This window comes from Pseudophryne corroboree, chromosome 4 (genome assembly GCF_028390025.1).
Source record: "Pseudophryne corroboree isolate aPseCor3 chromosome 4, aPseCor3.hap2, whole genome shotgun sequence".
NCBI classification, from domain to species: Eukaryota; Metazoa; Chordata; class Amphibia; order Anura; family Myobatrachidae; genus Pseudophryne; species Pseudophryne corroboree.
The window spans coordinates 316,527,097-316,815,454 of NC_086447.1; the positions used below are offsets into that span (position 1 = coordinate 316,527,097).

Below are 288,358 nucleotides of genomic sequence, written 5' to 3' on the forward strand. Positions count from 1 at the left end.
CATGTAAACCGACAGGGTGGCACAAGAAGCAGGACGGCGATGGCAGAAGCCACAAGGATTCTCAGATGGGCGGAAAATCACGTGTTGGCACTGTCAGCAGTGTTCATTCCGGGAGTGGACAACTGGGAAGCAGATTTCCTCAGCAGGCCCGACCTCCACCCGGGAGAGTGGGGACTTCATCCAGAAGTCTTCCAACTGATTGTAAACCGTTGGGAAAGGCCACAGGTGGACATGATGGCATCCCGCCTAAACAAAAAGCTAGAAAGATATTGCGCCAGGTCAAGAAACCCTCAGGCGATAGCTGTGGACGCTCTAGTGACACCGTGGGTGTACCGGTCGGTTTATGTGTTCCCTCCTCTTCCTCTCATACCAAAGGTACTGAGGATAATAAGGAGAAGAGGAGTAAGAACTATACTCATTGTTCCGGATTGGCCAAGAAGAGCTTGGTACCCGGAACTTCAAGAGATGATCTCAGAGGACCCATGGCCTCTGCCGCTCAGACAGGACCTGCTGCAGCAGGGGCCCTGTCTGTTCCAAGACTTACCGCGGCTGCGTTTGACGGCATGGCGGTTGAACACCGGATCCTGAAGGAAAAGGGCATTCCGGAGGAAGTCATTCCTACGCTGATTAAAGCTAGGAAAGAAGTGACCGCGAACCATTATCACCGCATTTGGCGAAAATATGTTGCGTGGTGTGAGGCCAGGAAGGCCCCAACGGAGGAATTTCAGCTGGGCTGTTTCCTGCACTTCCTACAGTCAGGGGTGACTATGGGCCTAAAATTGGGTTCCATTAAGGTCCAGATTTCGGCTCTATCGATTTTCTTCCAGAGAGAACTGGCTTCACTGCCTGAAGTTCAGACTTTTGTTAAGGGAGTGCTGCATATTCAGCCCCCTTTTGTGCCTCCAGTGGCACCTTGGGATCTCAACGTGGTGTTGGATTTCCTAAAGTCACATTGGTTTGAGCCACTTAAAACCGTGGAATTGAAATATCTCACGTGGAAAGTGGTCATGTTGTTGGCCTTGGCTTCGGCCAGGCATGTATCAGAATTGGCGGCTTTGTCATGTAAAAGCCCTTATCTGATTTTTCATATGGATAGGGCAGAATTGAGGACTCGTCCCCAGTTTCTCCCTAAGGTGGTATCAGCCTTTCATTTGAACCAACCTATCGTGGTGCCTGCGGCTACTAAAGACTTGGAGGCTTCCAAGTTGTTGGACGTAGTCAGGGCCCTGAAAATTTATGTTTCCAGGACAGCTGGAGTCAGAAAGACTGACTCGCTCTTTATCCTGCATGCGCCCAACAAGTTGGGTGCACCTGCTTCAAAGCAGACTATTGCTCGCTGGATCTGTAGTACGATTCAGCTTGCACATTCTGCGGCTGGACTGCCGCATCCTAAATCAGGGAAAGCCCATTCCACGAGGAAGGTGGGCTCTTCTTGGGCGGCTGCCTGAGGGGTCTCGGCTCTACAACTTTGCCGAGCAGCTACTTGGTCGGGGTCAAACACATTTGCTAAATTCTACAAGTTTGACACCCTGGCTGAGGAGGACCTAGAGTTTGCCCATTCGGTGCTGCAGAGTCATCCGCACTCTCCCGCCCGTTTGGGAGCTTTGGTATAATCCCCATGGTCCTTACGGAGTCCCAGCATCCACTTAGGACGTCAGAGAAAATAAGATTTTACTCACCGGTAAATCTATTTCTCGTAGTCCGTAGTGGATGCTGGGCGCCCATCCCAAATGCGGATTGTCTGCAATACTTGTATATAGTTATTGTTTAACTAAAGGGTTATTGTTGAGCCATCTGTTGAGAGGCTCAGTTATTGTTCATACTGTTAACTGGGTATAGTATCACGAGTTATACAGTGTGATTGGTGTGGCTGGTATGAGTCTTACCCGGGATTCAAAATCCTTCCTTATTGTGTCAGCTCTTCCGGGCACAGTATCCTAACTGAGGTCTGGAGGAGGGTCATAGAGGGAGGAGCCAGTGCACACCAGTTAGACCAAAAGCTTTCTTTTAGTTGTGCCCAGTCTCCTGCGGAGCCGCTATTCCCCATGGTCCTTACGGAGTCCCAGCATCCACTACGGACTACGAGAATTAGATTTACCGGTGAGTAAAATCTTATTTTTCTATATAAGGAGGGGAACAGTAATTCCAGCCGAATCCGATACCTTTGCTTCCGTCATCTCTCACAGCCTTTCTCTTCCTAGTTTAAAGGGTGAAAGCGCCGCGAAGTACCCTGATAGGGGGTTTACACAGCATGTCTAAAGCAACCAATACCTCCAAGACCTGTTATGTTTGTACGAAGTGTAACAAGAAGAGCACGCGGGCTGGCAGCTTCGGGGTGTGCGACTCCTGCTTAGACCAGGAGGCTCCACCTGGGAGCAGTGCTCTGGCTAGGTCATGGGAAGACAAACTTGCAAATACCATTTCCAAGGAGATGGCAGAATCACGCAAGCAGCAATCAGAATGGGCTGCGGGATTATCCAAGACGATGGAGGAATTTCTCATCAAGTCAATGGCGCCCGCACAAACAGACGACTGTGCACAAGGCAGTTAAAAGACCTCTTCCTGTTATACCGGAATCAGAGGAGGAAGAAGGTCTTCTCATTGATACAGAAGAGGGTGAGTTAATTGAATCTGACCTGGACGCCGATTTTCCGGAAGTGGACACGGAAATCTCGGGTTTGGATTCCTTAATTGACGCAGTCAAAGAGATCCTAAACTTTAAGATAGAAGAAGTAAAGGAGCCAGAAGATTTAGAATTATTCGAATCCCAAAAGCCACGTTCAGCATTGTTTCCCATTCCTAAATCCCTCCAATCACAAATTGAGGAGGCTTGGAAACAACCTGACAAACGCTTTCAGTTTCCAAAGAGGTTTCAAGTAACTCATCCCCTACCTAAGGGTGTAATGGATAAGTGGGAGAATCCACCAGTAGTAGATGCTTTCCTAGGAAGGTTGTCGAAGAAGACAATCTTACCAATACCTAATGTAACAACTTTAAAGCTGTGTCAACCTTATGATCTGAAGCATCCTTTAAAGTCTATTTTCGTAGCAGCAGGTGCAGCACATAGACCGGCGATCGTCTGTGCTTGGGTCGACCAGGCCATGGGAGCATGGTCTGGACGTATTGAACAGGCTATTGAGGAGGAAAATAGCTTCGAAGAGATTACCCAACTGGCGGAACACATTCGAGAATCTGCTTGCACGTCCCTGCTTCATACTTATGTCAAGCCTCAAAGGATATTAGCAGAATAGCATCGCATATCAGCTAGACGGATTTTATGGCTCAGAGAATGGCAAGGAGACTCTGACACCAAGAAGGCGGTAGAATCCATCCCCTTTGGGGGGAGATGCTTTTCGGTTCAGAGTTGGACAAGTGGATTTCGCAGGCTACAGCAGGAAAATCCACCTTTCTACCTACTCCTTATACGAGAGCCGCTCCACAGGTTAGGCGAGGTTATTCAGGACCAGCGTTTAATTCATTTAGATCGTAGTCCTTTCGAGCCCGAGGAAGAGGTTTCGGTACTCAGGTACGTGGGGGCAGAGGTAGAGGCCGCTCACAGGCAGCAGCCAGAAAGCAGGATAAACCTGCTGACAAAACCGCGGGATGACGGGCTACCAGCTCACCTGGGGTCCCCCTTGGTGGGCGCACATCTGGAAGGTTTTCGGGACATCTGGGCCAAAGCCTCACCAGAACTTTTGATAAACGACAATTTCACAGGGGTACAAACTGGATTTTCAACAGAGGCCTCAGTCAGTTTTTTACAACGGGATTGCCTCCTTGCCCTCAGAAAGCGAGATTACTACTGACAGCAATTCAAAAATTGCTAAAGTCAGAGGTCATTATTCCAGTTCCCGCCTCTCAGAGAGGAACGGGTTTCTATTCCAATCTTTTTGTCGTGCCAAAGCCAGACGGGACGGTCAGACCGATACTCAATTTAAAAGTTTTAAACCAGTTTCTAAGGGTCTACAAATTCAAGATGGAATCGATCCAGTCGGTCATTGCAGGCTTAGAACAAGGCGAGTTCATGGTATCCATGGACATAAAGGATGCATATCCCAATCTGGACTCCTCACCAGGCTTACTTAAGGTTCGCACTGGTGATGGATCATTACCAATTCAGGGCCTTGCCGTGCGGTCGATCATCAGCCCCGAGAATCTTTACGAAGATCATGGCAATCATGGTTGCAGGTTTGAGACTGTTAGGGGTCACGATTATACCTTATTTAGACGATCTACTGATCAAGGCATCATCTCAGGAACAGCTGATCAAGGATGTTCGGACATCTCATCAATTCCTCATTCGACACGGGTGGATTGTGAATTTCCAGAAACCCAACCTCTTGCCGACTCAACAGATTCAATTCCTTGGTCTCATCTTGGACACGGTACAATTGAGAGTATTCCTACCAGAAAACAAGGTCCAAGACCTACAGAGATTAGTGGCTCAGGTACTGAGGACACAAACTGTTTCTCTACACCTCTGTGTGCAACTTCTCGGAAAGATGGTGGCTTCATTCGAAGCTCTCCAGTACAGCAGACTTCATTCCTGACCATTTCAGATGAACCTCATCGCTCAGGGAGCAGGTTCGCATTGGCTTCTATATCGAAGAATCCGACTTCCACCACGCATACGAACCTCCTTAATTTGGTGGTCGTTGCACAGGAATCTCGCAGCAGGCAAGAGATTCGGCATTTGGTATTGGAGGATCCTAACAACCGATGCCAGTCTCAGAGGCTGGGGTGCTGTCCTGGAGGAACATCCGTATCAGGGCAGGTGGACATTACAGGAGAGCAGACTACCCATAAACATTCTCGAGCTAAGAGCGGTTTACAACGCGCTTCTCTTAGCCGTAGACCTAGTCATGGGTCGGCACTTAAAGATACAGTCGGACAATGTCACAACGACTGCTTACATAATCCGTCAAGGAGGAACAAAGAGCAAGATGGCGTTACAAAAAGCCACAAAGATCTTGTTTCGCCTTTCTGCCCACAGCGTCATCCTCTCGGCAGTGTTCATTCCAGGTGTGGCGAACTGGGAAGCGGATTATCTCAGTCACCAGGACATGCATCCGGGAGAGTGGTGCCTACATCCATGGATTTTCAACATGGTGGTGAGAAGATGGGGTCTACATCAAGTCGACCTAATGGCGTCTCGGCAAAACCATCAGCTGCCCAGATATGTGTCCAGGACACGAGATCCAGCTGCTGAAGGAGTGGACGCATTAACACTTCCTTGGTGTTACACGAAGGTTTACATCTTCCCACCTTTCCCACTCATACCCAGGGTTCTGAAAAGGTTGAAACGAGAACGAGTGTGGGCAATTCTAATCGCACCAGATTGGCCCCGCAGGAGTTGGTACTCAGACCTGCGAGGGTTACTAGTGGAAGATCCTTGGCGGTTACCTCAGAGAGAGGACCTGCTATCTCAGGGACCGTTCCACCACCCAGACCTGAACAGGCTGCGTTTAACGGCGTGGCTGTTGAAACCCGGATCTTAAGAAACAGAGGGATGCCAAGAACGGCCATTCCTACGATGATTGCTGCTAGGAAGCCGGTCACAGCCATGCACTACTACAGGATTTGGAAGAGGTACATGGACTGGTGTCAAGAACGTGGGTGGAATTCGACGAACTTCCCTTATCCAGACTTCTACTCTTCCTTCAGGCCGGTCTAGATGTAGGACTGAGGCTGGGATCTCTGAAGGTTAGCATCCTTGCCAGAGGTTCAAACCTTTTTACAGGGGGTTCTGAGGATACAACCCCCTTTTCGTCCTCCTACTGCACCATGGGACTTAAATTTGGTGTTGGAATTTTTGAGATCACCAACTTTTGAGCCGTTAGCAGGAACAGACCTGAAATATCTCTTGGAAGGTCACGTTATTGCTTGCCTTGGCTTCGGCCAGACGGGTTTCTGAGTTGGGTGCCTTATCGTGTAAAAGTCCTTTTTTAATTGTTCATGAGGATAGGGCAGAACTCCGTACAAGAGCAGATTTCCTTCCTTAGGTTGTTTCGGGGTTTCATGTAAACCAGCCGATTGCGGTCCCATCTTTCCAGATGGGGATGTGTCCTTGGATGTTGTCCGAGCTTTACGGGTATACGTACAAGTTACGTCGTCCTTCAGAAAGTCGGACCATTTGTTTGTTCTTTATGATGGGCCTAAGAAGGGTTGGCCAGCATCTAAGCAGTCTTTGGCTAGATGGATTAAACTTGCCATTCGGCAAGCTTATGTTTCCTGTGGCAAACAGGTTCCGATTCAGACGGGTGCTCATACCACCCGATCAGTGGGTGCTTCATGGGCGGCTGCCAGAGGTGCTTCCACTACTCAACTTTGCAGAGCGGCAACATGGTCCTCAGCCCACACGTTCGCAAAATTTTACAAGTTTGATACCTTTGCATCCGGAGACGCTAAGTTCGGACGTTTAGTTTTGCAGGCCACTGACAGCACATCCTCCCTCGGGGATAACTTTGAGACGTCCCCTACTGTATAGGACTCCAGTGTCCCCTAGTGAATGAAAGAGAAAAGAGGATTTTGGTACTTACCGATAAATCCATTTCTCTGAATCCTCTAGGGGACACTGGACGCCCGCCTCGGTGCTGTCAACCTGCTGTGTTCAAAGTTCTTGTTCAAACAGTTCGTGCAAACAGCGTTGGTTTTTCTGTTAAGAGTTTCTTGGATGCTGTTTGATATGTTGTACGGTTCGGTTCCTCGCCATGTGCTTATAGTGATGTGCACCGGAAATTTTTCGGGTTTTGGGTTCGGTTCCGCGGCCGTGTTTTGGATTCGGACGGGTTTTGGCAAAACCTTACCGAAAATTTTTTGTCGGATTCGGGTGTGTTTTGGATTCGGGTGTTTTTTTTTCAAAAAAACCCTCAAAAACAGCTTAAATCATAGAATTTGGGGGTCATTTTGATCCCATAGTATTATTAACCTCAATAACCATAATTTCCACTAATTTTCAGTCTATTCTGAACACCTCACACCTCACAATATTATTTTTAGTCCTAAAATTTGCCCCGAGGTCGCTGGATGGCTAAGCTAAGCGACCCAAGTGGCCGACACAAACACCTGGCCCATCTAGGAGTGGCACTGCAGTGTCAGACAGGATGGCACTTCAAAAAAATAGTCCCCAAACAGCACATGATGCAAAGAAAAAAAGAGGCGCAATGAGGTAGCTGTGTGACTAAGCTAAGCGACACAAGTGGCCGACACAAACACCTGGCCCATCTAGGAGTGGCACTGCAGTGTCAATCAAGACAGGATGGCCCTTCCAAAAAATACTCCCCAAACAGCACATGATGCAAAGAAAAAAAGAGGCGCAATGAGGTAGCTGTGTGACTAAGCTAAGCGACCCAAGTGGCCGACACAAACACCTGGCCATCTAGGAGTGGCACTGCAGTGTCAATCAAGACAGGATGGCCCTTCCAAAAAATTGTCCCCAAACAGCACATGATGCAAAGAAAAATGAAAGAAAAAAGAGGTGCAAGATGGAATTGTCCTTGGGCCCTCCCACCCACCATTATGTTGTATAAACAGGACATGCACACTTTAACGAACCCATCATTTCAGCGACAGGGTCTGCCACAAGACTGTGACTGAAATGACTGGTTGGTTTGGGCCCCCACCAAAAAAGAAGCAATCAATCTCTCCTTGCACAAACTGGCTCTACAGAGGCAAGATGTCCACCTCATCATCATCCTCCGATTCCTCACCCCTTTCACCGTGTACATCCCCCTCCTCACAGATTATTAATTCGTACCCACTGGAATCCACCATCTCAGGTCCCCGTGTACTTTCTGGAGGCAATTGCTGCTGGTGAATGTCTCCACGGAGGAATTGATTATAATTCATTTTAATGAACATCATCTTCTCCACATTTTCTGGAAGTAACCTCGTACGCCGATTGCTGACAAGGTGAGCGGCTGCACTAAACACTCTTTCGGAGTACACACTGGAGGGAGGGCAACTTAGGTAGAATAAAGCCAGTTTGTGTAAGGGCCTCCAAATTGCCTCTTTTTCCTGCCAGTATACGTACGGACTGTCTGACGTGCCTACTTGGATGCGGTCACTCATATAATCCTCCACCATTCTTTCAATGGTGAGAGAATCATATGCAGTGACAGTAGACGACATGTCAGTAATCGTTGGCAGGTCCTTCAGTCCGGACCAGATGTCAGCACTCGCTCCAGACTGCCCTGCATCACCGCCAGCGGGTGGGCTCAGAATTCTTAGCCTTTTCCTCGCACCCCCAGTTGCGGGAGAATGTGAAGGAGGAGATGGTGACGGGTCACGTTCCGCTTGACTTGACAATTTTCTCACCAGCAGGTCTTTGAACCTCTGCAGACTTGTGTCTGCCGGAAAGAGAGATACAACGTAGGTTTTAAATCTAGGATCGAGCACGGTGGCCAAAATGTAGTGCTCTGATTTCAACAGATTGACCACCCGTGAATCCTGGTTAAGCGAATTAAGGGCTCCATCCACAAGTCCCACATGCCTAGCGGAATCGCTCTGTTTTAGCTCCTCCTTCAATGTCTCCAGCTTCTTCTGCAAAAGCCTGATGAGGGGAATGACCTGACTCAGGCTGGCAGTGTCTGAACTGACTTCACGTGTGGCAAGTTCAAAGGGTTGCAGAACCTTGCACAACGTTGAAATCATTCTCCACTGCGCTTGAGTCAGGTGCATTCCACCTCCTTTGCCTATATCGTGGCCAGATGTATAGGCTTGAATGGCCTTTTGCTGCTCCTCCATCCTCTGAAGCATATAGAGTGTTGAATTCCACCTCGTTACCACCTCTTGCTTCAGATGATGGCAGGGCAGGTTCAGGAATGTTTGGTGGTGCTCCAGTCTTCGGTACGCGGTGCCTGAACGCCGAAAGTGGCCCGCAATTTTTCGGGCCACCGATAGCATCTCTTGCACGCTCCTGTCGTTTTTTAAATAATTCTGCACCACCAAATTCAAGGTATGTGCAAAACATGGGACGTGCTGGAATTTCCCCAGATGTAATGCACGCACAATATTGCTGGCGTTGTCCGATGTCACAAATCCCCAGGAGAGTCCAATTGGGGTAAGCCATTCTGTGATGATCTTCCTCAGTTGCCGTAAGAGGTTTTCAGCTGTGTGGCTATTCTGGAAAGCGGTGATACAAAGCGTAGCCTGCCTAGGAACGAGTTGGCGTTTGCGAGATGCTGCTACTGGTGCCGCCGCTGCTGTTCTTGCTGCGGGAGGCAATACATCTACCCAGTGGGCTGTCACAGTCATATAGTCCTGAGTCTGCCCTGCTCCACTTGTCCACATGTCCGTGGTTAAGTGGACATTGGGTACAACTGCATTTTTTAGGACACTGGTGACTCTTTTTCTGAGGTCTGTGTACATTTTCGGTATCGCCTGCCTAGAGAAATGGAACCTAGATGGTATTTGGTACCGGGGACACAGTACCTCAATCAAGTCTCTAGTTGGCTCTGAATTAATGATGGATACCGGAACCACGTTTCTCACCGCCCAGGCTGCCAAAGCCTCAGTTATCCGCTTTGCAGCAGGATGACTGCTGTGATATTTCATCTTCCTCGCAAAGGACTGTTGGACAGTCAATTGCTTACTGGAAGTAGTACAAGTGGTCTTCCGACTTCCTCTCTGGGATGACGATCGACTCCCAGCAGCAACAACAGCAGCGCCAGTAGCAGTAGGCGTTACACTCAAGGATGCATCGGAGGAATCCCAGGCAGGAGAGGACTCGTCAGACTTGCCAGTGACATGGCCTGCAGGACTATTGGCTTTCCTGGGTAAGGAGGAAATTGACACTGAGGGAGTTGGTGGTGTGGTTTGCAGGAGCTTGGTTACAAGAGGAAGGGATTTAGTGGTCAGTGGACTGCTTCCGCTGTCACCCAAAGTTTTTGAACTTGTCACTGACTTATGATGAATGCGCTGCAGGTGACGTATAAGGGAGGATGTTCCGAGGTGGTTAACGTCCTTACCCCTACTTATTACAGCTTGACAAAGGCAACACACGGCTTGACACCTGTTGTTCGCATTTGTGTTGAAATAATTCCACACCGAAGAGCTGATTTTTTTTGTATTTTGACCAGGCATGTCAATGGCCATATTCCTCCCACGGACAACAGGTGTCTCCCCGGGTGCCTGACTTAAACAAACCACCTCACCATCAGAATCCTCCTTGTCAATTTCCTCCCCAGCGCCAGCAACACCCATATCCTCATCCTGGTTTACTTCAACAGTGACATCTTCAATTTGACTATCAGGAACTGGATTGCAGGTGCTCCTTCCAGCACTTGCAGGGGGCGTGCAAATGGTGGAAGGCGCAAGCACTTCCAGTCCAGTGTTGGGAAGGTCAGGCATCGCAACCAACACAATTGGACTCTCCTTGGGGATTTGTGATTTTGAAGAACGCACAGTTCTTTGCTGTGCTTTTGCCAGCTTAAGTCTTTTCTTTTTTCTAGCGAGAGGATGAGTGCTTCCATCCTCATTTGAAGCTGAACCACTAGCCATGAACATAGGCCAGGGCCTCAGCCGTTCCTTGCCACTCCGTGTCGTAAATGGCATATTGGCAAGTTTACGCTTCTCCTCAGACGCTTTTAATTTTGATTTTTGGGTCATTTTACTGAACTTTTGTGTTTTGGATTTTACATGCTCTCTACTATGACATTGGGCATCGGCCTTGGCAGACGACGTTGATGGCATTTCATCGTCTCGGCCATGACTAGTGGCAGCAGCTTCAGCACGAGGTGGAAGTGGATCTTGATCTTTCCCTTTAACCTCCACATTTTTGTTCTCCATTTTTTAATGTGTGGAATTATATGCCAGTATCAATAGCAATGGCCTACTACTATATTTACTGCGCACAACTAAAAGGCACCACAGGTATACAATGTAGATGGATGGATAGTATACTTAATGGATGACGAGTGACGACACAGAGGTAGGTACACAGCAGTGGCCTACCGTACTGCTATATACAGTATACTGGACCTGGTGGACACTGTCAGCAAACTGCTAAACTAGTCTAAAAAAAAGGCACCACAGGTATACAATGTAGATGGATGGATAGTATACTTAATGGATGACGAGTGACGACACAGAGGTAGGTACACAGCAGTGGCCTACCGTACTGCTATATACAGTATACTGGACCTGGTGGACAGTGTCAGCAAACTGCTAAACTAGTCTAAAAAAAAGGCACCACAGGTATACAATATAGATGGATGGATAGTATACTTAATGGATGACGAGTGACGACACAGAGGTAGGTACAGCAGTGGCCTACCGTACTGCTATATATAGTATACTGGACCTGGTGGACACTGTCAGCAAACTGCTAAACTAAAATGCACCACAGGTATAGGAATGTAGATGGATAGTATACTTAATGGATGACGACACATCAGGTACAGCAGTGCACTCTGCACTGTACTCCTCCTATATAATAATTATACTGGTGGTCCCCAGTCCCCACAATAAAGCAGCACACTGTGAGCACAGATATGGAGTGTTTTTCAGGCAGACAAACGTATACTGGTGGTCACTGTCGGCAAAACTCTGCACTGTACTCCTGCTATAGCTGCTCCCCAGTCCCCACAATTAAGCAGTGTGAGCACTCAGCACAGATATATCATGCAGCACACTGAGCACAGATATGGTATGGAGCGTTTTTTTCAGGCAGAGAACGGATAAAAACTAAACTCTGCACTGTACTCCTCCTAACAGCTGCTCCCCAATCCTCCCCACAATTATAGTAATAAACAAGCACAAGCAATCAAATCAACTGTCTTCTACTAAACGGAGAGGACGCCAGCCACGTCCTCTCCCTATCATCTCCAATGCACGTGTGAAAATGGCGGCGACGCGCGGCTGCTTATAGAATCCGAATCTCGCGAGAATCCGACAGCGGGATGATGACGTTCGGGCGCGCTCGGGTTAACCGAGCAAGGCGGGAGGATCCGAGTCTGCTCGGACCCGTGTAAAAAAGGTATAGCTCGGGGGGGGTACGGTTTCTCGGAAACCGAACCCGCTCATCACTAATGTGCTATAGTATCGTATCCTATTCTCTCAGTCAAATTTTTCAAACTGAGGGAGGAGGGATGTGAAGGGGGAGTAGCCGGCTGTGCAGACAATGCTAATTTTAGATTGTGCCACACCTCCGGTTGCAAGCTTCACACCCCTACTGTATAGGACTCCAGTGTCCCCTAGAGGATTCAGAGAAATAGATTTATAGGTAAGTACCAAAATCCTCTTTCTCTGACGTCCTAGTGGATGCTGAGAACTCCGTAAGGACCATGGGGAATAGACGGGCTCCGCAGGAGACTGGGCACTCTAAGAAAGAATTAGGACTACTGGTGTGCACTGGTTGCACACTAGGGGCTCTCCTGAGATCCTAGTAAAGAAAGTATTTATTAGGTTTTTTATTTACAGTGAGATCTGCTGGCAACAGACTCACTGCTACGAGGGACTTAGGGGAGAGAAGCGAACCTACCTGCTTGCAGCTAGCTTGGGCTTCTAGGCTACTGGACACCATTAGCTCCAGAGGGATCGAACACAGGCCCAGCCTCGGTCGTCCGGTCCCGGAGCCGCGCCGCCGTCCCCCTTGCAGAGCCAGAAGCAAGAAGAACGTCCTGGAAATCGGCGGCTGAAGACTCCGGTCTTCATTAAGGTAGCGCACAGCACTGCAGCTGTGCGCCATTGCTCCCCATGCACACCACATACTCCGGTCACTGATGGGTGCAGGGCGCTGGGGGGGGGGCGCCCTGGGCTGCAATTAGATTACCTTAAAATGTCAAAAAACACATAATATAGTCTAATAAACTATATATGTGTAAAAATCCCCTGCCATAATATTAATGTAAAGAGCGGGAGAAGCCCGCCGAAAAAGGGGGGGCTGGCTATCTCCCTCAGCACACTGGCGCCATTTCCTCTTCACAGCTCCGCTGGAAGGACGCTCCCCAGGGTCTCCCCTGCAGTTTCCAGGCTCAATAGGGTAAAAAAGAGGGGGGGGCACTAAATTTAGGCGCAATACTGTGTATTATAGCTGCTATAGGGAAAATCACTGTGTAGTGTAAATCCACTAGGACGTCAGAGAAAATAAGAATTTACTCACCGGTAATTCTATTTCTCGTAGTCCGTAGTGGATGCTGGGTGCCCATCCCAAGTGCGGATTGTCTGCAATACTTGTATATAGTTATTGCCTAACTAAAGGGTTATTGTTATGAGCCATCTGTTCGTGAGGCTCAGTTATTATTCATACTGTTAACTGGGTATAGTATCACGAGTTGTACGGTGTGATTGGTGTGGCTGGTATGAGTCTTACCCGGGATTCCAAATCCTTTCCTTATTGTGTCAGCTCTTCCGGGCACAGTTTCCCTAACCGAGGTCTGGAGGAGGGGCATAGAGGGAGGAGCCAGTGCACACCAGTAGTCCTAATTCTTTCTTAGAGTCTATTCCCCATGGTCCTTACGGAGTTCCCAGCATCCACTACGGACTACGAGAAATAGAATTACCGGTGAGTAAATTCTTATTTTTCTCAGTCGACACGCCATTCAGGCAAGCGAATGGGCTCTACACCTGTAGATAAGTGGGGGTTGCCAGAGAGAGATCTCATGGCGTCCCGTCTGAACAACAAAGTTCTCACATACGGGTCAAAAACAAAGGATCCCAGAGCGATCTTTGTGGATGCCCTGTCGGTGAGATGGAACTTTCACCTGGCTTATGTAACATACATAGTAACATAGTATCTGAGGTTGAAAAAAGACAATTGTCCATTGAGTTCAACTTATTTGTGGTCTTCTATGCATGATGATTTGTCTAAAATTTTGACTGATGCTGTTGTCAGCCGTTGCATTTTATCCCTTTTTATATTAACTATAGTGCATGACTATGCACCATAACCCTGGATATCCTTATCCATTAGGAATTTATCTAACCCATTCTTAAAGGTGTTGAGAGATTCCGCCATTACAACTCCCTCAGGCAGGGAATTCCAAACACGTATTGTCCTTACCGTGAAAAAGCCTTTACGACTTATTGTGCGGAATCTCCTCCTCTTGTGTTTCCTCCAATCACCCTATTACCCAGGGTGGTGAGAAAGATGAAGCAAGGGAAAGGTGCCGTGATACTAATAGCTTTGGCTTGGCCCAGAAGACATTGGTACACAGATCTGCAGAGAATGTCGATGGATGCTCGATTTCTGCTCCCTCAATGTCCAGATCTACTGATGCAGGGTCCTTGTTATCACAAAAATCAGGATCGACTGTATTTGACGGCGTGGCTCTTGAAACCTCTATCCTGAAGTCATGAGGATTCTCACAACAGGTAATTCAAACTATGCTCAGAGCAAGGAAACCTTCTTCAGCTCGCATTTATCACTGAATATGGCAAACCTTAACTCATTGGTGCAGTGAACAGAAAATGGACCCTAAGTCTTTCAGAGTTTGCAGGGTCTTAGCATTCCTTCAGGCAGGAATGGATAAAGGTTTGAAGGTTGCTGTCTTGAGAGTGCAAGTGTCAGCATTGACTGTATGGTTCCAAAAGAAAATTGCCAACTTACAGGATGTGCATAATTTTTTCCAGGGAATGCTGCGCATTCAACCGCATTTTTGTTCCTCCTACAGTGCCTTGGGACTTAAGTCTAGTCCTGAAAGCCCTTCAAGTTGCCCCATTTGAACCACTTAATAAAGTGGATCTTAAGTGGTTCACAGGTAAAGTTCTCTTCCTACTGGCTATGGCGTCAGCTAGAAGAGTATCAGATTTAGGGGCATTATCATGTCGTTCCCCATTCTGATTTTTTTTTATCCAGATAAAGCAGTTCTCAGAACTAAATCTGGGTATCTCACGAAGGTGGTGTCTAAATTCCACCTTTAATGAAGAAATTGTAGTCCCGGCTTTCCAGGTCCCGGGTCCTTTCTGCGGGAGATGCATCGCTGGACATGGTCTGTGCATTAAGGATCTACGTGGATCGTACCAGTCCCATCAGAAAGACAGATTCTGTTTTCATTCTCTACGGATTTCACAAAAGAGGATGGCCTGCTGATAAGCAGACACTGGCAAGATGGCTTCGGATGATGATTTCAGAAGGATATTCTCAAGCTGATCTCCCTGTTCTGGCTGATGTCTCTGCTCATTCTACTCGTAAGGTAGGTCCATCATGGGCAGCATAACGTGGTGCTTCAGCAGAACAGATATGTAAGGCAGCCACATGGTCTTCCATTAACACATTGATTAGACATTATGCCATGGATACCTTTGCCACTCATGACGCTGAATTCGGGCGAAAGATTCTCCTGTCCAATCAGGAGTGTCACCACCACTAAATTGCTTTGGGAAATCCCATTGTTATCCTGTGGATAACCTGTAGACCCGGCCGGAGAAATATACGTTATGGTAAGAACTTACAGTTGATAACGGTATTTCTCCTAAGTCCACAGGATCCACAGGGATCCCACCCTGACGCACCTGATTTGAGGATCCTTTTACTCACTAACCTCTTCCTTCTTGTACGGAAGGGTGTGCATGTGTGTTCTTATCGCCTGATTAGGGCTATCTATGATGCTCCTGCCTTGAGCTTTAGAATACAACTGATTTGCCTGAGCCAGGAGACGGGGGATATGTGGACGGGCTTTTTGCATGCTGGGAGACCGGAAAGCTTTGACCGATTTGGTGCAAATCCGCTGTCGCTTCATCATATCCCATTGTTATCCTGTGGACTTAGAAGAAATCCCGTTATCAACGGTAAGTTCTCACCATAACGTTTATTTTGTAATTAACTGAAAAATAATTGTTAAACTGAGATGAAAATAAAATATTTATTGGTGTAATTACTACATATATCTTATTAAAAATCTTCAGTGGGTTTTTTTCCCTCCCCTATTACTTCTGACTTCTATGAGTACTGCCCTTAGCTGAAGACTTGGAACTGCGAGCTGATGACGCACTTGATGGAGGAGAAGCCATAGCGAGTCCCAGTTCAACCACCTTCACTCTGGGAGTACTTGAGTTTGATGAAATTCTGGAAGATCTACAAATGAATAATGTATGATTATACAAATTCACCTTTTGTAACCAAATGCTATTTTCATTTTGAAAAGTGTGAATTTGTATTTAATAATAAGCCTAGAAATGCTTGTACTAAATCTGATAAGCAATATGACAGTCTGAAAAAAATTAAATCATTCACAATTAACAGGGTCATCCCTAATTACTTGGAAATGTATATACAGTATAGTCTCAGTATTACTATTTCTGCAGCAGGTTACATTGGTTTCCAGAGGGAAAACATCGGGGTGTAGAGTGGATATTTACCCAGAGGCACCAACAGGCTAAAGCTTTAGCTGTCCCAGGATGCATTGGGGCCTCCTCTATAACGATGCCTCCAGGCCGAGAGCTCAGTTTTGAGTGGTGCCTGCAGGCAGGTTAGCTACCAGGCAGGCTACACTGGGCAGCCCAGAAAAAGCTTAGAAGACTTCAAGGGCCGTGAGCCATAGTTATTCAAACTATGCTGAAGGCCCGCAAACCGGCCTCTGCCAGGATTTATTTACGGGTCTGGCATTCTTACTTCATTTGGTGTGCTGATAAGAATTATAGTGCCTACAGATTTTGAACTTCCAGAATTCTGGCTTTTCTGCAAAGAGGCCTGGACTTAGGCCTTCGTCTGGCCTCCCTCAAGGTTCACATATCTGCCTTGTCGGTAAGGTTTCAGAGAAAAACTGCATCTATACCTGACGTTCATTCTTTCACTCAGGGTGTCCTACGTATTCAGCCTCCTTATGTTCCCCCTGTGGCTTCATGGGATCTGTTGTACTACATGCCCTGCAAGAGTCTCCATTTGAACCTCTTGAATCAGTGGACCTTAAATGGCTCACTGCCAAGGTCCTGTTCTTGCTGGCTATTGCCTCTGTGAGACGGGTGTCGGACTTAGGCGCTTTGTCCTGTCATCCACCATTTCTGATATTTCACAGTGACCGGTCTATGAACTCGACCAGGTTATTTGCCTAAGGTGGTGTCATCATTTCACCTTAACCAAGAGATTGTGGTTCCAGCCTTTGGGGGTAATTCAGAGTTGATCACAGCAGCTAATTTGTTAGCAGTTGGGCAAAACCATGGAACCATGGGGGTCATTCCGAGTTGATCGCACGTAGCAACTTTTTGCTGCTCGTGCGATCAACCTGACGCTGCCTATGGGGGAGTGTATTTTAGCATAGCAGGGCTGTGAATGCTTGTGCAGCCCTGCTATGCTAAAAAAGTTTCACGTAAGACAAGACCAGCCCTAGACCTACTTACCATTTGCAACGGATCCGGCGATGCAGGTCCCGGATTTGACGTCAGACATCCTCCCTCAAAACGCCTGGACACGCCTGCATTCGCTGGACCACTCCCGGAAAATGGTCAGTTGACACCCCGACATGCCTTCCTCCTGTCAATCTTCTTGCGGTCATTCCTGGCGTTGTTGCCCGGCGACAGCCGTCGCCGTGCGTACGCTGCGCATGCGCAGTTCCGACCCGATCGCACCACTGCGAAGAAGTGCAGCGTGCGATCTGGTCGGAATGACCCCTCGTGCACTGCAGGTGTGGCAGATATAACATTTGCAGAGTGTTAGAATTGGGTGGGTTATTGTTTCTGTGCAAGGTAAATACTGGCTGCTTTATTTTTACACTGCAATTTAGATTTCAGTTTGAACACACCCCACCCAAATCGTACTCTCTCTGCACATGTTTTATCTACCCTCCCTGCAGTGCACATGGGCCCTCATTCCGAGTCGTTCGCTCTGTAATTTTCTTCGCATCGCAGCGTTTTTCTGCTTAGTACGCATGCGCAATGGTCGCACTGCGACTGCGCCAAGTAATTTTGCTATTAAGATAGTTTTTTTACTCACGGCTTTTTCTTCGCTCCGGCGATCGTAGTGTGATTGACAGGAAATGGGTGTTACTGGGCGGAAACACAGCGTTTTATGGGCGTGTGGATAAAAACGCTACCGTTTCCGGAAAAAACGCGGGAGTGGCTGGAGAAACGGAGGAGTGTCTGGGCGAACGCTGGGTGTGTTTATGACGTCAAACCAGGAATGACAAGCAGTGAACTGATCGCAGATGCCGAGTAAGTCTGAAGCTACTCTGAAACTGCTAAGTAGTTTGTAATCGCAATATTGCGAATACATCGTTAGCAATTTTAAGAAGCTAAGATTCACTCCCAGTAGGCGGCGGCTTAGCGTGTGTAACTCTGCTAAAATCGCCTTGCGAGCGAACAACTCGGAATGAGGGCCATGGTTTTGCCCAACTGCTAACAAATTAGCTGCTGCAATCAACTCTGAATTAGGCCCTTTATCTCTTCAGACTTGTCTTGCAAAAAGCGGACTTTGGATGTGCTAAGGGCTCTCCGTATATATGTGAAGAGAACTGCCTCGAACAGGATGTAGTTGTGTGACCGGCGGGCAGGAGACTATTCCCACTCGTGGGTGTCCCCATAGAGTAGGAATAGAACCCGTAGCGACTGTAGGTCACCACCGAGCCCGCAAGGGGCTTGCTATACTCGCCACCCCCGTCGGGATTCTGCTGCCGGGATCCATACCCTTTTTGTCCTGTTTGGTTTCCACAAACGTGGCTGGCCTGCGAACAAGCAAACCTTGGCCAGAAGGATTAGAATGATGATTGCACAAGCTTATGCTCAGGATGATCTCACAGATCCTGCTGCTATTAAAGCCCATTCTACTCGGTCTGTTGGACCTTCTTGGGCGGCCTGCCGTGGCACGTCCGCAGAACAGTTGTGCAAGGCGGTTATGTGGTCCTCAGTGAACACGTTCCTTGGGTTCTATGCCTTTGATACCTTCGCCTCCCAGGATGCTTCCTTTGGACGCCGGATTCTCACATCCGCTAAAGTGCATCCCCTCCTTTGAGGAACTGCTTTAGGACATCCCCGATGTTTTCCCTGTGGAAACTAATGTAACCTGCTGCAGAAAAGGAGAGTTATGGTTGATTTACCATTGATAACTCTTTCTGCAAGGTACATTGGGTTCCACAGGGCACCCAACCTGACTCACCTAGCTACTTTGGGTTGTATGCCATTAGCCGCTGGTACCTTCTTCTGTTGTGAGAATGTGGTTCTATGTGACTAACATCTCTTTTCTTTCTTGCCTGCTCCTGCACTAGACTGCTTGACTAAACAGAGCTCTCAGTGCCTGGAGGCAGGGATATAGAGGAAGCCCCAATGCATCCTGGGACAGCTAAAGCTTTAGCCTGTTGGTGCCTCTGGATCAAGATCCACTCTACAACAGATATTCAAAAACAGCGCCCCAACTCAAAAGTGCAGCAACAGAAGCTAGGGTGATCCCAACCACCACAAATACTCAAGACAATAACAACGGTAAGCAACTGTGCGCACCCTCTTGGTGTATAATCAGGAAAAAGTCTATGTATAGTAGCATAGAAATTTATATGTCACAAGATTACACTGATTCCTTATACTAGGAATTAGTGTTACAGTCCAAATCCAGTTCGGTCTCAAAAATGGGCTCAAATGTCCGTTCTTTTATCTCAATTGTTCAAATTCTCTCCTTTCTCTCGATGGAAGGCCAACTCCATATAAACCCAAAAAAATTGGAAGAGAAAAGAAGATATATAGTGTAATACAGTTTTATTCAATGATTCCACAAAAAATTAAAATGCAACAGGATTTCGCACAATAAATCCACCAATGACTAGGCAAGAAAGCGTACCGGATAAATGGGGGTGTCGTATAATATCCACCCAAATAAGCATAGTGATATCCCACGGGTACCTCCCGATCTCTTCAGGTGCCGTGTTCTTCTCTGGATCTGCAGTATCCAAAAGATATGGTGCCAGTTTGCTACAATCTCCCCAATCAGCTCACCAACGCATTTCTGCTCCCTGGGGAGCCTTTATCAAGGTGTAAGGTGGAATAGAACTGGTCTGGGTATTTATCCCCACCAGAGTGGTCTGATTGGTCGAGACTGTGCAGAGCCTAATCAGTATCTAAACCTTTTAGTTTTACCGATTTCCATCCTCTCCTTATAATGTACAGTCAAAACGTTAATTTATTAACCTCTATGAATGTATTTGAACATCATAAAAGGCTTAAAACAGCCTTTTGCGGCGTGCGATCCAAACCCTGGAACGCACGCCACTTCCTGCTTCCGCCCCTGGCTCCTGACATCGCGGCGTGCGTTCCAGCTCCCTGGGATGCACGCCGCTTCCTGTATCCACCCGCGCTTCATCCTGCCCCCCCCCCCCCCCTCGGCGGAAGTGCGTCATTGGAACGCATATTACTTCCGCGTTCTATAGTGCGCTATTCGAGCGCCTCCCCCTAAAACCACTTTAATCCTGTGCAAATACAGCAGAAATTCATTACAGTAATATTTTCATCAGTGCATATATCCAAAAAAGTGCAATCTGCATGCATCTTTGTACAAATATATAGGTATCAAAGACATATTTAAAAAATACATTATTAAAAAACATTAAAAATTGCTAGGGGAGGACTAATATGCAAAAAGAAGTGGTGGTGGTGTGGGTGAGATGGCGCTATCGCTCAAGCAGTGGTGGTAAAGGTGAGAGTGCTAAAAAAATATATATATACTTAACTTCGCCGTTTACAAATGGAAAGTAGGGATGTTCTGTGTTCAATCTTTGTTGAAAACTCGCCGTATCAGACGATAGGAAAAAATAAAACAGAGGTAGGCAATGTGTGATATCGTCATGTAACAAAGACGAATATGATTTCTCAATGTGATCTAATAAGCTTCCCTCATTAATAAGCAGGGAGCTGATGTTTCTTTAAACTTAAATAAATGAGAACACACCTGACTTACAAAAAAGCCAGGTACGGTAAGGCTCATAAAGGTATCTTTTTCAGGATGTAGTGTCTACTAGTATGAGAGGAAGGCGTACCTAACACTCACGTGAAAGTTAGTGGATATCCTCATATAGCGGTTTCTTTCGGAGTTGTCTTCTTGAGAAGGTTTTTTTCTGGTGGTTGTGCTTGCCCCAATATGCAGGAAATGAAGAGAATACACAATTTACAATACCGTCGTATTTCAAAGGAAAAATGTTATCTTAAACCACAGAGAGTGATGTATATACAACTTATTGATGGGTATCCTTCTATGAGGATGATAAACCATAGAATTCCTTATAGACACACCTGACTTACATGAAGGCAGGTGTCTGGACGTTCATAAAGGTATCTTTCGTGACGGGGCTGGATTTTCTATCACTTAAACGAGGAAAACCGAGATTGTAAACAAATGAAAGGCGTACCTAACACTCACGTGGAAAGTGGTTGGTATCCTCATGTAAAGGTTTCTTTAAAAGACTTCCATCCAGATATGGTAAAAGGCAAAAGTAAATTTATTCAAAACAATAATAAGTCATAAAAAACTCGTTTATCCAAGCGTCAGAGTTCGGGTCTGATGAAAGTAAGAACCGTCTTGGAACAGTAAGTGGCCAACTTTTTGGGTTCCAAATAAAATATGACAAGGTCCTACCTTCCTTCAGAGTCCAAAGGCAAATCCGCTGCAGTGGTATCCCCTCTAAGCCGACGCGTTTCGAGTCATAAGACTCTTTTTCAAGGCATGAGGGTCTAGACAAACAGGTTGCCCTATTTATAGTGCAAAGTGGTTACATCACTTCCGGTCACATGACCGGGATTTCATGCTGGAATGCTAAAAAAGTAAAAGAAATTCTCATTATAGTGTGAATTTCAAATGTTCAGATATACAGTTCAATTAAATGTTAAACAAAGTGTTACTATTAAAAAGCAATTAAAAGTGAAAATCAACTGGTGCTATGAATTCTGGGATATGTAGTCAATCAATTAATCTAAAATAGCTCCGTAACCGGAAGTAGAAGGGTTGTATGGGAAATGTAGTCTTTTGCGGTTTAGCACAAAATTGAAGTTTAAAGGCTACTCAATGTAGTCTCCCCTATTTAGCAGGATTACCCTTCGCTGAGAGTGAGTCAAAGAGTACAATATCAGAAGGCTTAGTGTTGTAATTTGCGGAAACGTCCGCAACCGGAAGTCGCTTTCCTTGCTGGGTAATGTAGTTTTTCTAACATGCATGGAGACGTGCTATCGATGGCCGGAGCGGAAGTCCGTATAGGGCTTGTCTTAGCTCCCGGAAGTATCAGCCGCGGCGGAAGTGACGTAGTACTTCTGGGAAATGTAGTTTTCAGATGGATGTGTATCAGCCGCGGCGGAAGTGACGTAGTGCTTCTGGGAAATGTAGTTTTCAGATAGATGTATTGAATGCGGTATAGATGCCGCTCTATTGTTGAAATTATAGCTCTAGATCACAATCTCTGACGAGAAAGGGAGAGATAATGTGTAATCATAAAATGGATTATTTATACTCATAGCTAGAACGCTGTACAGAATAGAGAAAAAAAGGTTATTTAAAACAAATTGTTGGTTATAACATATGAAGAATAAACGTGACCCATAATGACATTATTCTTTAAGGGGCCGATGTGATGTGAAACATATAGTGCTTAGGCGAATACACTATTTGGAAGTGAACCTCTAATAAGCGAGCAAGGAAAAACAAAAACCATAGTGTGCTCAACAGATGGGGCATATTGTGTATGAAGAAGACCATCTTGTATTAGACAGAATGGAGTTTTATTAAGAAGATAGATGTATTGGTACTTTATTCACAGTGATTGTGATATTTTCTTCAGAGGAACCACTTCAGTTCGAAGTCATGGTTCAACCCGCCTGGGGTTAGAGTATTTAATGAGAAAATGGTCCTCATTTCGGATATCGCTAGGTTTTTTTCTGTGTTTTTGTCTTTCCATGTGGCTTTGATGTGTTTGATCCCGATGAATTTTGTTATATGTTGAGTGGAACATCCATGCTTGATTTTAAAATGATTAGAAAGGTGATGGGTTTCTATCCCTTTCTTTACATTTCTTAGATGTTCCCCAATTCTAATCTTAAGGGGTCTGGTTGTTCGCCCAATGTAACAGAGCCCGCAGGAACATTCAACTAAATATATTACATTGGCAGTATGGCATGTTATGAAGTCTTTGATCTTCAATGTTACATTGTTTACTGTTACTTCGCAATATTTGTTAGTAGAGTCTTTGATGTTTTTGCACCCAATGCATAAGCCACAGCGGTGAAATCCTTTGGTTCTGATAAGATTACGAGATGGCATAGGTAGCGTGCTCTTTACTAGTTGATTTTTTAAGTTTCTGGATTTTCTATAGATGAAATTGGGTTTTTTTGGGATGATATCCATGAGAATAGGATCTCTTGTTAGCAGATGCCAATTTTTATTGATAATTTTTTCTATTTGTTTGTGTTGCCCATCATATTGGGAAATAAAGGCCCACTGGAGTCTATCCATTTTGTTTTCTTTTTTCTTCTTTTCTGCGAGTAGAGATGTACGATCGATTGTTTCTATCTCACCGATCACTTGATCCAGTGCTTCTTCTTTATATCCTTTTTCGAGAAAGTTCTCCTTCATCTGTGAAGACTGTTGTTTGAAGACCTGTTGGTCACTACAGTTTCTCCGCACTCTCAGAAATTGGCTTTTGGGTACCCCTTTTAGCCATAGAAAATGATGTTGGCTGTCTGTTGGGATATAAGTATTGACATCTGTAGGTTTTTGATATGTCATAGTGTTCAAAATATTATCCTTCTGGTAAATGGTCAAATCCAAAAAATTAATTTGTTCATTACTGGTTACTAAAGTGAATTTTAGATTAAAATCATTTTCATTCAACGACTCCAAAAAAGTCAAAAGATCTTCTAATGGGGATTTCCAAAAAAGGAGAACATCGTCTATGTAACGAAACCAATGTGTAAGGGATCCGCCCCAAGCTATGCTACCATGAATGGCTTTATCTTCCCAGAAGCTCATAAAAAGATTAGCATAGCTTGGGGCAAATTTTGTCCCCATTGCGGTCCCGTTTTTTTGTAAAAAGAACTCGCCATTGAAGAAAAAATAATTGTTCTTTAATATGAAATCAATGGCTTCCAGAGTGAAGGTTTTTCTCTCTTCTGTTAAGTCCGTTTTATTCAGAAACCAGGTGATAGCTTCCAGTCCTTGTTCATGTCTGATGCAGGTGTATAGAGATGTCACGTCCGCAGAGGCCATATACATGCCTTCTTCCCACTTGATTTTTTTGAGTTTTGTTATGACATCACCTGTGTCTTTAAGATAGGATGGAGTAGAAGTGACAAGGGGCTGTAGGATGGAATCAACAAGGGAGGAGAGGTTGGATGTTAAACTCCCAGTCCCAGCAATGATGGGCCTCCCTGGAGGATCAACTAGACTCTTATGGACTTTGGGGAGTATATAGATGGTAGGGGTCACTGGGTCCTCTATATTCACAAAGTCATATTCTGTTTGTGACAAACCTTTACTTTGCTGATGTTTGTCCAATAGTTTCAAAAATTTCTCTCTGATTGTGTTAGATGGATCACTTTTGAGTTTGGTGTATGTTTCGCTATCTCCCAGCTGTCTATTAACTTCTCTAATATAATCCTCGCGGTTAAGTATAGCAATACCACCGCCTTTATCACAAGGTTTGATAATTATCTCTTCATCTTTGCTGAGATCCTCGATGATCTTCCTTTCTCGTTTGTTGAGATTGAATTTGATTTTTGGTTTTTTGAGATTTTTAACTTCTTCTAAAACTAGTTTGGAAAAGGTTTCAATAAAGTTCCCTTTAATGTAGGTGGGATAAAACTTTGACTTTTTTTTCCTTTTCTTCCCGGAAGTTTCTTCCTTCGAGCTTGTGGAGATGCTTGATGGTTCTTCTGGATCTCCTGTTGTGATTGTATTATCCGATTCTTTTAAAGCAAAAAACTTTCTTAAGGTGATTTTTCTGATAAATTTCTGAATGTCACTAAATTTCTCGAAATCATTCATGTAAGAGGTGGGAGCGTACTTGAGACCTTTATTCAAAATTCTTGTTTCCTGGTCAGTTAGCTTCTTTTTACTCAGGTTAAATACTAAAGAACAACATACACCAAACTCAAAAGTGATCCATCTAACACAATCAGAGAGAAATTTTTGAAACTATTGGACAAACATCAGCAAAGTAAAGGTTTGTCACAAACAGAATATGACTTTGTGAATATAGAGGACCCAGTGACCCCTACCATCTATATACTCCCCAAAGTCCATAAGAGTCTAGTTGATCCTCCAGGGAGGCCCATCATTGCTGGGACTGGGAGTTTAACATCCAACCTCTCCTCCCTTGTTGATTCCATCCTACAGCCCCTTGTCACTTCTACTCCATCCTATCTTAAAGACACAGGTGATGTCATAACAAAACTCCAAAAAATCAAGTGGGAAGAAGGCATGTATATGGCCTCTGCGGACGTGACATCTCTATACACCTGCATCAGACATGAACAAGGACTGGAAGCTATCACCTGGTTTCTGAATAAAACGGACTTAACAGAAGAGAGAAAAACCTTCACTCTGGAAGCCATTGATTTCATATTAAAGAACAATTATTTTTTCTTCAATGGCGAGTTCTTTTTACAAAAAAACGGGACCGCAATGGGGACAAAATTTGCCCCAAGCTATGCTAATCTTTTTATGAGCTTCTGGGAAGATAAAGCCATTCATGGTAGCATAGCTTGGGGCGGATCCCTTACACATTGGTTTCGTTACATAGACGATGTTCTCCTTTTTTGGAAATCCCCATTAGAAGATCTTTTGACTTTTTTGGAGTCGTTGAATGAAAATGATTTTAATCTAAAATTCACTTTAGTAACCAGTAATGAACAAATTAATTTTTTGGATTTGACCATTTACCAGAAGGATAATATTTTGAACACTATGACATATCAAAAACCTACAGATGTCAATACTTATATCCCAACAGACAGCCAACATCATTTTCTATGGCTAAAAGGGGTACCCAAAAGCCAATTTCTGAGAGTGCGGAGAAACTGTAGTGACCAACAGGTCTTCAAACAACAGTCTTCACAGATGAAGGAGAACTTTCTCGAAAAAGGATATAAAGAAGAAGCACTGGATCAAGTGATCGGTGAGATAGAAACAATCGATCGTACATCTCTACTCGCAGAAAAGAAGAAAAAAGAAAACAAAATGGATAGACTCCAGTGGGCCTTTATTTCCCAATATGATGGGCAACACAAACAAATAGAAAAAATTATCAATAAAAATTGGCATCTGCTAACAAGAGATCCTATTCTCATGGATATCATCCCAAAAAAACCCAATTTCATCTATAGAAAATCCAGAAACTTAAAAAATCAACTAGTAAAGAGCACGCTACCTATGCCATCTCGTAATCTTATCAGAACCAAAGGATTTCACCGCTGTGGCTTATGCATTGGGTGCAAAAACATCAAAGACTCTACTAACAAATATTGCGAAGTAACAGTAAACAATGTAACATTGAAGATCAAAGACTTCATAACATGCCATACTGCCAATGTAATATATTTAGTTGAATGTTCCTGCGGGCTCTGTTACATTGGGCGAACAACCAGACCCCTTAAGATTAGAATTGGGGAACATCTAAGAAATGTAAAGAAAGGGATAGAAACCCATCATCTTTCTAATCATTTTAAAATCAAGCATGGATGTTCCACTCAACATATAACAAAATTCATCGGGATCAAACACATCAAAGCCACATGGAAAGACAAAAACACAGAAAAAAACCTAGCGATATCCGAAATGAGGACCATTTTCTCATTAAATACTCTAACCCCAGGCGGGTTGAACCATGACTTCGAACTGAAGTGGTTCCTCTGAAGAAAATATCACAATCACTGTGAATAAAGTACCAATACATCTATCTTCTTAATAAAACTCCATTCTGTCTAATACAAGATGGTCTTCTTCATACACAATATGCCCCATCTGTTGAGCACACTATGGTTTTTGTTTTTCCTTGCTCGCTTATTAGAGGTTCACTTCCAAATAGTGTATTCGCCTAAGCACTATATGTTTCACATCACATCGGCCCCTTAAAGAATAATGTCATTATGGGTCACGTTTATTCTTCATATGTTATAACCAACAATTTGTTTTAAATAACCTTTTTTTCTCTATTCTGTACAGCGTTCTAGCTATGAGTATAAATAATCCATTTTATGATTACACATTATCTCTCCCTTTCTCGTCAGAGATTGTGATCTAGAGCTATAATTTCAACAATAGAGCGGCATCTATACCGCATTCAATACATCTATCTGAAAACTACATTTCCCAGAAGCACTACGTCACTTCCGCCGCGGCTGATACACATCCATCTGAAAACTACATTTCCCAGAAGTACTACGTCACTTCCGCCGCGGCTGATACTTCCGGGAGCTAAGACAAGCCCTATACGGACTTCCGCTCCGGCCATCGATAGCACGTCTCCATGCATGTTAGAAAAACTACATTACCCAGCAAGGAAAGCGACTTCCGGTTGCGGACGTTTCCGCAAATTACAACACTAAGCCTTCTGATATTGTACTCTTTGACTCACTCTCAGCGAAGGGTAATCCTGCTAAATAGGGGAGACTACATTGAGTAGCCTTTAAACTTCAATTTTGTGCTAAACCGCAAAAGACTACATTTCCCATACAACCCTTCTACTTCCGGTTACGGAGCTATTTTAGATTAATTGATTGACTACATATCCCAGAATTCATAGCACCAGTTGATTTTCACTTTTAATTGCTTTTTAATAGTAACACTTTGTTTAACATTTAATTGAACTGTATATCTGAACATTTGAAATTCACACTATAATGAGAATTTCTTTTACTTTTTTAGCATTCCAGCATGAAATCCCGGTCATGTGACCGGAAGTGATGTAACCACTTTGCACTATAAATAGGGCAACCTGTTTGTCTAGACCCTCATGCCTTGAAAAAGAGTCTTATGACTCGAAACGCGTCGGCTTAGAGGGGATACCACTGCAGCGGATTTGCCTTTGGACTCTGAAGGAAGGTAGGACCTTGTCATATTTTATTTGGAACCCAAAAAGTTGGCCACTTACTGTTCCAAGACGGTTCTTACTTTCATCAGACCCGAACTCTGACGCTTGGATAAACGAGTTTTTTATGACTTATTATTGTTTTGAATAAATTTACTTTTGCCTTTTACCATATCTGGATGGAAGTCTTTTAAAGAAACCTTTACATGAGGATACCAACCACTTTCCACGTGAGTGTTAGGTACGCCTTTCATTTGTTTACAATCTCGGTTTTCCTCGTTTAAGTGATAGAAAATCCAGCCCCGTCACGAAAGATACCTTTATGAACGTCCAGACACCTGCCTTCATGTAAGTCAGGTGTGTCTATAAGGAATTCTATGGTTTATCATCCTCATAGAAGGATACCCATCAATAAGTTGTATATACATCACTCTCTGTGGTTTAAGATAACATTTTTCCTTTGAAATACGACGGTATTGTACATTGTGTATTCTCTTCATTTCCTGCATATTGGGGCAAGCACAACCACCAGAAAAAAACCTTCTCAAGAAGACAACTCCGAAAGAAACCGCTATATGAGGATATCCACTAACTTTCACGTGAGTGTTAGGTACGCCTTCCTCTCATACTAGTAGACACTACATCCTGAAAAAGATACCTTTATGAGCCTTACCGTACCTGGCTTTTTTGTAAGTCAGGTGTGTTCTCATTTATTTAAGTTTAAAGAAACGTCAGCTCCCTGCTTATTAATGAGGGAAGCTTATTAGATCACATTGAGAAATCATATTCGTCTTTGTTACATGACGATATCACACATTGCCTACCTCTGTTTTATTTTTTCCTATCGTCTGATACGCGAGTTTTCAACAAAGATTGAACACAGAACATCCCTACTTTCCATTTGTAAACGGCGAAGTTAAGTATATATATATTTTTTTAGCACTCTCACCTTTACCACCACTGCTTGAGCGATAGCGCCATCTCACCCACACCACCACCACTTCTTTTTGTTCTACTTTCTGGACTGTTTGGGATTAGTCCATTGTTGGGACTGAGAAGGCTGCAATCGATCATCTAGAAGCGCCAATAAGGATTACATCCCCCTTCTTTTCAATTTGCTCCATATCCCTTGAGGACTAATATGCGTATAGTTTACGATTTTACATAAAAGGGATCAATTTCATAAAAGAGTATAATTAAATCATTTTAAAAAAACTTTAAAAAAGGGGGATATTCTGTCTACCAAGTCATAAAAACCATTTAAGCTCAAATTCAAGATTTAAACCTTTTGGAGCCAGTGTTCCCATGTCATAAATCCATTTCATCTCTGTTTGTGCTAAAACTTCTTCAACATTTCTTTTCCTCCAAAGATTATTTACTATTTTTATACCTATAACACTTTTTAGAGACCTATAATTACATACATGTGTCTCTTTAAAATGGTTAGATACAGAGTGATTTGGATAACCTTTTTTGATATTCCGCAGGTGCTCTGCCCAACGCTCTTTCAGAGGTCTAGACGTTCGGCCTATATATTGCAACCCGCAACTGCACTCTATCAAATATATACAGTTTTTTGTATTACACGTCCTAAAATCTAGAATGCGATAAGTTTTGCCAGTTGTATTTGATTGAAACTCTTCTACTTTGCTCGATTGGGCGGTATGGTGTCTGCACATATTGCAGAGTCCACACCTGTGGAAACCCTTAGTTCTAATTCTTCCTGATTTTCTTTGGACCAATGGCACTTTTCACTAACTTATGTTTCAAATTTGGGGCCTTCCTATAAATGAATTTCGGTTTTGATGGTAAAATACTTTTTAAAATAGGATCTCTATTTAACAAGTGCCAATGTTTATTAAATATTTTTTCAACTTCTTTGTGCTGGCTATTAAAAGATGTAATGAAGGGTAAGACTATATCCTCCTTTTTATCTTTAATATTAGTTTTTAAAAGATCATCTCTTTCTATAGCCCCTATTTCTCTAACGTCCTAGTGGATGCTGGGGACTCCGTAAGGACCATGGGGAATAGACGGGCTCCGCAGGAGACTGGGCACTCTAAGAAAGATTTAGTACTACTGGTGTGCACTGGCTCCTCCCTCTGTGCCCCTCCTCCAGACCTCAGTTAGAATCTGTGCCCAGACAGAGCTGGGTGCATTTTAGTGAGCTCTCCTGAGCTTGCTAATAAGAAAGTATTTTAGTTAGGTTTTTTATTTTCAGAGAGCTTCTGCTGGCAACAGACTCTCTGCTACATGGGACTGAGGGGAGAGAAGCAAACCTACTAACTGCGGCTAGGTTGCGCTTCTTAGGCTACTGGACACCATTAGCTCCAGAGGGATCGAACACAGGACCTGACCTTGTCGTCCGTTCCCGGAGCCGCACCGCCGTCCCCCTCGCAGAGCCAGAAGTCAGAAGCCGGCAGGTTGAAGAAAGAAGACCCCTGTCTTCATATGAGGTAGCGCACAGCACTGCAGCTGTGCGCCATTGCGCCCACACTAACCCACACACTCCGGTCACTGTAGGGTGCAGGGCACAGGGGGGGGGGCGCCCTTGGCAGCAATTAGATACCTCCTGGCAAAAGCAGCATATATACAGTTGGACACTGTTATATGCATGAGCCCCCGCCATTAATTTTACACAAAATCGCGGGACAGAAGCCCGCCGCTGAGGGGGCGGGGCCTCCTTCCTCAGCACTCACCAGCGCCATTTTCTCTCCACAGCTCCGCTGAGAGGAAGCTCCCCAGGCTCTCCCCTGCAGACACACGGTAGAAAGGGTAAAAAGAGAGGGGGGGCACATAAATTTAGCGCATTTAATATATATACAGCAGCTACTGGGTAAACACTAAGTTACTGTGCGATTCCTGGGTCATATAGCGCTGGGGTGTGTGCTGGCATACTCTCTCTCTCTCCAAAAGGCCTTGTGGGGGTCCTGTCCTCATATAGAGCATCCCCTGTGTGTGTGGTGTGTCTGTACGCGTGTGTTGACATGTTTGACGAAGAGGGCTATGTGGAGGCAGAGCAAGTACAGATGAATGACGTGTCTCCGCTGACGACGCCGACACCTGATTGGATGGATATGTGGAAGGTGTTAAATAATAATGTAAACTCCTTACATAAAAGGTTGGATAAAGCTGATGCCTTGGGACAGTCGGGGTCTCAGCCCATGCCTGATCCTACAGTGCAGAGGCCGTCAGGGTCTCAGAAGCGCCCACTATCCAAAATGGTTGACACAGATATCGACACGGATTCTGACTCCAGTGTCGATGACGATGATGCAAAATTGCAGCCTAAAATGGCTAAAGCCATCCGCTACATGATTATAGCAATGAAGGATGTATTGCACATATCGGAGGTAAACCCTGTCCCTGACAAAAGGGTGTATATGTATGGGGAGAAAAAGCAAGAGGTGACTTTTCCCCCTTCACATGAGTTAAATGAATTATGTGAGAAAGCGTGGGATTCCCCCGATAAGAAAGTGCTGATTTCCAAAAGGTTACTTATGGCGTACCCTTTCCCGCCAACGGACAGGATGCGCTGGGAATCCTCCCCTAGGGTAGATAAAGCTCTGACACGCTTATCTAAAAAGGTGGCCCTGCCGTCACAGGATACGGCCGCCCTAAAGGATCCTGCAGATAGGAAGCAGGAAAGTATCCTGAAGTCTGTTTATACACACTCAGGTACTCTACTGAGGCCGTCAATTGCATCGGCCTGGATGTGTAGTGCTGTAGCAGCATGGACAGATAATCTGTCTGAGGAAATGGATACGTTAGACAAGGATACCATTTTACTGACCCTGGGGCATATAAAAGACGCTGTCCTATATATGAGGGATGCCCAGAGGGACATTTGCCTACTGGGCTCTAGAATAAATGCAATGTCAATTTCTGCCAGAAGGGTCCTGTGGACTCGGCAATGGACAGGTGATGCCGACTCCAAAAAGCACATGGAGGTGTTACCTTACAAGGGTGAGGAATTGTTTGGGGACGGTCTCTCGGACCTAGTTTCCACAGCTACGGCTGGGAAGTCAAACTTTTTGCCATATATTCCCTCACAGCCTAAGAAAGCACCGTATTACCAAATGCAGTCCTTTCGATCACAGAGAAGCAAGAAGGTCAGAGGTGCGTCCTTTCTTGCCAGAGGCAGGGGTAGAGGAAAGAAGCTGCACCATACAGCTAGTTCCCAGGAACAGAAGTCCTCCCCGGCTTCCACTAAATCCACCGCATGACGCTGGGGCTCCACAGGTGGAGCCAGGAGCGGTGGGGGCGCGTCTCCGAAATTTCAGCCACCAGTGGGTTCGCTCACAGGTGGATCCCTGGGCTATACAGATTGTGTCTCAGGGATACAAGCTGGAATTCGAAGTGATGCCCCCTCACCGTTACCTCAAATCGGCCCTGCCAGCTTCCCCCATAGAAAGGGAAGTAGTGTTAGCGGCAATTCACAAGTTATATCTCCAGCAGGTGGTGGTAAAGGTTCCCCTCCTTCAACAAGGAAGAGGATACTATTCCACAATGTTTGTGGTACCGAAACCGGACGGTTCGGTCAGACCCATATTGAATTTAAAATCCCTGAACATTTATCTGAAAAGATTCAAGTTCAAAATGGAATCGCTCAGAGCGGTCATTGCAAGCCTGGAAGAGGGGGATTTTATGGTGTCTCTGGACATCAAGGATGCTTACTTGCATGTCCCCATTTATCCACCTCATCAGGAGTACCTCAGATTTGTGGTACAGGACTGTCATTACCAATTCCAGACGTTGCCGTTTGGGCTCTCCACGGCACCGAGAATATTTACCAAGGTAATGGCAGAAATGATGGTGCTCCTTCGAAAGCAAGGAGTCAAAATTATCCCATACTTGGACGATCTCCTCATAAAGGCGAGGTCCAGAGAGCAGTTGCTAATCAGCGTAGCACACTCTCAGGAAGTGTTGCAACAGCACGGCTGGATTCTGAATATTCCAAAGTCGCAGCCGATTCCTACTACGCGTCTGCCTTTTCTGGGCATGATTCTGGACACGGATCAGAAGAAGGTGTTTCTCCCGGTGGAGAAGGCTCAAGAGCTCATAACTCTAGTCAGAGACCTCTTAAAACCGAAACAGGTGTCGGTGCATCGCTGCACGCGAGTCCAGGGAAAGATGGTGGCATCATACAAAGCCATTCCCTTCGGCAGGTTCCATGCGAGGATCTTTCAGTGGGATCTGTTGGACAAGTGGTCCGGATCGCATCTTCAGATGCATCGGCTGATCACCCTGTCCCCGAGGGCCAGGGTGTCTCTTCTGTGGTGGCTGCAGAGTGCTCACCTTCTCGAGGGCCGCAGGTTCGGCATACAGGACTAGGTCCTGGTGACCACGGATGCGAGCCTCCGAGGATGGGGGGCAGTCACTCAGGGAAGAAACTTCCAAGGGTTGTGGACAAGTCAGGAGGTTTGTCTGCACATAAATATCCTGGAACTAAGGGCCATATACAACGCCCTGAGTCAAGCGGAGCCTCTGCTTCGCAACCAACCGGTGCTGATTCAGTCAGACAACATCACCGCAGTGGCTCATGTAAACTGCCAGGGCGGCACAAGAAGCAGAGTGGCGATGGCAGAAGCCACCAGGATTCTTCGTTGGGCGGATAATCACGTGCAAGCACTGTCAGCAGTGTTCACTCCAGGAGTGGACAACTGGGAAGCAGACTTCCTCAGCAGGCACGACCTCCACCCGGGAGAGTGGGGACTTCATCACGAAGTCTTCACTCAGATTACAAATCGATGGGAACTGCCACAGGTGGACATGATGGCGTCCCGTCTCAACAAAAAGCTACAAAGGTATTGCGCCAGGTCAAGAGACCCTCAGGCGATAGCTGTGGACGCCCTGGTAACACCGTGGGTGTTCCAGTCGGTCTATGTGTTTCTTCCTCTTCCTCTCATACCCAAGGTGCTGAGAATCGTAAGAAAAAGAGGAGTGAGAACAATACTCATTGTTCCGGATTGGCCAAGAAGGACTTGGTACCCGGAACTGCAAGAAATGCTCACAGAGGACCCATGGCCTCTGCCTCTCAGACATGACCTGTTGCAACAGGGGCCCTGTCTGTTCCAAGACTTACCGCGGCTGCGTTTGATGGCATGGCGGTTGAACGCAGGATCCTAGCGGAAAAAGGCATTCCTGATGAAGTTATTCCTATGCTGATAAAGGCTAGGAAGGACGTGACCGCAAAACACTATCACCGTATATGGCGAAAATATGTTGCCTGGTGTGAGGCCAGGAAGGCCCCTACAGAGGAATTCCAGCTGGGTCGGTTCCTGCACTTCCTACAGTCTGGAGTGACTATGGGCCTGAAGTTGGGGTCCATAAAGGTCCAGATTTCGGCCCTATCCATTTTCTTTCAAAAAGAACTGGCTTCTCTTCCTGAAGTTCAGACGTTTGTTAAGGGAGTGCTGCATATTCAGCCCCATTTTGTGCCACCAGTGGCACCTTGGGATCTCAACGTGGTGTTGGGTTTCCTGAAATCCCACTGGTTTGAGCCACTTAAGACCGTGGAGCTACAGTATCTCACATGGAAGGTGGTCATGCTATTGGCCTTAGCTTCGGCTAGGCGTGTGTCAGAATTGGCGGCTTTGTCATGTAAAAGCCCCTATCTGGTTTTCCATATGGACAGGGCAGAATTACGGACTCGTCCGCAATTTCTGCCGAAGGTGGTGTCATCTTTTCATTTGAACCAACCTATTGTGGTGCCTGCGGCTACTCGTGACTTGGAGGATTCCAAGTTGCTTGATGTAGTCAGGGCTTTGAAGATCTATGTAGCCAGGATGGCTGGAGTCAGGAAAACTGACTCGCTGTTTATCCTGTATGCATCCAACAAGCTGGGTGCTCCTGCTTCAAAGCAAACTATTGCTCGCTGGATCTGTAGCACGATTCAGCAGGCTCATTCTGCGGCTGGATTGCCGCATCCAAAATCAGTGAAAGCACATTCCACAAGGAAAGTGGTCGCTTCTTGGACGGCTGCCCGAGGGGTCTCGGCATTATAGCTTTGCCGAGCAGCTACTTGGTCGGGTTTAAACACATTTGCTAAGTTCTACAAGTTTGATACCCTGGCTGAGGAGGACCTTGTGTTTGCCCATTCGGTGCTGCAGAGTCATCCGCACTCTCCCGCCCGTTTGGGAGCTTTGGTATAATCCCCATGGTCCTTACGGAGTCCCCAGCATCCACTAGGGCGTTAGAGAAAATAAGATTTTACTCACCGGTAAATCTATTTCTCGTAGTCCGTAGTGGATGCTGGGCGCCCGTCCCAAGTGCGGACTTTCTGCAATACGTGTATATAGTTATTGCTTAATAAAGGGTTACGTTATGTTGGCATCCATTGTTGACGCTCTGTTGTTGTTCATACTGTTGACTGGGTAAGTTTATCACAAGTTATACGGTGTGATTGGTGTGGCTGGTATGAGTCTTACCCTGGATTCCAAAATCCTTTCCTTGTAATGTCAGCTCTTCCGGGCACAGTTTCCTTAACTGAGGTCTGGAGGAGGGGCATAGAGGGAGGAGCCAGTGCACACCAGTAGTACTAAATCTTTCTTAGAGTGCCCAGTCTCCTGCGGAGCCCATCTATTCCCCATGGTCCTTACGGAGTCCCCAGCATCCACTACGGACTACGAGAAATAGATTTACCGGTGAGTAAAATCTTATTTTCTTCAATGTACTTGTTCATCGTTTCCCCATCATATCCTTTTGCCACTAATTTTTGTTGTAAACTTCTTGACTGGTTTTGGAAGGTTTCGAGATCTGTGCAATTACGCCTCATCCTTCTAATTTGACCCTTAGGTACATTCTTTATCCAATTGCGGTGATGGTTACTCTTTGTAGAAATGTAAGAATTACTATCTGTTGGTTTAAAGAAGGACTTTGTTTTCAATATTCCATTTTCTATGTACACTGTGAGATCTACAAATTGTATTTCAGTATGACTAATATTAAATGTTAAAAATATGTTAAAATCATTAACATTTAAAGATGTGCAAAATGAGTTTAGGGATGTATCATCACCTTTCCATATAAAGACAATATCATTGATAAAAGGGTACCAAAACCTAATGTTCTTCAGGAAGGGATTATCTTCTGACCAGATGTTTTCGTCCTCCCATAATCCCATAAAAAGGTTAGCGTACGCGGGGGCAAAACGTGTGCCCATGGCGGTTCCCTTCTTTTGTTGATAAAACCTTCCACTGTACCAAAAAAAATTGTTGTTTAAAATAAATTTAATACTGTCTAAAATGAACTGGACTTTTTTCTCCTCCAAATTAGTTTTCAGCAGCTGGTACTCTGTAGCTTTCACTCCTTTTCTGTGATCAATGATTGTGTATAAGCTACTGACATCTGCAGTTCCTAATATAAAATTCGGCTGCCATTTTACGTGTTCTAATTTTTGAAGAATATCCCCCGTGTCCTTAATGCAATATCTTAATTTCAGAACTTCAGGTTGAAGGTGGTGGTCCACAAAATGAGATAGATTGGATGTTACTGAATTCGTACCAGCCACAATAGGTCTTCCTGGGGGATCTTCTAGGTTCTTGTGGATCTTCGGTAAGACATAGAAAACTGGAAGAACTGGATCTTGTACATTAATATAACTCTCTTCCTTTTCCGTTATTACTACTTCCATCTTATATTTCAAGGTAAGATTCTTCAATTCCTTCTCAATCCGTTCATTAGGATTACTTCTCAGAACAGTGTATGTATCTTTATCACTTAGCTGTTTCTTAATTTCATTGTCGTACTTCTCTGCATCCATAATGACTACCCCACCCCCCTTATCTGCGGGTTTGATAACTATACTTTAATTTTCACTCAAATGGGGTTAATTGTACAAGAAAGAGAGAAAAATTTTGAACAATTAGAAAGACAAATAGACACATTTACTAAAGATCTTATACCCTATAGAGACATGGAGGAATATAGTGAGTTTGAAAGGAAAATGGAATCAAGGATTATTAAGAAGGAAAAAGATTATTTTAAGGAAAAAGAGGAAGTATATTAGAGATAAAAAGGAAAGGGAAGAAAAAATAGTGGATGTATGAGATGGGGAAAGTGTAAATGGGGAACAAGTAGAAGAACCTTTTTGTGAGTATGTACCCAGCCCTACACCTAGACGTAAGAATTATTATAAAAAAGAGGAGAATAGGTAGATATATTGGACGTACGAATAGACGGGACCAAGTATCTTTTGGAACCAGAAGAACACAATATTCAAAAGAAAGGAACCTCCAGAGAACTTGGAGACGACCTAATGGAGAGGGAAGACGGAATGTAAGATCTTATAGAACAAACAACGGGTTCTATATAAAAGACGAGCGGAATATGAATAGTCAAGAAAGAAATTATTCCCTACCGAATACAAGGAATAGATTCGAAATCCTGAATAATGAGAATTTTTTAGGGCTGAGTGGGAGTCGTTACAAAAGGTATTAGTCTTCAAGAGAAGGAAAGTGAGAACATTAAGAACACAGAAATAGAAGTTGAAAAAACAAAACTATTCAACTTGAGTAAACATACTCTGTCAGTGGATGAAACAAGTACGCCCGAACGAGGTTTAAAATTTGCCCATGATAACAAACTGAATAAGTTTGAAACCTATTTAGACATTCAGAAATTCATTCGAAAAGTATCACTTAAGTATTCCATCAACCAGAAATGTGAAAGTACTGCAAATAGAGATCCATTCCGCCCGAAGTTCACTTTTAACCCCACCTTCAACCGAGGATGTTTTGTAGAAAGTTTCGGCAAGGCAGTTATGGCTGATCTAGAAGAAATTCCATTGAGATGGAGTAGAAGCCAGAATCTCTCCAAAAGGGAGAGAGAAGCAATTAAATCTTTGAGTGAAAATGAAAGTATAGTTATCAAACCCGCAGATAAGGGGGGTGGGGTAGTCATTATGGATGCAGAGAAGTACGACAATGAAATTAAGAAACCGTTAAATGATAAAGATACATACACTGTTCTGAGAAGTAATCCTAATGAACGGATTGAGAAGGAATTGAAGAATCTTACCTTGAAATATAAGATGGAAGAAGTAATAACGGAAAAGGAAGAGAGTTATATTAATGTACAAGATCCGGTTCTTCCAGTTTTCTATGTCTTACCGAAGATCCACAAGAACCTAGAAGATCCCCCAGGAAGACCTATTGTGGCTGGTACGAATTCAGTAACATCCAATCTATCTCATTTTGTGGACCACCACCTTCAACCTGAAGTTCTGAAATTAAGATCATACATAAAGGACACAGGGGATATTCTTCAAAAATTAGAACAAGTAAAATGGCAGCCGAATTTTATATTAGGAACTGCAGATGTCAGTAGTTTATACACAATCATTGATCACGGAAAAGGAGTAAAAGCTACAGAGTACCATCTGCTTAAAAGTAATTTGGAGGAGAAAAAAGTCCAGTTCATTTTAGACAGTATTAAATTTATTTTAAACAACAATTTTTTTTTTGGTACAGTGGAAGGTTTTATCAACAAAAGAAGGGAACCGCCATGGGCACATGTTTTGCCCCCCGCGTACGCTATCCTTTTTATGGGATTATGGGAGGATGAAAACATCTGGTCAGAAGATAATCCCTTCCTGAAGAACATTAGGTTTTGGTACCCTTTTATCGATGATATTGTCTTTATATGGGAAGGTGATGATACATCCCTAAACTCATTTTGCACATCTTTAAATGTTAATGATTTTAACATATTTTTAACATTTAATATTAGTCATACTGAAATACAATTTTTAGATCTGTGTACATAGAAAATGGAATATTGAAAACAAAATCCTTCTTTAAACCAACAGATGGTAATTCTTACATTTCTACAAAGAATAACCATCACCGCAATTGGATAAAGAATGTACCGAAGGGTCAAATTAGAAGGATGAGGCGTAATTGCACAGATCTCGAAACCTTCCAAAACCAGTCAAGAAGTTTACAACAAAAATTTGTGGCAAAAGGATTATGATGGGGAAACGATGAACAAGTACATTGAAGAAATAGGGGCTATAGAAAGAGATGATCTTTTAAAAACTAATATTAAAGACAAAAAGGAGGATATAGTCTTACCCTTCATTACATCTTTTAATAGCCAGCACAAAGAAGTTGAAAAAATATTTAATAAACATTGGCACTTGTTAAATAGAGACCCTATTTTAAAAAGTATTTTACCATCAAAACCGAAATTTATTTATAGGAAGGCCCCAAATTTGAAACAGAAGTTAGTGAAAAGTGCCATTGGTTCAAAGAAATCGGGAAGAATTAGAACTAAGGGTTTCCACAGGTGTGGACTCTGCAATATGTGCAGACACCATACTGCCCAATCGAGCAAAGTAGAAGAGTTTCAATCAAATACAACTGGCAAAACTTGCCATTGTAGACTTTATAATGTGTAATACAAAAAACTGTATATATTTGATAGAGTACAGTTGCGGGTTGCAATATATAGGCCGAACGTCTAGACCTCTGAAAGAGCGTTGGGCAGAGCACCTGCGGAATATCAAAAAAGGTTATCCAAATCACTGTATCTAACCATTTTAAAGAGACACACGTATGTAATTATAGGTCTCTAAAAAGTGTTATAGGTATAAAAATAGTAAATAATCATTGGAGGACAAGAAATGCTGAAGAAGTTTTAGCACAAACAGAGATGAAATGGATTTATGACATGGGAACACTGGCTCCAAAAGGTTTAAATCTTGAATTTGAGCTTAAATGGTTTTTATGACTGGAGGACAAGAAATGCTGAAGAAGTTTTAGCACAAACAGAGATGAAATGGATTTATGACATGGGAACACTGGCTCCAAAAGGTTTAAATCTTGAATTTGAGCTTAAATAGTTTTTATGACTGGAGGACAAGAAATGCTGAAGAAGTTTTAGCACAAACAGAGATGAAATGGATTTATGACATGGGAACACTGGCTCCAAAAGGTTTAAATCTTGAATTTGAGCTTAAATGGTTTTTATGACTGGAGGACAAGAAATGCTGAAGAAGTTTTAGCACAAACCGAGATGAAATGGATTTATGACATGGGAACACTGGCTCCAAAAGGTTTAAATCTTGAATTTGAGCTTAAATGGTTTTTATGACTGGAGGACAAGAAATGCTGAAGAAGTTTTAGCACAAACAGAGATGAAATGGATTTATGACATGGGAACACTGGCTCCAAAAGGTTTAAATCTTGAATTTGAGCTTAAATGGTTTTTATGACTGGAGGACAAGAAATGCTGAAGAAGTTTTAGCACAAACAGAGATGAAATGGATTTATGACATGGGAACACTGGCTCCAAAAGGTTTAAATCTTGAATTTGAGCTTAAATAGTTTTTATGACTGGAGGACAAGAAATGCTGAAGAAGTTTTAGCACAAACAGAGATGAAATGGATTTATGACATGGGAACACTGGCTCCAAAAGGTTTAAATCTTGAATTTGAGCTTAAATAGTTTTTATGACTTGGTAGACAGAATATCCCCCTTTTTTAAAGTTTTTTAAAATTATTTAATTATACTCTCTCTTATGAAATTGATCCCTTTTATGTAAAATCTTATACTATACGCATATTAGTCCTCCCCTAGCAATTTTTTTTGTTTTTTAATGTCTTTTTTAAATATGTCTTTGATACCTATATATTTGTACAAAGATGCATGCAGATTGCACTTTTTTGGATATATGCACTGATGAAAATATTACTGTAATGAATTTCTGCTGTATTTGCACAGAATTAAAGTGTTTTTAGGGGGAGGCGCTCGAATAGCGCACTATGGAACGCGGAAGTAATATGCGTTCCAATGACGCACTTCCGCCGGGGAGAGCTGCGATGTAGCGCGGGCGGATACAGGAAGCGGCGTGCATCCCAGGGAGCTGGAACGCACGCCGCGATGTCAGGAGCCAGGGGCGGAAGCAGGAAGTGGCGTGCGCTCCAGGGTTTGGAACGCACGCCGCAAAAGGCTGTTTTAAGCCTTTTATGATCAAATACATTCATAGAGGTTAATAAATTAACGTTTTGACTGTACATTATAAGGAGAGGATGGAAATTAGTAAAACTAAAAGGTTTAGATACTGATTAGACTCTGCACAGTCTCGACCAATCAGACCTCTATGGTGGGTATAAATACCCAGACCAGTTCTATTCCACTTTACACCTTGATAAAGGCTCCCCAGGGAGCAGAAATGCGTTGGTGAGCTGATTGGGGAGATTGTAGCAAACCGGCACCATATCTTTTGGTTACTGCAGATCCAGAGAAGAACACGGCACCTGAAGAGATCGGGAGGTACCCGTGGGATATCACTATGCTTATTTGGGTGGATATTATGACACCCCCATTTATCCGGTACGCTTTCTTGCCTAGTCATTGGTGAATTTATTGTGCGAAATCCTGTTGCATTTTAAATTTTTTGTGGAATCACTGAATAAAACTGTATTACACTATATATCTTCTTTTCTCTTCCAATTTTTTGGGGTTTATATGGAGTTAGTCTTCCATCGAGAGAAAGGAGAGAATTTGAACAATTGAGATAAAAGAACGGACATTTGAGCCCATTTTTGAGACCGAACTGGATTTGGACTGTAACACTATAATTCCTAGTATAAGGAATCAATGTAATCTTGTGACATATAAATTTCTATGCTACTATACATAGACTTTTTCCTGATTATACACCAAGAGGATGCGCACAGTTGCTTACCATTGTTGTTAAGATCCACTCTACGCCCCGATGTTTTCCCTGTGGAAAGCAATGTACCTCGCAGAAAGAAAGTTAACAATGGTAAGTCTACCATAACTCTACTTTTAAATGGGAAAAAGTAATATTTGTGTTAAATTGATCTGTTTTAACTAAATATATGCTACCCTATATATGTCGATAATGAAATAGCATGTTCTAAAACAAATTGTTAAAATGTAGAAGTCTCAGAACATTAGCCAGCATAAATCAATACATTGGGAATGATTCGATTTGAAGAGAGTTGAACAGTGCCAGGAATTAGCTCCCGGGGCTATTCAATACAGTGCAGTGGTTAAGGCTGAGAATGCCGTTCTCCTGGACTAAACAGGGTGTTTTGTCGGGAGAACCAACATTCTCCGACTTAAGTGCTAGCACGATGATGTTTCTAAAAAGAAAGTATGAACTGGCGCTATATGTTTCTCCAATGATAATAAATGACTGTGGATCAATTTCAATAAAATAACATATAATTTATTATCTAAACATCACATGCTAAAAATATCAAAAGCATAAAATACAAATGTGAACATGAAGTTAAGGGCATATATGGAGCTGAGAATACATTGGTAATGGCTGCTTTTGAGTGTCCATAGAGGACCCCGGACTGAAAACAATATGCAAAGTTCCCTGGGGAAAAGAGATTGAATACAGCTGGTGTTACCCGGGACTTCATTTATGCAGCACCGATTGGAGAGACCCAGTGTCTGCATAAACGGCATAGCTTGCTTGCTGGCAATCCTCAAAACTCTGGAAGTCTCCGTTGTCACGGGTAACACCAGCTGTATTCAATCTCTTTTCCCCAGGGAACTTTGCATATTGTTTTCAGTCCTGGATCCTCTATGGACACTCAAAAGCAGCCATTACCAATTTATTCTCAGCTCCATATATGCCCTTAACTTCATGTTCACATTTGTATTTTATGCTTTTGATTTTTTTTAGCATGTGATGTTTAAATAATTAATTATATGTTATTTTATTGAAATTGATCCACAGTCATTTATTATCCTTGGAGAAACATATAGCGCCAGTTCATACTTTCTTTTTAAAACATTTTCTAGGGACTGACAATCCCTACTGGCAGCTGTGACAGCGCGTTTGGGTTACTTTTATTGTTACGATGATGTTTCTGCTGTGTTAAGGGCAGAAATCAGCACTGCGCCGGCACTATTGTCTGATTTCTGCTCGCATCTCTCTGTGGCTGCAAGAAGAAATCCTGTCGTCTGGTGTCACAGGGCGCTGTATTGAATAGCAATGGGAGTTAATTCCCAACGCTATTCAGCTCTTTTTGTATTGAATCGTGCCCAAGGTGTATCCAATAGTTGCACAATACATTATAATGCGATTATCTGAGGACAACTTTAAAAAGGATTTAAAAAAACATACCACACGCCTTGGTGTTATTACAGTACTTTAAAACACTTACCCGACAGAGGAGACTGAGCTTCGTGAGGAACCTGTTCTTGAACTTCCTGGAGTTGAAGTGCTTTGTGGTATTTCTAAACCAAACTGATAAAACATTACATTTTAATATCTAATTAATAGATGGGTGATCACTGTAATAAGATGAGCACTGGGCCTTTTTCAGGTTTGTTAGTAAACCACATGCAGTAAAACATGGTTTTGCCCATTAGTGTGCTTTTTAGGTGTGCTAACAAACCTAAATCTCCCCCCCACTGCTCACATTCTACCTGTGGCAATATGACAGAAGCCCCACCGCACTACCCTGTGCTGCTAATGTTTGGGTTTGTAATGTACAGTTCTAGCCTCTCCCATTTTGAACTTAAACATAAGGGGCGATTCAATTAACCGCAAGGTGAACTTTTCAAGTAATAACTGTAAAAAACACGTACCATTAATATCCTGCATGCCTCCTAAATGACCTTGCAATTAACTGAATTTGTACAATAGACCTCTGGCATTCTGGTGGTAGTGATAATGGCAGCATAGCCGCTGCAAGGACACATACATTGCGGTCGCATCCTCAATGGATGTGAGCACAATGTGATTGACAGTGCCAGTCGGTGTTGGTGGGGGCCTAACAGTTTTCGGGGTGGCTGAGTGACGTCACATGCAGCCGCTCCGATAAAAGAAATGGCCGCCGACCACCTGACAGCGCAGCCAACCTTAGATCCAATGCGGTTGCATTTAGATTGCGAACGCATCAGGAGTTGGCCTCACACATGCTGGGCGGCCACTAGCATGTGCAGAGATGAACACAGATCTGGCTGCGTATATCAATGAAAAAACCCCTATGTGCCACAGTTTTGCTGAACACACTAGTTTCCTGCAATACTTTGTGCTGCCAACATTCTAATGATACGATTAACTACCGGTTGTGTTAGCCATGGATATGTCAATGCTAGTTACAATGCAGAAGACAAATGCAGTAAAATGAAGATATTCTGGGATATCCTATTAGCAGGGATAATTTACTGCTACTAATAGATTCACCATGTGCTATCTTAATAGCCCCAATGCTGCATGCTGAGCCCCCGAAGCAGGGCTGAGAAGGGATTATGCGCCAGCAAAGCATAATCCCTCATTTTTGCGCCGATAACACATGGATCCGGGAAGTTATCATGGATCCCATCTTTTATCGGCCAGTAGCGGGTAGATTACTGCACAGAAAAAAAAAATCACACTACAATAGGGTAGCCCAATAATACCATTGGGCTGAAATCACAATATTAGCCCATTTTCTTTACTGTGCTATAAACTACCGCTGGCAATAGGATACACCTCCCTGTAGATTCTTTAAAACCATTAATCAGTCACACACACAAATGTATATGAGCTCTTGCTGTGGGAAACGAGGCATATCTAGAATAATTTTGGGAACCTTGGCACTTAACATTTCTTCAGAGTGTGCTGGTTCCTCCCCTCTATGCCCCTCCTGCAGACTCTGTTTAGAAAAATGTGCCCAAGGAGCCGGGTGCATTCTCTGGAGCTCCAGAGTGTTTTCTTCAAAAACGTTGTTATTTTCAGGCAGCACTGGCTGGCACTAGTCTGCCTGCGTCATGGGACTTTGGAGTGAGGGGGGGGGGCAACCTCTTGAAGGGTTAATGGTCTGGAACCCCGCTGACAGCACATAGCTCCTGAGGTGTTTTGCTCGCCCCCAGGGTGTGCGCGCACCCAACAGCATGCCGCCACCCCTAACAGAGCTGAAGACGCTGATGTGGTGAGTACAGGAATCGAGGTCCCGGTTAGTGGGTCCCCGGTTCACATGGCGGCATAAGGGCGTGGCTGGTACTCAGCGCTGCGGGCTGCGGTGTCCGCTGCATATACCCACACTGGTGCTGACACAGCAAAGGGGGTTTAACCCAGTTTTCTGTAGATTGGAGACTTGCCAGTATAATAAAGTACAGGGACCGCGCGCCATTCAGGGGGTAGGGCTTCCCAGAGAGCAGAGGCGCCATTTCCTGCTGCATCACACTACAAGCTGCATGCAGTGAAGCACTGCTCCTCCAAGGACCCTCTTAAAGCACCTTACAGTGGTACCAGGGGGTTTTGTATAAGGAGAGGAGCAATAACCAGCTTTTAAACTCTTGCCTCAACAGCTAAAGCAGTGCTTTGCCGGGAAGAAACTAGAGCCTTAGATAAGGTAACTAGTTTTAACAGACAATATTTCTCTCTCTGTCTCACTCCATCCAGGATGTACACTGGGTTACTGTGTTATTAACTGCTCCTCTTTGTGTGTTCTGTATAAACATATCAGTCCTGTAACACAAAGTTTTCCCTTCCCCCAGGGGGATCTCTGTTGTGTGCACAGTGCAGCCCCCCTTCACAAGGAAGCAGCACTCAAGAGCCACCACGGCTGGACTAACATAAAAGGATGATTACTTACATATCATCTGAACAGACAGGAGAAGCAAGATTTTAAACAAAGTATATGACTGATTTTATGTTTAAGAATTCAGACCACACATCCAGGGCTGGTTCTAGAACTTGCGGCGCCCAGGGCGAATGTTTCCTTTTGCGCAAGGTGTGACACCCCCCCCCCCCGACAGGTAAAGGAGAGTTAGTGCGTGCCTATGACAAAAAAACAGGCGCGGCTTCATGGGGAAGGAGCGTGGTCAGTTATGCCCCCTGTAGTTGTTCCCTCAGTAGTTGTGCTCCCTGTAGCTGTGCCGCTTACCAAAATAAATAAATAAATACCATCCCCGCTCCTGCTTCCCGACTGCTGCTGCCCTCCGTCTGGCCACCGGCGCCGCTCCTCGGATCTATGGGAGAGACGTCATGACGTCTCTCCCATAGCACAGCACAGACACTAGAGGTCAATTATGACCACCTAGTGTCTATGGCTGCTCCAACAATGCCGCGCGGTGCACGATGACATAATCGCGCACGGCACCAGTAGTGGATCTTGCCTGTGGCAAGATCCGCTACTGCACACACCAGCCTCTCAGCCCCCTATACTTATTTCACAAAAAGTACATTACCCCAGGTTCTAGTCTGTATCTGATGACGAGATGCCAGATCTGGAAGAGGGTTAGGTGGATGTAGATACGGGGAATGGTACTGTCTCAGTGAGTGGAAGCTCTTATCTACTCTATTCAAGATGTCCTGAATAGCCCTGATAAGGAGACAGACACAGTAAAAGTATTGTTTTTTTTAATGTAAAACGAGGAATTCCTGGTATTTCTGGATTTCGAGGATGCGTATCTTCACATCCCGAAATGGCCACATCATCAGGCTTACCTCAGGATGGCGCTGCAGGACATAGGCCTTGCCTTTCGGTCTCTCAACGGCACCGAGGATGTTCACAAGGGTGATGGCAGAGATGTCGCTACAACTCTACAATCGGAGTGAACATCGTTTCATACTTGGACAATCTCATAACTGCTCTGTCCAGAGCACAGCTAATGGAAAGCATCGGCCATAGAATACGACATTTCACGGATCATGGGTGGATTCTCAATCTTCAGAAATCCCACCTAGAACCTACGTAGAGGCTTTGGTTCCAGGTAATGATTCTGGACACGGTGTCTCAGAAAGTATTCCTTCCTATGGACAAGGCACAGGCAATTCAGACGATGGTTTGTTCCATTCTGAAGCCGAACAAAATCTCAGTACTTTGCAAACGCCTACTTGCACAACCATTCCAGCTGGATCTGCTGGACAAATGGTCAGGGTCACATCTGCACATGCGCCAGTTGATATGTCTTTCACCAAAGACCAGGATTTCCCTCTTATGGTGGTTGCAGATCTCCCACCTGGTGATGGGGGGTCGACATTTTGGAATTCAGGATTGGATTCTGTTTAACAACGGCTGCGAGCCTTCGAGGTTATGGTGCAGGGAGCCAAGGGGCTCGGTTCCATGGTAGGTGGTCAGATCATGAGGTCTCCCTTCCGATATATGTTCTGGAACTCAGGGCACTTTACAATGCACTTCTGCAGGCCTTTTCTATCCTTCAGTATCGGGTCATCAGGTACGGGTGGAAAACCACCGACTGTGGCGTACATGACCCGACAAGGAGGTCCTAACAGCAGAGCTGCAATGAAAGAGGTGTCCAGGATACTCCTCTGGGCTAAGCGGAATGCCAAGGCCATTTCCGTTATACTCATTCCGGGAGTAGACAATTCGGAAGTAGACTTCCTCAGCAGACACGGTCTGCACCTAGGGAATGGGGCCTCCACCCGCAAGTTTTCAGCAGATATTTCATCGGTGGGGCTACCCGCAACTTGACATGTTGACTTCTCGGTTCACCAAGAAGCTTCTGTGTTCCTGTTCCAGGATGAGGGATCCACAGGCCGCAGCAGTGGACGCTCTGACAATGCTGTGGCTTTACCAGTTGGTGTATTTGTTCCCTCCAATTCCTCTACTTGCCAGAGTTCTCGAAGGACTTAATGGAAAAGAGTTAAGGCAATTCTGATTGCCCCAGACTGGCCCCACAGGGCCTGGTATGCAGACCTTCTGGCATTGTCACTCGAAAGCCACTGGCCTCTGCCAATTCAGGATGATCTTCTTACACAAGGGCCGTTAGTCTATCCAGACTTACCATGGCTACGTTTAATGGAATGGAAGTTGACTGGGAGGTTTTTGCCAGAAAAGAGATTCCGGGAAAGGTTATTTTGACTATGATCTCAGCCGGACAGAAGGTCGCGTCAAAACATTACCATTGCATATGAGAGACATATGTCTCTTAGTTTAAGGGTCGACCGTATTCTGCTGTGGATTTTCGTCTGGGACGTTTCTTGCACTTCCTGCAGGCTGTTGTGTTGCGCCTACATTTAGGCTCTATAACAGTTCAGATCTCAGCCTTGTCCTTTTCTTCCAGAAACAAATTGGCTGTTCTCCCAGCAGTCCAGACATTCTTAATGGGTGCCCTTTATAGTCAACCACCCTTTGTGTCTCCCACTGCGCAGTGGGATCTCAATTTGGTTCTGACCTTTCTCCAATCGAGATTTGAACCTTTCCACAAGGTGGACACGGGGTATTTTACGTGGAAGGCTATCATGCTGTTGGCCTTGGCCTCTGCGAGGCATGTTTCGGAATTAGGGGCCTTATCCTGTAAGTGTCATTCTCTGGTGTTTCATGAGCATAAAGCTGAGCTCAGAATTCGTAGACATTCTTGCCTGAGGTGGTGTCAGAATTTCATATCAATTCGCTGATAATGGTTACGGTTGTCACTGGCGTCTGTTACACCTTGGACGTGGTTCGGGCTTTGGAGATTTATGTCCAGTGGACAGCTTGTCTAAGTAAATCAGACTAATTTTTTGTTCTCTATGATGCTTCACAGATTGGTTGTCCTGCTTCGAAGCAGTCTATTACATGTTGGGTCAGGCTTACGATCCAACAGGCTTACTCTTCGGCGACTTTGCCGCTGCAGAGGTCTGTTCAGGCCCACTCCACACAGTCGGTGCGTTCTTCCTGGTGGCTGCCTGGGGTGTCTCGACTTTACATTTGTGCCGAGCAGCTTCTTGGTCGTGTTCAAACACGTTTGTTAAGTCTACAGGTTCGATCCCTTAGCTACTGAGGACCTTCAGTTGGTCAATCGGTTTTGCAGGGGTCTCGGCACTCTCCCACCCATTCTGGGAGCTTTGGGACTTCCCCATGGTACGAAGACCATCCCAGTATCCCCTAGGACGTTACAGAAAATAAGATTTTACTCACCGGTAAATCTATTTCTCGTAGTCCGTAGTGGATGCTGGGACTCCGTAAGGACCATGGGGATTAGCGGCTCCGCAGGAGACTGGGCACAACTAAAGAAAGCTTTAGGACTACCTGGTGTGCACTGGCTCCTCCCACTAAGACCCTCCTCCAGACCTCAGTTAAGATACTGTGCCCGGAAGAGCTGACACAAATAGGAAGGATTTTGAATCCCGGGTAAGACTCATACCAGCCACACCAATCACACCGTATAACTCGTGATACTATACCCAGTTAACAGTATGAAATATAACTGAGCCTCTCAACAGATGGCTCAACAATAACCCTTTAGTTAGGCAATAACTATAAACAAGTATTGCAGACAATCCGCACTTGGGATGGGCGCCCAGCATCCACTACAGACTACGAGAAATAGATTTACCGGTGAGTAAAATCTTATTTTCTCTGACGTCCTAAGTGGATGCTGGGACTCCGTAAGGACCATGGGGATTATACCAAAGCTCCCAAACGGGCGGGAGAGTGCGGATGACTCTGCAGCACCAAATGAGCAAACTCTCGGTCCTCCTCAGCCAGGGTATCAAACTTGTAGACTGTTGCAAAAATGTTTGATCCCGACCAAGTAACAGCTCGGCAAGTTGTAAAGCCGAGACCCCTCGGGCAGCCGCCCAAGAAGAGCCCACTTTCCTCGTGGAATGGGCTTTTACAGATTTAGGGTGCGGCAGTCCAGCCGCAGCATGTGCAAGTTGAATCGTGCTACAGATCCAGCGAGCAATAGTCTGCTTAGAAGCAGGAGCACCCAGCTTGTTGGGTGCATACAGGATAAATAGCGAGTCAGTTTTCCTGACTCCAGCCGTCCTGGAAACATATACTTTTCAGGGCCCTGACTACGTCCAGTAACTTGGAATCCTCCAAGTCCCAAGTAGCCGCAGGCACCACAATAGGTTGGTTCACATGAAAAACTGATACCACCTTAGGAAGGAATTGGGAACGAGTCCTCAATTCCGCCTTATCCATATAAAATACAGATAAGGGCTTTTGTATGACAAAGCCGCCAATTCTGATACACGCCTGGCCGACGCCACGGCCCACAGCATGACCACTTTCCACGTGAGGTATTGTAGCTCCACGTATTTAAGTGGCTCAACCCAATGCGACTTCAGGAAATCCAACACCACGTTGAGATCCCACGGTGCCACTTGAGGCACAAACGGGGGCTGACTATGCAGCACTCCCTTAACAAAAGTCCGAACTTCAGGCAGTGAAGCCAGTTCTATTTTGGAAGAAAATCGATAGAGCCGAAATCTGGACCTTCATGGAACCCAATTTTAGGCCCATAGTCACCTCTGACTGTAGGAAGTGCAGAAATCGACCTTGCTGAAATTTCTCCTTTGGGGCCTTCCTGGCCTCACAGCACGCAACATATTTCCACCATATGCGGTGATAATGGTTTGCGTTCACTTCTTTCCTAGCTTTAAATAGCGTAGGGATAACTTCCTCCGGAATGCCCTTTTCCTTCAGGATCCGGCGTTCAACCGCCATGCCGTCAAACGCAGCCGCGGTACGTCTTGGAACAGACAGGCCCCCTGCTGCAGCAGGTCCTGTCTGAGCGGCAGAGGCCATGGGTCCTCTGAGATCATTTCTTGGAGTTCTGGTTACCAAGCTCTTCTTGGCCAACCCGGAACAATGAGTATAGTTCTTACTCCTCTCCTTCTTATTATTCTCATTACCCTGGGTAAGAGAGGCAGAGAAGGGAACACATACACCGACTGGTACACCCACGGTGTTACCAGAGCGTCCACAGCTATCGCCTGAGGGTCCCTTGACCTGGCGCAATATCTTTGTAGCTTTTTGTTGAGGCGGGACGCCATCATGTCCACCTGTGGCCTTTCCCAACGGTGTACAATCATTTGGAAAACTTCTGGATGAAGTCCCCACTCTCCCGGGTGGAGGTCGTGTCTTCTGAGAGTCTGCTTCTCAGTTGTCCACTCCGGGAATGAACACTGCTGACAGTGCTAACACATGATTTTCCGCCCATCGGAGAATCCTTGTGGCTTCTGCCATCGCCATCCTGCTTCTTGTGCCGCCCTGTCGGTTTACATGAGCGACCGCCGTGATGTTGTCTGACTGGATCAGCACCGGCCGGTGTTGAAGCAGGGGTCTAGCCTGACTTTGGGCATTGTAAATGGCCCTTAGTTCCAGAATATTTATGTGTAGGGAAGTCTCCTGACTTTTCCATAGCCTTGGAAGTTTCTTCCCTGTGTGACTGCCCCCCAGCCTCGAAGGCTGGCATCCGTGGTCACCAGGACCCAGTCCTGTATGCCAAATCTGCGGTCCCCTAGAAGATAAGCACTCTGCAGCCACCACAACAGCGACACCCTGGCCCTTGGAGACAGGGTTATCCGCCGATGCATCTGAAGATGCGACCCGGACCACTTGTCCAACAGATCCCACTGGAAAATCCTTGCATGGGACCTGGCGAATGGAATTTCTTCGTAAGAAGCTACCATCCTTCCCAGGGCTCGCGTGCATTGATGCACCGACACCTGTATACGTATTAGGAGGTCTCTGTCTAGAGACGACAACTCCTTGGACTTCTCCTCCGGGAGAAACCCTTTTTATCCTGTTCTGTGTCCAGAACCATACCCAGGAACAGTAGACGCGTCGTAGGAACCAGCTGGGACTTTGGAATATTCAGAATCCAGCCGTGCTGTTGTAGCACTTCCCGAGATAGTGCTACTCCGCCGAACAACTGCTCCCTGGACTTCGCCTTTATAAGGAGATCGTCCAAGTACGGGATAATTATTTCGGCCATTACCTTGGTAAATACCTCGGTGCCGGGGACAGACCAACGGCAACGTCTGGAATTGGTAATGACAATCCTGTACCACAATTTTGAGGTACTCCTGGTGAATAGGGTAAATAGGGACATGCAGGTAAGCATCCTTGATGTCCAGTGATACCATGAAATTCTCCAGGCTTGCAATAATCGCCCTGAGCGATTCCATTTTGAACTTGAACCTTCGTATATAAGTGTTCAAGGCTTTCAATTTTAGAATGGGTCTCACCGAACCGTCTGGTTTCGGTACCACAACATTTTGGAATAGTAACCCCGGCCTTGTTGAAGGAGGGGTACCTTGATTTCACCTGCTGGAAGTACAGCTTGTGAATTGCCGCCAGTACTACCTTTCTCCGAGGGCAGCAGGCAAGGCTGATGTGAGGTAACGGCGAGGGGGAGTCGCCTCGAACTTCAGCCTGTATCCCTGTGATACTATTTGCAGAACCTAGGGATCCACCTGTGGGCAAGCCCACTGGTCCCTGAAGTTCCCGAGACGCGCCCCTACCGCACCTGTCTCCACCTGTGGAGCCCCAACGTCATGCGGTGGACTCAGAGGAAGCGGGGGAAGATTTTTGATCCTGGGAACTGGCTGCTGGTGCAGCTTTTTCCTTCTTCCCTTGTCTCTGTGCAGAAAGGAAGCGCCCTTGACCCGCTTGCTTTTCTGAAGCCGAAAGGACTGTACCTGAAAATACAGTGCTTTCTTAGGCTGTGAGGAAACCGGAGGTAAAAAAATTTCTTCCCAGCTGTTGCTGTGGATACGAGGTCCCAGAGACCATCCCCAAACAATTCCTCACCCTTATAAGGCAGAATCTCCATGTGCCTTTTATAGGCAGCATCACCTGTCCACTGCCGGGTTTCTAATACCCTCCTTGCAGAATGGACATTGCATTAATTCTGGATGCCAGCCGGCAAATATCCCTCTGTGCATCCCTCATATATAAGACGACGTCTTTAACATGCTCTATGTTAGCAAACTATTATCCCTGTCTTAGAGTATTAATATTATCTGACTGGGTATCAGACCACGCTGCAGCAGCACTATTTATGCTGAGGCAGTTGCAGGTCTCAGTATATAACCTGAGTGTGTATATACAGACTTCAGGATAGCCTCCTGCTTTTTATCAGCAGGCTCCTTCAAGGTGGCCGTATCCTAAGACGGCAGTGCCACCTTTTTTGACAAACGTGTGAGCGCCTTATCCACCCTAAGGGTTATCTCCCAACGTGACCTATCCTCTGGCGGGAAAGGGTACGCCATCAGTAACTTTTTAGAAATTACCAGTTTCTTATCGGGGGAACCCACGCTACTTTACACACTTCATTCATTCATCTGATGGGGGAACAAAACACTGGCTGCTTTTTCTCCCCAAAAATAAAACTCCTTTTATGTGGTACTTGGGTTCATGTCAGAAATGCGTAACACATTTTTCATTGCCGAGATCATGTAACGGATGTTCCTAGTGGATTGTGTATATGTCTCAACCTCGTCGACACTGGAGTCAGACTCCGTGTCGACATCTGTGTCTGCCATCTGAGGTAGCGGGCGCTTTTTTGAGCCCCTGATGGCCTTTGAGACGCCTGGGCAGGCGCGGGCTGAGAAGCCGGCTGTCCCACAGCTGTTTTACGTCATCCAGCCTTCTATGTAAGGAGTTGACATTGTCGGTTAATACCTTCCACCTATCCATCCACTCTGGTGTCGGCCCCACAGGGGGCGACATCCCATTTATCGGCCTCTGCTCCACCTCCACGTACCTTCCTCATCCCACATGTCGACACAGCCGTACCGACACACAGCACACACACAGGGAATGCTCTGACTGAGGACAGGACCCCACAAAGTCCTTTGGGGAGACAGAGAGAGAGTATGCCAGCACACACCAGAGCGCTATATAATGCAGGGATTAACACTATAACTGAGTGATTTTTCCCCTAATAGCTGCTTGTATAAACAATATTGCGCCTAAATTTAGTGCCCCCCCTCTCTTTTTAACCCTTTGAGCCTGAAAACTACAGGGGAGAGCCTGGGGAGCTGTCTTCCAGCTGCACTGTGAAGAGAAAATGGCGCCAGTGTGCTGAGGGAGATAGCTCCGCCCCTTTTTCGCGGACTTTTCTCCCGCTTTTTTATGGATTCTGGCAGGGGTATTTATCACATATATAGCCTCTGGGGCTATATATTGTGATGATTTTGCCAGGCAAGGTGTTTATATTGCTGCTCAGGGCGCCCCCCCCCCCCCCCCCCCAGCGCCCTGCACCCATCAGTGACCGGAGTGTGAGGTGTGCATGAGGAGCAATGGCGCCCAGCTGCAGTGCTGTGCGCTACCTTGGTGAAGACTGAAGTCTTCTGCCGCCGATTTTCCGGAACACTTCTTGCTTCTGGCTCTGTAAGTGAGCCGGCGGCGCGGCTCCGGGACCGAACATCAATGGCCGGTTCCATGCGGTCGATCCCTTTGGAGCTAATGGTGTCCAGTAGCCTAAGAAGCCCAAGCTACCACCAGTTAGGTAGGTTCGCTTCTTCTCCCCTTAGTCCCTCGCTGCAGTGAGTCTGTTGCCAGCAGATCTCACTGTAAAATAAAAAACCTAAAATATACTTTCTTTCTTGGAGCTCAGGAGAGCCCCTAGTGTGCATCCAGCTCAGCCGGGCACAAGAATCTAACTGAGGTCTGGAGGAGGGTCTTAGTGGGAGGAGCCAGTGCACACCAGGTAGTCCTAAAGCTTTCTTTAGTTGTGCCCAGTCTCCTGCGGAGCCGCTAATCCCCATGGTCCTTACAGAGTCCCAGCATCCACTTAGGACGTCAGAGAAAATAGGATTTTAATACCTACCGGTAAATCCTTTTCTCATAGTCTGTAGGGGATACTGGGCGCCTGCCTCTGTGCTTCGTTATTTTCCCCCAAGAGTTGTTCTTGTGTGTTGGTAGTTGGGGCTGCTGTTGCTGTCCCTATTTTCCGGTTATGGTAAGCGTTGCTATCCTCTTGTTTTGTTGTATGCTGGTTTTTTCTCTCACCACTTTCTTCTCTATTTTCCTCCCCTCAAAGTATGTCCGTCTCCTCAGGCACAGTTTTCCTAGACTGAGTCTGCAGGAGGAGCGTAGAGGGGAGGAGCCAACACACTCTGAAGAAATTTAAAGTACCAAGGCTCCAATGGACCCCATTTATACCCCATGGTACTAAGACCATCCCAGTATCCCCTATGGACTACGAGAAAAGGATTTACCGGTAGGTATTAAAATCCTATTTTTACTTTTATAGCTTATTAAAACCAAGCAAGTATTCCGTCATATTGTATTCTTATGCTTGCTGATTCAAACAAAGCAGCATATCAATGCACATTGAAATCAGTGCATGTATTAATGTTGTTGTTTTTTTTGCTGTGACTGGACTTCTATCTCTAGTTGGGGGTCATTCCGAGTTGTTCGCTCTGTATTTTTCTTCGCATCGCAGCGATTTTCCGCTAACTGCGCATGCGCAATATTCGCACTGCGCAAAGTAAATTTGCTATGCAGTTAGGTATTTTACTCACGGCATTACGAGGTTTTTTCTTCGTTCTGGTGATCGGAGTGTGATTGACAGGAAGTGGGTGTTTCTGGGCGGAAACTGGCCGTTTTATGGGAGTGTGTGAAAAAACGCTACCGTTTCTGGGAAAAACACGGGAGTGGCTGGAGAAACGGAGGAGTGTCTGGGCGAACGCTGGGTGTGTTTATGACGTCAAACCAGGAACGACAAGCACTGAACTGATCGCAGATGCCGATTAAGTGTGGAGCTACTCAGAAACTGCTAAGAAGTGTCTATTCGCGATTTTGCTAATCTTTCGTTCGCAATTTTGCTGAGCTAAGATTCACTCACAGTAGGCGGCGGCTTAGCGTGTGCAAAGCTGCTAAAAGCAGCTTGCGAGCGAACAACTCGGAATGGCCACCGTTATCTATTAGTAAAATTGATATAGTAAATATGTGACTAAAAGAAAAATATACCCTATTTATAAACCAATATTTGCAGCTGATGTACCGTAAAGGTAAAATTATTCTTAATGATGTCGCATAATATCTACAAACCTGCTGAAAGTACATCTGTAAAGGAACTGCCAATTCCGGGTTTTCCACCATTGACTGTGCCAGCATCTTATTAATGGATCTGTTAAAGTCTCGTACATCACGAATATTAATATCTTTCTCGTCTTGAGTTTCTCCACTGCTTTTCTTAGCAGAACGAATTTCTTTTACCAGTTTGGAACACTGTTAGAAGTAAAATAATGACATATACGGTGTTGTTTAAATCTACATGTTTTAACACGTTTGGGCATATAATAAAACGTCTCAATGATATTTAGCCTTTATTAAATAAAATAAATGTTCATTTTCAGACATATCCCTCTACTGAGCAGTGGCACTTTAACTTCCTAGTTAATTCCTTCCTCTGCATTCCATTAGCCCTCAAGTCTGAAAAGGTCAAGAAAGCCTTTTTACCTTTTCTCCCAAACTCCCTCATCATGCTGCCAACATCCCCACGATTTGAAAATTATAGCATAGTACACAGTGAACTATTTGTTCTGGGAATTCCATGTTGAACCAGGATCGGTAGGTGTACCATAACATTCCTCTTCTGCTCTCTCTTTGTGTACACCCATAGGCCACTTTAAACATGGGTACCGAGGAGGGTGGGTGCTTCATTAATGATGAGTTCTATGTGTATGACATTAGATAGAATACGTGAGTTTAGTCCCGTACGGCTTAGATTAATCTAGAGAGGATGGTAAAAGCTGGGGAGCAGTGGCATATCTATAATGGGTGCAGTGTGTACGGTGCAAATGGGTCCAGAGGGGGCCTACACTGCACCCATTTCTTCTATATACTTACCTTTCTGGTGTCCGGGTGTGGGTCTTCTCCTCTCCCGAGTCCCATAGCCGGCAGCTGCAGCAGCGATGTTAGCGCTCAGTCTGAGCACTAGAGACTCTGGCACAGAGCCAGAGTCTACAGCGCGTGCGCAGGTCTCCGGAAAAATGGCCGCTGCACCATTTTTTTGGAGACTTGTGCATGCGCTGTAGACTCTGGCACTATGCCAGAATCTCTAGTGCTTAGACAGAGCGCTAACAGCGCTGCTGCCGGCTACAGGACGGGAGAGGAGGGGGCACACACCCAGAGACTGTACACAGGTCCCCTCCTCTCTAGGGGGAGGCATTAATTTTGGTGGCTGTCAGGATCCCGGCTGTTAGGATACTGACGTCGGAATCCCGACACCCCATGAAATACCGGCGGTCGGAATCCCGACTGCCTGCCTGAATCCCCTTAGGTCGCCACAGGGTTATGTTTCCCCTCAGGTGGTGGCACGGACCACCGCCCGAGGGGAAATATAACTCCGTGGCGACCTAAGGTCACCACGTGCCCGAATCAGGACGAGCCCGCGAGGGGATACGCTGTGCTCGCCGCTGGTATTCCGGCTGTCGGCATTCCGACAGCCAGCCTATCATACTGAATCCAAAGGCTGGATCCATACTGAATATATTTAAAAAGCTGGATGCACACTAAATTTACACACACACACACACACACACACACACACACACACACACACACACACACACACACACCTATCAATACTAAATGTTATATGTGAATCTGGCTTATTTTGTTTTTATTATGGATCCAGCTTTTCCAATGTATCTAGTATGGATCTGGCTTTTACTCACATCCATTATCTAGCTGCATGTATGGTTGTATACCTAGCATCACCTATCCGATTAGTCATAACTAAAGGAAATAGACACCAGGGCCGGCTCCAGGCCTACTAGCACCCTGAGCGAGAAAATTTAAAAGCGCCCCCCCAACCCTATGTGCGCACTCCTGGAAACGTGGGCGTGGCCTTGTAACGTCATATTATCAAACTATAAATAAATATATTTTCACACCCCCTCTACGCACACAATTAGCAGCCTTACACATAACAGCCACAGTAGTGTTCCTTACACACAATGGGGTCGATTCAATTCAGCAACAATTGAATAGCGCTGGGAATTAGCTCCCGACGCTATTCAATTCAGCTACAGTTAAGTCGGAGAATGCCCGTTCTCGCTGACTTAACAGGTTGTTTTGTCAGGAGAACGGGCATTCTCCGACTTAACTATCCGCGGCGATGCTGATTCCTGAAAGAATCAGCCTTGGCCGGCCGCTCTTTGTCGGTTTTCTTCACTCACCCCCCCCCCCCCCGGGCTGAGAGAAGAATTCCCGACAATTGAGGGTACCTAGTCGCTGTATTGAATAGCGCCGGGAGCTAATTCCCGGCGCTATTCAACTGTTGCTGAATTGAATCGACCCCAATGTCTCCAGTATAGTGTCAGATACACAAAATGTGCAGTGCCAGCTACACATGACATGCCCCGCAGCAGTGCCAGCTACACATGACATGCCCCCCAGCAGTACCAGCTACATACAATATGCCCCCCAGCAGTGCCAGCTACACATGATAGTGTTCACTTTTTAGGGCAGGGTGCTGATCACAGGGAGGGCAAATTTTTAAGTTAGGCAGGCAAAATGATGTACATACTGTAATGCTTGGTGCTCCCCTACCTACATGCCGAAGCATGGACAGTGCGCGCCGAAGCCGCGCAGCAAAAATTTAGAGGCGCTGCTTCGTGGGGAAGGTCTGTGGCCACATAATAGTGGCAATTCGCATTACACCACTCAGTAGTGCAGCTTATACACATTGCACCAGGTAGAACCTCCTAGACACTTTGCGCCAGGCACAGCACATTAGACACTTTGCGCCAGGCACAGCACGTTAGACACTTTGCGCCAGGCAGAGCACTGAGACACATTGCCTAACCACAGACGCCTAGTGGGAACACTACATGACATGCCCCCCAGCAGTGCCAGATACATGTGACATGCCCCCCAGCAGTGCCAGATACATAAATGGCCACACTGGGCAGATATGCCCCCACAGTGCCCGATACATAAATGCCCCCACAGTGCCAGATACATAAATGCCCCCAGTGCCAGATACATATATGCCCCCACAGTGCAGATATGACCCCACAGTGCCAGATACTTAGGTGCCCCCACAGTGCCAGATACATAGGTGCCCCCACAGTGCCAGATACATAAGTGCCCCCACAGTGCCAGATACATAAGTGCCCCCACAGTGCCAGATACATAAGTGCCCCCAGTGCCAGATACATAAATGCCCCCACAGTGCAGATATGACCCTACAGTGCCAGATACTTAGGTGCCCCCACAGTGCCAGATACATAGGTGCCCCCACAGTGCCAGATACATAGGTGCCCCCACAGTGCCAGATACATAGGTGCCCCCACAGTGCCAGATACATAAGTGCCCCCACAGTGCCAGATACATAAGTGCCCCCACAGTGCCAGATACATAAATGCCCACAGTGCCAGATACATAAATGCCCCCACAGTGCAGATATGACCCCACAGTGCCAGATACATAGGTGCCCCCACAGTGCCAGATACATAGGTGCCCCCAGTGCCAGATACATAGGTGCCCCCACAGTGCCAGATACATAGGTGCCCCCACAGTGCCAGATACATAGGTGCCCCCACAGTGCCAGATACATAAGTGCCCCCACAGTGCCAGATACATAAGTGCCCCCACAGTGCCAGATACATAAGTGCCCCCACAGTGCCAGATACATAGGTGCCCCCACAGTGCCAGATACATAGGTGCCCCCACAGTGCCAGATACATAGGTGCCCCCACAGTGCCAGATACATAGGTGCCCCACAGTGCCAGATACATAGGTGCCCCCACAGTGCCAGATACATAGGTGCCCCCACAGTGCCAGATACATAGGTGCCCCACAGTGCCAGATACATAGGTGCCCCCACAGTGCCAGATACATAGGTGCCCCCACAGTGCCAGATACATAAGTGCCCCCACAGTGCCAGATACATAAGTGCCCCCACAGTGCCAGATACATAAGTGCCCCCACAGTGCCAGATACATAAGTGCCCCCACAGTGCCAGATACATAAATGCCCACAGTGCCAGATATGACCAACAGTGCTCGATCCATAAATGCACTCCCAAGTCACAATACCTGCGGTGCTGGGAGCCGGGAGAGGGAGTCCTGCTCAAAACTCCTGTGTGCTCGCTGCACGGAGCACATACAAGAGGCTGGGGCCGGGACACTGCAGGCTGGCTCCAGGCAGGCACGAATATGGTGACCAGCGTGCGGCGCCCATTAAGGGTGGCGCCCCGCGTGGCCGCTCTATTCGAACATGCCTGGAGCCGGCCCTGATAGACACCAACACATTGCGCATGCCTACACTGCACCAGAGAACTGGGCAATAAAATGCTTGATTTAAGATAAAGATTTGCTAAATCATGCATTTGTCTCACATAATATACATAAAGGGGGTAATTCAGACCTGGTCGTACCAGCAAGTTTGTTAGCAGTTGGGCAAAACCATGTGAACTGCAGGGGGGGGGCAGATATAACATGTGCAGAGAGAGTTAGATTTGGGTGGGGGGTGTTCAAACTGAAATCTAAATTGCAGTGTAAAAATAAAGCAGCCAGTGTTTACTCTGCACAGAAAAAAATTAACCCACCCAAATCTAACATTCTGCACGTTATATCTGCCCTCTCCCCCCGCAGTGCACATGGTTTTTGCCCAACTGATAACAAATTTGCTGCTACAATCAGGTCTGAATTACCCCCATTGTTATAAAAGGTGCACATTTATATTGCACAGCTGAAGAGGTGTGGAGTATGAGCCACTTCTCAACCCAGGAACAAATCTGTTAAACAATGGCGAGAGAAATATTCCGTGTGATCTTCCAACAATAGGCTGACAAACCTCTAGTATATGATTATCTTTAATTTGAAAGATTTTTCACCGAGATCTGTGGCACCACATTTGTAGAGGGGTCTGTATAACAAGTACAATAGAAAACACAACCTCTTTCAACATGATTCAGACTCTGCAATACATGTTTATTTGCATATACAAACTGGAGATGTTAACTGTTAAGGTCCGTACACATTAGACGATGTCACTCTGTGAGCGACGTCGTCTAATGTTTCCCCTCCCGGGCCGGCCGGCCGGAGGCCGACTGTACACACTGAGTGATATGACCGCTCATATCGCTCAGTGACGTCACGCCTCCGCCAGCCCTGCATGCAGGTCGTGGACGACAGTCCAGATCCTGTATGCATGCACTGGCGACAGCGACGATCGTTGCCGACCCGCGGGGCCGCGCATCGATCGTTGCTGGTGGCATACACACTTGCCGATAAAATGAGCGATGTCACTCAGAGAGGGGGAAAATGAGCGATGTCACTCAGAGAGGGGGAAAATGAGCGATGTCGCTCATTTTATCAGCAAGTGTGTATGGGCCTTTAGTTTCTCAGTACATTTAATTATCAGATCAGCAGGATAATAATTAACTACTGTCAGTTAAATAATGAATATTTTAGCCAGGAATAGAATAATGAACTACTAAATGTTACAGAACCGTAACGAAAATAGGATTTTGATACCTACCGGTAAATCCTTTTCTCCTAGTCCGTAGAGGATGCTGGGGACGACATCAAGACCATGGGGTATAGACGGGATCCGCAGGAGACATGGGCACTCTTAAGACTTTTCAATGGGTGTGAAATGGCTCCTCCCTCTATGCCCCTCCTCCAGACCTCAGTTTTAGAAATGTGCCCAGGCAGACTGGATGCACTCTGGGGAGCTCTACTGAGCTTCTCTGAAAAGACTTATGTTAGGTTTTAAATTTTCAGGAAGAACTGCTGGCAACAGTCTCCCTGCTTCGTGGGACTGAGGGGACAGAAGTAGGAACCAACTTCCTGAAGAGTTTCATGGCTCTGCTTCTGGCTGACAGGACACCATTAGCTCCTGAAGGCTACTGAACGCTAGCCGTGTCTAGATGCTCACTCCCACAGCACGCCATCACCCCCCTCACAGAGCTAGAAGTCAGAAGACAGGTGAGTAGAAGAAGACAGATCTTCTATCAAGTAAAGTGACGGCTGAGGTAGCAAAAACACCTCTATAAACTGGCAAAAAGGGGGCATAAGATGCCCAGGTACAGCCCTACCCCCGCCAGTATAAATATTAAGAAAAGTTTCTGAGGTAAAAACGCGCCATTGTGGGGGCGGAGCTTCTTCCTCAGGCAGCCAGCACACTGCTCAGCGCCATTTTCTCTCTCCTCAGGCTGCAGAGACATCGCTGGTCCTCCTTCACTTCTGACTACAAGTATCAGGGTGCATACTATACCACATTTAGACCGCATTGCCAGGGTGCACCCAGATTTTGTACATAAGTCCTTCCCAGGTGCTACCCCTTTCAGACTGCACCGCAACGCGGGTTGTTGCTTGTTCATGTGCAATAACCCGGGTTATTACTGGCGGTCTGCAAAGGGTATTGGTAACTTGATACCTAAGTGACTCAGTGGAAAAGAGGCACATGCCACATCTACATGGATTTTAAATTGCTGCTGCCATCTAGCATCTATTCCACTAACTTCTAACATAGTGTCACGTGCCTATTTGTCACTACCAGCAAAAATAAGAATTTACTCACCGGTAATTCTATTTCTCGTAGTCCGTAGTGGATGCTGGGAACTCCGTAAGGACCATGGGGAATAGCGGCTCCGCAGGAGTCTGGGCACAACTAAAAGAAAGCTTTTAGACTACCTGGTGTGCACTGGCTCCTCCCACTATGACCCTCCTCCAAGCCTCAGTTAGGATACTGTGCCCGGAAGAGCTGACACAATAAGGAAGGATTTTGAATCCCGGGTAAGACTCATACCAGCCACACCAATCACACCGTATAACTCGTGATACCATATCCAGTTAACAGTATGAAATTTAACTGAGCCTCTCAACAGATGGCTCATAACAATAACCCTTTTGTGAACAACAACTATGTACAAATACTGCAGACAATCCGCACTTGGGACGGGCGCCCAGCATCCACTACGGACTACGAGAAATAGAATTACCGGTGAGTAAATTCTAATTTTCTCTGACGTCCTAGTGGATGCTGGGAACTCCGTAAGGACCATGGGGATTATACCAAAGCTCCCAAACGGGCGGGAGAGTGCGGATGACTCTGCAGCACCGAATGAGAGAACTCAAGGTCCTCCTCAGCCAGGGTATCAAATTTGTAGAATTTTGCAAACGTGTTTGCCCCTGACCAAGTAGCAGCTCGGCAAAGTTGTAAAGCCGAGACCCCTCGGGCAGCCGCCCAAGATGAGCCCACCTTCCTTGTAGAAAGGGCTTTTACTGATTTAGGATGCGGCAGTCCAGCCGCAGAATGCGCCAGCTGAATTGTGCTACAAATCCAGCGAGCAATAGTCTGCTTAGAAGCAGGAGCACCCAGTTTGTTGGGTGCATACAGGATAAATAGCGAGTCAGTTTTCCTGACTCCAGCCGTCCTGGAAACATAAATTTTCAAGGCCCTGACTACGTCCAGTAACTTGGAATCCTCCAAGTCACTAGTAGCCGCAGGCACTACAATAGGTTGGTTCAAGTGAAAAGCAGATACCACCTTAGGGAGAAACTGGGGACGAGTCCTCAATTCTGCCCTATCCATATGGAAAATCAGATAAGGACTTTTAAATGACAAAGCCGCCAATTCTGATACACGCCTGGCCGAAGCCAAGGCCAATAACATGACCACTTTCCACGTGAGATATTTTAGATCCACGGTCTTTAGTGGCTCAAACCAATGTGATTTTAGGAAATTCAACACCACGTTGAGATCCCAGGGTGCCACTGGAGGCACAAAGGGGGGCTGAATATGCAGCACTCCTTTTACAAATGTCTGAACTTCAGGTAGTGAAGCTAGTTCTTTTTGGAAAAAAATCGACAGAGCCGATATCTGTACCTTAATGGAGCCTAATTTTAGGCCCATAGTCACTCCTGCCTGTAGGAAGTGCAGAAATCGACCCAGCTGAAATTCCTCTGTTGGGGTCTTATTGGCCTCACACCAAGCAACATATTTCCGCCATATGCGGTGATAATGTTTTACCGTTACATCTTTCCTGGCTTTAATCAGCGTAGGAATGACATCCTCCGGAATGCCCTTTTCCTTTAGGATCCGGCGTTCAACCGCCATGCCGTCAAACGCAGCCGCGGTAAGTCTTGGAACAGACAGGGCCCCTGCTGCAGCAGGTCCTGTCTGAGCGGCAGAGGCCATGGTTCCTCTGAGATCATCTCTTGAAGTGCCGGGTACCAAGCTCTTCTTGGCCAATCCGGAACCACGAGTATTGTCCTTACTCCTCGTTTTCTTATTATTCTCAGTACCTTTGGTATGAGAGGCAGAGGAGGGAACACATAAACTGACTGGTTCACCCACGGTGTCACTAGAGCGTCCACCGCTATCGCCTGAGGGTCCCTTGACCTGGCGCAATATCTCTCCAGTTTTTTGTTTAGGCGGGACGCCATCATGTCCACCTGTGGCCGTTCCCAACGATTTACAATCAGTGTGAAGACTTCTGGATGAAGTCCCCACTCTCCCGGGTGGAGGTCGTGCCTGCTGAGGAAGTCTGCTTCCCAGTTGTCCACTCCCGGAATGAACACTGCTGACAGTGCTAGCACGTGATTTTCCGCCCATCGGAGAATCCTTGTGGCTTCTGCCATTGCCGTCCTGCTTCTTGTGCCGCCCTGTCGGTTTATATGGGCGACCGCCGTGATGTCGTCTGACTGGATCAGTACCGGCTGGTGTAGAAGCAGGGGTTTTGCCTGACTTAGGGCATTGTAAATGGCCCTTAGTTCTAGAATATTTATGTGCAAGGAAGTCTCCTGACTCGACCATAGTCCTTGGAAGTTTCTTCCCTGTGTGACTGCCCCCCAGCCTCGAAGGCTGGCATCCGTGGTCACCAGGACCCAGTCCTGTATGCTGAATCTGCGGCCCTCTAGGAGATGAGCACTCTGCAGCCACCACAGCAGAGACACCCTGGTTCTTGGAGACAGGGTTATTAGCCGATGCATCTGAAGATGCGATCCGGACCATTGGTCCAACAGGTCCCACTGAAAGATTCTGGCATGGAACCTGCCGAAAGGAATTGCTTCGTAAGAAGCTACCATCTTTCCCAGGACCCGCGTGCAGTGATGCACCGATACCTGTTTTGGTTTCAGGAGGTCTCTGACTAGAGATGACAGCTCCTGGGCTTTCTCCTCCGGGAGAAACACTTTTTTCTGGACTGTGTCCAAAATCATTCCCAGGAACAGTAGACGTGTCGTCGGAACCAGCTGTGACTTTGGAATATTCAGAATCCAACCGTGCTGGTGTAGCACCTCCTGAGATAGTGCTACTCCTACCAACAACTGCTCCCTGGATCTCGCTTTTATTAGGAGATCGTCCAAGTACGGGATAATTAAAACTCCCTTTTTTCGAAGGAGTATCATCATTTCCGCCATTACCTTGGTAAACACCCTCGGTGCCGTGGACAGTCCAAACGGCAGCGTCTGGAATTGGTAATGGCAATTTTGTACCACAAATCTGAGGTACTCCTGGTGAGGATGATAAATGGGGACATGCAGGTAAGCATCCTTTATGTCCAGGGATACCATGTAATCCCCCTCGTCCAGGCTTGCAATAACCGCCCTGAGCGATTCCATCTTGAACTTGAACTTTTTTATGTATGTGTTCAAGGATTTCAAATTTAAAATGGGTCTCACCAAACCGTCCGGTTTCGGTACCACAAACAGTGTGGAATAGTAACCCCGTCCTTGTTGAAGTAGGGGCACCTTGACTATCACCTGCTGGGAATACAGCTTGTGAATTGCCTCTAGCACAGCCTCGCTGCCTGAGGAAGTTGTTGGCAAGGCAGATTTGAGGAAACGGCGGGGGGGAGACGCCTCGAATTCCAGTTTGTACCCCTGAGATACTACTTGCAAGATCCAGGGATCCACCTGTGAGCGAGCCCACTGATCGCTGAAATTTTTGAGGCGGCCCCCCACCGTACCTGGCTCCGCCTGTGGAGCCCCACCGTCATGCGGCGGACTTGGAAGAAGCGGGGGAGGACTTTTGCTCCTGGGAACCTGCTGTTTGTTGCAGCCTTTTTCCCCTGCCTCTGGACAGAAAGGACCCGCCTTTTCCTCGCCTGTTTCTCTGGGTCCGAAAGGACTGTACTTGATAAAACGGCGCTTTTTTAGGCTGTGAGGGAACCTGGGGTAAAAATGCTGATTTCCCAGCTGTCGCTGTGGAAACTAGGTCTGAGAGACCATCCCCGAATAACTCCTCACCCTTATAAGGCAAAACTTCCATGTGCCTTTTGGAATCTGCATCCCCTGTTCACTGCCGAGTCCATAAGCCTCTCCTAGCAGAAATGGACAATGCACTTATTTTAGATGCCAGCCGGCAGATCTCCCTCTGTGCATCTCTCATGTATAAGACTGAGTCTTTTATATGCTCTATGGTTAGGAGAATAGTGTCCCTCTCTAGGGTGTCAATATTTTCTGACAGGGAATCTGACCATGCAGCGGCAGCACTGCACATCCATGCTGACGCAATAGCTGGTCTAAGTATAATGCCTGAGTGTGTATATACAGACTTCAGGATCGCCTCCTGCTTTCTATCCGCAGGCTCCTTTAGGGCGGCCGTATCCGGAGCCGGAAGTGCCACCTTTTTAGACAAACGTGTGAGCGCTTTATCCACCCTAGGAGGTGTTTCCCAACGTGCCCTATCCTCTGGCGGGAAAGGGAACGCCATTAGTAATTTTTTAGGGATTACCAATCTTTTATCGGGGAAAGCCCACGCTTCTTCACACACTTCATTTAATTCTTCAGATGGGGGAAAAACTACGGGTAGTTTTTTCTCCCCAAACATAATACCCTTTTTAGTGGTACTTGGGTTTATATCCGAAATGTGTAATACCTCCTTCATTGCCTCAATCATGCAACGAATGGCCCTAGTGGACATTAGATTTGACTCATCGTCGTCGACACTGGTATCAGTATCCGTGTCGACATCTGCGTCTGCCATCTGAGGTAGCGGGCGTTTTAGAGCCCCTTATGGCATTTGAGACACCTGGGCAGGCACGAGCTGAGAAGCCGGCTGTCCCGCATTTGGCATGTCGTCAAATTTTTTGTGTAAGGAGTCGACACTTGCACGTAATTCCTTCCATAAAACCATCCACTCAGGTGTCTGCCCCGCAGGGGGTGACATCACTTCTATAGGCATCTGCTCCGCCTCCACATAATTTTCCTCATCAAACATGTCGACACAGCCGTACCGACACACCGCACACACACCGGGAATGCTCTAACAGAGGACAGGACCCCACAGAAGCCCTTTGGGGAGACAGAGAGAGAGTATGCCAGCACACACCAGAGCGCTATATAATGCAGGGACTAACTGAATTATGTCCCCTATAGCTGCTATAATATTTACTGCGCCTAAATGTAGTGCCCCCCCCTCTCTTTTTTTACCCTTTTCTGTAGTGTAGACTGCAGGGGAGAGCCAGGGGAGCTTCCTTCCAGCGGAACTGTGAGGGAGAAATGGCGCCAGTGTGCTGAGGGAGATAGCTCTGCCCCTTTTTCGCAGACTTTTCTCCCGCTTTTTTAAGGATTCTGGCAGGGGTAATTATCACATATATAGCCTCTGGGGCTATATATTGTGATTGTTTTGCCAGCCAAGGTGTTTTTATTGCTGCTCAGGGCGCCCCCCCCCCCCCCCAGCGCCCTGCACCCTCAGTGACCGGAGTGTGAAGTGTGTATGAGGAGCAATGGCGCACAGCTGCAGTGCTGTGCGCTACCTGGGTAAAGACAGAAGTCTTCATGCCGCCGATTTTCCGGACTTCTTCTTGCTTCTGGCTCTGTAAGGGGGACGGCGGCGCGGCTCTGGGACCGAACACCAAGGCCAGTTCCATGCGGTCGATCCCTCTGGAGCTAATGGTGTCCAGTAGCCTAAGAAGCCCAAGCTAGCTGCAAGCAGGTGGGTTCGCTTCTTCTCCCCTTAGTCCCTCGTTGCAGTGAGCCTGTTGCCAGCAGGTCTCACTGTAAAATAAAAAACCTAAATTATACTTTCTTTCTTAGAGCTCAGGAGAGCCCCTAGTGTGCATCCAGCTCGGCCGGGCACAAAAATCTAACTGGGTCATAGTGGGAGGAGCCAGTGCACACCAGGTAGTCTAAAAGCTTTCTTTTAGTTGTGCCCAGACTCCTGCGGAGCCGCTATTCCCCATGGTCCTTACGGAGTTCCCAGCATCCACTAGGACGTCAGAGAAATTGCTGTGTAACTCTCACAGTTCCTCCTAATGTTTTATCTACTGTGGATGTGTATATCAGCTGCTTGTTTAAATGCATCATGTGCTGCATAGTATTTTTTGTCCATGTGCACATTATCTACAATGAAAGAAATATAGTGACAGCAGGGCTATATTGTGCATATAATATACTGCAACAATGGGCTGGAAGTAATGGATTGCGAGACGGCCGGACTCGTATGTTTTTTTTTTTTTTAAAGCCGCAAACGTTTTCTAGGCAAAACCAAACAGGTTTTGCCTTGTAAACGTTTGCTGCTTTAAAAAAAACATACGAGTTTGGCCAGAGTCTCGGAGCTTCGGCCGTCTCGCACTCCATTACATCCGGTCCCGATGTATTTTCAGTCAAATCCCTTTTTGGTTTCTTTGAGACAAAAGATTCTCTTGTCTTGCCTTATGTAGTAGTATGTCATGTGGTTACTTTGATGGGCACAGTGGAAAAGAGGCACATGCCACACAATTACTTTTTCAATAATATAATTAAATTATATATAAATATAAATTATATATTAAATATAATACCAGTGATTTGTATTTTGCTGCTAGTGAGAAATAGGCACGTGGCACTATAGTAATCAATAACAACAAATAAGATTTTAAACCTACCAGTAAATCTTTTTCTCCTAGTCCGTAGAAGATGCTGGGGACTCCGTAAGGACCATGGGGAATAGACGGGCTCCGCAGGAGACATGGGCACTAAAAAGAACTTTAGATATGGGTGTGCACTGGCTCCTCCCTCTATGCCCCTCCTCCAGACCTCAGTTAGAGAAACTGTGCCCAGAGGAGACGGACAGTACGAGGAAAGGATTTTTGTTAATCCAAGGGCAAGATTCATACCAGCCCACACCATCCACACCGTATAACATGGAATATACAAACCAGTTAACTGTATGAAACAAAACGGCATCAGCCCGAGACTGATCAAAACTGTAACATAACCCTTATGTATGCCAAAACTATATACAAGTATTGCAGAATTTAGTCCGCACTGGGACGGGCGCCCAGCATCCTCTGCGGACTAGGAGAAAAAGATTTACCGGTAGGTTTAAAATCTTATTTTCTCTTATGTCCTAGAGGATGCTGGGGACTCCGTAAGGACCATGGGGATTATACCAAAGCTTCAAAACGAGCGGGAGAGTGCAGATGACTCTGCAGCACCGACTGAGCAAACATGAGGTCCCCATCAGCCAGGGTATCAAACTTGTAGAACTTTGCAAAGGTGTTTGAACCCGACCAAGTCGCCGCTCGGCAAAGCTGTAATGCCGAGACACCTCGGGCAGCCGCCCAAGAAGAGCCCACCTTCCTAGTGGAATGGGCCTTTACTGAATTTGGTAACTGCAATCCAGCCATAGAATGAGCCTGCTGAATCGTGTTACAGATCCAGCGAGCAATAGTCTGCTTAAAAGCAGGAGCGCCAACCTTGTTGGCTGCATACAGGACAAACAGTGCCTCTGTTTTCCTAACCCGAGCCGTTCTGGCTACATAAATTTTCAATGCCCTGACCACATCAAGGGACTCTGAATCCTCCAAGTCCCGCGTAGCCACAGGCACCACAAAAGGTTGGTTCATATGAAAAGAGGAAACCACCTTAGGGAAAAATTGAGGACGAGTCCGCAACTCCGCTCTATCCACATGGAAAATCAGATAGGGGCTTTTATGAGATAAAGCCGCCAACTCAGACACTCGCCTTGCCGATGCCAAGGCCAACAACATGGCCACTTTCCAAGTGAGATACTTTAATTCCACCGTTTGAAGAGGCTCAAACCAGTGAGACTTAAGAAACCGTAACACCACGTTAAGGTCCCATGGTGCCACAGGAGGCACAAAAGGAGGCTGGATATGCAGCACTCCCTTCACAAAAGTCTGGACTTCTGGGAGAGAAGCCAATTCCTTCAGAAAGAAAATGGATAGGGCCGAAATCTGAACCTTAATGGAGCCTAATTTTAGGCCCAAATTCACTCCAGTCTGTAGGAAGTGAAGGAAACGGCCCAGATGGAATTCTTCCGGAGGAGCATTCTTGGACTCACACCAAGACACATGCTTCCTCCATATATGGTGATAATGTTTTGCTGTCAGGTCCTTCCTAGCCTTTATCAGAGTAGGAATGACCTCATCCGGAATGCCCTTTTCCGCTAGGATCCGGCGTTCAACCGCCATGCCGTCAAACGCAGCCGCGGTAAGTCTTGGAACAGACAGGGCCCCTGTTGCAACAGCTTCCCTCTGAGAGGAAGAGGCCATGGATCTTCTGTGAGCATTTCCTGCAGATCCGGATACCAGGCCCTTCGAGGCCAATCTGGAACAATGAGAATTGTCTTTACTCATCTTCGTCTTATGATTCTCAATATCTTGGAGATGAGAGGAAGATGAGGGAACACATAGACCGACTGGAACACCCACGGTGTCACCAGGGCGTCCACTGCTACCGCCTAAGGGTCCCTTGACCTGGCGCAATACCTCGGAAGTTTCTTGTTGAGGCGTGACGCCATCCTGTCTATTTGAGGCAGTCCCCACTGACTTGCAGTCTCTGCAAAGACTTCCTGATGAAGTCCCCTCTTTCCTGGATGTAGATCATGTCTGCTGAGGAAGTCTGCTTCCCAGTTGTCCACTCCCGGAATGAAGACTGCCATCAGAGCGCTTACATGATTTTCCGCCCAGCGAAGAATCCTGGCGGCTTCTGCCATTGCCACTCTGCTCTTTGTTCCGCCTTGACGGTTTACATGAGTCACTGCGGTGACGTTGTCTGACTGAATCAGAACCGGTAGGTCGCGAAGCAAATTCTCCGCTTGACGAAGGCCGTTGTATATGGCCCTTAATTCCAGTACGTTCATGTGTAGACAAGCCTCCTGGCTTGACCATAGACCTTGGAAGTTTCTTCCCTGTGTGACTGCTCCCCATCCTCGGAGGCTCGCGTCCGTGGTTACCAGAACCCAGTCCTGAATGCCGAACCTGCGACCCTCTAGAAGGTGAGCACTCTGCAGCCACCACAGGAGAGATACCCTGGCCCTGGGGGACAGGCTGATAATCTGATGAATCTGTAGATGCGACACGGACCACTTGTCCAGAAGGTCCCACTGAAAAGTCCTTGCATGGAACCTGCCGAATGGAATGGCCTCATAAGACGCCACCATCTTTCCCAGAACTCGAGTGCAGTGATGCACCGACACCCTTTTTTGGCTTCAAGAGGTCCCTGACCAAGTTCAGGAGTTCTTGGGCCTTTTCCATCGGGAGAAAAATCCTTTTCTGGTCTGTATCCAGAATCATGCCTAAGAAAGGCAAACGGGTCGTTGGAACCAACTCTGACTTCGAGAGATTGAGAATCCAGCCGTGCTGCTGCAACACCCTCAGGGAGAGTGCTACGCTGTTCAGCAACTGCTCTCTTGATCTCGCTTTTATTAGGAGATCGTCCAAGTACGGGATAATTGTGACTCCCTGCTTGCGCAGGAGCACCATCATTTCCGCCATTATCTTGGTGAAAAGCCTCGGGGCCGTGGAAAGCCCAAACGGCAATGTCTGAAATTGGTAATGACAATCCTGTACAGCAAATCTCAGGAACGCCTGATTAGGCGGATATATGGAACATGAAGGTATGCATCTTTTATGTCCAGGGACACCATATAATCCCCCCATTTCCAGGCTGGCGATGACCGCTCTGAGTGACTCCATCTTGAACTTGAACCTTTTTAAGTATAGGTTTAAGGATTTTAAATTCAGAATGGGTCTGACCGAACCGTCCAGTTTCGGGACCACAAACAGGGTTGAGTAATACCCCATCCCCTGCTGAAGCAGGGGAACCTTGACCACCACTTGTCGAAGACACAATTTTTGAATTGCTGCTAAAACTACCTCCCTCTCTGGGGAAGAAGCCGGTAGGGCCGATTTGAAAAACTGGCGAGGAGGCACCTCTTCGAATTCCAGCTTGTAACCCTGGGAAACAATGTCTATTGCCCAGGGATCCACCTGTGATTGAACCCAGACGTGGCTGAAAAGTCGAAAACGTGCCCCCACTGGAGCGGACTCCCTCAGCGGAGCCCCAGCGTCATGCGGTGGATTTTGTAGAAGCCGGGGAGGACTTCTGCTCCTGGGAACTAGCTGTAGTTGGCAGCTTTTTCCCCTTGCCCTTACCTCTGGCAAGAAAGGAAGATCCCCGTACTCTCTTGGATTTATGCGACCGAAAGGACTGCATCTGATAATGTGGCGTTTTCTTAGGCTGTGAGGAAACATAAGGTAAAAAAGTTGATTTACCTGCAGTAGCTGTGGAAACCAGGTCCGTGAGACCTTCCCCAAATAAGTCCTCACCCTTGTAAGGCAAAACCTCCATATGCCTCTTCGAGTCTGCATCACCCGTCCATTGTCGGGTCCATAGGGCTCGCCTAGCAGAAATCGCCATCTAGTTGGCTCTGGAACCCAGTAGGCCAACGTCTCTCTGAGCATCTCTCATATATAGGACAGCATCCTTAATTCTTAATATGACCCAAGGTCAATAAAATTGGTTTCCTTATCCAGCGTATCAATATCAGCAGATACGGTATCTGTCCATGCTGCTACAGCGCTACAAACCCAAGCCGACGCTATCGCCGGTCTGCGTAATGTACCAGTATGTGTGTAAATAGACTTCAAGGTAGTCTCCTGTCTGCGATCAGCAGGATCCTTGAGGGCTGCAGTATCTTGAGATGGCAGCGCTACCTTTTTGGATAAGCGTGTCAAGGCTTTGTCCACACTTGGGGAGGATTCCCACCATATCCTGTCTTTAGTCGGGAAAGGATACGCCATAAGAATCCTCTTGGGAATCTGCAGTTTCTTGTCTGGAGTTTCCCAAGCCCTTTCAAACAACTCATTTAGCTCATGAGAAGGGGGAAAAGTAACCTCAGGCTTCTTTTCTTTAAACATGTGTACCCTCGTGTCAGGTACCGAGGAGTCATCTGTTATATGCAACACATCCTTTATTGCAATAATCATATAATGAATACTTTTAGCCAATTTAGGCTGCAACTTCGCATCATCATAGTTGACACTGGATTCAGAATCCGTGTCGGTATCAGTGTCAACTACTTGGGATAGTGGGCGCTTCTGAGACCCAGAAAGTCCCTGCGTCATAGTGAAAGGCAGAGCCTGACTCCCTGTACATTCCCTGGACTCCGCTTTGTCCAACCTCTTGTGTAATAAATTCACATTTGCATTTAAAACATTCCACATATCCAACCAATCAGGTGTCGGCGTTGCCGACGGAGACACCACACTCATTTGCTCCACCTCCTCCTTAGAAGAGCCCTCCGCTTCAGACATGCCGACACGCGTACCGACACACCACACACTCAGGGAAATCTCTAATCTGGAGACAGTTCCCCAACAAGGCCCTTTGGAGAGACAGAGAGAGAGTATGCCAGCACACACCTAGCGCCAAAGATCCTGGAAAAATCCCAGATATATAGCGCTTTTCTTTATATAATAACTGCGCCAAATTATGTGCCCCCCCCCTTCTTTAAAACCCTCGGTCACCGTGTTCAGCAGGGGAGAGTCCGGGAAACCCAGCTTCCCAGCGGTGTGCTGTGGAGAAAATGGCGCTGGTTAGTGCTGAGGGATCAAGCTCTGCCCCCTCAGCGGCGGGCTTTGGTCCCGCTCGATTTCTTCAAAACTGGCGGGGGATTTAAATATACAGCCCGCAGAGCCTATATATCTATACTGGCCAGTCCTAGAGGTTTATTATTGCTGCCCAGGGCGCCCCCCCCCTGCGCCCTGCACCCATCAGTGCCTGCCGCTGTGTGTTGTGTGTGGGAGCAATGGCGCTGCACGTTACCTCTGAGAAGATCTGAAGTCTTCTATCTTATACTCACCCGGCTTCTATCTTCCAGCTCTGTGAGGAGGACGGTGGCGCGGCTCCGGTACGAACAGCGAGGGGAGACCTGCGTTCCGACTCCCGCTGGAGCTAATGGTGTCCAGTAGCCTAAGAAGCAGAGCCTAGCATTTAAGTAGATCTGCTTCTCTCTCCTCAGTCCCACGATGCAGGGAGCCTGTTGCCAGCAGGGCTCCCTGAAAATAAAAAACCTAACAAAATTCTTTCTTTCAGAGAAACTCAGGAGAGCTCTCTGTAATGCACCCAGTCTCCTCTGGGCACAATATCAAACTGAGGTCTGGAGGAGGGGCATAGAGGGAGGAGCCAGTGCACACCCATATCTAAAGTTCTTTTTAGTGCCCATGTCTCCTGAGGAGCCCGTCTATTCCCCATGGTCCTTACGGAGTCCCCAGCATCCTCTAGGATGTAAGAGAAAGATTTAAAAAACCTTTTTCATTTTAACAAAGTTTTAATTTTAGAGTTCAGGGAGCTCAGAATATACTTCTCATTTATCACCTTCTAGAAGAGAATAGCTAGATTCTGATCGGTTCCTATGAGCAACATCTCCACTTCTATAAACCTGCACTTCAGTATATGTACCCCTTAGATCCTGAGTACACTACATTTATAACTTATTATCTATACATTATTTTTTATATTTTTTTAAAGCGTATGACAATTATGTTACAATGATTGCACCCCACTCCTATACAAGTTACGGATAATTAGAGAGGAGAGGATTGTAAGCAAAAACATAAAGATCTAATTATCGGGCAGGATGTAATACCGCTCATGCCGGATGTCAGCCAAAGTTGGACAATTTTTTAAAGGGGCAATCACTTACAAGGCATGGTTTTGCCTTGTAAGTGATTGCCCATTTAAAAAAACATCTGAGTTCGGCCGGCATCCCGCACAGCCACCAAACTCGGGCAGCATTACAATCCTGCCCTTCATCTCCAGTGCAAGATAATTAGCATGTTCAAAACAAAACCTATGTAATCTTATTTTAGGTTTTGTCAACTATATATTGTGCGACAGAACCCTTATTGTTCCATACAAATAAACTACTGTATAATTATATTCCCCACTACAGTACAAAACAGCACCTTCCATATCTTTAGAATAGTGTCTTAATGAGATCTGGCGCATGTAAAAAATATGAAGCCTCATTTTCACATAAACTTGGCTTAGTAAGGCAATAGTGCAGACCTAAAACAACCTGTTGCTTTCCTGGTGTTGTGGGACTACGTGTTCCAGCACCACCTATCATACTGGGGCTTCTTGTTCAACAAAACCCGGGGTGCCATAGGTTCTGGTAAACTGATATACAGGTAGCTGAACAGCTCTTCAAAGTTAGGAGGAAATCAGTTACTTGCGAGCCCTGCGTTAATGCCCGTTAACTTGTTAACCAACATTAATACAGAGAATCCATGAGAAGTTCACAGATTCATGTGTCAACAGGGTCGCGGCACCCGGAAACCCTCTAGTTATTAGGGATTTGTTTTGCATCTGTTCTCACTTTGGAGCTAATTGAATACCTCCCTTAATATTTATACTGTGGTGCAAACTGTAACCAGCTATGAGTCATTACCAGCTGGTTTACATTGTATAATAGGTAGTCAGTACTTCCTCCCTGAACTCACATATAAAATCCCTCACCCTGGAATAATGGGGCCCCCCAAACTGCAAGTAAAAACTATTATATGAAACACCTCTGTTAGATTTGTAGACGAGGGAGTGTACACTTTTAGAGTTAAAACATGAAGTTATTTTGCCTAGAAACCATGTTGATTTGGCTGACAAATAACTTACGATGGTCTCCAGTGGCTTACAAAAAAAACGAAAAGAATTTAGTAATTATAAAAATTGTTCAAAATTAATTTTTCTATACTTATATGTATGTCACAACAAATTAAAGCTTTGTTTTAAACCAAAATAAATACTATATCTCAAACAGCTTGTGGGTTTTAGGATCTCCATTGTCATGTTCTGCTTATGAATTGAGAAGGAAGCTATAAAAGAAGCAACTCCATTAAAAAACAAACCAACAAACCGTCACTCCATTTCAGGACAGCCAGTGCTACATACAATAACGCAGACTTATCACAGGGACGCTGTAAACCTGGGGATTTCTATACCTACAATTAGTATTTGGATGAAATGATATGCTCTAAATGTTTATTATTAAATCTACCACAGGTTCTATTTTTAACTTAAGATGATTTGTGCATTACGGTCGGAAAGGTGAAGGTATTAAACGCATGTCCTTATGCTACAAAGTAGCATTTTGTTTCTGCTTTGAGCTTTTGTTGAGCATAAAATCACTTGAAACAATAAAGAGCCCTAGAAGAAACCATAGCTCTATTTTCTATAATGTATAATACATGTTTCTCCTGCACAATTGTGGATATTAACCTGTTTCATGACTCTTTCCAACTTGTGCTTTTGATCATCTGTCTCTTTTTTAAGCTGTGTGATGCAGGGACGCATTCCATTCACCTTCTCTTGGTACAACGATTCCTCTTTCATCATGTTATCAAAAGTGTTTTTCATAATCTGGAATAAAGTAACAGTTTCTTTAAAGATCACATAAACCCTGTTTTTATGATTTTCAAAGTGTGGTTTGTCTTTCAACATTAATAAGACATTTTACCAGTAAGTGTGTCTGTACAGCTGGATACAACTCTAATGGATTATGCTCAAAGATCTTAATATTGAAGTTTGTTCAATTAGATTTTCAGTACCGTGTAAAATGACAACTACTTGACAAACGAATTGCCCTAAATTATATAAAAAGTTTAAGATGCAATAAAATAATTCAAATAAATGTTGAAAGAGTACATTTGTAGTGCACGTGGGAAGAATAAGCACAACCTGTCTTGCTAAACTGACCTATTAGTCCATCTCTTAATAATATGACACACAAAACATGTTCCTCTTGCATCCAGTCTGAGGAACACTGCCAGACTCCGATGGGTAAATTTAATAAATCACCATTTGATAGTCTAAAAAAAAACAACAACACTATTTACTATGGATCTGTTTTGACTGTCATTTGAAATCTGATGTTAATACTCAAATCCCTATATCCGACAACAAACCCGCTGTCAATCTGCTGTGGAGTGAAAGCACTGCACAGAGCACTGAGCTTTATAGTATTACGTGTATTAAGGGTTAAAAAGTGTGGGAGCTCTTCCCCACAAATTTTAACCTACCAAGAGGCTCTGAGCCTGGGCTGGTCTTGGAAAATAGGGTGAAAACAGCATGGGTTCCCCTATTTTCCAACAACCAGCACGAGGCTGAACCAGCCAGTGGGCTGAGGCTAAAGTAGGGAGAGACACAGCGTGAGGTCCCGCTGCCTATACAGCTGTTTCTGTTTCAGTTAATGACTGTGTTTCACCCTACATAAGAAAATTATGATCATTATCACCTTTTGGTATGATTGGTTAGTCATACACCTGACTAAGGGGGTCATTGAGACACGATCGCACGCTAGCCTTTATAGCAGCGGTGCGATCGGGTCTGAACCGCGCATGCGTATGCTCCACAATGCGCAGGCGCGTCGGCCGCCAGCGACGGGGATCTCCAGACAGCAACGGATTTAACGAAGAAAGCAATCGCAATGGCAAGAAGATTGACAGGAAGAAGCAGTTTGTGGGTGTCAACTAACCGTTTCTAGGGAGTGTCCGGAAAAACGCAGGTGTGCCCAGCCGTTTGGAGGGAGGGTACCTGACGTCAGCTCCTGGCCGGATCATCGCAGCGGCTGAGTAAGTCCTGAGCTGTGCAGAGACTGCACAAACTTTTGTTTGTGCAGCTCTCTGCACAAGCAATCGCACCCCTGCACAGCGATTACCCCCTCCCCCTGTAGGCGGACACTACCTGATTGCAGCACTGCAAAAAACCGCCTGCATGCGATCAGGTCTGAATCACCCTCTATAATCCTACTAAATCCCTGATTTTGTGCAAGTGTACCTAGAAGAATTGATGCTGTTTTGAAGGCAAAGGGTAGTTACGCCACATATTGATTTGATTTAGATTTCTCTTCTGTTCATTTACTTTGCATTTTGTTAATTGATCAAAATAATAAGAATTTACTTACCGATAATTCTATTTCTCATAGTCCGTAGTGGATGCTGGGAACTCCGTAAGGACCATGGGGAATAGCGGCTCCGCAGGAGACTGGGCACAAAAAGTAAAAGCTTTAGACTAGCTGGTGTGCACTGGCTCCTCCCCCTATGACCCTCCTTCAAGCCTCAGTTAAGATACTGTGCCCGGACGAGCGTACATAATAAGGAAGGATCTTGAATCCCGGGTAAGACTCATACCAGCCACACCAATCACACCGTACAACTCGTGATCTGTACCCAGTTAACAGTATGATAACCGTAGGAGCCTCTGAAAAGATGGCTTCCAACAATAAACAACCCGATTTGTTTGTAACAATAACTATATACAAGTATTGCAGACAATCCGCACTTGGGATGGGCGCCCAGCATCCACTACTGACTATATGAGAAATAGAATTATCGGTAAGTAAATTCTTATTTTCTCTGACGTCCTAGTGGATGCTGGGAACTCCGTAAGGACCATGGGGATTATACCAAAGCTCCCAAACGGGCGGGAGAGTGCGGATGACTCTGCAGCACCGAATGAGAGAACTCCAGGTCCTCCTCAGCCAGGGTATCAAATTTGTAGAATTTAGCAAACGTGTTTGCCCCTGACCACGTAGCTGCTCGGCAAAGTTGTAAAGCCGAGACCCCTCGGGCAGCCGCCCAAGATGAGCCCACCTTCCTTGTGGAATGGGCTTTTACAGATTTTGGCTGTGGCAGGCCTGCCACAGAATGTGCAAGTTGAATTGTACTACAAATCCAACGAGCAATCGTCTGCTTAGAAGCAGGAGCACCCAGCTTGTTGGGTGCATACAGTATAAACAGCGAGTCAGATTTTCTGACTCCAGCCGTCCTGGAAACATATATTTTCAGGGCCCTGACTACGTCCAGCAACTTGGAGTCCTCCAAGTCCCTAGTAGCCACAGGTACCACAATAGGTTGATTCATGTGAAACGCTGAAACCACCTTAGGGAGAAATTGAGGACGAGTCCTCAATTCCGCCCTATCCGAATGAAATATCAGGTAAGGGCTTTTATAGGATAAAGCCGCCAATTCTGATACGCGCCTGGCTGAAGCCAGGGCCAACAGCATTACCACTTTCCATGTGAGATATTTCAAATCCACTGTGGCAAGTGGTTCAAACCAATGTGATTTTAGGAACTCTAAAACTACATTGAGATCCCAAGGTGCCACTGGAGGCACAAAAGGAGGCTGTATATGCAGTACCCCTTTGACAAATGTCTGAACTTCAGGCACTGAAGCCAGTTCTTTCTGGAAGAAGATCGACAGGGCCGAAATTTGAACCTTAATGGATCCTAATTTTAGGCCCATAGACAATCCTGCTTGCAGGAAATGTAGGAAACGACCCAGTTGAAATTCCTCCGTAGGGGCCTTCTTGGCCTCACACCACGCAACATATTTTCGCCAAATGCGATGATAATGTTTTGCAGTTACATCCTTCCTGGCCTTGATCAGGGTAGGGATGACTTCATCTGGAATGCCTTTTTCCTTCAGGATCCGGCGTTCAACCGCCATGCCGTCAAACGCAGCCGCGGTAAGTCTTGGAACAGACAAGGTCCCTGCTGGAGCAGGTCCTTCCTTAGAGGTAGAGGCCACGGGTCCTCCGTGAGCATCTCTTGCAGCTCCGGGTACCAAGTTCTTCTTGGCCAATCCGGAGCCACGAGTATCGTTCTTACTCCTCTCCTTCTTATGATTCTCAGTACTTTTGGTATGAGAGTAAGAGGAGGGAACACATATACCGACTGGAACACCCACGGAGTTACCAGAGCGTCCACGGCTATTGCCTGAGGGTCCCTTGACCTGGCGCAATATCTGTCCAGTTTCTTGTTGAGACGGGACGCCATCATGTCCACCTTTGGTTTTTCCCAACGGTTTACAATCACTTGGAAGACTTCTGGATGAAGTCCCCACTCCCCCGGGTGGAGGTCGTGTCTGCTGAGGAAGTCTGCTTCCCAGTTGTCCACTCCCGGAATGAACACTGCTGACAGTGCTATCACATGATTTTCCGCCCAGCGGAGAATCCTTGCAGCTTCTGCCATTGCCCTCCTGCTTCTTGTGCCGCCCTGTCTGTTTACGTGGGCGACAGCCGTGATGTTGTCCGACTGGATCAATACCGGTTGACCCTGAAGCAGAGGCCTTGCTTGACTTAGGGCATTGTAAATGGCCCTTAGCTCTAGGATATTTATGTGAAGAGACGTTTCCATGCTTGACCACAAGCCCTGGAAATTTCTTCCCTGTGTGACTGCTCCCCAGCCTCTCAGGCTGGCATCCGTGGTTACCAGCATCCAATCCTGAATGCCGAATCTGCGGCCCTCTAGAAGATGAGCCTTCTGTAACCACCACAGGAGAGATACCCTTGTCCTTGGAGATAGGGTTATCCGCTGATGCATCTGAAGATGCGATCCGGACCATTTGTCCAGCAGATCCCACTGAAAAGTTCTTGCATGGAATCTTCCGAATGGAATCGCTTCGTAAGAAGCCACCATTTTTCCCAGGACTCTCGTGCACTGATACTTGTCCTGGTTTTAGGAGGTTCCTGACTAGCTCGGATAACTCCCTGGCCTTCTCCTCCGGGAGAAACACCTTTTTCTGGACTGTGTCCAGAATCATCCCTAGGAACAGTAGACGTGTTGTCGGAATCAGCTGTGATTTTGGGATATTTAGAATCCACCCGTGCTGACGTAGCACTACCTGAGATAGTGCTACTCCGACCTCTAACTGTTCCCTGGACCTTGCCCTTATCAGGAGATCGTCCAAGTAAGGGATAATTAATACGCCTTTTCTTCGAAGAAGAATCATCATTTCGGCCATTACCTTGGTAAAGACCCGTGGTGCCGTGGACAATCCAAACGGCAGCGTCTGAAACTGATAATGACAGTTTTGTATCACAAACCTGAGGTACCCTTGGTGAGAAGGGTAGATTGGGACATGGAGATAAGCATCCTTGATGTCTAGAGATACCATATAGTCCCCTTCTTCCAGGTTCGCTATCACTGCTCTGAGTGACTCCATCTTGAATTTGAACCTTTTTATGTAAGTGTTCAAAGATTTTAGATTTAAAATTGGTCTCACCGAGCCGTCCGGCTTCGGTACCACAAACAGCGTGGAATAATACCCCTTTCCCTGTTGTAGGAGGGGTACCTTGATTATCACCTGCTGGGAATACAGCTTGTGAATAGCTTCCAATACTGCCTACCTGTCGGAGGGAGACGTTGGTAGAGCAGACTTCAGGAACCGGCGAGGGGGAGACGTCTCGAATTCCAATTTGTACCCCTGTGATACTACCTGCAGGATCCAGGGGTCCACTTGCGAGTGAGCCCACTGCGCGCTGAAATTCTTGAGACGGCCCCCCACCGTGCCCGAGTCTGCTTGCAGAGCCCCAGCGTCATGCTGAGGACTTGGCAGAAGCGGGGGAGGGCTTCTGCTCCTGGGAAGAGGCTGCATGGTGCAGTCTTTTTCCCCTTCCTCTGCCCCGGGGCAGGAACGAGCGGCCTTTTTCCCTCTTGCCCTTATAGGGACGAAAGGACTGGGTTTGAAAAGACGGTGTCTTTTTCTGCTGAGAGGTGACCTGGGGTAAAAAGGTGGATTTTCCAGCCGTTGCTGTGGCCACCAGGTCCGATAGACCGACCCCAAATAACTCCTCCCCTTTATACGGCAATACTTCCATATGTCGTTTGGAATCCGCATCACCTGACCACTGTCGCGTCCATAACGTTCTTCTGGCAGAAATGGACATCGCACTTACTCTAGATGCCAGGGTGCAAATATCCCTCTGTGCATCTCGCATATATAGTAATGCATCCTTTAAATGCTCTATAGTTAATAATATACTGTCCCTATCCAGGGTATCAATATTTTCAGTCAGGGAATCCGACCAAGCCACTCCAGCGCTGCACATCCAGGCTGAGGCGATCGCTGGTCGCAGTATAACACCGGTATGTGTGTATATACCTTTTAAGATATTTTCCAGCCTTCTATCAGCTGGTTCCTTGAGAGAGGCCGTATCAGGAGACGGTAACGCCACTTGTTTTGATAAGCGTGTGAGCGCCTTATCTACCCTAGGGGGTGTTTCCCAACGTGCCCTAACCTCTGGCGGGAAAGGGTATAGCGCCAATAATTTATTAGAAATCAGCAGTTTTTTATCGGGGGAAACCCACGCTTTATCACACACCTCATTTAATTCATCTGACTCAGGAAAAACCACTGGTAGTTTTTTCACACCCCACATAATACCCTTTTTTGTGGTACTTGTAGTGTCAGAAATGTTCAATGCCTCCTTCATTGCCGTGATCATGTAACGTGTGGCCCTACTGGACATTACGTTTGTCTCGTCACCGTCGACACTGGATTCAGTATCCGTGTCAGGGTCTGTGTCGACCATCTGAGGTAACGGGCGTTTTAACGCCCCTGACGGTGTCTGAGACGCCTGAACAGGCACTAATTGATTTGTCGGCTGTCTCATGTCGTCAACAGTTTTTTGCAAAGTGCTGACATTGTCACGTAATTCTTTAATTACTACCATCCAGTCAGGTGTCAACTCCCTAGGGGGTGACATCACTAACACAGGCAATTGCTCTGCTTCCACATCATTTTCCTCCTCATACATGTCGACACAATCGTACCGACACCCAGCACACACACAGGGAATGCTCTGATAGAGGACAGGACCCCACTAGCCCTTTGGGGAGACAGAGGGAGAGTTTGCCAGCACACACCAGAGCGCTATATATATATATACAGGGATAACCTTATATAAGTGTTACTCCCTGTTATAGCTGCTGTATTATATATTAGCTGCCAAGTAGTGCCCCCCTCTCTGTTTTACCCTGTTTCTGTAGTGCAGGACTGCAGGGGAGAGTCAGGGAGCCGTCCTTCCAGCGGAGCTGTGAAAGAAAATGGCGCTTGTGTGCTGAGGAGAAAGGCTCCGCCCCCTTCACGGCGGCCTTTTCTCCCGCTTTTTTCAGGAAACTGGCAGGGGATAAATGCATCCATATAGCCCAGGAGCTATATGTGATGCATTTTATTTAGCCATATAAGGTTTTTATATCATTTTTATTGCGTCTCAGGGCGCTCCCCCCCAGCGCCCTGCACCCTCAGTGACCGGAGTGTGAAGTGTGCTGAGAGCAATGGCGCACAGCTGCAGTGCTGTGCGCTACCTTATTTGAAGACAGGAACGTCTTCTGCCGCCGCTTTCTCCGGACCTCTTCGCTCTTCTGGCTCTGTAAGGGGGCCGGCGGCGCGGCTCCGGGACCCATCCAGGCTGAACCTGTGATCGTCCCTCTGGAGCTAATGTCCAGTAGCCAAGAAGCCCAATCCACTCTGCAGTCAGGTGAGTTCGCTTCTTCTCCCCTTAGTCCCACGATGCAGTGAGCCTGTTGCCAGCAGGACTCACTGAAAATAAAAAACCTATTTAAACTTTTACTTCTAAGCAGCTCAGGAGAGCCACCTAGCTTGCACCCTTCTCGTTCGGGCACAAAAATCTAACTTCTAACTGAGGCTTGGAGGAGGGTCATAGGGGGAGGAGCCAGTGCACACCAGCTAGTCTAAAGCTTTTACTTTTTGTGCCCAGTCTCCTGCGGAGCCGCTATTCCCCATGGTCCTTACGGAGTTCCCAGCATCCACTAGGACGTCAGAGAAAAACTATTAATTCTTCTATTTATTTAAAGCATTCTTACTTTGCAGCATTTTTTCCATACCTGCCTAAAACATTTGCACAGTATTATATATATGAGAAATGGGTTTTTAGGGAGTGCCAAATTCAATGAGATAAAATTTATTTATTTAACGGATTCTATATGATGATTTGGATAATCCACATAGGGGTCTATTTACTAAGCCTTGGATGGAGATAAAGTTAGCGGAGATAAAGTATCAAACAATCGGCTCCTAACTGACATTTTTCAAACACAGCCTGTGACATTGCAGTTAGGAGTCCATTGGCTGGTACTTTATCTCCGCTGACTTTATATCCATCCAAGGCTTAGTAAATAGACCCCTTAATCCCAAGTACATTCAATATATTCAATAATACATGTTTTTATTTTAAAACACAATAAAAATGTTTAAACAATACAATAAAAGTTTTTTTTATACATCACCCATGCGTTATGTTCATTTCAAAACAGGGATATGCTTATCCTCCAAACATACCCCTTTTGGAATAGAACACTGACCTTTTGGGTACTATATATTTTGAACACCCCTGAGGAAGTAATTTATGATGAAATGCGTTGGGTGATGTGACATCTTGTGGACTGCAAGAACAGTCAACAAGCTTGCCCCTAAAAGGGCTACAACAAATTTAAGACCATCTATTTTAAAATGAACATAATACATGTGTTATGTCTAAAAAAATGTTTTATTGTATTGTTTGAACATTTGTATCATTGTGTTTTTTTTTTCCATCAATAGTTTTTATTTCGAAAGAGAAAACATTTTTATGGGGTACAGAACAAAGAAAAGGGGTTACATAACAACTTAATACAGATGTAGGTATAAGGAAGGGTACATGTAGGGAAGGGAGGGGAGGGGAGAGCATCCAGACTGGGGGTAAAGGCTAGTACACCATAACCGAGTATACATATTACTTCAATCATATTTATGCATAATAATGGTCGCTGCCCTGCAGCAAGGAAATAGAGCTCTAGTTCTGGGGGGGTCAAGTTGTATAAGTATAGGTTGGTAGGGGGTAAGGAGAAGATTCTAGACTGTGGTTGTCTCGGTTCGGGGTAGTGAGCGTAAGGAATTAAAGTGGAAGTGGGGAGCAGCTTAGTAGTCAATGCTGTGTATCACAAGTATCTTCTGGTCGTTCAATTAAGTTAAGTTGGTTTTGGTCGAGTATAGCTGATTTATGAAGATATTGGGACCCTTCATTGGTGGAGACATAGTGACGCCACGGGGACCAGTTTGCTTTAGGGGGAGTGGTGTTGGTGGGGGTGGGGGGGATATATTCCGTTTCCATAAGAAAGTGATAGTTTATCTTATGAATAACTTTTAGTAAGTTAGGGGATGTGGGTTGTTTCCATAGTTGAGCCAGGTTAGCACGGGCGGCTATGAGGATGTGACCCAGAACGTATCTGGCGGATGGGGGAACAGAGGGAGGGACAACATGGAGTAATGCTAGAGTTGGGTCTGGGGTGATATGAATGGACAGCACTTTATTTATCAGGTCAAATACCTTTGACCAGTAATCTGCAATCACTTGGCACGACCAGAATATATGGTAGATATCGCCTACCGAGCCGCATAGCCTCCAGCACTGGTTGCTATGGGAAGGCCAGAACTTGTGGAGTCGGTCAGGAGTCAGGTAAAGTCTGTGTATTAATTTCATGTGCATTTCAGTGTGGTTTAAGCATTTGGACATAGAGTAGGAGGTTAGAAAAATGAGGCGCCATTCATTTGGTGTCAGAGTTCTCCCCAGGTCTCGTTCCCAAGTCAATTGAGCATTCGATTTGGTATGGGATGTAGGAGTTATCAGCAGTTTGTACCAGTACGTAATGTCGCCCTTAGATTCAGTCAGGGAGAGGCGAGAGAAGAGGGTATATGAAGTCGCGTGCAGTGTTGTGTGAGTGGAGGGGATTGATCTCCACCAGTGCGCAACTTGCATATAATGAAAGAGTTCCGTAGCGGGTAAAGAAAATTGCGACTGAAGAGCTGAGAAGGGTAATAAGGAGAGTCCGTCAAGTAAGTCGCCTAAACAGAGTATACCTGCACGTCTCCATTTAGATAGGTTAAGATGGGGTATCAGTAGTGCTAGTGTAGTAATGGAGATCTGGGAGATCTGGGAGATGTGCGATATATGGTCTGGTTGATTGGCGGATAATTTGTCCCAGGTTTGGAGTGCGGCTTGGGTGGCGGGAAGGAGAGTCATATTGGTGGGTCGGAGTGGTTTTGGAATACGGAAAAAATCTACTAGAGGAAATGGGTTTGCTCGGTTTTGTTCTAGCTCTACCCAACCTAAACGTGGATGGGCCTTAAAGTAGTATTTAGTGGAAGCTAAAAGAGATGCCTCCTGGTATAGTGGGATACTAGGCAGACAGAAACCTCCAAATGCTCTGGGGAGGATCATTCTAGAAAGGGCCAGCGAGGGCGGTTTTGAGGACCAGACGTATCTAGACATGACAGAGGAACATGTCTGTAGGGTCTTTTTTGGGAAAGTATATGGAATTGTGCGGAAGAGATACATTAATTTGGGTAGTAAAGACATTTTAAATGCCGACATACGTCCCAGCCAGGAGACCTCATAGGATGACCAGGAGTTTGTTAGGGCTTCTAGCGTTTCTATTAGGGGAGATAAGTTGGCAGTGAAGACGTCAGAGGTGGAGATAGGGATGTTGATGCCCAGATATTTTATCGTGTGTTTCCGCCAGTTGTATGGAAAGGAGGATTGGAGGAGTGGGAGAGAGTGGGGGATGTTGAAGGGGAGGGCATCTGTTTTGGTAATGTTAAGTTTATAGTAAGATGCTAGGCTATAGGCATCTAGGATAGAGTGTAAGATGGGTAGAATTGTAGTGGGTTCAGAGACAAAGAGGAGGACATCGTCTGCAAAGAGGCTTAGTTTATGGGAGGATGAGCCAAATTGTAGAGCCGGGAAGAGGGGGTTATCTCGTATTGTGGTTGCAAGGGGTTCAATTGACAGGACAAATATTAGGGGGGATAGAGGGCACCCCTGTCTAGTACCATTTGTGATGGGGAAGGGATCAGATAGGAAGCCATTGCTGAACACTCGGGCCGTAGGGGAGCTATATAGGGTCAAAATAGAGGTAAGTATCCGGTCTCTAAATCCAAATCGGAGGAGGACATCACGCATGTAGTCCCAATTTAATCTATCGAAGGCCTTCTCAGCATCCAGGGACAGCAAGAGAAGGCCTTGATCCTCAGATAGTGAGTCTATCAGGTTAAAGACCCTTCGCGTGTTATCAGACGCTTGTCTGCCTGGTACAAAGCCAGTTTGGTCCGGGTGTATCAGCAGTGGGAGGAACCTATTAATGCGTGTTGCAATAATTTTGGCATAGAGTTTGATGTCGCAGTTAAGTAGTGCGATAGGCCGATAGTTCTGTACAAGGGCAGGGTCTTTTCCGGGTTTAGGGATGGTAACAATGCGCGCTTCTAGGAGTTCTGGAGGGAGAGAGCCGAGTTCAGAGAATGCATTGAAAAGGGCAGTCAAGTGGGGAGAGAGAATGTCATGAAAAGTGGCATAGAAGTCAGAGATAAATCCATCTGGGCCTGGGGCTTTGTTTCTAGGAGTAGATTTAATAGCAGCGGAGATTTCTTCCGCTGACCAAGGGGCATTGAGTGTAGTTAGTTGTTCCTGGGTGAGAGTAGGGAGAGAGAGGTTATCTAAGAACGAAGAGATAGAGGAAGGGGTGGGTTGCGGAGTGGAGGGGTCAGTTGCTAGGTTATATAGCTTAGCATAGTATTTTGCAAACTGATTCGTTATGTCTCTGGGGTTCAATATCTTCTGTTTGGTGGGAGAGTAAATACACTTAATTTTATTTCTGGCTTGTTGAACCCGTAATTTACGCGCCAACATCTTGCCGGCTTTATTGCCAAGTAGATAGAATTTGTGGCGCATCCTATTCAGAGCTGCTTGGGTGCGGGCTAGAAGTGATTTTTGAAGTTGACCTCGAACCTTGGAGATTTCGTTTTTAAGAGTTCTAGAGGGATGGGTTATATTTTGAGATTCGAGATCCAACAGTTCAGCTTCTAATTTTGCTTGTAATTGATGTGCTTGTTTTTTGAGAGTGGCACCCGCTTGAATGGCAGCTCCACGGGTAACTGCTTTAAAGGCACACCAGTGGTTAATAGAGGAGGTGTCCTGGGGAGAGTTAGTGGCTAAGTAAGAGTTGATAGAGTCGGAGATAATTTTTTTTGACATAGGATTATTTAGAAGGTACGGGTATAAACGCCATTGACGGGGTGGGTTACTGAGATCATGGAGGTTCCATTTCCAGAGAACTGGTGCATGGTCAGACCATGTAATTGGCAATATATCAATGTCCCCAGTTCTCTGGAGAGACCATTTGTCGCATAGAATCAAGTCTATTCTGGAGTAGGTATTATGGACAAGAGAATGGAATGTATATTCTCGACCTGATGGATTATGGGACCTCCAGACATCGTAGAGGTCAAATTCCGCGAGCAGATTGCGGAAGGCTGAGGGGGGGCCGGAGTGAGCGACTGAAATAGGTTGAGAGGGCTGGCGGGATTTGTCCATTTTCGGGTCTAGGACAAGATTATAATCACCTAAGAGAACTAGGGAGCCTTTCATTGTGTGACGTATGTTGAGGAATAGTTTACGCAAGAAGGGGACTTGGTTAGAGTTGGGCGCGTACAGGGATACCAGTGTGACAGGCTTGTCGTCTAGCAGGCCAGTGAGGATAAGGTAACGGCCACTTTTGTCTGAGAGTTGGGTATGGAGGGTAAAAGAGACATTTTTGCTGAAAAGGATTGCCACCCCGTTTCTTTTAAATGGACCATTTGCGAAATACCCCATAGGGAAGTGACTGTTCTTGAGAAGGGGAGGGTTAGCAGATGAGAAGTGTGTTTCTTGCAGAGCGACCACGTCTGCTTTTTGTTGGTGGAAGAATGTAAGGGCCAGTCTACGCTTGTTAGGCGAGTTCAGGCCTTTGACATTAAGGGATATAAGGTTCACCATTGCATACATACAACAGGAATAATAGGCAGAGATCTATGGTGAACCAATATATAGGACAAATACTGGATGTCAGGATGTACTTGTGGGTGAAGTTTTGGGCCATGTCTGAAGCTCAGGGGGGAGGGAGGCATGCTAGGATATCGTGGAGATGGGTCAGGTGGGGGGAATAGGGGGGAAACAACATTAATGACAAAAAAAAAAGGTCCGGCATATTGGACCTGCATGACTACTGCAGGGAAAGGGAAAGGATTTAGGGGTTTGCAGTAGTACAGAAAAAAGAGGCGGGGGCGGGCTGAAGAACCGCGTACCGCCACTCAAATTTAACTTCTAAGAGGATAGAACTAAGGCACGTACGTGCAGTAAAAACCTTACTAATCAGCAGATGTGTAAACATGGGGTAATAATAGGTATGCAATAGGTAGTTATAACAATATAAACTAAGTCCCCTTAATGGAAGATATTAATGAAACAATATGCGAGAGAGTAAACCTGTAACTTGTAGACCTAGATATAAAACATGTAATTAAATACATACTGGTGTTAGGAAACAAAAAAAAAAATGGGTAAGTCCCTCCCCTCTCAGTAGGGGGGAAGAGGTCTACTTTTCTCCGTAAATCGGAGATATCAATAGGATAAAAAAGAAAAAAGGCATTGAGAGGACCTGGTGAAGTAGACCAAAGTCTCAGGTAGTCGACCATTCCTGACGGATGGCAGCAGCTCGGGACGAGATAGGCGGTTTCTGGATAGATATGTCCCAATCAAGCAATAGCTTCACACCCGCGTCCAGGGAGGAGATGATATAGGTCGAATCGGCGTAGGTGACTATCAATTTGACCGGGAATCCCCAGCGATAGTGTATGTCGTGAGATCTTAAGGCAAGGGTGATAGGAGTAAAAGCACGCCTCTTTGCTATGGTGGCAGCCGAGAAATCTTGAAATATTTGGAGGCCTCCTAAAGTGTCGGAATTCTTGGATTCTCTAGCGGCCCTCATAATACGCTCCTTAACTGGGAAGAAGTGGACACGGAGTAGGGTGTCTTTAGGAAGGTCAGTTGAGACATTGCGTGGTCTTGGGAGTCTGTGGATACGATCGATTAGAAGTTCTGCGGAGTCTGCTGCCGGGAGAAGCTTCTTAAATAGAGCAGTGACATGGGCCTCCAGTTCAGAGTTACTGACTGAGTCTGGGATGCCTCTAATCTTAACGTTGTTCCTTCGAGATCTGTCCTCCATATCTGCCAACTTGGCCTTAAATTGGTCCAGATCTTGTTGTTGATGATCATGGGATGAGAGGAGTTCATTGTGGGAAGTGACCAATTCTTCCATCTTGCGTTCTAAGTGGTCTGTCCTGTCTCCCAGTGCCACCAGCTCGGTCTTGACTTCGCGGACGGCAGAGGTCAGGGCTTTAGACAGTTCAGACTTGAAGGCGGATAGGATCTGGCAGAGGGATCTCACGGTTAGGGGGGCGTCCGATTCACAGTCTACTCCAGACACTGACAGAGCGGACGTCAGGACACTTGATCCCGTATGGTCTGATATGACCGAGGGGGAAGAGGCAGTTTGTAGAGGGGAAATTTGGAGGGATTTCTGAGGGGGGAAGGAAACCTTAGGAGGTATTACTTCTTTGCTTTTTTTAGGAGCCATTACTCGACCGTAGGGATGTATGTAGAAAGCACTAGGAGGTGCACCGTTTGGTCGGGTCCAATCAATGAATTATAATGAAACAGGAGAACTCAGTCACATTGATTATGCGTACGTGTTTAGGCAGACATGAGTGGCGGTGGGCGGGTCTAAAAGCTCTTACATTTTAGAGGTTGCGCATATGTGGAATATCTGGGTCGCAGAGCGGTCCGTTTGAGAATGCAGGGTAAAATCAAAGTAGGGTATGTTAATGCACCAGTCAGTGGTTCCAATAGGGAGGGGAATTCCCCCTTTAGGGACGTCTAGGCAACAGTTGTTGATGTCTTTTGTCCACTAATCCACTTTCCAGAAGTCGTTTGGAAGGTAATGGTTCTCTCTAAGTGTGTAGTGGAGAAAGATCGACTTGTGCCCCCTCAGTGTTGTTGTATGATATTGATTTGGGCTGGGGACTGTGAATCTTCACAGGATGAGACGTCTGGTGGGGTGGGGAGGGGGGGTATACGCCTGTTATCCTCTCTTCTTGGGTGCCGCGGACACCTCACTGGGGCGTGCAGCTTCCTGGGATGTATGGAAGGCGGCTGACGGGTAGGTCTCAGGGTGTATACCCGGTTTGGATGGCCGTCTGAGCACAGGTGAGGTGAGGGGAGCCGGGTGCCGAGGACCGCGCGGCGGGCCGCTTGCTGTGGCGTCTGTCACCTGATGTGCGGGTCCCGAGGATCAGGGCGCCCAGACAAGGTGTGGTGGTGTGGAGGGAGGTAGACTGGGGCGTAGGGTAGGGTAGCTGACTAACGGTGAGCCTCGGTCAGTGTCAGGTCTCACCTTAAGATGGCCGACGGCAGCGGGACGGGCAGGAGGATCCGTGCGGCTGTTGCGGCTCCCGCGGTGAGGAAGCGTTGCCGTCTCGTCCTGATATTGTAGCGGCCGGCGGTCAGGCACGGGGTGGAGAGAGGTGAGGGTATGCCCAGATGGGTAGAATTGTCTCCGCGGGTCCCTTTCAGGTTGCGTTCCGCTTCCGGAGCTTGTGGTCCGGGAGTCTCCAAACTCAAGGCCCCGGTCCGGGGCTGCAGGTTAGGCCTTAGATGTTAATGTGGTGCAGCGTTCACCAGGCAGGGTGTCTTCTTGCAGTGCACAGCCCACGGCCGTGGGATACAACAATTAAAGTGGGTTTCAGCAAAAAAACACCACTAAATTTGCACTTTGTGGCCCACTATAGCAGGAGCTCTTGTTGCAGCACAACCTCTCCCTGCTGCGTCCAGGCCACGCCCCCTGTATCATTGTGTTTTAAAATATAAAAACATATTATTGGATGTACTCAGGATTAAGTGGATCATCCAAATCATACAGGATCAGTTAAAGATAATTTTATTTCATTGAATGTGACACTCCCTAAAAACCCAATTCTCTTACCCATTTATTAGATCCTTTCTGGCAAAGGACCTTTTTGGGAAATAGACAATTTTTAAAAAGAATATTGGATACAAAAATTGTCCCATTTCATATATAATATTGGCTGTTGTTAGCGCATAATAGGTATAACTATCTTTTAAAATGTATTGTAGATGGCACTATTTATGCCCTGTGATTTTATTTCTTTATAAACAATATGAGAACATTAGCTTAATTTGGGGCATTGCTCTCCACATGTTCTAGCTGTAAAGGGGATGTTGGTATACTTCCTTTGGTCTGTTTGTCTGTGTACTCTCTCTTTGAAGATTTTATGCTGTCTGCTGTGTCCTGTACAAAGTGGCCGGAATGGAAGACAAAATTCCCACAGCAAAACAGGGATCTACTTTAGCTTTCATTATGTTCCCTGTGCAGCTAGTCAGACTGAGGCCTATGGTCAGCGCACTTCAGTATGTGCACAGCCAGAGGCAAACCTATCGCTACTAAATACATAGCTTAAGCCATTTCTAAACTGACCTGGGTAGGGAGTCTCCAGGTGGAGTGCATCTACACCCCATAATGTTCAACCTGAACCTACCTTCCTTATGTAATGGGGTTCTTCCATGAAACAGTATGGTCCCATAACATTGAGAAATGCCCTTCTAAAGTCTGTTTCTCCATGTAGAAGAGGGTTTGGATACGGAGTGGGAGAGTCAGATAGGCTGGGAAGAGGATTCACCCTCCAGTTTCAGGTTGGAAGACTTAATTCTGTTCACCAGACCCTTAATATTCAAGATGAGCCTTAATTAAACGGTAAAATAAGCAGGTGGTTGCTTTTTCTCATTTTGTAGACATATTGGTATAAGCCTGGTTTAAGTCAAACAAATAGTTTCAGGTTCCCTGCATATTGAAAAACTTAAGATTTGGCAGAGGTGGATAAAGTCACCTGGGGGAGGTACACATATGGTGGAGACTCTTATTGCAAGAATGGCCTTGGCATAAATGTTCACTACCTTTAATTCAGCTTTGTTGAAGGATACTACCAATAGGAAGTGTGAGGCCTTCATGAAATCATTATTTTCTTTTAAGAGGTTTCGCTATGGCCTGGGTCAACAAGGCATTAGAGACCTGGACTGAACAACTGGCCACTGGTCTAAAGTTATAAAGCGCAGGAGAGGATCTCCTTCCATTGGTGGACTAGACTAAACAAGCGTCACTATACACTGAAGATGCTACTCTGGCTGTGGCTTCTCTCTTGTTCAGAAAGTGGACCTTGCTGTTTCTGCTTGGAGGTTTTTCTGGCTTCATTTATGGGAGGATGACCCAGAAACCAAAAGAACTCTGGGGGCATTTGCTTTTGTGCAGGAATCCCTTTTTGGCCCAGAATTGGATCATATCATATTTCAAGCTGAGAGCTAATGGTATTGGCTCCTATGCTCAGGGTCCCTAAGTTTTGGCCCTGTCAAATTTCTTGGGTCCCTTACTTCAAGGGTCAGGATGCCCAATATAGAGGAAACAATCATGAACATCTTTATACAGAACCAAGATGCCCTGGCCCTAAGCCAGCCAACTAGACTGCACGACTGTCTGTAGGTCCTTCCTGTTTGTCAGGTAGTCCACCCTCTCCAGTTTGGAATGTCTGGTTTCAGAAGGTACTGAATCTCTTGTGTCAAGCATTTTTTCCAGGGCCAATTGCAGAGCATCAGATATATTTAGGGGCTGTTTCTAAATCAGGTTGCATTGCGATGTCGGACACAGATGAGCAATTTCTTGTGTACATGCATGTAAGTCGCACTGCATCTACATACATACAGAGCCCATATGCACAGAGTCGCGGTTGCAATTACTCGCACGGCAGATGTAGGGCTCAGAAATATTTTGGAAATGTTCTGGGTGTTCCCAGCAGTTAGGTACCTAACTGCATACACGTTATGGGAATGTCCTGGTTCGCGTCGCTGATAGTGGTTGAACACAGACGCAGAATCATTCACATAGGCCATATTCAGAGGAATAATCTGCACCTGTCATAGGGCTCGTGCATGTTTCAATGGTGCAACTGATGGTTCTTCTAAAGACGCACCATGTGGCATTTGAGCGTACACCAGGCAAGGACTTGCAGCTGTATTTGCGTATAGTTGCAAAGGCAATATAGATGTTGATGCACACATGGATGATCCATCCAGGTCACAGACCCTTAGGGGTATATTTACTAAAGAGCGGGTTTATAGAAGTGGAGATATTGCCCATAGCAACCAATCAGATTCTGATTATTATCCTCTAGAACAGTGGTTCTCAAATGCGGTCCTCAAGTACCCCCAACAGTTTATGTTTTCCAGGTCTCCTCACAGGATTGCAAGTGAAATAATTTGCTCCACCTGTGGGTCTTTTAAAATGTGTCAGTGAGTAATGAATACACCTGTGCACCAGCTAGGTGACCTGGAAAACATGAACTGTTGGGGGTACTTGAGGACTGAGGTTGAGAAGCACTGCTCTAGAAGGTGCTAGATAAATAAGTAGAATCTGAATAGTTTTAATCCAACCTCTACCTCTCCAACCTCTGGTGGAGAAGCCATGTATTTAGTATCAGGGACATGCAGTCAGGGGTTAAAATAATACATAGAAGATACTTAGGACACATATTCTGCATCATAAGTATCTGCTTTGTATTATACTAACCATATATACCTTAAAATTAGGTATCAGTGCCTCCCAGTGACAATAGGAAAGGTGCAGGAGGGGGGGGGGGGCAAGCCATGGGCAGTAAAAGCCCATTGAAAATAACAGAAGAAGCGGCACTAGTTTAAGTGCCTCGGTAACAGGGACATGCTTTCACTGCACATGAAAGTACGCCCCTGTCAGTCAGTCAGTCAGTCAGATATGATTGGACAGCGGATCTGTCACTGGATACAGCTGTCCAGTGATGGATCCGCTGTCATCACTGGGTGGGCAGCGGGATGTGCGTCAGGGACGCAGCTGAGGTGCGGGCGTTGGCGGGACCCGGCAGAGATAGCTGGTGTGACAGCAGGCCTGGTTCCAAGAGGATCCAGTCCCTGCCTGTCATTTTGCAGAGTTCGGCAGTGGAGCGGCTCCAATTTAAAAAATGGCGCTATTAGCGTCATATTTTAAATCTAAGATGGCCGCCACGAGCCAATCATGGCTCGCCGCGTCATCCCCCCTCGGGGCTGGATTATAGAAGCCAGCGCGAGGCAGCGGCTGTCAGTCCGCCAGCGGGGAGGAAGCGTGCAAGAGCTCCCGAAGATAGAAGACACCGGGAAGTCCAGGGAGGCGGCGGCCATGGAAAAGAGCTGCCCAAAGGCCGCCGACCCTCAGGTGAAGACGGAAGATGCCAGGAAGCCCTGGGGAGGTGGCAGCTATGGAAAAGAGCTGCCCAAAGAACGCCACCCACCCAGGTGAAGAAGCAGAAGCCCTGGAGAGGTGGAGGCCCCCAGGTGAAGACAGAAGACTCCATAGGTCTTGGGGAGGAGGAGGCCATGGAAAAGAGCTGCCCAAAGGCCGCCGCCCCCCCAGGTGAAGACGCTGTACAATAAACGTTTTTTTTTAAATGTTGTTTGTCTTTATTTTAACATTTTCTTTACAGGAGTACTACAGGTGCCAGCGGGCCGTGATTGTCCGGGCATGCGGGCACTTGTGGTTCTCCAAGTGCCGGCATGCTGGGGCAGGCTTGCTGGGACCTGTATGCCGCCTGTAAAGAACAATATTAGCATGTCATGAACCCCGCACCCACCGCCACTAGGGGTGCGGGGCATAGCACTGGGCTTTCACCCCCAGTGCTGGTTGTTGCTCGGGAGGGGGGACCCCATTTATTTTTTTCTGGGGTCCCCACTTAACGAGGAATTCCAGTCCTGGGCTGACTGGTTTGGGGAGGAATTAATGTGATGGCAGGGGGACCCCACACTGAGTGTTGCCCCTGCTATGGCATTACCCCTCCTGGCTTGTTCAGCCTGGGGCTGGTTTCGGTTAAGTAGGGGGAACCCCATTTTTTCCCCTTCCATATGTGAAGGGGGGGGGGGGGGGGGGTATGGATCATACAGTGCCTCCCCAGCCACTGTAATGGAGAAGGCACTCAGTGATCATGCCAGCTGGTATTTTATATTATGGTCAGGCCCGGCGCTACCCGCTCAGCAAAGGGATGCAAAGCAGGTAGGTGCCTGACTCTAGAGGCGCTATCCCTGCTCTGCATCTCCGCTGCTGCGCCTGGGCACCCTGCTGCTGCTGACGGCTGCTATGCCTGTCACACTGTTTGACAGGCAGCGGCGCTGGCAGCTTGAAGCTTCCCCCTATCCCCCTGCAGTGTCCGTCAGTGTCCTGGGCTCTGGCTGAAAAGGGGGTGGAGCTAAATGGCACCGAGGGGCGGAGCTACATGGGACCAGGCTCAAGAGGACAGAAACTGCTACAAGTTGAGCCAGCCAAATGGTATGTTGAAGGAGCGTGAGTGAGAAAGTGTGTGTGTCTGTATCTACAGTATGTGTGTGTATGTATATGTGTGTGTGGATGGCAGTGTATATGGATATGGCACTGTGGGGTACTGTGTATCTGGCACTGTGGGCACTGTATATCTGGAACTGTGGGGCACAGTGTATCTGGCACTGTGGAGCATATCTGGCACTGGGGGCATATCAGGCACTGTAGGAGCATACTGTATCTGGCACGGTGGGGGCATATGTGTATCTGACCCCCATTTTCATTGGCCATGCATTTGGCCACACGCACAGTACCCCTAACACATTTTTTCTACTTCATCACTGTTGGGAGGGGGGGCATAATTTGTATAAATGGCACTTCTGAGGGCATTATATATAACCGGCGCTACTAATGGGGTTATTATGTGTATAACTGGCGCTACTACAGGGGCTATTATGTGTATAACTGGCGCTACTACAGGGGCTATTATGTGTATAACTGGTGCTACCACAGGGGCTATTGGCCCTCATTCGGAGTTGATAGTTTGCTAGCTGTTTTTAGCAGCCATGAAAACGCATAGTCGCCGCCCACGGGGGAGTGTATTTTCGATTTGCAAGTGTGCGAACGCCTGTGCAGCCAAGCTCTGCAAAAACATTTTGTGCAGTTTCAGAGTAGGTCTGAACTTACTCAGCCCTTGCGATCACTTCAGTCTTCTTGGTGCCGGGATTGACGTCACACACCCGCCCTCCAAACGCCCGGACACGCCTGCGTTTTCCCTACCACTCCCAAAAAACGGTCAGTTGACACCCATAAACGCTCTCTTTCTGTCAATCTTCTTGCGATCGGCTGCGCGTCTGGATTCTTCGTTAAATCCATAGCTCAGCAACGATCCATTCTACCCGTACAACGCGTGTGCACATTGCGGTGCATATGCATGCGCAGTAGAGACTTGATTGCAGCGCAGCGACAATCGGCAGCGTGCGATCAACTCGGAATGACCCCCACTATGTGCATAACCAGCGCTACCACAGGGGCTATTATGTGTATAACTGGCACTACCACAGGGGCTATTATGTGTATAGCCGGCGCTAATACAGGGGCTATTATGTGTATAACCGGCGCCACTACTGGGGACATTATGTGTATAAACAGCACTACTATGCGCAGGGTAATGAGAATAAGATTGTGCTACTGTGTGGCGTAATTTGAAATGGGGGTACTATTGTGTGGCCACGCCCATTCTTTGTGAGACCACACCCCTTTTTGCAGCACGCTGTCCCTTTGTAAAATATGGGAGGACGCAAATTTATCGTTTGCAGGGGGGCGTCGAACACCCTAGCAGCAGCCCTGATTTTGGAAAACTCAGTTGAGCACAAATGAATTTACAAAAGCAAGACAAATCAAGTAAAAATGATGGTCACAATGATAACTGTATATGTAATAAAATTATCCAATTTTATATTCTATAAGTTGTCTCTCTGAGTGCTCCTAGAGTTACTTTGTCTTGGATTTTGTAGTTTATGAGAGTTACGGAGCAACACTCAACATCTCCATTCATTTATTTATATAGGAAGTACTAATGTAGTGTTTGGGTGTGGCTTATAATACTAATAGAGTACCTCTACTACTACTACTACTACTACTACTACTACTAATCTAACTTACTTGCATGTCTTCCTGCAGCTCCTTGATCTGCCGCCGCTTGTACCTGCACTTTTCCTCCGCAGCTTTCTTTTGCTCTTCTAATTTCATTTTTTCTTCATATTCTTCACCTGAGGTTAATTACATTGGTATTGTCTTTATTTATTTATTTCACTTACAGTTATTTTCAGACTTAATACACTGTACATTTGTCAGAAACAGTTTTGCCTCCTGATTTACCAGCAGAGCTGCACTGACACAACTTCTGGTAGACTTACTTGTTTCAGTGACTTTGTTAAATGATTTTCTGTAGGAGTTGTTACAGCTGTTGATGACCTGAAGGGTGTTCTCTAAAGCTTTGATCTCCTTTTCAGCCTTATGAATTTTGGCATCCATCTCATCACCAACACGCTGAAGTTCTTCCTTTTCTTGTGCAGCCTTAAAGGGACACAATAGTAAACTAGTACTTATTTGATCAAAGTTCTCGGTAGAAACAAGCATGTATTCCACAATTAGAATTTGTGGTTCACAGTGGGAGCCATTGGGGCATGTACCCAGGCTTCCACTGTGCACGTATTGTGGAGACAGGGCAGCCTTACACAGTTATTATACATATTTCAAACAAAGGAGAGGCAGGTAGAAATCACCACCCACCCCTTTCAGACTCTTGGCCTTGCATGATCGCCAGAAGGTTCTTTAAATTGTACAGCTGGGATACCCAGAAGACAGCTCCAAGTATATAAGTATCAATGAGAGTGACAGGATTTCCCTGGTGCATGGCCATAACTATGTACTCAACAGCGTGCTGGGGGCAGTCTACTGGGTATGATGGCTTCCTCTTTAGCATCTTCAGAGACACATTAAAACGTGCAATATTAAAGGCAACAAACCTTTGTATCAAAAGTGTTAGGAAAAACACAAGGAAAAGAAAGCCAGTGTGGTTTGATGAAAGAAGTAGCAAGTATTGCGAAAGCAAAAAAGATGTCTTTTAAGAAATATAAGCAGACACAAAATAATGAAGGCAAAGAGATGTATCTTCTTAGACAGAAGGAGACTTAAGGTGTGTACACACGGTGAGAACTTTGCTTTAAATTTTGACTATATAGTCAAAATTGCAAGGAAAGTTAGTGCATATCTCAAGGTGTCAGCCACCTTGCGATCCCGATTCGATCCTGATGCGCACTCCCGCGGGGTCGGTATCGCAAGGCTAGACAGACTATGCAGGCAAGTCAATCTTTACTATATAGTGTGCTATCTAGTACAAAGTATAGTCAAAATTGGCACTTAGTCAAAATCGTACATAGTCAAAATCGAAAGTACAGATAGTCAAAATCTATGCTTCTGGGCTCTGGGGTAGTTCAAGGGAAATTGCACAGTCAAAATCGAGCATAGTCAATATCTCACCGTGTGTATGCACCTTAAGAAGGTAATCAGATGTGCAGAGGCACAAGTCTAGGAGAGACTGTCCCAGTCAGTGGGCAAAGGAGGCAAAACTTTTTTTTATATATGCGAAAGGAGAAAAACAAAAGCAGAATAATAAGACTAAAGACAGAGACTGGGAGTCTTGTTGAGGGAGACAATGTAATAGCAGATCATTTTAATAATTATTTTTGCTCAGTATTCACTACTGAAAGAGAGGGGAAGGGGCCACAGTTAAGTTGCAGGGGTATTCAGAAAAGTGAAACGTGTACATTTACAGAGGAGAAGGTCCTAACAGAACTCTCAAAGCTAAAAGTGGATTACTGAATGGGGCCAAATGGGATACATCCAAGGATAATAAAAGAGCTTAAAGGGGTGCTGGTAGCACCATTAACAGAACTATTCAACCAGTCACTAGCTACAGGAGTAACTCCAGAGGACTGGAAAAAAGCGAATGTAGTCCCACTGCACAAAAGTGGAAGCAAGGAAGAGGCAAGCAACTATCAACCAGTGAGCCTTACATTAGTAGTAGGGAAATGAATGGAAACACTCTTAAAATAAAGAGTTGTACATTATCTTTGATCCAGCAATTTACCGGATCACAAACAGCATGGATTCACTGGGTGGAGATCATATCAAACAAACCTTATTGACTTTTTTGACTGGGTGACTAGATAAAGGTGGGGCCGTAGCTATAGCTTATCTAGACTTTAGTAAGGGGTTTGACACTGTCCCACATCGCAGACTGCTAAATAAACTAGAAAGTTTGGGATTGGATACTAAGTTAGTCGAATGGATAAGATCTTGGTTGCAAGATAGAAAAGAGTTAGAAAAAAATGATATTAATTACTTAATATAAAATCAGACGCTTATGCAGAGCTGGTTCTCTAAGCTGCTGTTTCTCAGGAGATAGTCGGTCTCCTGAACACAAAGTACCAACAGAGAATAAAACAGATAAACAGCGCTATAAGACAGACAGGTGCTTAAATATTAATACATATTTAATAATAAGGCTTTAGATGCCCATTTAATAATAACACTGTAACATACATCTAAAATAAGACATGTATAATAACATACTCATTAAAATGATCCGAATTTCTGATACATCCAGTCTTTGGGTAAAGAAATTACCAGTTCTTGTGGCTGTTGCTGGGTATTCTGTATAGCGAAAGTCCAAATGTAAACACACTCAGGTCCTCACGCAGAAGTTAATGGATCTCCCCTTTATTCTTGAACTGTTGCTGGAGTTTTCATAAGGCTTTAGATGTCCACACGGTCTCCCAATAGTATGTTCTGGCAATGTCCAGATCCAGAGACTGGCTACCTGGCATTGCCAGAAGATACCATTGGAAGACCGTGTGGGCATCTAAAGCCTTATGAAAACTCCAGCAATAGTTCAAGTGGATAAAGAATAAAGGGGAGAACCATTAACTTCTGCGTGAAGACCTGAGCGTGTTTACATTTGGACTTTCGTTAAGCGGAATACCCAGCAACAGCCACAATAACTGGTAATTTCTTTAACCAAAGACTGGATGTGTTCTTATTGTTAAATGGCCTGCTTATTATACACTAGTGAGTCTACCCTCTACTGGCGGACTTGAGTATTCTAATGAGTGACTGATCATTGACCAGAGACTGGCATTAAGGCTCTATCAGAAATTCAAATCATTTTAATGAGTATGTTAATATACGTCTTATTTTAGATGTATGTTACAGTGTTATTATTAAGTATGTATTCATTTTTTCAGCACCTGACTGTCTTTTAGCGCTGTATATCGGTTTTATTCTCTGTTAGAAAACAAAGAGTTGTAGTAAATGGAGTGCATTCACAGGAGGGAAATGTTACCAGTGGAGTACCCCAGGGATCTGTACTTAGACCAGTGCTTTTTAATATCTTTATTAGTGACATTGCAAATGGCATTAAAGGGAAAGTATGCATTTTTGCAGAAGACACAAAGGTATGCAACAGGGTAGACACAGCAGGAGGGGTAAAACAAATGATTGATGATCTAGGTAGATAGAGGAATGGTCAAGAGGGTGGCAATTACAGTTTAATGCCAAAAATGCAAAATCATGCACTTGGGTCTCAAAAATCCAAAGGCTAAATACAGTATTAATGGCACTATACTGGAAAATACTGAGGAGGAAAGGGATCTAGGCGTTACTATTTCAGGTGACTTAAAGGTAGGTAAGCAATGTAACAAAGCTATGAAGAAGGCTAGTCAGAAGTTTGGTTGCATAGAGAGAGGAATCAGCAGCAGAAAGAGGGGCGTAATAATGCCACTGTATAGGTCATTGGTACGGCCTCATCTAGAATACCGTGTTCAATTCTGAAGGCCATATCTTCAGAAGGATATTAATACAATAGAGACTGTACAACGAAGGGCAACTAAAATGGTGCATAGCCTACATCACAAAACATCCCCAGAAAGACTAAAAAATCTCAATATGTATAATTTGGAGCAGAGAAGGGAAAGGTGGGACATGACAGAAACTTTCAAATATATCAAGGGTTTTAACAAAGTCCAGGAGGGAAACATTCTTCAAATGAAGAGAAGTATTAGAACACAAGGACATGCACTGAAACTGGAGGGATATAGGTTCAGGGGAAATTTGAGGAAAAATTACTTCACAGAAAGGGTAGTGGAAAAGTGGAATAGACTCACAACAGAGGTGGTAGAGGCTAAGACAGCAGAGTAATTTAAAAATGCATGAGATAGACATAAGGATATCCTGAAAAAGAAATAAAGATCAAATCAGGTTAAGGTAAAAACATGGTAAAAAAAAAGGGGCAGGCTAGATGGGTCAAGTGGTTCTTATCTGCTGTCAAATTCTATGTTTCTATGAGACTGTGGGGTCAGCAGTGGGGTAAATAATTCAACTGGGTCTTATACTGTGGCACTGCCAAAGATCTAGTTTTGTCACCAGCAGAGATTATGGGTGGGAAGTAGTACATACTGTAAACACCAGAGATTTGGGGTGGCCTGCATTAGAAAGCCAGCAGAGATCTGAGATCTCTATAGTAAAGCTTCACAAAATCTATCCAGCTGTATCGTTAAATGGACATGTGCTAAAGACATTAAACAGTGGGGCACAATGGAAGTGTAGCCCCTTGGAGTACCATTTGGCTCCCAGCGCTCAACAAATGTAATCCATCCCACACACACACCCCCACTCTACATTGCTTGAGGAAGTTGAGAGTCCTTCCTCACATCTCATCGCTAACTTCTCGTCTAACGGCTCATTACTCCTTCCTTCAAACTTTGGGCAGAAGCAAGAGTTTTACGAGTCGGCCAGCTGGTGTGAGTGTTGGTCTTTCACTCTTATGTAGATATAAGGCCTTACTGGCAATTATCACATTCAAAGTTTTGGAAATAGTTGTATCTCCATCGTTTCCTCAACTGTCACTTTTTCTGACCTCTCCAGACTCCTTCGGCGGGATGAAATGGTGTTCGCGATCGCCGGCGGTGCTGGATACCTCCCTCTTCATTTCCACAATGCATTACCTACTGATCGAGAACGACTTCCCTCTTGCACTTTGTCCAGTGAGAGAGGTCTTCAGGTGGTGGTTCAAGAGTTTAACTGGGAAAACACTTTCCAAAACACATATGCTAGCTCACTAAAGCTGGGTACACACTGGGCCAATATCGGCACGATATGTTGTTTTGGAGCGATTTGGACCAACATATCGGGCATATCGCTCAGTGTGTATGCCAGCTAGCGATGTGGCCAGGTTTAGTGTGCTGCACATCAAACCTAATGATAAAGCTAGCGACCACGGCATGTGTAATAAAGGAAGGAGCGATATGTCACTCCGGCCTTCATTACAGTGTTCAATGTATATCCAGTATCCAATATGTCGGCCCTTGGGTCAACATATTGGCTGCGGACACATCGTCCCAATGTGTACCCAGCTTAAGCTCTACAACCTTAGAGACTCTTTAAAAGATAATATCCTGATGCTGCAGACATTCTAGCGTATTACATAAAATGTACCCAGGGGTCTCAGAGAAGTGGTGGAGATGTAAGACCAGTATGGGAAGCTTTGTTGACATGTGGTGGGACTGCCTGAATCTTTCCTCCTCATGAGTAGCAGTCTTTAAGTGTTCTAGGGTGATTCTAGTGGGCGATGTGTTGAGGGTCCTGGGTTTCTGGCTCTTAAATATCTCCTTTGGCCACGACTGGTACTAATAAGAATGTCTCTTCTCAGGCACCTTAACAATGCAGCAAATGCTGTGATCCTCACCCTTTGGAGGTCATCCACTCCACCTTCTATTAGGAATTTGTTTAAATGGCTTGATTATTACATGGATATGGATGATATTATCACCTTCTTCCTAGTTAAGCATACCAATTTTTCAGCTACCTGGTTGCTCTAGTTGTAACTAAATGTGACTGCTCTATGGGGGTAATTCTGAGTTGATCGCAGCAGGAACTTTGTTAGCAGTTGGGCAAAACCATGTGTACAGCAGGGGAGGCAGATATAACATGTGCAGAGAGAGTTAGATATGGGTGGGTTATTTTGTTTCTGTGCAAAAAAAAAAATACTGGCTGCTTTATTTTTACACTGCAATTTAGATTGCAGATTTAAACACACCACACCCAAATCTAACTCTCTCTGCACATGTTATATCTGCCCCTCCTGCAGTTCACATGGTTTTGCCCAACTGCTAACAAAGTTCCTGCTGCGATCAACTCAGAATTACTCCCTATATGCCTCCTTCATTTTAACCGACATGGTGTCCTATTTCCTCTCTTCTTACAGACTAAGGAATCAAATTTACTAAGCCTTGGATGGAGATAAAGTGGATGGAGATAAAGTACCAGCTAATCAGCTCCTTACTGCCATGCCACAGGCTGTGTTGGAAAAATGACAGTTAGGAGCTGATGCGCTGGTACTTTAACTCCATCCACTTTCTCTCTCTCCGAGGCTTAGTACACAGACCCCTAAGACTTTAACTTTGTTGATTTCTGTCTAGGTCACAATGCACCTCTTATCTCATATCTTATCTCATACCTCTTATATCAGTGACTCACCCATCCCTTCTTTTCCAACCCTATTCCTTCCTTCTCTTCCCATTTCTGTTTTGATTTTTTATGTTGTCTTATTTTCACTTTGCTTTTATATCTATTGCAATGTGCATGGTATGTGTAGACGTAACACACAATATGTATTCTGATTTTTTTATCCTTTCTTTGTACATGTTCCTCAGTGTTACTATTCTACGTGTTGCTATATGTTGGGAACTCTTTAACTTACATACTCCTTACTGTGTTTTGTGTATCCTGTATACCATTTTTCTTTAATAAAAACAGGCTGATTAAAATATAAATAAATAAAATCTATTAAGCCAGTGAACAGTTGTAAAGGTGCATACAAACTTGACGATAAAATGAACGATGTCACTCATTTTCTCCAATCATAAATAACGTTGTTCACTTTCTCGGCAAGTGTGTATGCCGGTGACGACGACCGATGCGCGGCACCATGGGTCGTTAATGACCCTCGTGTCGGCAGTGCATGCATGCTCAATCCGGACTGTCGTCCAGGAGCTGCCTGCACAGCCCGGCCGCTGCGTGACATTAGTGAGCGATATGAACGGTCATATCGCTCAGTGTGTATCGGCCTAGGGGGGGGGGGGGGACACTCGACGATGTCGTCTACTGTATATGCAGCTTTAGCCCTCAATTTACTGAAAGCAAAGAAAATCCATGATAATCGAAACGAATGGTGATAACAGGTACAATATGTATTAGTGTGCAAAAGGTATTAGCAGAGCCGGATTAAACCCTATGGAGACCCCTAGGCAGTCGAAATCTTGAGGGCCCCTCAGAATTTATCTCCTAATACAGCTATGTTTTTGATTTTACCAACCAACAGTCTACAATCTGGACACTGTAATGTGAATCTGATGTGTATGATTTATGTACTTTAAGTTGCTAATGGGTACATTACATTAATACAGTATTTTCTCTATAGAGTCTTTAATGTAAAGTTTTCGTTTCTTTGAGTTGATTAATTTTTCTATCTTTCGGAAACAATTTAAGAAAGCTTGACTGTAATTTTCTTTCAAGATCAAATCAATATTATTTTGATCCGTTTTGGCCGGGCCCCTAAAAGCTGCGGGGCATATAAGCTGGTGCCTACTCTGTCTGGTATTAGGGTGGGGGTAAAGGTTGTTGGAGGGCTTACTTTTAAGTTTGGAGAAACTTTAACTCTAAGCGAGGGCTAGAGGAAGATAGGGATTATGTACTGTCCTGTTTTTATTGTATATATACTTTTATATTTCTCTTATTTGTTTCCAGTTTGTCATTTTGTCTATTTTTTTTTTCAGATCTCAAATGTAAATCAAACTGTGTGACACAAAGTGGGGTATTCAATTAAGTGCTGTTTTTTCGACTAGTAGAAAAAACGACACTAATTTAACACAGGGTATTAAACTGCGGCAAAAAAACGGGCAAAAGCGCCTGCGAATTCGCCGATACACGTGGTTTTCAACAGTGCCGGATTTTTCGACCAGTCAAAAAAATGGCACGGGCATTGAATAGGTTGAATGTAAATTCGACCTAAAAATGGGCGAAAAGTGCAAATTTTTCGGCTGGTCGAAAAACGGCACTAACTGATTACCCCCCTAGGTCTTATATTTTCTAATATAAGCATTTTTACATTAACAATTGATGACAGTTCTGTATTACCTTAATTATGTAATAAGCCTGTGATTTCTCCTCTTCTCCCTCTGGTGGCATCATTGCAATAGTAATGATTTCAAATCTTTTTCTCATTTTATCAACTTTTCCAAGTCTGTCATGAAGCTCTAAACTAGAAACGAGATAGACAGGTTTTCCATTAGAATGTTTTATTTTTTTAAATTCTAAGCATATTTAAAAAGACTAATAAGAAGCTGCTTCCCTGTGAAACCTAATAAACCAGAAAAAAGAGGTTAGTTTGGTACCGCACAGGATTAAAGTAATGTCTTTGAAATGGGTTTTTGTATAATTTGTACCTTGTAGACCAACAGTGCATGTGCATAAGCGATGCCTGAAATCGGTATCCAAGGAGTTGCTGTTGTTGGTGGTGCACCCAGAGTCAATAGCATACGTCAATATTAAGGAGAGAAAAAAAGAGAGACTCTGTGTTGGGGCACGCTTAAAAATAAAACTTTACTTTTAATTTGAATGTATATAAAAATTAAATACACAAACAAACACACATATAATGCTTGATAAGAAGGTTTGTAAAGAATTTTAAACCTTCTTCTATTAGTATTTTAGAATCTGAAAAAAGATTCTACTATTGACAATAAGAAAAGATAAATGTATAGGAGTATTAGGTCTCCAATTTAAACAATTATTATGCGGTGACAGTGACACCAAACCTAATAAACCAGCAAGGAAAAAAAAATCAAATGTATACACTTTTAATGTAAAACTTAATTTAAAACAGCGATCCTATAATATCATCACAGTGAAAGATTTGAGCTCTGTTTTACTGTGACATCCTCCTTCTCCTCATCCTGCCATCACATTGCATCCTGAGATTTTGAAAAGGAGAATATGATTTGTAAATCAACATGTAATAAAATTATGCATGCTTAAAAGATACTTAACTTGCTTGTTAAAGAACAAAAAAGTCTATGTACAGTAGCATTGCTGATTTTAGTCTGAAATCCAACACTTTATTCTGCTCAATCTTATAAATATCATATTTTTTTCCATGATGCTTCAAGAATATACTGTATGTTGACACATCTGTCTAAATATAAATCAAAGTCATTGTTGCATTACTGCCATTTCAAACTGCTCCTGGGAATTTTTTTTTTGTCAACAAAATGTATAAATACCTTATGTTCTGTCTTTCTTGATCTACAAGTCTTATTTGAGATTTCAGCATCTCTTTGTGTATGGCAATCTCTTGTGTCCGCTCTTTCATGGCAGTCTGTAATTGTAACCTGCGTTTTTCCAATGAAAACACATCATCTGCTTTACTGTAAAGCATGTCTCGCAGCCGCTTTATTTCCAGTTTCAGGATGTTGTCATCAACCATTAAATCCTAAAATAAATCCATAAAACATTTGAATTTTAGACAGAAGTACTGTAAGCCCTTTTACAGAAAAACAGTACCAAGCAGCCCATAGAGGCTACCACATAACCATCTTGTGTTTTATTTCAGAAAAAAACATGGAGCTTAATGTAAATTACCTGTTTTGATACCCTGAGTTTTTTGACCGCTTTATCAGACATGGTGTTGAACAGTTTAAGTTCTTCCATTTTGCTGATCAGATCACCCTTTTCCTGACCAGTTTTTTCAACATCCCTTTTGATGTTCCGCACATCTCCCTGTCCAGTGATAGATATAATAAAAGTCAATAGAGAATATAATGTTAGTGCAACGTGAAAGGGTGAAGAGTATTATAAGTATTTGCTAATGCTTGGTTTCAGTTTCTTTAGGCAGTATCTTACCTGGAGCTTCTTATGTTGGGTGTTTAAGACATTAAGAGCAGATTTGCGCTCATCAAATGTCTTCATCAGTTCCGATACTTTTATTTCCAAGGCTTGTTTTTCATCTGTGTTGACTTCGCCTTTCAGCCGTGATAGCCTGCGCTCTAACTGTTGGATCTGGAAATCCTGTGCAGAACAGACAATCACACTCAAAACAGGCCAACCACGAACATTTTCTTATCATTGTGTGTTGAGAGACATCTGGACTGAATAGAACATACATATTTAGCCCAAAACAATTTACAGTAAATGTACTAGAATAACAGTATATATTGTATATTGAACAAACTGACTAACACACACACTGCTAGAAATGAATTCCAAACTAGACTGTCATTAAAGACAGATACTCATCAATCACAGTTTTATATTTTCAGCAGCATTGAAAAAGTACTTGGGAAGTGGACAAATTCTATAATTGGGATTATGTGAATTCTCAATAAATTTACTGTCTGTATATTTCCAAGTAATATTTTTTTCTAAAATGAATGTATACTTCCTAGTACAATCAAGTTCACTTTAATTTATATATACTAGCTATTATTTTATACACGCTTGGCTATTACAAAGCTTTTTGCCAGCTGCTTTTCTATATTTAAAAATACTTCAATTTAGAAAAATGTCTTACATGTGGTTAGCTTTCATTCCTCATAGCATTGTCATGTTGGGAATTTAATGGATGAAAACAAACGTGGATTTGTACCTGATTGTAAATGATCCCCTGTTGCTTTAAAGTGTGCAGGTCAAGTTTTTGCAGTTGACTATTGAGGTTTCTCAATGAGCTTTGGTTGCCATTAATTTCCGATAGCAACTGTTTTTCTTTTGTATGGTGCTCATGCAGCTCCTGTGATGTCTTGAAATGTTGCTCTCGTACCTGTTTTAGCTGGAATTCAAGATCCTAGGGATATATATAACAATATGATGAGGGTAGCTCTGCACTAGAGCTGAAAAATAAAATTTTATGCGTTCATATACATTGTGTAGGCGATTGTGTTATTTGATTGATAAGTGGAGTATTGCATGTTATTTTATTATTTCACTTGCAAATGCTTAGCATACGAGCGCAGTATGTATTAATTCGTAGGATAGTCATGTATACAAAGTAGGAAATAAACCGAAAAAGAGTGAGCTATGCGCTCCACAATGAATCAGAATTTTCCCGCAAGATGATTGAGGGTAGGCAACTATGTCATATTTGCTACACAATGTTATAATTTTCCTTTCGTTCCAAGTGCACAAGAGGAAGATAGAAAAGAAAGTTAAGATCTTTGTGGATGATTACCAAAAAGACGCTTCAGACTTTATATATTTTCCCTATTATTTATGATTGTTTAATTGGTGAGACAATCGTTCAATTGGTTGATATGATAAAAAGGTTGGTAGTGTATGATCAGCATTACACTAAAGCTTTTGTTCTTCTTGTTCCTTCTTGAACAACATTAACTTCTAAACCGGTTTCCCCTAAATGCATGGGAAACTCCAATCCACAGCATGATACTCTAGTTGTAGGTAGAAATACCCCCAGACTAAGCCATGTCATACTTTTGATGTCACACTGACAGTCTCATCATTAGTACCTGTATTTGCCTTACTAAGAAGCACACAATGATGCAAAACACTTGCCCGTGAGGTGGTTGCACTATAGTTGGAGTTGTCTGGACTTTGCGGTTTACAGCTACCAGTAGCTTGGTTACATGTTTACCTTAAACCCCCACAAGGTTCACCTCTATTAACCTTGTGGTTAGTGATGGAAAACACAAGGTTAATAGAGGTGAACTTTGTGGTTAACATCATAGGATACAATGTAGCGATTCTCACCGTAGACTTCTGTGGAGGTTTCCCACCATTGACGTTTATGGGGGTGGGTTTTATTGACAGTGCAGCCACTCACAGCCAATCACCGGGCAGCTTTTACAGAGATGCCCTCTAATTGGCTTGTAGGTCTTCTAATTACAGAAATCACCTGGGTCCCGTTCATTCCATCTGGTTCGGATCTTGCGATTTATTTTTTTTACCCCTTGGATGCCTACATGGACTGGAGAGGACATTATGTACACTAGGAATAGGTTAGTGTGGATTTTTATTTTTAGAGGTTACGTGGATGCTACTTGGAGAAGAGGACCATACGGCTGCAGGTATTGTATGTGAGTATGTGCGAGTGTCCAAAAGTACTTATTAAAGTTCTACTTTCAAGGTATTTGTGTCTTGTGTTTTTTTAAATATTTAATTTACAAGGGGACTATAGGCATCAGTGGGACTTAAATGCCCTGCATACTGGTACTTGTGATTCTCCAAGTACCAGCAGGCGGGGAAAGCTTGCTGGGACCTATAGTCTGTCCTGTAAAAAAAAAAAAAAAAAAATTATATATATACATATATATAAAAAAAAACAACTAACTAAAGGAACATTCAAATCGGCACCCACCGCCCAGGGGTGCCGGGGATAGTGAGGGTTCCCACTCCCCTAGGAAACCCTGGCCAAGGCTTACTAGTTAGGGAGGAAATGTTACGGTCAGGGGACCAATATAAATGTGGTCTAGTGGAGCCTGGAGCTGGTTTAAAAAATACGGGGGACCCCTAAAATCTTTTTCCCCCATATTTTTGGAACGAGGACCAACTCAAAGAATCAGGGGCAATTCACAGGTTTTTTGCAGAAATGATTCTAGGTATTGTAAATTCCCATGTTTCAATGTTGTGTATGGAAATTACATCTGAGTTTGGCGGATGGTGTATTTGATCGTATGTCCCTGTCCACCCGTGTTTTGTACTTCTATTTATGCAAACATTCCCGTGTTTGTTCTTTACTAGATTTCTGTGATTGAAAAAATGCCCAAGCACTGCCATGTTTACCAAATTGCACAAACACGGTGCTTGGGAAATGTATCCCCTACTGTCTATATACTTGATATGCTGTTTCCATTATATATGTTTCAGGACATGTCAACATGACATTTTTCACACACCTGTGTGTTTTGGTATTTTCAACACACTTTTTGGATGAAAACTGAGCTCAATAAATTTACTGGACAATATAACCAGCCTTTTACATCTAAACATGAACTACAGTCAGAGTGGGAAATGCCACATCAGACAAAGGTTTCCTTAGTGAAAGTGTTCAATGTCCCATACCCATGTCACATACATGTCATGCCAGGACCATTGTGTAGTGGAATAGTATACCAAAAATGGTGTATTCATATTAATCTCCATATGCCTGTTATTTATGAAGCGCACAAATAAAAATATACAATAACATTTTTATTCACCTATAAGTGAATTAATTATCCAAAGTATGTATAACCTAATAACAAAAGAACATTTACAGTCAAAGGAACAGTATATGATAAGGTAAATAAAATCTTCATCTGTACACAATTTTTGGATGTTATGTAACGTGACGACAACAACAGTAAAAACCTACCTTGACTGTTTTCTCCTGTTCTTTCAACATTTCCTCCATACGTTGAGCCCTTTCTTCTACACTTAGTGCTGAGTCAGTCACAAGCTTAAGTTTTTCACCCAGACCTTCATTATATTCTTTTGCCAGATTCAAGCTGAGAACATGAGCACAATACAAATAAAGACGTGGAACAGAAGTGGAACTTGGTTTGGTTGCTCGCTGCCATACCCTATTCATGATAAGCCACAACGAGTTGTACATTCTGATATGCACCAGAGTTGCACTTATCAATTAGACTCAACTTTTGCATAATAGTTACTGTTATAAATAAATTATTAAAAACGAAAAATGAAGAATATCCACTGATTGTCATTAATCCTAAAGGGAAGACCCAAGAAGCAGGGAGTAAATGGAATCAGGCCATTTTCTGAAAAAGAAACCTGAATAGCAACAAGGGGGTAATTCAGACTTAATCGTAGCAGCAAATTTGTTAGCAGTTGGGTAAAACCATGTGCACTGCAGGGGGGGGGGGGGGGGGGGGGCAAATATAGCATGTGCAGAGAGAGTTAGATTTGGGTGGGGTGTGTTCAAACTGAATCTAAATTAGTGTGAAAATAAAGCAACCAGTATTTACCCTGCACAGAAACAATATAACCCGCCCAAATCTAACTCTCTCTGCAAATGTTACATTTGCCACACCCGCAGTGCACAAAACCATGTGCACTGCAGGGGAGGGGGGGGGGGGGGGGCAGATATAACATGTGCAGAGAGAGTTAGATTTGGGTGGGTTATTTTGTTTCTGTGCAGGGTATATACTGGCTGCTTTATTTTTACACTGCAATTTAGATTGCAGATTGAACACACCACACCCAAATCTAACTCTCTCTGCACATGTTATATCTGCCTCCCCTGCAGTGCACATGGTTTTGCCCAACTGCTAACAAAAATCCTGCTGCGATCAACTCAGAATTAACCCTATGGTTTTGCCCAACTGCTAACAAATTTGCTTCTACGATCAAGTCTGAATTACCCACCAAATACGAATGCAGCTACAGATTTGCTACAGCTGACCTACCCAACGTATAGCAGCTACAAGCAATTCGGAATGGTACGTATCTCAGGTGCTTCTCATTGACAGCTGTATACAAATCATACAAATGAAAACAGGCATATTTACTCTTACACCCAACTCGGCATAGCCCCCACTATCGTTGACATGCCATTACAGCACTTTGGGGTAGATATATGATCCTCCATTAGGGGGAGGGTGGTATCAGGGCACGTTAAGTACAATGATATAGCTCCTCCGGCATGTATTACTGCGGCGATGTGTGCTATATGACAGGGGTGACCCTGTCATTATCGATGCTGCGATCTACAAGATAGCATACTGATATGCCAGGCAATGTGTGAATGGTCAGTGGCACTGACCATTAAAACAACTGCAGTTATTGATATCGACAGCTGCAGGTGACGTTGGCCACTTACCACAGCAGGGGAAGCTCTGTCCCTGGCTGTGGCGGCTGCCGGCTTCGGGCTGCACAGGAGATCTCACGATATTATTGAGATTCCGCACATGCCAAGTGGAGCCAGCTGGGAGGAGAGACACAGCGCTTCGGCACTAAGCTGAGGTGCTCTGCCCTCTAGTGGGGATCGCCGGAGTGGGGCGTTTTCAGTACCCCACTCCGGCAAACAAGATGGTAATACATCTCATCGGTGTACGTTCCTGCTTCGCCTCAGTAAAAAGGCGAAGCAGAAAGCACTATAGTGGCACGATAAGTGCCGCTATAATACATAGCCCCCTGTGTTTGAAAAGGCCCTATTACAACTCCTCAGTCACAAGTGGAGATGTGCTTGAAATGTCTTTGAGTCTGTATTGCCCTGAGCTTTGTAACCAGACATACATTCCACTCTGCATCAGCCCCTTTGTCCTTTAACTATTAGCATGTCATGTAAGATTGTGACCCTTGATATTTAAAGCTTAGCCCCTTTGTATCAGTGTGGAGCTGATCTCTCATCAGATTTGAGAAGCTTGTATGAAAATTGTCTAACATACCAGGTTATTTGTAGAGATGTGCTAAATACAATCTGGCAGCAAAAAATAAGAATTTACTTACCGATAATTCTATTTCTCGTAGTCCGTAGTGGATGCTGGGACTTCCGTAAGGACCATGGGGAATAGCGGCTCCGCAGGAGACTGGGCACAAAAGTAAAAGCTTTAGACTAGCTGGTGTGCACTGGCTCCTCCCCCTATGACCCTCCTCCAAGCCTCAGTTAGGATACTGTGCCCGGACGAGCGTACATAATAAGGAAGGATTTTGAATCCCGGGTAAGACTCATACCAGCCACACCAATCACATCGTACAACCTGTGATCTGAACCCAGTTAACAGTATGATAAACGTAGGAGCCTCTGAAAAGATGGCTCACAACAATAAACAACCCGATTTTTTTGTAACAATAACTATATACAAGTATTGCAGACAATCCGCACTTGGGATGGGCGCCCTGCATCCACTACGGACTATGAGAAATAGAATTATCGGTAAGTAAATTCTTATTTTCTCTGACGTCCTAGTGGATGCTGGGACTTCCGTAAGGACCATGGGGATTATACCAAAGCTCCCAAACGGGCGGGAGAGTGCGGATGACTCTGCAGCACCGAATGAGAGAACTCAAGGTCCTCCTCAGCCAGGGTATCAAATTTGTAGAATTTAGCAAACGTGTTTGCCCCTGACCAAGTAGCTGCTCGGCAAAGTTGTAAAGCCGAGACCCCTCGGGCAGCCGCCCAAGATGAGCCCACCTTCCTTGTGGAATGGGCTTTAACAGATTTTGGCTGTGGCAGGCCTGCCACAGAATGTGCAAGCTGAATTGTATTACAAATCCAACGAGCAATCGTCTGCTTAGAAGCAGGAGCACCCAGCTTGTTGGGTGCATACAGTATAAACAGCGAGTCAGATTTTCTGACTCCAGCCGTCCTGGAAACATATATTTTCAGGGCCCTGACTACGTCCAGCAACTTGGAGTCCTCCAAGTCCCTAGTAGCCGCAGGTACCACAATAGGTTGGTTCATGTGAAACGCTGAAACCACCTTAGGGAGAAATTGAGGACGAGTCCTCAATTCCGCCCTATCCGAATGAAATATCAGGTAAGGACTTTTATAGGATAAAGCCGCCAATTCTGATACGCGCCTGGCTGAAGCCAGGGCTAACAGCATTACCACTTTCCATGTGAGATATTTTAAATCCACTGTGGCAAGTGGTTCGAACTAATGTGATTTTAGGAATCCCAAAACCACATTGAGATCCCAGGGTGCCACTGGAGGCACAAAGGGAGGCTGTATATGCAGTACCCCCTTTACAAAGGTCTGGACTTCAGGAATTGAAGCCAGTTCCTTCTGGAAGAAGATCGACAGGGCCGAAATTTGAACCTTAATGGATCCTAATTTTAGGCCCATAGACAATCCTGCTTGCAGGAAATGCAGGAAACGACCCAGTTGAAATTCCTCTGTAGGGGCCTTCTTGGCCTCACACCACGCAACATATTTCCGCCAAATGCGGTGATAATGTTTTGCGGTTACATCCTTCCTGGCTTTGATCAGGGTAGGGATGACTTCATCTGGAATGCCTTTTTCCTTCAGGATCCGGCGTTCAACCACCATGCCGTCAAACGCAGCCGCGGTAAGTCTTGGAACAGGCAAGGTCCCTGCTGAATCAGGTCCTTTCTTAGAGGTAGAGGCCACGGGTCCTCCGTGAGCATCTCTTGCAGCTCCGGGTACCAAGTTCTTCTTGGCCAATCCGGAGCCACGAGTATAGTTCTTACTCCTCTCCTTCTTATGATTCTCAGTACGTTTGGTATGAGAGGCAGAGGAGGGAACACATACACCGACTGGAACACCCACGGTGTTACCAGAGCGTCCACCGCTATTGCCTGAGGGTCCCTTGACCTGGCGCAATATCTGTCCAGTTTCTTGTTGAGACGGGACGCCATCATGTCCACCCTTGGTTTTTCCCAACGGTTTACAATCACTTGGAAGACTTCTGGATGAAGTCCCCACTCCCCCGGGTGGAGGTCGTGTCTGCTGAGGAAGTCTGCTTCCCAGTTGTCCACTCCCGGAATGAACACTGCTGACAGTGCTATCACATGATTTTCCGCCCAGCGGAGAATCCTTGCAGCTTCTGCCATTGCCCTCCTGCTTCTTGTGCCGCCCTGTCTGTTTACGTGGGCGACAGCCGTGATGTTGTCCGACTGGATCAATACCAGTTGATCCTGAAGCAGAGGCCTTGCTTGACTTAGGGCATTGTAAATGGCCCTTAGTTCTAGGATATTTATGTGAAGAGACGTTTCCATGCTTGACCACAAGCCCTGGAAATTTTTTCCCTGTGTGACTGCTCCCCAGCCTCTCAGGCTGGCATCCGTGGTCACCAGCATCCAATCCTGAATGCCGAATCTGCGGCCCTCTAGAAGATGAGCCCTCTGTAACCACCACAGGAGAGACACCCTTGTCCTTGGAGATAGGGTTATCCGCTGATGCATCTGAAGATGCGATCCGGACCATTTGTCCAGCAGATCCCACTGAAAAGTTCTTGCATGGAATCTCCCGAATGGAATCGCTTCGTAAGAAGCCACCATTTTTCCCAGGACTCTCGTGCATTGATGCACTGACACTTGTCCTGGTTTTAGGAGGTTCCTGACTAGCTCGGATAACTCCCTGGCCTTCTCCTCCGGGAGAAAAACCTTTTTCTGGACTGTGTCCAGAATCATCCCTAGGAACAGTAGACGTGTTGTTGGAATCAGCTGTGATTTTGGGATATTTAGAATCCACCCGTGCTGACGTAACACTACCTGAGATAGTGCTACTCCGACCTCTAACTGCTCCCTGGACCTTGCCCTTATCAGGAGATCGTCCAAGTAAGGGATAATTAATACGCCTTCTCTTCGAAGAAGAATCATCATTTCGGCCATTACCTTGGTAAAGACCCGTGGTGCCGTGGACAATCCAAACGGCAGCGTCTGAAACCGATAATGACAGTTTTGTATCACAAACCTGAGGTACCCTTGGTGAGAAGGGTAGATTGGGACATGGAGATAAGCATCCTTGATGTCTAGAGATACCATATAGTCCCCTTCTTCCAGGTTCGCTATCACTGCTCTGAGTGACTCCATCTTGAATTTGAACCTTTTTATGTAAGTGTTCAAAGATTTTAGATTTAAAATTGGTCTCACCGAGCCGTCCGGCTTCGGTACCACAAACAGCGTGGAATAATACCCCTTTCCCTGTTGTAGGAGGGGTACCTTGATTATCACCTGCTGGGAATACAGCTTGTGAATAGCTTCCAATACTGCCTCCCTGTCGGAGGGAGACGTTGGTAGAGCAGACTTCAGGAACCGGCGAGGGGGAGACGTCTCGAATTCCAATTTGTACCCCTGTGATACTACCTGCAGGATCCAGGGGTCCACTTGCGAGTGAGCCCACTGCGCGCTGAATTTCTTGAGACGACCCCCCACTGTGCCTGAGTCTGCATGTAGAGCCCCAGCGTCATGCTGAAGACTTGGCAGAAGCGGGGGAGGGCTTCTGTTCCTGGGAAGAGGCTGCCTGGTGTAGTCTTTTTCCCCTTCCTCTGCCCCGGGGCAGAAATGAGCGGCCTTTTTCCCGCTTGCCCTTATAGGGACGAAAGGACTGAGTTTGAAAAGACGGTGTCTTTTTCTGCTGAGAGGTGACCTGGGGTAAAAAGGTGGATTTTCCAGCCGTTGCCGTGGCCACCAGGTCCGATAGACCGACCCCAAATAACTCCTCCCCTTTATACGGCAATACTTCCATATGTCGTTTGGAATCCGCATCACCTGACCACTGTCGCGTCCATAACGTTCTTCTGGCAGAAATGGACATCGCACTCACTCTAGATGCCAGGGTGCAAATATCCCTCTGTGCATCTCGCATATATAGTAATGCATCCTTTAAATGCTCTATAGTTAATAATATACTGTCCCTATCCAGGGTATCAATATTTTCAGTCAGGGAATCCGACCAAGCCACTCCAGCGCTGCACATCCAGGCTGAGGCGATTGCTGGTCGCAGTATAACACCGGTATGTGTGTATATACCTTTTAGGATATTTTCCAGCCTTCTATCAGCTGGTTCCTTGAGGGCGGCCGTATCAGGAGACGGTAACGCCACTTGTTTTGATAAGCGTGTGAGCGCCTTATCTACCCTAGGGGGTGTTTCCCAACGTGCCCTAACCTCTGGCGGGAAAGGGTATAGTGCCAATAATTTATTAGAAATCAGCAGTTTTTTATCGGGGGAAACCCACGCTTTATCACACACCTCATTTAATTCATCTGATTCAGGAAAAACTACTGGTAGTTTTTTCACACCCCACATAATACCCTTTTTTGTGGTACTTGTAGTGTCAGAAATGTTCAATGCCTCCTTCATTGCCGTGATCATGTAACGTGTGGCCCTACTGGACATTACGTTTGTCTCCTCACCGTCGACACTGGATTCAGTATCCGTGTCTGGGTCTGTGTCGACCATCTGAGGTAACGGGCGTTTTAGCGCTCCTGACGGTGTCTGAGACGCCTGAACAGGCACTAATTGGTTTGCCGGCTGTCTCATGTCATCAACAGTTTTTTTGCAAGGTGCTGACATTGTCACGTAATTCTTTAAATACGACCATCCAATCAGGTGTCGACTCCCTAGGGGGTGACATCACTAACACAGGCAATTGCTCTGCTTCCACATCATTTTCCTCCTCATACATGTCGACACAATCGTACCGACACCCAGCACACACACAGGGAATTCTCTGATAGAGGACAGGACCCCACTAGCCCTTTGGGGAGACAGAGGGAGAGTTTGCCAGCACACACCAGAGCGCTATATATATACAGGGATAACCTTATATAAGTGTTTCTCCCTTTATAGCTGCTGTTTTATATTAGCTGCCAATAGTGCCCCCCCTCTCTTGTTTTACCCTGATTCTTGTAGCAGGACTGCAGGGGAGAGTCAGGGAGCCGTCCTTCCAGCGGAGCTGTGAAAGAAAATGGCGCTTGTGTGCTGAGGAGAAAGGCTCCGCCCCCTTCACGGCGGCCTTTTCTCCCGCTTTTTTCAGGAAAACTGGCAGGGGTTAAATGCATCCATATAGCCCAGGAGCTATATGTGATGCATTTCTTTAGCCATATAAGGTTTTTATAGTGTTTTATTGCGTCTCAGGGCGCTCCCCCCCAGCGCCCTGCACCCTCAGTGACCGGAGTGTGAAGTGTGCTGAGAGCAATGGCGCACAGCTGCAGTGCTGTGCGCTACCTTATTTGAAGACAGGAACGTCTTCTGCCGCCGCTTCTTCCGGACCTCTTCGCTCTTCTGGCTCTGTAAGGGGGCCGGCGGCGCGGCTCCGGGACCCATCCAGGCTGAACCTGTGATCGTCCCTCTGGAGCTAATGTCCAGTAGCCAAGAAGCCCAATCCACTCTGCACGCAGGTGAGTTCGCTTCTTCTCCCCTTAGTCCCACGATGCAGTGAGCCTGTTGCCAGCAGGACTCACTGAAAATAAAAAACCTATTTAAACTTTTACTTCTAAGCAGCTCAGGAGAGCCACCTAGCCTGCACCCTTCTCGTTCGGGCACAAAAATCTAACTGAGGCTTGGAGGAGGGTCATAGGGGGAGGAGCCAGTGCACACCAGCTAGTCTAAAGCTTTTACTTTTGTGCCCAGTCTCCTGCGGAGCCGCTATTCCCCATGGTCCTTACGGAAGTCCCAGCATCCACTAGGACGTCAGAGAAAATAAGAATTTACTCACCGTTAATTCTATTTCTCGTAGTCCGTAGTGGATGCTGGGTACTCCGTAAGGACCATGGGGAATAGACGGGCTCCGCAGGAGACTTGGCACTCTAAAAGAAAGATTAGGTACTATCTGGTGTGCACTGGCTCCTCCCTCTATGCCCCTCCTCCAGACCTCAGTTAGGGAAACTGTGCCCGGAAGAGCTGACACTACAAGGAAAGGATTTGGAATCCAGAGTAAGACTCATACCAGCCACACCAATCACACCGTATAACTTGTGATAACCATACCCAGTTAACAGTAGAGATGAGCGCCTGAAATTTTTCGGGTTTTGTGTCTTGGTTTTGGGTTCGGTTCCGCGGCCGTGTTTTGGGTTCGACCGCGTTTTGGCAAAACCTCACCGAATTTTTTTTGTCGGATTCGGGTGTGTTTTGGATTCGGGTGTTTTTTTTCAAAAAACCCTAAAAAACAGCTTAAATCATAGAATTTGGGGGTCATTTTGATCCCAAAGTATTATTAACCTCAAAAACCATAATTTACACTCATTTTCAGTCTATTCTGAATACCTCACACCTCACAATATTATTTTTAGTCCTAAAATTTGCACCGAGGTCGCTGTGTGAGTAAGATAAGCGACCCTAGTGGCCGACACAAACACCGGGCCCATCTAGGAGTGGCACTGCAGTGTCACGCAGGATGTCCCTTCCAAAAAACCCTCCCCAAACAGCACATGACGCAAAGAAAAAAAGAGGCGCAATGAGGTAGCTGACTGTGTGAGTAAGATAAGCGACCCTAGTGGCCGACACAAACACCGGGCCCATCTAGGAGTGGCACTGCAGTGTCACGCAGGATGTCCCTTCCAAATAACCCTCCCCAAACAGCACATGACGCAAAGAAAAAAAGAGGCGCAATGAGGTAGCTGACTGTGTGAGTAAGATAAGCGACCCTAGTGGCCGACACAAACACCGGGCCCATCTAGGAGTGGCACTGCAGTGTCACGCAGGATGTCCCTTCCAAAAAACCCTCCCCAAACAGCACATGACGCAAAGAAAAAAAGAGGCGCAATGAGGTAGCTGACTGTGTGAGTAAGATAAGCGACCCTAGTGGCCGACACAAACACCGGGCCCATCTAGGAGTGGCACTGCAGTGTCACGCAGGATGTCCCTTCCAAAAAACCCTCCCCAAACAGCACATGACGCAAAGAAAAAAAGAGGCGCAATGAGGTAGCTGACTGTGTGAGTAAGATAAGCGACCCTAGTGGCCGACACAAACACCGGGCCCATCTAGGAGTGGCACTGCAGTGTCACGCAGGATGTCCCTTCCAAAAAACCCTCCCCAAACAGCACATGACGCAAAGAAAAAAAGAGGCGCAATGAGGTAGCTGACTGTGTGAGTAAGATAAGCGACCCTAGTGGCCGACACAAACACCGGGCCCATCTAGGAGTGGCACTGCAGTGTCACGCAGGATGTCCCTTCCAAAAAACCCTCCCCAAACAGCACATGACGCAAAGAAAAAAAGAGGCGCAATGAGGTAGCTGACTGTGTGAGTAAGATAAGCGACCCTAGTGGCCGACACAAACACCGGGCCCATCTAGGAGTGGCACTGCAGTGTCACGCAGGATGGCCCTTCCAAAAAACCCTCCCCAAACAGCACATGACGCAAAGAAAAAGAAAAGAAAAAAGAGGTGCAAGATGGAATTGTCCTTGGGCCCTCCCACCCACCCTTATGTTGTATAAACAGGACATGCACACTTTAACCAACCCATCATTTCAGTGACAGGGTCTGCCACACGACTGTGACTGATATGACGGGTTGGTTTGGACCCCCCCCAAAAAAGAAGCAATTAATCTCTCCTTGCACAAACTGGCTCTACAGAGGCAAGATGTCCACCTCATCATCATCCTCCGATATATCACCGTGTACATCCCCCTCCTCACAGATTATCAATTCGTCCCCACTGGAATCCACCATCTCAGCACCCTGTGTACTTTGTGGAGGCAATTGCTGCTGGTGAATGTCTCCACGGAGGAATTGATTATAATTCATTTTAATGAACATCATCTTCTCCACATTTTCTGGATGTAACCTCGTACGCCGATTGCTGACAAGGTGAGCGGCGGCACTAAACACTCTTTCGGAGTACACACTTGTGGGAGGGCAACTTAGGTAGAATAAAGCCAGTTTGTGCAAGGGCCTCCAAATTTCCTCTTTTTCCTGCCAGTATAAGTACGGACTGTGTGACGTGCCTACTTGGATGCGGTCACTCATATAATCCTCCACCATTCTTTCAATGGTGAGAGAATCATATGCAGTGACAGTAGACGACATGTCCGTAATCGTTGTCAGGTCCTTCAGTCCGGACCAGATGTCAGCATCAGCAGTCGCTCCAGACTGCCCTGCATCACCGCCAGCGGGTGGGCTCGGAATTCTGAGCCTTTTCCTCGCACCCCCAGTTGCGGGAGAATGTGAAGGAGGAGATGTTGTTGACAGGTCGCGTTCCGCTTGACTTGACAATTTTCTCACCAGCAGGTCTTTCAACCCCAGCAGACTTGTGTCTGCCGGAAAGAGAGATCCAAGGTAGGCTTTAAATCTAGGATCGAGCACGGTGGCCAAAATGTAGTGCTCTGATTTCAACAGATTGACCACCCGTGAATCCTTGTTAAGCGAATTAAGGGCTCCATCCACAAGTCCCACATGCCTAGCGGAATCGCTCCGTGTTAGCTCCTCCTTCAATGTCTCCAGCTTCTTCTGCAAAAGCCTGATGAGGGGAATGACCTGACTCAGGCTGGCAGTGTCTGAACTGACTTCACGTGTGGCAAGTTCAAAGGGCATCAGAACCTTGCACAACGTTGAAATCATTCTCCACTGCGCTTGAGACAGGTGCATTCCACCTCCTATATCGTGCTCAATTGTATAGGCTTGAATGGCCTTTTGCTGCTCCTCCAACCTCTGAAGCATATAGAGGGTTGAATTCCACCTCGTTACCACTTCTTGCTTCAGATGATGGCAGGGCAGGTTCAGTAGTTTTTGGTGGTGCTCCAGTTTTCTGTACGTGGTGCCTGTACGCCGAAAGTGTCCCGCAATTCTTCTGGCCACCGACAGCATCTCTTGCACGCCCCTGTCGTTTTTTTAAAAATTCTGCACCACCAAATTCAAGGTATGTGCAAAACATGGGACGTGCTGGAATTTGCCCAGATTTAATGCACACACAATATTGCTGGCGTTGTCCGATGCCACAAATCCACAGGAGAGTCCAATTGGGGTAAGCCATTCCGCGATGATCTTCCTCAGTTGCCGTAAGAGGTTTTCAGCTGTGTGCGTATTCTGGAAACCGGTGATACAAAGCGTAGCCTGCCTAGGAAAGAGTTGGCGTTTGCGAGATGCTGCTACTGGTGCCGCCGCTGCTGTTGTTGCGGCGGGAGTCCATACATCTACCCAGTGGGCTGTCACAGTCATATAGTCCTGACCCTGCCCTGCTCCACTTGTCCACATGTCCGTGGTTAAGTGGACATTGGGTACAGCTGCATTTTTTAGGACACTGGTGACTCTTTTTCTGAGGTCTGTGTACATTTTCGGTATCGCCTGCCTAGAGAAATGGAACCTAGATGGTATTTGGTACCGGGGACACAGTACCTCCAACAAGTCTCTAGTTGGCTCTGCAGTAATGATGGATACCGGAACCACGTTTCTCACCACCCAGGATGTCAAGGCCTCAGTTATCCGCTTTGCAGTAGGATGACTGCTGTGATATTTCATCTTCCTCGCAAAGGACTGTTGGACAGTCAATTGCTTGGTGGAAGTAGTACAAGTGGTCTTACGACTTCCCCTCTGGGATGACCATCGACTCCCAGCAGCAACAACAGCAGCGCCAGCAGCAGTAGGCGTTACACGCAAGGATGCATCGGAGGAATCCCAGGCAGGAGAGGAATCATCAGAATTGCCAGTGACATGGCCTGCAGGACTATTGGCATTCCTGGGGAAGGAGGAAATTGACACTGAGGGAGTTGGTGGGGTGGTTTGCGTGAGCTTGGTTACAAGAGGAAGGGATTTACTGGTCAGTGGACTGCTTCCGCTGTCGGCCCAAGTTTTTGAACTTGTCACTGACTTATTATGAATGCGCTGCAGGTGACGTATAAGGGAGGATGTTCCGAGGTGGTTAACGTCCTTACCCCTACTTATTACAGCTTGACAAAGGGAACACACGGCTTGACACCTGTTGTCCGCATTTCTGGTGAAATACTTCCACACCGAAGAGCTGATTTTTTTGGTATTTTCACCTGGCATGTCAACGGCCATATTCCTCCCACGGACAACAGGTGTCTCCCCGGGTGCCTGACTTAAACAAACCACCTCACCATCAGAATCCTCCTGGTCAATTTCCTCCCCAGCGCCAGCAACACCCATATCCTCCTCATCCTGGTGTACTTCAACACTGACATCTTCAATCTGACTATCAGGAACTGGACTGCGGGTGCTCCTTCCATCACTTGCAGGGGGCGTGCAAATGGTGGAAGGCGCATGCTCTTCACGTCCAGTGTTGGGAAGGTCAGGCATCGCAACCGACACAATTGGAGTCGGACTCTCCTTGTGGATTTGGGATTTCGAAGAACGCACAGTTCTTTGCGGTGCTACTGCTTTTGCCAGCTTGAGTCTTTTCATTTTTCTAGCGAGAGGCTGAGTGCTTCCATCCTCATGTGAAGCTGAACCACTAGCCATGAACATAGGCCAGGGCCTCAGCCGTTCCTTGCCACTCCGTGTGGTAAATGGCATATTGGCAAGTTTACGCTTCTCCTCCGACAATTTTATTTTAGGTTTTGGAGTCCTTTTTTTACTGATATTTGGTGTTTTGGATTTGACATGCTCTGTACTATGACATTGGGCATCGGCCTTGGCAGACGACGTTGCTGGCATTTCATCGTCTCGGCCATGACTAGTGGCAGCAGCTTCAGCACGAGGTGGAAGTGGATCTTGATCTTTCCCTAATTTTGGAACCTCAACATTTTTGTTCTCCATATTTTAATAGGCACAACTAAAAGGCACCTCAGGTAAACAATGGAGATGGATGGATACTAGTATACAATTATGGATGGACTGCCGAGTGCCGACACAGAGGTAGCTACAGCCGTGGACTACTGTACTGTGTCTGCTGCTAATATAGACTGGTTAATAAAGAGATGTAGTATGTATGTATAAAGAAGAAAGAAAAAAAAACCACGGGTAGGTGGTATACAATTATGGACGGACTGCCGAGTGCCGACACAGAGGTAGCTACAGCCGTGGACTACCGTACTGTACTGTGTCTGCTGCTAATATAGACTGGTTGATAAAGAGATGTAGTATGTATGTATAAAGAAGAAAGAAAAAAAACCCACGGGTAGGTGGTATACAATTATGGACGGACTGCCGAGTGCCGACATAGAGGTAGCTACAGCCGTGGACTACCGTACAGTACTGTGTCTGCTGCTAATATAGACTGGTTGATAAAGAGATGTAGTATGTATGTATAAAGAAGAAAGAAAAAAAACCCACGGGTAGGTGGTATACAATTATGGATGGACTGCCGAGTGCCGACACAGAGGTAGCTACAGCCGTGGACTACTGTACTGTGTCTGCTGCTAATATAGACTGGTTGATAAAGAGATGTAGTATGTATGTATAAAGAAGAAAGAAAAAAAAACCACGGGTAGGTGGTATACAATTATGGACGGACTGCCGAGTGCCGACACAGAGGTAGCTACAGCCGTGGACTACCGTACTGTACTGTACTGTGTCTGCTGCTAATATAGACTGGTTGATAAAGAGATGTAGTATGTATGTATAAAGAAGAAAGAAAAAAAAACCACGGGTAGGTGGTATACAATTATGGATGGACTGCCGAGTGCCGACACAGAGGTAGCTACAGCCGTGGATTACTGTACTGTGTCTGCTGCTAATATAGACTGGTTGATAAAGAGATGTAGTATGTATGTATAAAGAAGAAAGAAAAAAAACCACGGGTAGGTGGTATACAATTATGGACGGACTGCCGAGTGCCGACACAGAGGTAGCTACAGCCGTGGACTACTGTACTGTGTCTGCTGCTAATATAGACTGGTTGATAAAGAGATGTAGTATGTATGTATAAAGAAGAAAGAAAAAAAAACCACGGGTAGGTGGTATACAATTATGGATGGACTGCCGAGTGCCGACACAGAGGTAGCTACAGCCGTGGACTACTGTACTGTGTCTGCTGCTAATATAGACTGGTTGATAAAGAGATGTAGTATGTATGTATAAAGAAGAATAAAAAAAAAACCACGGGTAGGTGGTATACAATTATGGACGGACTGCCGAGTGCCGACACAGAGGTAGCTACAGCCGTGGACTACCGTACTGTACTGTGTCTGCTGCTAATATAGACTGGTTGATAATGAGATGTAGTATGTATGTATAAAGAAGAAAGAAAAAAAAAACCACGGGTAGGTGGTATACAATTATGGATGGACTGCCGAGTGCCGACACAGAGGTAGCTACAGCCGTGGACTACTGTACTGTGTCTGCTGCTAATATAGACTGGTTGATAAAGAGATGTAGTATGTATGTATAAAGAAGAAAAAAAAAAACCACGGGTAGGTGGTATACAATTATGGACGGACTGCCGAGTGCCGACACAGAGGTAGCTACAGCCGTGGACTACTGTACTGTGTCTGCTGCTAATATAGACTGGTTGATAATGAGATGTAGTATGTATGTATAAAGAAGAAAGAAAAAAAAACCACGGGTAGGTGGTATACAATTATGGATGGACTGCCGAGTGCCGACACAGAGGTAGCTACAGCCGTGAACTACCGTACTGTGTCTGCTGCGACTGGATGATAAATAATGATATAAAAAATATATATATATCACTACTGCAGCCGGACAGGTATATATTATATAATGACGGACCTGCTGGACACTGTCTGTCAGCAGAATGAGTTTTTTATAGAATAAAAAAAAAAACACCACACAAGTCACACGACGAGTGTTTAACTTTTTCAGGCAATCACAATATAGTATACTACTAACTATACTGGTGGTCAGTGTGGTCAGGTCACTGGTCAGTCACACTGGCAGTGGCACTCCTGCAGCAAAAGTGTGCACTGTTTAATTTTAATAATATGTACTCCTGGCTCCTGCTATAACCTATAACTGGCACTGCTCCCAAGTCTCCCCCACAATTATAAGCTGTGTGAGCACAGTCAGATATATACATAGATGATGCAGCACACTGGGCTGAGCAGTGCACACAGATATGGTATGTGACTGAGTCACTGTGTATCGTTTTTTTCAGGCAGAGAACGGATTATATTAAATAAAACTGCACTGTCTGGTGGTCACTGTGGTCAGTCACTACTAAACTCTGCACTCTCTACAGTACTCCTAAGCTCCAGTAAATCAAGTGTCTCTGTTTAAAATCAATCTCACTCTCTCTCTTCTAATCTAAATGGAGAGGACGCCAGCCACGTCCTCTCCCTATGAATCTCAATGCACGTGTGAAAATGGCGGCGACGCGCGGCTCCTTATATAGAATCCGAGTCTCGCGATAGAATCCGAGCCTCGCGAGAATCTGACAGCGTCATGATGACGTTCGGGCGCGCTCGGGTTAACCGAGCAAGGCGGGAAGATCCGAGTCGCTCGGACCCGTGAAAAAAAACATGAAGTTCGGGCGGGTTCGGATTCCGAGGAACCGAACCCGCTCATCTCTAGTTAACAGTATGAACAACAACTGAGCCTCAATCAACAGATGGCTCATAACAATAACCCTTTAGTAGGCAATAACTATATACACGTATTGCAGAAGAAGTCCGCACTTGGGACGGGCGCCCAGCATCCACTACGGACTACGAGAAATAGAATTACCGGTGAGTAAATTCTTATTTTCTCTGACGTCCTAGTGGATGCTGGGGACTCCGTAAGGACCATGGGGATTATACCAAAGCTCCCAAACGGGCGGGAGAGTGCGGACGACTCTGCAGCACCGAATGAGCAAACTCAAGGTCCTCCTCAGCCAGGGTATCAAACTTGTAGAACTTAGCAAATGTGTTTGAACCCGACCAAGTAGCAGCTCGGCAAAGCTGTAAAGCCGAGACCCCTCGGGCAGCCGCCCAAGAAGAGCTCACCTTCCTTGTGGAATGGGCGTTTACTGATTTTGGATGCGGCAATCCAGCCGCAGAGTGAGCCAGCTGAATCGTGCTACAGATCCAGCGAGCAATAGTCTGCTTCGAAGCAGGAGCGCCAACCTTGTTGGCTGCATACAGAATAAACAGCGAGTCAGACTTTCTGACTCCCGTCGTTCTGGAAACATAAATTTTCAAAGCCCGGACTACGTCCAGCAACTTGGAATCCTCCAAGTCCCTAGTAGCCGCAGGCACCACAATAGGTTGGTTCAAATGAAACGATGATACCACCTTAGGGAGAAATTGGGGACGAGTCCTCAATTCTGCCCTGTCCATATGGAAGATCAGATAGGGGCTTTTACATGACAAAGCCGCCAATTCTGACACACGCCTAGCCGAAGCTAAGGCCAATAGCATGACCACTTTCCACGTGAGATATTTTAGCTCCACGGTCTTAAGTGGCTCAAACCAGTGGGATTTTAGGAAATCCAACACAACGTTAAGATCCCAAGGTGCCACTGGTGGCACAAAAGGAGGCTGAATATGCAGCACTCCCTTTACAAACGTCTGAACCTCAGGCAGTGAAGCCAGTTCTTTTTGAAAGAAAATGGATAGGGCCGAGATCTGAACCTTTATGGACCCTAATTTGAGGCCCATAGTCACACCTGACTGTAGGAAATGCAGAAAACGACCCAACTGGAAGTCCTCTGTAGGGGCCTTCCTGGCCTCACACCAAGCAACATATTTCCGCCATATGCGGTGATAATGCTTTGCTGTCACATCCTACCTAGCTCTTATCAGCGTAGGAATTACTTCATCCGGTATACCCTTTTCCGCTAGGATCCGGCGTTCAACTGCCATGCCGTCAAACGCAGCCGCGGTAAGTCTTGGAACAGACAGGGCCCCTGCTGCAACAGGTCCTGTCTGAGAGGCAGAGGCCATGGGTCCTCTGTGACCATCTCTTGAAGTTCTGGGTACCAAGTCCTTCTTGGCCAATCCGGAACAATGAGTATTGTTCTCACTCCTCTTTTTCTTACTATTCTCAGTACCTTGTGTATGAGAGGAAGAGGAGGAAACACATATACCGACTGGAACACCCACGGAGTTACCAGTGCGTCCACAGCTATCGCCTGAGGGTCCCTTGACCTGGCGCAATATTTATTTAGCTTTTTGTTTAGGCGGGACGCCATCATGTCCACCTGTGGCCGTTCCCACCGATTTGCAATCTGCTCGAAGACTTCTTGATGAAGTCCCCACTCTCCCGGGTGGAGGTCGTGCCTGCTGAGGAAGTCTGCTTCCCAGTTGTCCACTCCCGGAATGAACACTGCTGACAGTGCTTGTACGTGATTCTCCGCCCAACGAAGAATCCTTGTGGCTTCCGCCATCGCCACCCTGCTTCTTGTGCCGCCCTGTCGGTTTACATGGGCGACTGCCGTGATGTTGTCTGACTGAATCAGCACTGGTTGGTCTCGAAGCAGGGGCTCCGCTTGACTCAGGGCGTTGTATATGGCCCTTAATTCCAGTATGTTTATGTGCAGACGAGTCTCCTGACTTGACCACAGCCCCTGGAAGTTTCTTCCCTGAGTGACTGCCCCCCATCCGCGGAGGCTTGCATCCGTGGTCACCAGGACCCAGTCCTGTATGCCGAACCTGCGGCCCTCGAGAAGATGAGCACTCTGCAGCCACCACAGAAGAGACACCCTGGCCCTCGGGGACAGGGCGATCAGCCGATGCATCTGAAGATGCGATCCGGACCACTTGTCCAACAGATCCCACTGAAAGATCCTGGCATGGAACCTGCCGAAAGGAATGGCTTCGTATGACGCTACCATCTTTCCCAGGACTCGCGTGCAGTGATGCACCGACACCTGCTTTGGTTTCAGGAGATCCCTGACCATGGTCACTAACTCCTGAGCCTTCTCCTCCGGGAGAAATACCTTCTTCTGTTCTGTGTCCAGAATCATGCCCAGGAAGGGCAGACGCGTCGTAGGAATCAGCTGCGACTTTGGAATATTCAGAATCCAGCCGTGCCGTAGCAACACTTCCTGAGAGTGCGCTACGCTGACCAACAACTGCTCTCTGGACCTCGCCTTTATGAGGAGATCGTCCAAGTACGGGATAACTGTAACTCCTTGCTTCCGGAGAAGTACCATCATCTCCGCCATTACCTTGGTAAAGACTCTCGGTGCCGTGGATAGACCAAACGGCAACGTCTGGAATTGGTAATGGCAGTCCTGTACCACAAACCTGAGGTACTCCTGGTGAGGCGGATAAATGGGGACATGCAAGTACGCATCCTTGATGTCCAGAGATACCATAAAATTCCCCTCTTCCAGGCTGGAAATGATCGCTCTGAGCGATTCCATTTTGAACCTGAACTTTTTCATGTAAATGTTCAAGGATTTTAAATTTAGAATGGATCTTACCGAACCGTCCGGTTTCGGTACCACAAACAGTGTGGAATAGTAACCCCTTCCCTGCTGAAGGGGGGGTACCATTATTATCACTTGCTGGAGGTACAGCTTGTGAATAGCCGTCAGGACTATCTCCCTCCCCGTGGGAGAAGCTGGCAAGGCGGATTTAAGGTAACGGTGAGGGGGCGTCACTTCGAATTCCAGCTTGTATCCCTGAGATACACTTTGTATAGCCCAAGGATCCACTTGTGAGCGAACCCACTGGTTGCAGAAATTTCGGAGACGCGCCCCCACCGCTCCTGGCTCCGCCTGTGGAGCCCCAGCGTCATGCGGTGGACTTAGTGGAAGCAGGGGAGGACTTTTGTTCCTGAGAACTGGCTGCATGGTGCAGCTTCTTTCCTCTACCCCTGCCTCTGGCAAGAAAGGATGCACCTCTGACTCTCTTGCTTTTTTGAGAACGATAGGACTGCATTTGGTAATACGGTGCTTTCTTAGGCTGTGAGGAAACCTGTGGCAAGAAAGTCGACTTTCCAGCTGTCGCTGTGGAAACGAGGTCCGAGAGACCGTCCCCAAACAATTCCTCACCCTTATAAGGCAAAACCTCCATGTGTTTTTTAGAGTCGGCATCCCCTGTCCATTGCTGAGTCCATAAGACCCTCCTGGCAGAAATGGACATTGCATTTATTCGAGAGCCCAGCAGGCAAATGTCCCTCTGGGCAACCCGCATATATAAGACGACGTCTTTAATATGGCTAAGTGTTAGCAATACGGTATCCCTGTCCAGGGTATCCAACCCCTCTGACAGAGTATCTGTCCATGCTGCAACAGCACTGCACATCCAAGCTGAAGCAATAGCCGGTCTCAGTAGAGTACCAGAGTGTGTATACACAGACTTCAAGATACCTTCCTGCTTCCTATCCGCAGGTTCCTTTAGGGCGGCCGTATCCTGAGACGGCAGGGCCACCCTTTTAGATAAGCGCGTCAGGGCCTTGTCAACCCTAGGGGAGGATTCCCAGCGTAACCTATCCGTTGGCGGGAACGGGTACGCCATTAGTATTCTCTTGGGAATCACCACTTTCTTATCAGGGGAAGACCACGCTTCTTCACATAACTCATTTAATTCATGTGACGGGGGAAAAGTCACTGGCTGCTTTTTCTCCCCAAACATATTTACCCTCTTGTCAGGGACAGGGTCAGCCTCTGAAATGTGTAATACATTTTTCATTGCAATAATCATGTATCGGATGGCCTTAGTCATTTTGGGCCGTAATAGTGCCTCATCCTCGTCGACGCTGGAGTTGGACTCCGTGTCGACATCTGTGTCAACCAACTGAGTGGGCGTTTTTGAGACGCTGACGGCCTCTGAGGCGCCTGGGCAGGCCCGGGTTGAGAGCCCGGCTGTCCCCCGGCAGCAACATAATCAAATCTCTTATGTAATGAGTTTACATTGTCATTTAAGACCTTCCACATATCCATCCAATCAGGTGTCGGCACCGACGGGGGCGACACCACATTTATCTGCACTTGCTCCGCCTCCACGTAACCCTCCTCATCAAACATGTCGACACAGCCGTACCGACACACAGCACACACACAGGGAATGCTCTGACTGAGGACAGGACCCCACAAGGTCTATGGGGAGACAGAGAAAGAGTATGCCAGCACACACCACAGCGCTATATACACAGGGATACACACTACCAGCAGTGAATTTTTCCCAATAGCTGCTGTATCAATACACCTTTTGCCTAAATGTATGTGCCCCCCTCTCTTTTTACCCTCTTAGTGCCAGGAGACTGCAGGGGAGAGCCTGGGGAGCGTCCTTCCAGCGGAGCTGTGAAGAGAAATGGCGCTGGTGTGCTAAGGAAGAAGGCCCCGCCCCCTCAGCGGCGGGCTTCTGTCCCGCTGTTTCTGACTAAAAAATGGCGGGGGTTTTACACATATACAGTCACAGACTGTATTATGTGTCTTTTTTATGCCAAAGGTATTCTTATTGCTGCCCAGGGCGCCCCCCCCCCCAGCGCCCTGCACCCTACAGTGACCGGAGTGTGTGGTGTGCAGTGGGAGCAATGGCGCACAGCTGCGGTGCTGTGCGCTACCTTAATGAAGACAGAGTCTTCAGCCGCCGATTTCATCACCAACTTCTGATCTTCTGGCTCTGCGAGGGGGACGGCGGCACGGCTCCGGGAACGGACGACCGAGGACCTTTGCCTGTGTTCGAACCCTCTGGAGCTAATGGTGTCCAGTAGCCTAAGAAGCGCAACCTAGCTGTGAACAGGTACGTTTGCTTCTCTCCCCTCGGTCCCACGTAGCAGTGAGTCTGTTGCCAGCAGATCTCACTGAAAATAAAAAACCTAACATTACTTTCTTTACTAGCAGGCTCAGGAGAGCCCACTAGGTGCATCCAGCTCTGGCCGGGCACAGATTCTAACTGAGGTCTGGAGGAGGGGCATAGAGGGAGGAGCCAGTGCACACCAGATAGTACCTAATCTTTCTTTTAGAGTGCCCAGTCTCCTGCGGAGCCTGTCTATTCCCCATGGTCCTTACGGAGTCCCCAGCATCCACTAGGACGTCAGAGAAATAGCATGCATTCTCATGTCCACAAACCAATGTAGTCCTGCATTTGGAATTCAGTGACTTGGGGGCAGATGTATTAACCTGGAGAAGGCATAAGAAAGTGATAAACCAGTGATAAGCGCAAGGTGATAAATGCACCAACCAATTAGCTCCAATATGTAAATTAACAGTTAGCAGCTGATTGGCTGGTGTGTTTATCACCTTGCACATGTCACTGGTTTATCACTTCCTTATGCCTTCTCCAGGTTAATACATCTGCCCCATTGTTAGTTCTTGACATCAAAATGTAATCTGTTGACACTGCTGAAGCTTATGATCTGAGTCTCTGTATGAATACTCATATACTGTCTGTACTTCTTTTGTGAAACACTTCAAAAAATGTAAAAATACATAATAGGATAAGTAGTAAATGATGCTAAAGTTTCAATCAGAGCATTAAGTAGGTACATATTAAGTAAAGTTTAGTTCTGTGATTTGTACGGTTAGGAGTGTATTCAATAACTGTTGTAAGCTGCAGTCTTGTCGGAAAGATGGCAGCTTCCGACAGAAATAGGTCGGAAAGGGGTACCGACCTATTCAATAGGGGCTGATTTTTTTTTCCAACAAGACGGGAATTCCCGTCTTGTCGGAAAATACGTGGATCGGCGGAATAGCCACCGATCTGCGTGCTTTTGTCGGAAATGTGGCCAAATCCGACAGATTTTGGCCCCCTTTCCGACAAACTCAATCCGACTTGAAAACAAGACATGTCCCCCCGCAGCCAGCTCCTCCCGCTGGCCGCCGATCTCTGCTCCCCCTGCCACCGTCCCGCTCACGCCTGCTGCCGTTAATCCTCCCACCGGCCGTCGCCATCTGCACCCCTGGCCACTGCTGTCAGCGCATCTGCAGCCGCTGACAGCAGCGGCACCACAGGACACTCTGTACGGCCAAATACGACAGTCGGATTTGGCCGTCCATTGAATAGGGGTTGTCGGATCCATTCCGACAACTGCATGTCGGAATGGATTCGACTCTTATTGAATATACCCCTGAGGCTTAATTAAGAGTATTCTTTCTTATAACTGACTCATGACTCAATTACATGCACCTTACGAATATCATTCAGTCTTCATTAAGTAACAGTTCTGAATAAACACTGAGTAAAATATTATTTGACAACAATGGTTCAGTTTGCATAAAAAATGCTTTAAACACTTCCCAGGGAAATAATATACTGCACGTCTTAAACTTATTGATGCATACAATACCTTTCTTGTTTCTTCCGAATTTCTTTCTTCAGATTGTTAATTTGAATTCTCATAACTTCTAATTCAGACGCTGTCCTATCAACAGTCCCTTTTAGGGTATCCAACTGTAAATAAAAAAAACTAATGACTGTCTCTATCCTCTGTTTGTGTATTCTAGCAATACATTTATGTGGACATGGGCCCTCATTCCGAGTTGTTCGCTCGCTAGCTGCTTTTAGCAGCATTGCACACGCTAAGCCGCCGCCCTCTGGGAGTGAATCTTAGCTTAGCAGAATTGCGAACGAAAGATTAGCAGAATTGCGAATAGAAATTTCTTAGCAGTTTTTGAGTAGCTCGAGACTTACTCAGCCATTGCGATCAGTTCAGTAAGTTTCGTTCCTGGTTTGACGTCACAAACACACCCAGCGTTCGCCCAGACACTCCCCCGTTTCTTCAGACACTCCCGCTTTTTTCCCAGAAACGCCAGCGTTTTTTCGCACACGCCCAGAAAACGGCAAGTTTCCGCCCAGAAACACCCACTTCCTGTCAATCACAGTACGATCACCAGAACGATGAAAAAACCTTGTTATGCCGTGAGTAAAATACCTAACTTTTGTGTAAAATAACTAAGCGCATGCGCTCTGCGAAGCTTGCGCATGCGCAGTAAGCGACTAATCGCAATATAGTGAAAATCGGCAACGAGCGAACAACTCGGAATGACCCCCATAATACTGAAATATTCATGAATCAAGAGACAAAGAGCACAGTAAGTATATACAGAAGTGACCTCATTCATCCTCTACTGTGTGCCATATGGTGCAAGATGCATTATACACTTAGCTGTTCTGCCACGGACAGTGGTTCTCTGTCTTTCATACCACGGCTCACTCCTATTGGTCCACTGTCTGCTGTCTGTTTCCTACCTTAGTGACCTAGTCGTATACCGCTGCTGTATGCAGTGTTTTGCCGCAAATGTTGTGCGAATAAAACATTTGACACAAAACTGCGTGGTAGGACAAATGGCGTGTTTTGGTATACCAAACTAGGCTATTTAGTATGATTTGAGAATAACTCAGTAGGTAAACAAGGTCACATCTGTATTACACACTTTTTAGAGAACAATATCTCTTCGATATGGGATTGCTCAGTTAAGCCGTTTATTTGGAGCTAGAATGCAGGGGTACTCCTGATCTAGTTCTATATACTGTACACTGTGACAGATATTAAATGTATGAGTCTTCTAATCAGTGCTCAACGTTTAGGTGCAAAGAAAAGATTCTCATTTGGCAAACTCAGAGGTAGAACATAAAAGGTCAGCTAACAGTTTCCAAACCTTCATCCAGGGTACAACATCCTTCCTCTGTACTTTTCTAACCAGTGGGCAGCTAGGTCGCTTATCATTTTTCTTAAAGGGCCTGGCTGTATGAATAAGAGATATGTGTTCAGCTGCAGTCCACTCCTCAGCCAGTCACTGAGGTCTCTATTTGTAGTTCAGGACTTTATTGAGCTCCTGTCTTGTGCAAATCGGTGAATGGACACCTATCTGTGTCCAACCTGACTGAGCCTGAAGTATTTTCTACCTGCCTCCTATAATCCACACCACAGTCCTTCATCAGGCTGACTCAGGAGCTTTCCACTGATCCTAAAATGCATCGGGAGCTAATTAAGGAGAAACCATGGGTGTGGTTGTTCGCACCAGTCATAGTCATGTGTGCATGTAATCATGTAATGCTGTGTGCGCATATATATGTATACACAGTATATAAAATTCTGTCAACGTTTTAATATATTTTTCATATTTTCGTCAAATATATTGAAACGTTGACAGAATTTTGTCCGCTATTCCTTTGAATGAAAGTGCTGAGTGCCGCGCCTCCAAGCTGTTCTACATTTGTACAAGCGAGGGTACCAGCTTAAGTATTTTGACTACTATGGAGTGCCAGACCCCCTGGACTTATATATATATGTATAATGCCAAGAGGTGAAGTGGGAAGAAGGAGGACATAGAGCAGAGAGCTTTTGAGTAACAAGTGCATTTGAAGGAAAACGCTTGAAGCAGTGCAAGCTGTTAGAGTATGATTTGGCGAGGTAGTGAGTTCCAAAGGCGGGGAGCAGTGCAGAAGACATCTTGAATGTAGGAGTAGAAGAAGGTAATCAATGCAAAGGTGAGGTAAAAGAGGAAGAGCGGGGTGAATGAGAGGGATGTGGATTGAGAGAAGGTCAGGGATATAAGAAGGATAGCAGTGTTGAAGTGCTTTGAAGATTAGAGTGAGGAGTTTAAACAGGATTTTGTAATGTAAGGAAGCCAGTGAAGGAGTTGAAGGAGAGGCTGAATTAAAGCACAAGGATAGGAAGAGAATTGAGCTGCAGCACTGAGGATGTATGTAAAAGGGGAGAGTTGGGAGAGAGCAAGCTCTGAGAGTAGGAAGTTACAATAGCCCAAGCGAGAGATAGCAACAAGGAGATGAATAAGAGATTTAGCAGTCTGACAGTTGATGAATTCTAGAGATGTTGCATATGTGGAAACAGCAGTATTGGTACATGGCATGTGGGGAGTGAAGGAGTGGAAAGAGTGAAGGATGGCAGCGGACTTGTGTGACAGAGGAAAGGACACTGCTGGTAACAGTAAGAGAGAGGTTGATGAAAAGGGAGTCCGGGGGTAGTTTAAATATGTTTAGTTTAAGAAAGGGCAAGGACTTTTAGGAAGAGGTGGGAGAGCGACAGTTGGAGATAAGAGAGAGGGTGCAGGAGAGGTATATTTAAGTATTATCAGCATAAATGTAATGAAGATAGAAAGATGCAGATATACTTATTTTATTGCCCTTGTGTGCTCTTCATTGTAAGCCAACATTTTGGGTCACTTATTAAAAGGAGTACCCACAGGGGAAATAAACTAGCTGTGGCATTTTTGTAGTGCAGTTTAAGTTAAAACAAACACCCACATTGTTGCTTTATGTAACACCACAGTTTTCCTGTGCACTAGCTATCATAAATGATGCAAACTATGTATTATGTTTCTCTTGCCAGAGGTAACTCAATAGATAGAAGTACAATTCTTGATTATTATTTTTTTAGTACTTCCTTTTCTATCTTGAGAATCAGTTATTTCCCATAACCTGGAATCAATATCACAATAACATATGGTTGGATTAATAACTAAATCGTTGAACACATAAGATGCTGTTGTATCAGGCTGGATTTGAGAGTACCTAGTATAGTTCTAAATCAACAGTAATGAGAAGTATCTCAATGTTACCTCATCCTGTAGTTGACCACGAACAGTTTCTTGCTCCTGATAGTCCAGCCTCAGTTTGGCAGTACGTCTTTCTACAATGGAAATCTTCTTTTCATATTCCTGGTTATTCTCACTTTCGCTGTTCAGAAACTGGATTTTCTCCTTAATTATATTTTCTCTCTCTCGTAGCTCTTGTTTGACCCGCGCTAATTGCTGAGATAAAGATGAATGTTATACAGATGCACTTGTTCACATTCATTTTTGCAATATACAGTAATATATATGCTGTGCTAGATCCTTAATAGAAAAAAATGACTGTATAGCATGATCTATATGCAAACTTAGTAATGATACCAGTTGCTAGTGAACAGATGTGCTGCGGTTTCATAAATAATGATTAAGCTCAGCATTGTACAGCAGGACACACGTAGTCATTATTCTTGCCAAATTGCAAATGAGGTGAAAGCAATGGGGGTAATTCCAAGTTGATCGCAGCAGGATTTTTGATAGCAATTGGGCAAAACCATGTGCACTGCAGGGGGGGGGGGGGGGGGGGCAGATATAACATTTGCAGAGAGAGTTAGATTTGGGTGGGTTATTTTATTTATGTGCAGGTTAAATACTGGCTGCTTTATTTTTACACTGCAAATTAGATTGCAGATTGAACATACCCCACCCAAATCTAATTCTCTCTGTACATGTTATATCTGCCCCCCTGCAGTGCACATGGTTTTGCCCAATTGCTAACAAAAATCCTGCTGCGATCAACTTGGAATTACCCCCAATGTGCAATCACAGTAATCCGCTACAGTATGTGGAAAATGGTCATTCCTGCTCAAATGGCTACCACCATGGCTGCACTGCTCTAGATTTAACAGTATTAGGACGGACGGACGGACGGACGGACGGACGGACGGACGGACGGACGGACGGACGGACGGACGGACGGACGGACGGACGGACGGACGGACGGACGGACGGACTTTCCCCAAATTTCCAAAATGTTTGCTTAATATATTATGTGGTAATTCAATAAAATACTCTCATTGTCAGATATCCTCAATGACAAGGCAAGTATTTTGGAAGTGATCACTTCACAGGTAACAATATACTCCAGTGCCATAATACTAGTAATAAATCAAATCTATATATTTTGCTTCAGTTATACTTACAATAAGGAAAGCATGTCAAAAATGCTGCAATGAGTGGCACAGTCATTGTCAAGACTGAGGTTTGTGGTGAATCCAAGTCGTGAGATAAGGAATCGGTGGTGCTTTTAAATAATAGCCGAGCCGGTCGTATAAAAGTCCTTTTCATAGATTTACAATACAATAGCCAGGCACAACTGGAAAAGCCCCAAAGGTCGAAAAGCTGGGGTGCTCGTGGTGTCACAAATACAGAGATCCGGACTGTTACAGGAGTCCGGAGGGTGCAATCGGTGTGGCAACGAGACGGAAAGCGGCAAACTGTAGGTCTCAAATCAGGTCGGAATCCTCTCAGGAAGTGAAGCTGGACTAAGATCTGTGGAAGTTGTATCAGCTGCTGGGATGAGCTTTGAAGCACAGGACTGCAAAGGGACTAGGACATCACACAGCTCCTTAGGGTAGACGATGCACTAGCACTTGCTGCTGGATCAGAGGCCAGCAAAATACCCCTCCTGATTGGCCAGTGGCACCAGCAGCAGCAGTCAACAGACGATTGGAGCAAACAAGTCACCTGAGGAAAATCCAAAATGGCGGCCGCGGCACTTCTGGTTTTCAAACAGACCCTTGTCCCAAATCCAGGATGGCAGCCACTGCACTTCCGGATTTCAAAACGGACCCCATACTGAGTCCAGAGACCCCCGACAGCCTGACAGCCACTAACCCATGCCACCTCCAGATGGCCCCCACCAGAGCGCGCAAACCGGTAAGTCCAGACACGGGAGCATCTCTGCAACCCGGACCGTGACATTACCCCCCCTTTTTTGGGTGGCTCCAGGACACTGTCTCGGTTTATCTGGGTTCTCAGCGTGGATTATTTTAATCAATGCAGGAGCCTGGATGTCAAAAGAATCCTCCCACAAACGTTCCTCTGAGCCATAGCCCTTCCAATCCAGAAGATACTGAAGATGGCCATACTGATTTCGGGAATCAAGGACCTTCTCTACCTCAAACTCAATTCCATGATTCGTGAGCACCCGAGGGGGACAAGGTAGTGTCCTCTGAAACAAATTCAACACTAAAGGCTTTAGCAAGGAAACATGAAAGCAGTGATCACGCTCAGCAAAAAAATTATTTAAAAAATTGGGGTCCTACGCCACTTTTCTGGGTCCCATCACATATTATTGGGGGGTGAGGGCAGGCAGCAGTTGGGACAATGCTGGGGGAAAAGGAGGGGTGTATATATATATATATATATTGTCTCCAGAATAAGGCATAAGAAATCGCTGGGTGGGGGCCTTTGCACATTTTTTTAAACCGTGCCCAGATTGCTCTGTGGACACTTGTGTTTTTAAAGAGCTCACAGATACTGCCCATTTGCTTTGTGGATGCAAATAAAAAAATTTAACAGCTCCCAGAAACTGTCCCCACTTGCTTGCTTGACTGATAGCCAGCCCCTATACTGCCCCCACTTGCCAGCTACACAGAATGCCCCCCAGTAACAAACACTCGACGTGTTTGAAAAACACGCCATGCTGACGTCAGTGTGGTGCAGCTTTCGGACGTGTCTCTGTGCTAGGAGGGTTGAGGGAAAGCCGTTAAAATACCGCTAGTTGGGATCCCGATGGTCACGGCAGACGCCAGAATCCCGACTAGCAAGGAAATGCCGCCGCCAGAATTACGGCAAAGTAGGTGATACTCCCTCTATGAGTGTCCACAACACCTATAGAGGGAGAATATAACCTGTGGCGAGCGTAGCGAGCCACCAGGCCTGCATCGTGGTGAGCCCGCAATGGACTTCCTAGCGCTCGCCCCGCTGTCGGCATACTGTTGGCCGGAATGCCGCTGTCTATATACTGATTGCCCTGGCATCCCGGCCGCCGGTCATTCATACTGAACCCGGGGTGAGTGCCGGTGACAGGCAGCAGGGGATTTTTGCTGGGCTGACTGCCAGAAAAATACAGCCCGGGGAGAACTCTGTATTGTACCTGGTGACCCCTACCCACAGACCTGTAATACTGCAATGACAGCACCCCTCAATCTGTTTTATTGCCCTCACAGAATTCCTCTCCCACCCATTTGTCTCTGTAAATCCCCCCCACACACAAGTCTGTCATACTGCTGCCCCTCCCCCACGGCCATACCCCGTTACTCCTGGGCCCTGACCTTACCGGCTGCCTGCAGAATCTCCCTCCTCAGCCCCCCCTGTACTTGACCAGCTCCTCCATGCTCCACTCACAGTGCTGCTGATACCCAACGAACTTCTGTAGCGCCTTCTCCAGCTTCCGCTCCACCGTCACACATTGCTCCATGTCCACGGATGGCGGTGCTGGGGAGTCCAGGGGCCTTCCTCAGGCAAGAACAGCTCCTCAACTGGGGCCAAATCCTCCACTGCCAATGTAACTTGTGCTGGGCTGGGACGGCCTCTCCGCCAGTACAGGTCTCTTGCTCTCTGCGCTCGGGTCTCCTCTGTGCACTCCCCGGGTAATGCCGGCTCGGACATAGCTGCTGTGATCGGCTGTACGCGGCTGAGCCACTCAGGGCAGGGTTAGCCAGATGCTGCTCAAGTTATCATTGGAGCAGCGCGCTGGTGGGCAGGAAGGAGGGATGTACCGGGAGACACCTCGATGGGGATTGGCTGAGGTGGGACTCAGAGCTGAGCGCGTCCTGCAGGACCCACTCATTTTTTAAAAATGAGTCCTTTGCTGCCCATAGCGCGTAAAAACGCGCTATTTCGCGTATTTTGCAATCACTGAATGAAAGGAGGATGGGATCCTCAGAAATGATGGAAGTTGCAATCTGTACGATACTGGGTTGATGACTTTTATAACAGAGTAAGGACCAATAAAACGTGGGGCAAACTTCATGGATGGCACACGAAGCCGCAAGTTACATGTGGACAACCATACTTGATCTCCAACGTTGAACTTAGGCACAATTCTACGTTTCTTATCTGCCCAATGTTTGTAGCAATCAGAAGATCTTTGTAGATTCTGACAAATTTTCTTCCAGATTCTTGAAAAGTCATCCAAAGAACGAGTTACCGCAGGAATATCCAAAGGAGGAATTGACCTGAACTCCAGAGGACGGGGGTGTTGACCGTAGGTTACAAAGAAAGGAGAGGAGGAGTGTTATGTGTTATGTGTTGTTATGGGCAAATTCTGCCCAGGGTAGGTAGTCGACCCAGTCATCCTGATATTTAAGCGGAGGAAGGTTTCTAGGTCCTGGTTGACCCTTTCTGTACTTCTGTATGTTTGGGGATGATAAGCGGTGGAGTAACTGAGTTGAATTTGAAGGGAGCACCAACGTGGTCTCCAAAACTTTGCTACAAATTGCACTTCCCTGTCAGAGACAATTTCAACTGGAAGACCATGTAATCTGAACATTTCTTTGATGAACAGCTGGGCCAGCTCTGAAGCTGATGGTAATCCCTTTAATGGTACGAAGTGGGCCAGTTTAGAAAATTGGTCCACCACTACCCAGATGATGGTAAATCCTTTTGAGGGAGGCAATTCCATGATAAAGTCCATGGATAAATGCGTCCAAGGACGCCTAGGTATTGACAGAGGAAGTAACGCACCTGACGGAGGTAGCCAAGGGACTTTATGCTGAGCACACTTAACACAGGATGAGATGTAATCGAAAACGTCTGGTGTCAAGGAAGGCCACCAGTAGGAGCGCTGGATGAATTAAATTTTTTGTGTATTCTGGTGTGCCCAGCAAACTTGGATGCATGAGCCCAACTCCGTAGTTTTAGACGTAAGGCCTCAGGTACAAAAGTTTTTCCTAATGGAGGTTGGACCTTGGTAGCTGGAAAGACTTGTGAATCCAAAACTGGGTATGAGGAAGGAGTCTCGGCAAACAGCTGTAAGGAAAAGGAGCTAGAGCGCATCTGCCTTGACATTCTGTGAGCCAGGTCGAATGGTTAACGTGTAGTTGAAGTGGGAGAAGAAAGAGGACCACCGAGCCAATCAAGGACTGAGACACTGTAGATTTTTAAGAAAGATCAGGTTTCGGTGATCCGTGTAGACCGTAACTGGGTGTTTAGCTCCTTCAAGTAGATAATGCCATTCTGAGAGGGACAATTTTACTGCTAGAAGTCCTTGTTCTCCGATGGTATAATTCCTCTCAGCAGGAGAAAATTTCCTCAAAAAGAATCCACAAGGGTGCAAACGATTGTCTTCAAATTTCTGTGACAGGACCGCCCCTACCGCTTCAGGTGACGCATCTAGTCTCGGGAACAGACAATGGGTAAATTCGGCCCTGAGGTGGAATCTTTACGGGCAAGACATCGATGGCGCAATCCCAATCCCTGTGCGGTGGCAAAATGTCGGCCCCTCTTTTGCAGAAGACATCAGAAAATGAAGCATACTGCAATGGTACTGCTGCTGAAACTGAAATATCAACTTTATTAAGAGGCTTAACAGAAGAAAGACAGGAGAAAAAACAAGATTTACCCCAACTAAAAATTTGCATACTCTGCCAATCAATCTGAGGATTATGCTTCCTAATCCATGGCAACCCAAGCACTATTGGATGTGAAACCTTTGGCAAAACTAAAAAGTTTATCATCTCTTTATGTAAGGCCTCCACATGAAGACAGACTGGGAAAGTCTGGTGGGTAACAGAACCTCCAGAAATCTGGCTTCCATCTGCGGTGGTGATAGAAATGGAGCGGTCCAACTTCACTACTGGGATTTGCAGCTGCGACACTATATCTGCCGATATAAAGTTCCCAGCTGCTCCAGTATCTAGAAGAGAAATAGGTATTTGAGATTTGTGGGGTAGATAAAGCAACACTTCAAACTGAGGTTCAGACTGAGGCCCTCATTCCGAGTTGTTCGCTCGCTAGCTGCTTTTAGCAGCTTTGCACACGCTAAGCCGCCGCCTACTGGGAGTGAATCTTATCTTAGCAGAATTGCGAACGAAAGATTCGCATAATTGCGAATAGAAATTTCTTTGCAGTTTCTGAGTAGCTCGGGACTTACTCTGCCACTGCGATCAGTTCAGTCCTTTTCGTTCCTGGTTTGACGTCACAAACACACCCAGCGTTCGCCCAGACACTCCCCCGTTTCTCCAGCCACTCCCGCGTTTTTACCAGAAACGGCAGCGTTTTTCCGCACACACCCATAAAACGGCCAGTTTCCGCCCAGAAACACCCACTTCCTGTCAATCACACTCCGATCACCAGAACGATGAAAAATCTTCGTTATGTTGTGAGTAAAATACCTAACTTTTGAGTAAAATAACTAAGCGCATGCTCTCTGCGAACCTTGCGCATGCGCAGTAAGCGACTAATCGCAATATAGCGAAACTCGGCAACAAGCGAACAACTCGGAATGAGGGCCTGAGATGGAGACTGCAGAAGGACTCCTAACCTAGTGTCTCCTGGGCTTGTTAGAAGAGGGAGTTTCCCGGACAAGCCGAACAAGCAGCTACCAAATGACCTGAAGCTCCACAATACAGGCAGAGATTCTCACGGCATCGACGCTAGCATTTCTCAACCGTAAGCCGAGTTCTATTCATTTGCATTGGCACCTCCGGAGGATTTACAGCTGGCGGGACAGTAGATGGAGGTGGAGGTTGATAGCGGAAATAGTCTCTCCGACTATTCTCTGATTGTCTCTCCTGTTAACACAGATCAGAGAGATTAAATCGTCCAATTTGGGCGGTAGGTCCTGCATTACAAGATCGTCTTTGAGACGTTCAGAGAGACCGTTCCAGAATGCTGATATCAATGCCTCCTCATTCCAGCGTAATTCGCTGGTGAGAGTTTGAAAGTGAATGATGTATTGGCCAATAGGCTTATTTCCCTGATGGAGCCTCATAATTTCGATGGATGCAGAGGTTGTCCTCCCTGGCTCATCAAAGATTTTCTGGAATGTGGAAAGAAACTTAGCATAGTCACTTAGGAGTAGATCTCCCTGCTCCCCCAAGGAAAACACCCATTCCAGAGCGGCCCCAGATAATAAAGACACCATGTAGGCCACTTTAGAAAGAAATGGAAATTACCCTAGGGTAATTAACTCCTGGCGCTAGATGCGGAGATTCAACACAGCAGCTAAACAAATACAGGTTGGTCAGACCTCAAAAATAGAGATACATAAAAAAAGAACATAAAGCGCTTAGTGGTCACGTATGAAATGAGTAGGTCTCAGCAATCCACATATTAAATGATTAAAGAATTTAATACAACAAAAAAAATTATTAAAAGAACAAAATATTCCACATTTAAAATGTAAATGAAGATACAGTAAAATTGCTGCTTAAAGTCCTGCTCCCAAATGGGAATATTAGTCTGAATCAGATAGACTTCAAATGACCTGTTCCTTTTTAGCAAGAGGATATAGCTTTCATATCCACTTTTAATAATGAAAGTATGCAGATTAAAAGAAAGGTCTGTAAAAATGTCAAGATTCTCAACCAAGATGCTTTACTCAGGGGCCATATAACAAATAGACCCAAGTTTATTTTTAGGAAAAATAGATCTCTTAAAAATATACTTGCCCCCAGCTTTATTAAGAAAGTAACTCTTAGAGAGAATGAAGTGACTCCACAGGAAAACTGGTTACCATCTAGACCAAAAGGTTTTTTTCGTTGTGGGGCCACTAGGTGTACTACTTGCAAACATATGTCCAGAAAAACAAAACATCTTTCAGTTAGGGATGGAGAAGAATATATGCTCACTAGTTTTATGAATTGTGATACAACATATATTATATACCTTTTGTCCTGCGGTTGCAATCAGAGGTATGTAGGACGCACTACAAAAAGTATAAAAGTGTGATTTATGGAACATCGCAGAAATAATAAGAATTTACTTACCGACAATTCTATTTCTCGTAGTCCGTAGTGGATGCTGGGGACTCCGTAAGGACCATGGGGAATAGCGGCTCCGCAGGAGACTGGGCACATCTAAAGAAAGCTTTAGGACTATCTGGTGTGCACTGGCTCCTCCCCCTATGACCCTCCTCCAAGCCTCAGTTAGGATACTGTGCCCGGACGAGCGTACACAATAAGGAAGGATTTTGAATCCCGGGTAAGACTCATACCAGCCACACCAATCACACTGTACAACTTGTGATCTGAACCTAGTTAACAGCATGATAACAGAGGAGCCTCTAGAAAAGATGGCTCACTACAGCAATAACCCGATTTTTTGGTAACAATAACTATGTACCAGTATTGCAGACAATCCGCACTTGGGATGGGCGCCCAGCATCCACTACGGACTACGAGAAATAGAATTATCGGTAAGTAAATTCTTATTTTCTCTAACGTCCTAAGTGGATGCTGGGGACTCCGTAAGGACCATGGGGATTATACCAAAGCTCCCAAACGGGCGGGAGAGTGCGGATGACTCTGCAGCACCAATTGAGAGAACTCCAGGTCCTCCTCAGCCAGGGTATCAATTTTGTAGAATTTTACAAACGTATTTGCTCCTGACCAAGTAGCTGCTCGGCAAAGTTGTAAAGCCGAGACCCCTCGGGCAGCCGCCCAAGATGAGCCCACCTTCCTTGTGGAGTGGGCATTTACAGATTTTTGGCTGTGGCAGGCCTGCCACAGAATGTGCAAGCTGAATTGTACTACAAATCCAACGAGCAATAGTCTGCTTAGAAGCAGGAGCACCCAGCTTGTTGGGTGCATACAGGATAAACAGCGAGTCAGATTTTCTGACTCCAGCCGTCCTGGAAACATATATTTTCAGGGCCCTGACACGTTTAGCAACTTGGAGTCCTCCAAGTCCCTAGTAGCCGCAGGCACCACAATAGGTTGGTTCAGGTGAAACGCTGAAACCACCTTAGGGAGAAACTGAGGACGATTCCTCAATTCCGCCCTGTCCGAATGGAAAATCAGATAAGGGCTTTTACAGGATAAAGCCGCCAATTCTGACACGCGCCTGGCCCAGGCCAGGGCCAACAGCATTACCACTTTCCATGTGAGATATTTTAACTCCACAGATTTAAGTGGTTCAAACCAATGTGACTTTTGGAACCCAAAAAACTACATTGAGATCCCAAAGTGCCACTGGAGGCACAAAAGGAGGCTGTATATGCAGTACCCCTTTTACAAACGTCTGAACTTCAGGGACTGAAGCTAGTTCTTTTTGGAAGAAAATTGACAGGGCCGAAATTTGAACCTTAATGGACCCCAATTTCAGGCCCATAGACACTCCTGTTTGCAGGAAATGTAGGAATCGACCCAGTTGAATTTCCTCCGTCGGGCCTTACTGGCCTCGCACCACGCAACATATTTTCGCCAAATGCGGTGATAATGTTTTGCGGTTACATCCTTCCTGGCTTTGATCAGGATAGGGATGACTTCATCCGGAATGCCTTTTTTCCTTCAGGATCCGGCGTTCAACCGCCATGCCGTCAAACGCAGCCGCGGTAAGTCTTGGAACAGACAGGGTCCTTGTTGGAGCAGGTCCCTTCTTAGAGGTAGAGGCCAAGGATCCTCCGTGAGCATCTCTTGAAGTTCCGGTTACCAAGTCCTTCTTGGCCAATCCGGAGCCACGAATATAGTGCTTACTCCTCTCCATCTTATCAATCTCAGTACCTTGGCAGAGGAGGGAACACATACACTGACTGGTACACCCACGGTGTTACCAGAGCGTCTACAGCTATTGCCTGAGGGTCCCTTGACCTGGCGCAATACCTGTCGAGTTTTTCCCAACGGTTTATAATCATGTGGAAGACTTCTGGGTGAAGTCCCCACTCTCCCGGGTGGAGGTCGTGCTGAGGAAGTCTGCTTCCCAGTTGTCCACTCCCGGAATGAATACTGCTGACAGTGCTATCACATGATTTTCCGCCCAGCGAAGAATCCTTGCAGCTTCTGCCATTGCCCTCCTGCTTCTTGTGCCACCCTGTCTGTTTACGTGGGTGACTGCCGTGATGTTGTCCGACTGGATCAACACCGGCTGACCTTGAAGCAGAGGTCTTGCTAAGCTTAGAGCATTGTAAATGGCCCTTAGCTTCAGGATATTTATGATGTCTCCAGGCTTGACCATAAGCCCTGGATATTCCTTCCCTGTGTGACTGCTCCCCAGCCTCGCAGGCTGGCATCCGTGGTCACCAGGACCCAGTCCTGAATGCCGAATCTGCGGCCCTCTAGAAGATGAACACTCTGCAACCACCACAGGAGGGACACCCTTGTCCTTGGTGACAGGGTTATCCGCTGATGCATCTGAAGATGCGACCCGGACCATTTGTCCAGCAGGTCCCACTGGAAAGTTCTTGCGTGGAATCTGCCGAATGGGATTGCTTCGTAGGAAGCCACCATTTTACCCAGAACCCTTGTGCATTGATGCACTGAGACTTGGCTCGGTTTTAGGAGGTTCCTGACTAGCTCGGATAACTCCCTGTCTTTCCCCTCCGGGAGAAACACCTTTTTCTGGACTGTGTCCAGGATCATCCCTAGGAACAGAAGACAAGTCGTCGGAACCAGCTGCGATTTTGGAATATTGAGAATCCAATCGTGCTGCCGCAACACTACCTGAGATAGTGCTACACCGACCTCCAACTGTTCCCTGGATCTTACCCTTATCAGGGAATCGTCCAAGTAAGGGATAACTAAAATTCCCTTCCTTCGAAGGAATATCATCATTTCGGCCATTACCTTGGTAAAGACCCGGGGTGCCGTGGACCATCCATACGGCAGCGTCTGAACTGATAGTGACAGTTCTGTACCATAAACCTGAGGTACCCTTGGTGAGAAGGGTAAATTTTGACATGAAGGTAAGCATCCTTGATGTCCCGAGACATCATGTAGTCCCCTTCTTCCAGGTTCGCAATCACTGCTCTGAGTGACTCAATCTTGAATTTGAACCTCTGTATGTAAGTGTTCAAAGATTTTAGATTTAGAATCGGTCTCACCGAGCCATCCGGCTTCAGTACCACAACAGTGTGGAATAATACCCCGTTCCCTGTTGCAGGAGGGGTACCTTGATTATCACCTGCTGGGAATACAGCTTGTGAATGGCTTCCAAAACTGTCTCCCTGTCAGAAGGAGACATCGGTAAAGCCGACTTTAGGAAAACGGCGAGGGGGAGACGTCTCGAATTCTAATTTGTACCCCTGAGATATCACCTGAAGGATCCAGGGGTCTACTTGCGAGTGAGCCCACTGCGCGCTGAAATTCATTGAGACGGGCCCCCCACCGTGCCTGATTCTGCTTGTAAAGCCCCAGCGTCATACTGAGGGCTTGGCAGAGGCGGGAGAGGGTTTCTGTTCCTGGGAACTGGCTGATTTCTGCAGCCTTTTTTCTCTCCCTCTGTCACGGGGCAGAAATGAGGAACATTTTGCCCGCTTGTCCACGAAAAGACTGCGCCTGATAATACGGCGTCTTCTCATGTTGAGAGGCGACCTGGGGTACAAACGTGGATTTCCCAGCTGTTGCCGTGGCCACCAGGTCTGAAAGACCGACCCCAAATAACTCCTCCCCTTATTAAGGCAATACTTCCAAATGCCGTTTGGAATACGCATCACCTGACCACTGACGTGTCCATAACCCTCTACTGGTAGAAATGGACAACGCACTTAGACTTTATGCCAGTCGGCAAATATTCCGCTGTGCATCACGCATATATAGAAATGCATCTTTTAAATGCTCTATAGGCAAAAATATACTGTCCCTATCTAGGGTATCAATATTTTCAGTCAGGGAATCCGACCACGCCAACCCAGCACTGCACATCCAGGCTGAGGCGATTGCTGGTCGCAGTATAACACCAGTATGTGTGTAAATACATTTTAGGATACCCTCCTGCTTTCTATCAGCAGGATCCTTAAGGGCGGCCATCTCAGGAGAGGGTAGAGCCCTTACAAGCGTGTGAGCGCTTTATCCGCATCATCACACACCTCATTTAATTTCTCAGATTCAGGAAAACTACAGGTAGTTTTTCCTCACCGAACATAATACCCCTTTTTGGTGGTACTCGTATTATCAGAAATGTGTAAAACATTTTTCATTGCCTCAATCATGTAACGTGTGGCCCTACTGGAAGTCACATTTGTCTCTTCACCGTCGACACTGGAGTCAGTATCCGTGTCGGCGTCTATATCTGCCATCTGAGGTAACGGGCGCTTTAGAGCCCCTGACGGCCTATGAGACGTCTGGACAGGCACAAGCTGAGTAGCCGGCTGTCTCATGTCCACCACTGTCTTTTATACAGAGCTGACACTGTCACGTAATTCCTTCCAACAGTTCATCCACTCAGGTGTCGACCCCCTAGGGGGTGACATCACTATTACAGGCAATCTGCTCCGTCTCCACATCATTTTTCTCCTCATACATGTCGACACAAACGTACCGACATACAGCACACACACAGGGAATGCTCTGATAGAGGACAGGACCCCACTAGCCCTTTGGGGAGACAGAGGGAGAGTTTGCCAGCACACACCAAAGCGCTATATATATACAGGGATAACCTTATATAAGTGTTTTTCCCCTTATAGCTGCTGTATTGTTAATACTGCGCCTAATTAGTGCCCCCCTCTCTTTTTTTAACCCTTTCTGTAGTGTAGTGACTGCAGGGGAGAGCCAGGGGAGCTTCCCTCCAACTGAGCTGTGAGGGAAAATGGCGCCAGTGTGCTGAGGAGATAGGCTCCGCCCCTTTTTCGCGGACTTTTCTCCTGCTTTTTTATGGATTCTGGCAGGGGTTAAAATTCATCCATATAGCCCTGGGGGCTATATGTGATGTATTTTCGCCAGCCAAGGTGTTTTTATTGCTGCTCAGGGCGCCCCCCCCTAGCGCCCTGCACCCTCAGTGACCGAAGTGTGAAGTGTGCTGAGGAGCAATGGCGCACAGCTGCAGTGCTGTGCGCTACCTTGGTGAAGACAGGATGTCTTCTGCCGCCGATTTTCCGGACCTCTTCTGTCTTCTGGCTCTGTAAGGGGGCCGGCGGCGCGGCTCTGGGACCCATCCATGGCTGGGCCTGTGATCGTCCCTCTGGAGCTAATGTCCAGTAGCCTAAGAAGCCCAATCCACTCTGCACGCAGGTGAGTTCGCTTCTTCTCCCCTTAGTCCCTCGATGCAGTGAGCCTGTTGCCAGCAGGTCTCACTGAAAATAAAAAACCTAAACTAAAACTTTCACTAAGAAGCTCAGGAGAGCCCCTAGTGTGCACCCTTCTCGTTCGGGCACAGAGATCTAACTGAGGCTTGGAGGAGGGTCATAGGGGGAGGAGCCAGTGCACACCAGATAGTCCTAAAGCTTTCTTTAGATGTGCCCAGTCTCCTGCGGAGCCGCTATTCCCCATGGTCCTTACGGAGTCCCCAGCATCCACTTAGGACGTTAGAGAAATTATTAATAAAGTCCCTACACATAGTGTGTCGAAGCATTTTAGGGATTATCATGGCGGTGATCCAGCCTCTCTTCATTTAGTAGCGATCGAACATATAGAGGTGACAAAGAGAGGAGGGGATCGCTATAAAACTTTATGCAAGCAGGAGTTATACTGGATGTTTAAGCTGAACACTATTTACCCATTAGGGTTAAATGAAGCAGTCGAACTCAATTCAGTGTTGTGATCCTCCATAAATATTGCCCATTTTCCATCATCTGTTTATATGTGTATTTTTTTCATATGATTCCTATTCTATTTTCAACCTTAAACTCTTATACTGGTATCTAATGGTGGATATGTGGAATATACAATATTGTAGATGTATCTAAATATTATTCCAAATTAGATGTCAATACGGTCGATATCATATGTTTCTTGAGCTTTATATATGTCGATTATCTAGCTTTGGATATTGTAGGCTTTGATGTTATATAGATCTTTATAACAGACTATTTAAACAACTGCTGTATAGTAGAATTCTCTGTATATTAATGCAAGTTCAGTTCTGAGAAGGGAGACCCATATAAACTAAAGATCTAGTATTATATATGTGTGTATATGCAAATTTTGAGCTATAAAATATACACTGTTATTCCAAGAATTAATTAAACATAATATAAGAAATATGTATATGTACAGAATCAACTTCCTGGTTGGCACTCTGGCTGGCAGGTTTACGTATGTGCCGCCGAGAGTGGCTCTTCCGGGTATTCTGGCTGACTACAGCCAGTTTGGTCGGGATGATATGGAGGCTATGCGTTTCCCCGGCAACTGAGGGAGTTTGCTGCCACGTCGCTGTGCGCATCCACGCCTGACAGTGACGTGATGTGTGCGCGTCCGCGCATGACAATGACGCGGCGTGCATGTGTTGGATGTAGCGTCACCCGATGCGTGCCTCGACGCGGCTGGGTGACGCGACGGGAATTATTCCCAAAACACAATGGCCCAGCAGGATTCAGTTTATAATAACTAGGAGGCGGACCCCAATTGGAGGGATACCTGTAATATGTGGAGTACTCTGATGCAAGCGTCCACATTACTATGTTTAAAATCCATTAAGCAGTACTCCATATATTCATTAAGACATATTATTCTATGAATTAGTGGTCATGTGACCAGATTTTATAAATAAACCTTTATGTTGAATATGAGTAATATTGCTATTTATTTCATATATAGGATCATATTATTGAATAAGAATTTCTGTTAAGATTAGTGTCTGTCATTATTTGGTCACATTATGAGATGAGTAGGTCAGATTCAATCACATATGCAAATGAGCAGCCATGTTGTTAGGGTATATAAAGCCTTATCTGCAGCACTGTGAGCACCTTGAAAAAGTTGCGTGAACGCAACGAAACGCGTTGGTGAAGGCTGCCGTTTTATCCTTTGTGCCTCTGCTCCCTTGGATCTACAATTAGAAGAGACAAAGACCTGGACCAAGTCCCCACATTTCATCACCCTTGGACCGTGCTGGAGGGATCCCCACGAAACCGTGGCAACTTTTCCACATTTTACATCAAGGGACTGCCACTCTGCGGGACACTGAACCGCTTAAAACACCTTGAATACATCAGTGGTAATTATTCACGGTTGCATACTACTATCTAGGTCCATATGGGATCAAAAGGGGACTATTAAAAAGGAACAGGTCATTTGAAGTCTATCTGATTCAGACTAATATTCCCATTTGGGAGCAGGACTTTAAGCAGCAATTTTACTGTATCTTCATTTACATTTTAAATGTGGAATATTTTGTTCTTTTAATAATTTTTTTGTTGTATTAAATTCTTTAGTCATTTAATATGTGGATTGCTGAGACCTACTCATTTCATACGTGACCACTAAGCGCTTTATGTTTTTTTTTTATGTAGGCCACTTTAGTCTTCTGCATCTGGAAATTAAAGGGCTGCAGCGTGAAGTGGACTTCACATTGATTGATAAATCCTCAACACATTTTGGAACTTCCATCAAATTTTGCTGGTGTAGGCAAACAAAGGGTAGACGGATTTGGCGACAAAGGCTGAGAGATTATCAGAGCAGCTGGAGCTTCCACGCATTGCCCTGCGGCCACGGAGGTCAAAGAGGCTTGCATAGTGTCCTGATGTGCCAACAAGTCCTGAAGACATTGGGCTAACTGCTGTTGGGAGGTCTCAAACCCTCTAAACCCTCCAAACGGCCGGCAATGTTCTGTAACAACTCCGCACCCGAATCTAGCCCACTAGTCGGATTCATGGGGCTAGTGCATTCTGACAAGACTGAGATTTGTGGTGAATCCGAGTCATGAGATAAGGAGTCAGTGGTGCTTTTAAACAATAGGCGAGCCAGTCGTATAAAAGTCCTTTTCATAGATTTATTGATGAGAAATACAATAGCCAGGCACAACTGGAAAAGCCCCGAAGGTCGACAGGCTGGGGCGCTCGTGGTGTCACAAATACAGAGATCCGGACTGTTACAAAATTCCGGAGGGTGCAAGCGGTGTGGCAATGAGACGGAAGGCGGCAAACTGTAGGTCTCACAGCAGGACGGAATCCGCTAAGGAAGTGAAGCTGGACTAAGATCTGTGGAACTTGTATCAGCTGCTGGGATAAGCCTTGAAGCAGAGGACTGCAAAGGGACTAGAACAAAGCTCCATAGAGTAGACTAAGCACTAGCACTTGCTGCTTGAGCAGAGGCCAATAAAATACCCCCAATGCCTCCTGACTGGCCAGTGGCAGCAGCAGTAGCAGTCAACAGACGATTGGAGCAAACAAGTCACCTGAGGAAAATCCAAAATGGCGGCAGCGGCATTTCCGGTTTTCAAACAAACCCCTGGCCCAAATCCAAAATGTCAGCTGTGGCACTTCCGGATTTCAAAACGGACCCCCTACTGAGTCCAGAGACCCCTGACAGCCACTCTAGCCCGTCGCCAGTACCCCATGCCACCTCCAGAAGGCCCCCGCCAGAGCGCGCGAACCGTTAAGTCCAGACACTGGAGCGTCTCTACAACCAGGAATGTGACAGTCATTAAGTGAGCTGTGGCCCACAGGGGTACAGGGGAAACTCCCAGGGGGCCACACCTCCTCCTCTAGGGATCAGGTTCCAGACTAGGTACTTCAATTATACATTATACATATGTTACCTTATACTTCACGGGACTATGATGTATTTCTTTGCATTCCTGTTATTAATATTGTACATTATCATACAAGCACTAGCAGTAATTAATATATATATATATATACAACTCATGTCAGTCTGGCACTCCCTTCAACGGGAAAACATCACCTGCACCGGTGCCTTCATAGAAGTGAAGATACAAACTTGGAGATGCGGCACTCTGATAGCACGAGGACACAATGGGCTCATGTCTATGACGTCTGTTTTCAGCGCAGCAAAGGGGCGGGGGTGCAGTCCCGCTCCGATGCCGGCATTCACGTGGTGATGGACTTGTATAAAGGTATGTTTGTTTTTATCTATATTTGTATCCTGATGACAATATAAATAAATATTGAAACGTTGACTTATATTTGGGACTCCACACCCGTTTGTCGCTTCTTAAGTGAACCAGAGTGCCGCATCTCCAAGTTTATATATATATATATATATATATATATATTTATTTATTTATCAAGTGGCCCAGCCCATGCACTCTCCAGTGGTTAGGCAAACCAATGTGTTGACTGCAACACCCCTAAATATGGGCCCCTACCACTCCATCCCCCTGGTGGGCCCTTCATGCCCCAGTCCAAGACTGTTGCAGGATACTCACCAATGCATACTGATCAATATCTCTGTCCCTTTTCTGCATCTGGTCAATGATGTTTTCCCACTGTTGGATCAGCTGTTGTCTCTCTGAATGTGCTTTGCGAAAGTCTTCTGCTGTTTTGTCCAGTTCAACCTGTAGGGCAAGTCACAATAGCATAAAATTATTTACAGTAATTCAAAAAATATATTATAATATCAGAACACTTAACACTTTCAAATTGTAATAATGTAGATAAGAAAGATAAAATTGGGTTCGAATGAACTCAGATAATCAATATGTACAAAATCTTAAAGGGTTAAACATCTTATTCACATGTACAATGGAATTGGTGATATTAAATTAAATTAGCTTTGCAAATATATTTAGGGGAGAATTCAATTGAACGTGATGTTTAATAGCCCAGGGAATGAGTGCCTAGAGCAGGGGTAGCCAACCCTGGTCCTCGAGAACGACCAACATTTAACGTTTTCCAGGTCTCCTCACAGAATCACAAGTTAAGTAATTAGCTCCACCTGTGGATCTTTTAAAATGTGACAATGAGTAATGACTGCACCTGTGCACCTGCTAGCTGACCTGGAAAAGATGAACTGTTGATAGCTCTAGAGGACCAGGGTTGGCTACCACTAGCCTAGAGGATCTCTGCTCGCACCTTCCTGAGGTACAAAGAAAAATCCAACTTAACTAGTGCCTTGATGCTAGCTGCGGTCTTACCGCATGCGCTAACAGCATCTCGCCCGACATTTATATCTGAAAATGCAGTTTGCTGCGACTTAACCACGGGCATTAGGTGCAGTAAACAGCATCTCCTGACTTAAGTGCCGGGCGCAATGCAGACAATTGAATAGCTCCGGGCACTCATTCCCAGAGCTATTCAACATTGCATTTAATTGAATTCCCTCCTTAGCTTGCTTAGCCATATGTTATATTATTGCAAGACGTTAGCTGTTTTGAAGATGACGGCTTTACCACAAACTGATGTCAACTTTCTCATCAAACTAACTTACCAGTATATCAGTGATTAAGGGGGTTAAATCTAAATCTCTCTGCACATGTTACATCTGCCCCACTTGCAGTGCAACATGGTTTTGTCCAACTGCTAACTTTTTTGGTTTGCTAACAACTCTGAAATTAGAGCTGTAAATTGATTTGTGGGTCTGCTTCTATGAAGATGTTTAAATTAGGTGCAAGGTTCAGTTAGACCTTTTGGGGCTAATAGTTTGCGGGATATCAGACCAAAGAAATCTAGCTTGTTTTAGCTTGTACCCCATAGAAGTATGAGCAAAGCAAGCAATAATTCTGTACCATAATGGCATAAATCTGCTCATCTGCAGATCGCACAAGGAACCATGAATCGACCCTATGTTAAGAAATTGGACATATGCTGCATGCCTTTAAGATTTTCAATAAATAATACATGCAGACATACTGGCTTTTAATGATTGTTTGAATGACACCACAGTTGGTGTTCCCATCAGGTTTCCACATGCAAAAGAGAGTGACCCCTGCACCTGGACAAGAAAGAACCAGCGAACTTCTTAAGCATTGCCTTACTTAGGATTTCCTATACTGTGAATAAAGTTTCACTGACTGTGAAAGGACCTGGCTTTGCTGAAAACCAAACCATTTTTTGGTAAGATTCAGATGTCCTTCTTAAACAGTCTATTTTGGGTTGTATAAAGTATTTATGCATCTGAGTCTTACATTGTTTTCCTGACCACTCATTTTATTTATATTAGTTAAATATGTTTGATACAGCCTATACTATAGACTACCTATAGTGTTAAATATTAATATTGTATTCAATACAGTATCCGACGTATAAAAAGACCAATGTGTACATTAATGTCAAGGGTCAGTACTAGGTTCTTTTACCGCTCCCCCCCCTGACTCCCTCGCTTGCTCCATTGTTCCACAGAGTGGAAGATTGTGGATTGCATTTGGAAACCCCCCCTCTAAGAATCCTGCGTTTGCCCCTCCTAGCAATGGAACAGGTAATCTTACTTCCTTTAAAAGTTCTGCTCCACTGATTTGAGCATATGTGGATTTAATTTTGTGCTTGGATCTTTGTGAAAATGTACCATGTTAGTCTTCTTTCCATACTGAGTAATCGTTCTTCAGTTGTCACTGTATTTAAAACATGCTCTTGTTTCCTTATAGTGTGATTTTATGTCTGCACCGTTTATGGGGCATTCTAACCTCACTTACAATGTTGTCAAGTATGAGCAGGATCACTTGTAAATGAGGTAGGGTGGTACACATGAGGGCATGACTATGGCCTAATTCAAGGTTGATTGCAAAAGCAAAATCTTCCACTAATGGGCCAAACCATGTGCACTGCAGGAGGGGCAGATGTAACATGTGCAGAGAGAGTTAGATTTGAGTGGGGTGTGTTCAAACTAAAATCTAAATCGCAGTGTAAAAATAAAGTAGCCAGTATTTACTCTGCACAGAAACAATATAACCCACCCAAATCTAAATCTCTCTGCACATGTTACATCTGCCCCACCTGCAGTGCAACATGGTTTTGCCCAACTGCTAACTTTTTTGGTTTGCTAACAACTCTGAATAACCCCCTAAATCTGCTAAGGGATAGGGAATCTTTAAATTAGAGCTGTAAATTGATTTGTGGGTCTACCTCTATGAGGGTGTTTAAATTATCTGCAAGGTTCAGTTAGAACTTTTGGGGCTAATACATTGCGGGATATCAGACCAAAGAAATCTAGCTTGTTTTAGCTTACACCCCATAGAAGTATGAGCAAAGCAAACAATAATTATGTTCCATATTGGACATAAATCTGCACAGATGCAGATCGCACAAGGAACCATGAATCGGCCCCTATATGTTGAGAGAGTGGACATATGCTGCATGCCTTTAAGATTTTCAATAAATAATACATGCGGATATACTGGTTTTTAATGATTGTTTGAGTGACACCACAGTTGGTGTTCCCATCAGGTTGCCACATAAGTGACCCTCTCAGCAAAGAGAGTGACCCCTACACCTGGACAAGAAAGGACCAGCGGCCCTCTTAAGCATTGCCTTACTTAGATTTCCTATCCTGAGGATAAAGTTTCACTGACTGTGAAAGGACCTGGCTTTGCTGGAAACCAAATCGTTTTTTGGTAAGATTCAGATGTCCTTCTTAAACAGTCTATTTTGGGTTATATACAGTATTTTTTTTTTCTGAAGAGATTCACGTTTTTTTGTATGCAGTCTATTGAGCAGGTGAGAAGGAAGGAAATGTCTTTATTTCAAGGTAAAAATCTCAGGACACAGTGAAGAACCTCTGGTGCACCCAAGCCAATGTATAATCACAAACTTAGAGGGATTTATAGCATCCTTTGGCCAATAAAAGTTATGTCAGTTTTCAGTTGAATTTCTCTAAAAAACTCAATAATGGGTTAAATGATGTGGAACAGGTAAGTGGAGGTGTTGTATTGATGGGACAGGGGTTTTAGTACTTGCAGATAAGAGCTAAAAAGCGTTTTTTTCAACTTTTTACAAAATGGTATTAAAACACTCAAAATCACTCTACAGTTATCTGTATTCCAACATGATGAAAATACTTTCATTTGATAAAAAAACAAAAAACATTTGTTTGCTATTATTATTCCACCATTAATAACAAATCAGCCATTTGATACCTTTTTTAGGACCTTCCAGTACTTTTTGTATGGTCACGATCAGCCTTCTATATTGTCTGTTTCAAGATACAAACTCCAACCTAAATCAACTGAACCCCAAGAATTGAAAAAGAGCATGTGGAAAAGTTGTTAAGAATAAGTTTAGATCCCAACGAGCTATAGGAGGAATGTATGGCAGTTGGACATGCACTACTTGTCACACAAAAGTGTGGACATCCGGCACAATACCGTAATGAGATCTGAATTTCTCTCAAACCACTGTCCAGACCCGCGCAATAACAGAGATAACTAGGCCAAATGAAGTTATAGATAGGAAAACACTTCTTCTTGCACCAGTAGATATATACAGAATCTTCTAGGCCCTATGATAATTTTAGTTCAAATAGGCTTTCTAGCATGAAGATTGGTCTCAACCACTCTGTGAGATAGTCACAAGTACTGCAAATTGGATGAAAAGTCCATCGGACTAACATGGCAAGTACCAAAATTGCCATTGGATTCCTAGTTCTTATGCACTAACGCTCTACCTTGCAGGTCAGCCAAGATGCCATTGCATCTGATTGACTTTATTTGCCCATGATGTACTGCAACAGTTCCTGATGAAGAGACCATTTTCTGGTGTGAAGGTCATGATTGATGAGAAATTCAGTTTACTAATGGCCAACCTTGTTATGTACAAAACATTGTCTGACCTATGTACAAAGGCTTTAGACATGAAGGCAATCACAGATAAAGAATTTGAATACCTTAATATCTCAGACCCATCCATTCCCACTCTATATGTCCTCCCAAAGGTCCATAAGGACCCCCTCCACCCTCCAGGTCGACCAATTGTCTCCGGGTGTAACAGCCTAACAAGCAATTTGTCGGCAATGGTGGATCATCATCTTCAGCCATTGGTGCAGTCCACCAGAGCTTTCTTAAAAGATACTGGAGATATGTTGAGAAGATTAACGTCATATAAATGGGAAGAAAATGATGTTTTATGTACAGCAGATGTGTGTACACTGTACACAATAATAGATCTACACCAAGGTCTCACTGCAGTTTCCTACTTTTTGAACTCTAGCTCTATGAGCGAAATATTGAAAGAGTTTATTCTGGACAGTATCAATTTTATTGAATAATTATTTTTATTTCGATGGTACGTTTTATTTGCAACGTGTCGGCACTGCCATGGGCACCAGGTTCGCCCCCAGCTATGCAAATTTGTTCATGGCCTACTGGGAGGAAACAAACATCTGGCCCGGTGGCGAGCTGGGGTCGGGCCTGGTGTCATGGCAGCGTTATATTGACGACGTGTTTTTTGTGTGGAGGGGGGATAATGCTTCCCTTCAACTTTTTTGTGATGAGCTCAACACTAATGACATGTCAATCAAGTTCACTTTCACCATCAGTGACATGGAGGTTTCTTTTTTAGATTTGAGTATTTATATTGCCAATGGGAAGGTCAACACCAAAACATATAGGAAGAGCACAGACTCAAATGGCTTTATAGATAGAACGAGTGAGCACCATGCAAACTGGCTGGATGGGATCCCCTTCAGCCAGTTCGCAAGAATTAAAAGGAACTGCACGGAGATGCATATCTGTGATCAACAGCTTGATGAGATTTCGAACCGTTTCATCAATAAGGGTTACTCCACCAGTTTATTGGATAAAGCAAGATCAAGAGTATCCAATATAGAGAGAAACACTTTATTGGAAACCAAAAGCAAATCAAAAGAGTCGAAGAATGGAAAATTCCAGTGGGCCTTCATCAGCCAATTTAACCAGTCACATAAGGGAATAGAGCGGGTGTTCCGATCCAATTGGAACATCCTCAAACAAGATACAATTCTTGGACCCCTGTTACCAGAGAAGCCTGTCTTCGTATATAGAAGGGCACCTTCTCTAAAGGACCAACTGGTTAGGAGCAGTCTTGAGAGTGAGTCCAGGCAAAGCATAAGGACTAAGGGCTTTCACCGTTGCGGTGATTGCCTTATGTGTAAGACTGTGAAATCTCCCCTGAGAAAAATAACTGAATTTAAAGTGAATGGCCAGGCATACCCAATAAAAGAATTCATCACGTGCCACTCCAGAAATGTTATATACATCCTGGAGTGTGCATGTGGTTTGTTTTATGTTGGGAGAACCAGTAGATGTGCTAAGGTGAGATGGGCTGAACACATCTACAATATACGCAAAGGCCTAGAAACTCATACAGTTTCTTCACATTTTAAAAAAGTTCATAACACTAAGGAATGTTTTTTAAAATCTTTCTGTGCTATTCAATTGATCCTCCCAGTCTGGAGAACCAGAGATATAGAAAAAAGACTGGCACAGGCTGAGATGAGGTGGATTCACCGTTTGGGGACCCTTGTTCCGAGGGGCCTAAACGGTGAATTTGAACTCAAATGTTTCTTACCTTAACCAATTTTAATTTGTATATTAACTATTATGTTTTATTTATACTTGTTTATTATTCAATTTTTTTGTATATACCTGGACTGAGCCCTAGGGCATGTGGACTTTTTTCTGCTATGGACATTGTATACCACCCTGCTGAAAGAATTGTGCGACTGATCATCGAGTGGAACGCACGAGGGAGGACATTTCCGGCATTGGTGGAACGCATATGGACCGCAGAGGACTTCCGCTTCCGGCAACGCGTCCGATAACGGAAGTGCGTCGCCGGGTTTTTGCCGATTAGCGGCAATGAACCCCAGCTGAGGACACTTTGTTTTAGGGTTTAAATAAGGGGACTCGAGCCATTGTAAACCACGCTTCTGACGAAGGACCAACGGTCCGAAACGCGTAGAGCGTGGCTCGTGTTTGCTGTGTGTCTCGTGGGCTGATCCAATCCTTTGGGAGGACCTCTTGTATTGGGAGCCGTGTATCCGGAACCGGGACCCATCCTCACCATATACATCGGGTGTCAGAGGTTTCCCCCCTTTTGTGCCATCTGGATTGGTGATATACCCCACTGAGTATATGTTATGCTGTTTTAACTTTGTCTTTCTGTAAGTGGAACCTTGAAAGAATAAAAAGCTGTTTTTATTGTTAAGGACGTCTACACTATATTTGTTCTCTATAAGTATCTCTGCTTTTTGTCCCCTGCAACAGGGACTAGAGAGATACTTTTTTTCAGGTGTTCACGGTTATCCAGAAAAGATATAAGAACGGATGATCGACTATTCTAAAAAGAACTGAGTTGGATGCCTATGACCATTCCACTGGCATTCATTTGATCCATTATTAGGGTGATTTGTTTTTATATTATTACTGTTACACTGATAAAAGGTTTTTTCCTTTTTCATGGTGGTTGGAGAGCGCTATTATCTGTTCACACTATTTTCTTCCAAATTAGCTATTCTAAATGTGTTTTTGGGTGCACATTCATGTGTGAATTGTTTAGCTGCACTTCTACCTAGTGCGCACAATTTTTCAAAGTATTGTTCTTTTGGTACTGTTGTTTTTGCATCCTTTCTTTGATTTTGTGCTGCAGCCATGTTTAATTTTAGGGAAAGTAGGAATACATTAATTCAATCCACTTTTTCTGATACATCTAATAGTGTTGAGATTTCAGATGAGGATCTAAGTTCAGTATTTAAGAAACTTGAACAAACCATGATGAAAGAAAATAGGATGTGGTGGGAGGTGGTGACGTTGGAACACTACCAGAGCTCCCACCTCATACCTAAGGGTCTCAAAATTCTTAAACCACCCACTTTTAATACATCTGAAACAGAGTTTAGGAAAGAATGGGACACGATCCTCACTTCATGTTCACTCTCCCTGATAGATCTGATTATCAGAGAGAGAAAGAAAAACATGATTCAATTGAATGATGAGATAGATACACTACAATCATTGGTACGTCCATATAAGGAATCAGAGGAATTCCAGGGTTTAGAAAAATCACTCCTACAAAGGATGAATAAAAGTACCAAGGAATTGAGGGATAGGAAACTAAAGAAGTTTAAAAGAGATTCCGTGGAAACAACAGATGTAGGGACAGAAGTATTCCCCGTAGGATCTAATCAAGGGGTACAAATAGAAAATAAGATCAATAAGAAAAAGGGAAAAACTAGAAATGTTCCACAAACGGTAGAAACCAACCTAGAAGGTCCAAATCAGGGTCCTTCAGGTCAAAGTGTAAAGACCGTCTCATGGAGAAGAGGGAAATCCTCTAATCCATCCAACAGAGATAATATCTATTATCCCCCTACGAACAGAAATCACACCATCCCCCAAAATAGATCTGGGGATGAACCAAATCATATCAACCATCAAAGGTCTAATGATAGGTGGGCCACATATAGGTCCAGACCCAGATTTCAAGACCTTGATAGAAGATTATCTTCTCCAAAAAGATTTAACAGGGTCCGGAATGGTCCATATGCTGAACAAGAAACTGCTTCTTCTTTTTTAGGATGGGGCCAAAGAACCCAGAGGGACCATTGGTAGGTGTTTCTACCGATACAGTAGTAAGTAGGGCACGCCATAAGATTACTAAAAGAGGTAAAAGGGCGGGTCTCAAACGAAAGTTTAAAAGAAATCCAAAAACCACTATACCAAAGATGATTGATAATCCAGATGCAGATCTGGGTTCCACTAAAGGAAAAATCTTCAATCTCTCTGACCGTGTTCTTGATGAGGAGGAAATAAAGGTGTTGCAGAAGGGTTTAAAATTTGTGCCTTCCTGTAAGCCCAACTCCTTCGACACCTTTATAGACGTACAAAAATTTGTAAGGAAGCTTACCATCAAACGTTTTTTTCAGATTAAAGAGGACAATTCTTTAGAATCTCCGGCAGTTATTACTAATAGTGAAAACTCATCTTTTAAGCCCCCTTCCACATTCTATCCCTTACATGCTAAGGGAAGTTGCCTGGACACTTTCAATAAAGTAGTGTGTGACGAAATCGAGAAAGTTATTGTGACGGATAATAGGAGAAAAAATAAGAGACTTAATCTTACCAAAAAAGAATTCTTGGCAGTTAAGAATCTTAAAAATGATAAGGAAGTAATTATCAAGCCCGCGGACAAGGGTGGAGGGGTGCTCCTTATGAACAGGGAAGCCTATATGCAAGAAATATATAGGCAACTCAACGATGGTAAAACTTATCTTAAGTTGAAATCTGACCCTACATCAAAAATTGCCAAAACATTGTCTGACCTATGTACAAAGGCTTTAGACATGAAGGCAATCACAGATAAAGAATTTGAATACCTTAATATCTCAGACCCATCCATTCCCACTCTATATGTCCTCCCAAAGGTCCATAAGGACCCCCTCCACCCTCCAGGTCGACCAATTGTCTCCGGGTGTAACAGCCTAACAAGCAATTTGTCGGCAATGGTGGATCATCATCTTCAGCCATTGGTGCAGTCCACCAGAGCTTTCTTAAAAGATACTGGAGATATGTTGAGAAGATTAACGTCATATAAATGGGAAGAAAATAATGTTTTATGTACAGCAGATGTGTGTACACTGTACACAATAATAGATCTACACCAAGGTCTCACTGCAGTTTCCTACTTTTTGAACTCTAGCTCTATGAGCGAAATATTGAAAGAGTTTATTCTGGACAGTATCAATTTTATTGAATAATTATTTTTATTTCGATGGTACGTTTTATTTGCAACGTGTCGGCACTGCCATGGGCACCAGGTTCGCCCCCAGCTATGCAAATTTGTTCATGGCCTACTGGGAGGAAACAAACATCTGGCCCGGTGGCAGGCTGGGGTCGGGCCTGGTGTCATGGCAGCGTTATATTGACGACGTGTTTTTTGTGTGGAGGGGGGATAATGCTTCCCTTCAACTTTTTTGTGATGAGCTCAACACTAATGACATGTCAATCAAGTTCACTTTCACCATCAGTGACATGGAGGTTTCTTTTTTAGATTTGAGTATTTATATTGCCAATGGGAAGGTCAACACCAAAACATATAGGAAGAGCACAGACTCAAATGGCTTTATAGATAGAACGAGTGAGCACCATGCAAACTGGCTGGATGGGATCCCCTTCAGCCAGTTCGCAAGAATTAAAAGGAACTGCACGGAGATGCATATCTGTGATCAACAGCTTGATGAGATTTCGAACCGTTTCATCAATAAGGGTTACTCCACCAGTTTATTGGATAAAGCAAGATCAAGAGTATCCAATATAGAGAGAAACACTTTATTGGAAACCAAAAGCAAATCAAAAGAGTCGAAGAATGGAAAATTCCAGTGGGCCTTCATCAGCCAATTTAACCAGTCACATAAGGGAATAGAGCGGGTGTTCCGATCCAATTGGAACATCCTCAAACAAGATACAATTCTTGGACCCCTGTTACCAGAGAAGCCTGTCTTCGTATATAGAAGGGCACCTTCTCTAAAGGACCAACTGGTTAGGAGCAGTCTTGAGAGTGAGTCCAGGCAAAGCATAAGGACTAAGGGCTTTCACCGTTGCGGTGATTGCCTTATGTGTAAGACTGTGAAATCTCCCCTGAGAAAAATAACTGAATTTAAAGTGAATGGCCAGGCATACCCAATAAAAGAATTCATCACGTGCCACTCCAGAAATGTTATATACATCCTGGAGTGTGCATGTGGTTTGTTTTATGTTGGGAGAACCAGTAGATGTGCTAAGGTGAGATGGGCTGAACACATCTACAATATACGCAAAGGCCTAGAAACTCATACAGTTTCTTCACATTTTAAAAAAGTTCATAACACTAAGGAATGTTTTTTAAAATCTTTCTGTGCTATTCAATTGATCCTCCCAGTCTGGAGAACCAGAGATATAGAAAAAAGACTGGCACAGGCTGAGATGAGGTGGATTCACCGTTTGGGGACCCTTGTTCCGAGGGGCCTAAACGGTGAATTTGAACTCAAATGTTTCTTACCTTAACCAATTTTAATTTGTATATTAACTATTATGTTTTATTTATACTTGTTTATTATTCAATTTTTTTGTATATACCTGGACTGAGCCCTAGGGCATGTGGACTTTTTTCTGCTATGGACATTGTATACCACCCTGCTGAAAGAATTGTGCGACTGATCATCGAGTGGAACGCACGAGGGAGGACATTTCCGGCATTGGTGGAACGCATATGGACCGCAGAGGACTTCCGCTTCCGGCAACGCGTCCGATAACGGAAGTGCGTCGCCGGGTTTTTGCCGATTAGCGGCAATGAACCCCAGCTGAGGACACTTTGTTTTAGGGTTTAAATAAGGGGACTCGAGCCATTGTAAACCACGCTTCTGACGAAGGACCAACGGTCCGAAACGCGTAGAGCGTGGCTCGTGTTTGCTGTGTGTCTCGTGGGCTGATCCAATCCTTTGGGAGGACCTCTTGTATTGGGAGCCGTGTATCCGGAACCGGGACCCATCCTCACCATATACATCGGGTGTCAGAGGTTTCCCCCCTTTTGTGCCATCTGGATTGGTGATATACCCCACTGAGTATATGTTATGCTGTTTTAACTTTGTCTTTCTGTAAGTGGAACCTTGAAAGAATAAAAAGCTGTTTTTATTGTTAAGGACGTCTACACTATATTTGTTCTCTATAAGTATCTCTGCTTTTTGTCCCCTGCAACAGGGACTAGAGAGATACTTTTTTTCAGGTGTTCACGGTTATCCAGAAAAGATATAAGAACGGATGATCGACTATTCTAAAAAGAACTGAGTTGGATGCCTATGACCATTCCACTGGCATTCATTTGATCCATTATTAGGGTGATTTGTTTTTATATTATTACTGTTACACTGATAAAAGGTTTTTTCCTTTTTCATGGTGGTTGGAGAGCGCTATTATCTGTTCACACTATTTTCTTCCAAATTAACATGGCAAGTACCAAAATTGCCATTGGATTCCTAGTTCTTATGCACTAACGCTCTACCTTGCAGGTCAGCCAAGATGCCATTGCATCTGATTGACTTTATTTGCCCATGATGTACTGCAACAGTTCCTGATGAAGAGACCATTTTCTGGTGTGAAGGTCATGATTGATGAGAAATTCAGTTTACTAATGGCCAACCTTGTTATGTACACCATTGTAATTGCTGGAAAATATTGCTACATCCAACGCTATATTTTGGTAGCTTCTTTTGTCATTCAGGAGTTCTTGGTGCTGGTGTGGTATATTTTTTTGCCAATCATGCAAGTACAGACCATTTTTTGCTTTTACACTAAAAGCCCTTTTTATATGTAACACTTGTTATAATACAAAATGTATTTATACATATAATAATTTATATTTGTATGTTTCCAAACTGAGCCAAAGACTAATTAACTTAATTTCTTTAATCTATGCCTTGGTCTCATTAGTAAGAACAAGATATATATTTTTGGATAGATTACTGATGTCATGGTAACATTAATTTACCATTGATCTTGACCCATTTTTGAGAAATAACTCATCATATTCCAGGTGAGTAATTCTATTGGAATTATTCTCCACAGTTTTTGGAAATTATCAACCATCTAAGAAAGACCGATATCGGAATCTTATAAATGAATATAAAATGCTTAGTCAACCTGTAATAAAATGAGTTGACATCTGTAAGAATTATTCCAACACCACATAATTTGTAAAAACATAGTACACCATTGCTCTTCCCCTCTCTTTTTTATATCAACACATTCGCAAACAATCATTGAGTATGCCACAACCATCTGATCTATTGCAACCATCAGAGGATAGCCATACAATACTGTCCAATGCGCAGTTGTAATTTTGTCAAGGTATTTCTTTCTTCCATTTGAGTTATAAACCACACGTCCAGAATATATCCTTTGAAAGCGCTGGATATAACAAACTTCTGAAACGTCACCACTAGGAAACATTAGGGTGGGCTCCATTATCCTGGCCGCAGATCCAGAGTGCACTACATAATCATTTGGCACACGTCAACACCAAAAGAAATCTGTCTAACATTGTGATGTCAATATTTTTACTACATCCCCTTGGTGCCACCGTGATGGTTGATGTATGTCACACCTGTGACATCTGACTTACTCTCTCTATGGCCTTCCCTTCAATAGAGGCTGCTACTGACAACACAATTTAACACTGCTCTCAGGATGTTGTATGTTTATGGGGAGATTTGACTCTGAGACCAAAGGCCCTGAAGATACCAATCAAAAGCAACGCCCTCAAATGGAACCATGCAAATTGCACTGCTTAGCAGTGCAAGACTACATTCCCAAAGACCTTCATGTAAAACAGAGCCATTTGAGAGCCAATTAAGGCTTTACCAGTACCTCTAAGGAGAGAAGTTTGTCTTCCAGCCAGAATACCTTCTGATGTCTAGTGTTAAACAGCACCCCTAGAAAAATCATTTGTTGGACTGATACTAGGCTGGATTTCAGGGACTTGATTATTCACCGATGGGACTTTACAATCTAAGCAATCACTGATGTAAAATCGAGGATCCTGCCTCGATTGACATGTGATCCAGGAAAGGAATAATAGTGCAAAGAACAACCATAAATTCCATAGTATCTGTGAATAGATTTTGCAAACTATTTCGTTTATCTTAAATAAGAGAAAAAAAATAGGAAAATGGGCAGCTGTAGTACACAATAAGAAGTAGAGAGTGAGACTACAAAAACAGATAAGACCCCACAGAATAAGAAGCCAAAGAAAATGTAAAAATAAGAATTTACTTACCGATAATTCTATTTCTCGGAGTCCGTAGTGGATGCTGGGGTTCCTGAAAGGACCATGGGGAATAGCGGCTCCGCAGGAGACAGGGCACAAAAAAGTAAAGCTTTACTAGGTCAGGTGGTGTGCACTGGCTCCTCCCCCTATGACCCTCCTCCAGACTCCAGTTAGGTACTGTGCCCGGACGAGCATACACAATAAGGGAGGCATTTTGAATCCCGGGTAAGACTCATACCAGCCACACCAATCACACCGTACAACTTGTGATCTAAACCCAGTTAACAGTATGACAACAGAAAGGGCCTCTTAAAGATGGCTCCTTAACAATAACCCGAATTAGTTAACAATAACTATGTACAAGTATTGCAGATAATCCGCACTTGGGATGGGCGCCCAGCATCCACTACGGACTCCGAGAAATAGAATTATCGGTAAGTAAATTCTTATTTTCTCTATCGTCCTAAGTGGATGCTGGGGTTCCTGAAAGGACCATGGGGATTATACCAAAGCTCCCAAACGGGCGGGAGAGTGCGGATGACTCTGCAGCACCGAATGAGAGAACTCCAGGTCCTCCTTTGCCAGGGTATCAAATTTGTAAAATTTTACAAACGTGTTCTCCCCCGACCACGTAGCTGCTCGGCAGAGTTGTAATGCCGAGACCCCTCGGGCAGCCGCCCAAGATGAGCCCACCTTCCTTGTGGAGTGGGCTTTTACAGTTTTAGGCTGTGGCAGGCCTGCCACAGAATGTGCAAGTTGAATTGTGTTACAAATCCAACGAGCAATCGACTGCTTAGAAGCAGGTGCGCCCAACTTGTTGGGTGCATACAATATAAACAGCGAGTCAGATTTTCTGACTCCAGCCGTCCTTGCAATGTATATTTTTAAGGCTCTGACAACGTCCAACAACTTGGAGTCCTCCAAGTCGCTAGTGGCCGCAGGCACCACAATAGGTTGGTTCAGATGAAATGCTGATACCACTTTAGGGAGAAAATGCGGACGAGTCCGCAGTTCTGCCCTATCCGAATGGAAGATTAGATAAGGACTTTTATAAGATAAAGCCGCCAATTCAGATACTCTCCTGGCAGAGGCCAGGGCTAGTAACATAGTCACTTTCAATGTGAGATATTTCAAATCCACCTTTTTCAATGGTTCAAACCAATGGGATTTGAGGAAATCTAAAACTACATTTAGATCCCACGGTGCCACCGGAGGCACCACAGGAGGCTGTATATGCAGTACTCCCTTGACAAAAGTCTGGACCTCAGGGACAGAGGCCAATTCTTTTTGGAAGAATATTGACAGGGCCGAAATTTGAACCTTAATGGATCCCAATTTGAGACCCATAGATAATCCTGATTGCAGGAAATGTAGGAAACGACCCAGTTGGAATTCCTCCGTCGGAACCCTCCGATCCTCGCACCACGCTACATATTTTCGCCAAATGCGGTGATAATGTTTCACGGTGACTTCCTTCCGTGCCTTAATCAAGGTAGGAATGACTTCTTCTGGAATGCCTTTCCCTTTTAGGATCTGGCGTTCAACCGCCATGCCGTCAAACGCAGCCGCGGTAAGTCTTGAAAAAGACAGGGACCCTGCTGTAGCAGGTCCCTTCTCAGAGGTAGAGGCCACGGTTCGTCCGTGAGCATCTCTTGAAGTTCCGGATACCCAGTCCTTCTCGGCCAATCCGGAACCACTAGTATTGTTCTTACTCTTCTTTGCCGTATGATCTTCAATACCTTTGGTATGAGCGGCAGAGGAGGAAACACATACACTGACTGGTACACCCAAGGAGTTACCAGTGCGTCCACAGCTATTGCCTGTGGATCTCTTGACCTGGCGCAATATTTGTCCAGTTTCTTGTTGAGGCGAGACGCCATCATGTCTACAATTGGTCTTTCCCAACGGTCTATTAACATGTTGAAGACTTCTGGATGTAGACCCCACTCTCCCGGATGAAGATCGTGTCTGCTGAGGAAGTCTGCTTCCCAGTTGTCCACGCCCGGGATGAACACTGCTGACAGTGCTATCACGTGATTCTCCGCCCAGCGAAGAATCTTGGCAGCTTCTGCCATTGCACTCCTGCTTCTTGTGCCGCCCTGCCTGTTTACATGGGCGACCGCCGTGATGTTGTCCGACTGAATCAACACCGGCTTTCCTTGCAGGAGAAGTTCCGCCTGGCTTAGAGCATTGTAGATTGCTCTTAGTTCCAGAATGTTTATGTGAAGAGACTTTTCCAGACTCGTCCATACTCCCTGGAAGTTTCTTCCTTGTGTGACTGCTCCCCAGCCTCTCAGGCTGGCGTCCGTGGTCACCAGGATCCAATCCTGAATGCCGAATCTGCGGCCTTCTAATAGGTGAGCCTTCTGCAACCACCACAGAAGTGACACCCTTGTCTTTGGTGACAGGGTTATTCGCAGGTGCATCTGCAGATGCGACCCTGACCATTTGTCCAACAGATCCCTTTGGAATATTCTTGCATGGAATCTGCCGAATGGAATTGCTTCGTAAGAAGCCACCCTTTTTCCCAGGACTCTTGTGCATTGATGTACTGACACTTTTCCTGGTTTTAGGAGGTTCCTGACCAGATCGGATAACTCCTTGGCTTTTTCCTCTGGAAGGAAAACCTTTTTCTGAACCGTGTCCAGAATCATTCCTAGGAACAGCAGACGAGTTGTCGGGATTAAATGGGATTTTGGAATATTCAGAATCCACCCGTGTTGTCTTAGCACCTCTTGAGATAGTGCTAAAGCTGTCTCCAGCTGTTCTCTGGACCTTGCCCTTATTAGGAGATCGTCCAAGTATGGGATAACTAATACGCCTTTTCTTCGAAGAAGAATCATCATCTCGGCCATTACCTTGGTAAAGACCCGAGGCGCCGTGGACAATCCGAACGGCAGCGTCTGAAACTGATAGTGACAGTTTTGAACAATGAACCTGAGGTACCCCTGGTGTGCGGGGTAAATCGGAACGTGTAGATACGCATCCTTGATGTCCAAGGATACCATAAAGTCCCCTTCTTCCAGGTTCGCTATCACTGCTCTGAGTGACTCCATCTTGAACTTGAACTTTTTTATGTAGAGGTTCAAGGACTTCAGATTTAGAATAGGCCTTACCGAGCCATCCGGCTTCGGTACCACAAATAGAGTGGAATAATACCCCTTTCCTTGTTGTAATAGGGGTACTTTGACTATCACCTGCTGAGCGTACAGCTTGTGAATGGCTTCCAACACCCTCTCCCTTTCGGAAGAGACGGTTGGTAAGGCAGACTTCAGGAAACGATGAGGAGGATCCGTCTCTAATTCCAACCTGTACCCCTGAGATATTATCTGCAGGATCCAGGGGTCTACCTGCGAGTGAGCCCACTGCGCGCTGTAATTTTTGAGACGGCCCCCCACTGTCCCCGAGTCCGCTTGAGAGGCCCCAGCGTCATGCTGAGGTTTTTGCAGGAGCCGGGGAGGGCTTCTGTTCCTGGGAAGGAGCTGCCTGTTGGTGTCTCTTCCCTCTTCCTCTGCCTCGTGGCAGGTACGACAAGCCCTTTGCTCTCTTATTTTTGTAGGAGCGAAAAGGCTGCGGTTGAAAGGTCGGTGCCTTTCTCTGTTGGGGAGTGACTTGAGGTAAAAAAGTGGATTTCCCGGCAGTAGCCGTGGCCACCAAGTCTGATAGACCAACTCCAAATAACTCCTCCCCTTTATACGGCAAAACCTCCATGTGACGTTTTGAATCCGCATCGCCTGTCCACTGTCGTGTCCATAAGGCTCTTCTGGCTGAAATGGACATAGCACTCACCCGAGATGCCAGTGTGCAAATATCCCTCTGTGCATCACGCATATAGATAAATGCATCCTTTATTTGTTCTAACGACAGTAAAACATTGTCCCTATCTAGGGTATCAATATTTTCAATCAGGGATTCTGACCAAACTACTCCAGCACTGCACATCCAGGCAGTTGCTATAGCTGGTCGTAGTATAACACCTGCATGTGTGTATATATTCTTTTGAATAACTTCCATCTTTCTATCTGATGGATCCTTAAGTGCGGCCGTCTCAGGAGAGGGTAACGCCACTTGTTTGGATAAGCGTGTGAGCGCCTTGTCCACCTTAGGGGGTGTTTCCCAGCGCGCCCTAACCTCTGGCGGGAAAGGGTATAATGCCAATAACTTTTTTGAAATTATCAACTTTTTATCAGGAGCAACCCACGCTTCATCACACACGTCATTTAATTCTTCTGATTCAGGAAAAACTGTTTGTAGTTTTTTCACACCATACATAATACCCTGTTTTACGGTATCTGTAGTATCAGCTAAATGTAACGTCTCCTTCATTGCCAAAATCATATAACGTGTGGCCCTACTGGAAAATACGTTTGAATTTCTACCGTCGTCACTGGAATCAGTGCCCGTGTCTGGGTCTGTGTCGACCGACTGAGGCAAAGGGCGTTTTACAGCCCCTGACGGTGTTTGAGGCGCCTGGACAGGCATTAATTGATTGTCCGGCCGCCTCATGTCCTCAACTGACTGTTTAAGGGAAGATAAACCATCACGTAATTCCACAAATAAAGGCATCCATTCTGGTGTCGACCCCCTGGGGGGTGACATCTGCATATTTGGCAATTGCTCCGCCTCCACACCAATATCGTCCTCATACATGTCGACACCACGTACCGACACACACCGCAAACTCACAGGGAATGCTCTAATGAAGACAGGACCCACTAGCCCTTTTGGGGAGACAGAGGGAGAGTCTGCCAGCACACACCACAAAGCGCTATATATACAAGGGATATCCTTATATTAAGTGCTCCCTTATAGCTGCTTTAATATATATATATATAGCCATTAATGTGCCCCCCCTCTCTGTTTTACCCTGTTTCTGTAGTGCAGTGCAGGGGAGAGACCTGGGAGCCGTTCTGACCAGCGGAGCTGTGACAGAAAATGGCGCCGTGTGCTGAGGAGATAGGCCCCGCCCCTTTTTCGGCGGGTTCTTCTCCCGCTATTTTTCCAGTCAGGCAGGGGTTAAATATCTCCATATAGCCCCTATGGGCTATATGTGAGGTATTTTTAGCCTTGTATAAGGTTTATATTTGCCTCTCAGAGCGCCCCCCCCCAGCGCTCTGCACCCTCAGTGACTGCCCAGTGAAGTGTGCTGAGAGGAAAATGGCGCACAGCTGCAGTGCTGTGCGCTACCTTATGAAGACTGAGGAGTCTTCAGCCGCCGGTTTCCGGACCTCTTCACGCTTCAGCATCTGCAAGGGGGTCGGCGGCGCGGCTCCGGGACCGGACTCCACGGCTGGGCCTGTGTTCGATCCCTCTGGAGCTAATGGTGTCCAGTAGCCAAGCAGCAAATCCACTCTGCATGCAGGTGAGTTTACTACTTTCCCCCTAAGTCCCACGTTGCAGTGATCCTGTTGCCAGCAGGACTCACTGTAAAGAAAAAAACCTAAACTAAACTTTCTCTAAGCAGCTCTTTAGGAGAGCCACCTAGATTGCACCCTTCTCGTTCGGGCACAAAATCTAACTGGAGTCTGGAGGAGGGTCATAGGGGGAGGAGCCAGTGCACACCACCTGACCTAGTAAAGCTTTACTTTTTTGTGCCCTGTCTCCTGCGGAGCCGCTATTCCCCATGGTCCTTTCAGGAACCCCAGCATCCACTTAGGACGATAGAGAAATGCTCACTACTTAACATTTCTGCACTAAGAGATAGGACTGTTTCATACACCAATTGCAGTCCTATAGAAAGCAGTGGTTGGCAGTAGGAAGTCACCTCTTCAGCCCATTTCTAGACACATATATACCACCGCATCACTGTGTCAAATCACCCTGCTCTTGTGGACAACCTAGGAAATATAGAGGAGGAGTTTCACACTTCTGTCAGATTTCTTAAAATGTCCAATCTCTTCCCTTATTCGTTTACACAGCATGGCTCCAGTGTCCTCAAATAAATATGATGGAGAAAAATAATTGTACGATCTTTAACATCCATGGTTTTGACTGCAATGCTATTGTTTTCTCCGTAAAAAATTAAAGTAAGGGGGGAGTGAGGAGGCCTGATATCTCACGTGTCAGCAGTATTTAGGGGAACCTGATTGGTTAGCAGCAGTACAATGTACTTAACGGCTACTCACCTCCTGAGACAGCATGCACATCCTCTTAGGTGAGAATTAGTAGTCCTACTGATGGGAAGTCATAAAAAAGGGAAAAGTAAGGGTTCCTAACATCTCAGATGTCAATATCATGTAGTGGAACCTGATTGGTTAACAGAAGCACCACCATTAATACAACATGCACACCCTCTTAGGACTGCAACATTCAATATTCCTAGCCCTCCTTAATCCATCTTTTTTAGGATCCTCCAGCCTGACCCTATACATATAGACAAAATGTCAAGTGTTTCTGATATTTAAATTTCCAGTAAGATACTATAAGACTTTTGAAGACAATAATGATGTGTGCACACATACCTGTGCAGTGATAGTCTCGGTCAGTTCATTGTCCATAACTTTACGTTTCTGGTTAGACTCCACAGTCATCCTTTCAATCTGTAGTGACAATTCCTATAGAGAAACATCCAATGTAAGTTATGTAGGCATTTACTTCTAAATATGGGTAACAAGTCAGATGATAAATACTGTAACTTACTTTAATCTTTCCGTCATCTTTCTGAGCATACTTTTGAATGGCAACTGAATCTTCATCTTTGCGAGCAGATTCTTCCAGCCACGCTTCCAGAGCTTGTTGGTCCCAATTCAGTTGACATTTCAGGTTCTCCAGTTTTTGTGTGGCTTTGAAGATTTTATTCTAAGTAAATTAGAGAAAATGAAAATATAAACTGAATTTATGATAAATAGACACCCATTGTGCTCTAGTACAATAGTTTAATACTTTGCCATACATTCATTGCTAGACTAAATGCAACGCTTATTTGTCAAGAAAGCCCTATTGATACATCTGCCTTGACCTTGAATTAATAATTATGTACAATGAGAAACTAAATATGCATATATAGCTTACTTCTTGGTTATTTTTCTTTTCTCTCAAGGACACCAAGTCATTTTCCAGATGACGTATTTCTTGCTTTAGACGTCCAATTTCCCTTTCACCGAGAGTCTTAAAGTGTTCTTCACTTTCAATTTCTTTCTCCCTGGCTCTACAAAGACTCTGTAGGAAGAAAGTAAAGTCTCCTAAAGGTTTGTGTTATTGGGCATATATACAAAACATACTGCACTAAACAACACACTGAAAGAGGGGTTTTGTGGTTTTGCTGAATTGTTATTTTAATATTGTATTTCTTTACATATGTCTCAATAGAGATTTATCTTCAGTGATATGACAGATTTCATCTATAAACATGTACAGAATAAATTTATGGTATCATAGTGTCATGATATGTTGAAAAGATACCTGTGTGGTCACAAGGCAGAAAGCATAGCACATATGCGGTTTTATTTCCCCATTTCTGACTTCGCACTTCTAGTTTTGCACTTCTGTGCTGGGCTTTGCAAGCTAACATGGCAGATTTTGCAGATATGCAAAAGAAGTGCCACGATGCAGCAGCCATGGCAATTTTCCATGCCACGTTATGTTGTGCTTTGTATACAGACTAATCAGCACAGTCTCCTGGTGCATCCTAGTCACATCACACTGCCATCAAGACGCATTCTCTGCAATAAAATGCGCCTGATGTTAGCAGAGTTGCGCGGGACCTGGCGTCTCATTTGTTCGGTGTGTTGTATTGAGGCTAGATGAGGACCCATCTGTAGGAAGCCACTATGAGCATGGGGCCTAATTAATATTTGTTTGCAAACCCGATAGTTTGTATACAAATACAATGTCTGGGGTCTGCACAGACGCAAGACTCATTCTGCGCATGCACTGAATGGTACTTGTGATTTTGCTCACATCCCCCTGTCAGCCACAGTATGTCATTTGAGGGGCAAAGTGGGGGTGCCACCAAGCACCATTCTTCAAAATGGGGGAATGCTGCCACCATTTTGAAGCCATGACAGGTACAGGGTCTGCATCGTCGCACACAGATGTGCATCATAAAGTGCTAAAAGATCAGTTATCCTAAACTCTCAATTTCCAGAGATCTTCAGAGTCCTAATAACATCCAACAAGTGAAGAGATCGTACTTCCTTTGATATTTGCTCTTGCTGCAGTACCGAGATCACAATGTCCAGGTTTAATGAAACTTGCAAACCACCTTCGGCTGAAAGGTTGGTTTTGTCCAAAGAACAGCCATATCCTCCTGAACAAAAACACAATATGGCGATTGACAAAACAAAGACCACTCATCTTAATCTCTTCAAGCTCTGGATATAGCCAGGAGAAAAGTCTACTCATGTAAGAAACCTAAACTCCACCAACTTCAAGGGTTCAAAGTGTTTTTTTTGTGGTTGCAAAAACTCTCCTCTTTTGGGTGGGATTACCACCCTCTTCTGAATAAAGACTGAAAGGGGCGGGGTCTGAGCCATCAATGAACAAAGTCTTAGCCCCCAACAAGAACACAGCAAATGGGCTAACTAAAAGGAAGAGATTGCACTTAAAAAGATCATCTAGTCATCTCCTGGATCTCAGAATAACAACAATAACCACCATAATTTGTACATTGCCAAGCCAAAAGGTAGCGCCTCAAAAGGCATTGGAGACCCGCTCTCTGGATCAGACGTGTAAATACCTGTATGCATACTTGATATACTTATTCCACTCCATGCTGTTTATGGCAGATCCCAGAGAGACCAACTTGAACCAATCTGACTGAAACTGGGTGACTGGGGATTTAAGGTTTAAAAATGGTCAAAAGGACTCATCTGTTTTTTGGGCAAAAAGAAATGTGAATAATATACCAGTAATGGAATGACAGCCCCTGAGGTGATTAATGACTGAATGTCTTTTTCCGCAGAGCTAGTCACTTTGTGTTGTCCATGGGAAAGCAATTTATGGAAAAGCCTCTAATAATAGGCATGCCAATAGCACTTAAGCTTAAATCCTAGCCACAATTAGATCAGCATCTAAAGCCATGCGCCCAGATATTCGCACTCCTCACAAACGTATTTAACTAAGGTAAGCTGTTCAGACTTGGCACTGCTGTACTGCAAACCAGCCAAAAGCTGCTCAGATCACTTTTGCACTGCCTTGCTGAATCATGAGAGGGTGAGAATGGTTTTGTGAGAAACCCCTGTAGCTAAACTTTCATAATGGTCACTAATCTTCTATCCATATAATCCATATGGGCTGCAGAATTTGGAATTGAAACAGAAGTGGTCTTGAACAATCATATTACCACGTAACCACTGTTATGGAGATTCCCGTTTAGCCATAAACCCCATGGGGAGAGGAGAAAGGTTCTGCAATCTGCACAGTTCCTAAAATTGTATAGCAGTGCAAGGTACTACTGGTCATTACCGGCAGTGGTAGTGTCCATGGCCCCTGAAGGAACTGACACATTGGCATAGGCTGATGAATGTACCAGAACAGTATCTCCTGAGTTTGTACATTACATTCTACAGCCATATCATATGACTGATGCAGCAACTGCAGTACAGTAAAAAGGTTTATATATAAAAAAAATTAAAAAAAAGTAGTTACGGTAGACTTACCGTCGATAACTCTATTTCTCCGAAGTCCACAGTATCCACAGTATAACATTAGGATATAAGGTAGCATCAGCGGAATGGCATCAATCGATCAAAGCTTTCGGCCTCCAGAATGCAATGGGCCAGTCTCCTATATCCCCGCCTCCTGGCTCAGGCAATTCAGTTATTTTCCAAAGCTCAAGGCAGGAGAATCATAGAGAGCCCTAATCAGGCGAGAAGAACACATACACACACTTCCACACAAGAGGGAAGAGGTTAGTAAGTGTAAAGATCCTCAAATCAGGTGCGTCAGGGTGGGATCCCTGTGGATACTGTGATACTGTGGACTACGGAGAAATAGAGTTATCAACGGTAAGTCTACCATAACTACTTATTTCTCCTGCAAGGTCCACAGATTATCCACAGGAAAACATTGGGATGTCCCAAAGCAATATTAGTGGAGGGGATGCTCCTGATTGGACAGGAGAATCCTTCGCCCCAGTGCAGCGTCCTGAGAGGCAAAGGTATCAAAGGCATAATGTCTAATGAATGTGTTAATGGAAATCCATGTGGCTGCCTTACATATCTTTCAGCTGAGGCACCACGTTGTGCTGCCCATGAAGGACCTACCTTACGAGTAGAGTGAGCAGAGACATTAGCCGGAATAGGGAGATCTTGAAAGTATGCTTCTGACATCCAAAGCCACCTCGCCAGTGTCTGCTTGTCAGCAGGCCATCCTCTCTTGTGAAATCCATAGAGAATGAAGAGAGTGTCTGTGTGATCTTTCTGAGGGCACTTGTACGATCCACGTAGATCCTTAAAGCACGGACTTTGTTCAATGATGCATCTCCCGCAGAGAAGTCCGGTCCCTGAAAAGCCGGAACAACAATCTCTTCATGAAGGTGTAGTTTAGAGATCACCTTAGGAAGATAACTAGATCTAGTACAGAGAACTGCTCTATCTGGATGAAATACCAGAAAAGGAGGGCGACATGATAACACCCCAAAATTTGAGGCTCTTCTAGCTGAGGCAATAGCCAGTTGGAAGAAAACTTTTGCTGTCAGCCATTTCAAATCCACGTTATTCAGTGATTCAAATGGGGCAACTGGAAACACCCTAAGGACTATTTCTAGATCCCAAGGGACTGTAGGGGGAACAAAAGAAGGCTGAATGTGAAGCATTCCTTGAAAAAAAGTGCGAACATCTTGCAGGTTAGCAATTTTCTTTTGAAACCATACAGTTAGTGCCGACACTTGTACCTTTAAGGAAGACACACATAGACCTTTATCCATTCCTGCTTGAAGGAATGCTAGAACTCTCGAAACTTGCAAAGACCTCGGGTCATAATTTCTGGCAGTGCACCACTGAATATAAGCATGCCATAACCGGTAATAAATGCGAGCCGAGGATGGTTTCCTTGCCCTAAGCATTGTTGAAATTACCTGTCGTGAAAATCCTTTTGCTTTCAGGATGTCTCAAAAGCCACACCGTCAAAGACAGCCAATCCAGGTGTTTGTAATGACAAGGACCCTGAGACAGTAGATCTGGACGTTGAGGCAGTAGAAACGGACTATCCCCGGACAACCTCTGCAGATCTGTGTACCAATGTCTTCTGGGCCATGCCGGAGCTATTAGTATCACGGCGCCCTTTCCTTGTTTGTTTTTCCAACTCACCCTGGGCAACAGGCAAATGGCCAGATGAAACACCCATCTCACTGACAGAGCATCCACGAAGATTGCTTTGGGGTCCTTTGTCCTTGACCCATATGTGGGAACTTTGTTGTTCTGATAAGAGGCCATGAGGTCTATTTACGGCAGCCCCCACTTGTCTACCAGAATCTGGAAGACTTCTGGGTGTAAGGCCCATCCAATAACATGAATGGCATGTCAATTGAGAAAATCTGCTTCCCAGTTTTGGACTCCCGGAACGAACCCTGCGGACAAGACAGGATAATGAAGTTCTGCCCACCTTAAAGTGCAGCTTACTTCCTTCATTGCCTGATGATTGAGGTACGCTACTGCCATTGCATTGTCCTAGCGAATCTTAACCGGTTTTCCTTGAAGTATGTCGTTTGCCTGAGTGAAGGCCATTACATATGGCCCGAAGTTACAATATATTTATTGGCAGGCAACTTTCTTCCTTGGTCCACTACCCCTGGAAGCAACACTTTTCTGACACTGCTCCCCAGTCCTGAAGACTGGCGTCTGTTGTCAGAATCTCCCACTCTGAGATCCAAAAAGGGTCGCCCTTTGTCCAGATGGGATGGCTGTAGCCACAAGGCTAATGACCTCCGTAGTGCCAGAGGTAGGACCATAGGCCCTCATTCCGAGTTGTTCGCTCTGTAATTTTCTTCGCATCGCAGCGATTTTCCGCTAATTGCGCAATGTTCGCACTGCGACTGCGCCAAGTAAATTTGCTAAGAAGTTTGGTATTTTACTCACGGCATTACGAGTTTTTTTCTTCGTTCTGGTGATCGGAGTGTGATTGACAGGAAGTGGGTGTTTCTGGGCGGAAACTGGCCGTTTTATGGGAGTATGTGAAAAAACGCTGCCGTTTCTGGGAAAAACGCGGGAGTGGCTGGAGAAACGGGGGAGTGTCTGGGCGAACGCTGGGTGTGTTTGTGATGTCAAACCAGGAACGACAAGCACTGAACTGATCGCACTGGAAGAGTAAGTCTCGAGCTACTCAGAAACTGCACAGAAAAATCTTTTCGCAATATTGCGAATACTTCGTTCACAATTCTGCTAAGCTAAGATACACTCCCAGAGGGCGGCGGCTTAGCCTGTGTACTGCTGCGAAAAGTGGCTAGCGAGCGAACAACTCGGAATGAGGGCCATAGTCTGGGTTTTTATCGTCTGATGCAGTTCATTCCAACTGAAAAACATGAGACGTTGAAGGGGCCTCGAGTGGAATTAAGCATATTCCACCATGTCGAATGTTGATCCCATCACTCGCATTGCTGCATGAATGGATACTCTTCGACTATGTAGTAGCTTCTGAATCCTTGTCTGTATTATGGATATTTTGTTCAGAGGTAGAAAAACCTCTGAAGCCTGGAATCCAATACAGCCCCCAGGTGCGTCATATGTTGTGATGGAACCACGAAAGACTTTGCCCAATTTATGAGCCATACCTGGCTTTGTAAACAGGCTATTGTCATTTGTAGATGGCACTGGAGAATTTCCTGAGATTGAGTCAGGATTAACAGGTCATCCACATTGTCCGACTGCACCTGAACAGCCCGATCCTGCAGAAGGTGTGCTGCTTGAAGAAGGCTGTTGTATACAGCTCTTAGCTCCAGGATGTTTATCAGGAGAAGGGATTCTTGACTTGACTACCTTCCTTGGAAGGTTTCCCCCTGAGCGACTGCTCCCCTGCCTCTTAGACTTGCATCCATGGTTAGAAGGATCCAGTCCTGAACTCCGAACCTTCAGCCCTCCAGAAGGTGTGGTAGTTGAAGCCACCAGAGGAGCGAAATCCTGGCTTTCGGTGAGAAGGCGTATCCTCTGGTGCATATGTAGGTGAGATCCCGACCACTGGTCCAAGAGATCCAGCTGAAAGGATCGAGCATGAAACCTTCCGTACTGCAGAGCCTTGTAGGAGGCAACCATCTTCCCCAGAAGGCGGATGCACTGATGAACCGATACCCGGGCAGGCTTCAAGACATCCCAGACCATTGTTTGAATCACCAACGCTTTCTCCACCGGTAGAAACACCCTCTGTACCTCCGTGTCGAAGATCATCCCCAGGAAAGACAGCCTCCTTGTCGGCTCCAGATGAGACTTCGGAAGGTTCAGGATCTAACCGTGCCCCTTGAGCAGATGTGTCGTGAGAGCAATGGATCTTAACAACTTCTCTCTGGATCATGCCTTGTTTAGCAGATCGTCCATATACGGAATTATGTTCACCCCCTGCTTGCGGAGGAGAACCATCATCTCTGCCATCACCTTGGTGAAGACCCTCGGTGCCGTGGAGAGACAGAACGGCAGTGCCTGAAATTGATAGTGATCGTCTAACAGTGGAAACCTGAGATAGGCCTGGTGCGGTGACCAAATGGGAATGTGGAGGTACGCATCCTTGATGTCCAGGTACACCAGGAACCCCCCCTCCAACAGTCCTGAGATGACAGCTCTCAGAGACTCCATCTTGAATTTGAAGTCCATGAGATAAGGGTTCAAAGATTTCAAGTTCAGAATTGGCCTTACCGAACCATCCAGCTTCGGTACTACAAAAAGGATTGAATAGTAACCTTTGTTCAACTGATGAGGTGGTACTGTAACAATGACCTCGGACACTACCAATTTTCGGATAGCGTCCAGAAGAATAGCTCTGTCTGCCGGCAAAGCTGGCAAGCCTGATTTGAAGAAACGTTGAGGCGGGAGAGTTTTAAACTCCAGCCTGTACACTCTGGACACAATATCCTGTATCCAGGGGTCCAGGCCCGACGACACCCAGATGTGGCTGAAATGCCGGAGTCTTGCTCCAACCTGACCTACCTTAAGGCTGTGTGGTCCATTGTCATGCTGAGGACTTTGAGGTACCAGAAGCCGGCTTCTGGTCCTGGGAACCTGCGGGGGCAGGCTTTTTGGATTTGGCACGACCACCTTTAAAGAAGGTGTGAGAAGGCTTGTTCTTTCTAGGCCTCGCGGGCCGAAAAGGACTGCGATGTATTGGAAGTAAAAGGCTTCTTCGTAGCCGGTGCAGCTGAGGGGAGAAAAGGAGGAGACTTACCCGCGGTAGCCGTGGCAATCCACGCATCCAGTGCCTCCCCAAACAGAGCCTGACCTGTATAGGGTAGGCTCTCCACACTTTTCCTGGATTCCATGTCCGCAGACCATTGGCGCAGCCACAGACCCCTGCGAGCCGAGACGGACATGAAGGAGATCCCCGCAGCCATGGAACCCAGGTCCTTCATGGATTCTACCAGGAACCCTGCAGAATCCTGTATGTTACATAAAAACAAATCAACGTCACCTTTATCCATCGTAGTCAAGTCCTCCTGCAGAGCGATTGATCACTTGGCTATAGCTTTAGAAATCCATGCACAGGCAATAGTAGGCCGCAGTATAGTCCCTGAAGCCGTGTATATGGATTTGAGCATAGCATCCACTTTGCGATCAGCCGGGTCCTTCAACGTGGTAGATCCCGGGACTGGCAATACCACCTGTTTTGACAGCCTGGAGACAGAGGCGTCAACTATAGGCGGGGACTCCCATTTTTTTCTATCGTCTTCCGGGAAGGGAAAAGCAACCAGGACCCTTTTAGGGATCTGGAATTTTTTCGCCGGGTTTTCCCAGGCTTTTTCAAATATAGCATTTAATCCCTTAGATGCCGGGAAGGTGAGAGGGGCTTTCTTACTGTCCGTGAAAAAGGCCTCCTCAACCTGCTCAGGAGGTGTCAGAAATATGTAACACATCCCGCATGGCCTCAATCACCAACTGCACCCCCTTAGCAAGTGATGCCGTCCCCATCGACACATCCCCATCACCGTCTGCTGTGTCAGAATCGGTATCCGTGTCATCCTGCATCATTTGAGCAAGAGCACATTTGTAAGAATGTACCGCAGGGGGCCCCGAGGGAGCAGTATACTGCCATAGAGGATTGCAACACCTGAGTTGCATGCTCAGTCCTTGCAACCCGTTCATAAATCTGAGAAATAGCCCCCCTAAGAGAGGTTAACCACTCCGGTTCTCTAGCTGAGATCTGCGCTACAACAGTGCAATCCTGATTACATGGGATGGGATCTTCCTGAGAAGATAAACCCTCTGCAGCATATGTGACAGAGTCTCTAGACATGTTTGCTTGTACACCCCACAAACTTCAGCTCTGTAACGGGGGGGCGGCACGCTGCTGGGGTGAGCGTTCTCCTGCGGTGGGGAGCAATCTATCCCCCGTGGAGCTCAGTGTCCAATTCAGCGGAGGCAGTGGCACAGACCCCGCAAGACGGACACTGCTCCCCCCCTCAGTCCCTCGATGCAGGGAGGCTGTTGCCAGCAGCCTCCCTGTAAAATAAAAAGTCTAAAATAAACTTTTACTAAGAAAGCTCTGTAGAGCTTCCCCTAGCTGTGACCGGCTCCTCCGGGCACATTTTCTAAACTGAATCTGGTAGGAGGGGCATAGAGGGAGGAGCCAGCCCACACTGTTAAACTCTTAAAGTGCCAATGGCTCCTGGTGGACCCGTCTATACCCCATGGTACTAATATGGACCCCAGCATCCTCTAGGACGTAAGAGAAAGAAGATCTCTGTTCAAGGCATTATCTAGGACAGGAGAGGTTGCCAGTCTTTCTTGCATTTACGTATTCTATTTCTTATCCCACATTCTCTATTACCTGAACATAATTTAATTCTTGTCTGACATTTTTAAGGTGGTCGGCCATTGCTTGAATTCGGTCATCCAATTCTTTTAACTGGTTTGACAAATGCATCTTCTCCTTTTCTTTTCTTTGCATCTAAGAGACAAATCGCATTATTACAATGGTGAAATGACATTCGTAGAGTGATATAGGGCCACACTCAGAAATGTGCAGTAATGCATTCGCAGCTGCGATCCCATATGCAGCGGATGTGTGAACATATGCTAATGCTGTAGCCGCCTGGAAATATAATGAGACACCCACTGCTGGCTTCACAGGTCCAAGCAACTGCATAAAGACACGCAGCAGCATTCGCAAACCCTTCCATAATCAACTTCCCGTGTAACCCTATCTTCATGCAGAATGGCCGCGGGATCTATGATGCTGGCAAAATATTTTCTGCAACGCACCTGCATTTTTGACGACACTCCCTGTTACCTCCCCCAAATGGTCCCAGGCTGCCAGTCACTCACTGCGGACGAAATCACAAAAGTCCCTTGGCGCGTGTGCAGTGCAACTGTAATTCCATAAATATCAGCATTGCGTACATCTCTGAATGAGGCCATAGTCACCTATGTATTTATCTGCCTTCCTTCACCTGAAACAGTGAACTCCCATTACTTGGAGCAAAAGATCCTTTGTTTCCGGGATACATGATCCTGCTTTTCTGGCTGAGTGCAATGTCACTTCTCAAATCTCTCCCATACTGATAAACCAACCCTTTTCTACTACATCCCAGTTTATCTGAAAAAATAATGTATGTATATGGTATGGGGAACTTTGGATGAAATGGCCTGTAATTGGGTGGTATTTACGTGACCGGCGGTCAGGAGACTGACAGTCACATGACCTCCACCAACATCCTGCCCCTCACTATCCCGACGGTCAGCATGCTGACCAACAGGGACTATTTCCACTCGTGGGTGTCCACGACACCCATAGAGTGGGAATAGAACCCGTGGCGACCTCAGGTCGCCACCGAGCCCGCAGCAAGCTCGCAAGAGGCTTGCTGCACTTGCCCCTCTCTGCCGGGATCCCGGCGTCGGTATGCTCCCGGGATCCCGGCGTCAGTATGCTGACCGGCGATCTCCTGGCTTCCGGTCAGCTATACCACACCCCCTGTAATTAGTTAACTTGTTACTGTATTTGTGATCTCCTTTTCCCTGACCAAGATGTTGAGGTAAACCAACATTTCAATCAAATAAATCTGTGTCTTTACTAAACTTCAATATACTGTATATATGAGTTCACACATGAAGACACTGATTTACAGTTCTTCAGCATTAAAGCAGGTGAGAAGTCGCGCACTACATAGAGCGATTCAGTTAGCGCCGTGTGGATATAGCTCCTGGGTTAAGTGCCCAGAGACAGAGGCGGAACTACCGCCAGTGCAACCAGTGCGTTGCACTGGGGCCCGCCACTGTCCAGGGGCCCAAAGCATGTAATGAGTCAAACTGACTCATTACATGCCACTGTGTGCTGCGGGCAACCGCTGCCCGCAGCACACAGCTGCCCGGAGAGAGAGGAGAGGAGCGCAACGGTACGGGGGGAAGGAGGAGGAGGGAGGTGGAGGAGGGAGCCGCAGCAGCGCTGTGTTATTGGTTGAGGCGCTGCTGCTGCTGTCCCTCTGCTTCACTATAGGCTGTCTTCCGCCGCTGTGAAGCGCATCCCAGCATTCACAGCGGCGGAGAACAGCCTATAGTGAAGCAGAGGGACAGCAGCAGCAGCGCCTCCACCAATAACACAACGCTGATGCGGCTCCCTCCTCCACCTCCCTCCTTCTCCTTCTCTCCTGCCCGGGATCTCTGCCAGAAGCTGCACCGAGGAGCCTAAGCCAGCGGAGAGGGTAAGTATAATTCTTTCTTTCTTTCTGTGCAAAAAGGGGGACTGTCTGCCGCAATGTGTAAAAAGAGGGAATCTGCCTGCCGTAATGTGTAAAAAAGGGGACGCTGTCTGCCGTAATGTGTAACAAGGGCACGCTGTCTGCCGTAATGTGTAAAAAGGGGGCGCTGTCTGCCGCAATGTGTAAAAAGGGTGAATATGCCTTCCGTAATGTGTAAAAAGGGGGACGCTGTCTGCTGTAATGTGTAATAAGGGCACGCTGTCTGCCGTAATGTGTAAAAAGGGGACGCTGTCTGCCGCAATGTGTAAAAAGGGGGAATCTGCCTGCCGTAATGTGTAACAAGGGCACGCTGTCTGCCGTAATGTGTAACAAGGGCACGCTGTCTGCCGTAATGTGTAAAAAGGGGACGCTGTCTGCCGTAATGTGTAAAAAGGGCACGCTGTCTGCCGTAATGTGTAAAAAGGGCACGCTGTCTGCCGTAATGTGTAACAAGGGCACGCTGTCTGCCGTAATGTGTAACAAGGGGATGCTGTCTGCCGTAATGTGTAAAAAGGGGACGCTGTCTGCCGTTATGTGTAAAAAGGGGACGCTGTCTGCCGTTATGTGTAAAAGTGTACGCTGTCTGCCGCTATGTGTAACAAGGGCACGCTCTCTGGCGTTATGTGTAAAAAGGGGACGCTGTCTGCCGCTATGTGTAAAAAGGGGGACGCTGTCTGCCGTAATGTGTAAAAAGGGGACGTTGTCTGCCGTAATGTGTAAAAAGGGAAATCTGTCAGCCGTAAGGTGTAAAAGGGTCTCTACTTGGTGTAGTGGTGCTACTGTGCGGCGTAATTTGAACAATAGAGACTACTGTGCACCGTTTTATGAATTGGTATTATTTTGTAGCCACACCTCTTCCCCACGAAGCCACGCCCCTATGTATTTTTGCGAGCGCCTACGGCGCGCACTGCCCCTGTTTTCCATGCAGGGGTGGGGCTCCGATGCCGTTTCTTGCACACAGTGCTAAAATGTCTAGTTACGGCACTGTTGCTAGGTATCCATTTCTCTGGCCCTGAGCAGGTCCCCCTCACCAGATCCTTTCCAGGGGTGAGGGGGTGGACTTGGATGGGATGGGGGGGGGTGGCAAAGCATTTTGTCGCACCCGGGCCCACTGCTCACTAGTTCCGCCACTGCCCAGAGCTATTGAATCACTCCCGTGGTAAGCCTGCAATTAGCCCTTAACATGAATTTCTGTTCCCAGACTCTTGAGGGTGCAAACAATATTTCACGTTAACTGGTGCCTCTGGGCTAGTTGCAGGCGAGTGCAGTAACTGCATTGTGCCCAGCACAAAGTTGCAGTTTACCCCAACTAAATGCTGGGCATTAATTGCAGTTAGGTACACCACCTGGGTTAAGAGCAATACAGTCAATTGTATAGCTCTGGACACTTAACCCAGGAGCTACATCCCCACAGTACTAACTGAATTACCCCCATGTGTGTCCTGATGTCTGGACCTATTTACAGGAACATTTCAGTTTATCAATCTATATAATAATTCTTTAAAGTCTGTCCCGAGTAAGACATGCACACTGCACAGTGGGTGCATAAGTAGGGAATATAGATTGTAAGCTCCACTGGCGCAGGAATTGATGTGAATAGACAAAAAGCGCTGCTGAATATGTTTGCGCTATATAAATAACTGGTAATAATAATATTAATAATAATAATGTCTCACTTGGGACAGACTCGCACTCTCCTCTGCGAATGGTTCCCTCTTCGGGAGTATGGAGAGAAGGGACCACGGGAAAGTGTTGCATCAAGTATACTAGTTAAAATATTCCACATATATATCATCAGGCTGGACTACTATATCATGAATTAATAACAAAGAAACAAATATGTATTAGCAAAACATTAGTAATAATAAGATTTTACTTACCGGTAAATCTATTTCTCGTAGTCCGTAGTGGATGCTGGGGACTCCGTAAGGACCATGGGGAATAGACGGGCTCCGCAGGAGACTGAGCACTTTAAGAAAGAATTAGGACTACTGGTGTGCACTGGCTCCTCCCTCTATGTCCCTCCTCCAGACCTCAGTTAGAGAAACTGTGCCCGGAAGAGCTGACAGTACAAGGAAAGGATTTTGGAATGCAGGGCAAGACTCATACCAGTCACACCAATCACACCATATAACTTGTGATAAACTTACCCAGTTAACAGTATGAACAACAACGTAGCATCAGATCAACCCTGATGCAACCAAACATAACCCTTATTTAAGCAATAACTATATACAAGTATTGCAGAAGAAGTCCGCACTTGGGACGGGCGCCCAGCATCCACTACGGACTACGAGAAATAGATTTACCGGTAAGTAAAATCTTATTTTCTCTAACGTCCTAGTGGATGCTGGGGACTCCGTAAGGACCATGGGGATTATACCAAAGCTCTCAAACGGGCGGGAGAGTGCGGATGACTCTGCAGCACCGAATGAGCAAACACAAGGTCCTCCTCAGTCAGGGTATCAAACTTGTAGACCTTTGCAAAAGTGTTTGAACCCGACCAAGTAGCTGCTCGGCAAAGCTGTAATGCCGAAACCCCTCGGGCAGCCGCCCAAGAAGAGCCCACCTTCCTAGTGGAATGGGCCTTAACTGATTTTGGCAGCGGCAATCCAGCCACAGAATGAGCCTGCTGAATCGTGTTACAGATCCAGCGAGCAATAGTTTGCTTTGAAGCAGGAGCACCAAGCTTGTTGGAAGCATACAGGATAAACAAAGACTCTGTTTTCCTGACCCTAGCCGTTCTGGCTACATAAACCTTCAAAGCTCTGACCACATCAAGTAACTCGGAATCCTCCAAGTCACGAGTAGCCACAGGCACCACAATAGGTTGGTTCATATGAAAAGATGACACCACTTTTGGCAGAAATTGCGGACGGGTCCGCAATTCTGCCCTGTCCATATGGAAAACCAGATAGGGGCTTTTATGTGACAAAGCCGCTAATTCTGACACACGCCTAGCTGAAGCCAAGGCTAATAGCATGACCACCTTCCACGTGAGAAATTTTAACTCCACGGTCTTAAGTGGCTCAAACCAGTGTGACTTCAGGAAACTCAACACCACGTTAAGATCCCAAGGTGCCACTGGAGGCACAAAAGGGGGCTGAATATGCAGCACTCCCTTTACAAACGTCTGAACTTCAGGTAGAGAAGCCAGTTCTTTTTGAAAGAAAATGGATAGGGCCGAAATCTGGACCTTAATGGAACCCAATTTTAGGCCCAAAGACACTCCCGACTGTAAGAAGTGAAGGAAACGGCCCAGCTGGAATTCCTCTGTAGGGGCATTCCTGGCCTCACACCAAGCAACATATTTTCGCCATATACGGTGATAATGTTTAGCCGTCACGTCCTTCCTAGCCTTTATCAGCGTAGGAATAACCTCATCCGGAATGCCTTTTTCTGCTAGGATCCGGCGTTCAACCGCCATGCCGTCAAACGCAGCCGCGGTATGTCTTGGAACAGACAGGGCCCCTGTTGCAACAAGTCCTGTCTTAGAGGCAGAGGCCAAGGGTCCTCTGTGAGCATTTCTTGCAGCTCTGGATACCAAGTCCTTCTTGGCCAATCCGGAACAATGAGTATTATTCTCACTCCTCTTCTTCTTATGATTCTCAGCACCTTGGGTATGAGAGGAAGAGGAGGAAATACATAGACCGACTGGAACACCCACGGTGTCACTAGTGCGTCTACAGCTATCGCCTGAGGGTCTCTTGACCTGTCGCAATACCTCTGTAGCTTTTTGTTGAGGCGGGATGCCATCATGTCTACTTGTGGCAGTTCCCACCGACCTGCAATCTGCGCAAAGACTTCATGATGAAGTCCTCACTCTCCCGGGTGGAGGTCGTGCCTGCTGAGGAAGTCTGCTTCCCAGTTGTCCACTCCCGGAATGAACACTGCTGACAGTGCTCTTACGTGATTCTCCGCCCAGCGAAGAATTCTGGTGGCTTCCGCCATCGCCACCCTGCTCCTTGTGCCGCCTTGGCGGTTTACATGAGCCACTGCGGTGATGTTGTCTGACTGAATCAGCACCAATTGGTCGCGAAGCAGGGTCTCCGCTTGACGTAGGGCGTTGTATATGGCCCTTAGTTCCAGGATATTGATGTGAAGGCAAGTCTCCTGACTTGACCACAGCCCTTGGAAATTTCTTCCCTGTGTGACTGCTCCCCACCCTCGGAGGCTTGCGTCCGTGGTCACCAGGACCCAGTCCTGAATGCCGAATCTGCGGCCCTTGAGAAGGTGAGCACTCTGCAGCCACCACAGGAGAGACACCCTGGCCCTGGGAGATAGGGTGATCAGCCGATGCATTTGTAGATGTGATCCGGACCACTTGTCCAACAGATCCCATTGAAAGGTCCTCGCATGGAACCTGCCGAAAGGAATGGCCTCGTATGATGCCACCATCTTTCCCAGGACTCGCGTGCAGTGATGCACCGACACCTGTTTTGGTTTTAATAGGTCTCTGACCAGTGTCATGAGCTCCAGAGCCTTCTCCATCGGGAGATAAACCCTCTTCTGGCCTGTGTCCAGAATCATGCCCAGGAAGGGCAGACGAGTCGTAGGAATCAACTGCGACTTTGGAATATTTAGAATCCAGCCGTGCTGCTGTAACACTTCCCGAGAGCGTGCTACGCTGATCAGCAACTGCTCTCTGGACCTCGCCTTTATGAGGAGATCGTCCAAGTATGGGATAATTGTGACTCCTTGCCGTCGCAGGAGCACCATCATTTCCACCATTACCTTGGTAAATATTCTCGGTGCCGTGGAGAGACCAAACGGCAACGTCTGGAATTGGTAATGACAATCCTGTACCACAAATCTGAGGTACTCCTGATGAGGTGGATAAATGGGGACATGAAGATAAGCATCCTTTATGTCCAGAGACACCATAAAATCCCCCCCTTCCAGGCTTGCGATGACCGCTCTGAGCGATTCCATCTTGAACTTGAACCTTTTCAGGTATATGTTCAGGGATTTTAAATTCAATATGGGTCTGACCGAACCGTCCGGTTTCGGTACCACAAACATGGTCGAATAGTAACCCTTTCCTTGTTGAAGGAGGGGAACCTTGACCACCACCTGCTGAAGATACAATTTGTGAATTGCAGCTAACACTATTTCCCTCTCTAAGGGGGAAGCTGGCAGGGCCGATTTGAGGGGGCATCTCTTCGAATTCCAGCTTGTATCCCTGAGACACAATCTCTATAGCCCAGGGATCCACCTGGGAGTGAACCCACTTGTGGCTGAAATTTCGGAGACGCGCCCCCACCGGGCCTAGCTCCGCTTGTGGAGCCCCAGCGTCATGCGGTGGATTTAGTGGAAGCCGGGGAGGACTTCTGTTCCTGGGAACTAGCTGTATTGTGCAGCTTCTTTCCTCTACCCCTGCCTCTGGCAAGAAAGGACGCACCTCGGACTTTCTTGCCTTTTTGTGATCGAAAGGACTGCATTTGGTAATACGGTGCTTTCTTAGGTTGTGAGGGAACATATGGCAAAAAATTTGACTTCCCAGCCGTAGCTGTGGAGACCAGGTCCGAGAGACCCTCCCCAAACAACTCCTCACCCTTGTAAGGTAAAACCTCCATGTGCCTTTTTGAGTCGGCATCTCCTGTCCATTGCCGAGTCCACAGGACCCTTCTGGCAGAAATCGACATTGCATTTATTCTAGAGCCCAGTATGCTAATGTCTCTTTGAGCATCTCTCATATATAGGACAGCGTCTTTTATATGCCCCTGGGTCAGTAATATAGTATCCTTATCCAAGGTATCAAGTTCCTCAGATAAGGTATCCGTCCATGCTGCTACAGCACTACACATCCAGGCCGACGCAATCGCCGGCCTTAGTAAGGTACCTGAATGTGTATAAATGGACTTCAGGGTACCCTCCTGCTTTCTATCCGCAGCATCTTTTAGAGTGGCCGTATCCTGTGACGGAAGGGCTACCCTCTTGGATAAGCGTGTTAAAGCTTTGTCTACCCTAGGGGAGGATTCCCAACGTAACCTGTCCGTTGGCGGGAAAGGATACGCCATAAGCATCCGTTTGGAAATCTGCAGTTTTTTATCTGGAGATTCCCAAGCCTTTTCCCATAACTCATTTAGCTCATGTGAAGAGGGAAAGGTCACCTCTTGCCTTTTTTCCCCATACATATAAACCCTCTTGTCAGGGACTGGGGTTTCCTCTGTGATGTGCAACACAACCTTCACTGCTATAATCATGTAACAGATGGCTTTAGCCAATTTAGGCTGTAACTTTGCATCATCGCCATCGTCACTGGAGTCAGAATCCGTGTCGATATCTGTGTCAACAATTTGGGATAGTGGGCACTTCTGAGACCCTGACGGCCTCTCCGACATAGGATCAGGTATGGGCTGAGACCCCGGCTGTCCTAAGGCTTCAGCTTTATCCAACCTTTTATGCAAGGAAGTAACATTATCATTTAAAACCTTCCACATATCCATCCAATCGGGTGTCGGCGCCGGCGCCCCCACATTCATTTGTTCCCGCTCTGCTTCCACATAGCCTTCCTCGTCAAATATGCCGACACAAGCGTACCGACACACCACACACACAGGGGATGCTCTTTTTGAAGACAGTTCCCCCACAGAGAGAGAGAGTATGCCAGCACACACCCCAGCGCTATATGTCCCAGGAATCACACAGTAACTTAGTGTTAACCCAGTAGCTGCTGTATATACTGTTTTTGCGCCAAATTTATGTGCCCCCTCCTCTCTTTTTACCCTCTTCTACCGTGTTTCTGCAGGGGAGAGCCTGGGGAGCTTCCTCTCAGCGGAGCTGTGGAGAGAAAATGGCGCTGGTGAGTGCTGAGGAAGAAGCACCGCCCCCTCAGCGGCGGGCTTCTGTCCCGCGTTTCTGTGTAAAAATATGGCGGGGGCCCATGCATATATACAGTGCCCAACTGTATATATGCCCACTTTTGCCAAGAGGTCTTTAATTGCTGCCCAGGGCGCCCCCCCCCCTGCGCCCTGCACCCTACAGTGACCGGAGTATGTGGGTTTAGTGTGGGAGCAATGGCGCACAGCTGCAGTGCTGTGCGCTACCTCATATGAAGACTGGAGTGTTCTGCCGCCGATTTCGAAGTCTTCTTGCTTCTGTCACCGGCTTCTGTCTTCCGGCTCTGCGAGGGGGTCGGCGGCGCGGCTCCGGGATCGGACGACAAAGGGTGCGATCCTGTGTACGATCCCTCTGGAGCTAATGGTGTCCAGTAGCCTAAGAAGCAGGACCAATCTTCAGTGAGTAGTGCTGCTTCTCTCCCCTCAGTCCCACGTAGCAGAGAGTCTGTTGCCAGCAGATCTCTCTGAAAATAAAAAAACCTAACAATATACTTTCTTTTTAGCAAGCTCAGGAGAGCTCACTAAGTAGCACCCAGCTCGTCCGGGCACAGATTCAAACTGAGGTCTGGAGGAGGGACATAGAGGGAGGAGCCAGAGCACACCAGTATCCAAATTCTTTCTTAAAGTGCCCTGTCTCCTGCGGAGCCCGTCTATTCCCCATGGTCCTTACGGAGTCCCCAGCATCCACTAGGACGTTAGAGAAATAAAAGTAACCCATTTCAACAGTTATTTGTGGATTTCACTGATATGTGAATGTCTATCTTGATGAGATATAACAGCAACCAGTGAGTTTCTATAATTTTTCAAGTACATTCTATTAAATGATAGGTAGAAGCTGATTGGTTTCTCTTGCCAACTTCCCTCCCCACTTGTCCACTGTTTAAAACGTTTGATACATTTCACCAATAGCACCTAAATAAACCATGCATTTTATTATGTACCCCTGCAAACTTATGCTGGGTACACTTTAAGGAAACGGCTGATATATCATGGGCACGTCACCGGGTGTGTATACCAGATATGTATGTGAACAACACCTATCACAGACATCAGTGGCGGATTTAGGGGGGGGGCACCAAGGCACGTGCCCCCCCTGTCATTTTTAGTTGATTTTTGTAATTTTATTTTTATTTTATTTTGTGCGCACGCCGCGGCGCACCCACCCGACATGAGGCTGCTGCTGCTGTTCCTGAAGGATGTTACAGTGGCGTAACTCCTGCCCCCGCAGCCCTCGCGGTGGCTCGGTGGCGAGGGGCTGCGGGGGCGCCACTGATTTAGTGCAGACTGACATGCGGACGAGCGTCCGCATGTCAGTCTGCGGTCTCGTTTCCTCCGCTGCTGTTAGGAGGGACACGGAGGGCACAGCGCACGCCTTCCTGTGTCCCTCCTGGGTCTCCGGCGGCCGCGGGTCTCATACAGGAAGTGCCGTTCGTGAGCACTTCCTTTATTAGAGTGACCCGCGGCCGCCGGAGACCCAGGAGGGACACAGGAAGGCGTGCGCTGTGCCCTCCGTGTCCCTCCTAATAGCAGGGGAGCGGGGGGAGCGGCGGAGGAAGCGGCGGAGGAAGCGGGGGGGGGGGACGCACTGAGGGGGCATATCTGGCACTGGGGGGGAATATCTGGCACTGGGGGCATATTTGGCAGGCAGGGAGGGGGGGGGGAATATCTGGCACTGGGGACATATATGGCACTGGGGGGAATATCTGGCACTGGGGGCATATATGGCACTGGGGGGGGGGGGATATCTGGCACTGGGGGCATATGTGGCACTGGGGGGGGGAATATCTGGCACTGGGGGCATATGTGGCACTGGGGGGGAATATCTGGCACTGGGGCATATGTGGCACTGGGGGCATATATAGCACTGGGGGGGGGGATATCTGGCACTGGGGGCATATGTGGCACTGTCGGGGAATATCTGGCACTGGGGGCATATGTGGCACTGGGGGGGTATATGTGTACCTGGCACATGGGGGGGGGGGCTATATTTGGCACTGGGGGCATGTGAGTACCTGGCACCGTGGGGGAATATCTGGCACTGGGGACATATGTGGCACTGGGAGCACAGCCCTAGCAACAAGGACTACCTCCTAGCAACGAGCATGACACCCAGTGCATGAAACCCCTGGCAACGAGCATGACACCCAGTGCATGAAACCCCTGGCAACGAGCATGACACCCAGTGCATGAAACCCCTGGCAACGAGCATGACACCCAGTGCATGAAACCCCTAGCAACGAGCATGACACCCTGAGCATGAAAACCCCTGGCACCGTGCATGGAACCAAGAGCATGAAACCCCTGGCAACGAGCATGACACCCAGTGCATGAAACCCCTGACAACGAGCAGGTATTTGAAAAGTAATTAGAAGCCTTACTGTAGGACTTAATGTGTAATGGGCATTACGGTGTGTGGCATAATGTATCACGGACATTGCGGTGTGTGTCATAATGTGTCACAGGCATTACGGTGTATGGTATACTATATCGCTGGCATTGTGATATGTGGTATAATGTCTCAGGGTCATTGCAGTGTGTGGCATAATGTATCACGGACATTGCGGTGTGTGGCATAATGTGTCAGGCATTACAGTGTGTGGTATACTATATCACGGGCATTGTGGTATGTGGTATAATGTCTCAGGGTCATTGCAGTGTGGCATAATATATAACGGGCATTGCGGTGTGTGGCATAGGGTATAACGGGCATTGCGGTATGTGTCACAGGCATTACGGTGTATGGTATACTATATCACGGGCATTGTGGTATAATGTCTCAAGGTCATTGCAGTGTGTGGCATAATGTGTCACAGGCATTGTATGTGCTATAATGTATCGGGCATTGCAGTGTGTGGTATAATGTATTACGGACATTGCAGTGTGTGTCATAATGTGTCACAGACATTGTATGTGCTATAATGTATCAGGGGCAGTGCAGTGTGTAGCATAATGTATAACGGGCATTGCAATTCCTGTCATAATGTGTCACAGGCATTATAGTGTGTGGCATAATGTGTCGGGGGCATTACGGTGTGTGGCATAATGTGTCGGGGGCATTACGGTGTGTGCATACTGTGTCATGTGCATTATTGTGTGTGGCATAATGTCTAAGGGCCATTGCAGTATGTGGCATAATGTATACTGGGCATTACTATAAGGAGGAAAAATGACAAATAATGTAAGGGGCATGAATCAGGATTATTTTTCTTTCCTGTGGTGGCCAACGTCTGGGCGTGCAGGTTGCAAAAACTGGGGTATAAGGTAGTCTTTTCCTGCAATGCCACGCCCATTCCAACGAAGCCACGCCCCTTATGGTGCCCCCCCTGTAATTTTTTTCTGGATCCGCCCCTGAAGAGACATATCGGGTTGGCCCTGCAGCACAGCCGATGGGCGCTATATCTGCAGATATATCGGCGCATTCTGCTGTGTATATGGGCGGTCGGCACTTGCTGCAGGGGTAGACGACACAGATGGGCAGGCAAATTCAAATGCTCAACCAGCTGCATGACAGGGCCAATCACTGTGTATACTTACCTTGATCAGCCGCTCGTCCGTAGCGAGAATGGGCCCGCCATCATATCTGTGAGGTGTGTACCCAGCCTAACGTGCGATTTACAAACGATATCGGGACTATGGGAAGTAAAGATGCCAGCATTCCAATGCCACATTGCAGAAACGGCCTCTAATTGAAACATCCCTCAAGAGTCCTGGTAAATGAGCAGCTTTTACTAGGTGAATACAACATAACTACTCTACTATTGTTGCTGGACTACAGCTCCCAGCATGCTCAGCAGGTGAGCAGCCTTATCATTGCAACTACTATACATAACGTGAGTACTGAAGGACTAATAACATCTAATAGAAGAAGTACACTACACACAGGCATATTTAGAATTGCATTCAGGCATATATACACACTCATACCCTCACCTCATCTTCCAGCGCTTTATTTTCGCTATTGGCCACAGGGATGGCAAAACCTTCAGCCCACTGCAACTCAGCCAAAATCTCCCGGCTCATTCTCTGGGAGATCTCACAGCACTACAGAAAGAAACGCGATGGCGGGGTTATATGTGTAATGTCAGGCCTGCCCGGCTCCTGCTGCTGGTGCAGTGTGTTGTTGTCAGCGCCCCTAGCAACCAGCAACCAGGTTCGGCGTCAAGGAAGTGCTGAGACCGGCTGCTGGCTGACTGACTGACTGACGTGCATGATTACAGGGCTGCAGCATTCATTCCCCGTTCCCTGTGTGTGTGTTTCCCTAGTATCGTATCCTCGTCTAAACATTTTTCCATCGAGATCCCGGGCCGGTGGTCCAAGAAGAAAAGAGACACATTGCTGAAAACGAGAATTTTTGGTTTGAAGTAAATTACATGATTACATGATTAAAATCAAAATAAAGATCATCCCAGCCTTAGCGCAAACGTTCTAATTACATTAACCATATTGTTACTGCAAATCTGAAACATATTTACAGTATCTCTGATTACAAATAAAAAAAGAAAACTTATGTTTAGAGATGAGCTGGTTCCAGGGGCGGATCCAGAAAAAAATTACAGGGGGGGCACCATAAGGGGCGTGGATTTGTTGGAATGGGCGTGGCTTCGTTTGAATGGGCGTGGCATTGCAGGAAAAGACTACCTTATACCCCAGTTTTGCAACCTGCACGCCCAGACGTTGGCCACCACAGGAAAGAAAAATAATCCTGATTCATGCCCCTTACATTATTTGTCATTTTTCCTCCTTATAGTAATGCCCAGTATACATTATTCCACATACTGCAATGGCCCTTAGACATTATTCCACACACAATAATGCACATGACACAATATGCACACACTGTAATGCCCCAGACACATTATGCCACACCGTAATGCCTGTGACACATTATGACAGGAATCGCAATGCCCGTTATACATTATGCTACACACTGCACTGCCCCTGATACATTATAGCACATACAATGTCTGTGACACATTATGCCACACACTGCAATGACCTTGAGACATTATACCACAATGCCCGTGATATAGTATACCATACACCGTAATGCCTGTGACACATACCGCAATGCCCGTTATACCCTATGCCACACACCGCAATGCCCGTTATATATTATGCCACACTGCAATGACCCTGAGACATTATACCACATACCACAATGCCCGTGATATAGTATACCACACACCGTAATGCCTGACACATTATGACACACACCGCAATGTCCGTGATACATTATGCCACACACTGCAATGACCCTGAGACATTATACCACATATCACAATGCCAGCGATATAGTATACCATACACCATAATGCCTGTGACACATTATGACACACACCGCAATGTCCGTGATACATTATGCCACACACCGTAATGCCCATCACACATTAAGTCCTACAGTAAGGCTTCTAATTACTTTTCAAATACCTGCTCGTTGTCAGGGGTTTCATGCACTGGGTGTCATGCTCCTTGCCAGGGGTTTCATGCTCTTGGTTCCATGCACGGTGCCAGGGGTTTTCATGCTCAGGGTGTCATGCTCGTTGCCAGGGGTTTCATGCACTGGGTGTCATGCTCGTTGCCAGGGGTTTCATGCACTGGGTGTCATGCTCGTTGCCAGGGGTTTCATGCACTGGGTGTCATGCTCGTTGCTAGGAGGTAGTCCTTGTTGCTAGGGCTGTGCTCCCAGTGCCACATATGTCCCCAGTGCCAGATATTCCCCCACGGTGCCAGGTACTCACATGCCCCCAGTGCCAAATATAGCCCCCCCCATGTGTGCCAGGTACACATATACCCCCAGTGCCAGATATTCCCCGACAGTGCCACATATGCCCCCAGTGCCAGATATCGCCCCCCCCAGTGCTATATATGCCCCCAGTGCCACATATGCCCCAGTGCCAGATATCCCCCCCCCCAGTGCCACATATGCCCCCAGTGCCAGATATCCCCCCCCCAGTGCCATATATGCCCCCAGCCAGGGCCAGATATTCCCCCCAGTGCCATATATGTCCCCAGTGCCAGATATTCTCCCCCCCCCCCTCCCTGCCAAATATGCCCCCAGTGCCAGATATTCCCTCCCCAGTGCCATATATGCCCCCAGTGCCAGATATTCCCCCCAGTGCCATATATGTCCCCAGTGCCAGATATTCTCCCCCCCCCCTCCCTGCCAAATATGCCCCCAGTGCCAGATATTCCCCCCGAGTGCGTCCTCCCCCCCCCCTTCCTCCGCCGCCGCCGCCGCTGCTCCCCCCGCTCCCCTGCTGTTAGGAGGGACACGGAGGGCACAGTGCACGCCTCTCCTGTGTCCCTCCTGTGTCTCCGGCGGCCGCGGGTCACTGTAATAAAGGAAGTGCTCACGAACGGCACTTCCTTCATGAGACCAGCGGCCGCCGGAGACCCAGGAGGGACACAGGAGAGGCGCGCACTGTGCCCTCCGTGTCCCTCCTAACAGCAGGGGAGGAAACGAGACCGCAGACTGACATGCGGACGCTCGTCCGCATGTCAGTCTGCACTAAAAATGACAGGGGGGGCACCCCCCCTAAATCCGCCACTGGCTGGTTCGGTTTTACTCGGATTTACCCTAATCTCCTTATTGGCTATCGGATGTCACGTGTTTTTACTACAGAAAGTATCATTTTTACTGCCTCCCCTGCCTATCTTTTCTGCACATCTCTGATCAACACTCACAAAATTTCCAGCAGTATATACAGCTGTACTTGTGTATAATGCCCACATGAACCCTTCAGGTCATATATTTTGTGTAAATCTGGCGCTGGAACTAGCCAGCGCCTCCTCAGCCATTTACGTCACAGCACATCCCTGCTGTCTACCAAGTTCTCAAAATTGCCTGCTGTGACATTGGGTCAGGCTCATTGCGCAAGCCTGAAAAGCAGAATTCGTCAGTGGTGATTTCTGTCTCTCCCTCTCAGTAAAGCTCAACACCAATGGCGTATCAATAATGGGAGCAGTGTGTGCGGTGCACACAGGCCCCTCTGGTCATGGGGGGACTCGCACTGCACACGCTGCACCCATATCTTTAGTACTTACCTCTCCAGAGTCCCACCATCCACAGATGCAACAGTGCAAAATCACTGGAAAAATGGAGCAGGGGGTATGCACAGTAGGGACATCGCATGTAAAATGGCTGCCATGACATTTTCTCTGAGACTTGTGCATGTTCAGTAGACTCTATCAAAGCGCTACAACAGGGACAGTTCTAGAGAGGTGGAGGCCCATGTGCAGGCTCCATCTGGCCCCTTCTCTCTAGCCTGGGGACCCTAGCGCTGTCCCAGAGTCTACAGCACATGCGCAGATCCCCTGGAAAATGGCACCACTGCTATTTTCCCAGTGCTCTTCCTACTGCACAGGCACGAAACATCAGTAAAATGGCGCTGCACCATTGTCTCAGTAATTTCTGCAGCAGCGCTGCTGCGCCGCGGGACTCTGGAGGGTAAGTATTAAAAATAAGGGGTGCTGAACCCATTACAAATACGCCAGTGCGCTACAGTCTACTAGCACTCACAAAACCTAGGGTGCCGGCTATAGCAAGGAAGGGGCCCGGACGGAGACTGCATACTAGCTCCCCCTCACTTAATACCCCCCCTGCTTCACACGGATATGATTCATCTTCACGCACACCGAGACAGGTGAGCTAATTTGTAAGGTCAGCACTATCGGAAAGTGGGCTTCATCTTTTCTACAGTCTTTGTGAAGCTGGGAGGACTGGAATTGAGCTCAGAGATTAGGACTGTCCCAGATTGTGAAAGGTTGTCCAAATGAATAAGAATAATAATAAACAACATATCCGAAGCCACCCACATGGGATCCGATCAATTTTCCATCTGTCGGGATCCCAGCGGTCAAGATGCCGCCAGCCGAAATCCTGGCAAAACAGGACTATTACCACTTGTGGGAGTCCACAACACCTATAGAGTGGGAATAGATCCTGTAGTGAGCGCAGCAAGCCACTGAGCCCGCGGCACGTCGAGCGCAGTGAGCCCACAAGGGGACTCCTATCGCTCGCCACGATGGCGCCATTCTGGCGGACAGTATGCCGCTGTCAGGATCTTGACAGCCAGCATCCTGTCCGCCAGTAACTGGTATGTATTCCGCCCACATAACCTTCATAAACTTTCCTACCCGATTACATACCCACTGTAGAGTCCACACATATCCTCACATATTTTATCTTTCTTCACTCCGCCTACTGCTGATGCACTGTGTCTCACCACCAGCGGGTCCACTGGGCATGTGCGAGATCTTGCTACTCTCACAAGATCTCCTGTGCAGCCCCAGTGTCCAGCAGCCAATGCAGTCAGGGACATTGCCGTCCCTGCTGTGGAGATAGGGCAACAGCACCTGCAGCTGGCTCGATAGCTGCAGGTGTCAGAACAGTTAGTGCTACTGACCGTGTTTACATTGCCCTCCATATCGGCATGCTATCTTGTAGATGCCAGCACCAATAATGACAGGGGCGCTTTGCTGACAATGACAGGGGCACAACGCGCCTCTGTCACTTGCCACACATCGCTGCAGTAATACATGGGGGAAAGCAGTGCCAGTGCACATAACATGCGTTGATACCACTTCCCCCATAGGGCCGTATCATACATCTAACCCACAGTCCCAAAATGGCTCTACACACATTCAGTAGCTTCCTCAGTGGCCATCTCAGTAAAGCAAATTAAGCTTCCGTTGACGGGAGTTTTCTCCTTTCCCACAGTACTAGTTACTGCCCTGCTCCCATATGCCTAAGTTTCCCCCGGACTGTGGGGCTGATTCTGACCTGATCGGAGCCGTGCATTTTCGCACAGCAGTGATCAGGTCTGAACTGCACATGCACCGGTGCCACAGTGCGCAGGCGCATGCCAGACAGCCGACGGCTGTGGTAGCCCTGCAATCGCCTCTACCTGATTGACAGGCAGAGGCAGTCGCTGGGCGGGAGGGGGCGGGCCGGCGGCGTTTAGCCACCGTATAGGGGGTGCGGTCCGGGCAACGCAGGTGTGGCTGGACTGTTGGGGGGATAGGCCGTGGCAGCTGCGTGATGTTACGCGCAGCCGCTGTGACCGGGGCAGCGACAAGTAGCTCCCTGCCAGTGCGCAGGAGCTGCGCTGGCTGGGAGTTACTTCTGAAGTACAAAAGCATCGCCGCTGTGCGATGCTTTTGTACTTGTGCGGCGGGGCTGGAACTGACATGCGGGGCGGGCTAGCCCTGTGCTGGGCGTCCCCCCGCATGTCAGTGTGACTGATCGTAGACTTAGCACATCTACGATCAGGTCTGAATTAGGCCCTATGCCTTTGCTCTACAGAGAAATAATGCAAGAAATCGAATTTCTGATAACCCTAAATGAGAGGCGTCAACATTTCTTTCTTGTAGTGCCTTAGTAAAAAAAATATTTTGGACAGATGACCACAACATTTTTTGTTATAGATAAATCTTATTCTAAGAAATACTGAAACTAAGAACAAAGTCTTGAAATAAACATATTTTGAATGATTTTACATTTAAATTTTGCTCACTGCGATGAGATGTATAATATACCACACAATGGGTGTGTATTGCGTGACTGCCGGTAGGTTCATGGGTCTCCTGGTTTTTTTATTTCTATATGATAGAAGTCTTATGCATACTAGTGACTACTATAATATTCTATCTATACAATGCACACCCTAAATCTTTAGTGGCTTTACAAGACTCCAGATATATTTGTAAGCTACTGTATAAAATATAGGCCCTCATTCCGAGTTGTTTGCTTGTTGCCGATTTTTGCTATATTGCGATTAGTCGCTTACTGCGCATGCGCAAGGTTCGCAGAGCGCATGCGGTTAGTTATTTTACACAAAAGTTAGGTATTTTACTCACGGCATAACAAGGATTTTTCATCGTTCTGGTGATCGTACTGTGATTGACAGGAAGTGGGTGTTTCTGGGCGGAAACTGGCCGTTTTCTGGGAGTGTGCGAAAAAACGCTGGCGTTTCTGGGAAAAACGCAGGAGTGTCTGAAGAAACGGGGGAGTGTCTGGGCGAACGCTGGGTGTGTTTGTGACGTCAAACCAGGAACGAAACTGACTGAACTGATCGTAATGGCTGAGTAAGTCTCGAGCTACTCAGAAACTGCTAAGAAATTTCTATTCGCAATTCTGCTAATCTTTCGTTCGCAATTCTGCTATGCTAAGATACACTCCCAGAGGTTGGCGGCTTAGCGTGTGCAATGCTGCTAAAAGCAGCTAGCGAGCGAACAACTCGGAATGAGAGCCATAGACTCCTTTGTATAAAGACAATGCTGACATCAGATCTTTGATAGCTTTACAATGCACATCCATGGATCTAGAGCCATTGGCAGTAAACTATATTATGACCACTATACAATCCCAACCTATTCTAAAGAATGATATACAGTTTCTAATCTATTGGGTAGATTCCAAAATCTCTGGTGACTTTACAATGCAAAACCCAGATCTCTGGTAGCAGAAACCAATTATAGTATAAGAAGCCCTGTCAGTATACTGTTATGGTAATTGGACATCTCTATTTTCAATCAGAATGCTACATTCTCTATTCACAATTCTAGTGGGTACAGTGTAACAGCTTATTGACTCAACCAAAGTGGTAGTGGGTGGGAGTCATTTGCCACCATGTTTCTCTGCCTGACTATCCTTGAGATTGTATACTAACGTATTCATTCAAGCTGGAATGTACTCACCCAGGATTTTGAATGTACTGTAACTGAATCCCAAAACATAGGTTAAAGTAAACTATAACTGCAAAACACACTTAAATGTAAAATGATATACAGAGTGAATGCTATTATATATTTTGAATCAATTTTAACAAGCAGGATGTTTTCCTATAAAGGTCTGTGTATCAGGTATTATAAAGTAAAGAAAAAAGATTTGTACAATTTGGGTACAAAAAGAGAACGTGTTGGAGTATAGCAACTCCTGTAGGATTAGTATTACTTGAGAAGTTACATTATATAGCCATGTTTCTTAATGTATCACTACGTACTATAGTTACTTCATACTGTGCAGTGCATGCAGGGGTGTATCTAGGGATCCAAGCGCCCCTGGCAAAGTAAAGGACTAATGCCCCCCCATATTTGAAATAGGGAAGGTGTGTGTGCCAAAAAAGGGACATGGCTACTCAATAGTACCCCATACAATTTACACCACACAGTAATGTTCCTTACATTTACACAGCACAGTAATGTCCATTATTCACGTTATGCCACACAGTAGTGCCCATATATATGGGAAGGCGCGCATGCTCCTGGGAAAGTGGATGTGGCCTCACAATTGTATATTATGATATCAAACTATAAATATATAATCACACACCCCTACACATGCACACACACAATGGGGGTAATTCCAAGTTGATCGCAGCAGGAAATTTTTTAGCAGTTGGGCAAAACCATGTGCACTGCAGGGGATGCAGATATAACACGTGCAGAGAGAGTTAGATTTGGGTGTGGTGTGTTCAATCTGCAATCTAATTTGCAGTGTAAAAATAAAGCAGCCAGTATTTACCGTGCACAGAAAAAAATAACCCACCCAAATCTAACTCTCTCTGCACATGTTATATCTGCCTCCCCTGCAGTGCACATGGTTTTGCCCAATTGCTAAAAAAAATTCTGCTGCGATCAACTTGGAATTACCCCCCATGAGCAGCCTTACACAAAATGCCCAGAGTAGTGCTCCTTACACATAAAGGCCCTCATTCCGAGTTGTTCGCTCGGTAAAAATCTTCGCATCGCAGCGATTTTCCGCTTAATGCGCATGCGCAATGTCCGCACTGCGACTGCGCCAAGTAAATTTGCTATGTAGTTAGGAATTTTACTCACGGCTTTTTCATCGTTCTGGCGATCGTAATGTGATTGACAGGAAATGGGTGTTTCTGGGCGGAAACAGGCCGTTTTATGGGCGTGTGGGAAAAAACGCTACCGTTTCCGGAAAAAACGCAGGAGTGGCCGGAGGAACGGAGGAGTGTCTGGGCGAACGCTGGGTGTGTTTGTGACGTCAAACCAGGAACGTCAAGCACTGAACTGATCGCAGATGCCGAGAATGTCTGGAGCTACTCAGAAACTGCTACGAGGTGTGTAATCGCAATATTGCGAATACATCGTTCGCAATTTTAAGATGCTAAGATTCACTCCCAGTAGGCGGCGGCTTAGCATGAGCAAATCTGCTAAAATCCGCTTGCGAGCGAACAACTCGGAATGAGGGCCAATGTCCCCAATATAATAGGCCCTCATTCCGAGTTGTTCGCTCGCAAGCGGATTTTAGCAGATTTGCTCATGCTAAGCTGCCGCCTACTGGGAGTGAATCTTAGCATCTTAAAATTGCGAACGATGTATTCGCAATATTGCAATTACACACCTCGTAGCAGTTTCTGAGTAGCTTCAGACTTACTCGGCATCTGCGATCAGTTCAGTGCTTGTCGTCCCTGGTTTGACGTCACAAACACACCCAGCGTTCGCCCAGACACTCCTCCGTTTCTCCGGCCACTCCTGCGTTTTTTCCGGAAACGGTAGCGTTTTTTCCCACACGCCCATAAAACGGCCTGTTTCCGCCCAGTAACATCCATTTCCTGTCAATCACATTACGATCGCCAGAACGATGAAAAAGCTGTGAGTAAAATTCCTAACTACATAGCAAATTTACTTGGCGCAGTCGCAGTGCGGACATTGCGCATGCGCATTAAGCGGAAAATCGCTACGATGCGAAGATTTTTACCGAGCTACCAACTCGGAATGAGGGCCATAGTGTCAGATACACATAACATTCCAGTATAGTGCCAGATGCACATAATGGCCCTCATTCCGAGTTGTTCGCTCGCAAGCTGCTTTTAGCAGCATTGCACACGCTAAGCCGCCGCCTACTGGGAGTGAATCTTAGCTTATCAAAATTGCGAACGAAAGATTCGCAATATTGCTAAAAGACTTCTCTGTGCAGTTTCTGAGTAGCTCGAGACTTACTCTTCCAGTGCGATCAGTTCAGTGCTTGTCGTTCCTGGTTTGACGTCACAAACACACCCAGCGTTCGCCCAGACACTCCTCCGTTTCTCCAGCCACTCCCACGTTTTTCCCAGAAACGGTAGCGTTTTTTCACACACTCCCATAAAACGGCCAGTTTCCGCCCAGAAACACCCACTTCCTGTCAATCACACTCCGATCACCAGAACAAAGAAAAAACCTCGTAATGCCGTGAGTAAAATACCAATCTTCATAGCAAATTTACTTGGCGCAGTCGCAGTGCGAACATTGCGCATGCGCAGTTAGCGGAAAATCGCTGCGATGCGAAGAAAATTACCAAGCGAACAACTCGGAATGAGGGCCAATGTCCCCAGTAAAGTGCCAGATACAGATAATGTCCCCCCAGTATTGTGGTAGTTTGGCCCAAATAGTGCAGTGCCAGATACACATAATGCCTCACAGTATAGTGCCAGATACACAAATACCCCCACAGTGCCATACACACATATGTCCCCTCAGTGCCATACAGTACACACATATGCCCCCATAGTGCCAGCCACATATATTGTCCCCACAGTGTCAGATACACATAATGTCCCTAGTGCTAGATACACATATGCCCCACCAGTGCCAGTTACACATATGCCACAACAGTGCCAGATACACGTATGCCCCCATAGTGCCAGACACATATACCCCCACAGTGCCAGACACACGTATGCCCCCACAGTGCCAGACACACATATGCCCCCACAGTCCCAGACACATGTATGCTCCCAAAGTGCCAGAAACACATATGCCCCCACAGTGCCAGATACACATATGCCCCCACAGTGCCAGATACACATATGCCCCCACAGTGCCAGACACACGTATGCCCCCACAGTGCCAGACACACATATTCCACCACAGTGCCAGACACACACATGCTCCCACAGTGCCAGACACATATATGCTCCCACAGTGCCAGACACATGTATGCCCCCATAGTGCCAGATACACGTATGCCTCCACAGTGCCAGATACACTATGCCCCCATAGTCCCAGATACACGTATGCCCCCATAGTGCCAGACATACGTATGCCCCCATAGTGTCAGACACACATATGACCCCACAGTGCCAGATACACATATGCTGCACTCACAGTGATGAATACACTTATGCCCCCCCAATGCCAGATACACATACAGCCCCCACAGTGCCAGGCACACATATGCCCCACAGTGCCAGGCACACATATGCCCCCATATTGATTTTACTATTAGAGGCAGCAAGCTTAGGTAGATTCACTTTTAGAGGCTGCTGCCCATTACTGGTCACAACATGCATGCAGCAGCTGCAGCCACTGTAATTGGCGCCGGGGTCCGGCACTGCACCACACCACACTACAAACAAGAAACTCTACATAAACTACACCTTCCAGCAGCCATTACTGCCAGGAGCTCCTTGCAGCAAGGGCTGCTAGGAGGTGTAGTTTACGTAGAGTTTCTTGATTGTAGTGCGGTGCGGTGTCGGACCCCACCGCCAATTACAATGGCTGCCGCTGCTGCATGCTGTGATCGTTACTGGGTGTCCCTGCTGGTCAGGAACTACATTGGGGTGGGGGAATAGCTGCTGCCTCTAAAAGTGAATCTACCTACTGGCCGCAGGTGTCACCGCTGGATGGCGCCCCTCCTCAGCTGGCGCCCTTGGCGAGTGCCATCCTGGCCAATAGGTAGATACGCCCTGAGTGCATGCATGTATATATTCTTGTTTGTTAATTCTCTTTGTTATATGATTGTTTTACGTGTACAGCATAGTTTATACAACAATTATTCCCTGTGTATTTATTGCTTGAACAAAGAAGCAAATTCTGCAACAGATGACGGCACAATAAAAGAATTGAAGCAATGTTCCAGTGAAATCTACAGTGTATGTGAGTTACCACACACTGTATAACAGAAGGAGTACAAAAAAAAAAAGAAAACTAAAATTGGTTGGCAGCTCAGAGTTTAAACAAGCAGTGAGTACACTACATACCGTAATGGCAATTATCGGCTGTGGAAAGTTACGGTTGAGATGCTGCTATCCCAGGATTACTTGTGAAATATTATTACTCTGTTCAGACCACAGGTTAATAACCAAGAAGAGCATAAGAAAAATACTGCAACCAAAGTTCATTAGCTGAAGAAGGGCAGTTAATTCACACAAGATTTGAGACTACCATGAAAAAAAACCCATTATGCTATAGTAGTAAGCTATTTCTACATTTGGAAAATATACCAAATGAGACTTGGCAAAGTAAAGGACATGCTGGAGTATATAAACGAAAAGCTACTGCCAATAGGTACATGTGTAAAGTGTAATCAAATGGTAGCCATAATTCTTTGTTGATAATGCATTGCAAACAAGACCTGAGGTGGAACTAACACTAAGTCATGTGAAAACCAGACTTATATGTGAACACTAGTGTTGAAAGGAAATCATTATCATACACCTTTTTAGAGGCCCAGAAATACAAGAGAGACATAATCACATCCCCCAAAGATGCTGTGACCAGCCCCTACCCATCCCCATCTTATAATTGTGGTGTCCATGACATGACATAGTCATGCCCTCATGTGTACCACCCTACCTCATTTACAGGTGATCCTGCTCATATATAACAACATTGTAAGTGAGGTTAGAATGCCCCATAAACGGTGCAGACATAAAATCACACTATAAGAAAACAAGAGCATGTTTTAAATACAATATGCAATTGTACTCTAGGTACCAAAGACAGCGCTTAGTAGTACACAAAATAAAAATTAAAAGTAAAACAGATGTATGCAGACAGGTGGAAAGGATCAATCAATATTTATTCAATTTCTATTTGGTCGGTTTAAAATGCTTTGTTACACATATAAGGGCATTTATGTGAACAAGTTAAAACAACAGAGAATCAACTCTGTCAAGCGCGTGGCATACCCACTCTTGCGAGTGAGGTTAAGTTTTTATCCTATGTTTTAAATACAGTGAAAACTGAAGAACGATTACTCAATATGGAAAGAAGACTAACAGGGTAAATTTTCACAAAGATCCAAGCACAAAATGAAATCTACATATGCTCAAATCAGTGGAGTAGAACTTTTAAAGGAAGTAAGATTACCTGTTCCATTGCTGGGAGGGGCAAATGCAGGATTCTTAGAGGGGGGGGTTTCCAAATGCAATCCACAATCTTCCACTCTGTGGTACATTGGAGCAAGCGAGGGAGTTAGGGGGGGAGCGGTAGAAGAACCCAGTTCTAATCCTTGCCATTAATGTACACATTGATCTTTTTACGCATTGGATACTGTATTGAATACAATATTAATATTTAACACTGTAGAAAGGGGGTCATTCCGACCCGATCGCTCGCTGCAGTTTGTCACAGCGCAGCAATCAGGTCAGAGCTGCACATGCGCCGGTGCCGCAGTGTGCCAGCGCATGGCAGCTTTCTTTACCTAGCGATCGCCTCTGAGACAGAGGCGGTCGCTAGGCGGGAGGAGGCTGAACGGCAGCGTTAAGCCGCCGTTTAGGGGGAGCAGTCCGGCCAACGCAGGCGTGGCTGGACCGTTGGGGGGGGGCGGGCCACGGCGGCTACATGACGTGTCACGCAGCCGCTGCGGCCAGTAGGAGCGATGAGCAACTCCCGGCCAGCCGCAGGAGCTGCGCTGGCCGGGAGTTACTCCTCAAATACAAAGGCATCGCCTCTGTGCGATGCTTTTGTATTTGTGCGGGGGGAAGGGGGGGCAGACTGACATGCGGGGCGGACTAGCCCTGTGCTGGGCGTCCCCCTGCATGTCTGAGTTAACGATCGTAGCTGTGCTAAATTTAGCACAGCTACGATCAACTCGGAATGACCCCCATAGTCTTTAGTATAGGCTGTATCAAACATATTAAACTAATGTAAGTAAAATAAAGTGTCAGGAAAAGGTTAAGCATCCCATAATAAATAAATATAAAATCATAATAGAATCAGAAGGATATTCTTCCACCTCTTGGTAAGGCGCTTGCCTCTTCTTCCTGGCAGCTACTCTCTAGTCCAGTGCACTGACTGAGTGCTTAGATCCACACACACATAGCAAACTTGGTAAAAGAAGCTGCTACCTCTGAGCATGTGCAGTAGCTCTGCTCTGTCCCTGAAACAGCATGCTGTGGTTGCAGCTATAGTAGTCATATTATATACTATTGCTATGCTGTCATAATTTGAACTGCTGGCCAAGAGGAGAGGGGTTTCCGGCCAACCAGATACCCCTCTGCATTTGCCTATGGCTGGCGCATACATATTGGAACAATAAGTCACTGGACAAATTATAGACTTTTTTTCACAGAACTTGACTTGCATCACAAAGACACAAAGACCAGGATGTAATGGAAGCCAATAACGTCAAAATGTCAGATTTTCGCAGCTATAGCCACAAACATCGGGTATTTTCCAAAGTCAGCTAACGTATTAGCAGCCGAATACTGGATTTTTCGGATGCTTTCTGCGTTAAAGTAAAGCACTCAATAAAAAGTCGGATCTAGATTTTTTTCCGGACGCTTTCTGCTTTAAAGCGCCCAATAAAAAGTCGGATCTAGATGTTTTGCCCATGGTATGTATACAACTCGGCTGATGTCATGGAGTTCAATGTTGCAAGTCGGACACAAAACAGCTCTAAAACTCTCTTTTTGCCGGGTTGGTTATGAAAATGTTGTAACTCAATTATAAGTACACTTTTCAAGCACCTTTGCAATAAATAAACAAATACTTTTCAATACATTTTGACACTTAAAAGCAAAAAAAAGTTTGATCTCTAAAAATAATCTGGGTGGTGTACATGTAATTTTTGAACATTTTGCACACCGAAAATGCTTCTCATGTACAAATTGATTTATTAGGATGCAAAAGCAGATTTAAATGATATGCGGCATGGCTATATTCTTGGTGTAATTGCGATTATATCAGAATACCAAATTATGTTACAGTGTTTGACTGGAATACATTGTACTGTAGCATAACATTTTGTAAGTAAATACAGTTGCTATTACACACAGAATATCGACATACTGCATATCATTTTAAACAGCAGGAGCTGTGTGTGCATCTTATTTGAATAGGACGCACAAGCAGCTCCTGCTGTTAAAAATGATATGCAGTATGCCTATATTCTGTGTGTAATAGCAACTGTATTTACTTACAAAGTGTTATGCTACAGTGTATTCCAGCCAAACACTGTAACATAACTAAATGTGCTGATACACTCACAATTACATACAGAATATAGACATGCTGAATATCATTTAAATCAGCATAAGCTGCTTGTGCGTCCTGAAGGACTGGGGTTTATTAAGCTGTGTATTGCTTTAATCATGGGACTTTTGGGGGCCAATGAATGACCTTCTCTGACATTGTGGACCGCCTATACTAAAAGACGCATTCCGGTTGGTCCAAAAATATTGGACATTTTGCAATCTAATATGGCGACAACTCAGATCTGATATGCAGAAGCCGGGAAATAGACGCACACCATTACATTGGCTGAGTTCCGATGTGGTGCGATAATTTCCCAGATGGCAATATCGTGTGTCTGACTTTGAGAGGTGGGTGACCTTGAGTGACACCTGTGTCACAACAATGCGAATGAACAAACATGATTTTGCAACAGTATGCGGATGGAGCATTGGTATGTGTGTTTGCAAAAATGCATACAACTCAGACACAAGCATATTTATGCATTAGCTGATCATTCTTTGCAGAGAGCATCCGGTGTTTTGTTTGCATTATATAAGACTAATGTACCTTGCATATGGACGCAGTATCACTGCTGAAGGATTTGAGCAAGGTTTACTTATGTTCACCAATAGAAAGTGAAACAATGTAGCAGTGTCAGTAAAGGATGTACTGTATGTTCCTACAGTAGCTTGGAAGGCGGATTCTTGTCTGTACACATCGCGACAAAGGACTTCCAGGCTGAAAAGTACATCATCTTGAATAGAACAAAGGTGCTAGGCTAAAGCAGTTGAGCACCTGTATCATCTAAATACCGAAAAGGTACAAATGAGGCTCAGTAGACACAGACATGATAATTACATTCATACTGTATGTGGCACAGACTTCTTCAAAAGAAGGAACTAAGAATGAATCTTATAATATCGGTTTGCGCAGCACTTTCTTCTAGAGACAAAAGACATATTTTATTCTTCAGTTGAGAGTATTGAACTTATTAGATGCTGATCTTCTGCTGATGAATATACATTCTGTATGTGCTACTATAGTGTGATCTCAGTAGGTTTTAGAAATTGCTGCATATAATCATATTATATTTGTTGGGACATGCTCCAGTTTTTAGATATTGGGTTAGTATGAGAAAAGTAATTAGATTAAGTAGAATTATCCATTTTTGTGTGAAGTTAGTAATAGCTATTATATAATGCTCAGTTATTAATCATATCATTGCAGTCTTTGGGGGGTATCCAATTAGCCCCAAAGCCATTTTAGTTGATAAAAAATGATCACTTATCGCAAGTAATAACTGATGGTCATTATTGCAGTATCCAATTAGAAGCCGTTTTTATCATGCAATATTGTATCCGCGATCGTGCGATAACAAATTCCCTGATCCCAGGGTGTATGGTTTCACCTCATAGCCACAGTGGCAGATTGGTGCAGGGTATGCACCTTAGAGCCCCTCTGGACCCATCCTGCACCAATTTTAGATATGCAGCTGGTTTGAATTAAACTTGCTTTTTAATGGATTTATTAAAAGTTACCTAAAACCTCTGAGGTAAGTGGAGATGATTTATAATGAATTCAGAAAGGTAACTCTTTTTATAAACTGTCAAATTAGATTTTTTTTTCTTCTACAGTTTACAGTGTGGAACTCTGTAACGTCTTGCCTGCTTCAGAGGTGTCCGCTAATGCATCGCAGCTGCGATCCCATAAGCAACGGATTTGCAAATATATGATAATGCTGCAGACTGGAAATCTACTGAGACACCTATAGATGGCATCGTAACGCCAAGCAACTGCATACAAAAAAACCAGCAGCAGTCGCAGTGCCTAATTAACCCTATAGTCATGCAGAATGGGCGCAAGGAATTGAGATGCTGGTGCCATGTTTGTACATAAGGAAAAGCAGCTGCAGGCTGCGACATGGTCCGGAAATGGTTGCCACATGCCTGCTGATAATCCTTCAACTCTGTAAATCTCACCATTGTCTACAGCTCTGGATTAGGCTCTCAGATTTAATGTATACTATCTTCCAAGTCACCTTACCTATAACTAGCAGGGCCGCCATCAAGGGTGTACTGTAGGGACATCTGTCCCAGCCCGGCCACCCTGACAGAGAGAGGAGGGCCCAGGCAGCTCATACCGTCAGCCACCACTGCCCTGCTACCCCCGTTTGATCACTGCTCATCTCTCACTTCCTATCCCATCTCCCGCGATGAAGTCCTTGCAGCAGACAGTATTCCATGTGCAATACTATTGAAAATGTCCCTCCCAAAATTATTGGCACCGCCTCAGAAGAGACAGTTACTAAAAATGCTAGAGGAGAGTTTGAAGGGGTAGGCACAACTAGCGGCCACCGTCTGGACCTTAGACCCACGGTGGCGGCTACGATCCCCTGACAACAAGCAGGCATAGCGCATTAAAACTGTGTGGGCATAATATGGTGATGTTCATAACCGGGGGCATAATATGGAGTTAGGGGCATTGCTTTGTTGGGCATAAGGTGTTGCTCAGAGTCTGTGCATGGGAATTTTATTTTATATATATATATATATATATATAGCGTGGATTTGGCGGCGGCACTCAGACAGACTCATCAATGCAAAAAACTGGTCATTTATTTAGACCGTGGAGACCGACATGTTTCGGGGCAGCACCCCGTCCTCAGGGTCAAACAGCAAGAAAAACATACAATCACAAATCACATACATAAATACCCGTCCCAATAAACGTGAACTTACTCACCTGTTCCTCCGCGTGTCCGCCCGTCACACCGCTCAGCTGTGTGCTGTGTCGCCGGATACTGACGTGTCAGGTGCGCCGGAGGAACAGGGTAGTAACCATGGTAACAACCGAAGCACTTTACTAAGCATCGCGGCTGTGGCCACAGTAAGATGGCCCAGAAATTAGTTTTTTTCTCAAATTATTGAGTATGGTATTGAATCGAAATTATTTTTTTCATGATGGGCGTTTTTTTCTACAAATTGCTGGGTGTGCGATGGGGTCTGCGGTGGCCCCATCGTACGCTAATGCTTTTATGTATACAGTTGAAAAGCAAATGTTCTACATGGATCCAGCAGTAGTGACCCAGACCTGGTATTACAGGCGATACATAGATGACCTGCTGGTCCTGTGGCAGGGTACAGAAGCTGATCTGATTGAGTTATGGGAACAGTTTAATACACGGGTACATCCAGTGAAGTTCACCTATGAAGTAAGCACTGTGAACATACATTTTTTGGATGTCAGCATCAGTCACAAGGGTGATAAACTGACAACATCAGTATATGTGAAACCCACAGACCGCAATAGTCTGTTAAATTACCACAGCTTTCACCCACAGTCACTGCGTCGAGGGCTTCCTTATTCGCAGTTCCTTCGTGTCAGACGAATCACTTCTGACCCTGGGGAAACTGTGATAGCCCTTGATCAAATGATTGAGAAATTTGTACAACGTGGGTACCCATTGGGGGAACTGGAGATAGCTAAACGTAAAGTGTTAAAACTATCTAGAACTCAGTCCTTGCAACCCAGAAACAGGGAAGGTAGTACCAACATCTTACCATGGGTTAATAGATTTTCCACAGCATCCAAGGCAGTAGTTAAAAGAGCAAAACAATGGTGGCCAATCATTCAAACAGACAAAGCCTTGTCTGATTTATCTGATACACGGCTACTTCCCAGCTTCAAACGAAGTAATAATATAGGTGATATGATAATGAAACTTGATATCTCTACCTTAACAAAGAGCCAATCGGCGCACTTCTTGAGACCTAAGAACGGATGCTATAGATGCCTAGGATGTGCTACCTGCAATACCCTGGAGTCTGGCACCACGTTCAATCATCCACACTCTGGCAAGAAACTACCAATTAGGCATAGATTAACATGTACGACAACACATGTGGTGTATATTTTGAAGTGCCCGTGTGGACTAGTCTACGTGGGCAAAACCATCCGTCAATTTAGAGAAAGGATGGCCCTGCATCGCAGCGCCATCAAAAAAGCCTACGAAAAGGGCAACAGTGAGCAGCCATTTGCGAGACACTGCCTGCTAGCTAAGCACGGAGTGTCGAGCATAAGAGCTACTCTTATTGATCACGTACCCATTATGCCCAGGGGTGGAGATAGGGCCAAGCGACTCCTGCAGAAGGAAACCCGATGGATATTTTCCCTCGGTACGTTAGCCCCCAGAGGTTTAAATGAAGTAATGGGCCTACAATGTTATCTTTAGGCCATTCCTTTAATTAACTTAATAATATATCATATCACCCTTGGTTAATACATAGCTTTACATTAATATAATATATGGCCAATATGATTATACGCAGAATCTAAGAGGGGAGCTATCACCACCATATTCTATTTCATATAGATATTTTATATAGATTGTTCATACATAGATGGTCGTGATTAGCTTTGAATACTAATAGATTCTAATTTGATCAATATTGCTAGTCTGTGTTTACCTAGTGCCGTTTTTTAATGATTTTATTTCCTTGTATCACCATATGTTGAATATTGTGTTTATTTTCACCCTTTATATATTTGTATTACACAGGATCTCACTGTGGCCACAGCCGCGATGCTTAGTAAAGTGCTTCGGTTGTTACCATGGTTACTACCCTGTTCCTCCGGCGCACCTGACACGTCAGTATCCGGCGACACAGCACACAGCTGAGCGGTGTGACGGGCGGACACGCGGAGGAACAGGTGAGTAAGTTCACGTTTATTGGGACGGGTATTTATGTATGTGATTTGTGATTGTATGTTTTACTTGCTGTTTGACCCTGAGGACGGGGTGCTGCCCCGAAACATGTCGGTCTCCACGGTCTAAATAAATGACCAGTTTTTTGCATTGATGAGTCTGTCTGAGTGCCGCCGCCAAATCCACGCTACATATCTGTGACCTAGTGTCACTCGGAGGGCACCGCAGCAGATAAACTACTGGCTTCAAGGAGTGCCGGGTATACCATTTTTCTTCTATATATATATATATATATATATATATATATATATATATATAATGTCCATGTGATCCGGCTCTCCTTTAGTCTGGTTTGCTGCACCGGGTGCCCCCGTGATGATTCAAACGTATAGGCAATAGACGCGGCACTCCTGGTGTCTAAATCAATAAAAGCTCTTAGCAGGCAAGTAGTGGTGAACAACGTTTCAATGACGTTTAATGTGTCATTTTCCTCAGGTCTAAAAACAGTGATACATGTCTTACCTTATAAAGTGTGCAACACCCTGTGAAAGCGGCTTGCGTTCGGCCGGCGGGACCCCGCCCGCCCTCTCCAGCGTGCCGGAAGTGACGCTACATTACGTCATTTCCCTCTATCGTGCTCCCCATCACCATAGTGACAGACAAACAAACACAGACGGCAGCTGCAAATAACAGATTAAACAGTTTAGCCACCGGAATACCATACTAATCTTGGGACATACAGCATTACACAATTACATATAAATGGCACTGATAGAGTACATACTTATTAAAAATCATGATAACAAATAGCAGGTTGGACTGGTCAGACAGCGGAGTACCATATTGGTTATAGGGCATACCGCATTCCACAAATCTTTATATATAGCATTCATAAAGTACATGCTTATCAAAAATCATTAAACATGGACACAAAAAAAATTTAATTAATGGGGCCAATGCCAGAACTAGTATGTTTAGGGAATTATACACATACCGGTAGAACTGCTAAACATGTCAGACATGATTGGGCAAATATGCAGTACCCCTTTACCCATCTATAGGAAACTATTATATCCATGGGACTCATTAAGTCCTCGCGGAGAGATCGTATCTAAACGGTAGATCCACCGTGCTTCAAGCCTCAAGAGTTGAGCCCCACGGTCCCCCCCACGGATGGATGCTGGCACGTGATCGAACATCCGATATTTAAGTGTGGTTAATGGGTGCCGACGAGAGGCAAAATGCCTGGCAGCGGGCTGTTCACTGGTACCCTTGGTGATAGCCAATTTGATAGCCGACCTGTGGGCTGCCATACGTTCCTTAAACATGCATTGTGTCTTACCTATGTATGACAGCCCACAGGGGCATATCAACTGGTAAACAACAAAACGAGAAGTGCATGTTAATGTGTGCAGTATATACAGTGTTTTCCCAGAGTGGGGATGCTGGAAGGTGTCACCCGCAATCAAAAATCTGCATGTTGTGCAGGTACAGCGAATACAACCCCTATGCCTACCACTATTAGAAGTAGTGGCAGTGGGATACTTGGTGACATCTGTTTTCACCAGAATGTCCCGGATGTTTTTGTTACGTTTATAACAGGACAACAATTTGGTGTTACCTAACCGTAGCTCAGGGTCACTCTGTATTATAGGCCATAGTTGTTTGGATATTTGATTTATGCCTGTACTGGCTGAATGATATTGCATCACCCATGGCATAATAGGACCCGAGTTACTGGCTCTCTGCGATGGACTTATCAAAGTGGCTCTATCAATATTTAGTGCTTTTGTTTTGGCCTCCTGTAGCAACTGCATAGGGTACCCACGCTCTCTAAATTGGGCAATCATCACATCCATTTGTGAACTGGCTGTTACTGGGTCAGATGTAATGCGCCTAATGCGCAAAAGCTGGGAAAACGGTAGACCCCGTTTAAGGGGTTGGGGGTGAAAACTGCTGTAATGCAAAACATTATTTTTATCAGTTGGTTTACAGTAAAGAGAAGTTATCAAGCGACCTTGCTGAATAGAGATTTGGACATCTAGATAGTTGATGACCTGATTACTGATTGTATACGTCAACTTGATAGGATGTTGTTTGGCATTATGCCTATGGATAATTGCTTCAAGTTGAGACTGGGGACCCTGCCAAATAAGTAAAAGGTGATCGATGTAGCGGCAGTAAAACAAGATACAAGCCGCTACATCCCGATCTTCAAAAAATATCTGTTGTTCAATGTCGAACATAAAAATATTGGAATATGAAGGGGCCACAGAGGACCCCATGGCACACCCCTTCCGTTGTAAATATATGTGCCCATCATATAGGAAGACATTTTTTTGTAATGTCATTTGTAACAATTGCATACATAACTGGAGGTCAGGGCCCTGGTACTCACCATGGTTCGCCAAAAAGTGCTCAACAGAAGCCAAACCCATTTCGTGTGGAATGACTGTGTATAAATTCTGCACATCAATGCTACATAACAACACTGGTGTCTCAAACATAGGTAACTGTTGCAATTTGTGTAATAATGTGGTAGTGTCGAGTAGGAAACGGGGATGGGCTTGTATGCACGGTTGCATGATGGAATCAAGAAATAAAGCTACTGGTTGAAATAATGATGCTCTGTCAGATATAATGGGGCGCACAGGGGGATTATGGAGGGACTTGTGGATTTTGGGTGTCGTGTATAACAAAGGCATTACTGGGTGCGCTGGTATGAGCGCATCACGTAACTCACTAGAGATTTTGCCTTCACTGACTGCACATTCTAAAATAGACATAAGTTAGTTTTTATACTCAGCAGTCGGATCACGGCTAAGACGACAATATGTGTCCACATCTTGAAGTTGACGCTCTATTTCAGATTTATAATCTTGTAAATTTTGGATCACAAGTGCTCCCCCTTTGTCCGCCGGGCGGAAAATAAGGTTTTCTTGTGCTGCGAGATGACGTAGGGCATAATTTTCTGCTTTCGTAAGATTGTAAGAGGTATGCGTATTGGATAACATGTGCGCATTGGTTTGTTCCTCTAACAGCCGTGCAAATGTCTTAATGGAGGCGTTATGTGACTGTGGCTCGAATTTGGACTTCGGCATCTCTTCTGTAGTTTCGCTGGTATAACAGGGCGCTCGGTACTGCTGGGCTGTTTATTGAAATATTCCTTTAATTTCAATTGTCGCTGTAATCGATATTTCTCTATCTGCCAGTCAAAAGGATCTAATTTCCGAGCTGGGACAAATGACAAGCCCCTAGACAGCACCTGGCGTTCAACAGTAGATAGATCATAATCAGATAGATTGACTATTAGCGTCTCTGTTGCTTGGGGGGCCTCCCCACTCTGCCTCTGCCTCTGCCATTGTTTGCTCCTCCTTGTGTAGGGACGCCGGCATCTCTTTTGTCTGGGACCAAAGTCCGAGTCATAACCCCTAAAGGGTGAGCCCCTGGTGCTGATTGACTTGCTGAATCAGACTCACTAGATGTGGGGGTATGTTCATGAGATGTTTCAAGGTCCCTCTGTTTGTATCGTCTGCGACGAAAGAAAGGTTTTTTATGATCATGGTGCGTAGATGTGTCAGTCCATTTGTATACGTTATGATTATCATAATCACCGTCGACCTTACTGCGCTTTTGTGCCTTAAATGTAATAAGGTCACGTTGTAAATTTGTAGTTGCCCTTTTAGTTTTTCATACCAGTCGGTACCCGTGTCAGCCTGCAAGATTGGTTTGTGTATAATCTCATACTCCACAATTTTGGCCTTGATGTTGTTCATCTCTTTAGTGGATTGCTCTATAATTAGAAGCATGAGGTCCATGGAGCATTTATTAAGGATACCCACCCACTTTTTGCAAAAAACCTAGGTCATTGCGGCCAATAGTGGGTGAGTTCCTCACACGTAGACCACGCGGTATCTTTTTAGCTCTGTAATAATCAGAGAGTGAAATGCAGTGATAGTAATAATCTATCTCCTTGCGATGCAAACGGAGTAATTCTCTGTAGGAACTATCAGGTGTCTTGGCCTCCTGCTGGGCATCCATAATTTCACTGTATAAGATTTCCTCGACCTCAGCCTCAGAATAGCCATGGAGATCACCAATTGCATAATTAGAGAGCTGAGAACAAACCACTGATTCAGTACTAGATTCTGCCATAATCTCACAGTACCGCGGTTAATGCTGTATACATGAACAAGTTCATCAATCAAGCTGCCCAAGAAGATAAAAAGTGCAAAGTAACAGTATGCTAATATACTAAAAATCAGTATATTGTGCAAAAATATGCATGAAAAAAGTGCAGGTGCTGGTGCTGTATTACAGCTGTGCAAACTGGCAGAGGAAACAGAGTAAAAGCATCAGAATAAATGTAAGGGAGCCTTGATCAAAAGATTGTTGGAGATGCCACTCCAGCAACTTACTAATACAATGTTTATGTGATCCGGCTCTCCTTTAGTCTGGTTTGCTGCACCGGGTGCCCCCGTGATGAATCAAACATATAGGCAATAGACGCGGCACTCCTGGTGTCTAAATCAATAAAAGCTCTTAGCAGGCAAGTAGTGGTGAACAACGTTTCAATGACGTTTAATGTGTCATTTTCCTCAGGTCTAAAAACAGTGATACATGTCTTACCTTATAAAGTGTGCAACACCCTGTGAAAGCGGCTTGCGTTCGGCCGGCGGGACCCCGCCCACCCTCTCCAGCGTGCCGGAAGTGACACTACATTACGTCATTTCCCTCTATCGTGCTCCCCATCACCATGGTGACAGACAAACAAACACAGACGGCAGCTGCAAATAACAGATTAAACAGTTTAGCCAGCGGAATACCATACTAATCTTGGGACATACAGCATTACACAATTACATATAAATGGCACTGATAGAGTACATACTTATTAAAAATCATGATAACAAGTAGCAGGTTGGACTGGTCAGATAGCGGAGTACCATATTGGTTATAGGGCATACCGCATTCCACAAATCTTTATATATAGCATTCATAAAGTACATGCTTATCAAAAATCATTAAACATGGACACAAAAAAAAATTAATTAATGGGGCCAATGCCAGAACTAGTATGTTTAGGGAATTATACACATACCGGTAGAACTGCTAAACATGTCATACATGATTGGGCAAATATGCAGTACCCCTTTACCCATCTATAGGAAATCTGTTATTTGCAGCTGCTGTCTGTGTTTGTTTGTCTGTCACTATGGTGATGGGGAGCACGATAGAGGGAAATGACGTAATGTAGCGTCACTTCCGGCATGCTGGAGAGGGCGGGCGGGGTCCCGCCGGCCGAACGCAAGCCGCTTTCACAGGGTGTTGCACACTTTATAAGGTAAGACATGTATCACTGTTTTTAGACCTGAGGAAAATGACACATTAAACGTCATTAAAACGTTGTTCACCACTACTTGCCTGCTAAGAGCTTTTATTGATTTAGACACCAGGAGTGCCGCGTCTATTGCCTATATGTTTGATTCATCACGGGGGCACCCGGTGCAGCAAACCAGACTAAAGGAGAGCCGGATCACATGGACATTGTATTAGTAAGTTGCTGGAGTGGCATCTCCAACAATCTTTTGATCAAGGCTCCCTTACATTTATTCTGATGCTTTTACTCTGTTTCCTCTGCCAGTTTGCACAGCTGTAATACAGCACCAGCACCTGCACTTTTTTCATGCATATTTTTGCACAATATACTGATTTTTAGTATATTAGCATACTGTTACTTTGCACTTTTTATCTTCTTGGGCAGCTTGATTGATGAACTTGTTCATGTATACAGCATTAACCGCGGTACTGTGAGATTATGGCAGAATCTAGTACTGAATCAGTGGTTTGTTCTCAGCTCTCTAATTATGCAATTGGTGATCTCCATGGCTATTCTGAGGCTGAGGTCGAGGAAATCTTATACAGTGAAATTATGGATGCCCAGCAGGAGGCCAAGACACCTGATAGTTCCTACAGAGAATTACTCCGTTTGCATCGCAAGGAGATAGATTATTACTATCACTGCATTTCACTCTCTGATTATTACAGAGCTAAAAAGATACCGCGTGGTCTACGTGTGAGGAACTCACCCACTATTGGCCGCAATGACCTAGGTTTTTGCAAAAAGTGGGTGGGTATCCTTAATAAATGCTCCATGGACCTCATGCTTCTAATTATAGAGCAATCCACTAAAGAGATGAACAACATCAAGGCCAAAATTGTGGAGTATGAGATTATACACAAACCAATCTTGCAGGCTGACACGGGTACCGACTGGTATGAAAAACTAAATGGGCAACTACAAATTTACAAACGTGACCTTATTACATTTAAGGCACAAAAGTGCAGTAAGGTCGACGGTGATTATGATAATCATAACGTATACAAATGGACTGACACATCTACGCACCATGATCATAAAAAACCTTTCTTTCGCCGCAGACGATACAAACAGAGGGACCTTGAAACATCTCATGAACATACCCCCACATCTAGTGAGTCTGATTCAGCAAGTCAATCAGCACCAGGGGCTCACCCTTTAGGGGTTATGACTCAGACTTTGGTCCCAGACAAAAGAGATGCCGGCGTCCCTACACAAGGAGGAGCAAACAGAGGCAGAGGCAGAGTGGGGAGGCCCCCCAAGCAACAGAGACGCTAATAGTCAATCTATCTGATTATGATCTATCTAGTATCTACTGTTGAACGCCAGGTGCTGTCTAGGGGCTTGTCATTTGTCCCAGCTCGGAAATTAGATCCTTTTGACTGGCAGATAGAGAAATATCGATTACAGCGACAATTGAAATTAAAGGAATATTTCAATAAACAGCCCAGCAGTACCGAGCGCCCTGTTATACCAACGAAATTACAGAAGATATTGCCTAAGTCCAAATTCGAGCCACAGTCACATAACGCCTCCATTAAGACATTTGCACGGCTGTTAGAGGAACAAACCAATGCGCACATGTTATCCAATACGCATACCTCTTACAATCTTACGAAAGCAGAAAATGATGCCCTACGTCATCTCGCAGCACAAGAAAACCTTATTTTCCGCCCGGCGGACAAAGGGGGAGCACTTGTGATCCAAAATTTACAAGATTATAAATCTGAAATAGAGCGTCAACTTCAAGATGTGGACACATATTGTCGTCTTAGCCGTGATCCGACTGCTGAGTATAAAGACCAACTTATGTCTATTTTAGAATGTGCAGTCAGCGAAGGCAAAATCTCTAGTGAGTTACGTGATGCGCTCATACCAGCGCACCCAGTAATGCCTTTGTTATACACGACACCCAATATCCACAAGTCCCTCCATAATCCCCCTGGGCGCCCCATTATATCTGCCAGAGCATCATTATTTCAACCAGTAGCTTTATTTCTTGATTCCATCATGCAACCGTGCATACAAGCCCATCCCCGTTTCCTACTCGACACTACCACATTATTACACAAATTGCAACAGTTACCTATGTTTGAGACACCAGTGTTGTTATGTAGCATTGATGTGCAGAATTTATACACAGTCATTCCACACGAAATGGGTTTGGCTTCTGTTGAGCACTTTTTGGCGAACCATGGTGAGTACCAGGGCCCTGACCTCCAGTTATGTATGCAATTGTTACAAATGACATTACAAAAAAATGTCTTCCTATATGATGGGCACATATATTTACAATGGAAGGGGTGTGCCATGGGGTCCTCTGTGGCCCCTTCATATTCCAATATTTTTATGTTCGACATTGAACAACAGATATTTTTTGAAGATCGGGATGTAGCGGCTTGTATCTTGTTTTACTGCCGCTACATCGATCACCTTTTACTTATTTGGCAGGGTCCCCAGTCTCAACTTGAAGCAATTATCCATAGGCATAATGCCAAACAACATCCTATCAAGTTGACGTATACAATCAGTAATCAGGTCATCAACTATCTAGATGTCCAAATCTCTATTCAGCAAGGTCGCTTGATAACTTCTCTTTACTGTAAACCAACTGATAAAAATAATGTTTTGCATTACAGCAGTTTTCACCCCCAACCCCTTAAACGGGGTCTACCGTTTTCCCAGCTTTTGCGCATTAGGCGCATTACATCTGACCCAGTAACAGCCAGTTCACAAATGGATGTGATGATTGCCCAATTTAGAGAGCGTGGGTACCCTATGCAGTTGCTACAGGAGGCCAAAACAAAAGCACTAAATATTGATAGAGCCACTTTGATAAGTCCATCGCAGACAGCCAGTAACTCGGGTCCTATTATGCCATGGGTGATGCAATATCATTCAGCCAGTACAGGCATAAATCAAATATCCAAACAACTATGGCCTATAATACAGAGTGACCCTGAGCTACGGTTAGGTAACACCAAATTGTTGTCCTGTTATAAACGTAACAAAAACATCCGGGACATTCTGGTGAAAACAGATGTCACCAAGTATCCCACTGCCACTACTTCTAATAGTGGTAGGCATAGGGGTTGTATTCGCTGTACCTGCACAACATGCAGATTTTTGATTGCGGGTGACACCTTCCAGCATCCCCACTCTGGGAAAACACTGTATATACTGCACACATTAACATGCACTTCTCGTTTTGTTGTTTACCAGTTGATATGCCCCTGTGGGCTGTCATATATAGGTAAGACACAATGCATGTTTAAGGAACGTATGGCAGCCCACAGGTCGGCTATCAAATTGGCTATCACCAAGGGTACCAGTGAACAGCCCCTTGCCAGGCATTTTGCCTCTCATCGGCACACTTAAATATCGGATGATCGATCACGTGCCAGCATCCATCCGTGGGGGGGGGGCCGTGGGGCTCAACTCTTGAGGCTTGAAGCACGGTGGATCTACCGTTTAGATACGGTCTCTCCGCGAGGACTTAATGAGTCCCATGGATATAATAGATTCCTATAGATGGGTAAAGGGGTACTGCATATTTGCCCAATCATGTATGACATGTTTAGCAGTTCTACCAGTATGTGTATAATTCCCTAAACATACTAGTTCTGGCATTGGCCCCATTAATTAAATTTTTTTTGTGTCCATGTTTAATGATTTTTGATAAGCATGTACTTTATGAATGCTATATATAAAGATTTGTGGAATGCGGTATGCCCTATAACCAATATGGTACTCCGCTGTCTGACCAGTCCAACCTGCTATTTGTTATCATGATTTTTAATAAGTATGTACTCTATCAGTGCCATTTATATGTAATTGTGTAATGCTGTATGTCCCAAGATTAGTATGGTATTCCGCTGGCTAAACTGTTTAATCTGTTATTTGCAGCTGCCGTCTGTGTTTGTTTGTCTGTCACCATGGTGATGGGGAGCACGATAGAGGGAAATGACGTAATGTAGCGTCACTTCCGGCACGCTGGAGAGGGCGGGCGGGGTCCCGCCGGCCGAACGCAAGCCGCTTTCACAGGGTGTTGCACACTTTATAAGGTAAGACATGTATCACTGTTTTTAGACCTGAGGAAAATGACACATTAAACGTCATTGAAACGTTGTTCACCACTACTTGCCTGCTAAGAGCTTTTATTGATTTAGACACCAGGAGTGCCGCGTCTATTGCCTATATATATATATTTATTTTCAGATTTTCTTTACTTCTTTTTTATATTCTTTACGTCTTATTTATTTTATTTTCCTTTATTTGTTTATTTATTTATTTATTTATTTTGGGGGGCTGCCTATTTTGTCAATCCTGGGCCCAACAATTTCAGTAAGAACAAATCACTGATATAAAAGTAAGAGGAGCAGATACTGTAGGAAACAAAGTGATCTCTGCTTATGAAACAATCTGTGAAGAGAATGTAGAAAAGAAAAGATGACACAGAATTATACAACAGCAGAGTCTTCAGCACAGATCCTCTATGCACAGAAACCAAATTGCACTGCACATTCTGGAAGCACAGTATATGAATAAATACTGTATAGCCAGCAGATGGTGCCAGAAGCCTGTGTAATTATGATCATATAGTATAGTGCAGCTAGGCAACATGTTGTTTGTCTACTTATACAGTATGTTTTTTTCCCTTGAAAAGTAAAATATGTCATTGTAAAAAGTTCAGTGGATAAAAGCATGAAGTAAGATCTGTGCTTGTTGGGTATGAATCTGTGGATCCAGTGTATTTGGGATGTATGGTTCCTAAGTAACTGTCTATCCACGTACATCAGCCAGCATCTCGGCAGCAGGGTTAAATTCCCTTTTATCTTTTTTATTTTTATTATTTAATTATCTAAATGCATCATGTATTTGAATATATATTTAGATATTTTTTTTAAGAGCACATATGTATTATACACTGATTTGCATATTTATCATCAGTGGTGCTGGCACTTCATACCATCTAAATAAACTTAGCAAATAAATATCACCAGTTCAGCTGAAAGTTACTCAAGTGTTGGCTTCACCGATCCAGATATAACAAAAGAAAACATTAAACATTAAAAAGCACTAAACATAAACAGTATATAACTTATAGAATTGTTTTTTAACTTGAGTTTTTCTTGTCATTTTATTACATATAAATACATAATTCCAACAATAAAGCATTGGTGTTACCAGACCAGGCATTAAAACGATGGCCCTCATTCCGAGTTGTTTGCTCGTTGCCGAGTTTCGCTATATTACGATTAGTCGCTTACTGCGCATGCTCAAGGTTCGCAGAGCGCATGCGCTTAGTTATTTTACACAAAAGTTAGGTATTTTACCCACGGCATAACGAGGATTTTTCATCGTTCTGGTGATCGGAGTGTGATTGACAGGAAGTGGGTGCTTCTGGGCGGAAACTGGCCATTTTATGGGTGTGTGCGGAAAAACGCTGCCGTTTCTGGGAAAAACGCGGGAGTGGCTGGAGAAACGGGGGAGTGTCTGGGCGAACGCTGGGTGTGTTTGTGACGTCAAACCAGGAACGAAACTGACTGAACTGATCGCAGTGGCTGAGTAAGTCCCGAGCTACTCAGAAACTGCAAAGAAATGTCTTTTCGAAATTATGCGAATCTTTCGTTCGCAATTCTGCAAAGCTAGGATTCACTCCCAGTAGGCGGCGGCTTAGCGTGTGCAATGCTGCTAAAAGCAGCTAGCGAGCGAACAACTCGGAATGAGGGCCGATGTGTCTTCATACAACTAGCTACAATATGCCATGTGACGTGACGCCTGGTGCGAGTGAGCCGCCAGGTCCCATGTGACTCTGCCTGCACAAGACATCTTTACGCATCTCTTTACCTCAACAGAACATGCGTTTTAGGGGGCAATTCATATCTGATCGCTGGGCTGCTAATTTTGCTGTCCTGCGATCAGATTGTCGCCGCCTCCAGGGGGAGTGTAAATCCGCTGCGCATGTGTATGCCGAGCTGCCACTTTGGCAGTCTGTGTGCAACCCAGGACTTACTCCTCCAATGCGATAAGAACAGGCTGATCAGTGCCGGAGCTGATGTCAGACACTCTCCCTGAAAACGCTTGGGCACGCCTGCGTTTTTCCGGACACTCCCTGTAAAACGGTCACTTACCACCCACAAATGGCCTCTTCCTGTCAATCACTTTGCAAACGCCTGCGTGATCAGAATTTTCGCACAATCCCATTGCTGACTAGCGATGTCCGTTGTTGTTGTCCGACACGCGTGCGCATTGTGGTGCATACTCATGCGCAGTTAGGACCTGATCGCCCGCTGTGCAAAATGCACAGTAGCGATAAGATCTGAATAACCCCCTTAGTTTCAATGCAATGCAACAAGGACGCACCAGGAGACAATGCTGATTAATTTGGCATGCGACACTTGTGCATCGGTGTATGACTGAGTTTGTATATGTACATAGCACAACGAACCTTGATGTGGAAAAAAGCCATGGACATTGCACGGTAGCACTTTGTATACAGACTCAGAGACTCAGTCACACAAAGATATACAAGTGTTGCATATCAAATATAATCAGTGCAATCTCTTGGTGCGTCCTAGTGGCATGGGCCTTCATTCCGAGTTGATCGCTAGCTGCCGTTGTTCGCAGCACAGCAATCAGGCTAAAAATCGGCATTTCTGCGCATGCGTATGGGACGCAATGCGCACGCTTTCACAACAAACGATGCAGTTTCACACAAGGTCTAGCGACGCTTTTCAGTTGCACTGCTGACCGCTGAGTGATTGACAGGAATGAGGCGTTTCTGGGAGGTAACTGGCTGTTTTCAGGGAGTGTGCTGAAAAACGCAGGCGTGTCAGATACAAACGCAGACGTGCCTGAGAAAACGGGGTAGTGGCTGGCCAAACGCAGGGCGTGTTTGTGACGTCAAAACAGGAACTAAATAGTCTGAAGTGATCGCAAGCTAGGAGTAGGTCTGGAGCTACTCAGAAACTGCTTGAAAATATTTTGGAGCAGTTCTGCGACCTTTTCGTTCGCACTTCTGCTAAGATACACTCCCAGAGGGCGGCGGCTTAGGGTTTGCACTGCTGCTAAAAGCAGCTAGCGAGTGAACTCAGAATGAGGGCCATTGTCTTGCACCTAGAGGGATTGTTTGGTGCAACTGGAGCAATAATGTATGAGGACACGTTTGTACAGTAAAAAATTGAGGGTCTTCTCATAGCAAAAGCCAGTGGGAAATGGTGAAATTTGGTTGGGATTATTGCCAGCTGCAACCTCATTAAAAAATTAGGCGAAGCAAAACTCTATAATTTCACCCGCAAAATAAATAAAACTCCCAACTAATAAATTGTGTGCAGGAACCCTCAAGGAGCACTGTCATGATTATAGTTACATAAAAGTGGTGAATAAACCATCAAGATAGCTTTGGTCAAGGGCGTAGCTACCATAGGTGCAGGCAGTGCAGCTGCTATGGGGCCCAGAGCTGAGAGGGACCTGCCTTCCCTGTCAAAGTTACATGTGTTTTTCACCACTCAGTGGTACATAAGGGCTCATACAAACTTTTGCCTTGGGGCCTAAAATATATCTAGTTATGCCTCCGAACCTGCTCATTGTAATGTGGTATTAAATTAACTGGAGGGCATTATACTGTTACACAATATTAATTATGGCACTATAGTGTGGCATAATGTGAACTGGCGTTAATGTAATGTGACATAATATGATCTAGGTACTCTGTATGCCATAATGTGATTACCGGGTACTGTGCTGAATAATCTGTACTGGCAGCCCTACAGTGTGACATAATGTGTACTAGGGCACTACTATGGTTCATAAAATAAACTAGGGGACTATTATGGGGCATAACATTAACTAAGGCACTACTATGGTTCAGAAAATGAACTAGGGCATTATTATGGGGCATAAAAAGAACACCTGCTGCAGATAGATGTCTCTCTAGAAGCACTGGGAAAGAGGCCCCTTCAAAATGTTGCTGTGGGGCCCACAAAGTTCTGGCTATGGGGGTCATTCTGACCCGTTCGCTCGCTGCGTTTTAACGCAGCAGAGCAAAAGGGTCCCTACTGCGCATGCGCCAGCGCCGTAGTGCGCCGGCGCATGCCAGACGGGCGAAGGCCATAGCAGGGATACGGTCGCCTCTGCCGATCGCAAGCGTGGCCGGACCGAACGGGGGGCGGACCGCAGCGGCTGCGTGACATCACACGCAGCCGCTGCAGGCCGGGGAGCGATGAGTAGCTCCCAGCCAGCACGCTAAAGTTGCGCTGGCCGCGAGCTACTCTTGAAGTGCAAAGGCATCGCCGCTGTGCGATGCCTTTGCACTTCTGCGAGGGGGGGCCGGACTGACATGCGGGGTGGGCTAGCCCTGTGCTGGGCGTCCCCCCGCATGTCAGGGAAGAAGATCGTAGCTGTGCTAAATTTAACACAGCTACGATCAACTCGGAATGACCCCCTATGCCACTGGCTTTGGTAGTGCAGCATGGGGAGAGTTGGGCAGCATGATTAGTGCACCTACTGATAGCACTTAATTTTTCTATTGTTCTAAATCATAGGTCTGTAAACTCGGTCCCCAGGACCCCACACAGTGCATGTTTTGCAGGTAACCCAGAAGGTGCACAGGTGTATTAATTACTCACAGACACATTTTAAAAGGTCCGCAGGTGGAGCTAATTATTTCGATTCTGCGAGGAGACCTGCAAAACATGTACTGTGTGGGGTAATGAGGACCGAGTTTGCAGACCTATGTTCTAAATGAATTATTCTCCACTTGTAGATTATGAAGATGAAAAAAGACACGAGGAGGCCAGGTTCAATGTTTTATATATTTTAGTTGTGTTGATCCAGAGGAAGGCATAGCAAAAACTCAAGAAAGGCAAATTACAGTTTAGCCCGAAAAATTAAAAGACACACAAGCTAATTCAAAATTGGCACTCAGGTTATTTACTTACAGTAGGTCAGTCAACACAATGTAATATTTACTATCTATAGCAACAACATATACCATTTCGTGTGAGAAGAGTCAGTCAATTCATATTTAAATGTGCTCAGAGAATCTGTCATAAGCATCTCCATTAGTAGATACAGCATCAGAATGTATGTCCCCTTTGTCATTTGCACAGATCTTTGTGTAAAAGCTTCATAAAATAAATCTTTGTTTTGATCAGTATTATGTGCAAATAGATGATGGAGGAGTTGACTAGCGGTAGACATCAAAAAAGCCAGAGAAAGAGGTTGTCCTGATTAATAAATAGATCAATCAGAGTGGCAATAATAAAAATAATGTGTTAATGGACATGCAAATCCAGTTTTTAACTTTATGAGGATGATATAAATTGAATTACTGAAAAGAATCTTTAACTACTGGAGCTGAGAGTTAATCCTGTTTTGAATACGTTTTATTTTAGGATCATTACTATTCTTAGCCAGAATGTATTTTTCTAGTAAAATGTAAGGATCATACTATAGAGATGATGATGGCTATATACATTAAGACACTTTTTTTAAAGCAATTACATTATTTAAGAGAAATAATATAAAATCGGAAAGATACTTCCGGTTCCGGCTTGATGCTGTGAGGAGCGCTCTCAGCATCGCTCCGTGCAGCGGGACACTACATAGCTTTTAAAAGCCGTTTTCACGGCTTCCAAACAGAGACCTCCACACTGTGTCACCACCAGGCACTATATAATGGAGAAATATTTAGCTCCCGGAGCCGCGCCGAAGTCCTCTGGTCTCCCGCAGCCGCCCAGACAGGAGAAGAAGCGCGCCAATCCCAACATGGCGCCGAGTAACAGCACCCCGCCGGCGTCTCCCGCGGCTAAGAAGACGGCCACTGAATTATTTCAGAAGGACCCTCATCAGGTCAGTCGCCCATCAGACGCCCCTATCACACATTCTGATCTGGTCACTGCAATTACAAACGCCATGGGCCCCTTGCTGTCTAAAGCGGTAGCTGACATTACACAGCAGCTGCAGCACCTCACTCACAAGGTGTCTGTACACGATAATCAGATTGGCGTTTTAAGCCATGATATGGCATCAGCTCAGTGCTCCATTCTCCGCTTACAAAAAGAGAATCACCAATTATGGAACCGTCTAGAGGACGCAGAAAATCGCTCGCGGCGGAACAATATTAGATTAGTGGGCCTACCTGAGTCTATTAAAGGTGCTGAGCTAGCTACATTTGTACAGACCACCCTGCCGTCCCTTTTAGATATCTCTGACACCTGCAAGGATCTCGTAATTGAGAGGGTACACAGAGTGGGCCCCCCCCCACGCACCCCCGACAGCCGTCCGCGGGTCACGCTATTTCGCTGCCTTAATTATCTGCACAAGATGGCTTTCTGGACAGCCTCCCGTAAACAGAGGTCCGTGATGTGGGAAAACTCTCGTTTGTTTATATTCCAGGATTTCTCTGCTGAGTTGACCAGGGCTAGAAAAGCTTTTAACCCAGTGTGCTCTAAATTAGTTCAAGAAAAACGCAAATTCTCTGTACTGTACCCGGCAAAGCTCAGAATTTATGGGGGAGACAGACCAATGGATTTCACTTCTCCTGATGATGCCATGGCCTATCTTCATGATGAAGCCTCAGAAATTCAGGAAGACATTTCGGACACTCCTCCCCTTACATCTTCTAAATAAACCTACCTTTCCTGATAAAGGTCATGATGGATGGTCGATTTGAGGTGTCCTAACTATTTGACTCACTGCAGGTCAAACTTTCCATTACGATGTAACGAGCTGCAGATGTTTATGACACATTTCTCTTCTCACATCTCCTCGAGTTACAGGACTATTTTTGGAAGAGCTTTTGAATGCCTTTCTGATATTATAATCTACCTACATCCTACCTTTTTTATAGGTGATTGTAATGATATGTTTATATACATAAGCCTATAATAACTGCTCTTACATGACCCTGATGCTATGGCTCCGGCCTTTTACTCATTGGTCTCTGTTCTTATAACAAATATTATGTAGTGGTGTTGTCGGCAGGAGCATTATGTCGAAATTCCACAGTATTATTGCTTAATGTTATCCGTAATTTGTTTACCGGATTTCGGTCTGTATTATACAGACATCAATCATTGTTTGTTTTGGTTTGCTTTTATTTTGCTTTGTTTGACCTATGTCCCTCCTCCTCCTTTCCCCACTCCATGTAGATATACAGGTACTACTTTCTTGCTTATTGATTGCTCTCAATTGCTCATTATTACCATGTTTTATGTTCTGAATGACTGAAATCACAATAGGCTCCCTTAATGTCGGGGGTATAAATTCCCCGCAGAAGAGACGTAAAATCCTACACTATTTGAACAAACAGAATATGGATGTTATCTTCCTGCAGGAAACACACCTTACCCACGTAGAAACGCTTAAACTTCAAATGCTTCAGTGGTCCTTGATAGCGGACGCTCCATTTACCTCTAAAGCACGTGGAGTAGTCATACTTGCTAAACGTAATATACCGGTTGAGGTAACAAGAATTGACGCAGATCCTGCTGGTAGGTTTCTACTTGTCGAACTCACTCTATATAATATCCCATACACCTTTTGCAATGTATACGCACCTAACGTTTATAACAAAGCATTTTTCCAACAGTTGATTTCCAAACTTATTCCTCATGCCCATAACAACCTGGTAATGTGCGGAGATTTAAACCTGATTACTTCCCCCCATTTGGACCGCTCATACTCCTCTGGGGCCCCCCTCCACCTCCCCAAACTAGGTATCTCGCACTTATGCTCGTCCCTAAATTTAGTTGATATTTGGAGAGCCCTACATCCTACGGACAAAAATTATACTTGCCTTTCCGCTGCACACGGTACTTTGTCACGCATTGATTATACCTTTATCTCTCACCAATTATTTCCAAACATCACGGATTCGGATATTGAATCAATAGCAATTTCAGATCATGCTTTGACTTGGTTCTCCTTACGCATACGACCAGCCCACAAACCACCCCCCCAATGGAGATTCCCATCTCACTTGATGATATCCTCTAAATTTGGTGATATGTTGGATGCTGCCTGGGATACTTACTCTCATAATAATGAGTCTCATGCAGGATCTGACCCGTCCCTCTTTTGGCTAGCATCTAAGGCGGTCTTACGAGGGGAAATTCTCTCTTACACCTCAGCACTTAAAAGACAATATGCCCAGTCTTATATATCTGCTCAACAAGCCCTTACAAATGCGTACCAGTCCTATACTCTGACCCCGTCCCCTGCTAATAAACACGCCTATCTCACACAAAAATTGCACTTTAATGAACTACTATCATCTATGGGAGATAAATATAAATTTAAAATTGACTATAAATTCCACAAATTTGGCAATAAAATGGGCAAAATGCTCACGAATCTTTTAAAAGGCACTTTTACTCCTATGACAGTACACCCGTTACTGACAGCTGAGGGAACACTTACCACTGATCCTCAACAAATATCGGATACTATGAAAGTATATTATGAAAAACTGTATTCCCTCCACTCGACCTTATCCTCCTCCTCTTTCACCTCTCAACCCACCCCGCCAGCTTGGGAATTTCCAGAACTCCCACAATTTTCGGTGGATGATTTTCCCTCCTTGATGTCCCCGATTACATGTGAAGAAGTTCGACAGGCGATTTCTAAGTTAAAACCCTCCAAAGCCCCTGGTCCTGATGGATTATCAGGAGAATTCTACAAACACCTGGCTCCAAGAATAACCACATATCTGACAGCTTTCTATAATCATATAATAGTTACTAATACGATTCCCCTTCATTTTAATTCAGCCATTATCAAAGTCCTCCCAAAACAAGGTAAAGATCTCTCTAGCCCTGCATCATATCGTCCCATTTCCCTCCTAAATTTAGATTATAAAATTTTAACAAAAATTCTGGCAGACAGACTGAAGTTCTCTCTACCACATGTTATACACCCTGATCAAACAGGTTTCATTTGTGGACGTCACTCTGTTCGGAATGTTAGACGGGTATTGGCTACTATCCAGCATTTGAAGGTTTCTGATACTCGAGATTCCTCACACAATGTAGTTTTGACTTTAGATGCAGAAAAGGCCTTCGATCTTATAACATGGCCCCATTTATTTTTGACTTTAGAGAAATTTGGTTATCCTTCTTCATTTATCTTACTGCTAAAAACCTTATACACCTCCCCAAAATCCCAACTTATATGTAATGGTTACTCTTCTACTCCGTTCACCATATATAAAGGTACAAGACAGGGATGCCCACTCTCCCCTTTGCTGTTTGCATTGGCAATTGAACCCCTTGTGGTCTCTATCCGCAATTCTCCACTTATTGAGGGTGTTCGAGTTGGTGACGTTGTTTTGAAGACGGCTCTTTTTGCCGATGATATGTTACTATTTTTATCCCGACCTGATATCATGATCCCCAATGTAATGTCTCTGATACATTCTTTTGGGAATGTGGCGGGCTTCAGGATTAATGTTGCCAAGTCTGAACTACTTACTTTATCTAATCCCCGATCGTCCAACCCTCCTTCCTCCTCAACACAATCCCACTTCGCTAAAGTTGACAGTATTAAATATCTGGGTGTTCATATTCCCTCTGACCTCTCTTCATTATATAAATTAAATTTTTCCCCAATCCTTACAAAAATCTCGACTCTATATGAGGCCTGGATGAACCTACCCCTTTCCCTCCTGGGCCGTCTAGCAATTGTTAAGAGTATTATCTTCCCGAAGATTTTCTATGCCCTGCAAATGCTTCCTATTGGACTCTCCAAATCAGACTTTTCCAAATTTGATAGTCTCACCTCTCGCTTCTTATGGAAGCAACAGCGCTCTAGAATTGCTCTGGATAAACTTCAATCCCCTCGATCCAAAGGTGGAATGAATGCTCCCAATCTCCATAGATATTTTCTTTCTGTACAATTCAGGGTTATTAATGACTGGTTATTGAACTCTTCCACTTACACTGACCTAGCATTAGATTGTGCCATCTTCTCTCCATTTGCTCCTAGTGCCTTGCTTCACTCTAAACAAGGGGACATCCCACCCACTATCCTACAAAACATATTATTTCATGATGTTTATCTGGCATGGAAGTCCATTAACAAAAAATTACTCAGAAATCACCTTTCATCTCCTTACGTCCCCCTGTGGGGAAACCCCTCATTTCCTCCCTCACTGACAAATGCTGATTATCTGAATTGGAAACAGAAAGGTCTATTTTTAGCATCGCAAATCTTTGACCCAGGAGGCCTTCTGCTCCCCTATTCAGAACTAAAACTTACATATCAACTATCTGACCGGACCTTCTTTATGTACTTGCAATCCAGACATTATGCACTATCCCTTACTCCCTCCACGCGCTTTATCCTTTCCACGGACCCTCTAAACAGTTTATTTAGGGCTTTAAAATCTATGCCATATCATACTAAAATGCTTTATTCTCTTCTTTCCCCTTCCACTACATCACTGGCATGGTCTAAACTTTTGAAAGCATGGCAATCTGATATAGGAACAATACACACCTCCGCTGATGTTATTACTCATTTTGAAACAACACTGAAGCATTTGAAATCCTCATATTTACAGGAGGTACATCTAAAAACCTTACACAGAGCATATGTATCCCCATTTCAGAGGGCCCGCATGTTCCCTGAAAATGATGGCTCCTGTCTGAAATGCCATGCCTCTAAGGCAGATTTTTTCCACTGTATGTGGAGCTGTGGGAAGATTAAACGCTTTTGGTGCAAAATACTTAATTACATAAACTCTTTGTTCAATCTCCACCTCCTTCCGAATCCTTCTGCTTGTCTTCTAGCTGATTTTAGTGATTGGACCCTGGGTACTCGTAAATCATCCATTTTGCCTTTACTATCGATTATAGTTACAGTTGCCAAGAAAATTATTTTAGTTCATTGGATATACAAGACTACTCCCACTATATTGGAAGTTAGACAAAAATTGCTTCAATTAATGTATTTTGACAGGAGAGATACCTTTCCAGATTTAAACAAAAATGTAGAGAAATTTCATTCAAAATGGGAACCTTTTATTTCTTCCTTAGATCGCTCCACTCAAAATACCATTATGGCAATTTTTGAGAACACGGATTGGCAACTCTTACGTAACCTTACTTAGGCACCGTTACGTGACCTAGTTCATTAGTCCCCTGACGGGGGCTGCTCAATAGAATATTACGTTTGGTTTTGGTTTTGGTCTAAGTTCAGGTCCAATAGAGAGCTTTCTAAACGGTAATTATCTGATGTCACGAATATCTACCTCCCCTATCCCCCTTCAAACCCTTCCCCATACCCTGGTTTGTAGTTTTACGCTGATATTATTTTATCTTTCAGTAGCTTTTACTTTTATCTTGCCTTATCTTACTTTATTTTATTTTATTTTTATTTTTATTTTTATCTATGTTTTGTCTGCAGTGGGAACAGTGATGTGGGCTTCTTCAACCAAGCTCAGTCAGATAGGGTTATTCATAAAGGTATATATTTCCAAAATTGTTGCATATTCACTACCCTCCTACGGATGATTAGCTCATTCTGGGCAAATATCCCCTTCACACAGAAGGGATAATGTCACATATTGATGGATATGTTTAGTTACTTTATCTCTTTTTCTTTTACCTTTGACTCCCTTAGGTGGGAACTACATTTCTTCTCTGACAGAATTTTTATACTGATATACCTATTTAATTGTAATACCCTCATTGGTGTACCCTCTGTAAATGTTTACGTTGACATGCCAATTTTCTTAACAATAATAAAGAAATTGTTGTTTAAAAAAAAAAGAGAAATAATATATATATAGTGATAGAGCTTAATAGACTGATACACCGCAAGACAGGAATGAACAGAGACACATGTCAACACAGGGCGAATGCTCAAGGCAAAAAAAATAAATGAGGATATAGGCGCAGATACCATGATAAAATAAATGGCATAAAGAGCAGCAGCCTGAACCCCTGCAAGGCCAGCACACAGACTCTTTCACATGCCTATACTAAACCATCAGACTCCTCCACATGCCAATACGATGCCATCAGACTCCTCCACGGGCCACTATTATGCCATCAGACTCCTCCATATGCCACCACTTTGCCATCAAACTCTTCCACATGCCACTACTATGCAATAAGACTCCTCCACATGCCAATATGATGCCATCAGACTCCTCCACGGGCCACTATTATGCTATCAGACTCCTCCACATGCCACTACTATGCCATCAAACTCTTTCACACGCCAGTACCATGCCATCAGACTCCTCCACATGCCACTACTATGCCATCAGACTCCTCCACAGGCCACTATTATATCCTCAGTCTATTCCACATGCTACTACTATGCCATCAGATCCTCCACATTGCCTTATTATGCCATCAGACTCCTCCAGTGCCACTACTATGCCATCAGACTTCTCCACATGCCAATACTATGCCATCAGACTGCTCCACGGGCCAGCATTATGTCATCAGACTCCTCCACATGCCACTGCTATGCCCCCAGACTCCTCCACAGGCTACTACTATTCCATCAGACTATTACACATGCCACTACTATAGCATCAGACTCCTCCACAGGCCAGTATTATGCCATCAGACTCCTCTGCATGCCACTGCTATGCCATCAGACTCCTCTGCATGCTACTACTATGCCATCAGACTCCTCCACATACCACAACTATGACATCAAACACCTCCACTTGCCACTACTATGCCTTTAAACTCCTCCACATGCAACTATTATGCCATCAGACTCCTTCACATGCCACTACTGTACCATCAGACTCCTCAACAGGCCGCTACTATTCCATCAGACTCCTCCACAGGCCAGTATTATGCCATCAGACTCCTCCGCATGCCATTACTATGCCATCAGACTCCTCTACATGCCATTATCATGCCATAGGACTCTTTTACATGCCACTATTGTGACATTAGACTCAACAGGCCACTACTATACCATCAGACTTCTGCCACTTATATGCATTCAAATTCCTCCACATGCCACCATTATGCCATTAGACTCCTCCACGTGTTAGTACTATGCCATCAGACTGTTCCACATACTACTATTATGCAATTAAATTCCTCCACATGCCACCACTATACCATACTATATGGCAGACTCCTCCGCATGCCATTACTATGCCTTCAGCCTCCTCTACATGCCATTATCATGCCATAGGACTCCTTTACATGCCACTATTATGACATTAGACTCAACAGGCCACTACTATACCATCAGACTTCTGCCACTTATATGCATTCGAATTCCTCCACATGCCACCATTATGCCATTAGACTCCTCCACGTGTTAGTACTATGCCATGAGACTGTTCCACATACTACTATTATGCAATCAAATTCCTCCACATGCCACTACTATACCATCAGACTCCTCCTTATGCCATGATTATGTCATCAGACACCTTCATCAGTTCCAGAGATTTAAATAGACATTATGAATATCACGCCCTCAGTGTGGCTGCAGTTCAGAACTCCATATAGAGCAGCATTAACCCTTGGTGTACATCACACTGGTGTTTTTTTTGTCACTGGCTGAAGTGCAGCCCAGAGCTAATATAAAATATATTACAGGATTAACTCTTTTTGGTGCACAGTGCACGCTGGTGCCCCAAATTTTTTTGGGTGAAGTTGTAATTTGTGAAAAACAGCAAACAAAAATATTTTTTTTTGTACAACTTGTGTGTGCTGTAAGTGACATACCCCACAGCATTTACATAATTAAATTCACTGTGATTCCACAGTGTGAGTTGTTCAAAAAGTTCAAATAAATTGTTCACAAAAATTAAAAGCACTATGGGGGTCATTCCGAGTTGATCGCACGTAGCAACTTTTTGCTGCCCATGTGATCAACTGGATGCCGCCTATGGGGGAGTGTATTTCTGCATAGCAGGGCTGTGAACGCTTGCGCATCCCTGCTATGCAAAAAAAGTTTTGTGTAAAAGAAGACCAGGGTAAGAATTACTTACCCTGTGTGATCGATCCAGCATTGCAGGTCCCGGAATGGACGTCAGACATCCGCCCTCCAAATGCCTGGACATGCCTGCATTGGACTCACCGCTCCCCAAAACAGTGAGTTGCCGCCCTGTTCCACCTTCCTCCTGTCAATCTTCTTGTGGTCACCGCTGCGACTGCTTTCTTAGTTCGTGGCATCGCTGCTCGCCGGGCAATGATGCGCCTGCGCATTGTGGCCACTGTGCATGCACAATTCTGACCCGATCACATGGCTGCAAGGAAGTGCAGCATGCGATCGGGTAGGATTGACCCCCCATGACTTTGCATTTTGACTTATTATTTGCAAAAAAATGTAATAAAATAAAAAAAGTAGTTTTTTTTGTACAACTTGTATGTTCAATAAAGCTCAGTAGGTGCCGTGCCACTACATTAATAAATATAAGCACTGAGTTAATATTTATCACGATCAGTTGATAAAAGAGCAGGAGAAGCAAAATAAGTACTAGTGCCATGGCTGCTGCCAGCCATAATAGTGCTACAACATCTAGTAAAGTTGGTCAAGGGGGCAGAAAGTTTAGAAAAGGGCACCTGAAACCAAAATCTTTCACAATATTAAAAAAGGGGTAGAGGTGTCACATTAAAAACTGACAAATCAGTACCAAAAAAAAAAAAAGAGTAAGGCTAAGAGGAAAAAAAGAGTCCACTAAGGCTGAAGAACAAACTGTGTGTTCACAAATTCCTGAGGAGAATCTAGGGGTGTCCATGCTAGCTATGCATGAGTCAGACATCAGTGACAGCAGTTCTTTCCTGTGATAAAAAATAAAGCCATTGTAATACCTGGGCATAAGACAAAAAATAAAAACACCTCTTGAGTGTGGAGTATTTTTACCTAAATCCAGCCAATGTTTGTGAAGGCATCTGTTCACTTTGTGAGGCCAAAGTTAGTAGAGGTACGGATGTTAGCAATCTATGCACCTCCTCCATGTTACATCATTTGCAGTGAGTTCATGAAATGTATTTGACAAAATTATAATAATTTGTTATAATTATCACCCTCATCATCAACCTCTTCATTGATCAGTGGTAGTCCCTCCAAAAAATTGTTTTGTGAGAGCCCAAACAAATCAAGCACTTCAGCCACAAAAATAGTTTGTTAAACTGTGCATGTCCTTTTTTAATATACAACATAAGCATGGGTGGGAGGACCATAGGACAATTCCATCTTGCACCGCTTTTCTATTAATTATGGCTTTTAGCTGCCTTAAGCCCATCGTGAACAACACTGTTAGCTGCCCATTGGTAGTTTGTTTTGTGGGGGCCCAAACAAACCAAGCACTTAAGCCACAAAAGTTGCAGTCCCATTCACTGAAGTACGTGGTTTGTTAAACTGTGCATGTCCTTTTTAATTTTTTAAACAGGACTATTTTGCAGCAACTGAGGACAAAGAGAGAATAGTCCATAATAGAACACCAGAATGATCAATTAATTTATTGATTTATTGATCTAAATTAACATGTGTGAGGCCTAGATCAAGAGCTGTAGCCTTTTTACAGCAACTGAGGAGAGAAAAGGCAATAAAAGAAAAATTATCGATACCTTCCCCAATGCCCCATTAATTAAAATTTCTGGAATCAAAGAATTAACTTACAAATCAATCTTTCCTTGCTTCTGATCTAGTTATTGATTAATGAAAACATTCTTGGTTACTTTCTATGGAGTCATATAGTTTATTAAACTGCCATCCTGTCTGCCACTGCAATGCCACTCTGTTTCCTAGATTTTCCATGTTTGAAGTTGAATTGCCCTGTGATTGTGCCGCCCACTGCTGTTGCTTAGCTTAGTCAGCCAGCTAGATTGGTGCAACCTTTTGGCTTCACCTAGATGAAAACAATATTGTGAGGTGTGAGGTGGTCAAATGTGACTGGACATTACTGTATAGCCAAATTGTATGATCGTAGACATATAGATATATAGATATAGATATAAAAATCACAGAGCTCAGCACTATATATATCTATGCCAACAGTCACAATCCGGCACTCAAATAAGATAAGGAATGCAGGAAGTCTCCAAATATATTAAAGTGATACAAATCACATGAGGTTCATCAACATTTCTGGGTCACGCAGTCAGTGGCGCCGAGAGAGGAGAGGAGAGGGTGCAGATTACCTGGGCCCAGGTTTGACAGAGGGGCCCAGTGGGGGCCCAGGCCCATGCCTCCTTTGATTAGGCCATGCCCCCTGAAAAGTACCTGGGCACAGCCAGACTCTGTACTGCCCTGCAGGAAGGCATGCCATGCTCCTGTGAGTGGGTGCTTCTCATGTGCTAGACACACCCTCAAATAGGTGTAGCCATGCCCCCCACATGCTGTGGTCACACCCCCTCTGGGGGTGAGCAGAAAGTTGTTGTGCCGGGGCCCAGGATTTCTCTTGGCAGCCCTGCATGCAGGACCCTGTCAGCGGGATGTTTGTGAGTAATAAGAAAAACGAGCAAGTCTTTACATTATCTATCTATCTATCTATCTATCTATCTATCTATCTATCTATCTATCTATCTATCTATCTATCTATCTATATATACACTGCTCAAAAAAATAAAGGGAACACTAAAATAACACATCCTAGATCTGAATGAATGAAATATTCTTATTAAATACTTTTTTCTTTACATAGTTGAATGTGCTGACAACAAAATCACACAAAAATTATCAATGGAAATCAAATTTATTAACCCATGGAGGTCTGGATTTGGAGTCACACTCAAAATTAAAGTGGAAAAACACACTACAGGCTGATCCAACTTTGATGTAATGTCCTTAAAACAAGTCAAAATGAGGCTCAGTAGTGTGTGTGGCCTCCACGTGCCTGTATGACCTCCCTACAATGCCTGGGCATGCTACTGATGTGGCGGATGGTCTCCTGAGGGATCTCCTCCCAGACCTGGACTAAAGCATCTGCCAACTCCTGGACAGTCTGTGGTGCAACTGGCGTTGGTGGATGGAGTGAGACATGATGTCCCAGATGTGCTCAATTGGATTCAGGTCTGGGGAACGGGCGGGCTAGTCCATAACATCAATGCCTTTGTCTTGCAGGAACTGCTGACACACTCCAGCCACATGAGGTCTAGCATTGTCTTGCATTAGGAGGAACCCAGGGCCAACCACACCAGCATATGGTCTCACAAGGGGTCTGAGGATCTTATCTCGGTACCTAATGGCAGTCAGGCTACCTCTGGCGAGCACATGGAGGGCTGTGCGGCCCCCCAAATAAATGCCACCCCACACCATTACTGACCCACTGCCAAACCGGTCATGCTGGAGGATGTGGCAGGCAGCAGAACGTTCTCCTTGGCGTCTCCAAACTCTGTCACGTCTGTCACATGTGCTCAGTGAGAACCTGCTTCATCTGTGAAGAGCACAGGGCACCAGTGGCAAATTTGCCAATCTTGGTGTTCTCTGGCAAATGCCAAACGTCCTGCACGGTGTTGGGCTGTAAGCACAACCCCCACCTGTGGACGTCGGGCCCTCATACCACCCTCATGGAGTCTGTTTCTGATCGTTTGAGTAGACACATGCACATTTGTGGCTTGCTGGAGGTCATTTTGCAGGGCTCTGGCAGTGCTCCTCCTGTTCCTCCTTGCACAAAGGCGGAGGTAGCGGTCCTGCTGCTGGGTTGTTGCCCTCCTACGGCCTCCTCCACATCTCCTGATGTACTGGCCTGTCTCCTGGTAGCGCCTCCATGCTCTGGACACTACGCTGACAGACACACATAGGCGTGCGCATGGGGGGTGCCTGGTGCGCACAGGCACCCCCTAATGTACGGCACCCCCGCACACACGCTGCCTTCTGCTGCTGCTGCCGCCGGGAATTCCCGTTTCTGATGCTGAAGGGAGTAGAGCGCAGCGCGCGTCTCTCCTGTCCCTCACTGAGTCCCCGTCTCCGGCTGTCATTTAAAATGTCTCTCTGCTGTCAGCCAATCAGAGCTCGCGGACCGGCTCTTGATTGGCTGCCGGCCCGTGAGCTTTGATTGGCTGACAGCCTGGGTCACAGTGAGTGAGGTGAGGCACAGGAGAGACGCATGGTGCGTTCTCCTCCCCTCAGCATGAGAGACGGGAACTGGCGTCAGCAGAGGAGGGTGAGCACCGCAGGGGGCATTTATGTATCTGGCAGCACTGGGGGCATATTATTTGGTCCCCGCTGGGGGGGCATTTATGTATCTAGCAGCTTGGGGACATTTATGTATCTGGCAGCATGGGGGCATATATGTATCTGGCAGCACTGGGGGCATATTATCTGGCACCACTGGGGGCATTTATGTATCTGGCAGCTTGGGGGCATATATGTATTTTGCAGCACTGGGGGCATATGTATCTGGCAGCATGGGGGCATATATGTATCTGGCAGCACTGGGGGCATATGTATCTGGCAGCACTGGGGCATATTATCTGGCACCACTGGAGGCATTTATGTATCTGGCAGCTTGGGGGCATATATGTATTTTTCAGCACTGGGGGCATATGTATCTGGCACCGCTGGGGGCATTTGTGTATCTGGCACTGCTGGGGGCATATATATATCTGGCACCGCTGGGGGCATATGTGTATCTGTCACCGCTGGGGGCATATGTGTACCTGGCACCTCTGGGGGCATTTGTGTATCTGGCACTGCTGGGGGCATATATATATATATATATCTGGCACTGCTGGGGGCATATGTGTATCTGTCACCGCTGGGGGCATATGTGTATCTGGCACCGCTGGGGCCATTTATGTATCTGGCACCGCTGGGGGCATATGTGTATCTGGCACAGCTGGGGGCATTTATGTATCTGGCACCGCTGGGGCATTTATGTATCTGGCACCGCTGGGTGCATATATGTATCTGGCACCACTGGGGGCATATGTGTATCTGGCACTATGAGGGCATATGTTTATCTAGCACCACTGGGGGCATATGTGTATCTGGCACCGCTGGGGGCATTTATGTATCTGGCATATATGTATCTGGCACCACTGGGGGCATATGTGTATCTGGCACTATGAGGGCATATGTTTATCTGGCACCACTGGGGGCATATGTGTATATGGCACCACTGATGGCATTGAGTAAGAGGCACCACTGGGGGGCATATGTGTGTCTGGCATTACTGGGGGCATATGTGTAAGGGGCACTAGACATAGCATGAAGGGAGGTGAAGGCTAATAGACACAGAGTGCAGGGGGCAGGCTGATAGGCAGAGTGCAGGGTGGGAGGCTGAGAGGCACAGAGTGAAGGGAAGACTGAGAGACACAAGTGAGGCAGATTGGAAGAGATGTGTGACAGGGAGACGCAGGCGGGAGATGAATGTGGATGACAGACAACGCTGGGAGGGGATGATGGTTGGGGTGAAAGACAACGCAGGGAGGGGAGGTGAGGGTGTGCCTGAGAGACACAGGGAGTAGATGAGGGTATGGTTGAGAGACACAGGGAGGAGATGATGGTGTGGCTGAGAGACACAGGGAGGAGATGATGGTGTGGCTGAGAGACGCAGGGGGTAGGAGGTGACATGAGTCTGGTTGAACCTCTGTGACATTATGATGATCTTCATCTTCTTCTACATCTTTTGGACCATGTAATTTCCTACATGAATAGTGATTAATGATAGAAGATGCCGTCTGCCCAGGGAGGACATTTCTTCAGAGGTTCCCCGTTGTGAGAAACCACCATATACTGTAAGTAAGGGTGCATATGAAATGGAAAGGAATGCTCCCAGAGTGACGAGAAACAGGTGGTGTGTCATGTTGACACGCTCACATTTGCAGTGGTCACGCCCCTTGTGGTATGTGATTTATATTGCTTTGAGTGCCAGTAGGTGGTGCTAGACATGCCCAATAGGCGGTGCTAGACACGCCCAGTAGGTGGTGCTAAACACATCCCTGCGACGGTGCACCCCCTAATAAAATGTTCTGCGCACGCCTATGCAGACACAGCAAACCTTCTTGCCACAGCTCGCATTGATGTGCCATCCTGGATGAGCTGCACTACCTGAGCCACTTGTGTGGGTTGTAGGGAGGTCATACAGGCACGTGGAGGCCACACACACTACTGAGCCTAATTTTGACTTGTGTTAAGGACATTACATCAAACTTGGATCAGCCTGTAGTGTGTTTTTCAACTTTAATTTTGAGTGTGACTCCAAATCCAGACCTCCATGGGTTAATAAATTTGATTTCCATTGATAATTTTTGTGTGATTTTGTTGTCAGCACATTCAACTATGTAAAGAACAAAGTATTTAATAAGAATATTTCATTCATTCAGATCTAGGATGTGCTATTTTAGTGTTCCCTTTATGTTTTTGAGCAGTGTATGTATATATATATATATATATATATATATATATACACACATACACACACACACACACACACACACACACACACACACAGGATGATCCAAAAGTCGCAGTACACACAATAATAATAATAATAAGGGTTTCCTATATATTGTACCTGTCACAACTGAGGGCCTGAGCTGACGGGAGGCAGCCTCAGTTGTAGGGGCTGAGATGTAACGGAACCTGGGAGGTTGTATCAGACCCCTAGACATATAAGTAACATGTAGAATAACTGCCCGAAGGCGTGACCACGACAACCAGGATAAAAGTCAATGATGTTTATTATGACAAACTCCGTAACACAGCAGCAGTAAAGGAAACATAAAAGTCAACAGAGGATAAATACAATTCCTGGGTACTACAGGGTGGCAAGGGCCACAGGCACTGGTAGTGTGAGACAGTTCTTATAATCTTCTAGTTGGAAAGTCCTTACCAGGCCTGACTGTAGCAATGGAGAGAACCCAGGATCGTACCAGCTGGTGTTCCAGGAAAGGCTGGGCTGCTGAAGATAAAACGGCTGCTGTGGATACTGGCTGGAACCAGACTGTTGTTGGTACGGAGTGGATACTGGCTGGAACCAGTTAAATAATAAACGAACTTGAGAGCGATGAAATAATAATGAAGTTTGGAGTTTGAGAGCGGTGAAATAATAATACCGGTGGAGAGTGGTAAACTGCAGAAAGGACACCGGCCCTTTAAGAGAAGCTGTACACTGCTGGAAGCTGGGCTGGAAGCAGGTGATTGATAATGAAGTTTGGAGTTTGAGAGCGGTGAAATAATAATACCGGTGGAGAGTGGTAAACTGCAGAAAGGACACCGGCCCTTTAGGAGAAGCTGTACACTGATGGAAGCTGGGCTGGAAGCAGGTGATTGTTGTAACTGGAAACAGGTGAGTCCAGAATGGATCGGAGAGTCAGGCTACACCGCAGATGGAATGCTGGTGCGGGTCTCTATAGCAGAAGTCTGGAGACAGGAGCTGGAACCTGGAAGACAACCACAGGAGAGAGACAAACTGGAACTAGGTTAGACAACCAAAGCACTGACGCCTTCCTTGCTCAGGCACAGCTTACTTATACCTGCAGCAAGGAAGGGGTTGGCTAGGCAATTATGCAAATCAACAATACAGACAGCAGATTGGTGGAAATGATCAGATGACAAAATCCAAGATGGCTGCGCCCATGCAGACACTTGGAGGGAAGTTTGGTTTGTAATCCATGTGAGAATTGAAACAGTAATGGCGACGCCGGCCACAGGAGACAGGAGACGCCAGACTGACAAGCGCACATTTAACCACGCGGGCACAGCGGAGGCCGCGGCTGATGAAATCACCACTCTGACATTCTGCATGTGGAAACTCAGGAACAGCGGGATCCGGTCCTGGAACGCTGAGCCAGCCTTAGGAGGCATCTGAAGGGTAAGTAATGGCGTCCAGATACCCGGATCGTGACAGCACCCCCCCCTTTAGGAGTGGCCCCAGGACACTTCTTAGGCTTTAAAGGAAACTTTGCGTGGAAATTTCGGACCAAGGCAGGAGCATGGACGTCTGAGGCATTGGTCCAAGAGCGTTCTTCAGGACCATAGCCCTTCCAGTCAATGAGGTATTGTAACTGACCGTAACGGAAACGTGAGTCCAAAATCTTGGCCACCTCGTACTCGACTCCCCGTTGAGTCTGAACTTTGGGAGCTGGAGGAAGTGCGGAATGAAACCGATTCAGGATCAGCGGTTTCAACAAAGAAACATGAAATGTCCTGGGTATTTTCAAGAAGGATGGTAACAGTAACCTGTAGGCAACAGGATTGATGACTTGTTCAATCTTGAAGGGTCCGATGTAGCGAGGTGCAAATTTCATGCTGGGAACTCTCAACCTCAAATTCTTCGTGGACAGCCACACACGATCACCCACCTTGAGAGCAGGAACCGCTCTACGCTTCCTATCGGCAAACTTCTTATACCTGAATGAGGCTTTAAGCAGGGCTGCGCGGACGTTCCTCCAGTTATTTGAAAACTGACGCAAGGTGACATCCACTGCTGGAACAGAAGTTGCGGGAAGCGGTTGGAATTCTGGGACTTTAGGGTGGAATCCATAATTAATGAAGAATGGTGTAGAAGAAGATGAGGAATGGTATTGATTGTTGTGGCTGAACTCGGCCCAAGGAAGGAGTTGAACCCAGTCATCTTGAGAGGAAGACACATATATACGGAGGAAGGCCTCCAAGTCCTGATTCACCCTCTCGGTTTGACCATTGGTCTGAGGATGGTAAGCCGTGGAAAACTTTAACTTGACTTGGAGGGCTTGACACAAACTTCGCCAAAATTTGGCTACAAATTGTACTCCACGATCCGAGATGATCTCTTCAGGAAGACCGTGAAGTCGGAAGATCTCTTGTATAAACACTTGAGCCAACTTGGAAGCTGACGGAAGACCGGTGAGAGGGATGAAATGTGCCATCTTGGTGAACTGGTCAACTACCACCCAGATGGTATTAAACTTGTTGCAGATAGGTAGATCGGAAACAAAGTCCATCGACAAATGGGTCCAAGGTCGACGGGGAACAGATAATGGAACCAGTTGCCCCGCAGGCGACTGGCGGGAGACTTTGTGTTGGGCACACTTTGGGCAGGAGGCAATAAATTCCATAACGTCCTTTTTCAGAGTTGGCCACCAGTAGGACCTAGAAATAAATTCAAGGGTTTTCTGAATGCCTGTATGTCCAGCAAAACGGGAAGCATGGGCCCAATGCATGAGCTTCTTCCTTAGAACTGGCTTAACAAAACTTTTCCCTGGTGGAGGCGTAGAGTCCATCCCTACCGTGGAGAATGCCAACGGATTAATAATAGGATGCTTGTCTGCAGACTCGGACTCATTTTCTTGCTCCCATGAGCGGGAAAGGGCATCGGCCTTACGATTCTGAGAACCCGGACAGAACTGGAGTTTAAAGTCAAACCTATAGAAGAAAAGTGCCCATCTGGCCTGACGAGGATTCAGACATTGTGCGCCTTTGAGATATAAAAGATTTTTGTGGTCGGTAAGTATGGTGATTGAGTGGGAAGCTCCCTCCAACAGGTATCTCCACTCCTCCAGAGCGAGCTTGATGGCTAGCAACTCCTGATCGCCAATGGCATAGTTGCGCTCAGCTGGGGAGAACTTCCGGGAGAAGAAACTGCAAGGATGTAGATGTCCATCTTTGGCCCTCTGGGATAACACTGCTCCTACTCCAACGGAGGAGGCATCTACCTCTAAGATAAAAGGAGAGTCGGTGTCGGGCTGTTTCAGAACTGGTGCAGAGATGAACCGTTGCTTCAGAAGGTGAAAGGCCTGTGTAGCTTCCTCGGACCACTTGGACGGATTAGCACCTTTCTTGGTTAATGCAGTGATAGGCGCCACAATGGTGGAAAAGTCTCGTATAAATTTTCTATAATAGTTGGCGAACCCTAAGAACCTCTGGACCCCTTTGAGGCTTAAGGGTATAGGCCAATTCTGGATTGCTTGGAGTTTCTCAGGATCCATCTCTAGTCCGGAACCGGACACAATGTAACCTAGAAACGGAATGGTTTTAACTTCAAACACACACTTCTCCAATTTACAATAGAGGTGATTGACACGGAGACGGGAAAGAACCTCTTTTACCCAGAAACGATGATCTTCGAGATTATTAGCAAAGATGAGGATGTCGTCTAGATAAACCACGACATGGCGGTACAAGATGTCACTGAAAATCTCATTCACGAAGTGCTGGAAGACTGCTGGAGCGTTGCTCAATCCGAAGGGCATGACGAGGTACTCATAATGTCCGTCACGGGTGTTAAAGGCGGTCTTCCACTCGTCACCCTCACGGATTCGGATGAGATTGTAGGCACCCCTCAAGTCCAGCTTTGTGAAAATAGTTGCACCACTAACTCTATCAAAGAGCTCGGTAATCAGGGGTAAAGGGTATCGGTTCTTGACGGTAATGTCGTTCAGACCTCTGTAGTCGATGCACGGACGCAGAGCACCGTCTTTCTTCTTAACGAAGAAGAAGCCTGCGCCGGCTGGAGAAGAAGATGGTCGGATGAAACCCTTCGCCAGGTTCTCTTTGATGTACTCTTCCATGGAGTGTGTCTCAGGCAGAGACAACGGATAAGTTCGACCTCGCAGTGGAACCTTCCCTGGAATGAGGTCGATTGGGCAGTCCCATTCTCTATGAGGAGGAAGGATATCAGCAGAGGCTTTACTGAACACGTCCGTGAAGTCTTGATATGGAGGAGGCGGAACATCAGATGACCTGGGGAAAGAAGAACAAACAGGAAGAACTTTGGCTAAACAAGTCTCAGCACAGGAGGGACCCCATGCCAGTATTTGCGTAGTCGTCCAGTCAATTGATGGGTTGTGGAGACGGAGCCATGGAAGGCCTAAAACCACTGGATGTGTGGCTCTTGGAATCACTAAAAAAGAAATATACTCAGAATGAAGAACTCCCACTCTCAGACGAACTGGAAGAGTCCTTAAGGAAATGACTGCGTCAAAAATCTTGCTGCCATCCACGGCAGTCAAAGAGATGGACGAGGACAGTCTCTCGGTGGGTAGGGACCACCGTTTAACATAAGCTTCGGTTATGAAATTCCCAGCTGCTCCGGAATCAAGGAGGGCAATGACGTTCCTGTAACGTTGAGCAATTTGGAGCGACACTGGGAGGTTACAGTCATGAGGAGATGGAGAGGAGATCATTACTCCTAGCCGGCCCTCTCCTTGGCGAGCTAGGATCTGGAGTTTCCCGGACGTTTGGGACAGGCATTGATAGTGTGCGACGGAGCTGCACAGTAGAGACAGAGAGACTCAGAGAGACGTCTTCGGCGCTCAGCGGGAGATAGACGGGAACGACTAATTTGCATAGGCTCATCCTTGGATGGAGATGGTTGACGAGGAGGAGGAGCAGAAGATTTAGGAGTAGATGATCTTCCTCGCTCGGTTGCTCTCTCTCTGAAACGTAGATCAACCTTCGTGCAAAGAGAAATTAGCTCATCCAACTTAGAGGGCAAGTCTCTGGTAGCTAACTCATCCTTGATGCGTTCTGATAAGCCATGCCAGAATGCAGCATACAGGGCCTCGTCGTTCCATGCCAGTTCGGATGCCAGGATTTTAAACTGTATAAGATACTGTCCCACAGTACGTGTTCCCTGGCGTAAACGGAGAATCTCAGATGAAGCAGATGTTATCCGGCCTGGCTCGTCGAAGATGCGCCTGAATGTAGCTACAAAGTCAGTATAGGAGGATAGCAGGGGATCAGACTTCTCCCATAAAGGTGATGCCCAGTCAAGGGCTGAGCCACTGAGAAGGGAGATGATATAGGCAATTTTGGTACGGTCACTGAAGAAATTGCCAGGTAGAAGCTCAAAGTGGATTTCACATTGATTGAGAAATCCCCTGCAGAACCTTGGAGATCCATCAAATTTTGCTGGCGTTGGAAGATGAAGATGTGGACTGGAAATGGGTAAGGTGGGTGGGGTTACAGCTGGTGTCACTGTAGTGGACGCACCGGACGTGCCAGGTCCACGGAGGGTCGTTTGAATCCCATCCAGCCGTGTAGAGAGATCCTGGAGACAGCGGATGATGTGGCCCTGTGCAGCCTCCTGATGTTCAAGTCGGGCTGCCAGTTCTTGCATCGGCCTGGTCGCTTGATCCTGGTCTCCGGCTGGATTCATTAGGTCAGTGCTTACTGTCACAACTGAGGGCCTGAGCTGACGGGAGGCAGCCTCAGTTGTAGGGGCTGAGATGTAACGGAACCTGGGAGGTTGTATCAGACCCCTAGACATATAAGTAACATGTAGAATAACTGCCCGAAGGCGTGACCACGACAACCAGGATAAAAGTCAATGATGTTTATTATGACAAACTCCGTAACACAGCAGCAGTAAAGGAAACATAAAAGTCAACAGAGGATAAATACAATTCCTGGGTACTACAGGGTGGCAAGGGCCACAGGCACTGGTAGTGTGAGACAGTTCTTATAATCTTCTAGTTGGAAAGTCCTTACCAGGCCTGACTGTAGCAATGGAGAGAACCCAGGATCGTACCAGCTGGTGTTCCAGGAAAGGCTGGGCTGCTGAAGATAAAACGGCTGCTGTGGATACTGGCTGGAACCAGACTGTTGTTGGTACGGAGTGGATACTGGCTGGAACCAGTTAAATAATAAACAAACTTGAGAGCGATGAAATAATAATGAAGTTTGGAGTTTGAGAGCGGTGAAATAATAATACCGGTGGAGAGTGGTAAACTGCAGAAAGGACACCGGCCCTTTAAGAGAAGCTGTACACTGCTGGAAGCTGGGCTGGAAGCAGGTGATTGATAATGAAGTTTGGAGTTTGAGAGCGGTGAAATAATAATACCGGTGGAGAGTGGTAAACTGCAGAAAGGACACCGGCCCTTTAAGAGAAGCTGTACACTGCTGGAAGCTGGGCTGGAAGCAGGTGATTGTTGTAACTGGAAACAGGTGAGTCCAGAATGGATCGGAGAGTCAGGCTACACCGCAGATGGAATGCTGGTGCGGGTCTCTATAGCAGAAATCTGGAGACAGGAGCTGGAACCTGGAAGACAACCACAGGAGAGAGACAAACTGGAACTAGGTTAGACAACCAAAGCACTGACGCCTTCCTTGCTCAGGCACAGCTTACTTATACCTGCAGCAAGGAAGGGGTTGGCTAGGCAATTATGCAAATCAACAATACAGACAGCAGATTGGTGGAAATGATCAGATGACAAAATCCAAGATGGCTGCGCCCATGCAGACACTTGGAGGGAAGTTTGGTTTGTAATCCATGTGAGAATTGAAACAGTAATGGCGACGCCGGCCACAGGAGACAGGAGACGCCAGACTGACAAGCGCACATTTAACCACGCGGGCACAGCGGAGGCCGCGGCTGATGAAATCACCACTCTGACATTCTGCATGTGGAAACTCAGGAACAGCGGGATCCGGTCCTGGAACGCTGAGCCAGCCTTAGGAGGCATCTGAAGGGTAAGTAATGGCGTCCAGATACCCGGATCGTGACAGCACCCCTTTTAGTGTAAGGACCCCTTATACTGTACAATATATGAAGTAAATATACATATTCAGTAAAAAGCTTAAAAATTGTTTAATAAATGGGATATGTATTTTGGGGTGTTGTGTAGATGGGAAATTAGTTTTTCAACTTGCAGATGGAAGGTTTCAAGTGTTTTTCCCAATATTTTTTATACTTGCTTAAAAACCATTAAAAATCACATTACATACATTTTTCTGTACCCCAAAATCATCTAGAGGCTTTAAATTGGTGAAAAACACTTGCTTGCTATTAGTTTTCCACTGTTAATAAAAATCCTTTTTTTTTTTTCTTCTTCTTTTTTTCACACCATTTAAGAACCTCAAACACTTTCCTTATGGCCACAGCCTTCTATTATCCTGTGTTATTTGCCACCATTCTGGGGTTCATCGTGATTTCCCCACTTTTCCCCAAGTAGTGCACTGTAGGATTAGTAAGAAAAGGAGGGAAAGATGAACTTGCCCTAGGGTGGTGCACTAATTGCAGACAATAATAAAATATAACTTTTAATTATTTATTTTATAAACTTTAGCGAAATATTAAAAACAAGAATAGTGAGAAGAATGAGATTGTGATTAAAACGTAAATACTGCGCACTGAATAACAGTGTATTATTCCATTAATAAATGTATTGTAATAAACCAAAATTTGTGTCTGCGTGTTCAGTTTCTATTTACTGTTTTTATATGGGATGTCAAGATTCGTCCATTAGCTGTCTCCCACTTATCAGGAAACCAGTTTCATAAATATGAACTCTGTGTATATATCCTGTTATTAAACTGCAACTATGTATCCATTATGTTCAACTGTATCTCATCAGAAGGTACTAATTTGTATCGATTATATGTGTGTAACCATATAACCAAATGTCTCAGACTTATAGCTCACACTTCTGTAAATGGAATTAGAGACGTTATTATAGAATGTGGTTTAATCACAATAAATAATAGTGATGATATCTCACCCTAAATCATGTATTTCTACTTTATTGTATGTAATCCCTATTCATGTTGAATTTCAATATAGACATTATACCATATGCACGTGTGTACTATAAATGCACCATAAGAACCGGTACAATAATAATATCTGACTAAGGGGCTGGATGGTGTCACACGTGCACGCCCTCCTGTCAGGGCCGGTGCAAAGTTTCTCAACACCCTATGCAAATCTTCAAAGCACCCTGCCCCCCTTCCCCCCAATATCCAGCTTCTCCGGTGAAAAAGTGTGGAGGTTCCACAGCCACCGCTTGATAAATGTGAGTTAGTGCAGCACTAAAGAATATTTTCCTCACATAGGGTATTCAATAAGCTACAAAGAAATATCGGGAACGAAAAACTAAAGTTTTTCATGATTGTTTACAGATGTTTCTCTGATATTTTTTGGGGGGGTATCCAATTAGGTCACACGAAAAAAAAAATTCTACTGAAAACACACAGGTTCAGTGAAACCTGTGTGTTTTCGCTAGAAACAGACCCGTTTTTGGATGAAAACTGGGCTGTTTTGGGGGATTCGGTTTCGCCTGCCTGAGGAGGCAGGTGAAACAAAATCACTGATAAGCCGCGGCTCATTTCGGCTTATTGGGGCTAACTGAATAGTTCCCGGCGACACAATTGAATACTGGTTATATAATTTAACAGCAGATAAGAACCATATAGCCCATCCAATCTGCTATTTAGGGTTAGGGGCTAGAGTATTAGGGTTAGGTTAGAGGTTTAGGGTCAGGGTATTAGGGTTAGTTTGGGGGATTGGGTTAGGGTATTAGGGATAGGATATTAGGGCTGGTTTGTCAGTTTTGGTTAAGGTATTACGGTTAAGGGTTATGATTAGGGAGAGGTTTGGAGATATATATAGTCTATTGTCGTAATGCCCAGGTGCCATCCATATAAAGGCGTAACAGACAGTGGCACTCAGGGTATTGTGTTGTAGAAAAATTATATTCAAACAAGTTGCATCAAATCGCCAATGTTTCGGGGTTCATATCCCCTTTGTAGAGGTGTGTGTGGACCCTGAGTGCTGCTACACCTATATATATATATATATATATATATATATATATATACTGTCTATCTATCTATCTATCTATCTATCTATCTATCTATCTATCTATCTATCTATCTATCCATACAGCGTAACGCCGGCACTCTGGATGCCCCCTAGGGCTTGCTTACTCTGGTGCCCTCCATCTGGGTTTGGCAACCCCCATATGTAGATCAAAAAATGAGGCGGCACTCAGAGATTTGTTGAAAAGCAAACAGGTGTGTATTCAAATCATCATGTGATGATTTGAATACACACCTGTTTGCTTTTCAACAAATCTCTGAGTGCCGCCTTATTTTTTGATCTATCTATCTATCTATCTATCTATCTATCTAGTTGTCAAATACTGCCCTGAGGACGGAGGAAGCTCCGAAACATGTCGGCTATTTGCTAATAAAGCTATAACGGAATCCAGACTGTTGAGTGCCGCCTGCTTTACCTTTGGAACTATCTATCTATCTATCGATCTATCTATCTATCTATCTATCTATCTATCTATCTATCTATCTATCTATCTATCTATCCACAAATTTAGGACAGCATCATCAGGGGTGGTTGTTCCCTGAAAAGAAGGCGGTTGGATCAATTGTGTAAAATCAAGTCCATATTAGACATACCAGGATCACAGGGTTTTGACAAAAATGTATTACTGTTATTTCAATATGTTGCATGGATTAGGGATTACCATTCCAGTTTTTATTTAATCCCCATGGAATAGCAGTGTGTTCTTGCTGGAAAGCAGATATTTCAGCATGTGAGTATTGTAATGTACTGTAATGTATCCACACTGTAGACGTTGTTCTTACCAGGGAGACAGCGTGACATTGCCACTCACCAGTGCTAGTGCTCTGGCAGGCTTGCTGTGTGAGTCAGACCTGGCTAGGGTTGCTGTGGTGGCCGGATTGTTGACATGGTGACGCTGCCGGCACAGTGAGGGGAAGCAGCGAACTCCCAGGTCACCAGAATGAGCCCATACAGCATCCCGGGTGAAGGTGCCGCCCACCACCTCCTCCTCCAGCAGCTACGTAGATGACTTGTGGATCAGGCATGGGGAGCGGATCTTCTCGCCAGTCACCGGGACGGGCAAAAGAGCAGTGCAGGATGGGGAGGCGGGGACAGGCAATGGACACACTGCCCTGCTCCGGCTCGCCAGATCCGACACCAGGTGAACGGAGCAGGCGCCTCACAACCCAGGGAGCGGGCGCCTCACATCCCACATCGCTGCGCATATCCTGTAACATCCTTAATTTTTTTTGTTCCATTCTGCACCGCCCTGTAATTGCCGGCGCCCATAGGCAACTGCCTAAAGCTGCCTAGTGGTGGCGCCGGCCCTGCCTCCTGTTAATAACATCACACACAGTGTACATAAAATGAGTATCCAGATACTGATTATCGATTCCACTCTGAGATACATAGGAATCATTTAAGAATTGTGGGGCAGATTTACTAAGCTCGGTGAAGTGATAAAGTGGAAGGTGATAAAGGACCAGCCAATCAGATCCTAACTGCCAGGTTACAGGCTGGGTTTGAAAAATTGCAGTCAGGAGCTGACTGGCTGGTGCGTTATCACCTTCTACTTTATCACTTCACCAAGCTTAATAAATCTGCCCCTATATTTTGCACACCCACACTGTTGTTGAATTATATCGGTAATTTCCCTTCGGACTCCCTATGACAGTTGTTTGAAGCACATGTAATGCAGCGCTAACTCAATAATACAACTACTGTATGAAAAGTCACCGCTGAAAAGTCTCCTGGAAGGGCTGTATGAATTAATTCCCAATAGGGTAATATGTTTGAAGCGCTGGCAGCACTAACTCAATAATACAGTAAATATCTATACCCTAAGCGTAATCTCCCGGAAGGGCTTTATCAGATTAATTCCTAATAGGGTAATATGGTATAATGTCTATATTGAATTTCAACGTGAATAGGAATTACATACAATAAAGGAGAAATACATGATTTAGGGTGAGATATCATCACTATTATTTATTGTGATTAAACCACATTCTATAATAACGTCTCTAATTCCATTTACAGAAGTGTGAGCTATAAGTCTGAGACATTTGGTTATATGGTTACACACATATAATCAATACAAATTAGTACCTTCTGATGAGATACAGTTGAACATAATGGATACATAGTTGCAGTTTAATAACAGGATATATACACAGAGTTCATATTTATGAAACTGGTTTCCTGATAAGTGGGAGACAGCTAAAGGACGAATCTTGACATCCCATATAAAAACAGTAAATAGAAACTGAACACGCAGACACAAATTTTGGTTTATTACAATAAATTTATTAAGGAATAATACAGTGTTATTCAGTGCACAGCATTTACATTTTAATCACAATCTCTTATTCTTCTCACTATTCTTGTTTTTAATATTTCGCTAACGTTTATAAAATAAATAATTAAAAATTATATTTTATTATTGTCTGTAACTAGTGCACCACCCTAGGGCAAGTTCATCTTTCCCTCCTTTTCTTGTCATATACAGTATTGCCCGTGGTAGCACCCCCCTAATGATATAGGGGAATATCCTTTGAATTAAACAATGGAGGTTCCAAAGTGATATAAACTCACCTGTGCGAGTGGTACTTGTACATTTGGCACTGTAGGATTACCATGCATGTGCCATGTTAAACATTTTAGAAAATTTCTATTTGAATAATAAGGGTCGGAGGAGTGCGCATGTTGAAAATAGTTGCCATATTTGCGTTAGGTTGACCAGCTGTAAATGCATAGTGCTATTAATTGAATTTTCCCTATGTGTAGGTCAGTGTACCTGTAGGAATAAGGGGGGACATTTACTAAGCAGTGATAAGAGCGGAGAAGTGAGCCAGTGGAGAAGTTGCCCATGCCAACCAATCAGCACTGAAGTAACATCTATCATTTGCATACTATTAAATGATACAGAGCTGCTGATTGGTTGATGGAGCAATTTCTCCACTGGCTCACTTCTCCGCTCTTATCATTGCTTAGTAAATGTCCCCCAAGGTTTTGGTGATGGTGAAGAGCAACAGCACCAGTTTACAGTGTGTTTGGGAGGTAGAGATTAGAGGATCGTCCAGTGCTATAAATTGAGAAAAAGGTGGCGTAGGATTTTCAGAGACATACTCAGAGACTTTAGCGTCAATTAAAGCTAGAAAGTGTGTGTGTGTGTGTGTGTGTGTGTGTGTGTGTGTGTGTGTGTGTGTGTGTGTGTGTGTGGGGGGGTTGTTTTGGAGGGGAAGGTGATTAGTCAGTCACTTTGCCAGAAGCACCAAAACATCTAGTTATGGCACTGATTAATAGTAGTTTGGTATCAACGGTTTTGCATACGACCATGCTGACTCTCAATATAAATTTAATTAATATATTATATATTTTTCAATATCATCACACATTGGTCTATAATTGTTGACATCAACTTTTCTTTATTTTTAAATACAGTGCCATAACTAGACATTTTAGTGCTGTGTGCAAGAAACAGCATTTGCGCCCCCCTCTACCCCCCTTCATCATATACAAAACAGTGCCAGGGCGCACAAATATAGGAGAGTGGCTTCATGGGGAAGGGGCGTGGCCACAAAATAATACCAATACATATTACGCTGTACAGAAGTCTTCATTATTCAAATTATGCCGCACAGTAGCATCATTTACCCACATTACACCAGGTAGAGTCCCTTTTACACATTATGCCAAGTAGAGCCCCTGTCAAACATTACACCATGTAGAGCCCCATTTTACACATTACTCCAGGTAGAGACCCTATCACACATTATGCCAGGTAGAGTCCCCTTTTACACAGTATAGCAGGCAGAGCCCATTTTTACACAGTACGGCAGGCAGAATTCCCTTTTACACATCAGAGCTCCCTTTTACATATTATGGTAGGCAGAGATCCCTTTTACACATTACATCAGGCAGAGATCCCTTTTACACATTACGGCATGCAGAGTCACCCCTTTACACATTACGTCAGGCAAAGTCCCCTTTTACACAGTACGGCAGTTAGAGTCCCCTTTTACACAGTAGGTAGAGTCCCCTTTTACACATTATGGCAGGCAGAGCTCCCTTTTACACATTACGGTGACAGAGCTCCATTTTACACATTATGGCAGGCAGAGTCCCTCTTTTTACACATTATGGCAGGCAGAGTCCCTCAGCAGAGTCCACATTTTACACATTACAGCAGCAGAGTCCACATTTTACACATTATGGCAGGCAGAGTCACCCTCTTTACACATTTCGGCAGACAGAGTCCCCTTTTTTACACATTATGGCAGGCAGAGTCCCTCAGCAGAGTCCACACTTTACACATTACGGCAGCAGAGTCCACATTTTACACATTATGACAGGCAGAGTCCCCCTTTTTACACATTTCGGCAGGCAGAGTCCCCTTTTTTTACACTTTACAGCAGGCAGAGCCCCTTTTTTTACACTTTATGGCAGGCAAGTCCCCCTTTTTTACACATTAGGCAGGCAGAGCCCCCTTATAATGGGCAGCAGAATATTTAAAAACAATAAGCATTATATTCTCAATTTCAGGGGATATCGGATTAATGAAAATTGAGAAACTGTATGTGCAGGGTTTTTTTTTTTTACAAAATCCTACACTATGTAATTTATCTAAAATGTCACTATGATAGTCCAAAATGACCAACCACAAGGCTAGTCACTCATAGTGTTATTTATTTTATGGAAAAAAAATTTTAAGAACATACCTACATAAACAACAGTGACATTGAGACATTTGCAATGACTGCACTGGACAGTCATTTGGTTAGATGTCTGCACGGGGGTAGGGGAGGGGGGATGAAAGAGAGAACCAGACTTACTTCATGGGCCGAGCAGCAGCAGCAGCAGGAGCCATCTCTCCAGTTTCCGAAGTCACTGTACAGTTATACCCCTTTCAGACAGAGAAAAGAACCCGGTAATTTCCCGGCATGGGAAGGGTTGACCCGGGAATTTTTTCTGTCTGAAAGGGTCAACACGGGACTGAATACCCGGGACTTCAACCCAGGTTTTCACCTGGGTTTTTCCCGGATCGCACATGGGTTGCCGTCTGTCTGAAAGGGTCCGAACTGGGATTTTCAAAACGGGTCGCGGTTAACAGCGCTTATTGGCTGAGCTGGCGGGGCACTGGCAATTGGCTGAGCAGCAGGGTCTCTATGATTGGCTGAGCAGGCGTAGCACTGGCGTCTGAGGTCACAATTGTGCTGCAGGGGAGACGGATGAGAGAGACAGCATGGCGCACTGGAAGGAGGAAGAGATCAGGGAGCTGCTTTCTGTTAGAGGGGAGGAGGAGATCCGGAAGCAGATCACTTGGACAGTGAAGGACGCCACAGTGTACACCAACATTGCCAAAATACTTACCTCAAGGGGCATTGAATGCACACTGCAGCAGGGAGTGAATAAATTGAAAGTTCTCAGAAAATACTACAACAAAGTTCACGATCACAACAGGAGGAAAAGTGGTGCTGCTAGAATGGAATGGACATACTATGATCAGTGCAAATAAGTTTTTGGCAATTCTGCACTGGTTAATCCCATTGCCATTTCATCGTCCAGTTGTGCGTCCTTATGAAGCGCTACCCCGGAGCACAGCCAATCCATTCCACCAATGCCACCAATGTTCTGTGATGACATCACTGAGATCAGCGACACCGAACCGATGGCTGCTGTGGGGGACCCAGTCACCAATACTATTGAGGTCGATGCCAGCGGAAGCAGCACAGGGGCTCCGGCTGGGACACCGACTTCTGCGCAGAGTGAGATCCCAAACTTGTGTAGGAACAGTAAGTTGTTTTTGTTTTACTTTAGACACACTGAAGATTTTTGTTTTATTTAAAATCCAGTATATATAGTATGGGCCGTATCCTACAATGATGTTGTTTGCATTTGTTATGGGGGGTCATTCCGAGTTGTTCGCTCGTTGTCGATTTTCGCTATACTGCGATTAGTCGCTTACTGCGCATGCGCAAGGTTCGCAGAGCGCATGTGCTTAGTTATTTTACACAAAAATTAGTTTTTTTACTCATGGCATAACGAGGATTTTTAATCGTTCTGGTGATCGTAGTGTGATTGACAGGAAGTGGGTGTTTCTGGGCGGAAACTGGCCGTTTTCTGGGAGTGTGCGAAGAAACGCTGGCGTTTCTGGGAAAAACGCGGGAGTGTCTGAAGAAATGGGGCAGTGTCTGGGCGAACGCTGGGTGTGTTTGTGACATCAAACCAGGAACGAAACTGACTGAACTGATCGCAATGTAGGAGTAAGTCTGGAGCTACTCAGAAACTGCTAAGAAATTTCTATTCGCAATTCTGCTAATCTTTCGTTCGCAATTCTGCTAAGCTAAAATACACTCCCAGAGGGCGGCGGCTTAGCGTGTGCAATGCTGCTAAAAGCAGCTAGCGAGTGAACAACTCGGAATGAGGGCCATTATTTTTAAATCCTGCGTTAAACATTCATTACCTGACTGTCATGTATTTCATCTATATTAGAAGGTCACGTTAGCTGTTGCACCATTTATGAGTAATAACGACTGCTAACAACATCATAGACCACACCTGCACGCTAATAGCACAATTTATCCTCTAGCAAGGATACATCATGCATAGCATGCAGTGTTTGTACAATTGCGCACTTCCATAACTCACACATGATATCTTTGTCTTGACCAATACCCAAAATGTATATGTTACAGGGTGAAGCTAGTGAGCAGGAGGAAGAAGGCCTCAAGCACATATTTGCTGACATCACTGCCATTTGATTTTTTTTTAAATTGTTGTTCTCCCTTCATTTCCAGTCTTTGACGTACCTGAACGGAGGAAAAAAACTTCAAAGATGGAGCATAATGACAAGAATCCTGGTTAATAAGCTGCGAGATTCCGATGTTGAAATGCAGGCACAGGAGGATGCCCAACTCCATCGCTTTTTTGACAACGAGAAAGAGTTACAAAATTCATTTCTCACACAACTTGTGGGTATACATGAACGCATTTCTAGGGAAAACAGGGAGGTACAGATGTCCTTTCTTAACAGTCTGGTGTCTAGATTACACAATCCGCACCCTCCACACCCTTATCCAGCGTATCCTCCTCACTATTCTGAGGGCCATTTTTCCAACTACCAGCATCATAGCAGAGGCATGCAGTTTATGGAAACAAACCCGTCAAATCCACCTCGTGCTACTCCACAAGGCACTGTGCATAATAGTCCAGATGGCACAGGGAATACTACTCACTATGGCACAGTGCATAATTATCTAGATGGCACAAGGAATACTACTCACTATGGCGCAGTGCATAATTATCTAGATGGGACAGGGAATAGTACTCACTATGGCACAGTGCATAATTATCTAGATGGCACAGGGAATACTACTCACTATGGCACAGTGCATAATTATCTAGATGGCACAGGGAATACTACTCACTATGGCACAGTGCATAATTATCTAGATGGCACAGGGAATACTACTCACTATGGCGCAGTGCATAATTATCTAGATGGCACAGGGAATACTACTCACTATGGTACAGTGCATAATTATCTAGATGGCACAGGGAATACTACTCACTATGGCGCAGTGCATAATTATCTAGATGGGACAGGGAATACTACTCACTATGGCACAGTGCATAATTATCTAGATGGCACAGGGAATACTACTCACTATGGCACAGTGCATAATTATCTAGATGGCACAGGGAATAATTTTTCACACAGCCCTGCGCGTAGCAGTTCACATGCCAATAAGCAGACCAGTCCTGATGGTACAGTGCATAGCAGTCCACATGCCACTGTGCATAATAGTCCAGATGGCAAAGGGAATAATCCTCCACATGGCAGTGTGTATACTTATCCAGATGGCACAGGGGATAATCCTCCACATGGCACTGAGTATACTTATCCAGATGGAACTACTCACAATCGTCCACTAGGCAGCACTTCTTAAAGACAGTTGTAAATAATCTTTTTTCTTCATCTTTTGTCTTTTTGAAAATGTTCATAAGTATTCAGCACTTTACAGGCCTGTCAAGTGTCCGACCCATACCTGGCCATTACCTCAGCCACTTCTACAGATGGGGGTGTACGTTAGGCTTAATGTAAACGTATTATGCCATCTATTTATTATAATAATAATAATAATAATAATAATATTTTTTCTTCATCTTTTTGAAAATGTTCATGTGTATTCAGCACTTTACAGGCTTGTCAAGTGTCCGGCCCATACCTGGCCATTATCTTAGCCACTTGTAAAGATGTGGGTGTACGTTATACTTAATGTACATGTATTATGCCCTCTATTTATAATAATCTGTTTTTCTTTGTCTTTTTGAAAATGTTCATGTGTATTTAGCACTTTACAGGCCTATCAAGTGTCCAGCCCATACCTGGCCATTACCTCAGCCACTTCTACAGATGGGGGTGTACGTTAGGCTTAATGTAAACGTATTATGCCCTCTATTTATAATAATAATAATAATAATAATAATAATAATAATAATAATCTTTTTTCTTAATCTTTTTGAAAATGTTCATGTGTATTCAGCACTTTACAGGCTTGTCAAGTGTCCAGCCCATACCTGGCCATTACCTCAGCCACTTCTACAGATGGGGGTGTACGTTAGGCTAAATGTATAAGCATTATGCCCTCTTTTTATAATAATAATAATCTTTATTCTTCTTTTTGAAAATGTTCAAACAATAAAAAGAAAACTTTTTTGCAACATATCCCTTGTGTCTTCTACTGTGTCATATTAGTTAAGTTAGCAGTGAGGATGCTGCTGATTTCCTCAGCACTGCCACTACTTATCTCCCCCTCATAGGCTGCTTCTGCTGCTTCTACTGGAGTATCACAGTTCAGAGTCCTTAACATTCCACTCCGGTAAAAAGTGTTCCTTCTGTATCTTGCAAAAGTTGTCGAGGATACAGCAAGCAGCAACCACATCTGGCACCAGGGTGATGGCAATTTTATTGCGCTTTAGTAGACACTGCCAGCGCCCCTTCAGTCTCCCAAAGGCGTTCTCCACCACCATCCTGGCTGAGCTAAGATTGTGGGTGAAATGCACTTGTTCTGGAGAGAGTGGGAGATGCTGTGTGAAGCCCTTGATGAGCTAACACCTCAAAGAGTATGCCGCATCTCCAATACGGTGCACCGGGATCTCCACCCCATCAACAAACTTTGATTTCTGCAATGGGAAAAAAAATTAATATATAGTATAGGTGACATACATAATGTTCAGGAATGTACATGGAATAATTAGGAATACCAACAATCTAATCCTGACATGAGTGAGAAAAGTATCCTAAACCCTCCCAGCCCTCCCCTACTGCCTAACCAGTAGCGGATCTTGCCACGGGCAAGCAGGACTTTTGCCCGGGGCGCTGCCTTCCGGAGGGCGCTGGCGCCATCCGGAGGGTGCCGCACCGTGGCAATATCCGCCACTGCTGTCCGCTGTGTCCCCCGTCCGCCTCCGCTGCCCGCTGCCCGCTGCCGTCCCCGTCCGCCTTCTGTGAAGGGAACTAGACGCTATGCGTCTAGTTTCCCTTCGTGGAGAGTAACTTTGCTGAGCGGTGCGCGATGACGTCATCGCGCACCGCACAGCAAAGGTCCTCTCCACGAAGGGAACTAGACGCATAGCGTCTAGTTTCCCTTCGTGGAGAGGACCTTTTGCTGTGCGGTGCGCGATGACGTCATCGCGCACCGCTCAGCATTCAAGCGGCGCTAGCAATGTACAGGGGGCATAACTGACCACGCCCCCTGTATTAGGCCACGCCCCTTTTCCTGCCCGGGGCGCAGAGCGCCCTTGAACCGGCCCTGTGCCTAACCCACCCTTTCCGCAGCCTAACCCTACCCTCCATCCATCAATACTCACCTTCGGGGTCACCGCTGTGAGGATCCTCACTGAAAACCTTTCCCATATTCCATGGTGAAACAAAATGGTGTCAAACTTGCGTGCCTCCAGCTGTTGTGGAACTACACATTCCAGCATGCCCTGTCACAGTTGCAGCACCTCCAAATAGAAAATTTGTGGCATGGGAATGCTGGGAGGTTTAGTTCCACAGCAGCTATAATTTAACACCCCTGCTACACAGCGTAAGAGGCCGGCCCTATACCATAATTGCAATCTATTGTATTATTATTCTGCTGTGAAAAATATAACCCATCAAAAGAGATATATTTACCTCTCTAGGGAACAACCAGCCATGTTGGTTCTCCTCTGCAATCTAGAACAATTCAGAGTTGCCAAGTAACCGGGAGTCGTGAGCACGACCCGGCCAGCCAATGAAGACATCTGTGAAACTGAACAGTATACGTATTAGCTGTTTTAAATAATACACATCATGGGGCAGGCATATGACTCACATTAAAACACACCATCCTACTTATCAATACTTATGGTCCATTACAGCCTGCAGAATGATGAAGTGCCAGCCTTTTCGGTTGAAGTAATCGGCTGGGTTGTCTCTGGGGGCAATAATGGGTATGTGGGTTTCATCTATGGCTCCAGCACACTGGGGATATTTACGTTGCAGGAAACCTTTTATGGTATCATCCAGCCGGTCACCTTTTGGTAAGGAGATGAAGCGGTTGTAAAGGGTTTCCAGCAATGCCTGGGTCACTTCCCACACTAGCACACACTCTGTCGATATGCCAATACCGAACAAGCAGAAGATGGTGCAGTATTCCCCCGGGATTGCATACAACCACAACACAATTGCCAGTCTCCTGCACGTCTAGATGGTCTTGCGGTAGTTGGTGCTTCCCCTGGTGAGTGCTGGAATGAGAAGTTCCAGCAGGTAGTAAAACGTACCACGCAACATCCAAAAGTGTGCCTCCACTGCTCTGACTGATAAGCTTCCACGGTCGCCCAGAAAGCTGGTCCACAATGATTGATTAGTTGCGTTGGTAAATCTCAGGGTAGATGCAATGCTGCCCAAAATGAGGGCTCTCCTCCTGCGCAAATACAGGCATCGAGTATTAGCCCTCTCCACCAGAAATTGCTCCCTTCTCCTCTAGGCATAAGACTGTGCTAGGTAGCACAGTGCAAGCAGCTGCATCAGGCTCTCATTTGCAGTGTGAAACAGCAAAAAACAGCAAGAACTCAGGAACTCCAGGCTACTCAGCAGTAACTCGTCAACCATGGTTAATCCAGTGCTGTGAGCAGTCACCACCCACTTTTCATGACGTCATCACTGTGTGCCATAAAAACAGTCCATTTATTATGACACACAAGTCTATTGTAGGGCTGACACGGGTTCTGTCTGAAAGGGATCGACCCAGGAATAATCCGGGTTATATGTGTTGCATGAAAGGGGGTTAGGAACTGAAACCCGGGTTTTTCCCGGCTTCACAAAATCGGGAAAAACCCGGGAATTTTAGATTTTTCTGTCTGAAAGTGGTATCAGTGAGTGCAGGAGAGCAGGAGGAGGTGGGGCAGAGCACAGCACACGGGGAAGAGAGAGAAACTCACAGACAGCACAGCGCTGCCTGCTGTGCCTGTAATGTATATTAGCAGCGGTGCCTCCAGCAGGGAAGGAGCCGGGCGCAACGCTGCTAATATACTGTATGCTACAGTGAACAGTTGTGCAGCTGGTGGCGGCCGATCAGTGTGGATGCGGATGGTGCGCCTACAGAGCAACTGCGCTGTGTGCTAAGCACCATCTGCCCACACCTAGTTATGGCCCTGTTTAAATATACAGTTAGGTCCATATTTTTTTGTACACTGACAATTTATGTCAGTTTAGCTGTTTACCAAAACATATTAGTTACAGTTATTTAATGAATATGGTTTTAAAGTGCAGACTATCAGCTTTAAATTAAGGGTATTCACATCCAAAATAGAGGAAAGGTTTAGAAATTACAGCTGTTTAATTTGTAGTTCCCTCTTTTTCAAGGTACCAAAAATAATTGGACAATTGACTCAGGAGCTGTTTCAAGGGCAGATCTGGGCTATTCCTTTGTTATTTCTTCATCAGCTAAGCAGGCAAAAGGTCTGGAGTTGATTTCAGCAGTGGCATTTGGAAGCTGTTGGTGTGTACCGACAACACGTGGTCAAAGGAGTTGTCAGTCAATGTGAAACAGACCATCTTTAGGCTGCAAAAACAAAATATAGCCATCAGTGAGACAGCATGATCCGGGTACTGCGTTTTCCTCCCACAATCCAAAAATATACTGGTAGGTTAATTGGTTCCCCAAAAAATTAACCTTAGCGTGAATGTGTCTGTAAAAGGCCAAATATTCTCTGCAAAGCGTTGCAGAATATGTGTGCGCTATATAAATAAGTGGTAATAAATAAATATATATTATCTGTAAAACATGGTGGACGCAGTGACGGCATTTTTCTGCATGGCATTCTATGACACTATGTCACAAGCGTTTATTGAAGCTGTGACAGGACACAGAAGTAGTCACATGAATGCAGAAGTGTATAGGGAAATACAGTATTGTCTGCTTAGATTCAGCCAATTTCAGCAAAAGTTAATTGGACAGTGCTTAATTTTCAGATGGACAATGATCCAAAACATGCTGTGAAAGCAACCCATGAGTTTAAGGTAAAGAACTGGAATATTCAGCAATGGCCGAGTCAATCCCCTGATCTCAACCCGAACAAGCATGAATTTCTCTTGCTGGAGACCAAACTAAAAGGCAGAAAGACCCACGAACAAGCAGGAACTGAAGATAGCTGCAATAAAGGACTGGAAAAGCATAACAAAGCAGGAGGCCTAAAGGATTCTCATCAAAGTATTAAAATGAACATTTTATTTATGATTATGTTGCTTTGTCCAATTACATTTGAGCCCTTGAAAATAGGAGACTGTGTATAAAAAATGACTGCAATTCCGAAATGTTTCATACAGTATTTTTGTACACTAGAATTAAAGCTAAAAGTCTGCACTTCAATTGCATCTGCATTGTTTAATTTCAAATCCATTGAGGTGGCTTACAGAGCCAAAATTAGGAAATTGTGTTAGTGCCCAAATATATACGGTCCATACTATAGGTATAGATGTACTTTCTGTTATTTACACTTGCATGTTAAAGTGGGGCATCCCTGGCTCAGTTGTATGTTCCAGTGAATTGAGAAGTGAAAATAAGTTAGCACAACCTCTGCAGATTATTTAAACATTATACATGTTTCTGAACAGTTTAATGCACAAATAGTAACTATTTTGCTGAAGTTTATGGATGGAAAATAGATTTGTGTATGTAACATGTGCAACAGTCAGGCACTATTACAATTAATTATTTTTTGATGCCATAAACCTGACTGACTTGAATAAATACTTGGACCTATCAGGATGTTGTGTGTTTTTCAAATAGCATGGACGCCTTTAATCAGATACTGTAACGGAGGACTTGAAAATAAACATAATTGACTTATAAGACAGGGGAAGGCTATAAAAATAAATCTAAATTCTGGAAATTTGGATTTTCCACTGTCAGAGAAGCATCATTAAGAAATGGAATTTAGGTTTATTGGTGTGCTTAAGTTCTTGCCAAATGATTATGATCGGCTTTGCTACAAGCAGTACTTACCCCACTTCATTTATTTTTCCAAAACCTTTAAATTCATAATTAATCAAATTCATGTAACAGCCACATAATTTTCTACGTGCTGCAATAAAGAATGTTCTGAAAAGTATTCGCAGATTGCTGAAGTTCCTTTTTATGGACATGGGTTAGGCTAAAAAGATAAAACAGAAGTTTTTCTCATTACGATAAGCAGGGCTGATTGGACATACACTAGGCGGAATTGGTGTAAGTAAGAATGCAGGCTAGATGCAGATATGTCCCTGCTTCCATATCCATATTAAAACTGAGATTCACTAAAAGAGTTCACTAAAAGATCTTGATCACTTCTTTGAATAGAATGCCTTTGTGTCATATAGAAACATTTCATACTTGAAACCTTCACACTTACCATATGCAGTTGTCAGCATTTTGATGTGTTGGGATCCCGCCACCGGTATTGTGAGCAATCTGACATGCCGGGATGCTGTCCAAAACCCTTATTTACATAGATGGTTATTAAGAGGACATGCCAGTGAGACAGACAGGTAAAAAAATAAGATTTTTACTTACAGGTAAATCTATTTCTCGTAGTCCGTAGAGGATGCTGGGACTCCGTAAGTACCATGGGGAATAGACTGGCTCCGCAGGAGATAGGGCACTTTAAGAAAGCTTTGGACTCTGGGTGTGCACTGGCTCCTCCCTCTATGCCCCTCCTCCAGACCTCAGTTAGGGAAACTGTGCCCAGAGGAGATGGACAGTACGAGGAAGGATTTTTGTAAATCTAAGGGCGAGATCCATACCAGCCACACCAAATAGAGATGAGCGCCGGAAATTTTTCGGGTTTTGTGTTTTGGTTTTGGGTTCGGTTCCGCGGCCGTGTTTTGGGTTCGACCGCGTTTTGGCAAAACCTCACCGAATTTTTTTTGTCGGATTCGGGTGTGTTTTGGATTCGGGTGTTTTTTTCAAAAAACCCTAAAAAACAGCTTAAATCATAGAATTTGGGGGTCATTTTGATCCCAAAGTATTATTAACCTCAAAAACCATAATTTCCACTCATTTTCAGTCTATTCTGAATACCTCACACCTCACAATATTATTTTTAGTCCTAAAATTTGCACCGAGGTCGCTGTGTGAGTAAGATAAGCGACCCTAGTGGCCGACACAAACACCGGGCCCATCTAGGAGTGGCACTGCAGTGTCACGCAGGATGTCCCTTCCAAAAAACCCTCCCCAAACAGCACATGACGCAAAGAAAAAAAGAGGCGCAATGAGGTAGCTGTGTGAGTAAGATAAGCGACCCTAGTGGCCGACACAAACACCGGGCCCATCTAGGAGTGGCACTGCAGTGTCACGCAGGATGTCCCTTCCAAAAAACCCTCCCCAAACAGCACATGACGCAAAGAAAAAAAGAGGCGCAATGAGGTAGCTGACTGTGTGAGTAAGATAAGCGACCCTAGTGGCCGACACAAACACCGGGCCCATCTAGGAGTGGCACTGCAGTGTCACGCAGGATGTCCCTTCCAAAAAACCCTCCCCAAACAGCACATGACGCAAAGAAAAAAAGAGGCGCAATGAGGTAGCTGACTGTGTGAGTAAGATAAGCGACCCTAGTGGCCGACACAAACACCGGGCCCATCTAGGAGTGGCACTGCAGTGTCACGCAGGATGTCCCTTCCAAAAAACCCTCCCCAAACAGCACATGACGCAAAGAAAAAAAGAGGCGCAATGAGGTAGCTGACTGTGTGAGTAAGATAAGCGACCCTAGTGGCCGACACAAACACCGGGCCCATCTAGGAGTGGCACTGCAGTGTCACGCAGGATGTCCCTTCCAAAAAACCCTCCCCAAACAGCACATTACGCAAAGAAAAAAAGAGGCGCAATGAGGTAGCTGACTGTGTGAGTAAGATAAGCGACCCTAGTGGCCGACACAAACACCGGGCCCATCTAGGAGTGGCACTGCAGTGTCACGCAGGATGTCCCTTCCAAAAAACCCTCCCCAAATAGCACATGACGCAAAGAAAAAAAGAGGCACAATGAGGTAGCTGACTGTGTGAGTAAGATAAGCGACCCTAGTGGCCGACACAAACACCGGGCCCATCTAGGAGTGGCACTGCAGTGTCACGCAGGATGTCCCTTCCAAAAAACCCTCCCCAAACAGCACATGACGCAAAGAAAAAAAGAGGCGCAATGAGGTAGCTGACTGTGTGAGTAAGATAAGCGACCCTAGTGGCCGACACAAACACCGGGCCCATCTAGGAGTGGCACTGCAGTGTCACGCAGGATGTCCCTTCCAAAAAACCCTCCCCAAACAGCACATGACGCAAAGAAAAATAAAAGAAAAAAGAGGTGCAAGATGGAATTGTCCTTGGGCCCTCCCACCCACCCTTATGTTGTATAAACAAAACAGGACATGCACACTTTAACCAACCCATCATTTCAGTGACAGGGTCTGCCACACGACTGTGACTGATATGAGGGGTTGGTTTGGACCCCCCCCAAAAAAGAAGCAATTAATCTCTCCTTGCACAAACTGGCTCTACAGAGGCAAGATGTCCACCTCATCATCATCCTCCGATATATCACCGTGTACATCCCCCTCCTCACAGATTATCAATTCGTCCCCACTGGAATCCACCATCTCAGCTCCCTGTGTACTTTGTGGAGGCAATTGCTGCTGGTCAATGTCTCCGCGGAGGAATTGATTATAATTCATTTTAATGAACATCATCTTCTCCACATTTTCTGGATGTAACCTCGTACGCCGATTGCTGACAAGGTGAGCGGCGGCACTAAACACTCTTTCGGAGTACACACTTGTGGGAGGGCAACTTAGGTAGAATAAAGCCAGTTTGTGCAAGGGCCTCCAAATTGCCTCTTTTTCCTGCCAGTATAAGTACGGACTGTGTGACGTGCCTACTTGGATGCGGTCACTCATATAATCCTCCACCATTCTTTCAATGTTGAGAGAATCATATGCAGTGACAGTAGACGACATGTCCGTAATCGTTGTCAGGTCCTTCAGTCCGGACCAGATGTCAGCATCAGCAGTCGCTCCAGACTGCCCTGCATCACCGCCAGCGGGTGGGCTCGGAATTCTGAGCCTTTTCCTCGCACCCCCAGTTGCGGGAGAATGTGAAGGAGGAGATGTTGACAGGTCGCGTTCCGCTTGACTTGACAATTTTCTCACCAGCAGGTCTTTCAACCCCAGCAGACTTGGGTCTGCCGGAAAGAGAGATCCAAGGTAGGTTTTAATTCTAGGATCGAGCACGGTGGCCAAAATGTAGTGCTCTGATTTCAACAGATTGACCACCCGTGAATCCTTGTTAAGCGAATTAAGGGCTCCATCCACAAGTCCCACATGCCTAGCGGAATCGCTCCGTGTTAGCTCCTCCTTCAATGTCTCCAGCTTCTTCTGCAAAAGCCTGATGAGGGGAATGACCTGACTCAGGCTGGCAGTGTCTGAACTGACTTCACGTGTGGCAAGTTCAAAGGGCATCAGAACCTTGCACAACGTTGAAATCATTCTCCACTGCACTTGAGACAGGTGCATTCCACCTCCTATATCGTGCTCAATTGTATAGGCTTGAATGGCCTTTTGCTGCTCCTCCAACCTCTGAAGCATATAGAGGGTTGAATTCCACCTCGTTACCACTTCTTGCTTCAGATGATGGCAGGGCAGGTTCAGTAGTTTTTGGTGGTGCTCCAGTCTTCTGTACGTGGTGCCTGTACGCCGAAAGTGTCCCGCAATTCTTCTGGCCACCGACAGCATCTCTTGCACGCCCCTGTCGTTTTTTAAAAAATTCTGCACCACCAAATTCAAGGTATGTGCAAAACATGGGACGTGCTGGAATTTGCCCATATTTAATGTACACACAATATTGCTGGCGTTGTCCGATGCCACAAATCCACAGGAGAGTCCAATTGGGGTAAGCCATTCCGCGATGATCTTCCTCAGTTGCCGTAAGAGGTTTTCAGCTGTGTGCGTATTCTGGAAAGCGGTGATACAAAGCGTAGCCTGCCTAGGAAAGAGTTGGCGTTTGCGAGATGCTGCTACTGGTGCCGCCGCTGCTGTTCTTGCGGCGGGAGTCCATACATCTACCCAGTGGGCTGTCACAGTCATATAGTCCTGACCCTGCCCTGCTCCACTTGTCCACATGTCCGTGGTTAAGTGGACATTGGGTACAACTGCATTTTTTAGGACACTGGTGAGTCTTTTTCTGACGTCCGTGTACATTCTCGGTATCGCCTGCCTAGAGAAGTGGAACCTAGATGGTATTTGGTAACGGGGGCACACTGCCTCAATAAATTGTCTAGTTCCCTGTGAACTAACGGCGGATACCGGACGCACGTCTAACACCAACATAGTTGTCAAGGCCTCAGTTATCCGCTTTGCAGCAGGATGACTGCTGTGATATTTCATCTTCCTCGCAAAGGACTGTTGGACAGTCAATTGCTTACTGGAAGTAGTACAAGTGGGCTTACGACTTCCCCTCTGGGATGACCATCGACTCCCAGCAGCAACAACAGCAGCGCCAGCAGCAGTAGGCGTTACACGCAAGGATGCATCGGAGGAATCCCAGGCAGGAGAGGACTCGTCAGAATTGCCAGTGACATGGCCTGCAGGACTATTGGCATTCCTGGGGAAGGAGGAAATTGACACTGAGGGAGTTGGTGGGGTGGTTTGCGTGAGCTTGGTTACAAGAGGAAGGGATTTACTGGTCAGTGGACTGCTTCCGCTGTCACCCAAAGTTTTTGAACTTGTCACTGACTTATTATGAATGCGCTGCAGGTGACGTATAAGGGAGGATGTTCCGAGGTGGTTAACGTCCTTACCCCTACTTATTACAGCTTAACAAAGGGAACACACGGCTTGACAAATGTTGTCCGCATTTCTGGTGAAATACTTCCACACCGAAGAGCTGATTTTTTTGGTATTTTCACCAGGCATGTCAACGGCCATATTCCTCCCACGGACAACAGGTGTCTCCCCGGGTGCCTGACTTAAACAAACCACCTCACCATCAGAATCCTCCTTGTCAATTTCCTCCCCAGCGCCAGCAACACCCATATCCTCCTCATCCTGGTGTACTTCAACACTGACATCTTCAATCTGACTATCAGGAACTGGACTGCGGGTGCTCCTTCCAGCACTTGCAGGGGGCGTGCAAATGGTGGAAGGCGCATGCTCTTCACGTCCAGTGTTGGGAAGGTCAGGCATCGCAACCGACACAATTGGACTCTCCTTGTGGATTTGGGATTTCGAAGAACGCACAGTTCTTTGCGGTGCTTTTGCCAGCTTGAGTCTTTTCAGTTTTCTAGCGAGAGGCTGAGTGCTTCCATCCTCATGTGAAGCTGAACCACTAGCCATGAACATAGGCCAGGGCCTCAGCCGTTCCTTGCCACTCCGTGTGGTAAATGGCATATTGGCAAGTTTACGCTTCTCCTCCGACAATTTTATTTTAGGTTTTGGAGTCCTTTTTTTACTGATATTTGGTGTTTTGGATTTGACATGCTCTGTACTATGACATTGGGCATCGGCCTTGGCAGACGACGTTGCTGGCATTTCATCGTCTCGGCCATGACTAGTGGCAGCAGCTTCAGCACGAGGTGGAAGTGGATCTTGATCTTTCCCTAATTTTGGAACCTCAACATTTTTGTTCTCCATATTTTAATAGGCACAACTAAAAGGCACCTCAGGTAAACAATGGAGATGGATGGATACTAGTATACAATTATGGATGGACTGCCGAGTGCCGACACAGAGGTAGCTACAGCCATGGACTACCGTACTGTACTGTGTCTGCTGCTAATATAGACTGGATGATAATGAGATGTAGTATGTATAAAGAAGAAAGAAAAAAAAACCACGGGTAGGTGGTATACAATTATGGACGGACTGCCGAGTGCCGACACAGAGGTAGCTACAGCCGTGGACTACCGTACTGTACTGTGTCTGCTGCTAATATAGACTGGTTGATAATGAGATGTAGTATGTATAAAGAAGAAAGAAAAAAAAACCACAGGTAGGTGGTATACAATTATGGATGGACTGCCGAGTGCCGACACAGAGGTAGCTACAGCCGTGGACTACCGTACTGTACTGTGTCTGCTGCTAATATAGACTGGATGATAATGAGATGTAGTATGTATAAAGAAGAAAGAAAAAAAACCACGGGTAGGTGGTATACAATTATGGACGGACTGCCGAGTGCCGACACAGAGGTAGCTACAGCCGTGGACTACCGTACTGTACTGTGTCTGCTGCTAATATAGACTGGTTGATAATGAGATGTAGTATGTATAAAGAAGAAAGAAAAAAAAACCACGGGTAGGTGGTATACAATTATGGACGGACTGCCGAGTGCCGACACAGAGGTAGCTACAGCCGTGGACTACCGTACTGTACTGTGTCTGCTGCTAATATAGACTGGTTGATAATGAGATGTAGTATGTATAAAGAAGAAAGAAAAAAAAACCACGGGTAGGTGGTATACAATTATGGATGGACTGCCGAGTGCCGACACAGAGGTAGCTACAGCCGTGGACTACCGTACTGTACTGTGTCTGCTGCTAATATAGACTGGATGATAATGAGATGTAGTATGTATAAAGAAGAAAAAAAAACACGGGTAGGTGGTATACAATTATGGATGGACTGCCGAGTGCCGACACAGAGGTAGCTACAGCCGTGGACTACCGTACTGTACTGTGTCTGCTGCTAATATAGACTGGATGATAATGAGATGTAGTATGTATAAAGAAGAAAGAAAAAAAAACCACGGGTAGGTGGTATACAATTATGGACGGACTGCCGAGTACCGACACAGAGGTAGCTACAGCCGTGGACTACCGTACTGTACTGTGTCTGCTGCTAATATAGACTGGTTGATAATGAGATGTAGTATGTATAAAGAAGAAAAAAAAAACACGGGTAGGTGGTATACAATTATGGATGGACTGCCGAGTGCCGACACAGAGGTAGCTACAGCCGTGGACTACCGTACTGTACTGTGTCTGCTGCTAATATAGACTGGATGATAATGAGATGTAGTATGTATAAAGAAGAAAAAAAAAACCACGGGTAGGTGGTATACAATTATGGATGGACTGCCGAGTGCCGACACAGAGGTAGCTACAGCCGTGGACTACCGTACTGTACTGTGTCTGCTGCTAATATAGACTGGATGATAATGAGATGTATGTATAAAGAAGAAAGAAAAAAAAAACCACGGGTAGGTGGTATACAATTATGGATGGACTGCCGAGTGCCGACACAGAGGTAGCTACAGCCGTGAACTACCGTACTGTGTCTGCTGCGACTGGTTGATAAATAATGATATAAAAAATATATATATATCACTACTGCAGCCGGACAGGTATATATTATATAATGACGGACCTGCTGGACACTGTCTGTCAGCAGAATGAGTTTTTTATAGAATAAAAAAACACCACACAAGTCACACGACGAGTGTTTAACTTTTTCAGGCAATCACAATACAGTATACTATACTGGTGGTCAGTGTGGTCAGGTCACTGGTCAGTCACACTGGCAGTGGCACTCCTGCAGCAATAGTGTGCACTGTTTAATTTTAATAATATGTATGTACTCCTGGCTCCTGCTATAACCTATAACTGCTCCCCAGTCTCCCCCACAATTAAGCTGTGTGAGCACAGTCAGATATTATACATAGATGATGCAGCACACTGGGCTGAGCACAGATATGGTATGTGACTGAGTCACTGTGTATCGTTTTTTTCAGGCAGAGAACGGATTATATTAAATAAAACTGCACTGGTGGTCACTGGTCAGTGGTCAGTCACTAGTAAACTCTGCACTCTCTCTCTCTAGTACTCCTAAGCTCCAGTAAATCAAGTGTCTCTGTCTCAATCTCACTCTCTCTCTTCTAATCTAAATGGAGAGGACGCCAGCCACGTCCTCTCCCTATCAATCTCAATGCACGTGTGAAAATGGCGGCGACGCGCGGCTCCTTATATAGAATCCGAGTCTCGCGATAGAATCCGAGCCTCGCGAGAATCCGACAGCGTCATGATGACGTTCGGGCGCGCTCGGGTTAACCGAGCAAGGCGGGAAGATCCGAGTCGCTCGGATCCGTGTAAAAAAAGCTGAAGTTCGGGCGGGTTCGGATTCCGAGGAACCGAACCCGCTCATCTCTACCAATCACACCGTATAACTTGTGATAAACTACCCAGTTAACAGTATGAACAACAACATAGCCACGGTTCAACCGATAAACTATAACATAACTCTTATGTAAGCAATAACTATATACAAGTCTTGCAGAAGAAGTCCGCACTTGGGACGGACGCCCAGCATCCTCTATGGACTACGAGAAATAGATTTACCGGTAAGTAAAATCGTATTTTCTCTAACGTCCTTGAGGATGCTGGGACTCCGTAAGGACCATGGGGATTATACCAAAGCTCCCAAACGGGCGGGAGAGTGCGGATGACTCTGCAGCACTGATTGAGCAAACAGGAGGTCCTCCTCAGCCAGGGTATCAAACTTATAGAACTTTGCAAAGGTGTTAGACCCCGACCAAGTAGCTGCTCGGCACAACTGTAATGCAGAGACCCCTCGGGCAGCCGCCCAAGAAGAGCCCACTTTCCTAGTGGAATGGGCCTTAACCGATTTCGGTAACGGCAATCCTGCCGTAGAATGCGCCTGCTGAATCGTGTTACAGATCCAGCGAGCAATAGTCTGCTTTGAAGCAGGAGCGCCAACCTTGTTGGCCACATACAGAACAAACAGAGCTTCAGTCTTCCTGATTCTAGACGTTCTGGTCACATAAATCTTCAAAGTCCTGACTGTTAGGCGCCGAGGGTCCGCCCGTCAGTGCGGCCCGGCGCCTAGCAACTAGGGACGCCGCAGGCAGACAGCCGCCGGCTCCCTAGCAACGCTAGACGCCGGGCGCACGGAGCCGCTCAGACCCTAGCAACGGGGACGCCACGGTCAGACCGCGTTCCCCGTTGCTGGGTCTTAATTAATCAGTGCTTGTGTATTCTGGCCGTGCAGCATGCAGCTGCACGGCATCATTATGTGATTACCCTGTCTGGATCATGATTGGAGGGCTCCCAAATTTAAGCACTCTCAGGACTTCTCACAGACGCCGGTGATAGCTTCCTGTTTGCTGTGTCAGTTACAGAGAGTTTCCAGTCCTGCTCAACCCGGTTGTTCCTGTCCTCAGTGATCCAGTACTCGGAATTTGTCATCTATTCCTGGAGTCCGACCGAGCACCTTTAACATCCTGTGGTGTTCGTGAGTCGCGGCGTAGCCGTGTGTTGCGGCTTGACCGCTACTATTTATTATTTAGTTTATTGTGTTCTGGAGCTTTTGCGGAGGATTCCGCTCCCACAAATCCACTCTGGTATCCAGCGGTGCTGGATAGGAGTAACGGATCAGTGGATCTTTGGTTGTCCTTTTCCCTGGCGGTTTGTCCGCACATACTTTTGGTTTAAGTTAGATAGCTTGTAACCCCTGGCCTGGTTGCTTAGTCAGAGGGCCCCTTGTTATCACCCTGTCTCGGATTTCCCTTTGTCTCCCATTAAGACCTGAGGGGGCATCGGGGTTGGGCAGACATAATCCGCCCTTCGAACGCGGCTGCCATGGGCTCAAGCAACCATAGTCTCGCAGGGGATTTCTGATAACACGGGCGAGACAACGGAGTTAGGGCGCCAGGGGTTACTAGGCTTTCCTGCTCCCGTACCAGCATATCCTTCCAGTACTCAGACCTCTGCCATAAAGATCTCCTCTGGTCTGGAGTACGGGAATCATAACATTATCACCGGCCAAACTAAAATTTAAAATTAAACAGGAGTTAATTTTTTCCCTTATTCTGTTGGGAGATTTGTCAGCCTCATGAATCCCTCCGGTGTTGGGCCAAATCCTGGCCAGCTTTTAGTTAGCCAGATTCAAGAGCTTACTCAGATGGTTCAAGATCTGTCCCTTCGGGTGAGGTCACAGGAAGATCTGTTACGGACTTCCCCGAGGGTCATTCCTGAACCAAAAATGCATCTGCCTGACCGTTTTTCTGGGGATAGAAAGCAGTTTTTTAATTTTAAAGAGTCTTGTAAACTGTATTTTCGTTTAAGACCAGTCTCCTCAGGTACGGAATCTCAGCGGGTAGGAATTATTATTTCTTTGCTACAGGGGGATCCTCAGACCTGGGCTTTTGGCTTAAAGACAGACGATCCGGCTTTATTGTCTGTAGACGCCTTTCTGGGGTCTTTAGGGCTATTGTATGACGACCCTGATAGAGAGGCATCCGCCGAGAGTCAGTTGCGTGCTCTCAGACAGGGTAGGAATCCCGCAGAGATTTATTGTACGGAGTTTCGCCGTTGGTCGAACGACTGTGGATGGAATGACCCAGCCCTGCGCAGTCAGTTTCGCCTCGGCTTATCCGAGTCTATAAAAGACAGTCTCCTTCAGTATCCCGCTCCTGAGACTCTCGATAAACTCATGGAGCTCTCTGTTAAGATTGATCGTCGTCTCAGAGAGCGGAGGGCTGAAAAAGGAGCATCTGTCGGGTCTTCTCCTTGTGTTTTTTCCATTCCTGTGGACATAGAGGAGCCCATGCAGATAGGCCTCTCCAAACTGTCTCCTGAAGAAAGAACCAGAAGGCAAAATTCTGGTCTTTGTTTATACTGTGGGGGTAAGGGACATTTTGCCCGTAGTTGTCCGAACAAGTCGGGAAACGCCTCGACCAAGTGAGTTGTGAGGGGGTTCACTTTGGTCTGCAGCTTATCTCCTCAAATAATTCACTGTTGGTTCCAGCTAAAGTTTCCTTTGGCAGCCTCTGTTCCTCGGTCTCGGCTTTTGTGGACAGTGGAGCTGCAGGGAACTTTATGGATTTAACATGGGCTAAGGCCTTAGGTATTCCTCAGTTAGCCTTGGGTAGGTGTATCACCATGCATGGTTTAGATGGGAGTCCCTTGTCCAATGGGGTTATTTCTCTCTGTACACCTCCTGTTCTACTTTCGGTAGGAGCTCTGCATTCTGAAAAGATTGAGTTTTTCCTTACCCATTGCCCAGCAGTTCCTGTGGTTCTGGGTCACCCTTGGCTGGCCTTTCATAATCCCATCATTGATTGGCAGTCGGGGGAGATCTTACAATGGGGTACCATCTGTAATAAGGAATGTATTACGCTTCCCATCAGAATAGCTGCTGTCATTCCCGCACCCATTCCTGTGGAATACCAGGATTTTGTTGATGTATTTTCCAAGGGCAATGCGGATATTCTGCCTCCCCATAGGCCTTATGATTGTGCTATCGAGTTAATTCCTGGTGCCACTTTGCCTAAGGGAAGGTTATATGCATTGTCCGGACCAGAAACTGTGGCCATGAATGAGTATGTTAAAGAAAGCCTAGGGAAAGGATTTATCAGGCCATCTAAATCCCCTTTAAGTGCAGGCTTCTTCTTCGTGGAGAAGAAGGATGGATCACTCAGACCTTGCATTGACTTTAGAGCCTTGAATAAAATCTCAGTAAAGAATACTTACCCTTTGCCGCTGATTTCTGTCCTCTTTGATCAGCTACGTTCGGCTGTGATTTTTTCTAAGATTGACCTGAGAGGAGCATATAACCTCATCAGAATCAAGTCAGGGGATGAGTGGAAAACGGCATTCAGTACTCAATCAGGCCACTATGAGTATCTGGTTATGCCATTCGGCCTGTCCAACGCTCCGGCAGTTTTCCAGGATCTCATTAACGATGTGCTCCGTGAATTTCTTGGAAGATTCGTTGTAGTCTACTTAGACGATATTTTGATATATTCTGACTCTATTGAACAACATGTTACCCAGGTGCGTCAGGTTCTAAAAAAATTACGTGAAAATCACCTATATGCCAAGCTGGAGAAGTGTGAATTTCATGTCACGGAGGTATCCTTTTTAGGGTACATTATTTCCCCTCGGGGATTCTGTATGGAACCAAAGAAGCTCCAAGCCATCCTTAGTTGGGCGCAACCCACCAATTTAAAAGCAATTCAGCGCTTTTTAGGGTTTGCGAATTACTATAGAAGATTTATTCACTCTTTCTCTGACCTAGTTGCTCCCATTGTGGCACTGACTAAAAAGGGAGCAGATCCTACCAACTGGTCACGTGAAGCGGAGTTATCTTTTCAGGCCTTGAAACAAGCCTTTGTCTCAGCCCCGGTCCTCAGACATCCCAACCCAGAATTGCCTTTCATTGTTGAGGTTGATGCCTCGGAGGTTGGAGTAGGGGCTATCCTATCTCAGAAGGATCCGGATTCCCTGGAATTACATCCTTGTGCCTTTATGTCCAGGAAATTCTCATCTGCTGAATCCAACTACGATGTTGGTAACCGGGAATTACTGGCTATTAAATGGGCTTTTGAGGAGTGGAGGCATTGGCTTGAAGGAGCCACTCATACCATTTCAGTTTTGACTGATCACAAAAATCTTCAATACATTGAATCAGCTAAACGGCTGAATGCCCGACAAGCTCGTTGGGCTTTATTTTTTACTCGTTTCAAGTTCATTATCACCTTCAGGCCAGGTTCCAAGAATACCAAGGCAGATGCCCTGTCACGCAGTTTTCTTCCAGTTCAAGACAACAGTCCTGTTACTCCCATACTTCCGTCTTCAGTCATTCGGGCAGGTCTCACACAAGATTTATTTACCCAGTTAAAGCAGCTTCAACATCAAGCTCCTGGAAATACTCCTGCTGGTCGTCTTTTTGTCCCCGAGTTTTTGAGAGCAACGGTTTTGACGGAGTTTCATGATAGCAAGGTTGCCGGGCATCCGGGGATCGCTAAAACTTTTGAATTAGTTTCCCGCTCGGTATGGTGGCCTGGTCTTTCCAAAGACATTAAGGAGTTTGTTTTTTCTTGTCAGGTCTGTGCACAGCATAAGGTTCCCCGTTCCTTGCCTATCGGTCAACTTATGCCCTTGAATGTTCCTCTTAGGCCATGGTCTCATATTTCCATGGATTTTGTGGTGGACCTCCCTCTGTCAGCCGGATGCCGAGTCATATGGGTGGTAGTGGACCGTTTTAGCAAAATGGCCCATTTCATTGCTCTTCCCCGATTGCCATCTGCCCAGGGATTGGCAGTCTTGTTCCTCCGCCATGTTTTCAGACTCCATGGGTTACCCACTGATATTGTTTCTGATCGGGGTCCACAATTCATTGCACAATTTTGGAAGTCTTTTTGTGCCTCATTAAAGATGAAATTATCTTTAACGTCTGGCTACCATCCCCAATCCAACGGGCAGACTGAGCGAGTTAATCAATCATTAAAACAATATTTGCGTTTGTACTCGGCCAAACTCCAAAATGACTGGTCTGAGTTTCTTCCGTTTGCAGAGTTTGCTTACAACAATGCCTGTCATTCCTCCACCAATGTATCTCCATTTTTTACAGTTTTTGGTTTTCACCCCAGAGCTAATTCCTTTTTTCAACATTCCTCTGTCTCCTCACTGACCTTGACCTCTCATCTCAAACTCATTTGGAGAAAAGTGCACCTGGCTCTCAGAAAAGCGGCATTTCGGGAGAAAAATTTTTCTGACAGGCTCCGGCGGCCGTGCACTTTTAAAGTTGGAGATAGGGTATGGTTGTCGACTCGCAACATTAAACTTCGACAAACCTCAGCCAGATTGGGTCCTAAATTTATTGGACCATTTCATATTATCAAAAAAGTCAATCCAGTGGCTTTCCGGTTACGTTTACCAAAAACTTTACGGATCGGAAATACCTTCCATTGCTCCTTGTTAAAACCATATGTTTCGTCCAGTAGATTTCCTCGCAAGATCTCTCAGGGGAAATCACCAATAGATGTACAGGGTCAGCAGGAGTTCTTAGTGGAGAAGGTTCTCGATTCCAAGTTGTCCCGGGGTCGGCTTTATTTTTTGGTACATTGGAGAAGTTATGGTCCAGAAGAAAGGTCTTGGGTCCTGGATGAGGATCTCCATGCCCCGAGGCTCAAAAGGGCATTTTTTCGAGAATTTCCTCAGAAACCTGGCCTTAGGGGTTCCTTGACCCCTCCTCAAGGGGGGGGGTACTGTTAGGCGCCGAGGGTCCGCCCGTCAGTGCGGCCCGGCGCCTAGCAACTAGGGACGCCGCAGGCAGACAGCCGCCGGCTCCCTAGCAACGCTAGACGCCGGGCGCACGGAGCCGCTCAGACCCTAGCAACGGGGACGCCACGGTCAGACCGCGTTCCCCGTTGCTGGGTCTTAATTAATCAGTGCTTGTGTATTCTGGCCGTGCAGCATGCAGCTGCACGGCATCATTATGTGATTACCCTGTCTGGATCATGATTGGAGGGCTCCCAAATTTAAGCACTCTCAGGACTTCTCACAGACGCCGGTGATAGCTTCCTGTTTGCTGTGTCAGTTACAGAGAGTTTCCAGTCCTGCTCAACCCGGTTGTTCCTGTCCTCAGTGATCCAGTACTCGGAATTTGTCATCTATTCCTGGAGTCCGACCGAGCACCTTTAACATCCTGTGGTGTTCGTGAGTCGCGGCGTAGCCGTGTGTTGCGGCTTGACCGCTACTATTTATTATTTAGTTTATTGTGTTCTGGAGCTTTTGCGGAGGATTCCGCTCCCACAAATCCACTCTGGTATCCAGCGGTGCTGGATAGGAGTAACGGATCAGTGGATCTTTGGTTGTCCTTTTCCCTGGCGGTTTGTCCGCACATACTTTTGGTTTAAGTTAGATAGCTTGTAACCCCTGGCCTGGTTGCTTAGTCAGAGGGCCCCTTGTTATCACCCTGTCTCGGATTTCCCTTTGTCTCCCATTAAGACCTGAGGGGGCATCGGGGTTGGGCAGACATAATCCGCCCTTCGAACGCGGCTGCCATGGGCTCAAGCAACCATAGTCTCGCAGGGGAATTCTGATAACACGGGCGAGACAACGGAGTTAGGGCGCCAGGGGTTACTAGGCTTTCCTGCTCCCGTACCAGCATATCCTTCCAGTACTCAGACCTCTGCCATAAAGATCTCCTCTGGTCTGGAGTACGGGAATCATAACATTATCACCGGCCAAACTAAAATTTAAAATTAAACAGGAGTTAATTTTTTCCCTTATTCTGTTGGGAGATTTGTCAGCCTCATGAATCCCTCCGGTGTTGGGCCAAATCCTGGCCAGCTTTTAGTTAGCCAGATTCAAGAGCTTACTCAGATGGTTCAAGATCTGTCCCTTCGGGTGAGGTCACAGGAAGATCTGTTACGGACTTCCCCGAGGGTCATTCCTGAACCAAAAATGCATCTGCCTGACCATTTTTCTGGGGATAGAAAGCAGTTTTTTAATTTTAAAGAGTCTTGTAAACTGTATTTTCGTTTAAGACCAGTCTCCTCAGGTACGGAATCTCAGCGGGTAGGAATTATTATTTCTTTGCTACAGGGGGATCCTCAGACCTGGGCTTTTGGCTTAAAGACAGACGATCCGGCTTTATTGTCTGTAGACGCCTTTCTGGGGTCTTTAGGGCTATTGTATGACGACCCTGATAGAGAGGCATCCGCCGAGAGTCAGTTGCGTGCTCTCAGACAGGGTAGGAATCCCGCAGAGATTTATTGTACGGAGTTTCGCCGTTGGTCGAACGACTGTGGATGGAATGACCCAGCCCTGCGCAGTCAGTTTCGCCTCGGCTTATCCGAGTCTATAAAAGACAGTCTCCTTCAGTATCCCGCTCCTGAGACTCTCGATAAACTCATGGAGCTCTCTGTTAAGATTGATCGTCGTCTCAGAGAGCGGAGGGCTGAAAAAGGAGCATCTGTCGGGTCTTCTCCTTGTGTTTTTTCCATTCCTGTGGACATAGAGGAGCCCATGCAGATAGGCCTCTCCAAACTGTCTCCTGAAGAAAGAACCTGAAGGCAAAATTCTGGTCTTTGTTTATACTGTGGGGGTAAGGGACATTTTGCCCGTAGTTGTCCGAACAAGTCGGGAAACGCCTCGACCAAGTGAGTTGTGAGGGGGTTCACTTTGGTCTGCAGCTTATCTCCTCAAATAATTCACTGTTGGTTCCAGCTAAAGTTTCCTTTGGCAGCCTCTGTTCCTCGGTCTCGGCTTTTGTGGACAGTGGAGCTGCAGGGAACTTTATGGATTTAACATGGGCTAAGGCCTTAGGTATTCCTCAGTTAGCCTTGGGTAGGTGTATCACCATGCATGGTTTAGATGGGAGTCCCTTGTCCAATGGGGTTATTTCTCTCTGTACACCTCCTGTTCTACTTTCGGTAGGAGCTCTGCATTCTGAAAAGATTGAGTTTTTCCTTACCCATTGCCCAGCAGTTCCTGTGGTTCTGGGTCACCCTTGGCTGGCCTTTCATAATCCCATCATTGATTGGCAGTCGGGGGAGATCTTACAATGGGGTACCATCTGTAATAAGGAATGTATTACGCTTCCCATCAGAATAGCTGCTGTCATTCCCGCACCCATTCCTGTGGAATACCAGGATTTTGTTGATGTATTTTCCAAGGGCAATGCGGATATTCTGCCTCCCCATAGGCCTTATGATTGTGCTATCGAGTTAATTCCTGGTGCCACTTTGCCTAAGGGAAGGTTATATGCATTGTCCGGACCAGAAACTGTGGCCATGAATGAGTATGTTAAAGAAAGCCTAGGGAAAGGATTTATCAGGCCATCTAAATCCCCTTTAAGTGCAGGCTTCTTCTTCGTGGAGAAGAAGGATGGATCACTCAGACCTTGCATTGACTTTAGAGCCTTGAATAAAATCTCAGTAAAGAATACTTACCCTTTGCCGCTGATTTCTGTCCTCTTTGATCAGCTACGTTCGGCTGTGATTTTTTCTAAGATTGACCTGAGAGGAGCATATAACCTCATCAGAATCAAGTCAGGGGATGAGTGGAAAACGGCATTCAGTACTCAATCAGGCCACTATGAGTATCTGGTTATGCCATTCGGCCTGTCCAACGCTCCGGCAGTTTTCCAGGATCTCATTAACGATGTGCTCCGTGAATTTCTTGGAAGATTCGTTGTAGTCTACTTAGACGATATTTTGATATATTCTGACTCTATTGAACAACATGTTACCCAGGTGCGTCAGGTTCTAAAAAAATTACGTGAAAATCACCTATATGCCAAGCTGGAGAAGTGTGAATTTCATGTCACGGAGGTATCCTTTTTAGGGTACATTATTTCCCCTCGGGGATTCTGTATGGAACCAAAGAAGCTCCAAGCCATCCTTAGTTGGGCGCAACCCACCAATTTAAAAGCAATTCAGCGCTTTTTAGGGTTTGCGAATTACTATAGAAGATTTATTCACTCTTTCTCTGACCTAGTTGCTCCCATTGTGGCACTGACTAAAAAGGGAGCAGATCCTACCAACTGGTCACGTGAAGCGGAGTTATCTTTTCAGGCCTTGAAACAAGCCTTTGTCTCAGCCCCGGTCCTCAGACATCCCAACCCAGAATTGCCTTTCATTGTTGAGGTTGATGCCTCGGAGGTTGCAGTAGGGGCTATCCTATCTCAGAAGGATCCGGATTCCCTGGAATTACATCCTTGTGCCTTTATGTCCAGGAAATTCTCATCTGCTGAATCCAACTACGATGTTGGTAATCGGGAATTACTGGCTATTAAATGGGCTTTTGAGGAGAGGAGGCATTGGCTTGAAGGAGCCACTCATACCATTTCAGTTTTGACTGATCACAAAAATCTTCAATACATTGAATCAGCTAAACGGCTGAATGCCCGGCAAGCTCGTTGGGCTTTATTTTTTACTCGTTTCAAGTTCATTATCACCTTCAGGCCAGGTTCCAAGAATACCAAGGCAGATGCCCTGTCACGCAGTTTTCTTCCAGTTCAAGACAACAGTCCTGTTACTCCCATACTTCCGTCTTCAGTCATTCGGGCAGGTCTCACACAAGATTTATTTACCCAGTTAAAGCAGCTTCAACATCAAGCTCCTGGAAATACTCCTGCTGGTCGTCTTTTTGTCCCCGAGTTTTTGAGAGCAACGGTTTTGACGGAGTTTCATGATAGCAAGGTTGCCGGGCATCCGGGGATCGCTAAAACTTTTGAATTAGTTTCCCGCTCGGTATGGTGGCCTGGTCTTTCCAAAGACATTAAGGAGTTTGTTTTTTCTTGTCAGGTCTGTGCACAGCATAAGGTTCCCCGTTCCTTGCCTATCGGTCAACTTATGCCCTTGAATGTTCCTCTTAGGCCATGGTCTCATATTTCCATGGATTTTGTGGTGGACCTCCCTCTGTCAGCCGGATGCCGAGTCATATGGGTGGTAGTGGACCGTTTTAGCAAAATGGCCCATTTCATTGCTCTTCCCCGATTGCCATCTGCCCAGGGATTGGCAGTCTTGTTCCTCCGCCATGTTTTCAGACTCCATGGGTTACCCACTGATATTGTTTCTGATCGGGGTCCACAATTCATTGCACAATTTTGGAAGTCTTTTTGTGCCTCATTAAAGATGAAATTATCTTTAACGTCTGGCTACCATCCCCAATCCAACGGGCAGACTGAGCGAGTTAATCAATCATTAAAACAATATTTGCGTTTGTACTCGGCCAAACTCCAAAATGACTGGTCTGAGTTTCTTCCGTTTGCAGAGTTTGCTTACAACAATGCCTGTCATTCCTCCACCAATGTATCTCCATTTTTTACAGTTTTTGGTTTTCACCCCAGAGCTAATTCCTTTTTTCAACATTCCTCTGTCTCCTCACTGACCTTGACCTCTCATCTCAAACTCATTTGGAGAAAAGTGCACCTGGCTCTCAGAAAAGCGGCATTTCGGGAGAAAAAATTTTCTGACAGGCTCCGGCGGCCGTGCACTTTTAAAGTTGGAGATAGGGTATGGTTGTCGACTCGCAACATTAAACTTCGACAAACCTCAGCCAGATTGGGTCCTAAATTTATTGGACCATTTCATATTATCAAAAAAGTCAATCCAGTGGCTTTCCGGTTACGTTTACCAAAAACTTTACGGATCGGAAATACCTTCCATTGCTCCTTGTTAAAACCATATGTTTCGTCCAGTAGATTTCCTCGCAAGATCTCTCAGGGGAAATCACCAATAGATGTACAGGGTCAGCAGGAGTTCTTAGTGGAGAAGGTTCTCGATTCCAAGTTGTCCCGGGGTCGGCTTTATTTTTTGGTACATTGGAGAGGTTATGGTCCAGAAGAAAGGTCTTGGGTCCTGGATGAGGATCTCCATGCCCCGAGGCTCAAAAGGGCATTTTTTTCGAGAATTTCCTCAGAAACCTGGCCTTAGGGGTTCCTTGACCCCTCCTCAAGGGGGGGGTACTGTTAGGCGCCGAGGGTCCGCCCGTCAGTGCGGCCCGGCGCCTAGCAACTAGGGACGCCGCAGGCAGACAGCCGCCGGCTCCCTAGCAACGCTAGACGCCGGGCGCACGGAGCCGCTCAGACCCTAGCAACGGGGACGCCACGGTCAGACCGCGTTCCCCGTTGCTGGGTCTTAATTAATCAGTGCTTGTGTATTCTGGCCGTGCAGCATGCAGCTGCACGGCATCATTATGTGATTACCCTGTCTGGATCATGATTGGAGGGCTCCCAAATTTAAGCACTCTCAGGACTTCTCACAGACGCCGGTGATAGCTTCCTGTTTGCTGTGTCAGTTACAGAGAGTTTCCAGTCCTGCTCAACCCGGTTGTTCCTGTCCTCAGTGATCCAGTACTCGGAATTTGTCATCTATTCCTGGAGTCCGACCGAGCACCTTTAACATCCTGTGGTGTTCGTGAGTCGCGGCGTAGCCGTGTGTTGCGGCTTGACCGCTACTATTTATTATTTAGTTTATTGTGTTCTGGAGCTTTTGCGGAGGATTCCGCTCCCACAAATCCACTCTGGTATCCAGCGGTGCTGGATAGGAGTAACGGATCAGTGGATCTTTGGTTGTCCTTTTCCCTGGCGGTTTGTCCGCACATACTTTTGGTTTAAGTTAGATAGCTTGTAACCCCTGGCCTGGTTGCTTAGTCAGAGGGCCCCTTGTTATCACCCTGTCTCGGATTTCCCTTTGTCTCCCATTAAGACCTGAGGGGGCATCGGGGTTGGGCAGACATAATCCGCCCTTCGAACGCGGCTGCCATGGGCTCAAGCAACCATAGTCTCGCAGGGGATTTCTGATAACACGGGCGAGACAACGGAGTTAGGGCGCCAGGGGTTACTAGGCTTTCCTGCTCCCGTACCAGCATATCCTTCCAGTACTCAGACCTCTGCCATAAAGATCTCCTCTGGTCTGGAGTACGGGAATCATAACATTATCACCGGCCAAACTAAAATTTAAAATTAAACAGGAGTTAATTTTTTCCCTTATTCTGTTGGGAGATTTGTCAGCCTCATGAATCCCTCCGGTGTTGGGCCAAATCCTGGCCAGCTTTTAGTTAGCCAGATTCAAGAGCTTACTCAGATGGTTCAAGATCTGTCCCTTCGGGTGAGGTCACAGGAAGATCTGTTACGGACTTCCCCGAGGGTCATTCCTGAACCAAAAATGCATCTGCCTGACCGTTTTTCTGGGGATAGAAAGCAGTTTTTTAATTTTAAAGAGTCTTGTAAACTGTATTTTCGTTTAAGACCAGTCTCCTCAGGTACGGAATCTCAGCGGGTAGGAATTATTATTTCTTTGCTACAGGGGGATCCTCAGACCTGGGCTTTTGGCTTAAAGACAGACGATCCGGCTTTATTGTCTGTAGACGCCTTTCTGGGGTCTTTAGGGCTATTGTATGACGACCCTGATAGAGAGGCATCCGCCGAGAGTCAGTTGCGTGCTCTCAGACAGGGTAGGAATCCCGCAGAGATTTATTGTACGGAGTTTCGCCGTTGGTCGAACGACTGTGGATGGAATGACCCAGCCCTGCGCAGTCAGTTTCGCCTCGGCTTATCCGAGTCTATAAAAGACAGTCTCCTTCAGTATCCCGCTCCTGAGACTCTCGATAAACTCATGGAGCTCTCTGTTAAGATTGATCGTCGTCTCAGAGAGCGGAGGGCTGAAAAAGGAGCATCTGTCGGGTCTTCTCCTTGTGTTTTTTCCATTCCTGTGGACATAGAGGAGCCCATGCAGATAGGCCTCTCCAAACTGTCTCCTGAAGAAAGAACCAGAAGGCAAAATTCTGGTCTTTGTTTATACTGTGGGGGTAAGGGACATTTTGCCCGTAGTTGTCCGAACAAGTCGGGAAACGCCTCGACCAAGTGAGTTGTGAGGGGGTTCACTTTGGTCTGCAGCTTATCTCCTCAAATAATTCACTGTTGGTTCCAGCTAAAGTTTCCTTTGGCAGCCTCTGTTCCTCGGTCTCGGCTTTTGTGGACAGTGGAGCTGCAGGGAACTTTATGGATTTAACATGGGCTAAGGCCTTAGGTATTCCTCAGTTAGCCTTGGGTAGGTGTATCACCATGCATGGTTTAGATGGGAGTCCCTTGTCCAATGGGGTTATTTCTCTCTGTACACCTCCTGTTCTACTTTCGGTAGGAGCTCTGCATTCTGAAAAGATTGAGTTTTTCCTTACCCATTGCCCAGCAGTTCCTGTGGTTCTGGGTCACCCTTGGCTGGCCTTTCATAATCCCATCATTGATTGGCAGTCGGGGGAGATCTTACAATGGGGTACCATCTGTAATAAGGAATGTATTACGCTTCCCATCAGAATAGCTGCTGTCATTCCCGCACCCATTCCTGTGGAATACCAGGATTTTGTTGATGTATTTTCCAAGGGCAATGCGGATATTCTGCCTCCCCATAGGCCTTATGATTGTGCTATCGAGTTAATTCCTGGTGCCACTTTGCCTAAGG

The 288,358-nt window shown here is 45.6% G+C and overlaps 1 protein-coding gene across 1 annotated transcript; it reads right to left on the bottom strand.

The window, feature by feature from the left end:
* Positions 1 to 15,789: 15,789 nt before the first annotated feature.
* CCDC39 (coiled-coil domain 39 molecular ruler complex subunit) lies at positions 15,790 to 195,911 on the bottom strand. Its single transcript, XM_063916326.1, has 20 exons — positions 195,313 to 195,911; positions 182,635 to 182,754; positions 173,740 to 173,886; positions 173,368 to 173,526; positions 173,190 to 173,282; positions 153,450 to 153,578; positions 136,230 to 136,421; positions 132,995 to 133,098; positions 110,865 to 110,997; positions 108,147 to 108,341; positions 107,405 to 107,569; positions 107,144 to 107,281; positions 106,786 to 106,994; positions 105,641 to 105,764; positions 97,801 to 97,960; positions 97,547 to 97,653; positions 76,069 to 76,209; positions 55,649 to 55,828; positions 43,082 to 43,164; positions 15,790 to 16,015 (listed from the first exon to the last, which is right to left on the bottom strand). The coding sequence occupies exons 1-20, from the start codon at positions 195,400 to 195,402 to the stop codon at positions 15,868 to 15,870; spliced, it is 2,817 nt and encodes a 938-aa protein (XP_063772396.1). The 5' UTR covers positions 195,403 to 195,911; the 3' UTR covers positions 15,790 to 15,867.
* Between the last annotated feature and the right edge of the window lie 92,447 nt (positions 195,912 to 288,358).

Excerpts from the sequence above, each read along its gene's own strand:
- CCDC39 (XM_063916326.1), bottom strand. The coding sequence starts at position 195,402 with ATGAGCCGGGAGATTTTGGCTGAGTTGCAGTGGGCTGAAGGTTTTGCC. Across the intron at positions 173,887-182,634 it reads AAGAATTAAATTATGTTCAG|AGTCTTTGTAGAGCCAGGGA; the intron begins GTAATAGAGAAT and ends TTCTTCCTACAG. Across the intron at positions 97,961-105,640 it reads AGGCTTATTACATAATTAAG|GCTGCACAAGAAAAGGAAGA; the intron begins GTAATACAGAAC and ends TGTCCCTTTAAG.